This window comes from Hypomesus nipponensis, chromosome 17, assembly GCF_054491055.1.
Source record: "Hypomesus nipponensis isolate SF chromosome 17, ASM5449105v1, whole genome shotgun sequence".
Taxonomy (NCBI): domain Eukaryota; kingdom Metazoa; phylum Chordata; class Actinopteri; order Osmeriformes; family Osmeridae; genus Hypomesus; species Hypomesus nipponensis.
In genome coordinates, this window is record NC_140377.1 from 14462051 (window position 1) to 14747799 (window position 285749).

General features: G+C 41.5%; 6 protein-coding genes, 3 long non-coding RNA genes and 2 pseudogenes across 13 annotated transcripts; 5 read left to right on the forward strand and 6 right to left on the reverse strand.

The window, feature by feature from the left end:
• Window positions 1-220: 220 nt before the first annotated feature.
• On the reverse strand, window positions 221-4726 carry LOC146253653 (zinc finger MYM-type protein 1-like). Of its 4 annotated transcripts, none has more exons than XM_084678096.1 (5): window positions 4374-4726; window positions 3516-3566; window positions 3334-3396; window positions 2887-3075; window positions 221-2793 (listed from the first exon to the last, which is right to left on the reverse strand). In XM_084678096.1, the coding sequence occupies exon 5, from the start codon at window positions 2231-2233 to the stop codon at window positions 1067-1069; it is 1167 nt and encodes a 388-aa protein (XP_084534222.1). In that variant the 5' UTR covers window positions 2234-2793; window positions 2887-3075; window positions 3334-3396; window positions 3516-3566; window positions 4374-4726; the 3' UTR covers window positions 221-1066. The 4 variants fall into 4 exon arrangements, with proteins under 4 accessions (XP_084534222.1, XP_084534220.1, XP_084534221.1 ...); XM_084678094.1 differs by having other exon boundaries at window positions 2887-3064; window positions 4374-4717; XM_084678095.1 differs by lacking the exon at window positions 4374-4726 and having other exon boundaries at window positions 3516-3847.
• An 8928-nt stretch (window positions 4727-13654) lies between these two features.
• On the reverse strand, window positions 13655-18861 carry LOC146253654 (general transcription factor II-I repeat domain-containing protein 2-like). The gene has a single exon (XM_084678580.1). It carries the CDS (start codon window positions 14898-14900, stop codon window positions 13869-13871), a length of 1032 nt encoding a protein of 343 aa, XP_084534706.1. The 5' UTR covers window positions 14901-18861; the 3' UTR covers window positions 13655-13868.
• Window positions 18862-20642: 1781 nt separating this feature from the next.
• On the reverse strand, window positions 20643-68853 carry luc7l3 (LUC7-like 3 pre-mRNA splicing factor). The gene is made up of 11 exons (XM_084678798.1): window positions 68068-68853; window positions 67314-67380; window positions 67100-67139; window positions 66822-66966; window positions 66656-66730; window positions 66367-66471; window positions 64331-64492; window positions 59007-59353; window positions 39939-40141; window positions 22999-23249; window positions 20643-21344 (listed from the first exon to the last, which is right to left on the reverse strand). Exons 1-10 carry the CDS (start codon window positions 68164-68166, stop codon window positions 23032-23034), a joined length of 1461 nt encoding a protein of 486 aa, XP_084534924.1. The 5' UTR covers window positions 68167-68853; the 3' UTR covers window positions 20643-21344; window positions 22999-23031.
• Window positions 30839-32565, reverse strand: LOC146253656 (uncharacterized). Its single transcript, XR_014731930.1, has 2 exons — window positions 31610-32565; window positions 30839-31366 (listed from the first exon to the last, which is right to left on the reverse strand). It is a non-coding gene; the product is annotated as an uncharacterized LOC146253656 (long non-coding RNA).
• LOC146253657 (uncharacterized) lies at window positions 45205-45928 on the forward strand. Its single transcript, XM_084676745.1, has one exon. The coding sequence runs from the start codon at window positions 45205-45207 to the stop codon at window positions 45853-45855; it is 651 nt and encodes a 216-aa protein (XP_084532871.1). The 3' UTR covers window positions 45856-45928.
• Window positions 68854-68889: 36 nt separating the features above from the next.
• Window positions 68890-127119, forward strand: ankrd40 (ankyrin repeat domain 40). Its single transcript, XM_084678799.1, has 5 exons — window positions 68890-69421; window positions 81521-81669; window positions 81765-82379; window positions 82519-82700; window positions 124222-127119. Exons 1-5 carry the CDS (start codon window positions 69288-69290, stop codon window positions 124363-124365), a joined length of 1224 nt encoding a protein of 407 aa, XP_084534925.1. The 5' UTR covers window positions 68890-69287; the 3' UTR covers window positions 124366-127119.
• Window positions 118115-121497, reverse strand: LOC146253659 (E3 SUMO-protein ligase ZBED1-like; annotated as a pseudogene). Its single transcript, XR_014731808.1, has 2 exons — window positions 120639-121497; window positions 118115-120139 (listed from the first exon to the last, which is right to left on the reverse strand). The product of XR_014731808.1 is annotated as an E3 SUMO-protein ligase ZBED1-like (transcript).
• Window positions 127120-130576: 3457 nt separating the features above from the next.
• Window positions 130577-138538, forward strand: wfikkn2a (info WAP, follistatin/kazal, immunoglobulin, kunitz and netrin domain containing 2a). Its single transcript, XM_084678607.1, has 3 exons — window positions 130577-135540; window positions 135919-136235; window positions 136381-138538. The coding sequence occupies exons 1-3, from the start codon at window positions 135328-135330 to the stop codon at window positions 137585-137587; spliced, it is 1737 nt and encodes a 578-aa protein (XP_084534733.1). The 5' UTR covers window positions 130577-135327; the 3' UTR covers window positions 137588-138538.
• Window positions 138539-219226: 80688 nt separating this feature from the next.
• On the reverse strand, window positions 219227-238070 carry LOC146253661 (uncharacterized). The gene is made up of 4 exons (XR_014731863.1): window positions 237953-238070; window positions 237690-237780; window positions 237471-237566; window positions 219227-225500 (listed from the first exon to the last, which is right to left on the reverse strand). It is a non-coding gene; the product is annotated as an uncharacterized LOC146253661 (long non-coding RNA).
• On the forward strand, window positions 233760-234445 carry LOC146253662 (uncharacterized). The gene is made up of 3 exons (XR_014731947.1): window positions 233760-233943; window positions 234037-234139; window positions 234332-234445. It is a non-coding gene; the product is annotated as an uncharacterized LOC146253662 (long non-coding RNA).
• Window positions 238071-238430: 360 nt separating the features above from the next.
• Window positions 238431-241694, forward strand: LOC146253663 (uncharacterized; annotated as a pseudogene).
• Window positions 241695-285749: the final 44055 nt, after the last annotated feature.

Sequence of the window (285749 nt, forward strand, 5' to 3'; positions counted from 1 at the left end):
TACTAATAGTTAGTAACTGAAGGGTTGTCTCAACTTGTTCAAATGTAGTTATAGTGTTTCTCATCAGTCAAGTATGAATGCAGGTGTACAGTATTTACAACCAGCAATACCAAGAAATGCCAGTACGTACTGTACACTGTATGGGTGCAATTTATGTAATTACATTGGGCATGGTGCAGTCTCATCTAAAATAATCTCCATTGAACCATCAAAGTCTGGCTCAGAATCGAATCTTTATCTTACTTTTTCTGATACATTTATATAGTTATAAAATGTGCCACTACAATAGTTTTACAAGAACAGAAATCTCTAAATAAGTACAGTTCTAAAAGCAAAATAATTACTTAAAAGAATAAGCCAAATAAATCAACCAAAATATCCTGCAGAAATACTTTGTTGTTCAGTCAGTGTCAACTCTTCAAACAACAGTGATGGACAAGTATGTCACACAAAGTATGTCATTTTAAAATATATATTAAATAAATCATTGTTAAGTGTACTGTCATGTACTAAAAACTGAAAACTTATAAACAAAAGAACAAATCATACTATACACACTACTCAACTAATGATCAAAAGAACCGAACATATGTTTGCGGGTTTCACTGGATCCAACAAGTTGCTGGCAGATATTTTCCCTCTTGAGTCTGTCCAACCTGTTCTTATGTACATTACAGACCACAACGCTGTTTAGTCTCTCTTGACCCATGTTAGCCCGTAGCCAAGTCTTCAACCTGCGGAGTGCACTGAAACTCCTCTCAGCCTCACAAGAGGACACTGGCACCATAAACAAGATTCTGATCAGCACCTCAACTTGGTTAAACAACCCCCGCACCTCTACTGGAAGCCTCCTGAGGACCTCTGCTGCCTCTCCACTGCTGCCAGGGGGGTATTTGTTGCGAAAGAGAGGCAACTGCACTGAAAGAGAATCCATGTTCAGCTCAGGGTACTGATCTAGAGACTCGTCCAACTCCCCTGTGAGAAGCGCTCTTTCCAATTTTTGCAGGACGTTTAGACTGTCCTGGTCAAAACGGCTGCCAAACTGAACCTCCACAGCATCCAAAACTTAAAAAAATTCTGCCCTATAGTGATCCACTGCTTTCCCAGCAAATCGTCTTGAGTTTGTCTCAATGGATTCGATTGATTCATTGGAGTCAATCAACGTTGTTGCCTTCTCATACAGTGCAAGGTAGCTTTCATCATTTCGCTTACCCCTAAGAGATGTCCGCACACACTCGACTGCAGCCTGCATACCAGAGACAGTCTGGGTTTTCTTCTGCAGTGAAATGTTTAGGCATTCAAGCTCTCCAAGAACAGCAGAGGCAAGTGTGAGGCCCAACACAGTCTTGCCTTTGCTGAAGTGCTCAAATAAGCCACTGGCAGTTGCTGCTGTCTTTGATGCACTTTTTGCCATCTCCTCTAGGCTGCCTAGTACCTGCTCATACTGCCCAAGCACAGCTCTAATTGCAGTATTCCGCACAGTCCACCTTGTTGGACATAGGGGTTTTAGGGTGGTCAGATGTGTATCTCCGGTCCTAGCAATTGATTCAAACATGCTCTTAAACTTTCCTGACTGGCCATAGAGGACACCTAACTGATGGACCCAAGACAGAGAATGCCAGATCAGTGGGGAGACTGAGCAGCCAGCCTGTGTAATCAGATTCACACAGTGTGCTCCACAATGCACATACAGGGCTAATGGCTGCTGCCTCCTCACAATTGCCTGTGCACCTGTGTATTTTCCTGCCATGTTTGAGGCACCATCGTAACTCTGCCCAGGTAAGCCAGACATGGGCAAATTGAGCCTCAACAACACATCAGTTACCACTTTCGCAATGCCCTCGCCTGTTGTCTCCGACACCCTGTATAGCCCGATAAACTCCTCGTGAGGGACAAGGTCATGGTCAACATAACGCAGGCAGACACTCTCCTGTTCAGCACCAGAGACATCTTCAGTACCATCAACAATTACTGAAAATTGTACAATCGGAAGAGATCTAATCTCAGCTGCAATGCCTCGAATTACTGTATTGGCCATGATGTTCAGAATTTCATTCTGTGCTTTTGGGCCTGTGTACATTGTGCTACGCTCCGTTAACCATTTCAGTAAAATGGGATCATCCTCTTCTGCCCTAAGTTTCAAAAGCTGGTATAAATTCCCATTGTCATCGGTGTGGGCTCTAAAGGCTTGTCCCTGTCTTGCAACATGCCGTACCGAACTAACTATTTTCATCAAGCAATGCCTCGAGTTCTCCTGCTGCTTACCCCACGCGCTGGATAACTGGGCGCTGACTGGATTTAGCTGGTGTGCTGTTACAGTTACAAAGTGGCGATGGGTTTGGGAGTTTTGATGTGCTGTGAATTTTACAATGGCTTTTTTCCAGTTCCTAAATCCTGCGCTAATGAAGGCAGCATCCGCTTTTTGGCCAAAAGATGGTTGGGCTTGAAAACCCTCGGCTACAGTGAAAACATAACACACCTTTTATTGATGGATTATAATGTAGCCAGGGGAAATCGCGAAACCATTTCACTTGAAAAGTTAGGGCGGGGTTCGCAATCTTTTAAAACTTTTACAGAAGCGCCATTGTGTCCATAATCAGCAAAACGCTTTCATTGCGTATTATTAATGTTATGAAAATTACATAGTTATGTTTACAGGGATTTATTAGAGGGGACAAATCATTCATTCACCTGGCTTGTTTTGAATGGGCTGCCGGGGCGTGTTTGACTGTCTACGCTGTAAGGAGTTCACAGCCTTCTCTCCTAGTCCCGTCTTCCACTTAATCACAGCATCTGCAATTACAAGTCATGAACTTATTGTTAGCACCAGTTTGAACTTTGAACGCTGCGTGTAAGCCATAGTTCACAACATCTCAAAACACCTACCACTTTATCGGAACTCCAGCACCTTAAGGCGCTCCTCAAGGTCTTGGAGTTCAGCCTGTGTTTGGCCCACCTGTAGGTTCATCACTGGCACCTCTTCAGCATGTTTGCCCTGTCGTCGCCTGAATAGGAGAGCCTCTCGCTGGTTCTCCTCCAATGTCTCCATCTTCTGGAACATAACCTGTAATGTGTCTGTCAGTAAAGACAAGTAAAACAAGTTTACAAGAGTTAACATGATTGGCATACACTGTGGTTCTTCTAGATTAGCTGTAACATTGATGTAAATAACACATGTTACCTTGAATGGCTGTATACAAAGCATTTGTAAGACAACATTTGTTGTTTTGACAAATATGTATCCCCCTGCCACGATCAGAACAACTTAAGTATGCCTTACAATGAGTTGGCAATGCTATTGAGAAGCTTTGAGTGTCTTATATTTGCACTTGCCTGGCTGCCAGCTGTTTTCCTGGACCCCATATGGGTTCTCCTCTACCAGACCAGAGTTGACACCTAGGAGTCAGGTGATGCAAAAGTTTTAAGTCATGCTTTTGCTTCAAAACATAGCCTTTAGGGTTGCCATGGTTCATACAATTATCGTCACTGTTAAAAACGGTCATTCATTTCTTTACCATAATTTCCCAGGGACACAGTGCTAGGCCGTGTGACGGTGGTAGGATACTCTGTACAGAAATGAAAGTGGAATGTAGTTTAAGTACATAGTATTAGCATTTTGATATAAATATAAAAGGATCAGCATCGCACATGTGTGATCGTTCGAAAGCAGGGCCCCACACAGCGTAGCGTCGCACATGTGTGATTCTGAACATTACAACCGACTATTTTCCGATAGACAAACAATGTGACAAACGCTATAGTATGGCTTCAAAATTTACAATTAGTAGGCTAACAAGTAACACTAGCAGGTAGGAGCATTGCTACGAGTATTATGCTAGGTTGCTATACGGAAGCTAATAAAAGCTACCTAGCTGCCGTTTTGGAAAAATAATAATAAAAAAACGAATAAACTTATCCAAAAACAGATGGCATGTACAAATTGGAAGAGTTAGTGACATGAATCATGATACTTTTATAGACGCCATTGCTGTGCCGACTGATCAAAACGTGATCAGCCACGCGCTATCTCCACAATCTTCCAGGGCTAAATAAACTATTTTCGGACAAGGTTTTTTCTAGTTCTGAACGTTTATTTTTACTGATTATTTTGTGGGTGATTTGTGAAACGCTAAACTTTGTATGTATTTTCAGTATTTAACTTTCTGGAGGGTTTAGCATAACTCTACAGTACATTATACTAGCTTTACTACTAGCTAGTAGTAGCTAGCGAAATCCTAACGTAAACAATGTTAATCTGAAACAGATAACCAGGCTTAATAGCCTAAATTTCAAACCTATACGTAATAGCATCCTCCATCCGATTTCAGAAAATATGTTTATATATTTAAATCTATTTCTGTAAAGAAACTCACCTTTGAAGTAGCTAATTTCCAGTTGAAATCCATACGTTCAGTTGCAAACTCTTCTCTGAAGTCCCAGTTTCAGAGATGCGTTGAAATGGGCATGCGCAAAGTCGTTGCTCAGGGGCAGACTGAGCAAACCTAGGTTTGCTAAGGAAGAATTGTAATATTCTGTGATGACTCATGTCTTTGGAAATACAACTTGAGAATCGCTTGCCTTTTGGTCACATTTAACAATTTTGTATTACAAAATTATTGCAGCTCAGATTTGCATTGTGTGTCATACAGCTTTGGTGTGCTGGACAAAGAATGTTTGCTTAATCATGTTACACATCACACATTGATTGCTTTTGTACATGTAAAGGATGAAATACTTATATTTTAATATAGGCCTAAGGCTAAGAATATAAGAATCATATTCAAAATTCAGTCTTTTATTTATTAAAGGTATGTTCCTGCATATGACCATGCTGGGGCTGAGCTGCACATGAATTACATACATTGTCTACATTTATACGTGCTGGGTGCAACATTTAATATTGTGTGATTGAAATTCATGTAGACTATGGCTAAATTACAAAAGTGTCAGAACTGAGAGCAATCCAGTGTGATCTCTCCATGATAAACCACTGCACTCGAGATCCGTTGTCCTGCGACCAAAGAGCGACTTAACGGCAACTTAACCCATGGTACCAAAATGAATGTATCCAACCGACCAAGGTACAATGTCGCGGCAACGTTGCCCACGGACCTAAAAATTACGTTACCAGCCGACCAAGGTACAACGTTGCCGCAACGTTGCCCACGGACCTAAAAATGACGTTACCAGCCGACCAAGGTACGACGTTGTGGCAACGTTTCCCACGGACCTAAAAAATGACGTTACCAGCCGACCAAGGTACGACGTCGCGGCAACGTTGCCCACGGACCTAAAAATAATGTAACCAGCCGACCAAGGTACGACGTCGTGGCAACGTTGCCCACGGACCTAAAAATGACGTTACCAGCCGACCAAGGGACGACGTCGCGGCAACGTTGCCCACGGACCTAAAAATGACGTTACCAGCCGACCAAGGGACGACGTCGCGGCAACGTTGCCCACAGGTCTAAAAATAACGTAACCAGCCGACCAAGGTACGACGTCGTAGCAACGTTGTCCATGGGACCAACTGGCAACATTCCCTTTATAACGTTGCCACAACGTTGCCACGACGTTGCCAGAAAGTAACGTCGCGGGTTACCAACTGAGCACCTACTGGCAACGTTGCCGCAATGTCATGTGTTAGCTGGGTAGTTAACTAAGTAACATCTACTGCTTTTTGAATTAGAGTCAGTGAGAGAAGCTAGCAATGCAGTAGTAGTGTTCCTTATCTGGCAAGGTGACTGAGTCTACCATGTGAAATGCACGTAACTAACCTAACATCCAGTTAATCGCACCATAGCGATTTCACTTTATGTTGGCTGGGTTTACTTGACAGGGTTCACACATACTAGCTGCATTTGCATAGCTAGCGAACTAACCGATGGAGCAATTATTAGTTAGCACCTATGCCATTTATGTGGCGTCGTCAAAAGATTTGGAAGGAAATTTTGCTATCGTCTGTTTAATCCAAGACCAGCATGGTTAGCGATACTGAACAGAACTACACTATATTCTACCATTGTCATAATTATCTTAAATGGTTTCGTTCCAAAAGCTAAATCGTCTCTAGCCCAGAGTCTAGGGACTTTGAAGCACACGATCTGGAGTAAACTGGCGATAGCAAAGATGATGGCAAATACCACACAAACGGAATTGGTGCTCGCTAGCTCTGCAAATTCAGCTATTCTGGGAAGCCAGCCAATATAAAACCAAAACATGAGTTATATTAAAATGACACTCATACAGCTGTCAATCCTTGTCAATGCAATCCATTTCACCTTTCCTAGCTGACTGTCTATCTGGTAGATCCAAGCCCATTCTATAAGAATGGTAATACATGATAGAAGCCCATCTCCTACTGTGAATAACCTGCACATTTTGTGTGTGGTAGAAAAATGGCAGAAAAAAGGAAGATGGACATAAGAGAATTTTTCAGGACACCAAAACGCAAAGTAAGAATCCTAGTGGCCTAATCTCAAAGACTAGTTGATAAAATGTTCATTAAAATGATGTGAAATGCTAATTGAATGTTTCATTATGAGGCATAATGAGGTCATTAGGCAGAGCAGGCACCAGGGGACACACAGATAATAGAGCTGTGGACAGAGCAGGCACAGGAAGTCAGGGAGTCTCAGGTAAGTTGGTTGAGTCTCAGTTTGGCAACATGACTTCTTTAGACTTAATTGGACAATGCCATGGATACCCCCACTCTTTACTTAAACTAGTGACTGAACCAAGATTATTTTGAGGCAATGGTATTGATGTTGTGATTAATTGTGTAGTTTTGGGTACTGGTAGTTAGGAGGATGGCAAACACCTTATTTCTTTTCTAGGAGACAGACAGTGAGTCAGTGAGGGGAAAGGGAAAGAGCCAGGGAGAGAGACTTCCGATGACAGTGTCATAGCCATGGCAGGACCGGGGGTCAAGCTTTTTGACAGCAGCAGCAGCAGCAGTATAGGAGACAGTGGCACTGCACTATTTAGCTACCTCAGTGGCACAGAACCATATCAGCCACACCCACAGTTCATAGAACCGCAGACTCTTGCCAATAAAGTGTTAACTTTTCAAGTGAAATGGTTTCGCGATTTCCCCTGGCTACATTATAATCCATCAATAAAAGGTGTGTTATGTTTTCACTGTAGCCGAGGGTTTTCAAGCCCAACCATCTTTTGGCCAAAAAGCGGATGCTGCCTTCATTAGCGCAGGATTTAGGAACTGGAAAAAAGCCATTGTAAAATTCACAGCACATCAAAACTCCCAAACCCATCGCCACTTTGTAACTGTAACAGCACACCAGCTAAATCCAGTCAGCGCCCAGTTATCCAGCGCGTGGGGTAAGCAGCAGGAGAACTCGAGGCATTGCTTGATGAAAATAGTTAGTTCGGTACGGCATGTTGCAAGACAGGGACAAGCCTTTAGAGCCCACACCGATGACAATGGGAATTTATACCAGCTTTTGAAACTTAGGGCAGAAGAGGATGATCCCATTTTACTGAAATGGTTAACGGAGCGTAGCACAATGTACACAGGCCCAAAAGCACAGAATGAAATTCTGAACATCATGGCCAATACAGTAATTCGAGGCATTGCAGCTGAGATTAGATCTCTTCCGATTGTACAATTTTCAGTAATTGTTGATGGTACTGAAGATGTCTCTGGTGCTGAACAGGAGAGTGTCTGCCTGCGTTATGTTGACCATGACCTTGTCCCTCACGAGGAGTTTATCGGGCTATACAGGGTGTCGGAGACAACAGGCGAGGGCATTGCGAAAGTGGTAACTGATGTGTTGTTGAGGCTCAATTTGCCCATGTCTGGCTTACCTGGGCAGAGTTACGATGGTGCCTCAAACATGGCAGGAAAATACACAGGTGCACAGGCAATTGTGAGGAGGCAGCAGCCATTAGCCCTGTATGTGCATTGTGGAGCACACTGTGTGAATCTGATTACACAGGCTGGCTGCTCAGTCTCCCCACTGATCTGGCATTCTCTGTCTTGGGTCCATCAGTTAGGTGTCCTCTATGGCCAGTCAGGAAAGTTTAAGAGCATGTTTGAATCAATTGCTAGGACCGGAGATACACATCTGACCACCCTAAAACCCCTATGTCCAACAAGGTGGACTGTGCGGAATACTGCAATTAGAGCTGTGCTTGGGCAGTATGAGCAGGTACTAGGCAGCCTAGAGGAGATGGCAAAAAGTGCATCAAAGACAGCAGCAACTGCCAGTGGCTTATTTGAGCACTTCAGCAAAGGCAAGACTGTGTTGGGCCTCACACTTGCCTCTGCTGTTCTTGGAGAGCTTGAATGCCTAAACATTTCACTGCAGAAGAAAACCCAGACTGTCTCTGGTATGCAGGCTGCAGTCGAGTGTGTGCGGACATCTCTTAGGGGTAAGCGAAATGATGAAAGCTACCTTGCACTGTATGAGAAGGCAACAACGTTGATTGACTCCAATGAATCAATCGAATCCATTGAGACAAACTCAAGACGATTTGCTGGGAAAGCAGTGGATCACTATAGGGCAGAATTTTTTTAAGTTTTGGATGCTGTGGAGGTTCAGTTTGGCAGCCGTTTTGACCAGGACAGTCTAAACGTCCTGCAAAAATTGGAAAGAGCGCTTCTCACAGGGGAGTTGGACGAGTCTCTAGATCAGTACCCTGAGCTGAACATGGATTCTCTTTCAGTGCAGTTGCCTCTCTTTCGCAACAAATACCCCCCTGGCAGCAGTGGAGAGGCAGCAGAGGTCCTCAGGAGGCTTCCAGTAGAGGTGCGGGGGTTGTTTAACCAAGTTGAGGTGCTGATCAGAATCTTGTTTATGGTGCCAGTGTCCTCTTGTGAGGCTGAGAGGAGTTTCAGTGCACTCCGCAGGTTGAAGACTTGGCTACGGGCTAACATGGGTCAAGAGAGACTAAACAGCGTTGTGGTCTGTAATGTACATAAGAACAGGTTGGACAGACTCAAGAGGGAAAATATCTGCCAGCAACTTGTTGGATCCAGTGAAACCCGCAAACATATGTTCGGTTCTTTTGATCATTAGTTGAGTAGTGTGTATAGTATGATTTGTTCTTTTGTTTATAAGTTTTCAGTTTTTAGTACATGACAGTACACTTAACAATGATTTATTTAATATATATTTTAAAATGACATACTTTGTGTGACATACTTGTCCATCACTGTTGTTTGAAGAGTTGACACTGACTGAACAACAAAGTATTTCTGCAGGATATTTTGGTTGATTTATTTGGCTTATTCTTTTAAGTAATTATTTTGCTTTTAGAACTGTACTTATTTAGAGATTTCTGTTCTTGTAAAACTATTGTAGTGGCACATTTTATAACTATATAAATGTATCAGAAAAAGTAAGATAAAGATTCGATTCTGAGCCAGATTTTGATGGTTCAATGGAGATTATTTTAGATGAGACCGCACCATGCCCAATGTAATTACATAAATTGCACCCATACAGTGTACAGTACGTACTGGCATTTCTTGGTATTGCTGGTTGTAAATACTGTACACCTGCATTCATACTTGACTGATAAGAAACACTATTACTACATTTGAACAAGTTGAGACAACCCTTCAGTTACTAACTATTAGTATTAATTATGGTTCCTCAATATACATTTAACATAATACAATGTAGGCTGTGTTACAGCAGTAATTTTGGTGTCCCCCTCAAAAATTGCTCTTGAAAAAATGTCATATAATTGTCCCCCCCAAAGTTGATAACAGATTTTCGCCACTGTGTTAGCCTATAAGGCTTGTACTGGGAGAGCATGAAAGCCTTGTGTTGGCTACAGAGCATCAGGAGACAGGTACATACTCTGTTGAAGATCAATGAGGCTATTGAAGCTGGGATCGATGCAAGGCCTGCACCCTCCCCCACCCCATCATGCCTCCTCCACCTCCCACTTATTGCTTTGTTGGTGGGGAAACTATTAATGGTCCCCTGGTGTGTGTGTGTGGTACTCAGCCGTCTTAAAACAAAATAATAATCTTAATGCATTTCTGTTGATTACGTTGCTACTTTAGTTTTTTGTTCATATTTGTTTGTGAACACATCAGTGTGACAGTGTGCTCGTCTGTCAGTGTTTGAGGTACTGTAATGGCTGAGTGTGAAAGCCCGTTCCCCCACACAACATGGGTCGATAACTGTACATCAGATTTATTGCAGAGGCGGCACCTCAGTCTCTGGGAGATTTTCTGCGCCGTATCATGCCTGGGACTTGCTGTTGGGCAGAGGAACAGGAAGAGGATGAGAAGCAGAAGGAAGCACAGAGGAGCTAGCCCTGCCCAGGCAAAATACTTCATTTTACACATCACGTGTTCACATTAAATAGAGATGCATGGGGTTTTGTGGTATATTGTTAGCATTAAGTACACCTCATATATGTGTGTGTAAGTGTATGTGCATGTGTGTGTACCTTGTTCTGTAGCTTGGACTTGACACAATAAGCCCCCCCCCCCTCCATGTCTCTCCTGTATGGCCGTCTTTGAAATCCAATCAGAATTGTGTCGACTTGTCCTATTCACTGGCCTGCCACTTTGATGTCTAAAGCACGGCTTTATCTTGTTATCTTGTTGTGCTGTTGTATTCCCCGGAAGCACACACACCTCCCCTGGGATGGATAAATGCCCAACAACACACTCTCTCTCATCCACATCATACAGCAGACCAAAAAGCTTTGTGTTTTATGTTTGAACTGAAATAGGGATTTTCCAGTGAACATGCTATTGATGATGAGCATAATTAATCAGATGAATAATTCATGAGTTGGATCTGTATTTGTGTGTGTATGACCAAGGACGTGTGCATGCAAAATGGGTGGTTGAAGACTGCATTGTCTGCATGTTTCTGGAGAGGAAGCAGGCCAGATTGTATGCAAGTGGATATGAAAGTTTCCTGAAAGGAAAACCAGAGAACACATGAATTATAGCAAGACACTGATTGTCTGCTCCAGCAATACGTTGAATTGGCATGATATCTCAAATATTAATCAGGTGCCGCCTAAATAGTTTATTATAATATTTATATACAGAAAATACTGTACGTGTATATACAGTGTGTATAGTATATGTCTATATACAGTATATATTCAATTATTGAATTATGATTCATGCCCAAGAAGCTGAGGGTAACATGCATCTTTATTGACAAAGACACAATTAGTGTTTAAGTCATTGGCTCAGCTTGTGATGAGAGATATTTGGGTCCACCTGTCACGGATCAAAAGTGACAGCTAAATCTATCATAAATTAATGATCTTAGAATGCATGACTGTCTTGTGAAAATCTGAGGCTGTTACTTTCAAACTCAGCCAAGTAGGAACCACCACCTACTCTACTCGTGAATGTCTATTGAAAGACAGAATCTATTATTTAGAACCTCTAGCATTTGCAATAATTTACATTTACATTGCATTCAGTCATTTAGCAGACGCTTTTATCCAAAGCGACTTACAAGAGAGAACATTACAAAAAGTGCATATAGGTCAATGATCATAAACAATGAGATAGCCCCATAAACATTGCGGGTAGCCAAAACATTAAGCATACATTCTGAAAAGCAAATAAGTGCAATGGTGGAACCATAAGAGCATGTAGTTAAACACATTACAACATGATCCTTGAAAGTGCTAGAGTGTACCTCGAGGAAAGCATTAAAAAAAGCTTGCCTGTTCTTGATGTAGCTTGCTTAACATGTTAGTAAAGTGGTCAAACTGCCAAGTTCCGCCCATGTGACACTAGTAGCCTGCATCTCTGGTATCACACAAATCTTTCTGATGTTGTCTCTATCTCCCACTGTGAGAGAAGGTGAGACACAAAAGTAGAGGTCTAGTACTGCAAAAACTATTTTTATACCGCCTGCGTATTTTAGCGAGTTGTGTGAGCCGGTTGTTATGGTACAGATTATGTGAGGTCAGTTTGAGGTGTTGCCATGGAGACTGCTTTGCACCGGCTAAGGGTGATTCAGCAGCTCTTCAGTGGTGTGTGTGTGTCAGCAGACTCACCCCCAAGAGGTGAAATAGATTTCACCTGAATAACACATCCAGCTATTTATCCACAAACAATATATAGCCTGCCTGCCCGAGTGTAGGTTGGAGGTACCCCTTATACTTCTATCACCCTCCCTTCTTATTTTCTCCTCTCTTTCTATCTTGTTCTCTGTTATTTCCTCCACTATCCATCTATCCAAGTATGCAATATACATGGTCTGTGTTTGGGGGAACAGAGTTTGAATGTTGGATGGCAGCATGATCATCTTGCTCACAAACTTTGCTCAAAAGTTTCGTCTTGGTAGAGATTGAGTTGCTTGTGTTTTTATTTACGTTCCGTTGCACAGTTTAAGCTGAATTTAAAATTTCACACTGTTCCTTATGGTCGACTTAGGTGGGTAACTTAAGATAATTTCTTTATGAAGTGATGCACAGAGTCGTCAGATTCAAAGAAAGATGCAATAGTTTAATGCTTGCCAGCAAGCAAAGTCTGATCGCAATACAAAGTTTCTCTGGTTCATAAAGTATCATGTAAGAACATTTCATGGGAAGAAGTCCCCTCCACTGCATACCAGCTGTCAATATGATCTATCCCAGAGACAGAGAGGCATGACCATATAATTATTTATTGCACCTCTAGTATGATAATGGTCAACCTAGGTCAGTTAGTTTACGTAGGCTTAGTGTCATCTATAAGTCATGTTAGGAGGGGGTTCTCTGCTGGCAAGGAATGCTAACACCAGTATTTTTCAGGATATAATGTTCCATTCTAAATTTCTCTGACGGTAACATTAGCACTACCAGTACAGCTTAGCAAACAAACTATCGTGATTCAACTCAGCTTCAGTGAGCTCTAGCTATCTTGCAGAAAAATAGATCTGGACAAACATGCATCTTGAATTGTAGATTGACATGACAACACTGGTTATTTATTTGAATGAAACACTGTCAGGAACATGAAATAACATTATCCCCATGGCCAATAAACAAGGCTAAATCATCACACATTCTACCATTGCTCTTGCGTTAGCAAGCTAAACTAGTTTACATGCCTACAGGCTTGGTGTTTTCGCTATCTAGCTGTTCTTGCATTCCTTACAAATCAACGGGCCACAATTGGTTCTAAAATTTGACAGAGGGGCCAGGCCAGGAGCAGATCGATGGAGTGTTTGTGTGAACTAATATAAATTACATTTAAAAGCCATTACATAAAAGGTTTTGGCATTTAACAGGTAGCAAAGCATAAATATGCAAGGGTTATTGTTCAAATATTTTATTATTAATTATTTATTATTATTGACATTATTTACAAATGCATTTTTTTCATAACAGTATTGAGAAACTCACTTTCATTTTTAGTGGGAACAGTGTTGTTGGTCTCCCTTTTTTGCCAGTGAATCAAAGTCTGGAGTTAGTTTTGTAGTGGATATTCTCAGGATAGATCTGAGGTTTTTTTATTTTTTTATTAGCAATTTCAACAAAGTCAAATGCATTGGAGTTTACAAGATACAAAAAGTAAAAAAAACATAATTTACATTCAGAGTAAACATGTGTAGTAGGATAGATCTGAGGTGTTGGTTAGTTAACTTGGATCTGTGACGGGCTTTGTTGATGTTCATGACGCTGAACGTCTGCTCACACACATAGGTCGAGCCAAACAACGCCAGCATCTTTTGTGCCTTCCTCCGGAGGTTTGGAAACATGGCTTTGTCAAGTGAAGCATAACAGTCATTCAGTTTGAAAGAGTTGAACTTCTCCTTTCAGACTGAAGATCGATCAGTTCCAATTGCAGCTCTTGCGGTGCTGTTTCAGGGTCTTGTGACAGGGGACAGGACACCAGCTGAAGTGACTTGTCAAGTTTTTCCAAATCAGAGAACCAACGGCAGAATTCTCCATGCAGGTCGTCCAGTGATTTGCTGTATTTCTTCACATTTCGGGTGGCTTTCTGCATGGCTAGAGTGGGGAAATGAGCGAAAGATTTGTTTTGAAACTTGTCTGGAGAATAGGGTCGGCTTGGATTTGAAGGCTCTAACATTTGTGTACATGTCGTGCACAAACTGATCTTTCCCCTGTAGCTTCACGTTCAGCTCATTCATGTGTGAAAATATGTTCACAGCAAATACAAAGTCACAAAGCCAGTTTGTGTCGCTCAGCTCAGAAAATGTGTTGGATTTACCCTTTAACTCCAAAAATGACCTAATCTCCTCTTTGAGCTCCCACACTCGTTGAAACACGTTTCCCAAACTTAACCAGCGGACACGAGAGTGGTAAAGTAAGTCCTGATGATCCACATGGGTTTCTTGCAGGAACGTAATAAACTGATGATGCTGAAGTCCCCTTGCTCGTATAAAGTTAACAAATTTTACAACTGGATTCACGACATGATTAAGCTGCAATACAGACTTACACAGAGATTCCTGATGAATGATGCAGTGAAGGAAAATAACATCCTGGTCAGGGTTTTCCTCTTTCACTTTATCCTGGATTCTTTTCAGCAGCCCGACATTTTTCCCAGTTAAATTTGGCAATCCATCCGTGGTGATATTGGCAGGTTTACTCCAAGGTAGCTTCATTCTCTCGATGACAGCAGACACCTGGTCATATAAGTCCTCTCCTCGCGTTTGCCCCTTTAAGGACTCCATGGTCAAAAACTCCTCCGTTATCTCAAAACTGACGTTAATCCCTCGAATAAAAATTAGGAGCTGAGCAGCGTCTTTCACGTCGGTACTTTCATCCAGTGATAGTGAATATGACTTAAAGGACTCCGCCTTTTTGTTTAAATTGCTAGCTATTTCTTCGCCAATCATTTCCACACGGCAAGTCACTGTCTTGCGTGATAAACTGGCTTTTTTAAACTTGCATTTGCTCTCCGGACACAAGAGACCTGCTGTGTCTACCATGCATTATTTCAAAAACTTGCATTCAGAGAACGGCTTGCTAGCCTTTGCCAATTTGAATGCCAGCAAAAAACCTGCCTTGGTACTTGATTCTTGAATAGCAGTTTGTCGGTGAAAAATATTTAGCTGAGTCTGTAAATTAGCCACCAACCTCTGAGCAGTATCCGCCCGTTCATGCGTTGTCTGCTTGCTAGCATAGTTAGCATGTTTGGTGTAAAAGTGATGGCTGATATTATATTCTTTAAAAGCTGCAACAGTTTCTTGGCATATTAGACATGCAGCTGTTGATCGGACTTCAGTAAAACAATATTTTGTTGTCCATTCTTTATTAAACACCTGGCACTCACGGTCCACTTTTCTTTTCTTTGGTTCGCTCATTTTTACAGAAGAATTCCGGCGCTTTCAAACAATCCCCTCACTCAGTGAAGTTTGGCTAGCCACCGCAACTAGCTTGCTTGTAGCAAACTTCTTTTGAATGAACCATTTCTCCTTAAATAGATGTAAAGCTTATTAAAGTTTTTGGGGGCATTTTTTCAGTTAGCAGATGGTATTGTTTGAATCGTGATTCCATCTGAAATACTGCCGGTGACAACGTTGTTACAGTAGATTGTTTCAAAGAGGGTTCATGAAATATGCAATATGAGTAGGCTAAATGCTAGAAAAATGTCACTAGAAGAGAAAAACTTAAGGGGACGGACCCACCTGCAACCAACGCAAGCACGCACACCCTACAATTTCCCCAGACATTGTACCCTCTCTAGTTTCATCATTCCATCTCAATCTTTCTCTCTCAATTATCTCCTTCATTTCCACTTGTCTCCCTCCCTCCCTTTCTGACCTTTCTTACTGACTCTTGCTCTTTCAAAGGGCCGGAGGTGGTTGGCATGGGAAACATGGCTGTCTTTGGTTCATTATCCACTCTGAGGCTCCTGAATCTTGGTAGACTGCTCAGGAAGGGCTGTCTGCTCACATACGGGTCAATCCTGTTAACCGGTGCCTTTTAATGTCCCCAGGAAATCCTACTTCATAATTGCTGTAAAATGTTACAAATGTTTATTCTAAAAGGCTTTAATTATAGGTTTAGGTCTTCCTTATCATATAAATAACCAAAAAGTGTCTTTAAGACAATTAGTTTATATTTTAACCACTTTTGTATTTTGTACACATGTTCATTTTGCCATGTTTTGCCATGTCCCCATCACAAATGATCAACTCTAACAATAAATATTAGTCATTAAATAATAAAATATTCAAATGATTTGCTCATTATGTTGTAGACCAAGTTAAAATCTTTCTACTTTTACATATTTTTTATAAAAAAAATAAATTTAAACCCTTTTTGAGGAGATTTACTTTGTGTCCCCCCAAAAAAGTTCCACCCTGTTAGGTTGTAGTTTTTCCCTCTTAAGAAAATAGCCTACACTTCCCATGTCACAAAGTTCATGAAATGACATCATTTCCTGTGGCAGGAATTCAACTTGGCCAACTGAAGTTAGTATGAACTTTCAGATTTATCTTTTTTCCAAGTTTCATAATGTCAACCTGTTTGTCACAACCTTAAATTTCCACCCTGTTAGGCTACTTTGTTAAGAAAATAAATAACATTTTATAATTTCAAATACGGTTTTATATAAGAATTAAAAGGCTGTATACATATAGGGTCTAATGCTAGCTAGATCATGATCACTCACAGAGCTAGGGCTAACATAGTTAACAAAATTCCCCCCTGTTAGGTTCCACCCTGTTAGGTGTGTACAGCTAACAGGGTGGAAATATTGTTAGAAAATGTAGTAACATAATAAGTTGCATACAATATTTGTCATGTATTTGCAACAAGGGACATATAATGGACAAGTAAAAGTAAATATTGTTATGCCTTTACATTTTTTTAACTTTGTGATTGTAATTCATATGTCTTAACAGGGTGGAATAATGTAATGGTCCATGTCTGAACCAAATGCCAATAATTATTAGATTTTAAGTGCATGAGCTTGGCCAATATGTTTTCCAAACAGTTAAACATATCTCTTTCCTGATTAAATGTTAAAAACATGAAAAATAAATAATTTTGTTTTCAGAAGTTACCAGGTCCAAAAGGCACCGGTTAACAGGATTGACCCATACCTGACTGGAGGACAGCTGAAGACAGGATTGCAAGCACAGCAGAAAAGGAGCAGGTGGGAGGATACAACTAGAGAGAGTATATGACGGTGAGGGGTAGAGATGAAGAGAAAGGGAGCTTCTGGGAGTTACTCAGAGTCTGTGTGTGGCCTGGATCCTGTGGAGTAGCTATGTTTAGAGAAAAGGGGAGAGGGTGAGAAGGACAGAGAAAGAGAGAAAAGAGATAGGGAGAGTAAGATAAATATAAAGAGAAAAAGAAAGCGACAGAGGTAGAGAACAGTTTTGCTTGTGTTACCTCTAGTAATTATTGTGGGTTCTCTTAACCTGTCCCAGTCCCCCAGCGCTAAAGGTAAAGGTCTTAGAAAATTCCATTACCTCAGTGCCAGCCATTCCCAGCAGACCCTCACATTATGTTTGGGACTGCCAGGCCTGACCGGCGTCCTCCCCCACCAATCGTAGCTAACTCACCACCAGGTGGTGATCAGTTGACAGTTCCGCCCCTTTCCTCACCCGAGTGTCAAAGACATTCTGCATCAGGTCCGATGACACGACTACAAAGTTGATCATCAAACTGATACCTTGGGTGTCCTGGTGCCAAGTGCACATTTGGACACCCTTATGCTTGAACATGGTGTTCGTTATGGACAAGCCGTGTAGGCTATGAGTAAGCTATGCATTTTAATATAAAATATACAGAAATGTAATTTAAATACGGACCCCTGCAACTAACACAAGTAAGCAAGCACACCCTACAATTTCCCCAGAAATTGTACCCTCTCTAGTTTATTCTGTCATCTCACACCATGCCCCTCTTTCATTTTATCTCTTTTACTATCCCCTCATTCCACCATCACCTCTCTCCCTAAAGAAACACAGCTTTCCTGATGACTAACAGTGTGACACTTAAAATGCCAAAGCTCTAATGACTCTCAGGGCTCCCAAAATGATCGTGTGTGTGTGTATGTATTGACCCTACACAAGTCTAATGATGTCCCTCACTCTCACACACAAAGCTTAGCTGCTATGGCATACCCTGGCTGCTATGGCATACCCACAACTGACAAATTATAGCTACACACTGACCTCTACTGTTCATAACTTGAACTGCCTTTTACACACATAAAAAGTTGATATGAACTCTTAAGTGAAAACAGCTCCAAAGCACCACATGATGCTACACTAATTACATGGTTTATTTCTATTACTATTGTACAATTTGTATTACAATTGTAAATAAATAAAGAAAATGGCTTGCACAGTTTGTGCACTTACATTTACTATTGCCTAAGATGAAATCAAACTTACATCCCTGAACTGTACATGTATTGGGTTAAGCAGGGGAAGTTTGTATAGTGCATTGTATTGCACACTTCTTGTACGCAGCAAGCTTCAAAGAAAAAAAAAGTTGAGTAGCTCTAATGAGGGGCCTGTGCCCCAGTAGAACTTTGTCAAGCAATGACCCTGTGCCCCACCATATGGACCCTTCTCACATTCTCCATTCAGAGTATGACCTCCTACCCTCAGGGAGGCAATATAGAGTCCCTTGCTGCAAACTCAACCGTTTTAAGAACTCATTTGTTCCAACTTCCATAAAACTTATCAATGCCGCTTGAGGCTGAAATCTATGTAATAATTTTTATAGTGCCTTTATTACGGTGATCTTTTAGCATGTATTATTATGAGGTGTATGTATGTGGTATGTTATGGGATATGTGCAATACTGTTATGTAACTGTTGATAATGTTTGGCAGAGGATGTATTGTTTGTTGTTACTGTGACTGTCAAGGCATTTATGATGCACCACAGAGACCAAGACAAATTTCCCTGAGCGGGACAATAAAGTTCATCGTATCGTATACAGCTGGTGCACTTTGTATTTTTTTTTGCCCCTGCACCTCAGATAGCTTGAGTCCGCCACTCTCCCCATCAGTGCCATGTAGGTTGATTCCAAACACAAAATACTTCTGATAGCCTTCCTGCTTCTCCATATAGGTTTTGGATCCAGAGGCTGGTGCTCCATATTTGCTCCAGTCTCAGACGCTCACCCAGACCAGGCCAGGCTGAGGGTCTCTACAGACCACAAGCCCCAGACTTCAGATCCCAGGCCTTAGACCCTAGGCCCCTAACCACAGGACTTAGACAAGTAGAGACAGACTAGGGACCAGGGAGAAAGAACTGGGTCTTCATGGATGCCAGACTAGACAGAGGTGTGTTTCTCCTCATCCTTGATGGATTGTAATGCTTGACTGATGAGTAGTTTGATTGCCCATGTGTGAGTTCCTCCATGCGTGGCAAAATGTAGGTATTTGGGAAATGCACAGTATGTCACTTACTGACAACTGTAAGAGCTAAAGAGAGAAATATCCTAAGTGCCTTGTGTAACAATTTAACAATGCTCTATCCATTTAAAATACTTCTGGAGCTACATCTGCTTGCATCTTGGCACTGTCATTAAACAGTGAGACTAAAATAATTACAAGAAAAATACCAATCAGTGAAGGCAGCATCTTTAAAGGGGCTGAAGTGTTTCCCTGCCATGACGAAGTGAGTTGGCTGGGGTCCCACTGCCAGCCTACAGCGCAGCCCAGGGAAAGCCGTGGTAAATTTGGCCTGTACACCTCCCTCCTCCTGTCCCTGTCACCCGGACTATTAATTACTCTCTGGTGATAAGGTCTAAAATCAGAGACATTCTTGTGTGTGGGTTGAAAAGGTTAGAGCCCAAGACACCAACAGTGAGATTGTAATGTGTGTGAAGGAAAAATACACTGCAAAGTAGTGTGTGTGAGTGTAAGGTGGTGCCATCACTAATAAATGACATTCTTCTGGTTCTGTTTTATGCCAGTTGGCTGCTGTCCGAGTTGGCAATCTAATCTCTGTCTGCCACTGCGAAAGAACCGCAGATCACACAGCTACAAGGCCTGGGTCAACATTCTCACACAATTACAAGTACCGTAATTTTCGGACTATAAAGCCGCACCGTTATATAAGCCGCAGCAGCTAAATTGAATGTGAATGTGAAAACTGAATGATGTGCACTGGACTATAAGCCGCAGGTGTTTTAATGTTTAATTACCCTATGTAAGGGTTAGTGCACAGAGGGGATTGTCGGAAAAGAGATGGCTGCTTGAGGAAGCTCCCATTTATTAACCGTTAGCTGTAAAAATCCATAGATTAGCCGCACTGTTATACAAGTTGCAGGGTCGAAAAATAGGACAAAAGGCGTGGCTTATGGTCCGAAAATTACGGTAGACCAATTCATAGCAGAGCCTGTCTGGATGGAAGGTCCATGCCAATGTCCATACACTGTTAAAATGGCAAATTGTGGGCCTCCTGTTATATGGAAAATGATTTAACAGTAGGAGATGAGGCAGGGACACTGTCAGCCTAACTAGTGAGGAACTGAGGGAGGTGGGGTGGTCTCATGATTTTAGTGGGGAGAAGATTGAGTGTTTCACTCTGTCTAGCTCACAAAGTGTGACTAAGTACTTGAACGTTGATTCAACATAGTTGAAGGATGACAGTTTTAAGCTAGGTTTCACATGTAGGTTGGGTTAAGAAACAAGTCAACTACAGACCAACAATAACTAATGTACACATATCAAATAGCAAACAAAATAATTGTAATAAGGTTTTAACTTTTTATTCATCAAGACAAACATAGGATTTAAAAATTCTGCCCCCCAAAAACGGAAATACAAATAAAGCTCAATAAATTTCTCAGAATGTGAATGATCATCAAAATGGTTTCAGTATAATTTTCAGTAAAATAAGAGCAGTCAACAAAAGCTCTGACTGGGTGGAGGAAAAAATTCCCTGACTAACATTTTACACGCAATTTTCAAACTGATTTTCCAGAGCAGGAAAAAAATGGAATATGTCAACAAGTGATCTGGGACCTGACATTTGCAAACCAAACAAGTCAAGCAAGTATTGTTTTTATTAATTCGACAAAAATGCTGAGAAAACAAGAATAATGTGAATTGCAACAATAACAACAAAAAAAGTAATGTATTACCACGTTTGGTAGAGCTATGTTCATGACAGAAATCATTGAAGTTAATAGGTACATAGTTGAACAAACCGGTCTGGATCCTATAAAGTCATCTTCCAAAAAAGGACCAAACAGAGACAACGGAAACTATTGTATTTTAAACAAGTTTCAGTTTTTCATAGTTTTGCTTTAGTTTTTAAATTAGCCACTACGCTTGTGTGGTTCACCTTGTTTTTTAAGCAGTGGCGTGGAAGCTTCAGGGGGAGGGGAGGGAGGGTCGGCATGGGGGTCTTCTTCAGGGCTTCTTACTCCTACTCCAGATGTCCCACCTTCCCCTGAGGATCAGAAACGTTCACAGAAGGCGACACATTAGCCAAGACCGTGGTAGGACCGTGTGTGGCAGCGGATATGCTGCCTTCACTACAGCACCCTATCCATACACACACACCCTACCCCTCACAACTGGACTCAAGGCTGACTAAACAAGATACTTTGCCTAAAAAAAACTTTTTGGTATTATTACAAACAAAAACAAAAACATTTTAACCTCTTGAGTAGATGTCTGATTAATTGATAAGCTATTCTAACCTATAGATTGTGTGGGGGGCATCCAGAGCATCCTACAATTCATGGACAATATTAACGCACCTGCTCTATCTAAAGGCTCAGTCATAGTTTTGTTTAAAATCACTGACCTGAAGAGATCCCTGAATAGCTACTGGTAACCCGTTGGATATCCCATGTATATTTAGATGACACACACACACACGTATGGTAGTTATGGTCAAAGGATTTCTAAAGAATATGGTATTGTTTCCTATTAGTGATGTCCAGCTAGCTATGTACATGACATTTCTAAGTCCGAAGACTATGGGATAACAATCTGGTTAACCCTACAGCCTCCAGAATTACATTCTCATCAGTGTTTTGGACAGCAGCTCATGTATTTACTGTACAAAACGACAATGTCGATTTTCAGCAAGAATATATATAACAAATTCAAAGAAAAGCAAATACTTTTTTTTTTTTTTACTAAAAGAGCACTTTTTCACAGGCAACAGCATTCAGAAAAATGGATGTGGGTATAGAAAGGAGTACCTGGCTTGAGTACCTGTACAGTTTGAGACAGTATCCCTTGAGATTTTTAATTTGGCTTTTTCACTGTGGTCGCTCACTCACTCACAACCACCAACGCTGTGTGAGGTATGGAGGTCAGCTGCAATTCATTCATTGTAAGAAATAAAATACCCTAGGCCTCCAAGCCCTGCCCGCCCCACCCCCCCCTCATGCTCTAAAACACTGCATAAAGTCAAGGCAATCAAATGTCACAGTGAGCAGGGACACAGCCATGGCACGGTAGGAGAGAAGAGTATTTAGACTGGGACATTTACCTCTGACATTTTCTTTAAGTCTAAACTGCTGTGTTGGTATACAGTACGGCCCGTATACAGACACACAGTCCTAAGCTATAGAAAACAGCAGAAGATTAGGCACTACAAAACATGTTCAATTCCACCATTTAAGAAGGTGGTTAAAAATAGATTAAAAAAGGTATATTAAACAGGTAGAGGCACATGAAGGAATGGACCTAAATCTGGGAGGGGAAAAAAGTCTGATCTAGTTATGAGATAAATAGGAGGTGACAAGAACCCTTTTTTGAAACAAGGGGCATCTCTGGGCCCGTTTCTCCCAGGGGGGAGAAACAAGAGGGGGGTCTACATTGGCCTGTCCTTCTGGGTTTGTGAAACTCTCTAGTTTCTTCTCACTGATCATCCGGCCTAGCTCCATCTTCAGTGTGGTACTTATGATGCACTACATCCCAGAAAAGGAGCAAGATACATATACACACACACACACATCAAAAACAAAGAATCATAGAACCATGAGTTAACAGGGTTGGGGGGTGAGGGGAGGAGGATGAAGGAGGGAGGAAGGTGGGGAGGGGGGGGATTGAGAGCCAGACTGGTAGGGGAGGTGGGCGCCACTTACCTGAGCCTGATCTGAGGTCCTATCAGATCAGTTTTAATTGGACTGAGTGTCACCTTCAGAATGGAGGTCTTCGCGGGCCACCGCCAGCCCGTTCAGCTGGGGGGCCGGGGGAGAGGAAACCTCTGTCTCCATGGCTATGGCCTCTGGCTCCACCTCAGACAAGGGGGCCTTAGCGATGTTGTTGCTGTGGCTGTCGGAGGGCTTGTCCTTCTTGGAACCGCCACTCCGCCTCTCCTCTGTGTCCTTGCGGTCTGGAAAGAAGGTGACAATGTACCCAACACATATTTACATAAAGATCCATCTTTAGAAAACCTTCTCAGTGTACATGTTTTACATTTAAGATAGGTAATGTTATTGAGAAGCAGGGCTCTACAGTGCGAGTATTTCACTCACATTTGCGCCTAAAAATAGGTATGTGCAAACTTACATTATTTATGAGCACAGTGCACGAGTGAATAAAAGCACTATGTCACGACTGCACAATGTGAACATAACATGATGATGCACGAGTGACGATTCGCAACCAATAGGCCAGAGCCATATAAAAAGACAGTTACGACACCCTTTGATCTCGCCGACACATGATCACTTGGTTCAAGTAGCTCGCAAAAACCCCATTGCTGGCAACCTGTTTAAATGGGAATGAGTGGGAACTGCTGGGTTCTAAATGAATCAAGTGAATTAAACATTGCAGACATAGTTCAACATGAAGAACATCAAATTCTGTTTTGAACGAAAAGACGATGAACAGAACGATGAACAGAGGAATGAATCAGGTGAAGGGGATTTGGAAGATTCAACGAATGTAAAAGAGGTTTCATCACAAGATTTAGAGCTACCAGAAGCTGTTGTGGAAAAAAATACACCATACTGTTGTAATTATGAAGATGGTTAATGATTATGGACCTAAAGATACTTGTAATCACTCTTTGGTATATGCTGTATTATTGGAAACCAAATTATTATTATTATAAAGTTATACTAGAGAGGGTACAATTTCTGGGGAAATTGTAGGGTGTGCTTGCTTGCTTCAGATGCAGGTGGGTCCGTTTTCAAGCATTTAGCCTACTTATATTGCATGATTCATTAAGAACCCCCTTTGAAACAAGGAACCCCCTTTGAAACAAACTACTGTAACAACGTTGTCACTGGCAGTATTTCAGATAGAATTGCGATTCAAATAGTACCGTCTGCTAACTGAAAATAAGCCACACAAAACGTAAATAAGTTCGATATTAATTTAGGGGGACATGGCTAATTCAAAAGCAGTTTGCTAGAGGCAAGCTAGCTGCCGTTCCTATCCACACTCCAATGATTGTTTGAAAGCGCAGGGAATTAGAATGTTTCTTTTGTAAGGGATAATTAAGCAATAATCCCCAAGAGGCCGTGGTTTGCGCTGATTTTAGAACAGGTAAGGAAAGTTGTTAGGCACGACGCAAAGCAAAGGGGCTTATTTCCGAGAATGCGTTCTATACATTATCCTGCTTATTACACGGCTACTTGCCAACAAAAATAACTTAACAGTGTGTCTTTTTACAATGTATTTGTTAACATTCGTATTGATGATCAGCAGAGAAATAGTTAGCCAAAGATGTTGAACTTCATAGACTTTGAGCATTATTTTGGCTTCAAATCAGCTGATGTCGCTAAGCAACAGAGTACACTGTCGTCAATGGAGGCTGACAGGCTGATAGGCTCTCACGTAGCAAACAAATCAACGTTTTTACAGCAATCTATTAAAATCTCACCAACTGGCTGTTTTCACAAGTCATATCGTCATAAAATTTCCATCTCAGTTTTTTGTGTAAAATTGAACTATTTATTAGCTACAAAAAATACAACTATGATGCTTTCTAGCATGGCTGCCGCCTAAAAGACGAGGCGGTCTCACGGGCGACCTGCACTCGCTCAAATTTCAAAGACTGTCACGACCTAAAACAAAAATGTGAGATTGCAGTTACACTCGAAATCGCTTTCTCTACAAAGCCAAATAGTTGTGATTTTTTTGGGGTGGTATTTTTCACTAATCCAAGCTCCAATTTGCGAGCTAGAAAGTCTCTTATCACGTTGTATCCATGCGTCGTTGCTAACGTGTGTTGACGTGGTGATGTAGCTAGCACAGGTTACCCTTCGTCGACAAAAGGCACTTTGTCCCCACAAAAATGTTGTAACCTCCTAAAACTGTGCAACGGAACGTAAATCCAAATAGAAGCAACGCAATCGAGACCAAGACGAACCTTTTGACATTGACGTCGTCTATGTAGTCCAAATATTGACTGAGCCTTAGGGGTGCGAAAATAAACAATAATAAATAATAATAATAATATATATGTGAGATAACAATGGTTTTTGCTCGCCGAAGGCAAGCACACCCCAATGAGAAAAAATTGGTTGAGTCAAGAAGTGGAAGTGCAGCAAACCACACACACATAGGATTGAGAAAAGTAATGTGACACATTACTTACATGCAAGTCTTAAATTGGCTTAATGTTATGGTGTTCTTTTCCCAGACAAGCTGTCAATAAAAATCCACCCGTTAAATTTGTGTTATATTGAGAATTTTGTTTAAAGTAGGCCAATCTAATCACAATATCTGATTGTCCATGTGCAACTGATATACTTTTCCAGACTTCCCACCTCAGCAAACCAGACAGCAGAGGTCTCACACACAGGTAAACACAATAGGACATATTTCAAAAGCATTGAAGTGTATGACTGCAGTTCCAAGACCATTATGTTCCCTTGATAATATATACTTGTAAAATTACATATATTACTCAGCTGGAGGAGTGGTGTTAGCCTACTGGTTGGTTGGAAGAGAAGGAGGCCAAATGAAGAGGCAGCACTCAGGAGGAAACTTAGCAAGTAAATTCTAATCAGATTTTAAATCAAATCAAATGTATTTGTATAGCCCTTTTTACACGCAAGCATGTCACAGAGGGCTTCACATACGCCCATAGAACTGCCCCTCAACCAACCTAAACCCTCAAGGAAGACAAGGAAAAACTCCCAACGGGAGAAAAAATGGAAGAAACCTTGGGAGGAGCAATTCAGAGGGGATCCCCTTCTTCAGAGACGGTTGGCAAGAGAGAGGAGCAGAACACAAGCTATTTTAAACAACTTGTTGGTTGCCCAACATGAGGAAGACAGCCTGCTTCTTCAACGACTAATTAGTCCTCTCAAGGGCAAATGATTCAAAAATGAACACCCATCTTTGCTGTATTAAGGTCCCGTGTAAGCTATGGGACGTATATTGCATTTGTCTATTTGTAGGACCGTGTTTCTCAAGTGGTGGGTCCCGACCCAAAAGTGGATCGCAAGCTGGTGTAGGTCATGTTGATTCATAAAAGCATCTTAATATATATATATATATACACACACACACACACACACACATATCTGGCTACTACAGTACGGCACTATCTGGTGGCTGGACAAATTGTCAAGTAACCCCGAAAGCGGTCTGGAACGGAAGACGAAAGGTAGAAAATTAGCTGTAGGATTATCCAATTTGGCGTTATACCTGCCACTCGTATTGTACAGTACCGTAGGCTACCTCCCCAGGCCGAGGCGATCTGGAACGGAAGACTACAAGGTCGCAAATTAGCTCTAGCTCTAACTTACGGTCTAACACTTTTGGTAACAGATAGTAGCAGAGATGTGCCGGGGAAACAGCTAGAGCCAACTCCTCTGTGAAAATAGGAGACCGTTTAGCGTTTATCTCTAGCTATAATCATCAGATTACACATTTCACAAGTGTTTCATATCACCCTTTTTTTTGCTAGTCAAATCGTTTATTAATGAAGTAATAAATCGTTTACTAATTAAATAATAAATCCAAAAACGAAAATGTATTTGTGAGGAATGTTTAATTAAAGATTGAAAACAGATGTAGAGTTATGTTGCATGTATGCCCTGTGTTGCCCGGGCAACAGAAGCTATGTCAAGACTCATGAAGCTAACACCTCAGCCGCAGACTATTGTTTCCGAAAATAGATGTACTATCTTAATAACAATGCGTACATCATATTGTACACTACATTTCATAATTTTGAGTAAATAGTTATCACCCTGGTCTCTTTGCTTGTGGCGTTTCTAGTTAGCCGATCATCTCCCAGAAGTTAACGAGCTGCTAAACTGATATTCTGCTACAGGTAGTCAAGCGTGTTTTTGTGACGTTAGCAACGTCAGTGACTGTGGCTAGCAAGTTAGCCACCGTTAGCTTCACTTTTCGCCACAAAAACTTAATTTCTACTTAAACCATGCAACAGAACGTAAATCCCAATAAAAGCAACTCAATCGCTACCAAGACGAAACGTTTGACACCTAGGTTGTCTATGTAGTCCAAATATTAACAAAGTTTTAGGGGGGCAAAAAGAATAATAATAACTAGACAAGGCTGTTCCTGCAAAACAGCAGTGAGAATGCTGAAAACCTGAATGGGGATAGCTGACCATGCTAAAAAAGCTGAAAAATTTGAAAATGTTTAGAAAGTTATAAGCTGAAGCTTCAACGCGCCCAAAAGGTATTTTAAATAGGGGCTGGAGCTGGACGAAGGCATCAAACTACAGAAAAGAGAAGAATGCAAAACAAAAAGTAAAAAAAAATTAGAAGAGAAACAATGCATAAAAATTTGAAAATTTAGCTGAAATGTATTTGCTGGAGTTTTAAAAGGCCTGAAATGTATGTTAGAAAGGACCTGCAGTGAGATGAAGGCAGAAAAATTACAGAAAAGAGAAGAAAAATGCAAAAGTACTGGCAGTTGGAAGGTATTGCTGTGAAAGGTATTTTTGAAAGGACCTGGAGCAAGATGAAGGCAAAAAAGAGAATAAAAATGAAAAACAAAAGGGAAAAATTCAGAAAGATGAGCTGCAGGAAAATGTGAAAATTTAGCAGAAAAACATTTGTTGAAGTCTGCGTTGAACGAATTTGAAGGTAAAAGGACAACACTGGAATGACTTGAACTTGCTAGAAAAACTTAGCAACCGTTCGTCATTGGCAACAGACTGGCAACATTTTTAAATAGGATCTAGGTTTCAGGTTCAAGACAGAGGAGAAACGTATAATGCGTGCCTGCACACCCAGTCCTGTTCAGACACTTTATTTAAGATTACATCTAAATAATAATCCATAGTGCAGGGTTGCCGTTGACCCTGGTGAGTTTTTTATAGTAAATAACAAGACCATGTTACATCTAACCGCTGGATCATTTCTTGCAAGTGTGTCAAAGTGGTATGTAGATTTACTACTTCAAATTGATAACGGAGAAGATATTTAGAGTAAAAACAAGTAACTTTACATCTGTGTTCAATATCGTAAATTAAAAGGAAAAACTTTCCAGTTATGATGCGTTTGTTCGTAGGATTAACGTCAGCTGCAGCAAACACTTACCCCAGCCCTGGTTTGGCTGTTCGTGACGGTCAGCTATGACCGTCTTGAGCCTCGATTTTTGCAGATTTCTGTGAAACTTGATAAAATAAAAACAATCTAGCTAGATTATGTACACTTTAAGCTCAATGTACATACCTTGTTTGGCCAATTTGGTCGATACTGTAGTTGAAGAAAAAGTCGAACCGTTTTATGGAGAGCCATATCGCGCTAGCTCGATTATAAGAGAGAAACAAACACTTACCTAGCAACCACACCTCAAACGAGTTAACCTAGACGCAAAACTGTATGTCCAATCCAAAAAATAAGGCAGTGGCAGGCAGACTCACAAGGGTTTTCTGATGCCGTTTGGTTTGACGTCGTTTTGTCTGAGGATGTCCTAAAATGAACACTAGCGTGTTCATTTTAGGACATGGTGGAGTTTGTAGTATCCATGGCAACCGAAGGACTACACATGGGTTTACGTTACACGAGTGAACTAGCTTGCAGAAAACAACAATTTTGTATTAGCTATATCAAAAGTAAGTGTTCTTGCTGTACCAGTTAACAGAAACAACACGATGGTATTCACTTTAAAAGCTGCTACTTAAGCTCATTCAGAAAGCTAGTCAGCAGCTCCCCCATCTAGCTAACTATGATAACAAAAAATCTTTTGCGTTTGGTCTGAGAGCGATGGCGTTTGGTTTGAGAGCGTTTGGTCTGAGAACGATGGCGTTTGGTTTGAGGGCGTTTTGTCTGAGAACGATGGCGTTTGGTTTGAGAGCGTTTGGTCTGAGAATGACACAGGTTTTTCTGCGACTGAAGCTGTTTGGTCTGAGACTTTACGCCTTTTCGTTTGAGTCTGAGGATGTCCTAAAATGAACACCGTACACACCCCAATTAGTGGAAACCAGATGCAAAGCTGTTGGCTGAATATTGTATCCCTAAACAATGGTAGGAGACATGGAGCGCAAAATATAAGGTTTAAATAATTAAAGGATGAGTGGGGGAGAGGAGCATGTGTATGCTTTCATAAAGGACCAGGATGCATAGCTATAACTTATGAGACATATTTGTGGCCTTACACCCAGAAGCCTAATGCAGCTGGCTGTTCAAGGTCAGAAAGAGCCTAATTGGAAGAAGTGTCTCTGTTTTGAATCCCTTGAGACAAGGGATCCGCTTTGTAAGATTAGGTAATGTCTATGTAACCAACAAACGGGGAGAAGACTATATAAGTTAAATTGTCCGGAGAAAACTTCAGTCTGATCCCAGGATCAAGCTCACAGTCTATTGGGAATCTTTGTTACCTGAGAACCAATAAAACACTTTGCATCAACCCTGTTGAGTTCCAGTGCTGTTTTTAAATTTTGAGAATTGACTGAAGACGTACAGAACATTTGTTTAATCAACGCTGAGAACAACCGTAGCGAACCGGCTACGGTGACTGCCGCTGCCACAACCTCAACGTCCACTGGAGCCGGCAGAGGGAGTACATACAGGGAGTACATCTACATTTAATGTAAATTGGCTTATAATGTTCCCATGGCTGGGTTTCGAGAACAACCTCATGTTCTGCAAATACTGTAGAGGGCAGAAGCAGGCTGGTAACTCGTTGTTCGTGTCAGGAAATCCACATCTAAAAAAGGATAGCGTCACAAAATCTCTCGGCGGCATATCCAGTGTTGAGATCTGTACCTGTTGAAACAGGAGAAACCCTCAAGCACGGTGTCAGCAGCCTTGAAGAGGCAAGTGCTGCTATCTGAAGAGGAGAAGAGATGGCAGCTGAAAATAAAGATCAACATAGCATACTTCCTTGCCAAAGAAAAAGAACCGTTTGTTAAATTTGGGCCGCTTATCAGACTCCACCACAAAAATGGAGTTGACATTAATTCCACATACGACAATGATGTAAGATGTGCGGAGATGATCGGTCAAATTGCTGACATAATGAGAGAGCCTGTCAGCGAAGCTGAAAGCCGCGAAGTATCTAGCCGTTCTAATCGACGGAGACACTTGATATATCCAACATCGAATGCGAGATTGTTTATGTGCGCTTGTTGGAGAATGGGAAGCCAGTCAATCTCCTGGTCGGACAACAGACCCTTGAGCACTCCCATTCCATAGGTAAGTTTTTATAATATATTATATTTATAATAATATCTTTATAATATATTATATTCTCTTCTTATATAATTTAGTTTGTCAGAAAGACTTTTGTATAACGTAATTGTTTTTTGTGTTGTAATTCAAGGTGTTTTGGATGCCACCAAGGCTGCATTTTGTGCTGTTTGCCCAGAGTAGGATGCAGGGTCATGGATGTAGAAGTGCATCTCCTTTGGGGCAGATGGCGCCTCAGAGAACATGGGCCACCGTGGGGGAGTGATTGCCCACCTGCAGAGAGAGGCAGGGAGGCATATAATACCAATCCACTGTATGCCACATAAGTTTGTAAATAATGAAAAATAATAAAAAATAATAATCTATGATTTATTTGTATTTGCGCGTAGCGAATGTTAAACAATGCTTATACTGTATTATAGCTCCATTTATACAGGGGTTTTAATTCATTATAAGCATGATTTTCTGAGAAAGTGTTATGGTAAATACCACCAAATTATTGTTTTCTGTGGCACAAGAGAAAGACAGTGAATTGTTTGAAAGATTATGTTCTTACTTTCACAGGTTAGAGCTGGCAATACTGACAGTTCAAAAGAAAGAGCCAAAGGTGTCTGTTGTATACGATCTTCTACATCTAATATGGAAGACTTATCCCTTCAGAGGCAAATCCAAACGAGAGTTCATTGTTCTCGGACAAGAGCTTGGTGTGGATATTGTACACCAGCTAGTGTCAAGGGAACTTGCTGGATCCCCATGTCCACAGAGCCCTCAGTGTTCTTGTAGCATGGACAAGAAGACCTTGCCAATGACCAAGGCCAGTACACAGTTGTTCTGCATCACATGGAGCACCTGGCCGTAGCATCAGCGGAGGTTCAACGGCGAGCTAAAAAGGTCAGTTTTACTTAGTAAATTTAGTACCACTAATTTACAAAAAAGGGTTAAAAACTTAACTGAACTTTTAGAATCAAGTCATTGACAGAAAGTCTAAAGAGAAAAAAAGTAATTAACCAACACGTTTCCTTTATACTTGTTTACGCACTACTTAACAGATAAAACGGGAAATGGAGAATGCACTCTTGTGTATTCTGCCATTTTCTCTCTGACATGTTTGAGGAGCTATCCTCACCTTGCAAAGGAATGACCTAATTCTCCCCCAAGCCACATCAGAGTTGAGAAGACAGTGACCAAACTGGAAGCACTAAAGTTTAGGGCAAAGGCAGGAGGCATGCTGGAGAAGATCCAGACCATGCTTGCTCAGCAGCAGGGCGATGAGGAGATTCCAGGTGTGTTCGGATGAGAGTTAGTTAGGATATAAGAGAAATCGATGATTAAGACAGATTCTCAGTGTGAGAATCATGGTTTTTGTTGCACAATACAATACAAGCAATTAGAGGATAAGGAGGGAAATGCAGTGAAGATTGGAGAAGTCTTTAAAGAAATAGAGGCTGATAAATGGCCAGACATTTCATTGTGTGTTGTTGTGTGTCTGTCTGCCTCTCTGTGTGTGTGTGAGACGTGTGTGTTATTTCTGTTTTAGGGAATAACACTGAAGGGGAATCTGAAAGGCTTCACAGACCTCACTAATCCCCAGCTGAAGCAGCACATGGAGGCGGCCATCAACATTGGCGTGGGAGACCTTAAAGCCAGGTTTGGTGGTTTGCTGAAGGATGAGAGTGCCCAGACCCCAGTGGACTCTTTCAAAGTGCTAAATCCTGACACATGGCCAGAAGACCAGGCCAGCCTTCTCACCTTTGGTGATGTGTCAGACCTGGTGAGGTATTTCAAGGAGCCTCTAGAGAGGTAAGAATGTATTTGACACTGCAATTGCCATAGAGACAATTTTGTTTACATATTTGCAAATTCACTTGTTCTGTTCAAACTTGCAGATTGGGGTGCAACTTGGCTGCAATTCAGGACGAGTGGCAGAGCCTGAAAATCCTGGTCAGCAATAATTTTAAGGACAAGTCGTACAGCGGCCTTTAGGAGACCATGTTAACAAAGGACCCCTACAAGCTTGATTACGAGGTAGGCCAACAGTACTGAGTAGTTGCGTATGGTATCCTTAAAGATTGGTTTTAATAAGTTAATGATAAGAGTTTAATGAAATTGAAAAGTATATTTTTTCTCTAGAATATACTACAGTTGGTGCTGCCAATTTTAGCTGCCCAGTGTGAGCGAGGCTTCTCTGCACAAAATCGAATCAAGTCTTCGACAAGAAGCTGCCTTGGGGTTTCCACCACTGAGGACGTAACGAGGATCACCCTGGAGGGGCCTTCTGTTGAGGACTTCCATCCAACTCCTTCTGTGAACCGCTGGCTGACCTCAAAGCGTTCCAGACGGCCAAACTACAAAAGCAGCTGGACAACAGATATACTTTGCATCTAAGCAACGTGCAGTATATGCATGCCATTTGTTTATTTGTCAGGGAAAAGAACTGAAGAAATGCTTGCATGTTCATGTAGCAGCCTTAGTGTTGCACAGCGAGATGGTCCATAGAGCTGTGGCCTCATTGTAGTAAACAAATACAACCAAAAAACACTGTGCTCCTAAATGTCTTTGTGTGCTCCTAAATGTTTTCATTTAGGAGCGCATGTACTCCTTGGGGAAAACATTAGCGTAGAGCCCTGAGAAGCACTTTTTGCAGGGCAAGAAATTGCGACCATTTTGTCCGCATATACTGCCTCAAAATATATTTGGGAGCATTTGTGAGTGCAAATAGTAATTATGGTGCGACCTGTTTTATTTCTTTACGAAACGCTCGTTAATTAGCCTACTGCACAGTATGTGCCTGCTGTGAGCTAATACAGTGACCGGTTTACCTTCTATCCTAAGTTAAAAAAACAGTTGAACATCTTTACGTTCTTAACTTTAATGCAGATTTTAACCAATCACTCCTTGTCACTTCTACGTTGTCACGTGACAGCAGTGTTTCCCAAACATAGATTTTTTTTGTCAATTTAGATGAACTGCCACAAATTGATTAAATGTTTTTGTTTGTTTAACATGGCAAAAATAATTTCTCATTGTAGATTTTTGCGCAGGGTATTGTTTTGCTTAGCCCCTGCTTGCGTTCTCTTTCACTACAACGGCCCCGTCTGTAAATAGCACCCCCTCTTTATCTGCACGCTCTGTATCAATGCGCAGGACGAACAGCTTTATCCCTCCGAAACGACGTCCGAATAAATCCGGATTTTACAAACGGTTGGACCCAATCCCAATGTCCACCCCCACAGACTGAGGCGCGTTTTCGCTAAATCTGTTAAGACTATCCCACAGTCCAAGTGGATGAGGGCTCTTTCCAGTGGCGTAACTATAGGCAGTGCAGGGAGTGCAGCTGCACTAGGGCCCGTGGCGAAAGGGGGCCCCCGTCCTCGATCTCAAGTGAGAACTCTACCTGAAGAACTGACCGGGCCCCTCGTGACCCCTTCATCCTCTGCCAGGAACCTTGGGTTTACCATGGATGATGAGCTCTCCCTCACGGTCCACATTGCTGCGGTCTCCCGGTTGTGTAGATTCACCCTCTACAACATCCGGAAGATCCTCTTCAGAGGATTCAGAACGCAGCGGCACGCCTGGTCTACAATCTACCCAGACGCTCCAACGTTACCCCGCTCCTCGCATCAGATTCAAGACCCTGGTTGCTGACCTTCCGAGCAGTGAATGGGACTGCACCAGACTACATCAAGTCTCTCCTGCAGCCTTACACCCCCACCCGCCACCTACGGTCTTCTTCAGACAACTGCCTGGTGGTCCCACCGCTCAAGACCGTCCGGTCCCAACACTCTCTCCTCTTCTCCTGCTTGGCCCCCCAGTGGTGGAATCAACTCCCCACCTCCATCAGAGACACAGACTGTCTCTCCACCTTCAAGAGAAGGCTCAAGACGCACTTGTTCCAGGAGTACAACGGTACTTAGGAATGGTTTGCTGAACCCAATGCTAGTTTCCTCAAGGATCACAATGACTCTTCCTTAGAAACTTGTTGCTCTTGTTGGTTAGTGGTAACTGATTTAAACTGTTGTATTCACTGCAAAATATTCTATTTTAGTTCATCTTATTTTTTATTTTACTGTTGGTGCTTTTTTCTACAGGTACACTTGCACTTAGAGATTCATGTTGTTTAGTTGTAACTTGCTTAACTACATGCTCTTATGGTTCTTCCCTTTGGCACTTATTTTTTGGTTGTTCACCATGTGTGCTTCTTGTTTTGGCTACCCGCAATGCCAAAGGCCATTTTTTTGTTATTATCAGGGACCTATGCACTTTGTAAAGTTCTCTCTTGGAAGTCGCTTTGGATAAAAGCGTCTGCTAAATCAGTGTTTCCCTAACTTTTTTTCTGGGGACCCATATTTTAAAAGTCCCAAGCCGTCGCGACCCAAGCCAATATACATTATTCGCAAATCACAAAATTAAGGTGGATTTTACCATTATTGAACAATAATAAGGATATTTTAGTGTTATTTTATTGTTTTTTCAGAACTTGCAGGCCTACTGCCAGAACGTTCCTAAGAAGGAAATGAATCTGGGAAACCCGGCCATTGTTAATAAGCTATCTCAGACTGAGGGATCACTTCTAGCTGAACAATTGAATCAACAATATTTAAAAAAGGTATCCAATAAGTGCCTAGTTGGACATTAAATGTAGGCTATAAAAAAAACATATAGCCCATTTCTTCTTATTTTCAACATTCAATTGAACCAGATATATTGGAACAAAATATGTAATAATTACAAGATTACAAATTATACAAAATATGTTGTACCATTTCAACATTGCTAATGGGATAGGTGAGCCTGTCTGCGTTTTTGTAGTGCGTTTAAGTCCGTGATTCCCGTAGCGCCACGGTACGGGATTCCAGGGAATCCAACGATACCTCATTTTGGAAAATGCGGCATATGGTTCAAAAGTAACATGTGTAAACACACCTTCAACTTTGACCCATTGGTGTCGCTACATGGTTGGAATGGGAGACATGAAACTTGGTGAAATTGATGAGGGGACTGGTCCCAAAGAGTGAGCCAAATTTCACAACTTCTGACCATGTGGTTGGGGCTACCATAGACTCCCATGACAGATGTGTAATAATAATAATAATGAATATAGCTGCAAGCAGCAATGAGGTGGCCAAGCAGTCATATGACCCAGAAAACATTTTAGAAAGCCTTAGAACAGGGTTCCGAGTCCCTATACCAAGTTCGGTGTGAATCCATCAAAGATTTGATGAGATACGACCAAACTTCCTGTTTGCTGGCTTAACGGCACATTTTGATGTGTTTGCTGGCTTAAGGCCAGACACCACAGGTTAATAGGGTAAAAATTGTAACTGATAGATATCACCATTAAACTTCCCCAGTTTATTACTTGAATTAAGACAATGTTTTTTTGCATTACAAGTTTTCTGAATATTTTATTGAGATATGCAAATTATATGCAAATGAGGCACAATTTAATTACATATGCGTACTTTTCCAGAACTTAAATCAGATTATTGGTTAAAGCTAGGTAAAAACTTTTTTTGTCGTTTTGTTGATACTATGAATATAAAGTTTTTTACAGAGGAGATTTTTGATATCTCTTTTTATCACTTCAGAAATCAGAAAATACTGTCAACACTCAAAAAAACGATTTGCCACTTTTTTTGAATAAAATTCCAGATAAATCAGGCTATGAAACATTTATTAACGAACCCCTCTGTAAACTCCTAGACAAAGTAAATAGGAAGATAAATAGAAAGTTTGATGTATGTAAGTACTACAGAAGTGGAGATTTCACGCTCAGAGCATGAGAAAAACCTCATTTTGAGAAAACGGGCTTTTAAAAAAGAGTGTTGTAAAATTGTGTACAAATGGATTTGAAAGCACTATTTACAGACAAAATATCTCATCAAGACCTTAGCAACAACAACAGAAAACATCCCAAACACATTCAAACTGAAAATGTAACCAGCATTGGCTTTTAACTGAACAGAACTGTAGTAAAACACACACACACCCGCACAGACACACTTCTACTAGAACTTCCACCCTGGTTTGGTGGTTGTCCATCCTGCTTAACTTTGCCTATAGCCTAACTTATGTGTCCAGCCTAGTCTCTGCTTCAGGCTGGTTGCGTAAGCCTCAGATTTGGACATTCGGAACCGATCAGTTTCCCTCATGGCATTAACTGTAACAACTGTGCTCTGAAGCCAACCTCTCCATTACACTTACCATGGCAGAGGCACCTTCATTAAAAGTGGAGATGGCCATACTGGCTGCTGCCTCAACTCTGCTTTTTGGACACCGCACCCATACAACAGAGTTGAGGCACTCGTTTGCATTCTGAGTGCCTCAATGCTGCATTCGCTGCAGCATGCTGTCACTTGACATGCGGTAGTACACTGGAATAAGCTGCTTCCCCACCTCATGGGTTATATAGGTTCCAGCATGGTGTTTATGGCTACCAGGCGATTTCCATTCTCCTCTGCTTTTCTATACCAACACCAGAAAGCCTGCCTGATCTGCTCCCTGGTCCTTTGCAGTGACTCCAGCCCTCAGTCTCAATTCCTGCCACTAAAATCTAATGCTTAGTGTATTTACTTGCTGTTCATTTGGCAAAGTTATGTTTTTGCCACTAAAGTAAAAAAAAATGTGTATATTGGTAGGCGACATTATCTAAATATTGTCCACCCTTATATTAAAGGGGAAAGCCTGTGGGGCCTACTGTAAAACTGACTAAATAACACATGAATTAAATACTTTATTGATCCGTAAAACAAATTGATGAAGCCTACTAGTGGAGCAGTGTGTGTGTGGGTGGGTGTGTGGGGATCAGACAATACAGCAATGCTTTCATTAGTCATTGATGTCATCCAAAGTGCCACATTTGACCAGAGTGGGAAAGATGCATTTATTTTCCCATACCCCAACCCTAACTCGTGGGCTAAGAGAACCATTCGCACATACAAGTCAAAGGCAACGTCGTTTCTCGTTCCGTCTTGCAGACGCGTAGATGTAAGCCTATATATATACTTTTGCGGTAGCCTTCCCATCTATTTTGCACGGACTACACTCCAGAAGCAAACTACTACTAAAAGCCATGATTATGTGGATGAATAATAATTTTGAACCCTGTCCTTGTGCAATCAGGACAAATTCATTCATTAACCAGTTCATGTAATCGCGCTACGTAAACTTTCAGCTGTGAGGCGCGTTGTTCATGTTCAGCGCTATCTACTCTTTTCCCATTGATAATTTTCGCATAGATTGAGCTTGATAGTCGTCTTCATTAAACTGTTGAGTCTTTTATCTAGGAAGTGACAATAGTTGTCTTATTTGCTTAGAAGTTTGTGTTAGTGCTTCTTTCGGAATTTTGAGATTCAAAAGGTATCGCTGACAGCTAAACCAGGAAGCGTCAGTGCGCATCACGTGATGCATTTGAACGAATCAGGTTATCAGAAATCGACTCCAGCCAATCGGATTTCTTATTATGGTCAAACCCTTCCTTTTGTACTTTCACGATTGGTTGCTGATACAAAGGAAATGACCATGTTTGGATCAGATAACATTATGCAGGAGAAAAAGAGCTTTACAACGATACCACGAATGTCATGGTGAAGCCAACGGTCGCGGTACTGTATGTTACCTTAGAATGCTAACTTTTGTTGAATTTTGGTGAAATCCACAGGCACAACAAGACAAAGTGCAGTAAAATAAACACTAAAATATATTTTGAACGTTTTCTTTCAACTAGTTTGAAAATAGACATGTTGAGGAAGCAAAATAGCTAAGAAAATCCAAATTGACCAGTATACGAAAAACTCCTGTTTTTGCCTGCCGTGTCTCGCCTTAATGGCACATTTTGATTGTCTGTAAAAAGGCAAATGGTTTTGAAAATCCAAAAAACATTTAATGGCTTTTGCCAGGCTTGGTCTGAATATTATGCCTGCCAAATTTGGTGAAGATTGGACACACTTTGTTAGCCTGGCTCTGCCCTCCTACGTACTTCCACTCAATTTGGATTTTGCTTCTGTACTAGGTCTGGGAGTTTGACTTTGAAGTCGGTTTTCAGAAACACATTTTTTGTAGGTCCAATCAGCGAACAGAGGGAGTGGCTGAGAACGATGACGTTAATGTCGTGCACTAGGTTGAGTAGTTCAGTAATGGCGGCGGAGAATGATGCAAGCGAAATATTCTGCGGTTGTGGCAACGCTGCCCAATATCCGTAAGTTAAAGCCGGAGCAAGAACCTTGCTGAGTTTTGTTGGTGGCCATGATGTTGTGGCCCTCCTCCCCACGGGGTTCAGGAAAAGTTTGATTTTCCAGCTGCGGCAGCTAGCTCCGTTACAGTAGTGGTGAAGGAGTTGGCTATGGTGAACGCCTGCGATTGGTTATGGCAGATCAGAGTGGCTCTGGGCAGATCCAATAGTTTTAAACTTCAACAGAGGACCCGCCTTCAAGGAAATTAACGCTTGTCAATGGAGCATTGACAAGCGTTAATGCTCCATTGCTTCATTTGTACAGAAACTCTGTACAAATAAAATGTACGAGGGTCTGGTCAGGACCAGGCTAACACTTTGTAGGAGTAGAAGAGAAAAAACGTTTTTTCATGAATTCAAAATGGCAGCTGCATCACTTCGGCTGTTATCAAAAGTTATCATGTTTCACACACGGGATATCCCAAGATATCATGAGACAAAGGAATCACTTAATAGAGGCAAGCGAATCAACAGTTATTGGACAAAACACATTTTGCATCCTGCGGCCACGCCCAGTGATCACATGACACCAAATTGTTTGGACATCCTCAGATGAGGGTTCCAAGACATCATACCAAGTTTGGTGTTGATATCTCAAAGATTAGCTGAGATATGACCCAACTTCCTGTTTGGTTGCTTTGTTGATGATTTTGATTGGCCGTACCGGACAAACAGTTTTGAAAATCAAAAATCCCTTCGAAATATTTAGTGACGGTTGCTGTGATGATGATGTGGGCCAATTCTGGGAAAGATTTGACAAAGGAGGAGAAGCAAAAAAACTTTTTCACAAAATTCAAAATGGCGGAAAATTGATATAACCGGAAATTGACGTCAAATTGACTCGACTTGACCCAGGGAATCCAACGGCACTTCATTTTTAAAAATCGGTCATACGGTTCAAAAGTTGTGTGTAAACACAAGTCTAACTATGACCCGTTGGTGGCGCTAGAGTGCTCCAATGAGAGACATGAAACTTGGTGAATATAAAGAGGGGACTGTGCTTAATGAGTGTGCCAAATTTCACAACTATTTACCCTATGGTTCTAGGGGCTGCCATAGACTTCAATGGGAGAGGAAGATGATTTATAATAATAATAATAGTAAGAAAAGGTTGAAACACAAGTGGCTTGCCGCTTCGCGGCTTAGCCACCAATAATAATAAGAAAAGGCCAATAAAATCTGATAAAAGGACCAAATAATTATAGAAAAAAAATAAAGTCCTGACCTTTGTCCCTGGACGACCTCTCCTTGTCTCTTTCCCTGCTGCGGCTGCGCTGACCGCTGCGCTGGTGAGTCTTGCGCTCCAAGCTGCGGGACCTCTTCCTCTCACGGCTGCGAGAGCGCCGCTTTCTGTCAAAACGTTCGCGGCTGCCGCCACGCCGACTCCTGTCCCGGTCCCTGTCTCGGTCCCTTTCCCCGTCTCGACTCCTGGGAAACACCAGACAGAGGATTACAACTTGCGAAGGATTTGATGAATAAGCAACACAAGGGGAGTTCACAATATGACAACTGTTGATATACTTGATAGAAATGGTACTATACCAGAATTTCTGAAATTATTGTAGTACTTTGGTAAAATCTTTGGTAAAAAGAGCCCCAATGAAGTGTGTTGAATCCACTCTTCCTACTTCTTATAAATTGTGTTTAAGTCAAGATTGATATTTTGAGTTCTACAAATGATCTCCAAGTCATCTGCAAAGTTCGCTGATTTTTTTGCCTTTAGGCCTACATGCATTGTTATTGTATTAAAGGGGTCATTGACTTTTTTGGGGGTATTTCACACTGTTCGTTAAGGTCTCCGAATAGAGTATGTAACATTGTTGGGCTGAAAATGGCCCCGGGGCTGTTCTATGAGCCCTGATGCATCCTGTGAAATAGCCCTTGGAAAAAAAATAGGGTTTCTCCTTTTAATGGTATGCTCATGAATATGTAAATGAGCTGCACACTGATTGGTTGAACGAGTGAAGCTTCCGAGCAAAGACGCAACACGGCCAACAGCACTCACTGAAACATCAAAGGTGGAGACTTGAAATAAAAACGTACAAATAAATCTATTGTGTCTACACAACACCGTTTAACAGATTTACTAGATATAATTTGAAATGATTACGTTAGTTGTTTCCACTTCTGATGTCGAAGCAAACGGGATCGAACTACAGCTTTGCTAACAAACTATTGTGATTCAACTCAGCTTCAGTTAGCTCTAGCTATCTTGCTGAAAAATACATCTGGACAAACATGCATCTTGAATTGTAGATTTAAATGACAACATGGTAGGGACAACTAACAATTATTTTAATAATTGATTAATCTGTCGATTCTTGTTTGAGTAATCGGATTAAAAAGACAAAAAACTTGATTTCCAACCCTTTATTCAAAAACAGATCTGACAGTGCAAATTCACAGCGCAAAACATTTTCAGAATGTGCACAAACAAAAAAACAAAAAGTTGAAAAAGTTATTTATATTAGCATGGATTTTATGCTATTTTCTGAGATGAGCAATTTATGAGTTTTGTTTCAAACTATTTAAAATTGAAAGGTTGTGGAAGTAGGCCAGACTTTATTAGAATAATCTGGTGTATGTTTAAGATTTTTTAACACAATTTTGAAAAAAGTTAAGATTTGCAAGGACTAAGCTATTTTCAAAGATTTCAAAGATATTTCACGCAACACAACCAATAGAAAATGAAATTCATTGCCAACGCTTTTAATAATCGGTTTTAATCGATTCGTTGTTGCAGCCCTACAACATGGGTTATTTATTTGAATGAAACAGTCAACAACATTAAATAACGTAAGCCACATTGCCAATAAACTAAATCATCACACATTTTACCGATGCTAGATACAGGCAGGATAAGTTAGCATTGCTAATAACTTAACGACAACATCATTCTACAGCTTGTGGTTTTAATGAACATAAGGTCGGAACAGCACCACTTTTCAGCAACTGCTTCATAGCAAATCCTGCTTTACATTGTCCCAGGTTTTCAAAATTGTCCTCGTGAAATGGTTTGAGCAAATGTGTAATTGAGGGTTGAACTGCACAGGGATCTTCTCATAGACAAACATCACAGCCCGTCGACTATTTGGTTCCTTAGGAAGACAAGTGTCAGCATTCCCTGTACAGCCTGGAACACTGCATTTACTAGGGCTGTCCCCGACTAAGATTTTCTTTAGTCGACCAAGACTCGACTAAGTATTTCTGAAAATCGACAAAATCAAAATTTGAAACGTTTTTTGTTCTATAAATGTCACAATGTTTTCCATCAAACCATTTTGTGTGATGTTTTACCTCACTGTTTTAATAGATAATATGAAAGAAATACATACGCAAGAAGAAAGATTGACAACTATCTGACTGACTCAATCTGCTGGACATTCCAGATTCAGCCACTATAAGCCATTAATAATAATAAGCCTCATGTCATCAGTTCTGTTGTTACCGAATGCCGATATAATACAAAATGCCTGACTATTTATTATATCTTACAATGTACTACAAATAAAAAATATTGTTTGTTTAACATGCATATCAGCGGGCTATTCACTTCCTGAAAAAGTGCAGCATGCGAACTTGCGTAGAAGCCGAGTGGGGAACGGTGCAACAGAGAAAGATAATGTCATTCGATTTGGATGTGATTCTTATAATAGGCATATTCATTTTTCAACCCAGCGCGTTAGCATGAGCGAAGAAGGCCAACTTATGGTTTTCAAGTGGTAGTCTACATCATATTCAATGTCAATCTATGAAAAATTATTTCATTTTGTCTAATAACACTCACAAAGTAGGCTATGGCAGAGTTTGTAGTTCGGCAGCCAATTGTGCTCATGCCATGTGCAAAAAACAAGCAAAAAAAAGCACAGATTAAAAAAGGGAAAATAACACATTTTCTTATAAATATTTATTATTTTGAGTTGCTTTATTTGTCTTAAATATTATAATCTACTAGCCTGACATTGTCATACTCATAATTCTAGTCAGAATACAAGCTGATAACTCTCCGTTGGACTATGACTATGGGGCGTGTTTCAACCGAACTCGTAAAACAAATGCCTCTTCGCTCAATTGGTTAGACCTACAACCAGTGGTTGATTACGTTACTGTTGATCATCTGTCCATCATAGTATAAAGCCCGCCCTGAACATTTCATTGGTCCAAACAGCTCCTGTTCGGACATAGTTTTTCCCCAAACCCAACTTCCCAACCACATTTTTTTGTGGGCCAGGCTAATAATCTACAATTTCTGGAGACCATTTCTTTAATTCTGCAATGGTGACACAAGTGGGAATCAGATCTCACACTGCCATACGGCAGCTTGACTAAATAAAACTTAGTCGACCAAGAGCATATCGACCAGAAAATCGTCTTGTCGACTGAGTGGGGACAGCCCTAGCATTTACGATGGTACATTTTCAATATCCTTTTAAAACTTCCAAACGTTCTCCTTTGTAATTCCCCTGGAAGTACACAGAGCAGTGCGCAGCTAAACTAGTGTGAGATTCTAGGCCAGAACACCAGAGGGCTGGTCTATATGTAAATGTTGGGCTTGACAAAGGTGATGCGGAATTTGTGACATCACAAATTCCACTAGCAGCCACTGACAGCAGTGAAGAATGAGAGCGCGCTTAAACTTTCTAAATATTAATTATTGGTCACAAATCATTTGTCAAATGTCTAAATACTAAAGGTGTTCGCATACACAATTTTATATAAATACATCGGATTATACCGATGCAAACATGTTAGAAACGATGCATCGCGATTTTATCCAACATTGTATCCGGTGCACACTTTTTTGATCCGGGCCATCGCATTGTGAGCTTTTATGCCGATGCACCGATGCAAATTGGTCAATCTTCCCATCCCTAATAGGACATCATCCCCCAGGCTTCATGAATTTGCGCTCCATGCTTTCACCAACAACGCTAACGTGACGTATGGAACTCATTCACTGTGTTGCCAGGACCCTCCCTGCTGTGCTTCTGATAGGCTTGTAACGTTAGTTATAGCTGCGTTCCTCTCATATGATTGGTAGGGGAAATCAATTTGACTCGAAAATATTAAACTGCATTCAGGTTTGTCAACAAAGAGAGTTAACCAGTAACATATTTTAGTTTTTTGCTTCGGGAATGTAGGGCTGTATTGGCAGAGACTTGAATGATACATCCCCTTTGTCACTGGTCACTCATACACTTGTCTGGTACAGTCGTTGATTTGCAAAGGGGACTTATGTTAAATGACAATCACACTTTTTAGCACACACCTCTGGAGAAGTGTACTCAACAGTCAAAGAAGAAGGCAACCCATGGAAGACTGAAATTATAAGGGACCAAGCAGCCCAGAGAAGGACATGGCCTCCATAGCACTTGAGCAACAATTAAGTCACAACAACCCGTTGCACTCATGCAACACACCAAGATTGGTTGAAATATATGTTTGCGTTCAAGAGTACTCAGAGTTCAAAGATATTTTTCTGGTATAACACTGCAGGCCTCCTCTGCTTCTCATGGGAACGATGGAACCCAAGTTTGGTGGCAATCACACAAATGGTTGATGAGATATGCTCTTGCATCTTGTTTGGTGGCTTCACCACCACTTTTGATTGGCTCTACCAAAGAAACAGTTTTGAAATTTGAAAATCCATCTAATATCTTTTGTGAAGCTTGGTCTGAAGATCATCTGCGCCAAATTTGGTAAACCTTGGACAGAAATTGAGGCGTGCAAAAGGTTTTTACCCTTTTCCATGAAACCTAAAATGGTGGCTGCGTCAATTCAGAAACAGTAGTCTGCTGCTGAGGCGTTAGCATCATGACATTAGCCTCTGTTGCCCGGACGACATGCGACACATACGACAGCGGTTTGTGATACATGTTTTCAATCGTTAAAATAACCATTCTTCACAAATAAATGTTTGTTTTGGTATTTATTATGACATGAGATTGCAAGTAAACGATGTGTAATGCCACAAGCAAAGAGGCCGTGGTGATAACATTGTGATATGAAATGAAACACAATTGTGAAATGTAGCTAAATATGATAGCTCTATACTCTACGCTGATATTATTAGAGCTAAGCTAGTAGATCTACTTTCGGAAACAGTAGTCTGCTATTTCACAGAGGAGTTAGCTCTAGCGTCTCCTGTTTGACGACGTACCGCGCTGCACCTGAGCTGCTCCAAACATTTCCCAAACTTTTTCTTGTTAACCGCTATATATTACTTCATTTATTTATTTATTTTGTCTATACCGATTTAATCCATACATCTAATGTCTAGTTATAGGTTTACTCGGCACGGCTTTCTTCCTTGGAGCTCGACGCTACTGTTCCTGTTGAACTAGCCAACTCAAAGCTCTTGATGGATTTTCTTGGTTGGCATAAACTATTCACGCAAGTTAACTATAATGTCTCACAACCACTCACTTTGTCCTATATATGTGCCATTTTGTTCGATAAGTTGACTCTGTTAGAGAGTCGCGTTCAGTCGTATGCTAGTAACTTTAGATGCGACTGGCGCAACATCACAAACAGGGAGTCCTAGCGTGAGGGAGAACTCAAGTTTAGCCCCTCCGGTTTCACCTTTGCAGCATGGTGGGAGTGGGACTGCTCAGACGTTAGTGATCAGTGACTCCATCACTCGTAACATTAGATTAGAGCAACCAGTGACAGTTTACTGTGTACCTGGGGCCAGAACTACCGACATAGAAGCTAATCTTAGGGTGCTGGCTAGCACTAGGGCTAAGGCAAATGCCCAAGCTAAGGCACATGGCGCACGCACTGATGATAGGTATGAGAATATTGTCAGTCATGTCGGCACCAATGATGTAAGGCTGAAGCAGTCAGAGGTCACGAAGGTTAATATAGCTTGGGCATGTAACCTTGCTCAAAAGATGATCCGGCATCGAGTAATAGTCTCTGGCCCACTACCTGTTAGGGGGACTGACGAGATCTACAGCAGGCTTGTCTCTCTTAACCGCTGGTTGGCTCGCTTTTGCTCAGAACAGGGTCTAGGATTTGTAGATAATTGGTCTAGTTTCTGGGCCAAACCTGGCTTGTTGAAAAGTGACGGGCTCCATCCTAGCTGGAGAGGTGCTTTTCTTTTGTCTAGGAATATTGAAGCTATTTTAGAGCAGGCCTGACACTCACTAGAACAAGCCGGGCCACAGTCTCTTAGAGAGTCTGATAGGTATGTTGATAGGCATGTTGTGAGCTGTTGGGGGCCCGATAGCTCAGCTTGTAGTGGAGCCAGCGTGGATGCTGATGTTGTTTCTCCCATTGTGACGGTGTCTGTCCCCCTGCCATTTTTCCAAATTCCGGCCCTCAATTATAAGGAATTATACCAATTTTATAGCAGTGCCACCTTTTCAGAAGGATTACCTACGTCTAAAGCTGCCAAAAACCCATACTGGAATGTTGGGCTCCTAAACATCAGATCTCTATCCCCAAAGGCCATTTTGATTAATGATCTGATGTCTGAATGCAGCCTGGACCTGATTGGACTCACCGAAACCTGGTTAAAACCTGAAGAATATTCCTCCCTGAATGAAGCATCGCCTCCGGATTTTGCGTACTCACACATCCCTCGTGCCTCAAAGAAAGGTGGCGGTGTTGCTATGATATATAAAGCTAGCTTCAACCTTAGCCTAAAATCTGTAAATACCTTTAAATCATTTGAGAATTTGCATGAAACCACCAACTACTTTAAAAAGGACAAATTCTTCTACTATTGCCCCCCTCCCTCATTTTGTTTAGTTACTCTATACCGGCCCCCCGGCCCGTATTCCCTCTTCCTAGAGGAATTTGCAGATTTTAGTGCTGATCTTGTGACATATACTGATAATATATTAATTATGGGCGATTTTAACATCCATGTGGATGACCCAAAAGATCCTCTAAGTAAGGCCTTTACTGCTCTAATGGATTCCACAGGTCTCACTCAGGTGGTTTCTAAACCTACCCATCTTCACTCGCATACATTGGATTTAGTTCTCACACGGGGAATCAAGATTAGTGACATCATTGTCCACCCCCACAATCCTATATTTTCAGACCACTGCCTGGTTACCTTTAAAATGGATCTCTGCCAGATCCCTGGAGGCACCCAGAATATCTCTACTTGCCACTGCATAACCCCAAACACAGCTATGGAACTGGCCAGTATTCTACCTGCTGCACTAGAAGCACTGGACGTCACAAATAAATCATTAAATGCTAAAACAAGGGATCTGAATTTGGTTCTTCAGTTAACCCTAGATTCTGTTGCCCCACTCAAACCAAGGAAAAGAAAAGACAAGAAAATGGCTCCATGGTATTCAGAGGAAAGCCGGACTCTCAAGAGGTCCACTCGAAAATTAGAGCATAAGTGGGGTACCACTAAATTGGAGGTTTTCCGCCTGGCCTGGAAGGACAGCCAAATGGAGTACAAGCAAGTCCTCATCAGGTCCAGATCAGAATATTTCTCTATATTGATTAGTAAGAACAAACACAACACAAAGTTCCTATTTGATACTGTTGCAAAACTCACAAAGAAAAGTACACTGTTAGGTCAGATCTCTCTCCCAATGATTTCTTAGATTTCATCGACCAAAAAATGTATGCAATAAGGGACAAACTAGACTAGTCCTGGAGGAGTGGCCATCAACACTGAATTTGACTCTATACCCAGCATGCTGCATGTTGAGGCTCTTACTCACTTTAACCCTATTTCTAGGGAAGCGTTCATCGACCTGGTAGATTCCTCGAAACCCATCAGCTGCCTTCTTGATCCCCTCCCTGCTAAACTTTGTAGGGAACTTCTCCCTATTATTGGACCACCCATGCTTAGTATTATTAATGAATCTATTGTAACTGGACAAGTCCCTGACGATTTCAAACAAGCTATTATTAAGCCCCTTCTTAAAAAAAAAAACCTGGATCCAGGTCGTCTTAGCAACTACAGGCCAATTTCAAATTTGCCATTTCTCTCCAAAATCTTAGAAAAAGCTGTGGCACAACAGCTCACTGAGCACCTCTCCTCAAATCAGCTTTAAGAACCTCTCCAGTCTGGATTTTGTCTTCACCACAGCACTGAAACTGCATTAGCTAAAGTAGTCAATGATCTATTATTAGCCTCTGACGCAGGCTCTATTTCTGTTCTGGTTCTTCTAGACCTAAGTGCAGCATTTGACACTGTGGATCATGAGATTCTCCTGGAGCATATGGAGAACTATGTTGGGATTTCTGGTACTTCACTTCAGTGGTTTAGATCGTATCTATCTGATAGATCACAATATGTCCACTATGATGGTTGCTCATCCAGGAGCACTACTGTAAAATACGGAGTACCACAGGGTTCAGTTCTAGGCCCTCTGTTATTTTCACTCTATATGTTGCCTTTAGGAAACATAATTAGAAGCTCTGGGGTAAATTTTCACTGTTATGCAGATTATACTCAGCTATACATGTCCATAAAGCCTGGAGAATTTCCACATGCTATGGAAAAATGTGTTTCCGGGTTGAGAACTTGGATGACAGCAAATTTCCTTCTTAATTCGAATAAAACCGAGGTTTAAATTTTTGGCCCTAAAAAATACAGAAATAATTTATCCAATCTGACCTTAAACTTAGATGGCATCAAAGTATCTCAAAGCCAGCTGGTAAAAAATGTAGGAGTCACATTGGACCCAGACCTTTCGTTTGAGTACCATATTAAACAAATCACCAGAACTGCATTTTTCCATCTACGTAATATTGCCAAAATACGAAAATTCCTCTCAAAGGATGATGCTGAAAAACTAATACATGCTTTTGTTACGTCCCGATTGGACTATTGCGATGTGTTGTTCTCTGGTCTCTCAATTACCTACTTGAAAAATTTACAGCGGGTACAACATGCTGCTGCTAGACTACTGACAAAAACAAGAAAGTTTGATCATATATCCTCTACTCTTATCTTTTTACACTGGCTCCCTATCCAAGCCAGAGCTGATTTTAAAGTTTTATTACTAACTTACAAATCTCTACATGGATTGGCACCACTGTACCTCTCCAGTCTCCTTGCACCCTATTGCCCCGCAAGGACTCTAAGATCTCAAGATGCCGGCTATCTGGTAATACCCTAAATTAAGAAAAAAACTGCTGGAGGTAGGGCGTTCTCATATAGAGCACCTCTTCTCTGGAACAAATTACCTGTCTCAATTAAGGAGGCTGATACTGTTTCAACATTTAAAACTAGATTAAAAACGTTCTTGTTTAGTCATTTCTATGATTGTTAAAGGTAAGTATGTGTGTACTTTCTATGTAAACCTGGGGTGTGCGTTTGCCTATGTGTGTATCACATGTAACTTTTAAATTTTAATTTTAGCTTATGTTCACACTGCCCATTTAGATGTTACAAATAAAGTAAACCTGTTTCTGTATATTGTTACTGTAAAAGTTCCGTTGCTGTATATTGTTATAGTTTACTAGTTGGAGACAACGGGGGGCTGGTTGTTTTCACCCTTATTCGTATAAATATAACCTATTTTAGAGTTGTTTCCCCCGGAATAGATTTCATGTTCCAACCAAGGGGGGCTGTCGCTGTCTTGGTGTGTGGGACTGCATCAAATACCCTCTTAGCTTTGTTAAATTGCTGCACTAGTCCACACTTGACCGGTGGGGATCTCATTCTATTATGACAGTAACTGTTAGCTGCTCCTGGCATTCTCTAATCCCTGTTCTCCTCTCTGTCCCCCCCACACATCCCTTGTGGTGTGGGGGGTCTGAGCTGTCAGGACCTGCCTGGGTGTCGGTCTACCAACGCTGGACCAGGTTGTCAACCGGAAACCAGTCTCCATGACGGCCAACAGCGAGTTTCCAGGTCCCATCCAACGTCTATAAAGCCGAACAATGGATTTTGTGTTTCAAAACCCATTGACATTGTATGACTATGTTTAGCTTGTGTTCTGCTCCTCTCTCTTACCAACCGTCTCTGGAAGAGGGGATCCCTCTCTGAATTGCTCCTCCCAAGGTTTCTTCCATTGGGAGTTTTTCCCTTGTCTTCCTTGAGGGTTTAGGTTGGTTGAGGGGCAGTTCTATGGGCGTATGTGAGGCCATCTGTGACATGCTTGCGTGTAAAAAGGGCTATACAAATAAATTTGATTTGACACCCCAGCACATCTCTGCTACCATCTGTTACCAAAAGTGTTAAACCAAGCTTCAGCTAATTTGCTACCTTGTTAGTCTTCCGTTCCAGACCGCTTCTGGGAGGTACAATACTGTATAAATCGTATTTAGCTAAAAACTCTAGCTAGTCTAGTCAGCTTTGTTGTCTTTGCGCTGTTGGTCAAATAGAATACAAAGTGATTCTTTTCAGTCAAGTAGCTAAGTGAAATGTTCGGTTTACATACACATTACAACAAATCAGAGTGGTTTACAAAGATGCCTTTCATGCCTTTTCCATCCATACGTCTCCGAGCTTGCTTTTAAATAACAGAAAACATGAATATAGTGACATTGATATATTTACATGCTTTAATGAATCAATATGTCCTACACCAGCTTGTGATCCACTTTTGGGTCGGGAGTCGGGACCCACCACTTGAGAAACACGGTTCTAAACAATTAGACAAACTGGAATATTCGACATCCCATAGCCTAGAATTGACCCTTTAAATATAGCAAAGATGGGTCTTCATTTACCCAACGGATCTGCAAGTCCATCGACATGGATATGCTACCCTTAAGTATTGTTGAGGGCAAAGGTTTTTATGAAGCTTTGTTAATTAGCCGGAAAAAAACGAGGGTCAGTTGTGTTCGAGCACCGGCTTAGCTGTCGGCTCTGCTAGGAGTTACGGAAATAGTTATTCTTTTTGTAATACAGATCTCAATGCAGAAACACGTTGTGTTTTTTCTATTTTCACTGCATTTTAATACAGCCTATACATAGTGAATTTTAATATAAAAATGTTAATAATTAATTGAAAATAGATCGTTAATTCTCCCGACGATTGATTAAGACAATTTAATCTAATGCCCATCCCTAGTTGTCACGGACAAATGGTTGTGGGGATCAAAACTATTTTAGATACATTTTGTGAGGCTTGGCCAGAAGATCATCTCTGGTCATTTGTAATTTTTTAAATTGTAGGAGGAGTAGGCTTTTCAAAGCTTTTTGATGAAAACGGAAATAGCGAAAAATCTATATAACCTGAAATTGATGCCATGGTATGCGTTGAACTCAGCTTGATCCAAGGAATCCAACGGTACCTAATTTTTGAAAATCAGGCATGCGGTTCGAAAGTTACTTGTGTAAACACAACACCAACTTTGACCCGTTGGTGGGGCTCGAGTGGTCTAATGGGAGACATGAAACTTGTGTACATATAGAAGGGACTGTCCTTAATGAGTGTGCCAAATTTCTCAAAAAGTTACCATACGGTTCTAGGGGCTACCATAGACTCCAATGGCACAATAATAAAAATAGATATAGCTGCAAGCAGCAATGAGGTGGCCAAGCAGTCAAATGACCCATAAAACACTTTAGAAATCCTCAGAACAAGGTTCCGAGTGCATGCAGCAAGTTTGGTGTGAATCCAAAGATTTGCTGAGATATGACCCAACTTCCTATTTGGTTGCTTTGTTGCGGATTTTGATTGGCTGTACTGGACAAACGGTTTTGAAAATCAAAAATCGTTTGATAATTTCTGTGAGGGTTACTGTGACGACAAGGATGTGTGCCAATTCTGGGGAATATTGGACAAAAATTGAAGGAGTAGCGAAAAAACATTTTTTCTTAAAATTAAAAATGGCGGAAAATCTATATAACCGGAAATTGACGTCATAGGGTGTGTTGAACTTGTCTCAATCCTGGGAATCCTACGGTACCTTGTTTTTGAAAATCGGTCATACGGTTAACAAAAGTTAAGTGTGTAAACACAAGTCCAACTTTGACCCATTGGTGGAGCTAGAGTGCTCCAATGGGAGACATGAAACTTTGAATATAAAGAGGGGACTTTGCATAATGAGTGTGCCAAATTTCACAACTTTTTACCATACGATTCTAGGGGCTGCCATAGACTCCAATGGGAGAGGAAGATTAACTAGAGAGGGTACAATTTCTGGGTAAATTGTAGGGTGTGCTTGCTTGCGTTGGTTGCAGGGGTCCGTATTTAAATTATATTTTACAACTAATATTTCTGTATATTTTATATAAAAATGCCTAACTAAAAATAGCCTACTTTTTTATAAAGATTACATATATTAAAAAAAAAAAAAAAAATTCTGCTCATTTACAACTCAAAATACTAAGAGTTAAGAGTAGAATGAAATAGTTGTCTTCACCATTCCCTCTTGCAGGGGAAATGAGATCAGCAACCTAATAGTTGAATCAAAACAAATACATTTGGCAGACCGGTGTAAAAATTGACCTAATCTCTATGACTTAAATGTCATTGTAAGTTTTTCCCTTCTCGTGATATTTTCAGGCATTTAGCCTACTCACATTGCATTCAATCATTACAACAACAAAAAAACTTTTCAAGCTTATTTTAACAACAATGTTTCCAGCAGTAGCTATCTCAGATGGAATCGCGATTCAAATAGTACTAGGCTAACTGAAAATATGGCCCCAAAAATGTAAATAAGCTTGATATTCATTTATGGGAAAATCATTCATCAACATGTCAGTGGTAGCGCTCATTGTCAGTAACAAGGCAAAATGCGATATAGCCCTGCTGTGTGGAGAAGCTGCCCCGGTAAATTGTAGGCTACTACTACTACTAGATTGTCTTGGTGGCGATTGAGTTGGTTGAATTCGATTTAACGTTACTTCCGTTGTACGGTCTCGGCTGAAATGAATTATTTTCATGAACAGATTGACAAAGTTTAGGCTGTGGCCATGGAGTTCAGGTTAGTAGTCACTAGTCAGATAGTTTCACCCATTGAAAGACTTTTGATTTAAGCAAGGGTAGTGCCGAACATGTGTGTTATATCAAAGTAAAATGAGCAAATAGTTATCACCCAGGCCTCTTTGCTTGGGGCGTTTCTGCAGCTGCCTTGCAGTAAAGCAGTTATCTTCCAGAAGTTAACGAGCTGCGTAACTAATGTTCTGCTGACGCGAGTTTTCGTGACGTTAGTGGCGTCAGTGACTGTGGCTAGCAAGTTAGCCACCGTTAGCTTCACTTTTTGCCACAAAAACTGAATTTCTACTTAAACTGCCCAACTGAACGTAAATCCCAATACAAGCAACTCAATCGCTACCAAGACTAAACGTTTGACAGACAACCTATGTAGTCCAAATATTAACAAAGTTTTAGGGGGGCAAAAATAAATAATAATAATAATAATATATATGTGAGATAACAATGGTTGTGCCCTTGCCAAAGGCAAAGCACACCCAATAATAATAATAATAATAAGAAAAGGTAGAAACACTTAAGTGGCTTTGCTGCTTGGCCAACAATAAAACCTCCTCCTTACGGAGGAATCCTAATAATAATAAATATAGCTGCAAGCAGCGATGGCGGATTCTTCCAAACATTGCGTACCCTTGAAAAATGTATATCCTTCACAAATTGTCATTGCAAGAAAAATACATGCTACAGATTCACCAATGGGATCCAAAATCTGAATGCAATACCATCAAGATCCACAAGGGCCTTTACTTCAAGCCAAGGTGTCATGGGTGTGGGCTTGGTCAGCCCACCAATTCCAGAAAGCCTTGTATCTTTGTACGTCAGGGCGTGGCCTGTAGCACCACATATGGGTAATGGTGGGACATTTGTGGTGTGGTAGTTACTCATGGCCTATACTATCAATGTTTCAGGATTTTGAGAACTTTTGCACACAAAACGGGGAAATACAATGACACAAAAGGTCCTCAAGGGCCTATGCTGAGAACCAAAGAGTGAGTGGGGGCTTGGTCAGCCCACATTGCCCTGAAATGTTGTGTGTGCGTCTCGCCAAGCTCGCGCGTGTCAAGGGGAAAGGCTGAGTGTGTGAGAATGTGGAGGACGCGCGCTGAGGAGCAGGGGAGATATTTCATTGGAAATTTCCCTAGAAATTAGCCAAGCATGCATATTTCAAATATTCACAAAATATCTATTTTTCAACTTAGTCAACTTTTTCTCAGATTTGTGTACTAAACATTCTCAAGAGTCTTCCTATGAACTTGTGATTGATTCAGAGTATCTGGTTTTGACCGACAGATGTGTAAAGCATTATTTTAGCGTTAGCGATAAATTCGATTTGCTATCAATCATTTTTGGAGATATGAAGTTGCCTTTGCACATGGTAATATGTTGTAGTGTCTTCCACCGATATATCAAGGTTGGTGTTGATATCTCAAAGATTTGCCGAGATTTGATAAACTTTGTTGCCGAATTTGATTGGCTGTACCGGACACACGGTTTTGAAAATCCAATAAAAGTGATACCTGAGTGAGGTTTCCTCTGACAATGTTGTCTGCCAATTCTGGGGAAGATTGGAAAAAAACTTGGAAGGAGGAGTAGGCTTTCAAAGGTTTTTGATAAAACCGGAAATTGCAGGAAATCTATACAACCGGAAATTGACGTCAAAGGGTGTTTTGAACTTGTCTTTATCCAGGGAATCCATTGGTGCCTCATATTTGCGTGTGTAAACACAAGTCCAACATTGACCCGTTGGTGGCGCTAAAGTGGTCTAATGGGAAACATGAATGACCAAATTCAAATAAAGCTGCAAGCAGCAATGAGGTGGTCAGGCAGTCAAATGACCTAGAAAACCTTTTAGACATCCTCAGAAGAGGGTAACAAGTAAACGCAGCAAGTTTGGTGTGAATGCATCAAAGATACACTGAGATACACCCCAAGTTTCTGTTTGCTGGCTTAACAGCACATTTTGATTTCCTGTAGCGGGCAAACGGTTTCGAGAAAAAATAAATAAAAAATGTGATAGCTTTAGCGAGGCTTGGTCTGAAGACAATATCTGCGATATTTGGTGAAGATTGGACAACATGTGTAGGAGGAGTAGAGAAAAAACGTTTTCAATTATTTAAAATGGCGGCCGTATCAATTCGGCTATTATCACAACTTATGAGTCACACACGGGAGGTCCCTAGATATCATGAGACAAAGGAATCACTTACTAAAGGCAAACAAATGGTACCTCATTTTTGAAAATCAGTCATACGGTTCAAATGTTTCTCAAAAAGTTACCATATACTAGGGACTGCCATTGACTCCCATTGCACAAAAATAAAAATAATAAAACTAACTTCCTTCCTTACGGAGGAACCCTAACAAAACTAACAATAACAATAGGTTTCGTCCTTACGGAGGAATCCTAATAATAAAACTAACTGAGCTTCGCTGCTTGTCCCCTAATAATAATAATGAAACTAACAAAAACAATCACTCGCAGCTTCGCTGCTTGGCCCCTAATTAGAAGTTGTGTTCATGTAAATATAGTTCTAAACAGCTTTTAATGTCATGTTTGATATGATTTTGTTTCTTATTTACATTTAATAAGAACATTTAGCAGACGTTCTTATCCAGAGCGACTTACAGTAAGTACAGGGACATTCCCCCGAGGCAAGTAGGGTGAAGTGCCTTGCCCAAGGACACAACGTCGATCTGGCAACCTTCTGATTACTAGCCCAATTCCCTAACCGCTCAGCCACCTGACTTATTTTATGTATTACATTCTAGTAATACTTTCAATGTTGTAATATGTATATTTAAAGTGTTATAGTTTGTGCATGCAGTAGTCCAAAATGTATTTACATATTCCCTTGTCTTGCAAAGGCATCACACTTGGGTCTACTGCAGCCTTGAGTAAACCGGTGATGGTCCAATTTGAATTTGTATGCGTTAGACAACCTTTCTTTCATATGGCTGGTGTCCCTATTTTTGTATGAAGGTTTGGGTGTATATATGTAGAACATATATCAATCACTGAGTTGTGTTTACTATACGAGCTCCGGTGCGTTAGGTGCCTAGTTTCATTGTGATTACCTTTGTTAATGATTGCTCCTAAGGTATGTTTATGTTTGATTATGTTTCATTGTTATTGTATTGAATATCTTACCATTTAGATAATAAACTATTCATTGTACATTTAAAGTTACTGGTTCCTTGTACGTATCTAACACTAATGTGGTGAAAACCTTATGCTAGTTGGGTTTATACAGCTAATACTGATAGACATACACTTTCAAAGTAGGTTTTAAAGGGCAATTGATTGCAAAACCAGTTTTACCTTGTCATAGTGGAAAGATTTGAGTTTGGTGTGTAAAATAGACATACAGGGAAACTTAAAGTCCATTGACGCCGCTTTCCTATGCAAATCTCACAATTTTTAACTGCTGCTGTGAAACGATAGGTTTAAAAAAAAAAATCCCTGCGGTGACGTCCCAACGGGTCTCCACCTTTTTTGTCTCTTTGTAACGCCCCAACATTTACCTACAGACTAGCCCACCGGTGTTCTGGCCCAGGAACATAAATGGAGGTCGCGTAAATCTCAGACACTAGTTTTATCTGCGCGCTGGTCTGTGTAGCCTATTTTCACGGGATTTGAAAGAAGAACATTTTTCTAAGGATATTGAAAATGGACCATGGTCGTAAATGCAGTGTTCCAGGCTGTACAGGGAATGCTGACAGTCATAGTCTTCCCACGGAATCAAACAATCGACGGGCATGGCTGATGTTTGTCTATGAGAAGATCCCTGTGAAGTTCGACAAATTTATTCATTCATTAACCATTTCACCAAAGACAGTTTTGAATGAAAACCTTGGACAATTTAAAGACAGATTTGCTAAGCCGTTGTTGCTGAAAAGAGGTGCTGTTCCAACCGTATGCTCATCACAAACGCAAGCTGTAAGTATGATTTTGTCACTAACAGTTAGCCTATTAGCAATGCTAACGTCTCCTGTATCTAGCATAGGTAGAATACCTTACTTAGCAAATTACTTTAGCTAGCTGTAGTTGGTATTAGAAGGAATACTTCCGAAAAAATAGCCAGAAAACGAATAGCAGTCTAGCCTATTGTTAACGCCTGTGTTGATTATCTATTTGAAAGAACTGGAGAAAGGCAGGTGCCAGATACAGGATACGTTAGCATTGCTAATAACTGTTACCGACAAAATCATACTACAGCTTGCTGTTGTGATGAACATAAGGTTGGAACGCACCTCTTTTCAGCCACACTTCAAAGCAAATCCTACATTGTCCCAGGTTTTCAAACCAGTCCTGGTGAAATGGTTCGCGCAAATGTGTCGAGGGTCTAACTACAGGGATCTTCTATGCTACGGTATAAACAAACATCAGCTATGCCCGTCTCGTCAATGTTAGCTAGACTCTAGCTCATCTGCTTTTTATTAACGCTGATTTGCAAGGAATTCTAGATAGCGAAAACATCTAGACTGTAAGTTTAGCTTGCTGACGCAAGAGCATAGGTAGAATGTGTGATGATTTAGCCTAGTTTATTGGCAATGGGGCTAACGTTATTTTATGTTCCTGACTGTGTTTCATTCAAATAAATAACCTGTGTTGTCATGGAAATCTACAATTCAAGATGCGTATTTGTCCAGATCTATTTTTCAGCAAGATAGCTAGAGGTAACTGAAGCTGAGTTGAATCACGATAGTTTGTTTGCTAAGCTGTAGTGCTAACGCCCGGGGCATTTTCAGCTCAACGAATGTTACATACCCTATTTGGAGACCTTAAGGAACAGTGTGAAATACCCCAAAACCCCAGTCAATCACCCTTTTAACTTCAGGCCTCTGAGTCACTTACGGTGCGTTCACACTGCAGCGGGGCGGGCAGAGCAGGGCGTCGGCTTCCCATTCATTTTCAATGAAACCAGGCGTTGATGCCCGCGTAGGGCATTGTGGGAAGGTGAGCGGGGCGGCGACGCTCGCGTAGGGCATTGTGGGAAGGCGAGCGGGGCGGCGAAAGTTGGATTTTCTGAACTTTATGTAAATGAGGAGCGTGAAAACGCCAGCGATGGCCAATTGGGTTGGTTTCTTGTTTCTTGTAACGTAGCAACTGTTGGTAATGGTAAACATTTCTAGGTTTGACAATTTTCAAGATGGAAGAGCAACTCATCGTATGTGTGTCTTCACACCCAGTATTGTATGATACGTCTATGTTAGATTACAGCGACGTAAACCAAAAAAAAATATGCCTGGCGCAGGGTTGCTGAGGTTGTCGGCCTCCTTGGTGTGTTGTATTTTGTACTTTAATTCAGTTTCTTCACATTACGTAACTTTCTTCTGTGCTAGCTGCATAGTCTAGCTAGCTCACCCGGCACACGATTGACATTCAACGCTGAAATGCTGGCTGGCGGCCACTCGCTATCCATACAGTAAATGTGTAGAGGCAAGTCATAATCTAGCGAATGATTTGCACAGATTTCGAGTAATATAATAAAAGGTTACACATGTCAACGTTTATGTCTGATGCATCTTTTTTTCCAGCCGGAAAAAGACCCGTTACATAGAGTGCGGGTGGCATTTAATCTTTCACGCGGCCTAAAAAAAGTGTGGAAAAAGATAACCTATTGTGTGCTGAAGATAAGATCATGTCAGATCTAGAAAGCGTGTCGGATTCTTGCTTAATGTGTGTAAAAGTTGTATTTTGTCTGCACATTTGCCATGACATTATAGAACTACAACAGTGATTTAAGAGAACTACAGCTCTGAATGAATCTGTCTGGCACGCCCCCGAGCGTGGTGCACCGTGGGAAGGCCGGCGGTGCTAAGCGGTAAAAAAGTCTGCAGTGTGAACGCACCGTTATAGTAGGCTGGGTTTGCCGCAGCATTTTGCAGCTAAGGCAACCGCCTAAGCAACACAAGCCTGCTTTTTTTTATGAGCAATATCCGGAGAACAGGACAGATATTACTCTGTCTCCCTTTCATTCCAAACCGTGACCAATGCCAGTCTCCCTTCTCTGCAGAACGCATAAAATAAAAAGCCCCCCCAGGGCTTTCCATGCTTTCCAAGAAATACCGTAGCCTCTGGGGTTCAGTTTGCATACTGTGATGGTGGTTAAGTCCATATCCATAGTAGCGATAAACCGCTGATTAGTGAGAATGCATACTTTAAGGTCGGTGCCCTGACCAAGTTACGATTTTTACCTACGTCCGAGTTTCTTGTCATTGACTGTTTAGCGCTCGAGGTTACAAGTAACTTACTTGCACGAAATTGGAGTCAGATATTAACGAGTCAATCTCCCTGCCATTTACTCACAGCCGGGGAGTATCGAATACCATGACATTTCACTGGTACTGGTAACAAGTTACTAGTTAGTGCTAGTGTGTAGAAATGGGGTTGGTACTAGTTAGTGCAAGAGTACCTTGTGCATTTGCGCTCCCTCTCCTTCTCCCTGCTCCTGGACCGCCGGCGCTCCCTGGAGCGACTTCTCTTCCTGTCAGACGCCCGGCTGGAGTGGCGGCTGTTGGAGTGGCTACGCCTCCCTCGCCTCTCCCGGTCACGGTCTCTCTCCCTCTCACGCTCCCGCTCTCTCTCCCGTTCCTTCTCCCGTTCCTTCTCCCGCTCCTTCTCCCGCTCCTTCTCCCGCTCCTTCTCCTCCTCTTCTTTGCGGACCTTCTCCCTTTCCTCCCTCTCTCGCTCCCGGTCCTCCTTCTCCTTCTTGCCCTTGTCCTCTCCCACCGGGTCCTCTGAGCGTCGGCGAAGTTTCTCCTGGATAAGCACAAAACAGCCCGCATGACACCCCGTCAACACTAGTTCTTTGTGCATTCATGACTACTGATACGCTACATGTAGGCCTGCAACTATGGATGTCACGAGAAGCGATACTTACGATACCTTTCGATGCTAAAATAACAAAACACTGATGATGCCCATTTTATTGAAGCACCGTAAGTGCCGATTCCAGATGTTAGCATCGGTGCTGCGCCTCTTCTGGTACTGATGGGGGCAGTATTCAGGAGTGTTCCAATCGACATTTACATTCAGAAAACCAAGATGGCAACTGCAGCTGCAGCGATCGCCCCACCTCGACTTGTTTACAACAAGGGCACAAAAAGTTGTGTTCGGAAATAGCCTACTTTGCATATGTCAAAATTAATCCGCAGAAGCCACTATGCAGAAGATGCTACCGTGTTCTTCAGATCAAGGGAGGCAATACTTCCAATTTAGCCAAGCAACTGAAAAATCGTCATCCGGATTTGTTTAAAGAATTCAAAGTGAGCCGTTCCAGAAGAAGCGCAGCACCGATGCTAACATCTGGCACCATATAAAATAAAACAATGTTCGTTGTGGTCGCGGCAAAGTTCTGAATACATCCAAAGAATGCACTTTTTCTGTTTATTAATCTGTCATACACGTTACAGGATGTTTGCGATGGTGGGTACTAGGGTTACAATGGTTTATGTTATGTACGTAGTTTAGGTTAGCTAAGCTGTAGTTTTAACGTTAGCCTATAGCCTACCTTGGTTAGAAGGTAAACTCATGTTCATCTCGTTAGCTGAATGGCTTAATTGCACTGTATTATGTTGTGCTATGCTCTGATGCGCATGTTTTGTATGTCTTATGACATTTTGCTATTTTTCACAATTTTTTTTTTTATAAGTTCATGTTTCAAGTACATGGAATCTTAAATCCTTTTTTTTAACCATGGTATCGAAATTGGCATCGAGAATTGTATAATTTTACTGGTATCGGCACCGACTACTAAATTTTTGGTATCGTGACACCCCTAGCTGCAACTAACAATTATTTTAGTAATTTATTAATCTGTCGATTCTTTTTTCGATGAATCGGATAAAAAAACAAAAGCATTAATTTCCAATTCTTTATTCAAAAACAGAACTGACAGTGCAAATTCACAATTTTGAAAAAGTTATTAATTTAAGCGTGGATTTAATGCTATTTTCAGAGATGAGCAATTTATTTGAGTTTTGTTTAAAACATTTTTGAAAATTGAAAGGTTGTGGAAGTAGGCCAGACTTTATTAGAATAATCTGGTGTATATGTAAGATTTTTTGACACAATTCTGAAAAAAAGTTAAGATTTGCGAGGATTAAGCTATTTTAAAGATTAGTGATTTTCTATCATTTTATTTGAAACTTAATTTAAAAAGTAAAGGTTGTGGAAGTATACCAGACATTGTTAAGATACTCTGGTGTCTGTCTGAGGTTTTATATTCATATAAATATTATGTAAGTCTACTTTTTTCAAAATGGTAGGCCTATGGGTAGTTTTCACCCGGTCCCGAGCGTAACGCTACAAAGTAGCGTCTTCTGAATGTGAGACGAATGTCTAATATGAAACTAACTTCACTTTGGTCAATTAACACACCTTTGACGTATTTAGTGTGAAGTGCTCCCACACCGTGGATGACTTAGGTTGTACTGATTTCTCTGCCACGTGTTTCAGAACAACGTTAACAACGTCTCTCCGACGGTCTTTCCTCTACCTCCGCTTTGCTCCACACTCAACTCCACTTTTTTTTTTTATACTCGCTGCGACTTATTGAGTAGTGTAGGCCTAAAAGGGGTGTCAGATGACTGAGCGGTTAGGGAGTCGGGCTATTAATCAGAAGGTTGCCGATTCGATTCCCGGCCGTGCAAAATGACGCTGTGTCCTTGGGCAAGGCACTTCACCCTACTTGCCTCGGGGGAATGTACCTGTACTTACTGTAAGTCGCTCTGGATAAGAGCGTCTGCTAAATGACTAAATGTAATAATCGCGCAACACAACAAATCGATGATGCAATTCGTTGCCAGTGCTTTTTATAATCTATTTTAATCTATTTAATTGATTTGTTGTTGCAGCCCTAGCTACATGTCAAGTCTGAGAAAATCATCTTAAGTCCCCCCACCATGCAGTCATACATGAGCTTGAATCACGCATAATGTTGGCCAAGTGACAAAGGTCTGGATCGTGGGTGTTGCTAAACCCCTTTTACTGGGGCACGTTCAAAGTGTCTGTCATAGTGACATTTCACGTTAGGTCTACCACTTTTGACAAGGGCAACCGTCTCATTGCAGATTAAACACATCGGTTTTGTGCTCCCCACCGGGAACACAAACGCCAACTAGTCAGTCCATTCTTTTCTGAAATTGGCGATTTTCGGAATCAACTTTTCGCTGGGTTTTGTCACGCCATGATTTTTGCTAAGGAAGAAACAGGTAGGCTAGCTACCGTTAGCAAATCGATTAGCCTGCGTTGTTGCAAATGACACACACAACCTGCGTTACCTACAAAGGTTGCGGCCAACGTTGAGTAGGGATGGGTATCGAGAACCGGTTCTGTAAGGACCCGGTTCCAAATTTCTCAAAACCCGAATATCAGTTAAGGTCCAAGCTTATCAATACCGCTATCGAGACTAATATAATGTGACATTGACTTATGTCTCGAGAAATAAGTAATGTTATTTAAATCAAATCACTGGTGCTCAAACATACAACGTTTGACTAATAAAATGACTAAATTCAATTGAATGGCCTGCCAACCAGCTTTAAACTAAACAAAGAATTTTATTGCCTCACGCGCTACTTGGCTTCATTTATCATTTTGTTGCTAGCAACGATGGCAGAACGCACGAAACGGTCAAAGTCTTGGCTACATTTTATTAAAGATAAAGACGAAGCAAAGTGCAATATATGTTCTTAAGTTATTTCTTGTAAGGGGGGAAACACTACTGCGATGAACAAGCACCTCAACGTTGTGCATCAGATAAAAATAAAATGCAGTACTTAGACTGTCTTCGAGTCGCAACGGTGCCAACTCCAGCTGCCTTTGCAGCACAATCCTCTGGTGAGCGCACCTCAACTCCGTAGCAAGTTTCAATCGTTGACAATAATAAGCCAATTCAGGGTTCAACAGTGCTACTATTTCACATGCATATGCCCCTAAAATTTGATGTGTGCGCAAACTGTAAAAATTGTTTACGAGCACAGTGTTTCAGTAAAGACTAGCTTCCCCCCCTCGCTGCTGATCATTCAAAACATAGTCACCGTGAGCATGGCTCTGATATCAGGTGCCTTTCGTTGAAACGTGTTCAACTTTTCATAAAGTTGATGAGCTTGACAATGTCATTTTTCGTCAACCAACCAATCACAGTCTAGTTACTCATCCAGGTTGTGGATAGGACATCTGTAGTGGACAGATTTAGATTTAGCCAGAGTCAGGATCCATTGTGCCTATATGCTCCTTTGAGCCAGCTTCCTCCTGAGAGCAACACCTTCCCCTTGTTCTATCTGTTTTACTTAAGATATAGAAAAGTATCAATAGTGGTATCGATAAAGACTCGAATCGTTAAGCAGTCTCGAAAAGGGTATCGATATCGATAAAAATTAACAATACCCATCCCTAACGTTGAGTGAATGAGTTGTCATGGTAATTTCAGTTATTACAGCTCCTGATTGGAGCTTTAGATGGACACGGAAAATATAAAGCACATCTAGTAGGAAAAAATATATAGGCTATAGCACAAAATCACGCACCAATGAATTGCGTCTAGGTATTGCGGTCCGGATCCGGACCGGAGTCCGTTTATTGAGTACCCACCGCAGAGAGTAAAAGATATGCAGCAAGAATAAACACTAGTGGTTCACGCTTGCGCGCATAGGTTACTGCTGATTTGCTTATTTCCTATTTACTTGTTGTTTGGTGGAGGCAATCCAGAATTACTGTTGGTGCAATTATAATCAGACCTCCCCCCCTTAAAAAAAAACTCTTCGGATCTGCACGATTCACGCAAGTCTCCCAAACTGATGTGAAAAAAGTGGGAGGCGCCGAAAATCGCGCTGTTTGCATCCCTGTTATTGATCCGTGTTTTAATTTGGCCGGACGTTGTAAACATTCGGGGATTAGCCCAAACCTAAGACGTATTCTGGGTCTGATGTGATGCAAAATAGGGAAATGATTGTCAACGGGAAGCAGAAACATGCATCAAGCTTGGCTGAGTACTCTCACCAAGTTCGAGAGCGATACCAACTTGGGTTGAATGCCCGAGGACCTTGCCTGAAAATGCGCATGGGGTACGTTTGCAGAACCAGCTGCCTCCGAGTGCTTTCATTCAATTAATTGTGAGAGATGTAGTTTATGGTCAATGCGTGCTGTAAAGCAGCATAGACATTTCAATGTCCCATTTAAGCTCTCGCGGGCCACATACAATTACGTGGCGGGCCACATTTGGCCTGCCTCAGATATGGAATTAATAATTTAATTTGTTGGCACTAGTTTAGGTCACTGCATAAAAAGTTGGCTGCTGTGTGTTAATTACCTATTGACTAAAAATGACTAAAGTTTGGCTTGTTTTGAGTTGTTGTTGAAAGTAAACATACTGAATTTCAAACTTACACCAATTATGGTAACCAGCTAGTTACTAATTTATAGAAATAACACTTTCATGAAGTTAGAAAGTGTTCAGACAATTTTGCAAGCTAGCAACCAAACTCAACCAGTTTAGCAACATTTTGTGCACACATCTTGCTTTCAAGACTTTCAAGAAAATAAAAAAGCAGTATGGGTAATGGGGGGCCTGTTCCCCTGAACAGATTTTTGTCTAGCAACGCTCCTGGATGTTTCTCAAAGCTATTGATCTTAGTAACCCCTGTGGGGATTGGACTTCTGATTCTCCTAAACCTTCCCTGTATACCAATACCCTCGTGGATCAGGAACCGCCTTGTCAGGTGGTCATGGACTGACCTTGAGCTCCTCCACAGTGGACTTGATCTTGGCGTAGCCCATGTGCTGCTTCCCCATCAGGTGGTCGTCCACGCGCGACTGGGCGTCACCCACAATGAGGAAGGCGCCGCACACCTCACAAACCTCCATCTGCTTCTCCTGGGCCGCAAAGCTCTCAATTGTCTGGAACACAAAGAGCACACGTCATAACTGGGGATGCCAACGGTTATGACCAATCACGTGGTTGAATATAATTGCAGCACTGGCTAGGAAATGGGATCACTTAACAGTACCAGGACTGCCCCCTGACAGCACCTTGGCTGTGGCTGTCAACCACTCCTACTTTGCGTTACTTGGATTACTGCTGACATTAGGGCTGCACGATTAATCGAATTTTAATCACAATCTCGATTTCGGCTTCCCACGATCAAATTCGCATGATCGAGCGATATTTAAAATGCGTCATTCCGTTCATAGAACGCTCCTTATCAATTCTTTTTTTTTTTTTGCAAAGCCAATCTAGCGTTCCGTAAACCAATAGGTGCGTTCGACATCGGCTGTGGCTGCATGAAACGACCAGCGAGAGTTGCCGCTTGCTGTCGGGGAGGAGTTATAAACGTCTCCTTAAGTCGGAAAATTTTTCATTTTATGTATTGGGCTATGGTTAACTTTTTCTCCAATCTGCAGGCTGCAGCCGGCTGCGGCGCTGCATGGAGTCGAATACACCTAAAGTCTGATCACGTGCCTCCATGAGCCAGTCAGAGTTGTTCCCTGCACCATGCAGCTCAGTTTCTAGATGTAGACGGTTACAGACAAGAGTAACGTGAGGAAAATTCTGCAACAGATAGCAGTCGGTCATAAGGCTGCTATCTTAACAAAGAAAACAAAAAAAACTACCTGTGACCTGCCTTCGCTAATCCCTAAAGCCTTATTTTAGATACAGTACGAGTTTAGATAGCTTGCAAATACAGAGGATAGATCGAAGTTGAGTTAGCCAATGTCGTTAGCGATGCTAGCTAACGTTAGTTTGCTAGCTAACGTTAGTTTGCTAGCTGTATAACATTTAACTGGGTCTTGCAGCGCTGCTTAATTTACTGAAATTATACTGAAGTTTAGATAGCTTGCAAATACAGAGGATAGATCGAAGTTGAGTTAGCCAATGTAGTTAGCGATGCTAGCTAACATTAGTTTGCTAGCTAACGTTAGTTTGCTAGCTGTATAACATTTAACTGGGTCTTGCAGCGCTGCTTAATTTACTGAAATTATTCTGAAATGTTATGTTCTACTAGCCATTAGCCTACTTGAGCTAGGCACAGTTTTCCAATTCCTCTTTCAAGTAATAAGCCCCCGTTCAATTGATAAGCATTAAATTAGCTGCAAGGTCTGTAGAGATCTTGGGACTAAGCCACTCGAGCGAACACAGATCTGTGTTTTGCTAATGCAGAATTCGGTCAAATAAAAAAGGTAAAATAAACATAATGAGTGGAACATAACATGAAGTAACGTGACATTTTATTTTGTGTGAGTTTTAAATTGTCCAGTGGGTAAGTACATTTCTCTTCCACTTGCCCTACAAAAAAATCCACGTGTCCCGGACAAGCGAACAAGCCTTAATGTCGAGCCCTATGTATTTGTTTTTTATTGATGGTATATTTTGAGTTTTATTCACATCCATTATGCAGGTACAAAGCATTGTGACAATAAAATGTGATTAGGTTAAAATCAACAAATAATCGTGATAATTAATCGTGATCTCAATATTGATCAAAATAATCGTGATTATCATTTTGGCCATAATCGTGCAGCCCTAGCTGACATTACTAAAAATATTTGAGATGCACTGAGTGCAGTTTACTTCCAAGTTGATTCCATATACTTGTAAAAATAAATAAAATAAACTCCAAGCAGAAAAGCTCAGCGCTGCACCAGCCCCTGTAGACAGTGCTCAGCACACACTTTCTGCAAAAAAATAACCAGAGTTCCTGGTGGGGGGACAACCTAGGCCTTTGTCCCCTCACGTCCGGTCCTGGGTTTGGGGGCTGGAGAGAGGGACTCACCGATGGGGTGGAGCTTAGCAGCTCCCTCTCCTCCTTGAGCTGCTCCACCAATTTCATCATGCCCTGGGCCTCCTCCACCTTCCCCTCAGAGCCCAGCTCCTCAATCTAAAAACAACCAAACAAGCTGAGCTTACACAACAAAAATACATTTGTGTATGTGTACTGTGAGTGGAACTTAAAGACCGCCATGGGGAAAATGTATGTAGTTACGTGGGTGACTTCAAAATCTCCACTGTAGGGTATGGTTGTTACCCCTGACCAACTGCAGTCAGTGTGAAACCTGTCTTACCTGCATGACCAGGTCCTCAATCTTCTCTGTCAGAACCAATGCCTTCTCCTCATTCTTGCCTGATGGACCAGGTCCCTACAGCAGAAAAGGACACAGAAGAACATGATAGTTTAGGTGTGTTTGAGGTTGGCTAAGTAGAACATCTTGAAGACATCTTGGCACATACTCCTGCATTCTGTTGGGCCTGGGAGAGGGCTAGGCGGGCATGGCCTCTTCGGATCCTCCTCTCCACCTCAGCCAATAGGGACTGCAGGTAGCGCAGGAAGTCTCTCTCATAGCCTTCCTTCATGAATCGTGAGCTCTTCTCATACCTGGACAGTAAGGGGGAAACGCACACAATTGAATAACATAGCGAAAGAACACGTGCAGTGATTTTTTATGATTTATGTTGGACTTATAACACAAACAACAGCTGATTGTGAAAATTATGTGAGGAGCACTTACGTTTTCCTAAGATTTTCATCATGGATTTTTTCGCAGGGGCCTATTAAAGCAAATTATGTTTAATTTCAGCAACAATTTACCATTTAAAGACATTCAACCTCTCATTTCCTCATAGTTATGTTGCAACTTGGAGAAAGGCTATGCCCAAACCTAAATTAACTACTAGTTCAGTAGCCAACGAATTTTTTTTACGAATAGCTAGTCCTTTACTTACCCAAGTCAGACCGTGTGTTTGTAAATAATTCAGCTGGACAGAACCCACAAAGATAGTATCTGCAGACCTAGGAGATACAATTATATAAATGTATTTAGCCTGAAATTACTCAATCACATTTTATAATCACAATCAGTCTATTAAATATATTTGCCTTAGCCTATTATTCGTAAACTGTCATGACAAGTAAAACCAAGTGACTGGTTGCACCCCCAAAATCCCAAGGTGAAGCATGAGCAGTTTCCACCCAAACAAACATTCATGGATAGTTATTGACGACTAGCTAATCACGTTAGCTGGACCGAGCTAGCTAGTAGGCCTGTTCAGTTGCACCCCCTGCACGTCTCGGGTCGGCGGTTTAATTGTAGAGGCCAAGCAGTCTGTAATGTAGGCAGGTAACACGTCAACCATAGAGACGAGCTATTTGGGCTGCAGACTAGACTAGTGCTGATATAAGTTAAGCTGCACAAGCAAGGAGGAGAACATGCCGTCCTCGCTCTGTTGTTGAAGCGCAGTGTGTGTCTGGCCGGCTGCGTCGCCAAGCCAATGCTAGCGAGTGCTAGCACTAGTCTACCTATTGAACACTTAACTAACTAGTAGACAATACAACAAGTCAAGCAAACACATTGTGTACATTTTACAGTGTAAGTTCAGATAACATAACTGTTCCATAACGATATTATTAGCCTGCAAACGTGGTTAAAGGCTAAGCTTGCCTTGTCACTAGCTAACTGGCACGCATTAGCTAACTTACTGTCTCGTGGTCCCAGCGGACGTTGCATCGTTTTTCGTCTGGGGCCAAGTTTCTATCTCGGCCCATCAATTCATCGAGTAATTGGGCTGCAGAAAGCATTTTGCCTTAACTGAAAGACCAGAAACTATTCTCCGATTTCACACCATTTATGTGTGGAGTGTAAAATCTCCCAGATCGGATTTTAGATCAAAATGGCAGCTGGCAGTGGCGCTTAGACGGACACTACAGTGGCTCTACCCAATGTGCACCGGGTGAGTGTATCATTATGTTTGGGTTAGTAAAATAACGCCACCCACTGCAATGGATGAGTATCCGCGGAAACGGTGTCCAAAGTCTTAGTTTGTACTAGTTACAAAAGTTAACTTTGTGTGCATAGTACAATAAAATATATAATATTTTTGCGATGATACGAGCTTTTCTTTTAGATAACGCGGAAAAATGCGTTTTCCAATGCGTTAAGGCTAGCCTAGCCTACTGTTGACGGAGTTTATTTGCATACACTATGCTACCCAGTTAAAACTGCGTAAGCTTTAGTTTTACGAGGACATCATATAACTGTAGTGCTCTTGGTTAATGTTTTCTTTCTTCGTCTTTGAATGCCAGTTGTTCCTTTCAGTCTCATGACAGAATTTTGGAGGTGGAAACAAATCCCCGGGCCCAATAATCTTGAAGGTATGTGCTTAATTTTATCTTGATGTTGTTGAGTATGCCTGTATTATTTAACCATAACAAACAGCTATTGGGTTCAAAGTTGCTGTCTGCTCTGATCAAAGAACGTCTAGGGAGGAACTCAAAGCGAAGAGCTCACACTGTTGTTACAGAAAAAACTGCCCCCCCGACATGGGAGGAGTAGTTGACAGCCCATCGCCGGAGCGCAGACTATATAGCTAACACGTTATTCAATTTAAGCGTGGTGACCGGAGGTGTGGCGATATATCTAGACAAATCCCCTAGTTTGGTTAGCGTTGACAATTAGTTTTGTCCGATGAGAAGAACATCCAGCTATTATCTGCGAACATCATCAACTTGTGCTAGTCGAAACGTAAGCTAGCTAGCTGGTAGCCAGGAAGCTAACCTACTGTAGCTGGCTAAGTCTGTTGTCAATAGACTCGCTAGCTAGATGTAGCTCAAGCTATTTCGAGCCATTCTGAGCTAAGTAAGAGTATACAGTAACGTATTACTGTTTTCTATGACATCGACACATTAATCATCAATTCAAAATGTCAACAACTTCGCTGGATAAGGAATTGCAGGAGCGGTTGAGAGAGGCGTCTGCGCTTGGGGACATTGACGAAGTGCGGAATTTAGTAGAGAGCGGAGTAAATGTCAACTCACAAAATGAAATAAATGGATGGTAAATATTTTCAATTGACAAATATTTAGATGACGTAAAGAACGAGTTTAGTATAAAGCTTTCCATCACACAACTGCGATACAAATCTGCTGTGTAAAACAACATGCTTCTGTGTTGAAAATTGGCATCTTAAAATATTTTTGTGGAGCGAGGCTGGATAAAAATACTTGTATCCAATTAATGTAGCTGGCCAGCAAGCTCATTCAGTAGTCCAACTTTCCACGATCCTAAAGCCTGCAAAAATGTTTTGCCGTCTGTTAAACTACACACCCTCTTGACAGCTGATTCGCTAGTTTCGGCACTGGATGACTGGTATGACATAACAATTCAATGCCTATTATAATATATTATACCATGGTCTGGGTGAATACTCTATTCTGATTGGCTGCAGGGGTGTCCATTATGTAAGGGATAATGCCCTATGAGGTGTCCAATATCACCTGATAATTGACGATGCGGAGGCGTGAACGGTTGCTTCGGCAGAGTCCATTATCAGGTGAGATTGGCCACAAAGGGCATTATCCCGCTTATACCATAGTCACTTGCCAACAATTTTTTTACAAACATTCATTTGTTTTAAGGCGTTTTGCATCTAACATTTTTCAACATTAACCAACTCTGATATTTCTAGTCCGCTCAGCTCATAGAACCAACACCGGCTTTCCTTTGGCTGAGCTATTAGCCCAAAAGATAACGTTATGCTAGCAGGATTAACATTGTGTACGGTTGACAAACAGTAGCCTAAATATCATTGGTGGCCAAGCCGCGACGTGGCCAAGCCACCTAGAGGGTTTCTACCTTTTCTTTTTATTGGCTGTGCTTTGCCTTCGGCTAGGGCACAACCATTGTTATCTCACATATATATTATTGTGAGAATGCTGTTCAGCAATCAGTTCTTCTGCCGTTTTTTGGCCTTTAACCAGTCCTGCATACTTTCACCGATTCCATTTTTTTTTGTATCAAAACGTTCAGCTCCTTCGTCCTATAACTTCTGGTATTTCTCACTTTTATACTTTTTAAATAATTAAGGTTTTTCTGCAAATTAAACATTTTGCTCCTTCTCTCTCTAACTTCAATGGAGAGGTGGGTAAAATTCGTCAGAGAATTTCGAAAGTAGACGTGTTTTTAAACTGCCGATTTTTTTGGATTGGACGTATAGTTCTGCGTCTAGGTTAACTTGTTTGAGATGTGGATTCGGGCTAAATTTGTGATTCTCTCTACCCAGCTTGTTAGCGATCACAGCTGCGCCATCACAACCAACAGACACGCACCATGAAAGCAGAATTGGGTGACGTTATGGAAACTGCCATAAGAGTTGTATTTCTGACCGCATAGACACAAAGGATATCAATGGTTTCGGCAGAGTCTTGGGTCTCAGAATTTTTTTGGGATTGGATGTACAGTTTTGCGTCTAGGTTAACTTGTTTGAGGTGTGGATGCTAGGTAAATGTTTGTTTTTCTCCTGCAATCGAGCTAGCGCGATATGGCTCTCCATAAAACGGTTCGACTTTTTCTTCAACTACAGTATCGACCAAATTGGCCAAACAAGGTATGTACATTGAGCTTAAAGTGTACATAATCTAGCAGGATCGTTTTTATTTAAGCAAGTTTTAGAGAAATATAAAAAATCGAGGCGCGACTGTCATACCTGACCGTCACAAACAGCCGAACCAGGGCTGGGGTAGTTTAGCTACGCTAAGCTTAGCTAAGGCCGATTTATACTTCTGTGTCTCCGTTAACGGACAGACGCACGCACGGAGTCGGACAGATTGGTTGAATTTATACTACTCCGACGGCTCTGCATGCTGAAAGCTATTCACCGCTAGAACAGTAGATGGCGCTGCACTGCAATGCTCGCTAGGTTATTGAAAAGTCTGAGCAAATTTACAAATTAGCCGCTTCATCAATAAAATAAGCACATTCTTAGCAACTACACTGCCCATTTCTCGTCACATTTTAATTCATATGCTGATTTACATGTACTGTTTAGCTGAAATATGAATTGTAAAAACTTACAACAATGGTGGTCAAAGGATTCTGTTCTCTTGTTGGTCAGGGCAACCCCGCCCTTGACGCAACCGGTTCTTAATACGGACCAATCACAGCCAAGGGGTATCCGTAAAAAGACGCACGGACAGACGGATAGTCAGGAAAATCAGGAGGTACACACAGAGCTCTGCAAGGGCTCTGCGAGGACACGCAGAGGGCGTTTCTTGACGGAGAGGGCGTTCCCCGTGTGCGTGTGCGTAAAAACGCAGAAGTATAAATCAGCCTTAAGTGTTTGCTGCAGATGGCGTTAATCCTACGAACAAACGCTTCGTAACTGTAAAGCTTTTACTTTTAATTGTCGATATTGAACACAGATGTAAAGTAACTTGTCTTTATTCTAAATATCTTCTCTGTCTTCAATTTGAAGTAGTAGATCTACATACCACTTTGACACACTTGCAAGAAATGATCTGCTGGTTAGATATAGCATGATCTTGTTATTTACTATAAAAAACTCACCAGAGACAATGACAACATCACCAACCCTGCACTATGAATGATTATTTTGATGTAATCTTAAATTAAGTGTCTGAACAGGACTGGGTGTGCAGGCACGCATGATTAGTTTGTCCTCCGTTTTGAGATTCTAGGTTAGAAGTGTTGCCAGTCTGTTGTCAATGACCAGCGGTTGCTACGTTTTTCCAGCAAGTTCCAGTCATTCCATTGTTGTCCTCTTACCTTCAAATTCGTTCAACCCAGACTTGAGCAACTGGTTTTCTGTTCAATTTTCACATTTTCCTGCAGCTCATCTTTCTGAAATGTTCCCCTTTTTGTTTTGCATTTTCCATCCAACTGCCAGTACTTTTGCATCTTTTTTCTCTTTTCTGTACTTTTCTGCCTTCATCTTGCTGCAGGTCCTTTCTAACATACATTTCAGGCCTTTTAAAACACCAGCAAATGACTTTCTACTAAATTTTCAAATTCTTCTGAATTATTTATCTTTTTGCATTATTCTTCTCATTTTTTAGTTTAATGCCTTCGTCCAGCCCCTATTTAAAATACCTTTCGGGTGCTTTGAAGCTTCAGCTTATAACTTTCTACAAAATGTTAAGCTTTTTTAGCATGGTCAGCTATCCCCATTCAGGTTTTTAGCATTCTCACGGCTGTTTCGCAGGAACAACCTTTTCTAGTTATTATTCTTTTTGCCCCCCTAAAACTTTGTTAATATTTGGACTACATAGACAACCTAGGTGTCAAACGTTTCGTCTTGGTAGCGATTGAGTTGCTTGTATTGGGATTTACGTTCTGTTGCGCAGTTTAAGTAGAAATTCAGTTTTTGTGGTGAAAAGTGAAGCTAACGGTGGCTAACTTGCTAGCCACAGTCACTGATGCCACTAACGTCACTAACGTCACAAAAACTTGTGTGACTATCTCTAGCAGAACATTAGTTAAGCAGCTCCTTAACTTCCGGGAGATAACTGCTTTACTGCAAGGCAGCTGCAGGAACGCCACAAGCAAAGAGGCCTGGGTGATAACTATTTGCTATTTCACTGAAGCATGACATTAGCCTGTTACCTGTTACCAGGGCCACACATACTACAGCGGTCTATGATGCATCTGTTTTCAATCGTTAGAATTAACATTCCTCACAAAAACATTTTCGTTGTAGGTTTTATTATGACACTAGATTACAAGTAAACAATTTGTGGGTGAAATTATCATAACCTTTGGTTTCAAACCAGTGTAGCTCACTGCTACGCAGTAGCCTATCTAGTACGTAACAAAAACATCTCCACAACTGTTTACAGTACTAGTAGGAAGTCAAACGGCGGCACATGTTCAGCACTACCCTTAATTAAATCAAAAGTCTTTCAATGGGTGAAACTATCTGACTTGTGACTACTAACCTGAACTCCATTTCCACAGCCTAAACTTTGTCAATCTGTTCATGAAAATAATTCATTTCAGCCTAGACCGTACAACGGAAGTAACGTTAAATCAAATTCAACCAACGCAATCGCTACCAAGACAGTCTAGTAGTAGTAGTAGTAGTAGTAGCCTACAATTTACCGGGGCACCTTCTCCACACAGCAGGGCTATATCGCATTTTGCCTTGTTACTGACAATGATCGCTACCACTGACATGTTTATGAATGAGTGATGTTCCCCTAAATAAATGTCAAGCTTATTTACATTTTGGGGGCATATTTTCAGTTTGCCTAGTACTATTTGAATTGCAATTCCATCTGAGATAGCTACTGCTGGTAACGTCGTTGTTAAAATAAGCTTAAAAAGGTTTTATTTTTATTTTATTAATTTATGAATGCAATATGAGTCGGCTAAATGCCTGAAAATATCACGAGAAGGGGAAAAACTTACAATTACATTTAAGTCATAGAGATTAGGTCAATTTTTACACCGGTCTGCCAGATGTATTCGTTTTGATTCAACTATGAGGTTGCTGATCACCATTCCCTCTTGCAGGGGAAATGAGAAGACAACTATTTCATTCTACTCTTCACTCTTAGTAGTTAGAGTTGTAAATGAGCAGAAAAAAATATGCTTTTAAATATATGTAATCTTTATTAAAAAGTAGGCTATTCATTTTTATATAAAATATACAGAAATATCAGTTGTAAAATGTATTTTAAATACGGACCCCTGCAACCAACCGGCAAGCACACCCTACAATTTCCCCAGAAATTGTACCCTCTCTTATTATTATTACACATCTTCTTCTGCCATGGGAGTCTATGGCAGCCCCTAGAACCACATGGTCAGAAGTTGTGAAATATGGCACACTCTTTGGGACCAGTCCCCTCATCAATTTCACCAAGTTTTATGTCTCTTATTCCAACCATCTAGTGCCACCAATGGGTCAAAATTGAAGGTGTGTTTACACATGTTACTTTTGAACCATATGCCCCATTGTCCAAAATGAGGTATCGTTGGATTCCCTGGATCAAGTTGAGTTCCACGCACTCTATGACATCATACCCAGTTCTATAGATTCGCCACTATTTTGAATGTAAAGGAAAAGTGTTTTTTCACTACTCCTACAATTCTTGTCGAATCTTCAAAATTGCTACAGATGATCTTCAGACCAAGCCTCACAACAGTTATCACATGGATTTTTGATTTTCAAAATGTGTTTTTTAGTCGTCAAACAAAGTCGTCAACCAAGCCACCATAAAAGAAGTGAGGTCATATCTCAGCACCTCTTTACTGCATTGACACCAAATTTGGTAAAGGGATTAGTAGGGACCCTGTTCTAAAGAAGTCCAAAATAGGTCATGCCATTTCACCTCTAGGTGGCCTGCAATAAGCAAACATTTTGCACCAATTATCTTCAGATCAAGCCTCACAAACATTTTCACAGGGTTTTTGATTTTCAAAACTGTTTTTCCGGTAAAGCTGATCAAAGTCGGCGATGAAGCCGCCAAAACAGGAAGTGAGATCATATCTGAGGAAATATTTGCTGAATTGACATCAAACTTGGTACAGGTGTTCGGGACCCTGTTCCAAAGAGGTCCACAAAAGGTTGTGTCATCTAACCGGTAGGGGGTGAGCCCGTGTCTGACACATGTTAAATAGTGATATCAACTGAATTGATGTGGCCTCCATTCTGAATGAATGAATAAAACGTTTTTGGTGAATATAAAAAAATCACCTAATTTGACACAGATTATCTTCAGACCACAATCACTGTTACATGTCAAAATAGAACTGAATTACAGTTGTTGAAACTTGGGCCAAATCTAGCTAGGCTACTGACCATTTACAATAAGTTGTTACGTCAATTGTTAATTGGCAGCATATTTCTGCCATTTAGAACATACTTTAAGTAGCCTAACTGTATTGCTTTACGGAAAATAGGACAAAAATATATGCAATATTACATTTGTTATTAGACTATTACATTAACCTACTCCAAAATATAGGGTTACAACTTTATTTCGGCTGAGGGGGGGGGGGGGGGGTTGGGTCGGACAGTCTTGCCCCACTGCAAAAAAAATCCTAGGGGAAACACTGTCCTGTACAGTGATAATTTTGGAAAACATTCAAAATTCCTCTTCTCTTGCACCAAATGTCTAATTGACTTGAAATCTTGTACAGATATGTATCATTGGCGTATTTAAAAATGTTACTTAAGGCAATTGAATCAAGTACAAAATGGCTGAAAGGGGTGTATTTATGTAAATGTCCACATTGCCTTAATATGTTTGTGTCACTAAATTAAATGTATTTTTGAAGGATGGTTCAAACCTAATAGGCTTTAAGGTGACATGCCTCTGAAGTACCATGCAAAGTTTCACCTTGATATGTCAAAATATGACTGAATTACAGCAGTTTGAACTTGGACCAAATCTGACAATGCTCGCCATTGGAGAAACAGCTTTTTTAAAGTTATGCAGTTATTGAACTTCGTATTCCATGCCTGGGAATGGCTCTATTGGCTGAGATGTGCTGGTAAGCAAAGGGTTGTAGGTTCAAAACCAGTCGAGGCATAGTTTTTTATTTTTTATTCTGACAAAACGGTTTTGAGTCTTCCGATAAATCCTCCGGTTGTAAAACATATCAATGCGTTTTTATTTGAGCCAATCTCACCAATTCAATCATCTGTTTAGCGAGACTGTGTAAACCACTTCAAAACAAACCAGTTTCACCACAGTAGCTAGCTACTTGTAGTCTACGCACGGTAGAGATAACGCTAATGGTTATCTCTCATGAAGTACATTGTTTGTTCAGGTGGATCCCTTGTCTGTTTCACAAATTCATTTCAGTAACCTAAGCCAGGACACATCCCCACTGATGCTTGGCATGATTTGAAATTCCCTTCCATGACAAGTTATGGCACTCCAAATAACCTTTAAAAAAAACTTTTAGTAACTTATTCATTACAGCAGCAACCCAGTCATCCCGTTGTCCCATTTTCATAGGAAATGTACAAGCAGTTTCAACTTTGGCTGAATCTAACAACGCTTACCACAGGAGAAACAGCTTACTTTTTAATACAGTTACTGAACATGACACTATTTAACACTGACAATAGCTCAATGGGCTGGGATGGTGACCTGTAAAGTTTAAGGTAGTAGATTGGAATCCAGCCATTATCTTTTGGCCTGTCATAATTTTGATTACTTGTTTAGTCAAACAGGCAGACATCCTTCTGAAATACCATGTGCAATTTCATGCAATTTCACCTTGAAATGTCAACCGTTTTTTAACCTTTGTCCCAAAGCTGACCAAAAACTAATACTTATATCACGCAGTCGGAGCACAGCTAGATAATCAGCGTCAGCACCCTTGGGTACCCAGGATGCAGTGCGGCATGTCAAAAAAACGTGTAAAGACTTGTGGAAAATAGTTTGGTTACAAAAGCTGTGCAAGGGATTTCAGTTGTTGTGTTCGTTCAGTTAGATGTTTGTAATGTTATTGTTGGTTCGTTAATATAATCTTGTTGGTCATCCTGATTGTGTATGTTGTGTAGTTTAATCTGACCAGAGAGTCGGCTGCTAAACCGTCACAGGCTATTCTCACAATGAGCTGAATGTGAGCGCTGCCCTAGCCCATTTGCCCACATTACTTGTGTTAGTTGTGCATGATTGAGAGTCTGGAAAGAGATCAACTCAAGAAAAGTTTCAAAATCCTATGAAAAGTTAATACTCAGCCCTAACTAATTATAAAATCTCAGCAGTTGGTGTGTAGCAGAGAAGCTAGAGAAGTTGACTTGTTACCGTATGCCTATGAGTTCAAATCCCCGTTCAACCTTTTGTTGTTGGCCAAACATGAAGTTGTTTTGCTCTGTTGTTGTCTATGGAAGTTTATTAGACTCTTTGTTCAAATGGCAATGCATTTGTCAAATGGTAATTCAATGTGCAGAGTGACAATGCAATCCGCAATTCAAATGGTAAAGCAGTTGTCAAATGGCAATTCAATGTGCAAATGACAATGCAATCCGCAATTCAGTTTGTATTATTTTGAATAACAATTTGAATGAACGCTTACTGCATTGCATTTCATATTGACACGTTTTTTTTAACTCTTTATTCAAATGGCAATTCAATGTGCAAAGTGGCAATTCAATCCGCAACATATCAGTTAAGCTAACACTCGATTTCCACCTACATTGTCTGCTAAGGCAGTGAGCGTTGCAACAGTTCCTTCTGTCGCCATATTGTTGTTAGCATTACAGTCAGGGTTGCCAGGTCAGTGTGACAAAACCAGCCCAATGGCCAATCAAAACCAGCCCAATGGCCAATTAAACCAGCCAGAACTCAAATTATGCCCCTGTCAAACCATATACACTTTTTTAAAGTCCAACAGCATTGCTATCATTGCCAAATGTATTGTAATATATACAAAGTAACACCAAATGTTTAGTATGCCAGCATTAAAACCAGTTTTCAGGAGGTTTTCTCAGGAGACTGAGAGCATTAGACACGTGTGCACACGCACAGTGCGTGTGTGTATGTGGGCGTGTCCCATGTACGTGCTGATCTGGAGTCAGTCTGGTATAATTTGGGTATAAATAAATTATTTCATTTAAAATATGGATTTTTATTTAAAGACATTTATATAATTTGCATGCAAAATAGGTCTACCCGAACCAGCGGACAAAAAATTCAACCGGCGGCAACACTTCAAAAGTAGCCCAATTCCGCGGGAAAACCACGGACCTGTCAACACTGATTACAGTAGCAACGAAGTTTATCTGTACCCCCCACCCCCCTCCCAATAGACTTCTCTGCCTCTGATTGGCTGGTATTCGTTACCTTCGTTGGATAGGTTAGGTTTGGGTGGAATTGTTGGGTTGTCAGTGTTAGAGGTAGCCACTCAAAAGCAGAGTAGAGTTGGGTCTTACCCTCAATAGGGTTGGGGACCCGCCTTGATGGGGGGACTGACAGACTGCTTTTCCATTTGAATTGTGGATTGCATTGTCACTTTGCGCATTGAATTGCCATTTGACAAATGCATTGCCATTTGACTAAAGAGTCTAATAAACTTCCATAGTTGTCCAGGTCTCAATCTTCTACAGTGTACATGTTTATAATATTTAGCGGAGGAACCCGCATTGCTGCTTGCAGCTATATTTATTGGTGGCCAAGCGGCGAAGCCACTTAAGTGTTTCTACCTTTTCTTTACTATTATTATTATTACACATCTTCTTCTTGTAATTTAAATACGGACCCCTGCAACCAACGCAAGCAAGCACACCCTACAATTTCCCCAGAAATGGTACCCTCTCTAGTTAATCTTCCTCTCCCATTGGAGTCTAAGGCAGCCCGTAGAACCGTATGGTAAAAAGTTGTAAAAATTTGGCACACTCATTAAGCACAGTCCCCTCTTTATATTCACCAAGTTTCATGTCTCCCATTGGAGCACTCTAGCGCCACCAATGGGTCAAAGTTGGACTTGTGTTTACACACGTAACATTTGAACCGTATGACCGATTTGCAAAAATGAGGTACCATTGGATTCCCTGGGTCAAGACGAGTTCAACACACCCTATGACGTCGATTTCCGATAGTATAGATTTTCCGACATTTTTAATTTTAAGAAAAAAAGTTTTTTCGCTTCAACTACTTCAATTTTTGTCAAATCTTCCCCAGAATTGGCACACATCATCATCAGATCAACCCTTACAGAAGTTATCAAAGGATATTTGATTTTCAAAACTGTTTGTCCGGTACTGCCAATCAAAATCGGCAACAAAGCAACCAAACAGGAAGTTGGGTGATATCTCAGCAAATCTTTGAGGTATCAACACCAAACTGGGTGTGATGACTCGAAACCCTCGTCTGAGGATGTCCACACAATTTGGTGTCATGTGATCACTGGGTGTGGCCGGAGGAAGCAAAAATGTGTTTTGGCCAATAACTATGGATTTGTTTGCTGATTCCTTTGTCTCATGATATCTTGGGACGTTCCATGTGTGACTCATAATAATCTGTGATAATAGCCGAATCGATACGGCCGCCATTTTGAATTCATTGAAAAAAGTTTTTTCTCTACTCCTACAACACATATTGTCCAATCTTCACCAAATTTGGCAGAGATTATCTTCAGACCAAGCCTCACAAAGGCCATCACATGATTTTTTTTATTTTCAGAACCGTTTGCCCGGTACAGCCAATCAAAATGTGCCGTTAAGCCAGCAAACAGGAAGTTGCGTCGTATCTCAGCAAATCTTTGATGGATTCACACCAAACATGCTGCATGCACTCGGAACCCTGTTCTGAGGATTTCTAAAGTGTTTTATGGGTCATTTGACTGCTTGGCCAACTCATTCCTGCTTGCAGCTATATTTTTACAGTATGTTTGACAAGGAGATTTTCTAGCTAACTAGCCATATCACTGTCCCAAAATCAATATTAAGATTTTCACGAAACTATCAGCCTTAAACTGTATAGGCTACAGTACGACTGCAGCCTGTGGAGCGAGTTCATAGCAAATGGATGTGACATGACCGCATCAAGGTTGACATTCTCCTAACAATAATTATAATTTGACAGCATGTTTAACAACATGACTAGCCAGCTATCGAGCCATGTCATTGTCCCCAAATAAAATCTACATTTTTAAAAAGAAAATAATCCGCCATGTGTAGAGTTGGCCACAACCTGTCTGAAGTAGATTAACTGGCGAGGTGATTAGAGAATGGGATGTTAGATGAGCGCTTACGTGACACTGACACAGTACATTCAGAAAGGTAACATTTTCAAATAGGTTAAAATAAATATTGAATACACTCATTGTTATAAATCACAAGTTAGCTTCTTGTTAAAGTCTTTCAAAGTTGTAAATGGAGGCTTTGACTCTGTCACTGTTGTTTTGGTTACTTATTTCAGACACTTTGTACAGGCTCATATACTATGTTGCAAGCGGAATAATTTAGATTTATGCTGCAATGACGTAGTAGGTGTCTGTTATCACCCGATAATGGACACCCCTGCAGCCAATCAGAATTGAGTATTCACCCAGACCATGGTATAAGTAAGGGATAATGCCCGAAGAGGTGTCCAATATCACCTGATAATGGACGATGCAGAGGCGTGAACCGTCCGACGCTTCCGCGGCGTCCATTCACCTCGCTAGTCAATCTACTTCAGACAGGCTGAGGCCAACACGACAGTAGCACCAACTCTACACATGGCCGATTATTTTCTTCTTAAAATCTTTATTTTATTTGGGGACAATGACATGGCTCGATAGCTGGCTAGTCTTGTTGTTAAACATACTGTCAAATTATAATCACTGTTTGGAGAAATTGTCAACTTTGATGTGGTCATCTCACATCCATTTTCTATTCAACTCGCTCCACAGCCTGCGGCCATACTGTAGCCAAGTACTAGTATATGGCTGATATTGTTCGTGAAAATCTGGATATTGATTTTGGGACAGCGACATGGCTGGTTAGCTAGCAAATCTTATTGTCAAACATACTGTAAAATTATATTTACTGTTTGTCAACCGTACACAATGTTATTGCCTCTGAATCTTGCTAGCATAACGTTAGCTTTAGGGCTAATAGCTCAGCCGAGGGAAAGTCTGTATTGGTTCTATGAGCTGAGCAGACTATAAAATATCAGTGTTGGCTAACGTTAAAAAACATTATTTATTTTGCAAAACGCCTGAAAACCTAAATTAATGTTTGTAAAAAAATAAAAATAATTGTTGGCAAGTGACCACGGTATAAGCGGGATAATGCCCTTCGAGGTGTCCAGTATCACCTGATAATGGATCGTCCATTATCAGGTGATATTGGACACCTCGTCGGGCATTATCCCTTACATATTATATGGCAGTTTATTAGAAACGTTTTATTCTAGTAAGTGTCTGAAAGGTACAAGCAGATGCATAGGAGAATGACTTTAGATAACAGCTTGCTACGCTTCCCTCAGCCAATTTGATTATTTCATTGTTCATACTGCAAACCATTTGCAGTATGAACAATGTGTCTGAAAGGTACAAGCAGATGCATAGGAGAATGACTTTAGATAACAGCTTGCTATGCTTCCCTCAGCCAATTTGATTATTTCATTGTTCATACTGCAAACCATTTGCCGTTGATTCATTCATAATTTGTGGTTTTATTGCCTTCCACAGGACCTGTTTGCACTGGGCCTGCAAGCGAAACCACAAACATGTGGTGTCATACCTGCTGAACTCTGGTGCTGACAAAGAAATCCTCACAGCTAAGGATGAGTTAGCTGCTCAGCTAACCTCCAAACCAGAAATCAAAAGACTGTTGGGAGGCAAGCTGCAACTTTTTATCCTTTTGTCTTGTGTTCAATGACAATCCTGTTTCTATTTGCTCAGAAAATGTTGATACTTGTTTTGGTTTCCACAGTCGAGGTAGACGAAGTGCCTGAAGTCAAAGAGCTTGAGTTGCCGTTCATCCCAAATTACCTTTCCAACCCTCCGTTTATGTATAGTAAAATGGACAACAAGGCTGAGCTTGTCCTTAACCCACTGTCAAACCAAAATGGTTCAGGCGGAGACCACTCAGAGGACCCACACAGCGACCCAGCTTCCCTCTCTCCCACCCACGAGTCACAGCAGCCTCTGCAACTACAAAGCCTACCAGCCAATCCCCCAGGCCCCAGGGAAGGAGCTTTCGTCCCAGTTTCTGAGCAGAATGGAGTGTCATCCAGCCTGGCAATGCACACTGCTAACGGAGCCCTGCCTATGGACCTCTCAGTGGAGCCCCATCTAGTCAACCATGGAGAGTACCCATACCCGGTGACCCATAATGGGCCTGTGTGTTCATCTGCACTGCCCTCCCCCAGCCCCAGCACCACTAGCAGTGGAAGCCAGCCCCAGGTGGCTAATGCTAGCACCAACCCCTCAATTACCAGACAGCAGTCAGTCCCCCAGCAGCTGAACTGTGGTCAGACTGCTGGGGGGCCCATGCCTGCCTTCCAGCCCTTCTTCTTCACAAGCACGTTCCCGGTCAATGTACAAGGTATGGGATTGGCATGATGTTTGCTAGCTGCATCCAAAATCATAATGTGTGGGAATGCAACTGAGGTTTTTAATGTGTGGGATTTAAAGAAAATAACTGTGTATGTTCCAGGTATTGAACTTTTTTTTTGTCGTCTCAGAGCTGGTTTTGAAAGTGCGTATCCAGAACCCCAATGCACGTGAGAACGACTTCATCGAGGTGGAGCTGGACAGGCAGGAGCTGACATACCGCGCCCTACTCAGGGTGTGCTGCCGGGAGTTGGACATCAGCGCTGAGCATGTGGAGAAGATCCGCAAGCTCCCCAACACCATGCTGAGAAAGGTATGGGATAGTTTTCACACAAGCACACACATGCATAACAATTCCAACATATATTTATGAAACCTTAAAAGAATGTGTGTTCTATCTATTGTCGTGTATGTGTGTCCACAATGCGTCTGGCTTAACAAAACCCTGTCCGTTGCTGTAATCCACCGAGAACTCGTGGCCTTTTTAGGTTTTATTGCTTAAATATATCTAATTCACAGCAGTGTTCCTCCTACAAACACATAAAGTGAGATGCTCTGGGTTACCATGTAGCTGTTCTGAACACAGTCTAAGCATGGCAAACAGTTCTGGTCCCTTTAAGGGGCGATTGATTGCAAAACCGATTTTACCTTGTCATAGTTGAAAAATTACAGTTTGGTGTGTAAAATGGACATACAATGAACCTCAAAATCCATTGAAACCTCATTCCTATAGATTGTGATAGTCCAGCGGCCGACTCTCTGGTCCAATTAAACTACACAACATGCACAATCAGGGTGACCAACAAGATTATATTAACTGACAAACAATAACATTACAAACATCTAACTAAACGAACACAACAACTGAAATCCCTCGCACGGTTGTTGTAACCAAACTATTTACCACAAGTCTTTGCGTTTTCTGACATGCCGCACTGCATGCTGGGTACCCAAGGGTGCTGACACTGATTATCTAGCTGTGCTCCGACTGTGTGATATGAGTATTCGTTTTTGGTCTGCTTTGGGACAAAGGTTAAGAAACGGTTGACATTTCAAGGTGAAATTGCGCATGGTATTTCAGAATGATGTCTGCCTGTACTAAACAAGTAATCAAAATTATGACAGGCCAAAAGACTGCCTGGATTTGAACCTGTGACCTTGCACTTTGCACGGCACCATTTGTGGTCAGTTACTGTATATAAAAAAAAGCAGTTTCTCCTGTAGCACGGATTGTTTTGATTTGGATAAAGTTTAAACAGCTGTACTTCAATGATCTTTTGACATTTTAAGGTGAAATTGTGGATGATATTTCAGAACGAGAGCTGATAAGAGCTGTTTGTCCTGTGGTAAGCGTTGTCAGTTTCAGCCAAGTTGAAACAGCTCTAATTCAATCATATTTTGACATACCAAGGTGAAATTGTTTATGGTACGTCAGAGCGATGTCATCTTGAACCCAATTAGGTTTGAAAAACCATCAGTCAAAATTATATTGGATTTATTGACACAAGGATATTGAGGCAATGTGGACATTTACGTAAATACACCCCTTTCAGCCATTTTGTATTGCATTTCTTATTCCATGTCACTCTATATACAGACAACAAATTAACACATCTGTACAACATTTCAAGACAATTGGACCTTTTTTATAAGAGGAGATTAATTTTGAAGATTTTCCCAAGTTTTCCCTGTACAGAAAAATCCATCATGGCGGACCTCATGGGTCCTTTAGGCTTTTTTGTTCCCCATTAGAAATAAGGGATATACACCAAGTTTCCGAGGAATTGGAGCAATGGGGTGGAAATGCCATCACTTTGAAAATCGCACTTTAGGGCGTGGCCTGCGGCACCCTTTACAGTCAAATGTGTCCCATATTTGGTATGGGGGTACCCACTGAGATGTAGTATCAATGTGCTAAATTTGAAAATGTGTTACCAATAACATGTTAGTTATTGTGGCGCAAGGAGAAGATTAATAATAAATATAGCTGGAAGCAGCGATGCGGGTTCCTCTGCAAAATGGCAAACATTATAAAAATGTACAATGTAGAAGGTCAAGAGTTGGACTACAAGAGAGCAACACGACTTCATGTTTGGCCAACAACAATAGGCTGAATGGGGATTTGAACTCATGAGCATAAGGCTACAAGTCAATCTCTCTATCCTCTCTGCTACACACCAACTGTTGACATTTTATGAATAGAAAGGGCAGAGTATTACCTTTGGTCAGCTTTGGGACAAAGGTTAAGAAACGGTCGACATTTCAATGTGAGATTGCATGAAATTGCACATGGTACTACTTCAGAATGATGTCATTTCGAAGGTTTGAAAAACCATCAGTCAAAATTATATTTGATTTATTGAGACAAAGATATTGAGGCAATTTCGAAATGTACATAAATACACCCCTTTCAGCCATTTTGTATTGAAATTCTTATTCCATTTCACCCTATATAAAGACACATCTGCCCACACACAACTTCCATCCATGCTGTTTCCCTCCCTCCAAAAACATGCCTCCCACAAGTGACGCATTTTACATTTACATTTTACATGTATTCATTTTGCAGACGCTTTTATCCAAAGCGACTTCCAAGAGAGAGCTTTACAAAGTGCATAGGTCACTGATAATAACAACAAGATAGCCCCAAAGCATTGCGGGTAGCCAAAACAAGAAACACACATTGTGAACAACCAAAAAAGTGCCAAAGGGAAGAACCATAAGAGCATGTAGTTGAGCAAGTTACAATTTAAACAACATGAATCTCTAAGTGCAAGTGTACCTGTAGAAAAAGCAGCAGCAGTAAAAAATATAAGTAAGATTAGCTAAAATAGAATATTTTGCAGCGAATACAACAGTTTAAATCAGTTGCTACTAACCAACAAGAGCAACAAGTCTCTAAGCAAGAGTCATTGTGATCCTTGAGGAAACTAGCATTGGGTTCAGCAAACCATTCCTAAGTACCGTTGTACTCCCGGAACAAGTGTGTCTTGAGCCTTCTCTTGAAGGTGGAGAGAGAGTATGTGTCTCTGATGGAGGTGGGGAGTTAATGCCACCACTGGGGGGCCAGGCAGGAGAAGAGCTTGTGTTGGGACCGGGCAGTCTTGAGCGGTGGGACCACCAGGCGGTTGTCTGAAGAAGACCGTAGGTGGCGGGTGGGGGTGTAAGGCTGCAGGAGAGACTTGATGTAGTTGGGTGCAGTCCCATTCACTGCTCGGAAGGTCAATATCTTGAATCTGATGCGGGCCGTGATGGGTAGCCAGTGGAGGGAAATGAGGAGCGGAGTAACGTGGGAGCGTCTGGGTAGATTGTAGACCAGGCGTGCCGCTGCGTTCTGAATCCTCTGAAGAGGGCGGGTTGCGCATGCTGGGAGACCGGCGAGCAGCGAGTTGCAGTAGTCCAACTTGGAGAGGACAAGTGCTTGGACAAGCAGCTGGGTGGAGCGCTCAAACAAGTATCTCCTGATCTTCCGGATGTTGTAGAGGGTGAATCTACACGACCGGGAGACCGCAGCAATGTGGGCCGTGAGGGAGAGCTCATCATCCATGGTAACCCCAAGGTTCCTGGCAGAGGATGAAGGGGTCACCGTCGCAGATCCCAGGGTGATTGAGAGGTCGTGGGAGATGGAGGGTTTGGCTGGGATGATGAGAAGTTCTGTTTTGGCGAGGTTCAGCTAGAGGTGGTGCTCGGTCATCCAGTCGGAGATGTCTACGAGGCAGACCTCAATCATAGCTGAGATCCCCGGGTCGGTCAGGGGGAACGACAGGTACAGCTGTCGTCAGTGTAGCAATGGTAGGAGAAACCATGGGAGGTGGTTGGGGTCAAGCAGGTTGTTCAGAGAAAGTTAGACAGTTGGTTAGATACAGCACGTTCAGTTGTTTTTGAAAAGAAAGGTAACCGTGATACCGGTCTGTAGTTCTGGAGGACGGCAGGGTTAAGGGAGGGTTTTTTGAGTAGAGGGGTAACTCTGGCCTGTTTGAAGGCAGAGGGGAAGGTGCCAGAGGTAAGAGAGGAGTTTAGGACATGGAAAAGAAAAGTTATGATGGAGGGGGTTTGAAGCTGAGTTAATTTTGTTCAGAAAGTAGAGGGTTTTAGCACCAGTTATGTGAGAAGAGAAGGATTTAAGGAGGGAGTGATACTTATCAAGGTCCGGACTGTCTTTGGACTTGCGCCATTTCCTCTCAGCTGCTCGAAGGGTGGACCGTTCTTCAAAAATAACATCCGTAAGCCATGGGCAGGAGGGAGAAGATCGTGCAGGCCTGGTTGACAGGGGACAGAGAGAGTCAAGTGATGCAGTTAAAGTGGTTAACAGGGTGTTGGTGGCAGTGTTAGTGGGGTGGGACGAGATCTTGCCTGCGTTCCTTGGAGGTGGATGTTGAAGTCCCCAAGGACTATCAGGGGGGTTCCATCATCCGGGAGGACCTGAGGAGCATGTCCAGCTCCTCCACAAAGTCGGCTAGCGGTCCTGGTGGGCGATAAAGAACAAGCGGGGTGAGTGAGGAGTGGTTGACGGAGAGAGCAGCTGGAGTTGCAGTGTTCTCTGGGCGGATCCACGTCTCTGTCAGTGCGAGGGCATGAAGAGAAGCATGGGATGCAAACGCCGGGATGAAGTCTGCCTAGTTCACAGTAGACTGGCAGTTCCAGAGCCCTAAAGAAAGAGAGAGGGCAGGTGGAGAAGATCTGGATGGGTAGTGAAGTTTAGAAATTGACCGTATATACTTTGTGAAATATCTACGTGTACGGGTAGTGTAATGAACAGGAATGCTAAGGAAACACATGCTAGCTATGAATAAGTTCTAGGTAGAATGTAATATGAATAGGGTGATACTTATCAGAAGAGGTGATCCGCCTCGTCGGCCTTCCTTGGTGGACTCCCTTGTCTTTGTTCAACTGAGTCTTCGTGCGCCGAGGCTGCCAGGCGAGGCTGCTTCTGTAGTGCTAGCCGCCTTAAATATGCTAATGCACAGATACAACGCCCCCAATTACTGTCAAACAAAAGAATACCCTGAGTACCCTGAAACCGAAAATGACTCACTGGCTCGCTACTCTTTGACCAGTTTAAACTGGTTATCTAACTGCTGACCCTTCAGCTCTACCCAAGAGACAAAGTTTTAGCTCAACTCAATATTATACTACAGCCTTGATCACTCGCAGTCAATGCGGCGGTCTTGATATTCACTTCAGCAGGACGCTATACGCTCTAGAAAGAGCGTATAGCGTCTGAAAAACAGCAGATATTGTAACTCTCCTTGAGATAATCTCTTGAGATGATCTCAGTCAATGCACAATTAACATTAGTCATGTGGGCGATTGGGCTAGGGCAGAGCTCAGGTTCAGCTCCTTGCGAGAATAGCCTATGGCAGCACAGCAGCCAACTCTCTGGTCCCATTAAAATACACAACTGAAGAAACACAACAACTGAAATCCCTCGCACGGTTGTTGTAACCGCACTATTTTCCACAAGTCTTTGCCTATTTGACATACCACACTGCATGCTGGGTACCCAAGGGCCGCTGACGCTGATTAGCTAGCTGTGCTCCGATTGTGTGATTTGAGTATTAGGTTTGGTCAGCTTTGGGACAAAGGTTAAGAAATGGTTGACATTTCAAGGTGAAATTGTGCATGGTATATCAGAAGGATGTCATCCTGTTTAACTAAACAGATAATCAAACTTATGACAGGCCAAAAGACTACAGTTGGATTTGAACCTATGACATTGCTCCTTACAGTGCACTGTCTTAGCCTACTGAGCTATTCTCAGTGTTGTGACCAATGTGGTCAGTTACTGGATAGAAAAGTAAGCTATTTGTTCTGTGGCAAGCATTATACGATTTGGCTGAAGTTTAAACAGCTGTAATTCAGTGATCTTTTCAGATATCAAGGCAGGGGCATGCAGGGCAGACCATCTGGATGAAGCTGTCTTGGGGGCAGGGCTGAAGAGAAGCTGTCCAGCTAAAGAGAGATAGTCCAGCAAGGGGTCTGTGTTGCTCTTAGCATCCTCTGTTGCCTCCTCTGTTACACTCAGCATCCTCTGTTGTTGCTCTCAGCATGCTCTGTTGCACTCTGTTGAGCAGGCCTCTGCATTACCCTCTAGACCTGTAAAAGTTAAGAAAGGGTCCATGTTAGTAGTGAAAAATTAAGCTTTTTCATCTACACTTGATATAAACTACAGTTTTGGCTGTGAAATGCAGTAGCACTAGTTCAAACTTGAATCCAAATGTGTTGAACTGATGGACACCCATGCAAAGTCAATCATAACACGGTTTCGATTCCAGGCTCTGACTAGAGTTTTTAGCTCTAAACTGGTCAATATACACATCTGACCAAAGACCCGCTCAATCTCAGTGATTCTGTCTATCAAAGATTTGATAAATTTGATAAATCCTATATACCGGCTATCTTCAGCAAGCTCTTGTCTACAAAAAGCAGTCCTCCTTAACGTTTTTGGAGTATAATTGAGTGAAATACAAAATTGTTTACACAGCCAGTGAGCGAGCCGAGTCTGACTCATAGGTTAACGTCTAAACGATGTACCCCTGAGACGCAGTGTCACTACACTTGCAAGTTTTGCACTTATCACAAAAAAAACATCTGGCTTAAAGCACAATTTCCACATCTCTTGAAGGCTGCCCTGTCTGTCTTTTTAGGTGTAGACCGAACTGTAAAATGGTGAATTTATGAACGCGACCAAAGCATGGCTGCCGCCTAAGGAGAGGCAGTTAGAACCAAACTGTACTACAGCTAGTGGTTTGTGCCAGTGGAGCGAGTGGTACGTGACAGTGGCTAGTGGTACATGACAGTGGCTAGTGGTACATGCCAGTGGAGCGAGTGGTACGTGAAAATGGCTAGTGGTACGTGCCTGTGCCTTTGCTGGTACATGACAGTAGCTAGTGGTACGTAGGGCTGTCACGATAACTACTTTTTCTTGTTTATTTCACCAACAGACAGTTATGTATTTTTAGGTGAGATGTTGGGTCAGTTGCCTCTTTTCGTTTCCACTTGTTTTAAACAAAGTTGACATACCGGCTCGTTCACGTTAATTGGCTCTCATCTCATTCGGCTTAAAGACAAAATGTTCCCACACCAGAGCTGAAGATTGCGGCTTTGAAACCAAGTCAATTTTTACTTGTTCTTCCTAACGAGCTGTAGATGTCATGAAACGGAACACTTTATCACACAGTGAGCCTTCTCTTCACCTGTCGGTGTCCGCTCTGTGTGTGTGTGGAGACGCTAGTCCCGCCCATATGCTTTCGACACAGAAAGCAGACAAGATGACTTAGGCAGTGGGATCGACTAAAATGTTGGTGACATTCGTTCTTATGTAAAAATAGCAGTTACAATATCTTGCAGCAGCAAAAATTATTACACTCATTTCCATATACCGTGCGATAAGTCAATATATTGACTATCACGACAGGCCTAGTGGTACGTGACAGCACCTCCTCTGGTACATGACAGTTACTGTTCTGTTGATTGTGGTACGCAAGTGTCTCGTGGCAGTTGCATTGGGTGTCTGGCAGCTTTAGTTTACTGTCATGTAACTGCTCCGCAGCCATTTTAGAATAGGAGAATAGGCTATAAACTTTTATTTTTTAAATGTGTGGCGGCCTGTGGAAAGTCGTGGATGTTGCGGCCGCTCATTGGTGGCTATAAGCCATAAAAGATTGAAAATAGTTTCCTGTCAAAATTGAGGTTTTTGATGTTTTGTATAGTTAACACCCTAAACTTCATTGTAATGTACTAAAAGTATATGATTACTTATGAAAAACTGTTAATTTCAACGTTTTTTGGACATCCAGCAAGATTTTCAAGCCATGTCAAATCAAATGCTCAGTTTGCCTGCTCTTTTGAGTGCTGCAGCAGATCAACTGATCAATGACATAACTTGCTGAGGGTATTAATGTAGCCATACTTAAACTGACATTTACATTCACACGTCATTACAAACAAAAGGATTTTCTCCCATATCACTTTTTGACAGGTCAATTTTAAAATTATGTAACTTCAGTTGTGATAAAGTTATCCGAGTGATTTAAACAAATTTGTATCTAGGAGAGTTTGTAGTTTCCAGTATGTATAATACCCAGAAAGTACATTTGCAATCATAGGGTGTCATTTATTGACATGGTTCTTCTTATGAAAATAATGAACTATTATTGGTGGCGAAGCGATTCTAAGTGATTCTACCTTTTCTTATTAGGGGCCAAGCAGCGAAGCTGCGAGGCACCTATTGTTATTGTTAGTATTATTAGGATTCCTCCGTAAGGAGGAAACCTATTGTTATTGGTGGTTTTATTATTAGGATTCCTCCGTAAGGAGGAAACCTATTGTTATTGGTGGTTTTATTATTTGTAATTCTTGTACCATGGGAGTCAATGGCAGCCCCTAGACCCCATCGACAACTTTTTGTGAAATTTGGCACACTCATTAAGGACAGTTTCTTCTATACCTACACCAAGTTTCATGTCTCCCATTAGACCACTCTAGCGCCACCAATGGGTCAAAGTTGGACTTGTGTTTACACACGCAACTTTTGAACCGTATGACTAATTTTCAAAAATGAGGTACCATTGGATTCCCTGGATCAAGCCGAGTTCAACGCACACCATGGCGTTAATTTCCGGTTATATAGATTTCCCGCCATTTCCGGTTTTATCAAAAACCTTTGAAAGCCTACTCCTCCTACAATTTTTGTCATATATTCTTCAAAATCACCAGAGATGATCTTCAAACCAAGCCTCACAAAAGTTATCAAAGGAATTTTGATCCTCATAACCGTCTGTCCGGTACAGCCAATCAAATTCATCAGAAAAGCCGCCAAACAGGATGTGAAGTCATGTCTCAGCAAATCTTTGAGATATCAACACTAAACTTGGTAGATCGGAGGAAGACACTACAACATATTACCATGTGCAAAGGCAAATTCATATCTCTAAAAATGATTGATATAAATCAAATTGAACTTATCGCTAACGCTAAAATAATGCTTTGCACATCAGCCAGTCAAAAACTGATACTCTGATTCAATCACATGTTCATATGAAGACTCTTGAGAATGTTCATAACACAAATCTGTGAAAAAGTTGACTGTAAGATGAAAGGTCGATTTTTGGTGAATATTTGAAACATGCTTGCTTGGCTAATTTCTAGGCAAATTTCCAATGAATGTCTCCCCTGCTCCTCCCCGCGCGTGCTCCAAAATCTCACACACACTCAGCCTTCCCTTGACACACGCGCGGCCAAGACGCACACGCAACATTTCAGGAGAGTGTGGGCTGACCAAGCCCCCACTCATTCCTTGGTCTTTAGCAAAGGCCCATGTGGCTCTTGATGGTATTGCATTTCCGATTTTGTATGCAATGGTAAAAAGGTCTCAAATCCTGAAACATTGATAGTATAGACCAAGAGTAAATACCACACCTCAAATGGCCCACCATTACCCATAGGTGGCGCTATAGGCCACGCCCAAAAGCACAAAGATACAAGGCTTTCTGGAATGGATAGGTTCACCAAGCCCCCTCCCTTCACGTATTGGCTTGAAAAAAGGCCCATGTGGATCTTGATGGTATTGCATTTCCGATTTTGTATGCAATGGTAAAAAGGTCTCAAAATCCTGAAACATAGATAGTATAGGCAAAGAAACAGTTTAACAAAAAGCCCATGTGGATCTTGTTGGTATTGCTTTTCCGATTTTGTATACAATGGTAAAAAGTTATAAAAATCCTGAAACATTGATAGTATAGACCAAGAGTAACTACCACACCACAAATGGCCCACTATTACCCATAGGTCTTCCCTTGACACACGCGCGGGCTTGGCAAGACGCACACGCAACATTTCAGGAGAGTGTGGGCTTACCAAGCCCCCACTCATTCCTTGGTCTTTTGCAAAGGCCTTGTGGATCTTGATGGTATTGCATTTCAGATTTTGTTTGCCATGGTAAAAAGTTCTCCAAATCCTGAAACATTGATAGTAAAGGCCAACAGTAACAACAACACTTTAACAAAAGCCCATGTGGATATTGTTGGTATATTTTTCCGATTTTGTATGCAATGGTAAAAAGTTAAAAACATCCTGAAACATTGATAGTATAGGCCAAGAGTAACTACCACACCACAAATGGCCCACCATTACCAATAGGTGTCGCTACAGGCCACGCCTTAAAGCACAAAGCACTTCACTTCTTGTGAAGATTAAAGCACTTCACTTCTTGGCTTGAAATAAAGGCCCTTGTGGATCTTGATGTTATTGCATTTCAGATTTGGTATCCCATTGGAAATTCTGCAGCATTGATTTTTCTATACAGTTACAATTTGTCAAGAATATACATTTTTCAATGGTTCGCAATGCTTTACATGTAAGCCAGTCAAACAAGTTCATATGAAGACTCTTGAGAATGTTTAGTACACAAATCTGAGAAAAAGTTGACTCTAAGATGAAAGGTCGATTTTTGGTGAATCTTTGAAACATGCATGCTTGGCTAATTTCTAGGGAAATTTACAATGAAATGTGTCCCCTGCTCCTCCCCGCGCATGCTCCAAATTCTCACACACTCATTCTTCCCTTGACACGCGCGGGCTTGGCAAGACATACACGCAACATATCAGGACTGTGTGGGCTGACCAAGCCCCAACTCATTCCTTGAATATCAGCATAGGCCCTTGAGGACCTTGGTGTCATTGCATTTCCTACTTTGTATGCAATAGTAAAAAGGTCTCCAAATCCTGACACATTGACAGTACAGGCCAAGAGTAACTACCACACTTTACCCAAAGCCCATGTGGATCCTGTTGGTATTGCATTTTCGATTTTATATGCAGTGGTAAAAAGTTTTTAAAATCCTGAAACATTAATAGTATAGGCCACGAGTAACTACCACACCACAAATGGCCCACCATTACCCATAGGTGGCGCTACAGGCCACGCCTTAATGCATAAAGATACAAGGCTTTCTGGAATGGATAAGCTCACCAAGCCCCCTTCCTTCACTTACTGGCTTGAAATAAAGGCCCTTGTGGATCTTGATGGTATTGCATTTCAGATTTGGTATGCCATTGGTAATTCTGCAGCATACATTCTTCTATACAGTTACAATTTGTCAAGAATAAACATTGTTCAATGGTTTGCAGTGTTTGGAGGAATCCGCCATTACTGCTTGCAGTTATATTTAGGATTCCTCCGTAAGGAGGAAACCTATTGTTATTGGTGGTTTTATTATTAGGATTCCTCCGTAAGGAGGAAACCTATTGTTATTGGTGGTTTTATTATTTGTAATTCTTGTACCATGGGAGTCAATGGCAGCCCCTAGACCCCATCGACAACTTTTTGTGAAATTTGGCACACTCATTAAGGACAGTTTCTTCTATACCTACACCAAGTTTCATGTCTCCCATTAGACCACTCTAGCGCCACCAATGGGACTTGTGTTTACACACGCAACTTTTGAACCGTATGACTCATTTTCAAAAATGAGGTACCATTGGATTCCCTGGATCAAGCCGAGTTCAACGCACACCATGGCGTTAATTTCCGGTTATATAGATTTCCCGCCATTTCCGGTTTTATCAAAAACCTTTGAAAGCCTACTCCTCCTACAATTTTTGTCATATCTTCTTCAAAATCACCAGAGATGATCTTCAGACCAAGCCTCACAAAAGTTATCAAAGGAATTTTGATCCTCATAACCGTCTGTCCGGTACAGCCAATCAAATTCATCAGAAAAGCCGCAAAACAGGATGTGAAGTCATGTCTCAGCAAATCTTTGAGATATCAACACTAAACTTGGTAGATCGGAGGAAGACACTACAACATGTTACCATGTGCAAAGGCAAATTCATATCTCAAAAAATGATTGATATAAAGCAAATTGAACTTATCGCTAACGCTAAAATTATGCTTTACACATCAGCCATTCAAAAACTGATACTCTGATTCAATCACAAGTTCATATGAAAACTCTTGAGAATGTTCATAACACAAATCTGTGAAAAAGTTGACTGTAAGATGAAAGGTCGATTTTTGGTGAATATTTGAAACATGCTTGCTTGGCTAATTTCTAGGCAAATTTCCAATGAATGTCTCCCTTGCTCCTCCCCGCGCGTGCTCCAAAATCTCACACACACTCAGCCTTCCCTTGACACACGCGCGGCCAAGACGCACACGCAACATTTCTGGAGAGTGTGGGCTGACCAAGCCCCCACTCATTCCTTGGTCTTTAGCAAAGGCCCATGTGGCTCTTGATGGTATTGCATTTCCGATTTTGTATGCAATGGTAAAAAGGTCTCAAATCCTGAAACATTGATAGTGTAGGCCGAGAAACACTTTAACAAAAGCCCATGTGGATCTTGTTGGTATTGCATTTCCGATTTTGTATGCAATGGTAAAAAGTTATAAAAATCCTGAAACATTGATAGTATAGACCAAGAGTAACTACCACACCACAAATGGCCCACCATTACCCATAGGTGGCGCTACAGGCCACGCCAAAAAGCACAAATATACAAGGCTTTCTGGAATGGATAGGCTCACCAAGCCCCCTCCCTTCACTTATTGGCTTGAAAAAAAGGCCCATGTGGCTCTTGATGGTATTGCATTTCCGATTTTGTATGCAATGGTAAAAAGGTCTCAAAATCCTGAAACATAGATAGTATAGGCAAAGAAACACTTTAACAAAAAGCCCATGTGGATCTTGTTGGTATTGCTTTTCCGATTTTGTATACAATGGTAAAAAGTTATAAAAATCCTGAAACATTGATAGTATAGACCAAGAGTAACTACCACACCACAAATGGCCCACTATTACCCATAGGTCTTCCCTTGACACACGCGCTGGCTTGGCAAGACGCACACGCAACATTTCAGGAGAGTGTTCCTTGGTCTTTTGCAAAGGCCATGTGGATCTTGATGGTATTGCATTTCAGATTTTGTTTGCCATGGTAAAAAGTTATCCAAATCCTGAAACATTGATAGTAAAGGCCAAGAGTAACAACAACACTTTAACAAAAGCCCATGTGGATCTTGTTGGTATTGCATTTCCGATTTTGTATGCAATGGTAAAAAGTTAAAAACATCCTGAAACATTGATAGTATAGGCCAAGAGTAACTACCACACCACAAATGGCCCACCATTACCAATAGGTGTCGCTACAGGCCACGCCCTAAAGCACAAAGCACTTCACTTCTTGTGAAGATTAAAGCGCTTCACTTCTTGGCTTGAAATAAAGGCCCTTGTGGATGTTGATGTTATTGCATTTCAGATTTGGTATCCCATTGGAAATTCTGCAGCATTGATTTTTCTATACAGTTACAATTTGTCAAGAATATACATTTTTCAATGGTTCGCAATGCTTTACACGTAAGCCAGTCAAACAAGTTCATATGAAGACTCTTGAGAATGTTTAGTACACAAATCTGAGAAAAAGTTGACTCTAAGATGAAAGGTCGATTTTTGGTGAATCTTTGAAACATGCATGCTTGGCTAATTTCTAGGGAAATTTACAATGAAATGTGTCCCCTGCTCCTCCCCGCGCATGCTCCAAATTCTCAGACACTCATTCTTCCCTTGACACGCGCGGGCTTGGCAAGACACACACGCAACATATCAGGACTGTGTGGGCTGACCAAGCCCCCACTCATTCCTTGAATATCAGCATAGGCCCTTGAGGACCTTGGTGTCATTGCATTTCCTACTTTGTATGCAATAGTAAAAAGGTCTCCAAATCCTGACACATTGACAGTACAGGCCAAGAGTAACTACCACACTTTACCCAAAGCCCATGTGGATCCTGTTGGTATTGCATTTCCGATTTTATATGCAATGGTAAAAAGTTTTTAAAATCCTGAAACATTAATAGTATAGGCCAAGAGTAACTACCACACCACAAATGGTCCACCATTACCCATAGGTGGCGCTACAGGCCACGCCTTAATGCATAAAGATACAAGGCTTTCTGGAATGGATAAGCTCACCAAGCCCCCTTCCTTCACTTACTGGCTTGAAATAAAGGCCCTTGTGGATCTTGATGGTATTGCATTTCAGATTTGGTATGCCATTGGTAATTCTGCAGCATACATTTTTCTATACAGTTACAATTTGTCAAAAATAAACATTTTTCAATGGTTCGCAGTGTTTGGAGGAATCCGCCATTACTGCTTGCAGTTATATTTTGTAATTCTTGTACCATGGGAGTCAATGGCAGCCCCTAGACCCCATCGACAACTTTTTGTGAAATTTGGCACACTCATTAAGGACAGTTTCTTCTATACCTACACCAAGTTTCATGTCTCCCATTAGACCACTCTAGCGCCACCAATGGGTCAAAGTTGGACTTGTGTTTACACACGCAACTTTTGAACCGTATGACTCATTTTCAAAAATGAGGTACCATTGGATTCCCTGGATCAAGCCGAGTTCAACGCACACCATGGCGTTAATTTCCGGTTATATAGATTTCCCGCCATTTCCGGTTTTATCAAAAACCTTTGAAAGCCTACTCCTCCTACAATTTTTGTCATATCTTCTTCAAAATCACCAGAGATGATCTTCAAACCAAGCCTCACAAAAGTTATCAAAGGAATTTTGATCCTCATAACCGTATGTCCGGTACAGCCAATCAAATTCATCAGAAAAGCCGCCAAACAGGATGTGAAGTCATGTCTCAGCAAATCTTTGAGATATCAACACTAAACTTGGTAGATCGGAGGAAGACACTACAACATATTACCATGTGCAAAGGCAAATTCATATCTCTAAAAATGATTGATATAAATCAAATTGAACTTATCGCTAACGCTAAAATAATGCTTTGCACATCAGCCAGTCAAAAACTGATACTCTGATTCAATCACAAGTTCATATGAAGACTCTTGAGAATGTTCATAACACAAATCTGTGAAAAAGTTGACTGTAAGATGAAAGGTCGATTTTTGGTGAATATTTGAAACATGCTTGCTTGGCTAATTTCTAGGCAAATTTCCAATGAATGTCTCCCCTGCTCCTCCCCGCGCGTGCTCCAAAATCTCACACACACTCAGCCTTCCCTTGACACATGCACGGCCAAGACGCACACGCAACATTTCAGGAGAGTGTGGGCTGACCAAGCCCCCACTCATTCCTTGGTCTTTAGCAAAGGCCCATGTGGCTCTTGATGGTATTGCATTTCCGATTTTGTATGCAATGGTAAAAAGGTCTCAAATCCTGAAACATTGATAGTATAGACCAAGAGTAAATACCACACCTCAAATGGCCCACCATTACCCATAGGTGGCGCTATAGGCCACGCCCAAAAGCACAAAGATACAAGGCTTTCTGGAATGGATAGGTTCACCAAGCCCCCTCCCTTCACGTATTGGCTTGAAAAAAGGCCCATGTGGGTCTTGATGGTATTGCATTTCCGATTTTGTATGCAATGGTAAAAAGGTCTCAAAATCCTGAAACATAGATAATATAGGCAAAGAAACAGTTTAACAAAAAGCCCATGTGGATCTTGTTGGTATTGCTTTTCCGATTTTGTATACAATGGTAAAAAGTTATAAAAATCCTGAAACATTGATAGTATAGACCAAGAGTAACTACCACACCACAAATGGCCCACTATTACCCATAGGTCTTCCCTTGACACACGCGCGGGCTTGGCAAGACGCACACGCAACATTTCAGGAGAGTGTGGGCTTACCAAGCCCCCACTCATTCCTTGGTCTTTTGCAAAGGCCTTGTGGATCTTGATGGTATTGCATTTCAGATTTTGTTTGCCATGGTAAAAAGTTCTCCAAATCCTGAAACATTGATAGTAAAGGCCAACAGTAACAACAACACTTTAACAAAAGCCCATGTGGATCTTGTTGGTATATTTTTCCGATTTTGTATGCAATGGTAAAAAGTTAAAAACATCCTGAAACATTGATAGTATAGGCCAAGAGTAACTACCACACCACAAATGGCCCACCATTACCAATAGGTGTCGCTACAGGCCACGCCTTAAAGCACAAAGCACTTCACTTCTTGTGAAGATTAAAGCACTTCACTTCTTGGCTTGAAATAAAGGCCCTTGTGGATCTTGATGTTATTGCATTTCAGATTTGGTATCCCATTGGAAATTCTGCAGCATTGATTTTTCTATACAGTTACAATTTGTCAAGAATATACATTTTTCAATGGTTCGCAATGCTTTACATGTAAGCCAGTCAAACAAGTTCATATGAAGACTCTTGAGAATGTTCATAACACAAATCTGTGAAAAAGTTGACTCTAAGATGAAAGGTCGATTTTTGGTGAATCTTTGAAACATGCATGCTTGGCTAATTTCTAGGGAAATTTACAATGAAATGTGTCCCCTGCTCCTCCCCGCGCATGCTCCAAATTCTCACACACTCATTCTTCCCTTGACACGCGCGGGCTTGGCAAGACATACACGCAACATATCAGGACTGTGTGGGCTGACCAAGCCCCAACTCATTCCTTGAATATCAGCATAGGCCCTTGAGGACCTTGGTGTCATTGCATTTCCTACTTTGTATGCAATAGTAAAAAGGTCTCCAAATCCTGACACATTGACAGTACAGGCCAAGAGTAACTACCACACTTTACCCAAAGCCCATGTGGATCCTGTTGGTATTGCATTTCCGATTTTATATGCAATGGTAAAAAGTTTTTAAAATCCTGAAACATTAATAGTATAGGCCAAGAGTAACTACCACACCACAAATGGCCCACCATTACCCATAGGTGGCGCTACAGGCCACGCCTTAATGCATAAAGATACAAGGCTTTCTGGAATGGATAAGCTCACCAAGCCCCCTTCCTTCACTTACTGGCATCAAAATGTGCCGTTAAGCCAGCAAACAGGAATTTGGGTTGTATCTCAGCAAATCTTTGATGGATTCACACCAAACTTGCTGCGTGTACTTGTTACCCTCTTCTGAGGATGTCTAAAATGTTTTCTGGGTTATTTGACTGCTTGGCCACCTCATTGCTGCTTGCAGCTATATTTGGAATTGGTCAGATTTGGTATCCCCTTGGTAAGTCTGCAGCATTGATTTTTCTATACAGTTACAATTTGTCAAGAATAAAAAAAATTCAATGGTTCACGATGTTTGGAGGAATCCGCCATTACTGCTTGCAGTTATATTTATTCTTAAGACTGGGTGTCTATGGCAGCCCCCATAAGCGCATGGTCGAAAGTTTTGAAATTTGGCACACTCATTGGGGACAGTCCCCTGGTCCAATTCACAAAGTTTCATGTCCCATACTTGGGAAATCTAGCGCCACCAACGGGTCAAAGTTGGACTTATGTTTACACACGCAACTTTTGAACCGTATGACCCATTTGAAAATGAGATACCGTTGGATTCCGTGGATCAAGCCGAGTTCAATGCACACCATGGCGTCAATTTCCGGTTATATAGAGTGTCCGCTATTTCCGGTTTTATCAAAAACCTTTGAAAGCCTACTCCTCCTACAATTTTTGTCAAATCTTCTTAAAAATTACCAGAGATGATCTTCATACTAAGCCGCACAAAAGTTATGGTAGAGCATTTTGATCCCCACAACCGTTTGTCCGTGACAGCCAATCAAAGTCATCAGGAAAGCCAACAAACAGGAAATTAAGTAATATCTCAGCAGTTCTTTGAGACAGTGACACCAAATTTGGTATGCCTACTCGGAACCTTATTCTGAGGATGTCCTCCAAATATTGTGATGTAAATAAAAGGGGGCGTGGCCGGAAGCATAAACGTGTTTTGGCTAATAACTATTTAAGTGTTTACCTTAATAAAGTAATTTCTTTGTCTGTTGATGTCTTATGAGTTATCAAGCTTGACCATCGATAATATTTCATAACAACCGAATTGACACGGCCGCCATTTTGGATTTAATGGAAAAGTGTAAAAACCTTTTACACGCCCCAAATTTTGTCCGATGTTTACAAAATTTGGCACAGATGATCTTCAGACCAAGCTTCAAAAAGGTGTCAGATGGATTTTCCATTTTCAAAACCGTTTGTTCGGTAGAGCCGATCAAAGGCGGCAGCGAAGCCGCAAAAGACACGTGAGACCGTAACTCAGCAACCATTTGTGCGATTGTCACCAAACTTGGGTTCCATCGTTCCCACGAGGGGCAGAGGAGGCCTGTGGTGTTATACCGGTAAAAAAACAGTTTGAACACTCAGTACCTTGGAACGCAAACAGATATTTCAACCAAACTTGGTGTGTTGCAATGAGTGCAACAGGTTATTGTGACTTAATTGTTGCGCAAGTGCTATGGAGGCCATGTCCTGCTCTGGACTGCTTGGCCCCTCCATTGCTGCTTGCAGCTATATTTGGTGGCCAAGCCGCGAAGCGGCCAAGCCACATAAGTGATTCTACCTTTTCTTATTAGGATTCCTCCGTAAGGAGGAAACCTATTGTTATTGGTGGTTTTATTATTTGTAATTCTTGTACCATGGGAGTCAATGGCAGCCCCTAGACCCCATCGACAACTTTTTGTGAAATTTGGCACACTCATTAAGGACAGTTTCTTCTATACCTACACCAAGTTTCATGTCTCCCATTAGACCACTCTAGCGCCACCAATGGGTCAAAGTTGGACTTGTGTTTACACACGCAACTTTTGAACCGTATGACTCATTTTCAAAAATGAGGTACCATTGGATTCCCTGGATCAAGCCGAGTTCAACGCACACCATGGCGTTAATTTCCGGTTATATAGATTTCCCGCCATTTCCGGTTTTATCAAAAACCTTTGAAAGCCTACTCCTCCTACAATTTTTGTCATATCTTCTTCAAAATCACCAGAGATGATCTTCAGACCAAGCCTCACAAAAGTTATCAAAGGAATTTTGATCCTCATAACCGTCTGTCCGGTACAGCCAATCAAATTCATCAGAAAAGCCGCCAAACAGGATGTGAAGTCATGTCTCAGCAAATCTTTGAGATATCAACACTAAACTTGGTAGATCGGAGGAAGACACTACAACATGTTACCATGTGCAAAGGCAAATTCATATCTCAAAAAATGATTGATATAAAGCAAATTGAACTTATCGCTAACGCTAAAATTATGCTTTACACATCAGCCATTCAAAAACTGATACTCTGATTCAATCACAAGTTCATATGAAAACTCTTGAGAATGTTCATAACACAAATCTGTGAAAAAGTTGACTGTAAGATGAAAGGTCGATTTTTGGTGAATATTTGAAACATGCTTGCTTGGCTAATTTCTAGGCAAATTTCCAATGAATGTCTCCCTTGCTCCTCCCCGCGCGTGCTCCAAAATCTCACACACACTCAGCCTTCCCTTGACACACGCGCGGCCAAGACGCACACGCAACATTTCAGGAGAGTGTGGGCTGACCAAGCCCCCACTCATTCCTTGGTCTTTAGCAAAGGCCCATGTGGCTCTTGATGGTATTGCATTTCCGATTTTGTATGCAATGGTAAAAAGGTCTCAAATCCTGAAACATTGATAATGTAGGCCGAGAAACACTTTAACAAAAGCCCATGTGGATCTTGTTGGTATTGCATTTCCGATTTTGTATGCAATGGTAAAAAGTTATAAAAATCCTGAAACATTGATAGTATAGACCAAGAGTAACTACCACACCACAAATGGCCCACCATTACCCATAGGTGGCGCTACAGGCCACGCCAAAAAGCACAAATATACAAGGCTTTCTGGAATGGATAGGCTCACCAAGCCCCCTCCCTTCACTTATTGGCTTGAAAAAAAGGCCCATGTGGCTCTTGATGGTATTGCATTTCCGATTTTGTATGCAATGGTAAAAAGGTCTCAAAATCCTGAAACATAGATAGTATAGGCAAAGAAACACTTTAACAAAAAGCCCATGTGGATCTTGTTGGTATTGCTTTTCCGATTTTGTATACAATGGTAAAAAGTTATAAAAATCCTGAAACATTGATAGTATAGACCAAGAGTAACTACCACACCACAAATGGCCCACTATTACCCATAGGTCTTCCCTTGACACACGCGCGGGCTTGGCAAGACGCACACGCAACATTTCAGGAGAGTGTTCCTTGGTCTTTTGCAAAGGCCATGTGGATCTTGATGGTATTGCATTTCAGATTTTGTTTGCCATGGTAAAAAGTTCTCCAAATCCTGAAACATTGATAGTAAAGGCCAAGAGTAACAACAACACTTTAACAAAAGCCCATGTGGATCTTGTTGGTATTGCATTTCCGATTTTGTATGCAATGGTAAAAAGTTAAAAACATCCTGAAACATTGATAGTATAGGCCAAGAGTAACTACCACACCACAAATGGCCCACCATTACCAATAGGTGTCGCTACAGGCCACGCCCTAAAGCACAAAGCACTTCACTTCTTGTGAAGATTAAAGCGCTTCACTTCTTGGCTTGAAATAAAGGCCCTTGTGGATCTTGATGTTATTGCATTTCAGATTTGGTATCCCATTGGAAATTCTGCAGCATTGATTTTTCTATACAGTTACAATTTGTCAAGAATATACATTTTTCAATGGTTCGCAATGCTTTACACGTAAGCCAGTCAAACAAGTTCATATGAAGACTCTTGAGAATGTTTAGTACACAAATCTGAGAAAAAGTTGACTCTAAGATGAAAGGTCGATTTTTGGTGAATCTTTGAAACATGCATGCTTGGCTAATTTCTAGGGAAATTTACAATGAAATGTGTCCCCTGCTCCTCCCCGCGCATGCTCCAAATTCTCAGACACTCATTCTTCCCTTGACACGCGCGGGCTTGGCAAGACACACACGCAACATATCAGGACTGTGTGGGCTGACCAAGCCCCCACTCATTCCTTGAATATCAGCATAGGCCCTTGAGGACCTTGGTGTCATTGCATTTCCTACTTTGTATGCAATAGTAAAAAGGTCTCCAAATCCTGACACATTGACAGTACAGGCCAAGAGTAACTACCACACTTTACCCAAAGCCCATGTGGATCCTGTTGGTATTGCATTTCCGATTTTATATGCAATGGTAAAAAGTTTTTAAAATCCTGAAACATTAATAGTATAGGCCAAGAGTAACTACCACACCACAAATGGCCCACCATTACCCATAGGTGGCGCTACAGGCCACGCCTTAATGCATAAAGATACAAGGCTTTCTGGAATGGATAAGCTCACCAAGCCCCCTTCCTTCACTTACTGGCTTGAAATAAAGGCCCTTGTGGATCTTGATGGTATTGCATTTCAGATTTGGTATGCCATTGGTAATTCTGCAGCATACATTTTTCTATACAGTTACAATTTGTCAAAAATAAACATTTTTCAATGGTTCGCAGTGTTTGGAGGAATCCGCCATTACTGCTTGCAGTTATATTTAGGATTCCTCCGTAAGGAGGAAACCTATTGTTATTGGTGGTTTTATTATTTGTAATTCTTGTACCATGGGAGTCAATGGCAGCCCCTAGACCCCATCGACAACTTTTTGTGAAATTTGGCACACTCATTAAGGACAGTTTCTTCTATACCTACACCAAGTTTCATGTCTCCCATTAGACCACTCTAGCGCCACCAATGGGTCAAAGTTGGACTTGTGTTTACACACGCAACTTTTGAACCGTATGACTCATTTTCAAAAATGAGGTACCATTGGATTCCCTGGATCAAGCCGAGTTCAACGCACACCATGGCGTTAATTTCCGGTTATATAGATTTCCCGCCATTTCCGGTTTTATCAAAAACCTTTGAAAGCCTACTCCTCCTACAATTTTTGTCATATCTTCTTCAAAATCACCAGAGATGATCTTCAGACCAAGCCTCACAAAAGTTATCAAAGGAATTTTGATCCTCATAACCGTCTGTCCGGTACAGCCAATCAAATTCATCAGAAAAGCCGCAAAACAGGATGTGAAGTCATGTCTCAGCAAATCTTTGAGATATCAACACTAAACTTGGTAGATCGGAGGAAGACACTACAACATGTTACCATGTGCAAAGGCAAATTCATATCTCAAAAAATGATTGATATAAAGCAAATTGAACTTATCGCTAACGCTAAAATTATGCTTTACACATCAGCCATTCAAAAACTGATACTCTGATTCAATCACAAGTTCATATGAAAACTCTTGAGAATGTTCATAACACAAATCTGTGAAAAAGTTGACTGTAAGATGAAAGGTCGATTTTTGGTGAATATTTGAAACATGCTTGCTTGGCTAATTTCTAGGCAAATTTCCAATGAATGTCTCCCTTGCTCCTCCCCGCGCGTGCTCCAAAATCTCACACACACTCAGCCTTCCCTTGACACACGCGCGGCCAAGACGCACACGCAACATTTCAGGAGAGTGTGGGCTGACCAAGCCCCCACTCATTCCTTGGTCTTTAGCAAAGGCCCATGTGGCTCTTGATGGTATTGCATTTCCGATTTTGTATGCAATGGTAAAAAGGTCTCAAATCCTGAAACATTGATAGTGTAGGCCGAGAAACACTTTAACAAAAGCCCATGTGGATCTTGTTGGTATTGCATTTCCGATTTTGTATGCAATGGTAAAAAGTTATAAAAATCCTGAAACATTGATAGTATAGACCAAGAGTAACTACCACACCACAAATGGCCCACCATTACCCATAGGTGGCGCTACAGGCCACGCCAAAAAGCACAAATATACAAGGCTTTCTGGAATGGATAGGCTCACCAAGCCCCCTCCCTTCACTTATTGGCTTGAAAAAAAGGCCCATGTGGCTCTTGATGGTATTGCATTTCCGATTTTGTATGCAATGGTAAAAAGGTCTCAAAATCCTGAAACATAGATAGTATAGGCAAAGAAACACTTTAACAAAAAGCCCATGTGGATCTTGTTGGTATTGCTTTTCCGATTTTGTATACAATGGTAAAAAGTTATAAAAATCCTGAAACATTGATAGTATAGACCAAGAGTAACTACCACACCACAAATGGCCCACTATTACCCATAGGTCTTCCCTTGACACACGCGCGGGCTTGGCAAGACGCACACGCAACATTTCAGGAGAGTGTTCCTTGGTCTTTTGCAAAGGCCATGTGGATCTTGATGGTATTGCATTTCAGATTTTGTTTGCCATGGTAAAAAGTTCTCCAAATCCTGAAACATTGATAGTAAAGGCCAAGAGTAACAACAACACTTTAACAAAAGCCCATGTGGATCTTGTTGGTATTGCATTTCCGATTTTGTATGCAATGGTAAAAAGTTAAAAACATCCTGAAACATTGATAGTATAGGCCAAGAGTAACTACCACACCACAAATGGCCCACCATTACCAATAGGTGTCGCTACAGGCCACGCCCTAAAGCACAAAGCACTTCACTTCTTGTGAAGATTAAAGCGCTTCACTTCTTGGCTTGAAATAAAGGCCCTTGTGGATCTTGATGTTATTGCATTTCAGATTTGGTATCCCATTGGAAATTCTGCAGCATTGATTTTTCTATACAGTTACAATTTGTCAAGAATATACATTTTTCAATGGTTCGCAATGCTTTACACGTAAGCCAGTCAAACAAGTTCATATGAAGACTCTTGAGAATGTTTAGTACACAAATCTGAGAAAAAGTTGACTCTAAGATGAAAGGTCGATTTTTGGTGAATCTTTGAAACATGCATGCTTGGCTAATTTCTAGGGAAATTTACAATGAAATGTGTCCCCTGCTCCTCCCCGCGCATGCTCCAAATTCTCAGACACTCATTCTTCCCTTGACACGCGCGGGCTTGGCAAGACACACACGCAACATATCAGGACTGTGTGGGCTGACCAAGCCCCCACTCATTCCTTGAATATCAGCATAGGCCCTTGAGGACCTTGGTGTCATTGCATTTCCTACTTTGTATGCAATAGTAAAAAGGTCTCCAAATCCTGACACATTGACAGTACAGGCCAAGAGTAACTACCACACTTTACCCAAAGCCCATGTGGATCCTGTTGGTATTGCATTTCCGATTTTATATGCAATGGTAAAAAGTTTTTAAAATCCTGAAACATTAATAGTATAGGCCAAGAGTAACTACCACACCACAAATGGTCCACCATTACCCATAGGTGGCGCTACAGGCCACGCCTTAATGCATAAAGATACAAGGCTTTCTGGAATGGATAAGCTCACCAAGCCCCCTTCCTTCACTTACTGGCTTGAAATAAAGGCCCTTGTGGATCTTGATGGTATTGCATTTCAGATTTGGTATGCCATTGGTAATTCTGCAGCATACATTTTTCTATACAGTTACAATTTGTCAAAAATAAACATTTTTCAATGGTTCGCAGTGTTTGGAGGAATCCGCCATTACTGCTTGCAGTTATATTTATTATTATTATTGGTGGCCAAGCCGCGAAGCCACATAAGTGATTCTACCTTTTTAGGATTCCTCCGTAAGGAGGAAACCTATTGTTATTGGTGGTTTTATTATTTGTAATTCTTGTACCATGGGAGTCAATGGCAGCCCCTAGACCCCATCGACAACTTTTTGTGAAATTTGGCACACTCATTAAGGACAGTTTCTTCTATACCTACACCAAGTTTCATGTCTCCCATTAGACCACTCTAGCGCCACCAATGGGTCAAAGTTGGACTTGTGTTTACACACGCAACTTTTGAACCGTATGACTCATTTTCAAAAATGAGGTACCAATGGATTCCCTGGATCAAGCCGAGTTCAACGCACACCATGGCGTTAATTTCCGGTTATATAGATTTCCCGCCATTTCCGGTTTTATCAAAAACCTTTGAAAGCCTACTCCTCCTACAATTTTTGTCATATCTTCTTCAAAATCACCAGAGATGATCTTCAGACCAAGCCTCACAAAAGTTATCAAAGGAATTTTGATCCTCATAACCGTCTGTCCGGTACAGCCAATCAAATTCATCAGAAAAGCCGCCAAACAGGATGTGAAGTCATGTCTCAGCAAATCTTTGAGATATCAACACTAAACTTGGTAGATCGGAGGAAGACACTACAACATGTTACCATGTGCAAAGGCAAATTCATATCTCAAAAAATGATTGATATAAAGCAAATTGAACTTATCGCTAACGCTAAAATTATGCTTTACACATCAGCCATTCAAAAACTGATACTCTGATTCAATCACAAGTTCATATGAAAACTCTTGAGAATGTTCATAACACAAATCTGTGAAAAAGTTGACTGTAAGATGAAAGGTCGATTTTTGGTGAATATTTGAAACATGCTTGCTTGGCTAATTTCTAGGCAAATTTCCAATGAATGTCTCCCTTGCTCCTCCCCGCGCGTGCTCCAAAATCTCACACACACTCAGCCTTCCCTTGACACACGCGCGGCCAAGACGCACACGCAACATTTCAGGAGAGTGTGGGCTGACCAAGCCCCCACTCATTCCTTGGTCTTTAGCAAAGGCCCATGTGGCTCTTGATGGTATTGCATTTCCGATTTTGTATGCAATGGTAAAAAGGTCTCAAATCCTGAAACATTGATAGTGTAGGCCGAGAAACACTTTAACAAAAGCCCATGTGGATCTTGTTGGTATTGCATTTCCGATTTTGTATGCAATGGTAAAAAGTTATAAAAATCCTGAAACATTGATAGTATAGACCAAGAGTAACTACCACACCACAAATGGCCCACCATTACCCATAGGTGGCGCTACAGGCCACGCCAAAAAGCACAAATATACAAGGCTTTCTGGAATGGATAGGCTCACCAAGCCCCCTCCCTTCACTTATTGGCTTGAAAAAAAGGCCCATGTGGCTCTTGATGGTATTGCATTTCCGATTTTGTATGCAATGGTAAAAAGGTCTCAAAATCCTGAAACATAGATAGTATAGGCAAAGAAACACTTTAACAAAAAGCCCATGTGGATCTTGTTGGTATTGCTTTTCCGATTTTGTATACAATGGTAAAAAGTTATAAAAATCCTGAAACATTGATAGTATAGACCAAGAGTAACTACCACACCACAAATGGCCCACTATTACCCATAGGTCTTCCCTTGACACACGCGCGGGCTTGGCAAGACGCACACGCAACATTTCAGGAGAGTGTTCCTTGGTCTTTTGCAAAGGCCATGTGGATCTTGATGGTATTGCATTTCAGATTTTGTTTGCCATGGTAAAAAGTTCTCCAAATCCTGAAACATTGATAGTAAAGGCCAAGAGTAACAACAACACTTTAACAAAAGCCCATGTGGATCTTGTTGGTATTGCATTTCCGATTTTGTATGCAATGGTAAAAAGTTAAAAACATCCTGAAACATTGATAGTATAGGCCAAGAGTAACTACCACACCACAAATGGCCCACCATTACCAATAGGTGTCGCTACAGGCCACGCCTTAAAGCACAAAGCACTTCACTTCTTGGCTTGAAATAAAGGCCCTTGTGGATCTTGATGTTATTGCATTTCAGATTTGGTATCCCATTGGAAATTCTGCAGCATTGATTTTTCTATACAGTTACAATTTGTCAAGAATATACATTTTTCAATGGTTCGCAATGCTTTACACGTAAGCCAGTCAAACAAGTTCATATGAAGACTCTTGAGAATGTTTAGTACACAAATCTGAGAAAAAGTTGACTCTAAGATGAAAGGTCGATTTTTGGTGAATCTTTGAAACATGCATGCTTGGCTAATTTCTAGGGAAATTTACAATGAAATGTGTCCCCTGCTCCTCCCCGCGCATGCTCCAAATTCTCACACACTCATTCTTCCCTTGACACGCGCGGGCTTGGCAAGACACACACGCAACATATCAGGACTGTGTGGGCTGACCAAGCCCCCACTCATTCCTTGAATATCAGCATAGGCCCTTGAGGACCTTGGTGTCATTGCATTTCCTACTTTGTATGCAATAGTAAAAAGGTCTCCAAATCCTGACACATTGACAGTACAGGCCAAGAGTAACTACCACACTTTACCCAAAGCCCATGTGGATCCTGTTGGTATTGCATTTCCGATTTTATATGCAATGGTAAAAAGTTTTTAAAATCCTGAAACATTAATAGTATAGGCCAAGAGTAACTACCACACCACAAATGGCCCACCATTACCCATAGGTGGCGCTACAGGCCACGCCTTAATGCATAAAGATACAAGGCTTTCTGGAATGGATAAGCTCACCAAGCCCCCTTCCTTCACTTACTGGCTTGAAATAAAGGCCCTTGTGGATCTTGATGGTATTGCATTTCAGATTTGGTATGCCATTGGTAATTCTGCAGCATACATTTTTCTATACAGTTACAATTTGTCAAAAATAAACATTTTTCAATGGTTCGCAGTGTTTGGAGGAATCCGCCATTACTGCTTGCAGTTATTAGGATTCCTCCGTAACGAGGAAACCTATTGTTATTGGTGGTTTTATTATTAGGATTCCTCCGTAAGGAGGAAACCTATTGTTATTGGTGGTTTTATTATTAGGATTCCTCCGTAAGGAGGAAACCTATTGTTATTGGTGGTTTTATTATTTGTAATTCTTGTACCATGGGAGTCAATGGCAGCCCCTAGACCCCATCGACAACTTTTTGTGAAATTTGGCACACTCATTAAGGACAGTTTCTTCTATACCTACACCAAGTTTCATGTCTCCCATTAGACCACTCTAGCGCCACCAATGGGTCAAAGTTGGACTTGTGTTTACACACGCAACTTTTGAACCGTATGACTCATTTTCAAAAATGAGGTACCATTGGATTCCCTGGATCAAGCCGAGTTCAACGCACACCATGGCGTTAATTTCCGGTTATATAGATTTCCCGCCATTTCCGGTTTTATCAAAAACCTTTGAAAGCCTACTCCTCCTACAATTTTTGTCATATCTTCTTCAAAATCACCAGAGATGATCTTCAGACCAAGCCTCACAAAAGTTATCAAAGGAATTTTGATCCTCATAACCGTCTGTCCGGTACAGCCAATCAAATTCATCAGAAAAGCCGCCAAACAGGATGTGAAGTCATGTCTCAGCAAATCTTTGAGATATCAACACTAAACTTGGTAGATCGGAGGAAGACACTACAACATGTTACCATGTGCAAAGGCAAATTCATATCTCAAAAAATGATTGATATAAAGCAAATTGAACTTATCGCTAACGCTAAAATTATGCTTTACACATCAGCCATTCAAAAACTGATACTCTGATTCAATCACAAGTTCATATGAAAACTCTTGAGAATGTTCATAACACAAATCTGTGAAAAAGTTGACTGTAAGATGAAAGGTCGATTTTTGGTGAATATTTGAAACATGCTTGCTTGGCTAATTTCTAGGCAAATTTCCAATGAATGTCTCCCCTGCTCCTCCCCGCGCGTGCTCCAAAATCTCACACACACTCAGCCTTCCCTTGACACACGCGCGGCCAAGACGCACACGCAACATTTCAGGAGAGTGTGGGCTGACCAAGCCCCCACTCATTCCTTGGTCTTTAGCAAAGGCCCATGTGGCTCTTGATGGTATTGCATTTCCGATTTTGTATGCAATGGTAAAAAGGTCTCAAATCCTGAAACATTGATAGTGTAGGCCGAGAAACACTTTAACAAAAGCCCATGTGGATCTTGTTGGTATTGCATTTCCGATTTTGTATGCAATGGTAAAAAGTTATAAAAATCCTGAAACATTGATAGTATAGACCAAGAGTAACTACCACACCACAAATGGCCCACCATTACCCATAGGTGGCGCTACAGGCCACGCCAAAAAGCACAAATATACAAGGCTTTCTGGAATGGATAGGCTCACCAAGCCCCCTCCCTTCACTTATTGGCTTGAAAAAAAGGCCCATGTGGCTCTTGATGGTATTGCATTTCCGATTTTGTATGCAATGGTAAAAAGGTCTCAAAATCCTGAAACATAGATAGTATAGGCAAAGAAACACTTTAACAAAAAGCCCATGTGGATCTTGTTGGTATTGCTTTTCCGATTTTGTATACAATGGTAAAAAGTTATAAAAATCCTGAAACATTGATAGTATAGACCAAGAGTAACTACCACACCACAAATGGCCCACTATTACCCATAGGTCTTCCCTTGACACACGCGCGGGCTTGGCAAGACGCACACGCAACATTTCAGGAGAGTGTTCCTTGGTCTTTTGCAAAGGCCATGTGGATCTTGATGGTATTGCATTTCAGATTTTGTTTGCCATGGTAAAAAGTTCTCCAAATCCTGAAACATTGATAGTAAAGGCCAACAGTAACAACAACACTTTAACAAAAGCCCATGTGGATCTTGTTGGTATTGCATTTCCGATTTTGTATGCAATGGTCAAAAGTTAAAAACATCCTGAAACATTGATAGTATAGGCCAAGAGTAACTACCACACCACAAATGGCCCACCATTACCAATAGGTGTCGCTACAGGCCACGCCCTAAAGCACAAAGCACTTCACTTCTTGTGAAGATTAAAGCGCTTCACTTCTTGGCTTGAAATAAAGGCCCTTGTGGATCTTGATGTTATTGCATTTCAGATTTGGTATCCCATTGGAAATTCTGCAGCATTGATTTTTCTATACAGTTACAATTTGTCAAGAATATACATTTTTCAATGGTTCGCAATGCTTTACACGTAAGCCAGTCAAACAAGTTCATATGAAGACTCTTGAGAATGTTTAGTACACAAATCTGAGAAAAAGTTGACTCTAAGATGAAAGGTCGATTTTTGGTGAATCTTTGAAACATGCATGCTTGGCTAATTTCTAGGGAAATTTACAATGAAATGTGTCCCCTGCTCCTCCCCGCGCATGCTCCAAATTCTCAGACACTCATTCTTCCCTTGACACGCGCGGGCTTGGCAAGACACACACGCAACATATCAGGACTGTGTGGGCTGACCAAGCCCCCACTCATTCCTTGAATATCAGCATAGGCCCTTGAGGACCTTGGTGTCATTGCATTTCCTACTTTGTATGCAATAGTAAAAAGGTCAGGTCGCTGACACATTGACAGTACAGGCCAAGAGTAACTACCACACTTTACCCAAAGCCCATGTGGATCCTGTTGGTATTGCATTTCCGATTTTATATGCAATGGTAAAAAGTTTTTAAAATCCTGAAACATTAATAGTATAGGCCAAGAGTAACTACCACACCACAAATGGCCCACCATTACCCATAGGTGGCGCTACAGGCCACGCCTTAATGCATAAAGATACAAGGCTTTCTGGAATGGATAAGCTCACCAAGCCCCCTTCCTTCACTTACTGGCTTGAAATAAAGGCCCTTGTGGATCTTGATGGTATTGCATTTCAGATTTGGTATGCCATTGGTAATTCTGCAGCATACATTTTTCTATACAGTTACAATTTGTCAAAAATAAACATTTTTCAATGGTTCGCAGTGTTTGGAGGAATCCGCCATTACTGCTTGCAGTTATATTTTGTAATTCTTGTACCATGGGAGTCAATGGCAGCCCCTAAACCCCATCGACAACTTTTTGTGAAATTTGGCACACTCATTAAGGACAGTTTCTTCTATACCTACACCAAGTTTCATGTCTCCCATTAGACCACTCTAGCGCCACCAATGGGTCAAAGTTGGACTTGTGTTTACACACGCAACTTTTGAACCGTATGACTCATTTTCAAAAATGAGGTACCATTGGATTCCCTGGATCAAGCCGAGTTCAACGCACACCATGGCGTTAATTTCCGGTTATATAGATTTCCCGCCATTTCCGGTTTTATCAAAAACCTTTGAAAGCCTACTCCTCCTACAATTTTTGTCATATCTTCTTCAAAATCACCAGAGATGATCTTCAGACCAAGCCTCACAAAAGTTATCAAAGGAATTTTGATCCTCATAACCGTCTGTCCGGTACAGCCAATCAAATTCATCAGAAAAGCCGCCAAACAGGATGTGAAGTCATGTCTCAGCAAATCTTTGAGATATCAACACTAAACTTGGTAGATCGGAGGAAGACACTACAACATGTTACCATGTGCAAAGGCAAATTCATATCTCAAAAAATGATTGATATAAAGCAAATTGAACTTATCGCTAACGCTAAAATTATGCTTTACACATCAGCCATTCAAAAACTGATACTCTGATTCAATCACAAGTTCATATGAAAACTCTTGAGAATGTTCATAACACAAATCTGTGAAAAAGTTGACTGTAAGATGAAAGGTCGATTTTTGGTGAATATTTGAAACATGCTTGCTTGGCTAATTTCTAGGCAAATTTCCAATGAATGTCTCCCTTGCTCCTCCCCGCGCGTGCTCCAAAATCTCACACACACTCAGCCTTCCCTTGACACACGCGCGGCCAAGACGCACACGCAACATTTCAGGAGAGTGTGGGCTGACCAAGCCCCCACTCATTCCTTGGTCTTTAGCAAAGGCCCATGTGGCTCTTGATGGTATTGCATTTCCGATTTTGTATGCAATGGTAAAAAGGTCTCAAATCCTGAAACATTGATAGTGTAGGCCGAGAAACACTTTAACAAAAGCCCATGTGGATCTTGTTGGTATTGCATTTCCGATTTTGTATGCAATGGTAAAAAGTTATAAAAATCCTGAAACATTGATAGTATAGACCAAGAGTAACTACCACACCACAAATGGCCCACCATTACCCATAGGTGGCGCTACAGGCCACGCCAAAAAGCACAAATATACAAGGCTTTCTGGAATGGATAGGCTCACCAAGCCCCCTCCCTTCACTTATTGGCTTGAAAAAAAGGCCCATGTGGCTCTTGATGGTATTGCATTTCCGATTTTGTATGCAATGGTAAAAAGGTCTCAAAATCCTGAAACATAGATAGTATAGGCAAAGAAACACTTTAACAAAAAGCCCATGTGGATCTTGTTGGTATTGCTTTTCCGATTTTGTATACAATGGTAAAAAGTTATAAAAATCCTGAAACATTGATAGTATAGACCAAGAGTAACTACCACACCACAAATGGCCCACTATTACCCATAGGTCTTCCCTTGACACACGCGCGGGCTTGGCAAGACGCACACGCAACATTTCAGGAGAGTGTTCCTTGGTCTTTTGCAAAGGCCATGTGGATCTTGATGGTATTGCATTTCAGATTTTGTTTGCCATGGTAAAAAGTTCTCCAAATCCTGAAACATTGATAGTAAAGGCCAAGAGTAACAACAACACTTTAACAAAAGCCCATGTGGATCTTGTTGGTATTGCATTTCCGATTTTGTATGCAATGGTAAAAAGTTAAAAACATCCTGAAACATTGATAGTATAGGCCAAGAGTAACTACCACACCACAAATGGCCCACCATTACCAATAGGTGTCGCTACAGGCCACGCCTTAAAGCACAAAGCACTTCACTTCTTGGCTTGAAATAAAGGCCCTTGTGGATCTTGATGTTATTGCATTTCAGATTTGGTATCCCATTGGAAATTCTGCAGCATTGATTTTTCTATACAGTTACAATTTGTCAAGAATATACATTTTTCAATGGTTCGCAATGCTTTACATGTAAGCCAGTCAAACAAGTTCATATGAAGACTCTTGAGAATGTTCATAACACAAATCTGTGAAAAAGTTGACTCTAAGATGAAAGGTCGATTTTTGGTGAATCTTTGAAACATGCATGCTTGGCTAATTTCTAGGGAAATTTACAATGAAATGTGTCCCCTGCTCCTCCCCGCGCATGCTCCAAATTCTCACACACTCATTCTTCCCTTGACACGCGCGGGCTTGGCAAGACATACACGCAACATATCAGGACTGTGTGGGCTGACCAAGCCCCAACTCATTCCTTGAATATCAGCATAGGCCCTTGAGGACCTTGGTGTCATTGCATTTCCTACTTTGTATGCAATAGTAAAAAGGTCTCCAAATCCTGACACATTGACAGTACAGGCCAAGAGTAACTACCACACTTTACCCAAAGCCCATGTGGATCCTGTTGGTATTGCATTTCCGATTTTATATGCAATGGTAAAAAGTTTTTAAAATCCTGAAACATTAATAGTATAGGCCAAGAGTAACTACCACACCACAAATGGCCCACCATTACCCATAGGTGGCGCTACAGGCCACGCCTTAATGCATAAAGATACAAGGCTTTCTGGAATGGATAAGCTCACCAAGCCCCCTTCCTTCACTTACTGGCTTGAAATAAAGGCCCTTGTGGATCTTGATGGTATTGCATTTCAGATTTGGTATGCCATTGGTAATTCTGCAGCATACATTTTTCTATACAGTTACAATTTGTCAAAAATAAACATTTTTCAATGGTTCGCAGTGTTTGGAGGAATCCGCCATTACTGCTTGCAGTTATATTCTTATTATTATTATTACACTTCTTCTGTCATTGGAGTCTATGGCAGCCCCTAGAACCGTATGGTAAAAAGTTGTGAAATTTGGCACACTTATTAAGCACAGTCCCCTCTTTATATTCACCAAGTTTCATGTCTCTTATTGGAGCACTCTAGCGCCACCAACTGGTCAAAGTTGGACTTGTGTTTAGACACGTAACTTTTGAACCGTATGACCGATTTTCAAAAATGAGGTACCATTGGATTCCCTGGATCAAGACGAGTTCAACACACCCTATGACGTCAATTTCCGGTTATATAGATTTTCCACCATTTTGAATTTTAAGGAAACACGTTTTTTCGCTTCAACTACTTTTATTTTTTTCAAATCTTCCCCAGAATTGGCACACATTATCATCAACCCTCACAGAAGTTATCAAAGGATATTCGATTTTCAAAACCGTTTGTCCGGTACAGCCAATCAAAATCGGCAACAAAGCAACCAAACAGGAAGTTGGGTCATATCTCAGCTAATCTTTGAGAAATCAACACCAAACTTGATATGATGACTCGGAACCCTCTTCTGAGGCTGTCCAATTAATTTGGTGTCATGTGATCACTGTGCGTGGCCGCAGGAAGCAAAAATGTGTTTTGGCCAATAACTGTTGATTTGTTTGCTTTTATTATGTGATTCCTTTGTCTCATGATATGTTGGGACATTCCGAATGTGATACATGATAACTTGTGATAATAGCCGAATTGATCCGGCCGCCATTTTGAATTCATTGAAAAACTTTTTTCTTTACTCCTCTTACACATGTTGTCCAATCTTCACCAAATTTGGCAGAGTATCTTCAGACCAAGCCTCACAAAGGGTTTCACATTATTTTTTGATTTTCAGAACCGTTTGCCCGGTACAGGCAGCCAAAATGTGCCATTAAGCCAGCCAACAGGAAGTTGGGTCGTATCTCAGCAAATCTTTGACGGATTCACACCAAACTTGCTGCATGCACTCTGAACCCTGTTCTGAGGATTTCTAAAGTGTTTTATGGGTCATTTGACTGCTTGGCCACCACATTGCTGCTTGCAGCTATATTTAACAACTATATTTACTCAGAGGATCGAAATGCAAATGTAGTCTACTGTTGACTTCAGTTATTACAATTAATGATATACGCCACGAGGAGGCGCTGATAACAACACAACAATGTGCATTAGAGACGTAGGAGAGTCTACAACGGTGGCTCCTGTGCACGCTTAAATTCAGTTACTCTGAGTAAAACAATTTGTTACTAATTCATTACGTGTGTACAAAGTCTGCTTTACATTACAGTCACACCATTACACTATAGGCAATATAATGTCTAAATCGACTACTTTGTATGGTGAGCTTGTAGTGAGACATCAAAAGTATGGTTTGGAGTCTGTTAGCACAAACAGTTTAACTTATATTTAAAAAATAAAGTTTATAGCCTGTTCTCCTATTCTAAAATGGCCGTGGGGCAGTTACACAACAGTAAACAAAAGCTGCAAGACACCCAATGCAACTGCCACAAGACACTGGCGTACCACTATCAACAGAACAGTAACTGTCACGTGCCAATGGAGGCACTGGCATGTACCACTAGCTACTGCCACGTACCACTTGCTCCACTGTCACATACCACTCGCTACAGTACAGTACAGTTTTGGTTCTAACCGCTATTGCGCCTAAGCCTATGCGGTCTCCCTTGCGTCCGAACTCACTCAAATTACAAAGACTTTCACAACCCAAATCACAATTCTGAGCTTACAGGTCTGTGGGGAATTGTTTGTTCTTCTAAAAGCTACCCTCCTCTATGGAACAAATTACCCATAAATATTAAGCAAACACGCTAGACATTTTTAAAAGACAGTTTAAAACCGACTTTTTTACCGAAGTATTTAAGTAATTTTATCTCAGAAGTGTTTTACTACTTTTATTAGTTACACTATTGTTGCTATTTTAATTATTACTTTTATCACTTGTTTTTATTGATTTTATGTAAAGCACCTTGAGCTACAATTCTTGTATGAAATGTGCTATATAAAGTCTTACTTACTTACCTTTTTGATGAATTCGCAACAAAATTCGAAACAGGAGCTAAAGACCAATGGTGGGGGCTTGGTCAGCACAACATTTCAGGAAAGGATGTGTGTGCGTCTCGCCAAGCTCGAGCGGGTGTCAAGTAGGGTGACCATCCGTCCCTCTTTGCGCTGTATCGCACAGCATTTTCAATATGCGACGTGCGGGACAAGGGGTGAAAATGTTGTGCAACACAACGCAAAGCGGGATAGGTGGTCACCATAGTGTCAAGGGGCAGGATGAGTCTGTAAGAATTTGGAGCACGGGCGCTGTGGAGCAATTCAATTGAATTCAATTATTATATTGACATACCAAGGTGAAATTGTTTATGGTACTTCAGAGTGATGTAGTCTTGAACCCTATTAGGTTTGAAAAACAATCAGTCAATTAGATTTATTGACACAAAGATATTGAGGCAATGTAGACATTTACATAAATACACCGCTTTCATCCATTTTGTATTGCATTTCTTATTCAATTTGACCCTTTATAAAAACATGTATTCTACATATCTGTAACAAATTTCAAGTCGATTGGATCTATGGTTCATGAGGAGGGTTTTGAAGGTTGTACCAAATTTGGACAGTACAGCAAAATCTATCATGGTCGGACCTTATGGGTTCTTGAGGCTTTTTTGTTCCCTATGAGAAATAAGGCATGTAGGGATGGGCGATATGGCCTAAAATCCATATTGCGATATACATTGCGGCATATTGCGATAACGATATATATCCTGAATTATAATAGAACCATTTCAGTACAGGTTACATAGACCCTAAGAAAGCCAAACTGCTAAATGTATTATTTTCTTTTAAGAAAGAAAGAAACGTATGTAGTTTTGAGAAAATGTATTGTGCAAAAATGCATTATGTTGTAATTATACAACATAATATTGCAGAGTGTCTTTTTAGTTAAGGAACAGACACTGTACTGAAAATACTTTCAGTATTAGGCAAAGAAAATGATTTTTTGTAATGCACAGATACTTTAAATAAAAGCCTTTCAAACTAAGTTTGAACATGCAGCCTAATGTAACGCATTTGGTTTTAAACATTTTGTTCTTGTAATGAAATGAAAACAGGTGTCTTGTTAATAAAGGAATGGATACTATGAATTAGTACTTCAAATTAAAACATAATAAAGTACAAAATTAAATAATAATATTTTTTTGGAATAAAGAAAATACTTCCAATATAAGGCACATATGAAAATGTTTCAAGAATAAAAGTTTCTTTACAGTAGTGCCATGCCATAGACAGTAAAAAGAGCAAAACGGTGCACAAGGCACCAAATGTAGTTTCAGTTATTTTCTTAAAGGACACACAAGATGCACAGAATAGGAAAAACTGGTGTCTTCTCAACACAACAACAAATCTTAAAATCGGGCACTCACTGAGATTGTGTTTACACCATTTGTCATTTGTAAGGCCCTAAAGATTATTTGCGAGGAACACAAGCTTGTCCACAGTCTCTGGCTTCAACAGAGACCAGTGGCATGTAACAATGTTGCCACCAATGCTAAATACCCTTTCTGAAGGAGCACTTGTGGCCGGGATACAGAGATATTTCTGGGCCAGTCTTGCCACCCTTGGAAAATTAGCTTGGTACACCCGCCACCAGTCCAGTGGGTCAGTCTCTCCATCAACCTGCATTGTCTGCAGGTAACTTTTTAGCTCCACTTTGATGGCCTCTCTGTCAGCGAGAGCAGCTGTGCCATCGGAGGCCTTTTTGAAAAAGCTTCCCAGGCTCCGTTTCACCCTCTTGGATTGCCTCTCAACAGCTACTTCAGCAGCTTCAGCACCACCAGCAGCTTCAGCACCATCAGCTGCAGCTTCTGTGCTTGTGTGTGGCTCTGTGACTGTTGCAGCTTGCACTTCCAACAGTGACATAATTTCTGCTACCGCTCTAGTCTTGGTGAACTCTTGGTGGTCATCAGCTATATATTTACCTTTGAACCGTGGGTCGACCAAGGAGGCCATATCCAGCAGGTCAACCGTTTCTGGGTCTGAGTACGTCTTTAAGTACCCCAGGATGACTTTTTTCATGTCTGTGGTCAGCTCTGTGTCATCACCAGATGCAGCAAGAACAGTGTTGTTGAAAAGATGGAGAACGGGTTTGATTTACGACACACTGACATACTCTTCTCCAGACAGCGCGTCTGTGAATTCCAGCAGTGGGCCGAGGGTCTTGCTTATAGATTCCAAGACATCTGTATCTTGCCAAGTGGGTACCAGGTGTCTGGTTTTCCTGTTTGCTTTCAGTACCTGTGATAGGGCCTTCTCTTGTTCAAGCACCCGCTGGATCATCAACTGGCGTGACCCCCACCTTGTTGGTGTTTCTGTGATGAGGCGATGAAAGGGAAGATGGTGCTCTGCCTGGGCTTTCTTCAACTCTTTTCTTCTTTTCCAGCACTCACAATCTTCTTGCATAAGGCAACAGCACGGTCAATTCGGGGGTCTTTCACACTTTTTTCTGTTGACAAATTTGTAAGATAATATTAGTTCATTTCATCTATAATCTTCATATGAACATCCCTTAATGTTGACGAGTGAGTTTTAAATATTTCCAACGCTTCCACCAGAGTGAATTATTTGTGCAAAACGGAAGCTAGCTAGCTTTAGTTAGCTTCCGTTACCTAGCAACCTAGCATAATACTCGTAGCTATGCTACTACCTGCTAGTGCTACTTGTTAGCCTCCTAATTGTGCATTTTAAAGCCATAATATAGCGTTTGTCATATAGTTTCTGTCTATCGGAAAATAGTCGGTTGGAATGTTCAGAATCACACATGTGGGACGGTACTCTGTGGGGCCCGCTTTCGAACGATCACATATGTGTGACGCTACTAAATAACAGGTTAACACAAAACAAAAACATTAAAATAGCATTGGCTTTACAACTGAACAGAGGCAAATTCTACGTCTCTAAACGCAAATGCAACATTATATAATGCACAAAATGTTTTAACCTACCGATGGCGAGGTGCAGCCTGTGCCCGAAGTATTGCAGCCTGGTCTAATAATTCAGAGACGCTGCCTTGACCACGTTCGTTCCATTATCAGTAGTGATGCATACTTAGCGTTCTTCTTTTAAACCCCAGGACTCAAGCGATTCCTTGAGTCCATGTGCTATCTCCTCAGCCGTATGTTCAGCAGGAAAGTACGACGTCTGCAAACACCGGCTGCCAAGATTCCAATCGTCCACTATATAGTGAATGGTCAGGCTGATGAAGGGCTCCATGGTACGGCTGGACTACAGGTCCGTTGTAGTGGCAAAGTATTTCAAGTCACACAGCTCTTTTTGAACCTTTTCGCAGAACTCGGCATATAATTTTGGCATCTCCGTTTCTGTGAAATACTTGCGGCTTGGCACTTCGTAACGTTGATTGATAGCCTTGATCATAGCTTTAAAGCCGCGCCTCTCTACAGTTTGAAACGGGACCATGTCCTTACACAAGTAAAAATGTATGGCCCTTGTAATTTCAGTCCATCGCGGGCTCTTTCTACTGTAGGAGTACCTTTTGAAAATTCCTTCTGGATGGAGGTCTGGATCTGTTGTTGTTGGATCTGATGCTGCCCTGCGTTCTTCGAATTGGAACTTGGCTGTATTGCCTGGCAATGCTGGTATTCAGTAGCATGTTTGGTTTTGAGGTGGTAGAAAAGATTGGTTGTGTTTCCTTTCTTAGCCAGAACTGTTACCCCACACACTTTACAAAGTAAAGTTTGCTGCTGTTTGTCGGACGTCTTAAATCCGAACCAAGTCCAAATAATGGACGTTGCACCGGTCTTTTTAACCAGCTCCTCCATTTCGCTTACATCCATGTTTGCTCAAGATGATGAATACAAAGACGCGTTGCATCCTTTAAATTTTGCGGGTAGTTTGCATCATCAACATGCATTATCGCGATAGTGCAATATAATTAAAATCTCTATTGTAGGCCAATTTTGTATCGTTTATATCGCATATCGTTTATCAGCCATTTTGTATTGCATTTCTTATTCCATGTCACCCCATGTAAAGACATGTATTCTACACATCTGTAACTAATTTCAAGTTGATTGGGTCTATGGTTTATGAGTAGAAGGGTTTTGAAGGTTGTACCAAATTTGGAAAGTACAAGAAAGTCTGACAATATCGGTCCTAGAGGCTTTTTCGTTCCCCATGAGAAATAAGGCATGAATACCAATGTTCAGGCATTTTGGAGTAATGGGGCGCTGGGGGAAATCACGTAACTTTGGGCGTGTGTTATAGCGCCACCTATGGGCGCACATGGGCCACTAGCCGTCTGGGAGTAATGAGTGACCTGTTGTATCATTGGGCCAAATCCTCCTACCGGAAGAAACCTAATAATAGGAATACTAACAAGAACAATAGGTTCTCTCCTACCGGAGGAACCCTAATAATAAGAATACTAACAAAAACAATAGGTTTCCTCCTACTGGAGAAACCCTAAATATAGCTGCAAGCAGCAATGAGGTGGCCAAGCCGGTAAAGCAGGTAAAATGAAGGAAAAACATTTTAGACATCCTCAGAACAGGGTTCTGAGTAAATGCTAGCCTGGCTGCCAGGCCAACTTCTCCCCGCCCACAAAAAAAAATGGTCGGGAAGTTGGGTCTGGAGGGTCTCGTATTGGGAAACAACTACAGAAAACCAGAATCTGGGCGTACCAATGAAATTGCCAGGGCGGGCTTTATATGATGATGGACAGATGATCAACAGTAACGTAATCACCCACGTCACAAAAGAGCGCTTAAGTTGAATTTGTTTGAACAAACAACATATTACGTTGCTCTGATTGGTTGTAGGTCTATCCAATTGAGCGAAGAGGCATTTGTTTTCCAGGCTCGTTTGAAACACGCCCCGTAGTCAAAGCCCAACGGAGAGTTCTCAGACTCATATTCTGACTAGAATTATGAGTATGACAACGTCAGGCAAGTAAATGCAGCTTTGAATCCAAATATTTGCTGATACACGACCCAATTTCCTGTTTGCCGGCTTTGCCGCAGATTTTGATGAGTATTGATACAATTTTAGCAATTCCGATTCCTTTTCAATTCCTGCTTAATAATTTGATTCCTTATCGATTCTTATTGGGCAAGGGGGGGGGGGAGAGCACAAACGGGTTTAATGCTGCTTCAGCATTCCAAGTATTGTTCTTTAATCTTTATTCAACTTCTTCTATTTCTTCTGTGACACCCTTCAGTGCCTTCAAATCTTCAGCTATTAAAACCGTTCAACTATCAAAAAAAATCCGCAGTTTCAGGCTACGACTGCTATGACTTTTCAACTTTCTACCTCTTATATTTGAATTAATATAAATCAATATTCATAATATTTTTTACATGGTTTTCCATTGAGTTTTTTTCCAAATCCTCTCAATCCTCTTAAACTTCTTCAACTTTCAAATCCTTCTTCCTCTATCTTTTAGCTACAGCCACCACTTCATTGCGTGTTCTTTGGGAAAGTATGCTTGAATTTTCCAAACAATGTCTGGACTGTCTGTACTAGATTGTGGCTAGTCTGGTTTGTTATACGTTTTGGAATTTGCAAAGGCAGCTCGGGTTTAAAGATTAGAGAGACCGCAGATAGATTGCGGCTGGTCTGGTTTTTTGTATTGTTGTTATTGATTTAATGTAAAGCACATTGAGCTGCAATTTGTGTATGAAATGTGCTATATAAGGGAGTCAGGGAGGAGTTAGGAGTCAGGTGGGAGTCAGGTGGCTGAGCGGTTAGGGAATCGGGCTAGTAATTAGAAGGTTGCTGGTTCGATTCCCGGCCGTGCAAAATGACGTTGGGTCCTTGGGCAAGGCACTTCACCCTACTTGTCTCGGGGGGAATGTCCCTGTACTTACTGTAAGTCGCTCTGGATAAGAGCGTCTGCTAAATGACTAAATGTCATATAAATAAAGTATAATGTATGATTTGTGCTGTGCTGTACCCCCTTGCATTCTTGTGTGTGTTTGTGTACTTAATAATTTATTGTATTTCTGCCTATGCAATAATATATATATATTTTCACTCAAGTATGCTTGAATTTGAAATTTTAGATATTCACAATATTTTCAAATTTTACATAGTCAAAATTATTGCTATATTATCTCTAATATTCAATATATCGCCCAGCCCTATTTCAAAGCAGAACTTATTTGCATTTTTCTGAGATTTGGAACTGCACACTGTTTTTTTAAAGGAGATGGCAGGAAATTATAAAATGGAGCTGTGGTTCAAAGAAATGCCACTCATCCAGTTTTGAGAAAGGCTGCTGTCATATCGTGTTATCTATAATGAACTAGCATCTCTTGTTTTATAGATTCAAATACATTTCTTCCAGCTCTTATTTCCACGCTCCCTGACTAATATACAAACAACATGCAGCATGCAAAACTCCCCACATTATAATTTGCATTCATCCAGACTCCATTTTAGACTGCTCCTGACTCAAGCATAACACTGGTCTTCTGTCATTCTTCAGCATTCTTGCATGTCATTTCTGAAACAAAATGGTTCCTTGTGTCCACAATAAGTTTGACTGAGTGTTACTTTGATGTCCCACAGGACAAAGACGTGGCCCGGCTGCAGGACTTCCAGGAGCTGGAGGTAGTCCTGGAGAAGGCAGAGGGCCTGTCCCTGTTCTCTGCGGCTGGCAGTCTCACAGACAGACCCTGTTACAACATGAAGGCTTCGAGGCTCACCTATTAGAGCCCCGGTCGCTCACTTCAGCATGGATTGGCAGAGTAACCGCCTACCACACATTCTGAGGCCCACCCAAAGTCTGAGTGCCCCAGAATTGCAGTGGTTCTTAATTCGATGTTCATTCAGTTTGTCCCAGTTCGGTGTTTCTTGGACAACATTATTGGATTTGTTTTCCCAAATGTTCCTGTTCTAGATCTTGTCCACCTCCTCCTCTCTTTCCTTCCCTTTTTTCACAACGGTCCGTGTAGGGTCCGTGTAACTAACCAGAGCTAACACATTACTCTAGCATGATGTCCTCAGTAATGCACAGAAAAATGTGGAACCCTATCTTTCTCTTTTCCCTCTCTCCCTATGTCCATCTCTCTCTCTTATGTCAATCTCTCTACCCCTGTACTTCGAGACCCAGTGGAAGATGTGACAGAGGTTTATTGTCTTGTCTTCCATTTTGGATGGACTTAATGGCCGTGCATTAACCATATATGGGCGTTTAGGTAACCATCCAACGACTATAATCATGGATGAGGGGAATATGGCTCTCGCAATGTTCTCCAGCCACTCTACGAAGGTCTGCTGTGTAATACCACATTGTCGCACTGCAGCCTCACAGAGCAACATCTTATACCAACGCCTGCTTCAGAGTTCATCACAGATGAGGAAGTTCCTACGAGCATCCCCACACTCACGTAATACTAGACGGGTTTTGTCCAAAAAAGTGGAATCAATATTAATGGTCATGGAGAAGTAAAAAAAAACGTTCACACTTTTATTTTGTTCATAACCAGTTTAGCAGTCTTATTTTAGGCTCAGTGGTTCAATTGAGCGGTTTATGGATCCACTGCCGTTGCATAGAGGTGTGATTAGAATAGTAGGAGCAGGAACTTTGGACAGGGTCTTACCAGCTGGCACTCAACTGTCATTCATTAAGTGGGACCTTAATAACTGCTGTGTTGCCACACAAATGGTAAAGCTTTTATTCCTTCTGTACCAATGCTATGACATAAGTTAACTACTTGACAGATAACTTAGTTGCCACCACAGACATAAAGTATGAAAATTAACCCTAAACACTGGAGTAGAAAGCATTGCTTCTGCTCAGCTTTTTTTTACCTTGTTTATTTGGCAAAAGGTGTATGTTAGGGGGTTATCTTAATCAGACCAAAACTAGTTCATACTTTCGGCAGTTTGTTTGGCTTTCAATGTACCCAAGTGTCCCTTTTGACAACAGCTTTTTGGTATAACACTGAAATACTGTCAACTGTAAATTTAGTTTTATAAATAAAGTGTAAAGTTAAAACCACTTCAATGCACTTTAGGATTATTAAAGTCCCAGCAAAAGGGGCGGTTGAGTTTTTAAGCCTAAAGATCGTCAAGCCCTCCCAATTGAATACTTTAGTTTACATACTTCCAATAACTGTCTAAACCAAAAACAAGCATATAGCCAGCGAGAGTTTCCTGAAGTCTGTCAATTGTACACCAGATCTTTGCTGTAGAACTTTATTTTGAGTCTGAGAAGGAACAGAAATGTCATATTTGGTATACCTGATGATTGTTTGAGTGCTTCTGCAACAATTCCAAACTTTCCCTGAAAGTCATCCAGTGTGTCAATTAGAATTTATATTGTGATGCGAAAATATTTTGGCAGTCAATACATAACATTAATTTAGAGACTAGAGGTCAAGATGTCAAAACACTATTGCTCAGTTATGTTTGGCAGTTTAAATCTGATGATACTGCATTTTTGTAAAGCTATGATGTTTGCTACTTTATTCCATGTTGGTAATAAGTGTGTCCACTAGAAATGCCGGGTCTTTGAACCTGAGAATTGAGAAGGCTAGGATGTTAAGAGACAATGGGTGAGGAAGCTACTCACAGGCCACTGTGTTCATTTGTACTAAGCTGTAAGCCAAGATTTGTAGCCTCAATGTTGATAGAAAATGCTTTATGCTGCTGTATACACATGAACTTCTAGGGAGAACAACTCTAATATTTGCTCCAGGCTGGTTTACTTTGAGTTGAACTAAGTTGAAGTTAAAAGTGTAGTAAGTGCCCCATTACATAAATCCTATGTACAATCAACAGTTGATAAGAAGGCAGAAATGTGTTTACAGTTTTAGTGGATACCTAAAGCTCTGACTGTATTAGTGATATGGTTATAGATTTTTATTGATTTGTATTTTTTAAACAAGCTAGGCCTATATCTTCAGTTGTTATCAAGTGTTAACAGTATATGGAAGTTTGTCAGAATGGGGGGTGGGTTCAGAAGGCATATATTGCACAGATTTCGGCTGTGGGGGAATTAGTTAAGTGTGTTCAGGAAGTAGTTAAAGACAAGGAATAGGACTGGGTGGGGCGTTGTTTTGTGTTCCTAACCATTTTGAGTGCTTTATGAAATGAGGAGTATGTGCAGAAGATTGTGCTTGGTTGAAGAAACTGGATAATGACGAAATGCCTCTGGCCATTTTGTGCCCAATGTTTAAGAGCGTGACCAGTGTTGGGATTCTCCTCTCTTTCTTCCTGGTTGTGTGAAAACTCAACGTTGTACTGATTGATTGATTGATTGATTGATTGATTGATTGATTGATCGATTGATCGATCGTGTTCTAGAGAGAGAATACAGTTTGACTTAACCTATGCATTCAGAGTCTGATATTTTTATATGTGCTGTGTACCTTTGATAAATTACTTAGGCACTGTTTAACCTGTGTTTGGTTTTGGAGACCTGTATCTGTTCTTTGATAAAGCATGGTGAATAACTTTGAACATTCTTTCTTGTTCTTTGAAAGTGACATTTGTTGTGGTTTTGAAGGATAGTTATATGGGGGGTGTTTCAAAAAGCAGGGTTAACATACTCTGAGTTCAAATTACAACTCTGCGTTGACTGACTCAAACTCAAAGTTGACAGTTTCACAACAGTTCGTAAAAATGTGGTCAGTCAACTTGGAGTCGAATTAATCCTGAGTAAAGCTTGCAAACTAGGATATATAATGCCCTCATCAATGGAACACAGTTAACACTATACATCATGGCAAAAGGAGAAAAAAAGGAGATAAAAGACTTGAACGCCTATTTCTCCCCAGTGAAATTAGAAATATTGATGACAATATTTAATAAAGAAAAAAACAATGCCATAGCAACAGCCAGTGGTGGACTCAGAGGAGCGGTCACCCAGCCTGATGCCCCCCGTGAGCAAAATTGTCCTCTTGGATGCCCATATGGTAGATTAAGCATGTTAAAGGGTCCTGTACAGTGGCCCAGTGTGCAAGAAAATGTGATAAAGTGCTTTCTAGGCTGCCTTACCAGTGGAGAAAACATGATGCAGTGCCCTCAAGGTACCCTACCAGTGGAGAGAACACAATGCAGTACCCTCTAGGCCTTGGGTGCCCTATCAGTGGAGAAAACATGCATCTTATTTTGACTCAATCATAAAAACGAAGAGTCCAATGTATTGTATTACATGAAGCTTTTTTGGAAAATATTGGCACGCACAGATTTACTGTTGATGTCCCTGCCCAAGCTGATATCAAACTGTACATATATTGGGTAAAGCAAGGGAAGTTCACTGTACACTTGTACACTTCTTGTGTACAATACACAAGCTTGGAAGAAGAAAAAAACGTGATGAGTAGCCACTGATGGGCCTGTGCCTCAGTAGAGCTTTATGTCTAGCAATGCCCCTGTACCCCACCATATGCAGCTAGTGACCTTTACATTTTGTTCGCCCCTGCCCCTCAGATAGCCAGAGTCTGCCACTGGCAGTAGCAAAAGAACCTGAGTTGACGTGGCAGCAGGGGTGCAGAGGGACTTTTTGAACTGGGGGACCAATGTCAGCAAATGATTCCAATTCAATTAATTATTTTGTGTAATGTAATATATATGTATATACATATATACAGTACATATATATATGCAATGTTTATTGCAGCTTCAGTATATGAAGCTGCAATAAACATTAGTATGTCAATCACGCACCAAAACTTCATTCCCTCTGCAAATGTTTTATTTAAACATTTGCTGATCTCAGCAGGATGTAAATTATTACAAATATAACAATGTGTATGTAAACAGTATAAAGTATAAACACTTAAACAATAGAATTACATAAATAAGAATAAGTATAGCCTCCATAGCATGAAATGTGAAATGAAATTTACACTTAAATTAAATATTCGTAATTCCCTCTGCAAGTATGACTTTTCTTTGTAATTGTCTTTCCAATAACAAACTAAATTAATCTAGAAAAAAAAAAAAATCCCACTGCAGCCAAACAAATTTACCCTCTAGAAGCAGACTCAATAGGTCCCAAATACATCTCTCCTCCTTTCATTTCCCTGAAGATATTGCTGGGCTGTCTGTCTTGTCTGTCCAGTTTGTCATGTCTGTCTTTGTGAATATGGCACACAGCAATGCCATTGAGCCTTTTTTGTGTCATGGTTGATCGCAAACAATAGGTTAATGAAAGGGAGTGAGCCAAACATTTCAATTTTAAGCGGCCAAACGAACAGGGCTACTAACGTCATCTCCATGACAACCAGGAAGACGCCAAGCCTAAAAGCACAAACGCCGGCTCCAAAAATACTTCAATAAACAATACACATTTTCTTTCCAAAAGTGTTGTAGTACTTTTGTGTGGCCAACGTTACACACGCTAACATTGCCTAATCAGCTGTGCAGTTATGAACTGATGCTTGTCGCCTTACGTAAGGAGAGTAGTGGGGATGGATCGGGGTCACTAGGAATCTGGAGGGACCTGTCTCCCCCGTCCCTAGTGCCATCTGCGCACATGCGTGGCAGAAGATTGCTGATCGAGTCAACGCAAAGTATAATTTGGAGAGAATTATTTATTTTTTTTGACTGTTCCATTTACTCAATATTTATATGTGTGTGTGCGCATTTAAACAAATATATATTTAGGTGAAACCCAACAGGCACTAAACGCACTTGGCAGCAACTGAAGATAAAACACAAAAATATAATTGAAACCGCTGTGGTATGCTTACAATACAAGCAATTGTGATGTTATTGAGCTTTATTAAACAGCATTCAGTGGCTATATTTTCTGAGCAAAACCTTTTTTATTTGTCAGCCATCTCCAAAGTGCCAGTATGTTATTTTGTCAGTTTGAAATGTGTAAATACTTCTATACATACCAGTCTCAAAATGAGTGTTTTACTGGCCATGTTCAAATTTCACATCCAATACAGCCAAAAGGAAAAAGGCTGTTAAAAGGACATTCCATGTCTGACACATTCAGATAGCAAGTTTCAGTTAAAGAGTAGGACAAACAGGGTTAGTTTAATAAAACCTGCTAGATTGCTAGCAGGAGTAGGTTAGCTTCTCGGAGTATATTGCCATCATAACTGACTCAGAGAAACTTCAGAACTACCTCTTTGATACCATAAACCCAGAGCTTCCATCAATTCTAAGTGAACTATTTCAAGTTTTCTCTAAAACCCCCCCATTTAGTCCAACTCTTCTAAGAGCCAGCAGAGGGAGTAGTAAAGCCAATATTGATGTTACATCGAGATTACATGTATACTTTAGAGAAGTTATCTTCAACCAGGGCCCACTGTCCTGTATGTTTCAGATATGTTCATGCTGCAATACAATTTATTCAAATGAAAGGTCGTTATCAGGCTTCTGAAACTGCAAGTGGCAGCTCGGATCTAAGACGGATTCGAGAGACCGCAGATAGAGTGCGGCTAGTTAGATCAACACTTGTATTATTGTTTTTGTTGATTTTATGTAAAGCACTTTGAGCTGCAATTCTTGTATGAAAAGTGCTATATAAATCAAGTCTTACTTACTTCTGAGTTTGATAATGACCCATTCAAAATCAGGTGTACTGGGGCAGGGAAATATCTAAAACATACAGGACAGTGGGCCCTGAGGACTAGGGTTGAAGACCACAGTTTTATAGTCTAAAAATGTTTTACCCAAAAAGGTTCTTGCCTTAACTATATAGATGTGTTCATATAGCAGACACATTTATCCAAAGTGAGGTACAATTATGTATCAATGTATTAAGTACAGTAGATGATTAAGTATAACAACCATACAGTTATTTGTATGTTCTATGCAATATATTTGCATTTCATATGGGACGTGTGAAATAATTCCATAAGTATTAACTTTCTAAATTAGTTAATTTCACATCACAGTATTCAACTGTGTACTGTTGTTGAATCATGATCACCTCAGCAAACATCAGCATGTCTGTGATGCTCATCCAATTAATCCAATAGCTTCCCATGTGGAGGTCAGCTCTGTTGCCTCCTCCAGCTCACTGGTGAAGTGAAGGGTCAGAAGTGTAGGAACAAGAATAGGTGTGAGGTGTGATCCGTATCCTTCCACAGGACTGGCTAAAACCACAGGAAACCAACCTGGTGTCCTGCTTCCTGCAGCACAACTGCCTGAATGTCCAAGAACATCATAACCTCTTCCCTTTGTCTCAATGGGAGTTGTGATGGAGCAAGGTCCTAAGACATTACCCCAGGGTTACACAGCTCTGGGACCCATTCTGGCTGACCAACACCTGAGAAATCAACTTTTCATGAATGGAACAAGAGTGTGCTGAGCCAAAAGGTCTTGTAATCATTGTATTTGGTTCATGTCACTCTTGCGATTTCCATGAATGTATACGTACACACATATAACATTTTAAAATGTGACACCACCATTTTCACATAAGAACCCCTCTACTGAGACTGCAGTGTTGAAATTCACACACACAAAAAAAAAAACATATTCAGAGTTCAGGGTTTTATGTTCTTGTTTTGATCTAAAGAATAAAAACAAGCAATAGGTTATGGTAACACAGGCCCAAATATATGTGAAGATTTTAACCTTGTTCTGAAAGAGAACACAATATTTCCCATGTGGTCAACAGATGTGTGGACCGACAGTGAGATGGCTGTGGCGTAATATCTGATGACAACTAAAAAGGGGGCATGTGTGAGAGGGAAGTGGGAATTGGCTGAATGCATTGAGGCCACTCAGCGCTGCTCCTGGTATCTTGGTCAGGGTCTTGGAATCAGCTTATGGGCACTGCTACAGACACGTCCTCTCCTTTGTCCTGGTGTTAGACACTAATGAGCTTATGATTAGTCCTAACAACTGGCTCGGTTTTCCCCTGCACCTCCCCCATTCAGGACCATAGGCTTGTTAGACCCCTGTTACCTTCCCCAGCCCTCAACACAGTACCATAGGCAGTAGGTGATGGTTTGGACTGTGGATTTGCCTTTTGTGGAAATTGCTGCACGACTCCTGGGGGATCATGTACTGTACAAGGCAGTCATATAAATCTGCTTATCGGTCACACCAATCCACATACTTCACTAAATCCAGATGACATGTTGTTCGAAGGTTCCCGTTTGTATGCGCTGTCATCAGGCCTGATGCCTGACCATCAGTACTTACTGTTCCATTGAGGTTTGGGTGGTGGTGCATGGGCGTATTGGCTGCCCTGAGTGTGGCTCAGCTTTGCCCACAGTGGTGGATCCAAATCAGTGGTCACTGCTCAACCGCTGACGTTTTCCAAGCCATGCGATTGTGTCAGCCAGCCCACGGACAATAGCAGCCTTTATTCTAAACCCAATCCAATGTTCTCCAATATATACAGCTATCGTAATTTCCCAAAGGTAGAAGAAAACTGATTTTACGGTGTTCAAACACCTATCCTGGCAGTCGAGTTGGAAGTACGGTACCAGTTCTTCTCTCCCTACCCTCCACAGGGATGGGGTGATAAAGTCTCAAGAAGTAAAAAGCACAGGTCTGGTTGGTCCAGGCTGTCCAACTCCAAGGTAGCCTACATGCCGACCTTTTCAACAGACCCAGCTGTTGTGAATGAGGTTAAGACGGTTCATTCATTAACCACTGGCTGTCCACCATGATGTTTCACTGTGCTCACAAACCATGTGACATTGATTAGGTAGTATGAGACAGATTAGATTCTGCACCCCCATCCCTCACCTCCCTTCACGCCAGCACCCACTGACCCCTCTCTCTAAGCCTGTGAGGTATTTCCCTCAAAATGGAAACAGGCAAGGAGAGCTGCAGTCCACTAGAGACAGCTAACTACGCACCCCCTGGGGAAACTTGTTATGCTTGAGAATGCCCCCTTTGTGGACCCTTTGGTAGCAACATCCCTCCCACCTTCCAACATGTTCCAGCAACATACATGTGTAACATTTGTATAATGTAATCACTTACAGATCCTGTGTAACCACAGTGTTGTTACTAAAGATTGTGGTAAAACGTCAGATCCAGTTGCTTGTAATAAGAGTTTGTTTATTAGTAGGTGATAAGGCCGTAGTGAGTTAGTCATTCTTATTAACACATTAATGTTAATCAACATTTTTATAAGGGCATTATTACTTAGTAACGAACACTGATCTCATCTTACAGTAACATTAACCCCAGTTATTAAAACGCACAGTCTTATTAACAAGTTAATAAGCATTTTAGAAGAGCCTTGTTACCTATTAACTAACATCTATTACAAGCACCTGGATCTAAATTGTTACCTAGATTGTTGTTGATAAGATACTTAGTGGTTAAACTGAACTACAGGTAAAGTGTGTCCCACAGTGCTTTACGCCATTTTGTTGACTAGGCTTTCCTAGTACAAAGGGTGAATACAGTGCAAGAGAGCACTGCACACAAGCCAAAATACACAACTTCAGACATGCAATGTTTACAATGTCCACATTTGATTGTATTCACACTGTGAATATGGAGATTAAGTAGTGTCAGATTGAATAACATTAACTAAGTGGCCATACACGTAGTTAGATTTGGATTTGCATTTAAACAGGGTGCTCAAAAAGCATAAGCAGAAGATCAAACTCAACAATTGTTTGAAGACATCACTGTGCCAAAGACAGGGAGGCATCTGAAACCCCGATGGGGTCTTCCATGACTTGTTGTTTATTATGTGACATGCTTTTAGTCTCTTGTGTGTCCAAAATGCTGGGAATGTGTGGGAGTCTCAACCTCCCTAAGGGTGGAGGGGCCAGGGGGAGGGTGATTATTCTGTTGATGAGGATGCTTTAGCACAATACACATATTGAGTGGAGTTGGATTGAGATCATGGTTCTGGAACATGATGCTAATGATAAACTGTGTGTACGTGTGTCTGACTTAAGTCTGTATGCCAGACAGTAATTCAACTTGAAAAGGGTTAAACCCTGTTTGTGTTTGGAATTTTCATCTTTAAAAACTTAAGATTTAACAAAGACTTAAGATTTGTCTACTGCAGGTGAGACACACTGCACACTTTGTCTCTAAATGGACACCTGTTTATGTGTATGTGCGTGCGGCCCAGGTTTTGTGTGAGTGTGTTGATGTGTGTCTTCCGGTCAGTGAGGGCTCACAGACAGAGGGCCCAGACAGAGGCTAGGGCTGGAGAGCCCTGGGCCTCTTTGGGCTCAGCAGGATCTCATCTGGGGAAACAGCAGATTGCAGGAGACAGCCTCACACAAGAACGTTCAGCCATGTTGATGGACCACTTAGGCTATCCATAAGTATACTGTCTCCTTTGCAAGTTATGGATGCCACTTACATATGGATATTATCTACTTAAACAATGTCTTACAACTATTAAATCACATCTCATCATTATTAAAGGACTTGCGCAATTGCCAAAAATATACGTATCCTTGTGTTTATACAGTAAATTATTTAATAACATGCCACAAGTCTCTGGCATGGATAAAGGTATGGTCAATATTTGCAAAAATATTTTTATTGTCTGTGACTGCGTCATGTGGACTGTTGAGAAGGAGAGTGTGAATGACCTTCAGCGTTCAAAAGCAAATCTGTAGATGAGAGAATGGCCTATGCTGGGGACACACCACAAGATAATCGGCCGATTTCGGCCCTTCCGACAATCCTAGGTAACATATGTCCCGATTATCTTGATGGTGCCGCAGATTTTATCAGATGTTCCCTTGGTGTGAGGTGTGTTAAGTGACCACACACTGTAGGAGCAAAACGGCTCAATCTAAGATTTTTTGTTCTCATGTTTGTGGTCTCTCACAGTTTGAAAATCGTATAAGATTTTAAACATCGTATAGTGTGTCCCCAGCATTAGGGACATTATGGATAGTGCCATCTTCTGGAAACAGATACCAAGTGTCTATTAGCAATTACGTTGGTGAATACATGCTGCAATAATTGTTTCTAGAAGCAAATATCTTCAAATAGTCTAATTTAGCCTCTTATAGCAAGTGTCATACAGATATTAACCCAATTTTAAACATTGCAGTAAAACGTTGACTGATCCACCCAACATATTGTTGTTGAAAGGTATAAGATATGCCTAAACAACACAAACTTCCACATTTTGGCAACTCATGAGGAAAACCCAGGACTGAGAAACCCCTCATAAGTTTAGAAATGTGGATAAAAGAAACAAACTTACTGTTGCAGTAGGCTAAATCTACATAAATTAACATATTTAAATATAACAATATATCTATTCCCTAATGACAATTATTTTGTTAAAGTCATTGGCCGAACACAAAAGAATTGTGAATCAATCTTGCAAGCTAAGGGTTAAAAGGTGTCACGGCGCCTTGCACACAGGTGCCTTTTCTCCAGTCCGCGTCAGAGACTGAAGTCTCTGAATACTTTTTAGTAAGCTTATCATAACTGTAACTCGTCTGCGATCTGCAGTCGGTGAAAACTAGCCACTGTAATTCATGTAGTTTCATCCCAAGTAATAAGTTTCACATACCGCTACCTAATCTCTTCGGACTATTATACGTGGATTCACACGGATTGGGGAGTCCTACTGCTACACATCGCGTTGAACACAGGTCTCCACGCCGTTTTTATTTGTCAAATTAGTTCGTGTACATTTTACTGGGTTGTTAAACTGACAGGTTTTCACATAGGAAAGTAAACTTCAACATTCAAATACGTTTTTAATTATTTGGGATCTTTGCGATCGTCCGTTACGCGCTGGATATGTGGTGGATGTTGTTTCCTCGGTGGATTTGGTTTGTGTTTGGACGATGTTTCGTCTTCTACTTAATAGTAGACCACGATCGGGTAAGAGCGATGCCCATGTCTGTTGCCAAAGTGGTTTACTCTCATGCAGGAATGTGTCCCAACGAGATGAACCCCAACTTGTGGGTGGATGCAATGAGCACCTGCATGCGCGAATGCGAATCCGATCAGGTAAATTCACAAGCTTCGTGGTGGAAGGTTTGTGGAGTATATACACTAACCATTTATTATTTTGTCTGTACACTACAACTTAAAAAAATGACTTTCTGCTGTGTCCCAATTAAAGGCAGTTCAAAATACGTTGCAATGAGGAAATCAAAACCAAATGTAATTGCTTAGATATTCTTATTAACAGATGTTTTTACTTTGAAAAATGATTGATCCATAACCATTTAGCCATTTGTATGTCAACTGGGTTGTGCTTTATTGCCTTATTACTTATTTTATACCTTTATTATAATTTCAGTCTTCCATTTATTATGAAAGAATACTTGAATACTAGAATGCCAAAGGCACATGCACAATCATTTTCCTGTTTCCCTACTTAAGGACTGTGAGACCTTCGAAAAGTGCTGCCCAAACGTGTGTGGTAACAAAAGTTGCGTGGCGGCACGCTACATGGACATCAAAGGAAGCAAGGGTCCCGTGGGCATGCCAAAGGGTGCCACTTGCGACAAGTTTATGTGCACCCAGCAGGGTTCCGAGTGCGACATCTGGGATGGCCAACCCGTGTGTAAGTGCCGTGACCGCTGTGAGAGGGAGCCCCACTTCACTTGTGCCTCGGACGGGATGACCTACTACAACAAGTGCTACATGGACGCAGAGGCCTGTTCCAAGGGCATCTCCATCTCCATGGTCACCTGCAGGTAAGGAATTGTGAAGAAATACAACATATTTAACCTTGCTCTTTTGTTTATTATTTGTATATATTTTTTGGTTTGTTTACCAAACACAGTTGCTAAAAGGTTACCTTGAGGTGCAAATATGTTATTTTTCTTATCATATCCTGAGGTATCACCTCACCTGGCCCAACACCAGCCCACTGCCCCTGGAGACCACCCTGCGGCCAACCACCGCCCTTCTGGAAACCACACTCCCTGCCGACATCCACCCTCCCAGTATACTCAGCAACCCAACCCAGCAGGCTGTGTTTGTTGGCGAGACGGCCGGCTTCCTGTGTGAGGTTTCTGGAAAGCCCCACCCAGAAGTGACGTGGGAGAAGCAGCTGGAGGGGAAGGAGAACACGGTGATGGGCCCCAATCACGTGAAGGGTAACATGGTGGTGACCAACATCGGCCAGCTGGTCATCTACAACACCCAGCTGCAAGATGCTGGCATCTACACCTGCACCGCCAAGAACGTGGGCGGCACCGTAGCCTCCCACTTCCCCCTGGCGGTCATCCAGAAAACCCCAGGGCGCAGAGAGGGGGCCAGTTGGAACGCAACCCACCTGCCCTTCCCCGCCGAGGAGTGTCTAAAGGGGCCAGACACAGACGACTGTGGGGAAGAGATCATTAGCTGGCACTACGAGTCCAAGAGGAACAACTGCTTTACCTTCACCTACAGCCAGTGCAACAAGAACCGCAACCACTTTGACACCTATGAGGCCTGCATGCTGTCGTGTGGGGCAGAGTTGTCGGCACCATGCAGCCTCCCCAGCCTCCAAGGCCCATGCAAGGCCTACGAGCCGCGCTGGGCCTACAGCAGCAGCCTCAAGCAGTGCCAGTCATTTGTCTACGGAGGCTGTGGCGGCAACGAGAACAACTTTGAGTCCAAAGAAGCCTGTGAGGAGATGTGCCCCTTCCCCAAGAACAACAACTGCAAGATGTGCAAACCACGGGGCAAAATGGTGGCCAGCTTCTGCAAGAGTGATTTTGTGATCCTTGGCCGTGTGACAGACCTGACAGAAGAGCAGGATTCGGGCCATGCCCTGGTGACAGTGGAAGAGATCCTGAAAGACGAGAAAATGGGCCTCAAGTTCTTCGGCCAGGAACCCTTGGAGGTCACGCTACTCAACATGGATTGGAGCTGCCCATGTCCCAACATCACCAGGGCTGACAGCCAGCTCATCATCATGGGGGATGTCCACAACGGCATGGCTGTTCTCCAGCCTGACAGCTTTGTGGGCTCCTCCAGCACACGGAGAGTCCGGAAGCTCCGTGAGGTGGTCCAAAAGAAGACCTGTGATGTTCTCAAAGAGTTTTCCAGCACACAGTAGATCTGTACGAGATTTCCTCTTTCCTGTTACTCCCCCCCCCTCTCTCGTTCTCTCTCTTTCACTTTCCGTGTCAAAGATCCTCAACAGCCTGCAGAGAACTAGTGTCCACAATATCTGTTGGGACCTTTTTCAAAATCTTTCTTTTTACAGGTCTGTTGGTACACATTTCAGAATTAGAACACAATTTCAGGAAAAACACTTTCTCAGCATTCATGCTACCAGACTGGTTAATTCTTTATTCTGTCTCAATACATACCCTCCAATGACCAGAACAAGGCTCTGAAGGACTTTGTGAAATTATCTCCCAAATGAACAGTTTCAGCCACGCAATGATTTTTTCTTTCCATTGGCCCCCATACTGACATTTGGGCAACAAATGTTGGGACTCAAGTACGCACTGCACATATAATATCATATGAGACTGGAGGTTTTTTTGAAATGTGAGATTTACAATTTACTAGTTGATTAACAAAGTATATAGTAGTGGGAACTCGTATCAAGCACTTAACAATATTCTAGTCCAACTAAAATGAAAGTAAATTTAAATTCAAAAGTATTATCTTGAACATACTAATATCTTACATATAGCTATACATTGTATTCCTTAACAATATGTGTATTATTATTCATGGTAAGTGGTTTCTCAATAGAGACGTTTTGTAATATATGTTTTGAGCTCTTGAGCTTGCAATGAAGTAAAGCCAAGCTTCAATTATCTACCAGAATCAAATAAGCTTTTTCATTTCACTCAGTGGGATTCACTTTTGAATGACTATATGAACCTGTACTAAACATCATATTTATTTTTGAGTTATCTTTACATTGCTAAGAGCAGTTGGGAGAATGTGTAATCTTTTTCTATGAAAATTCATTTGAGAAAGTTGACAATATGTAGGAAAGCAACATATTCATCCAATGTATGATGTTTTAGAATCTACATAACGACATTTATGGAACAAAATTATAAAAAAATAAAAACCTTCAGTTTTTCCCAACATGATTAAGTTTTCCATGCAGCTCCACTCTTATCTGATTGGTTTATCTTGTAGACATTCAATGTGTCTACATTTGTTTGCAAAATGGATTTCCATATTCCACAGCATCAGTTTTAGTTTATGTGCACGCAAAAGTTTTGGTTGTGTGCACATTCCTATTTGGTATTTTATTTAGTTGTTTGCAACCGAGATAATGGACAGACAAACAGAGAGAAGACGGCCAAGTCTGGCATTAAATCTGAAGCAGGTCACATTCCAACCCAGCTGTGGAGTCCTGTGGAGAGCCGAGGTTGGGGGTGGGGGGCAGGAGGGGGGCAGCCCAATCTTATGTTGTGTTGTGTCTGGGTCATTCCCACCACACAGCCCACCCCACTGGCCCCCTTCTCAGTCTCTTTCAAGTGTGAGGGGCTGGGGGTGGTGTGAAGAAACAAGGGAAGGGTGAAGTTGGGGAGGGAGAGGGCTCTGTCTCTGCCTCTCTTTCTCTTACTCATTCTTTCTCACATGGTTGGAACATCTGTCATAAAGGGGCATGGTGTGTTGGATGTGGGAGGCGGTGGATTGAGTGAGACGTTTAGAGGGACACAGGATGTCTGTCTCTCTCCGTCTCTCTTCTCTCTCAGCTGAACACCCCATGCCTGTGTCTCTCATCTCAGCGATCTCTCTCTTTCCCCCAGCCATGCACTGACCCTGGACCTGGCAAAGGGAGGAAGAAGGGAGGGATGGAGGCAGCCTGCTCCACAGACCACCTCTTGTTTAACGAAGGCTTTGAACTTTTGACTTGGCTGGCTGGCCGGCTGGCTTGTTGGGGCTGGAGCTGCTTGGGGGCTGGGGCTTGACAATGGGGGCTAGGGCAAGGGGTGGGGGCCAAGTTGGAGACTGAGATATACGATTGAACTTGGGTTTGTGGTTGGAGCCTGGGAGGGGCTAGGGTTTAGCTCTGAAGATAGGCCTGTGAGTGAATGTAGAGGGGGGGGTTAAGTTTCAGGATTCAGCTGAGTGGGAAAGGAGCTCCTGAGAGGCTGAGACTGGGGGGTAGGGAGTAGGGGTTGAGACAGGGGGGTCTGGATCTGGGAGTCCTGAGAGAAGGCTGGATCAGGAAATAGGGGAGAACCGAGTGTTGGGGAGAAAAGAAAGGATGAGGGGGACGCCTCGTAGTTTTCCCAGGGTGGGCCCCCTCTTTCCGTCTGCCCCTCAGACTGAGACACAGCATCAGGATGACCTTTGACCCGTTAAGCTGCTCATGAAAAAGAGGCCGGGAGGAGAAGACAATTTTCATTAAAAGTGTTAAGTATGGAACTGGCCCTGGCCCAGACCCAGCCCCCATTGAGCCCTCAGCTGCAAATGTCAGGCTCAAGTTCATTCTCAACAAGCAGTCCAGACAGACCATAATAACACAGACAGCAACAAGTAGCCCCCCATGGCTTTGTGGCAAAGAAAAGAGATACAAGTTGCCAGAATTGGGGAATGTGTTAGATACATTTTACATTATATGATGGATAAATGCATCTCCGTTGATCTTCTTTTACAGCTTTTTTGAAGCTGGCCTTGTGCACATTTGGAGCAAATAGTTTGAAGATTGTCGTGATGTTTTCAATCAGTGTCTGAGGAATGATGACAAGGGTTGACCAGATTTACAGTATTAGTAGCCAGCTGGGAATCATTAAATCATCAACATCTAGCACTTGGTGGTTTAATGAATTAAATGAGTTGGTTACAAAGTGGTTTCAGTGGCATAGCTATAGGCAGTGCAGCCGGTGCAGTTGTACCAGGGCCTGCAACGTACGTGGGCTGTACACGGTGACGGGCCTGATAATGCAAAACTCCGGGCCCAATAATGCGAAGCTCCGGGCCCACTCATGAAGTTACATTGCATTACTGCTCAGCTTAGATGCTGAGTGTTAGCATGGGTTGCTCACGTTTCAGATCAAATAAGACAATGTGGCAGAAAAACATTCTTAATTTATAGTAGTGTATATTTCAAATGATCCCACTGATGGTTTGACCAACAACATTTAGTTATTTCCATAATCATGATATTTAAGTTTGTTTTAAGACAATAAATCAAATACATTTGCTAAATAAATAATTTTATTCAATTGTTTCAACATGATGTTAAAGGAGTCATTGATTGCGAATCCGATTTTACCTTGTCATAGTTGAATAACGACAGTTCGGTGGGTAAAATGGACCTACAGTGAACCTCAAAGTCCATTGACACCTCTTTGCTATCTAAATCTCACAATTTGAAACTGCAGCAGTAGAACGATCGGTTTCAAATGTAAATGTTGGGACATGACAAAGGTGATGCGGAATTTGTGACAGCACAAATTCCGCATCACCTTTGTCACGTCCCTTGGAGGGCAAAAAAGACTTTCCTCTGCCCGCCACCCAATATAAAGTCATACGTTTTGTTTGAGTCTGTTGGTTTTGTGTTGCCAAAATGCTGGATAGTTGTTGTTCTATCGGATGCAGTAATCGAAGAGGAGACAAGCCTGGGCTGTGTTTCTTTAGAATTTCGTCCGATAAAGAAACCCCAGAGAAGAGGAGGTGGATTTGTGCCATTAAACCTAACCTTACCTCTGTCTCCGGGGAGGGCAAACAATGCCAGCCATCCAAATATACACCCATTTGCAGCTAACACTTCATCAAGGTCAAGTAAAGTTAAACACAGGAATATCCAGGTATATTAATATGGTATTTTTTGCCATAAAACACATCTTTATGTAATCGGTTTGCCATAGTTTGTTGCATATTGAGGCGACCAACTGCAGTGGTCGTAGTGAGTTTAAGTTAGCTAGTTAGCTAAATAGTTGGGTTGTTGTGTTAGACACAACTAAACTCAAAATGCATTAGGAATTAAATGATTTGGAAATCCTTTTACACCAATATTCAACTGAACGTAAAACAAAGACAATGTGTGAAGCTTGTGTTTAGACTGGTTTTTCATACTCATTTGGTCCTTTGTTTTTATTTACGTTTTTCACAGCATCCCAACTTTTGGAATTGAGGTTGTAATAAATAAAACATTTTTTTAAAAGTTGACTTTCCGTTTGAATAGTTATCAGTTGTTTAAGAGAGAGAGGGGTTAGCTAGTTTACAGTAATGATATAACAGTCATCACACATATAAAAAACCTTGCGGTTTTTAGGGGCAGACATATGGCAGCGGGTGCTGTATGTGGATTGTAAGTGGCCAACACTTGCAGTTTGTGTCCATATCTTGGTAACCACTCCTTTTACAGTCCCTTAAATACCAGGTATTTACGTAGAAAATAAAGGGTATGTTTTGTGTTTTATTGGGTTTTACTGACTGGTACCAAGGTGGTAAATACAGCGATAATTCAAAGTATTTACCCACTAACTAAATACTTTAAGTGCTGGTTAGTACTGGGTAATGTTCACTGGTGATAATTAAGTAAAGACAGAAAACAAAACTTATTATTTACCTGGAAACGTATAAATGTTACTATTTAAATATCGCTGGTAGTAAGTTGGTAACTACAGGAGATACATATGGTAAATTATAATATGTTATTGGGTAAATACCACTGCTACTAAGTAGGTACAGACGGCCAGACTCCAGCACAATTACTAAGAAAAAGCCCTACTATTACCCTGCAGTTACCTAACGTTTATGTCGGTGACAGCCCACGTCTAATTAGAATATAAGATGGTACTTTCCAATAAAATACCTTTTCAGATACATTTATCAATGATGGCCATACTCATTTACTTGGCTGGTAACAACCTCCGCGGGAAGAGTTTTCCTCTACTATCATGGTAAATCTTATTGAATACTGGATAAGTTCTAGCTCATGTTTGGATTATTTACTCAGTAAGTAAGCTAAAACTGTACTGTAAAAGGAAGTTGTGTTTGTTTCCATTGTGTTACCAACTGTTCATTCCCCTTTCCATGCAATAAACACAAACTTGGATTATGTTACTAAGAAAAACATGACACCTCACTCTGTAAATTGTACATTATTTTAAATTAAAGCTCTGTTTCCATGGCATGACATGAACAAATACAAAGGTTAAATCACAATTTCCCCAATGATGGCAGTCAAAGCTATTGTGTTGTTGTCGACATTTAGTTTTTGGCAGCTGAGGGTCATGCTCCTGGTGCGCCGAACACGATAGCGGTGGACAACATCCTCTGGGCTCTGAACTACAAGACAGATCATAAAATGAAAATATACATGATATCATAATTACACAATTATAGTAAAGTTAAAAGAATGATCTAGCTAACTACAGTACATTTTGCGCTACAGAAAATGTGGTTTAATGTTATTTCACGTTAGCAACGTGGACGAGCAGCCAAGCAATGGTGACTGCTAACATAATAAATATTGTTGTAATGCTAGCCTACCTGTGCTAGCTAACTAGCACTAGAGCTAGCTGTGTAGCAATGTGCTAACATTAGTTATAGGCTAACTTTATTATCAAAATACATTTGATTTGCACAAGATCAAAATATTATTATTTAATAAGCATTGCAATACTTTTGCTTGACAAATTATGTTATTAGGCTAGATTATTATTTTGTGACTTACCTAGTAATGCAATACTGCTGCTGGAGTTAGCTCATGCACCGTTTAACGGAACCAACCAACTGTCGAAACCACTCACTGATGGCAAAAACTTTTCAGAATAAAACCCAGAACTTCCATTTATTAGTTGGCAGGTGATTGGATGAACCATTGGTCAATTACCATCCATTAGCTGCCAGTAGAACGATGATTGGTCCAGATTCAGAACATAGTTTTAGGCCAAAGCTAGCCATTTTAATCTTTGCTAGCCATTTTAATCTCACGATGTGTGATATCTATGTCCAAAGTTTTGCTCACGAAGAAAACAAAGTTCCTGAGTGCTAATACAATTTAATCTAATTTAACATGTTTTAGTTGTATGTCATTTACACAAATATTACTTCAGAGGACGGCTCAAGGTGGTAAAAGCTTAACAAGAAGGCTCCAGAGGGAGAGGCTCCTGGCAAGTAAAAAATGATGCCCAGTGTGTGCAACCACAGCATCCTTGGCTACCACTCAGATCAATGTGCCAATTGATTATTCTGTATTCAAACATATTACTTCAAATAGGTAGATTCATAGATATTTGTAGAGAATGTTTTATGTTACAGGAGCTGTAGAAAGATCCACCATAGGGGCCAAACTCATACTGACATGTTTTCTATGGTACAAAGTTATTTGAGTTTTGAGATTTTATATGGGGGTTTGTATAGATTTAACCTTTGTTTTTGTTCATGTTATGCCATAGAAACAGTGCTTTAATTTAAAATGTTAAAATTTACAGAGTGAAATGTCATGTTTTTCTTAGTAACATAATCAAAGTTTGTGTTTATTGCATGGAAAAGGGAATGAACAGTTGAAAATGATACAGTAAGATCCTGGTATCACCAAGGAAACAAACACTTCCTTTTACAGTACAGTTTGAGCTTACTTACTGAGTAAATAGCCATGTGTTACCGAGTATCACTGTGTAACATAAGGGTAATGTCTGGGGGTCAGATGGCTGAGCGGTTATGGAGTCGGGCTATTAATCAGAAGGTTGTTGGTTCAATTCCAGGCGTGCCAAATGACGTTGTGTCCTTGGGCAAGGCACTTCACCCTACTTACCTCTGGTAGAATGTCCCTGTACTTACTGTAAGTCGCTCTGGATAAGAGCGTCTGCTAAATAACGTTGACAAAGTAATATTCGGTTACAAAGGATATGGTAAGAGCCTTGTAACACCACAGTACAGTTTCAGCTTACCAACTAAGTTAATAGCCATGTGTTACCTGGTATCACTGTGGAAAGTATATTACAAGTTCATAATAAGGGTAACGTTGACAAATTAATATTCAGTTACAAAGGATATGGTAAGAGCCTGGTAACACCATGGAAAATCTTTTTTTACGAATGCAAATCTTTTTCTGCTGAGGCAAATCTTTTTCTGTGGATGCAAAATATTATTGACCCTAATTTGACTCCATATTTCAGCGCCTTCAAATCTTCAGGTATTCAAACCGTTCAGCGATGAAAAAATTCAGCAGTTTCAGAGTATGACTGCTAGGACTTTTCAACACTCTTATGTTTGAATTAATATAAAACTATATTTATAATATGTTTTACATGGTTTTCCAATCGTTTTTTTTTTTACTTCTTAAACTTTCAAATCCTTCTTATTCCTTAATCTTTCATCTAAAGCCACCATTTAAACTTTAACATGTTGACAAACCCTAAAATATATTAAAAACTGCTTTTTGATATCTATTTAACTTTTTTCAATATCACTGATTATGTTTCATGAGTTTTTCAAACTGTTTCTGAGATTTACATCGGTGTGTATATGGAGAGCATACACGGTAAAAAAAAATGACGATTTTACAGTAAAATACTGGCAGCTGTGGTTGCAAGAATTTTACCGTAAAAAATATGGTGACCATGTATAAGACATTACGGTATGGTTTTACAGAACTATAAAATGTAATGTTTAAAATTGTGTTGTTTACAGTCAATTACTATTTAAAAAATGATATATCATAAACCTGTTTACAGTAATTTGCTGTCAACATAACAGGTACAATGTAAACGATCTTACAGTAAACTACCGCAATAAATATGGTGACCATGTATAACACATTACGGTATTATTTTTTAGGAACTGTATATTTAATGGTTGAAAACAGTTTTTCTAACAGTAAATTACTATGTAAAAACCAGATTGTAAACCAGTTTACAGTAATCTTCTTTTAAAACAACTGTTATAAAAAGGTATAATTTAGAGTAAATTACCGGCAGCTGTTGCTACCGTAAAAAATACAGTCCAAATGTTCTTCTGTTTACAGTATACTTAAAAGTGAACTGTAACATTTACAGTAAAAACTTGCAGTTTGGGTTGCTATATAAAATATTCAGAACTGGTATGAAAACCAAATACACTTTTTTATTTAAATACCAAAACGTAAATACATACTTTGGACGTTGGCTTCAGCTAGCAGAACATTTTGAAAAATGTCAATATTAACCAGAAAGCCACAGATTCAATAACCTTAAGACAACACACAATTCTACAGAATGGATTAATTAACCAAATTCTTTGAAAGCATTAACATACAGATTTTTACAATTTTAGTTACAAAACTTATTTTAGGAAAACTTAAATGCATAAATTGAAAGGACATGAAAAGCATAACCATGCAAAAAAAAAGTTACATTATATAGGTACACAATGTTTTTTGGGCTGTTAAAATCATTACTTGTATAGAACCCTACGTATCATACGTACAAATATAAAGTAAACTATTGCTATAAACCAAACAGTGCAATATAAAGGATAAACCAGGCCAGTTCCAACTGTTGTGTGTGGTCAGGGCTAGAGTTTACAACTGACACACTCTCCCGAGTAAGCTGTAAGTGTTGGCTGCTCAAATAATTCCTTATAGTACCATACCATTAGTAGAATAGAATGTCTTTATTGTCTTTGTACAAAAAAACATTTTAGCTAATCTCATAGTGTGTCCGCTATCTAGCATACATGGTGGACGAAGCTTGTAGGCTAGTTACTTGCCTTGCATGTGATAGCCTAAGGTAATCCTAATGGTAACATTAACTTCAAAGTCAAAATATATAGTTACTTCCAAATAATGTAATTACCATGTAGCTATTGTTAGTCATGCATACTTACATTGTTGAGATGAGTAATGGCTGGAAACAATGACACATTTCTTCCACTGAGTTGAGCCGTAGAGTGAGTGATGGTTGAGCACTGAACCGTTGAGTGAGAGATTTGCGCGCAATGCGCGATTACACGGGTATCACAAGATCATTTGAAAGCTGATAGGCAAAATGTAGATTGATTCACTTTATCCCAACATAACCTAAATAATTTCCTGTATGCCTAAATTTTCTGATTTCTACACAATGCAATCACATTTTGCTAAAGAACATGAAATAATTGTGTAAAATACAGAAAAGATGCTTTGTTTAATCCAGGCCAGTCTCAAAATTACTATATTCATAGAGGTACACTCATGTTCTTGTTGACCATATCATTGGGATGTATTGTGAAAAACACAAGGGTAAAAACACTTCTAACCGCCTATCTGTAGTAAACACAGTGATTTACCGTTTAGGGTTTTTGTGTATTCTACTGTTGTTTTTAAGGTAAAACAATGTAGTTTTTACAAAGCAATAATGCAAAAGTTATCAAACGTTCTTGTATTTACATTAACAGTACTTATCTGTAGTTCAACAGTTATTTCATGTTTTATAATGAACAGTTCAAAAGTCCAACTCTTGCCCCATAGAGACCAATGAAAATCTGGTGACAAATTTCTCAGAGAAAGCAAAAGAAACACGTTTTTGAAACTGCCGGTAGAGTCGTATTTCTGACCGCACAGACATTTAAAGGATATCTGTGGTTTCGGCAAAGTCCTGGGTCTCGGAAAATATCAGTATTTTTTGGATTGGACGTACAGGTTTGTGTCTAGGTTAACTTGTTTGAGGTGAGGATTCTAGGTGCCCTCTGCCCTCAGCGCGTTAGCAATTATAGCTGCACCATCACCGTGGCAACCACACAGACACGCCCCAGTTAGCACACATACGTCTCCAAGACATCTGGGAAACTCTTAAACACCATAGATACGTGAGACATCTATCGAGTTTTATATATCTATCTTAAACACATCACGTTTCATTTGAAACATCTTATTTTATAAAGGTTGGTGTTGCGGTGTTTGGATTATACGTCAGGAAAAGGTCGGATAAGTCTTAAATACGTCGCGTTCCATTTGAAACAATTTTTCAATCGTGTTTTGATCGGTTTGAGAAATCCTATCCCCGAGATGGTCGGTGACACCGAGGTGCAGACGGCTAAACCTATGCATCAAGAGTAGCTAAGCCAAGACATAGGCCTACAAATTAAAATATAGATTAGGAAAAACCGAAGGACTATAGTTAGGGCTGCACGATTAATCGAATTTTAATCAGATCACGATTTCGGCTTCCCACGATCAAATTCGCGTGATCGAGCGATATTTAAAATGCGTCATTCCGTTCATAGAACGCTCCGTATCAACGTTTTTTTTTTGCAAAACCAATCTAGCGCTCCGTAAACCAATAGGTGCGTTCGACATCGGCTGTGGCTGCATGAAACGACCAGCGAGAGTTGCCGCTTGCTGTCGGGGAGGAGTTATAACGGCTTTAAAATGTGTCATTTTATGTATTGGGCTATGGTAAACTCTTTCTCCAATCTGCAGGCTGCAGCCGGCTGCGGCGCTGCGTGGAGTCGAATACACCTAATGTCCGTTCAAATGCCTCCATGAGCCAGTCAGAGTTGTTCCCTGCACCATACAGCTCAATTTCTAGATGTAGACGGTTACAGACAGAGTAACGTGAGGAAAATTCCGCAACAGATAGAAGTCGGTCCTAAGGCTGCTATCTTAACAAAGAAAACAAAAACAACTACATGTGACCTGCCTTCGCTAATCCCTAAATAATTATTTTAGATACAGTATAAGTTTAGATAGCTTGCAAATACAGAGGATAGCCTACCGAAGTTGAGTTAGCCAATGTCGTTAGCGATGCTAGCTAACGTTTGCTAGCTGCATAACTTTTAACTTGCAGCGCTGCTTGATTTACTGAAATTATTCTGAAATGTTATGTTCTACTAGCCATTAGCCTATTTGAGCTTGGCACAGTTTTCCAAAGCCCTAGTGTAACTGACGAAACAGTAAATAATTCATCTTTCAAGTAATAAGCCCCCGTTCAATTGTTGAGCATTAAATTAGCTGCAAGGTCTGTAGAGATCTTGGGACTATGCCACTCGAGCGAACGCAGATCTGTGTTTTGCTCATGCAGAATTCGGTTAAATAAAATCGGTAAAATAAACGTAATGAGTGGAACAAAAGATAAAGTAAAGTGGCATTTTATTTTGTGTGAGTTTTAACTTGTCGAGTGGGGCAAGTACATTTCTCTTCCACTTGCCCTACAAAAAAATCCACTCGTTCCGGACAAGCCTTAATGCTGAGCACTGCCGTATTTGTTTTTTATTGATTATATATTATGAGTTTTATACACATCCATTATGCAAGTACAATGTACTGTGACAATAACATTTGATTAGGTTATAATCAACAAATAATCGTGATAATTAATCGGGATCTCAATATTGATCAAAATAATCGTGATTATCATTTTGGCCTTAATCGTGCAGCCTTAACTATAGTTCACTACACACCAACGTAGGTGTGACAAATGTAACAACGTAACATAACAAACAATTATTACTTAACTTGGGATATCCTTTTAATCTATCATTCTTTATGAGCAACATAGCAAAGTACAAAATCCCACGCACTCTAGTAATTATTCAACTGGTAATGTGATTAAAATCTGAATGTTTTTGGAGTTTCATTTTAAGGAAGATCACACAACAGACACCACAGTTCTCCCTTAATGAACGTGATTGTCCTACTTCCGATAGTCAATACCAGGGCCGAATATAAGTTCCCACTTTTGGGGGGGGCTAAGCCCCTAGATAAAACCTAATATTTTTCCTGTGACCCAGCAAAACTAGGGGGGTCTGGGGGCATGTTCCCCCAGAATATATTTTTGAAAATATCCTTGTAAATTGTGTCCTCTAGTGGGTTTTAGGAAGATAACTTAATACATTTAGATTTAAAAAATGAAAAAAAAATGGGGGAGGGGGGGGGGGGGCTAATGATATGCCCATGGTCAATACCATACAAGTATGCACATTAACTAGGGCAATAGCAGGAAAAACAACATTTTGTGAAGGTCAGCTTTCATCAATGTGCTACCTCTGAAGCACCACAGCTGGCAGTGGATGCAGCCCTTCATACAGGCCTCAGTCTCTCCAGCCTCCTGGCTATATGCCTTCATCCTCTCCTTGCTGCTCAGTGAGAAGACCAGGGGGGTGTTCCATCAACGTCGCTAACACAAGTCGCGCTAACGCAAGTCGCGCTAACGCAAGTCGCGCTAACGCAAGTCGCGCTAACACGACTAAGTCTCACTTGGGTAAATGTCAACTTAGACTTAGATGTTAGTGGAACGGCTTGAAGCCTCAAGCCGTTCCACTAACGTTCCGTTCCACTAACAGGCAACGCTAATTCAAGGTAGACCTCAATAAGCTTAGACTCTGCAGCCCAGATCAGGCGATCGTCAAAAAGGAGTTATGTCGCAAAAAGCAAAGCGTAAAGCAGTAGAGAGAGGTGTTGTTTCAGCAGCGTAAATTGATTTTTTGGAGTTGTCCCCAAAAAGGGCAATGTTGCCGCAATTAACATGGCAAGGGAGACAACTTTTCAAACCATTACGACCGTTAAAATGCGTATATTTTAGACCTACCAGATCTATTTAACATATATATATGCATTTAGGCCTACTAATAATTAGCGTAATTTGATGAGCTGTCTGAAACCGTTCTGACAGGCTAGCCTATGGCCGATATTCTCAACAGGAGATTGAGAATAATAGCCCAAAAAAGAACGTGGGAGCAATTGAAAATTGTAGGATAAAATTCAAGACACTGAAGAAAGCCATGGATAATTGCACTTGACGTGGGCTAATAATGTTTTTGTCTTCACATCTTGAACAAAAACAATAAATTACTTCAAAATAACTTTGCTACACGCATTTATTAACTGATAAGGCTACATGCTGAGCTTAAAGATATAGGGAAAGATAACCATGACTCAACAGGGATTCACTGAAATGACTAGTATTGCACATATCCAGCACTGACTTTTTACATCAGAAAGTGACCCAAACTGCACACTTTGTTTGGCAGAACAGTCATTTAAAATTGCTCAGCATGACTATCATTATTATATCACGAGTATTTCCAATTAACATAGTCTGCCTCCACAGATCCAGAGGGGGCTTGGACAGTGATAGACTCACTTTGGGAAAGTATGCCCTACTGGGAACATTAGGGGAGACTGTTGGGCACAGCTTCTAATTGTCGTCTTTGGAAAGGGCAACATTTGGGACACTGTCATGTAGGGGCAGCATAAAGGGCACTTCATAACAGCACCCTTTTCCATTGGAAGTAAGAGCATGGGAACAGTCCAATTTAGGCCATTATAAGGGCACCATATAGGGTACAGAATCACATTTTCTATACTATAAAGGAACTCATTAAGACATGTTTTTACATTTATAGAGGGCACACTGTCATTTATTGCGTGGGGCATCCTGGGCACTCAAGCATATTTCACAAGGCAGACAGTAGGGCACTTGGTGTAATTTTTGCCACTCTAAGGCATTTTAGAAACACTTTTGTAGGCTGTGAATCGAAAGGCCAGAGACGCGCTTGGTGTTTGTTCCTAGCTTGGGAACCACAAGTCACCTTTGGTTAGATTCTCAGGGAGATAATTGACTCGTTAATATCTGACTCCAATTTTTTGACAATGTGCACAAGTGCGTCACCTGTAACCTTGAGCGCTAAACAGTTAACGACATGAAACTCTGACGTAGGTAAAAATCGTCTGCTTGATCAGAGCACCGACCCTAAAGTATGCGTTTATCTCTACTATAATATGGATTTTAACCATAGTAGACCTAGTAGGATATGTAATCGATCACTCAGAGGCTCCGGTAAATTCCTTCGGAGCGTGGAGATCCACTGTAAGTGACTCAGAGGCCTTGAGTTAAAACCTACTCCAAAAGTGTATGTTTATAATCAGTTAGCCGCATCAACCAGACTAGATCAAAGTTTTTCACCGCCGTAGCTTGATAGATACGTTTCAAGGAGAACAAGTACTTTAAAATGCACACATTAATAGTTTATTATCTAAATAGCAAGATAATCAATACAATGATAATGAAATATCATCAAATACAAAACATACCTTCAGAGCAATGGTTAACGAAGGTATTCACAACGAGGACTAGGCACCTAACGCACCGGAGCTGTATCGTAAACAGAACTCGAAGTGATTGGTAAAAACGTCTTCTTATATACACCCAAACCTGACTAAAATGGGGACACCGGTCATGTGACAGAAAAGTTGTCGAACGCATACAAATTCAAATTGGATCATTAATCAAGACTGCAGTAGACCAAGTGGTGCCCTTGCAAGACAAGGGAATATGTTAAACACATGTTGGTCTGCTGCAGGCACAAACTCTGTAAACCCTGTACATGTACATGTTACAGTGTTAAAATTATTACTAGAATGTAACACACAAAATAAGAAACAAAAGCATATCAAACATGACATTTAAAGCTGTTTAGAACCTTATTTTCAAGAACACAACTTTTAATGATAATTTCAGAGTCTTCCTCTGTCCACCTTCCTCTTCAACTGTTGAGACTACCTCTCCAGAGGTGTGTCATCAAGGTGTGATTGTCATTTTAGCATTCATGCAAATCAACAACTGTCCCAGACGAGTGTCTGGGTGACCAGTGACAAAGGGGCTGCCAAAACAGCCCTGCAGTTTCAACCATGGGGGCATCAGGCAGTCACCCCCTGAGTCTTCCAATGGGCCTGGAAACACCCATGGGGACAGTATATTGCACCTATAATATTGGGGAAGCCAGAGGAGAGGTAATATAGAAGCTTGTCAACATATAGACTACTTTAAACAATGAAAATACTTTATACAATTGAATTGAAAGTCTCCTTGAATCTTTGTGTTTCACGATTTCCTGTAAAACTGATTATAATATTCAGGTACTGCTTGGAGCAAAGTATACCCTTCATATTTCCTGGCATAGTTCCAGAACGTCCCACATGCAAAGACAGAGACAGATGCAGACAGACTGAACAGTGTCAAGGCTTGGCTACAGTGGGTTTGCTTCTGATACGCGGGTTTTCTATACATGTGTGAGGTTGTCTCTTGGTGTGGTCAAGAGGTCACACAGCAGGTCTCGGACAATACACATATAGATAGGACAATGTGAACTTTAACCTTTGGAAAGAGCAACATACAGAATGCATGTTTTAGATGTTTCCCTGCTCCACCACACCTGATTCCAATGAATGGGTTGTTATCTAGTAAGGCAGAAACCTGCTAACGACCATTCATTTGAATCAAGTGTGTTGGAACAAGGAAACATCTAAAACATGCAGGGCAGGGAGGCCCGAGGACCAGGATTGGGAACCCCTGGTCTAGTGAATTAATTGAAAATTGGAAACTCTTATTTCACTCGATGACTGCAAATTATTTGTAATATGAGAAGGCCTACATAGATGCTTGGGGAGCAAATGACTACGGGACAGATACAGGACAAATACGGTCAGCAAGGGTTAATGCCCTTGGCTTTAAAAATCGGTTATAGTTTGGTATCTGCGTAGATGCGGTGAAAGGCCGTTGTTTGTTGTCATGGTGATGTATGAACCGTAAAATCCTTTTTCCAATACTTGGTTAGAAAGGTCTGTAATTTAAGGGCAGGATTCCCGGTACTGTTAAGTCCATTTAACAAGTCTCGTTGCTGGTTCGAACGATATAAAAACTTCGGTTAACGGTTGAAGATATGCCCGTGATTGGTAAAGCGTTGGAAGATACGTTATTTTTGTGTAAGACTCGAGCAATGTTCCCCAAGGACTGACAACATATTACAATTAATTACGGTCATTCATGTGCTAAATTTCTGAGTATGAGAATGTCTTCTTAAAAGAGAATTAAAGATTAAAGCTAAATACACAAATGTAAAAAACATCAAAGGTTTGACTTTGGATATTAATATATTGACAATATAATCTTATAAAAGTGCATGCAAATATGGGTTAACAAACCAGTACGAATTTGCCATTAGTAGTTAAATTTAAGACTGAGAAAGATTTGCCCCGTATAGAACGTAAAGTTATGTCTAAACTTTTGAAGACCAATCCACATTTGAAACAAGTTCCAAATAAGAGTTTAACGGAAATGTCCGGAAAAAGAGTTTAATGGGAATGGATGCTCACTAAAGTTGGATTCTTTTACGTAGAACCTTATTTGACTAATCTATACAAATGGACAGACGGACAAATACCGCTGAGAGCATATTTGATAGACACCTGTTGCAGATTGCTCGAAAATATCTTATTAATAATCTAGCTGTCAGCAATTCGGATTGGGATACGGACTACATGCGAGAGGTTTTTATTGCAAGGGAGTTGATGGGTGAACAATGGCCTGTCAATATTGCTAAGAAAGAAAGAAAAAAGACAAAGAAGCTTAGGTAATTCACAAACTTTGCAATGGAGCAGAATAGTTCCCAAACTGAGCTGTCTGCTCAGCCTAGTTCAAACGCAAACTCCGCAAGCGCTGTTAACTCCCTGTACCCTCAGGTTTCAACGGCCCCCCGCTTATGACGATGAGATGGATAACGATATTTACGACTGGTTGTTTTTAGATTCAGGCTTTGTCGGACAGCCTAAAACACAGAATTGTCCCCGTGCTACTGCAACGTATGTCTTCCCAAGGGGAATCTCAGGGCGAATAGCTGAAAAATGGCGAGATCAATGTATTAACATGTGGCTTGATAACTGCAACAGGGCTTTTGATACTGCGAATAGAAAATTTAAAGGTGACAAGAAACGGATCGAGGATGAACAATTGAGATATATCAAAGAAAGTTGACAGGCAGAATTCAAATAGATATTTCACCTTTTGAAACAGAAGAAAACTGTTGACGTTTATAGACTCGTTTTGCTGGTGCATTGATGGACACGTTTGTCGATGCAGTAGAGGCGTATCAAGAGAAGCATAATGTCAAAGTAGATCCAGACTCTCCAGTTTCCCCCAAAGATATAAATGGTGTGTTGACAAGCATCACAAATAATCGTTTGCTGAAATGTTTACATGAGATTTTGGACATGCTACGGACTAGAACTGGAGAACTTCAACATAGTGGACGAGGTACATTAATGGCTCCTTTGTTGAAACTCGGGGATAAAATCTTAGATCGACCTTTGTCTTTATCTGAAATTTCTCGCATTGCACAGGACGCCCCAAAACCATTTATACATCCAAAAGCATTCATAAATTGGTACAAGGCTGTTTTGATGCATTCAGGTTTAAGTGGTAAAGATTCCCGTTATATTTTGACTACCTTAATGCCAAACGTAAAGTTAGACACATTAATCGAAGCTTGTCCAACTTTATCTGTTGAATTTGACCGCCCTGAATATGAGGACAGTGCCCATCCATGGTTGACTCAGACGCATTAAGCCCACATTGCTGAAGTGTCTGAATTCTTACAGAAACACGCATTCCAATAACGTGATGTGACTCAGGTACTAAATTGTAAACGTAAATCTGACGAGCCTGTTTCTGCATATGCTAATTGCTTTCAAAAAACGTGGAAAGATGACGCTAAATTAGACATTAACGACACTGAAGATACTTTCTTTGTTAGTATGTTCTTAAATGGATTGGATCCTAGATTGGCCTATACACTCAAATTGTCTGGACCAGATGTGTTTTCATTGAGTCAAGTGAGACTGATGAGAAAAGTAAGGGAACTTGAGGCAGTCGGATTGTTTAATGTTCAATCGTCAAGATTTCAGGCAGTACAAATGGACCTACCCTTGACTAACAATATTGAAGTTGAGCATCCAAATTCTTAAGATAAAAGGAATGTACGTTTTAACATGAACAATTCCATCCCAAATATAGGTCGTTCCAACTTCAATAGGTATCGACAAAGACCATTTAAAGTAAATAAAGTCACGTGTCGCTATTGCCGCAGACAATGTCATTGGTTTAAAGATTGTCTCTTGAGACTGCAAGACGAAGAGGGAGATGTTCCTGCTCGAGTTGGGATTGGCCCCTCCCTGTCATGGAATGCTACTCCCCAGAGGCCAATCATGGTACCACAGGCCACATAGCAAGCAGATACACCTGCTAACTTGATGTGGGATAATTGACGCTGTATATCGATGGATCTGGACAATGTTAAATGTATAATTAATGCCCCACAATTTAATATTTCAGATAAACCCTCTGAAATACCACAATTAAGTTTGAGTATTTCAGGAAAAATAATTCCCTTTTTGGTTGATACTGGAGCCACCATCTCCTGTTTAAGGAAAACAGATATTGATTGTCCTCTTAGTAAAAATACTGTCCAGTCCATCAGCATCAGTGGTAATCCTCAGATAGAGCCTGTTTCACTTCCATTACAGATTGATTTTGATGATTATAAACTACAACATTCTTTCATTGTTAGTGCAACTTCTCCAATGGCATTATTGGGAAGAGACTTAAGTAAATTGAATGCAACCATTTTATGTTCACAGGATGGGATTGAGGTCCATATACCCCCAAACAATGCTTATCAGCTTTTCTCTGGTTGTGTTCAGACATACCATATAGCTAAGTGTGTTTTAGAAAAAGTTGAGTTTATCAGAATACTATCTACCATTAGTGGTATTAAGAAATTAGCTTCTTGTAACGTTGCTGCAGCTGCTAGGATTGTTAATCTGAAATCGGTTGATTTTCCTTTTTCAGATAAACTTGTAGATCCAGATACCTTGCAGGAAGTGCCAAAGAACATATTTATCTCACCACATGGGATTCTGTTATTGTGGAAGACTACTTCAGGTAACATCGAGACCTTTGTGTGTGCAGAAAGAAATTATGTTTCGGATGTACCACATTTGATTGATTCTTGTACTCAATATTTATTGAAGTCCCCTGATCAGGAGGAGACTCATAAAAGTTGTGTCATCTGGACGTATGGCGTGGAACATACTCACTTCTTTATTAAAGATTTACAAACTGACGTGAAACCACAGATTCGTAATGATGGCAATATTAAAATATCATTATGTGCACCATGTGTGTTGCGTGAGGTACCTTCTACTCTATGGGCACTACATGTGGGATTATTGGATGTACCACCTTATGAAGCTAAGGTTAACATGAGTAAATATCCAGTTTACATTAAACAGTATCCTTTATCCAAAGAAAAACAAGAGGGAATTAAACCTGTCATTGACAGTTTATTACAGCAAGGTGTTATATGTAAAGCTCAGTCCCCAAATAACACTCCTATTAATCCCATTTTGAAACCAGGTACTAACAAGTATCGCTTTACACAAGACTTGAGAAAGATCAATGAAGCAGTCATACCTATTTCACCTATAGTACCTGACATTAATTCAATATTAACAGCATTACCAGCTGACTCTAAGTGGTATACAGAGGTGAACCTCTCCTCCGCGTATTTCTCAATTCCAATACATAAAAATACCCAACCATTATTTGCATTTACATTTCAACAACAACAGTATATTTGGACACGCCTTCCAATGGGTTATGTTGACTCAGCAGCGGTCTATAGTGCCATGGTAAATAGACATCTGGCCCAGTTATCGCTCCCTTGTAACTCGACCTTATTGCAATATGTTGACGACATTCTGGTAGCGGCCAGAAATGAGACGGAATGTGTCTCAGATTCGATAGCTCTGCTGAAACACTTGGCAGCAGGTGGACACCGGGCCTCTCTTGCTAAACTTCAATTCCTCCAAGAATCAGTAAACTACCTGGGATACATCTTAAAGGATGGCTGTCGATTTTTGTCACAAGAAAGAGTGAACAGCATTAAGGACATTGTACGACCAAGGAACAAAACCGAGATGTTGTCTTTCCTAGGACTGGTGAACTATTGTAGGAACTGGATAGCTGAGTATGCCGTCCATGATGCAGAATTGCGCAAAGCCACCCTCAAAGACTCTCCTGAAGTCATTCAATGGAATGAGGAAATGAAACATGCCTTCCGTCATATCAAATATCTCTTGTGTACTGCTCCTGCACTGGGTTTACCTGACTACAAACTAACTTTTCATCTCAATGTTGCAGACAATGGTGAAATAGTATCCGCAGTATTGGGACAGGAACATGGAAACGGAATCAGGCCGGTAGCCTATTATGGTAAAACATTGCCATTAATTGTCAAGGGCATGGTTCCCTGTTTAAGAGCTGTTGCATCCACTGCTTTGATGGTGGAGAAGGCACAAACTATCGTTTTGGGACATCCCATGGTGTTGCATACTTCGCATACCGTGAACATTATCTTAGTAAATATCACAACACAACACATGACAAGCCAAAGACGTAATAATTACTAACACATTTTGACAGGAACTCAAAATTTGACTATTTCCACGGCCACACACACGAATCCAGCTGTGCATATAAAAACGTTATTGCATGGAACAGAACCAGAGGAAGTAGCTCCTCGTGATTGCATGGATATTATTAACTCCACATCCAGTGTAAGGACAGACTTGCAACAAACGCCTTTGGAACATAATGATTTTGTCTTATTTTGTGATGGTTCAGCAATGCACCCAGATGATAAAACTATTCTTTCAGGATATTCCATAGTGGATCATTTAGGAAATTGTATTGAAGCCTATAGATTACCTGTTTTTTTCTGCTCAAGCTGCCGAGATAGTTGCTTTGACTAGAGCATGTCTATATGCCAAAGATAAATCAGTTACCATATATACAGACTCCAAATATGCATTTTCAGTGGCACATGATTTTAGTAAGATTTGGGAAAACAGAGGTTTTGTAACTACTGCAGGAAAACCTATACAACACGCAGATTTAGTAAGAGGTCTATTGGATGCTATGATGCTACCAACCAACCTTGCTATAGTAAAATGTGTGGGTCATTCAAAGGCAGATTCGGATATTGCTAAAGGTAATAACTTAGCAGACAAACATGAAAAAGATGCAGCATTAAATGCTTCCTTCCCACCATGGATGAATCATTCTTTTTTGAATATTCAAATTTCTGATCCTCCCACTATTGATGATTTGATATCGTTTCAGAACCAGGCAAAACCATCTGAAATTCTACTTTGGGAGAAGAAAGGATGCGTAAAGCACAACGATGGTTTATGGAAAAATGTAAATGATAGAATAACGTTACCAAAAATAGCGTATGAATCCTTGATATCCTATGTACATGGTGTTACTCATGTGGGGTATAAGAGCATCATGCAATATATTTCACAACTGTTCTTTACAATTGGACTAGAACAACAAATTAGAGATTTTGTTAAGAGATGCTTAATCTGTGCTCGTTGTAATCCACACGTCAATCCAGCTAAAAGAGATCATTTGCCTAAACCTGATGGTCCTTTCCAACAATTACCGATAGATTTTACTCACATGCCCAAGTGCAGAGGATTTTTGTATCTTCTAGTAGTGGTGGATCGATTTTCAAAATGGCCAGAAGCCTTTGCGACAAGGAAAGAAAACGCTCAAATAGTAGTCAAGTGTTTGATGGAACATGTTATTCCTCGCTTTGGGATACCAAATGGGATAGATTCTGACAATGGCACTCCTTTCACATCTAGAGTAACTAAACAATTGGCCGCTGCATTAGGGATTAATTGGACATTTTCTTATTCCTTATAACCCTCAAAGCTCAGCACAAGTGGAAAGAACAAATAGAACCATTAAAGAAAAATGTGTGAAATTACATCAGACTAAACAAACAACTTGGATAGATGCCCTTCCACAAGTGCTTCTATCTATCAGAGCAATGGCTAATTCAGGTACAGGTTTGGCCCCTCATGAAGTTTTAATGGCTAGACCTTTTCCTCTAGGTGTGCTGATGGACAAAACACCGGTCAATGATTTAACCTTGTTGCAGGTGACTCAAAACAAAATTATGTGAAAGAGTTGTGGTCTTTTGTGTCTGAAAATAATCAACAAGTGACAGATTCTCTTCCCACTCCAGGTACTCAGAATATTCATAGCCTTAAGCCAGGAGATTGTTTTAGTACGCAGTTTGAAAACATTGGCTCAGCAGGATCAACCGAGGTTCGGACCTCCGACTCAGGTTCTTTTGGTGACCAGGACAGCTGTTAAGGTTAAAGGCCAACCACAATGGATCCATGAGTCTCGACTACGACAAGCACCTCCTACAGCAGATGCAGAATAGGTCTTTTGGAGTGAAGCACACAGAACCTCAAAGGATGGGTAATATTTCTTGCCTCAGAATAACTATTTCATTATCTTGAGTTTGGATATGGTGTTTTTCTCTTTCTGTTTCATGATGTATAGCCTCGGAGACATTGGCGATAATACTGAGCAGTGAACACCATGAGACCAGAAAAAAAGACGGGGGATACTCCACAGAGAACTCGAATCAAGTTGATGGTTGTGAAGAGCATCATCTCACTTCTAGCGTTGATCCAGGATAGAACTGATTGAACATTCTAATTCTGATCAGCATGTTCGTATACGTCGTAATGCTCCAACACCTGTAAGCATTCTGGGAGTGGAAGTACAGAATCATTTTCCTATGAATGAATCAGACATGATTTACTTATATTATCCGTTGATGGCAACAGGGAGGAAACCATTCTATTTTCAGCAAGTCAACTTTGTTACTATGATGGAAAGTATAGTATCAATGGAAGCACAATACGAATCATTCGAAGATGAAGAAGTGTTGATAATGATTCAAACACTCATGTTTTCCAAGCCAAGCACTGTCACCATTGATTACTGTAATGTATTCTGGAAAACATTGACTCCTAAGCTTCTGGTTCAGCGAGATTTAGATGCATATGATAATATTCAACCAGTAGTTATTATCCCCCGGCGTTTGCATCCCATGCTTCTCTTCATGCCCTTGCACTGACAGAGACGTGGATCCGCCCAGAGAACACTGCAACTCCAGCTGCTCTGTCCTCCAGCTGCTCTGTCCGTCAACCACTCCTTCACTCACTCACCTCGCTCAACCGGACGGGGTGGTGGGACAGGTTTGCTTCTTTCCCCTCATATTAAATACACATCCACACCACTCTCCTTTACTGCCAAATCATTTGAACACCATTATGTGATGATAACTAATCCTATCAAAGCATGCTTAATTGTTCTTTATCTCCCGCCCGGACCGCTTGCTGACTTTGTGGAGGAGCTGGACATGCTCCTCAGCGTCCTCCCGGATGATGGAACCCCCCTGATAGTCCTTGGGGACTTCAACATCCACCTCCAGGGAATGCAGGCTGTCGACTTCTTGTCCCTCCTGACCTCCTTTGACTTGACGCTGCCGAGCACACCGGCGACCCACAAGGCAGGCAAACAGCTGGACCTCATCCTGACACGTAACTGTATCACTGACTTAACCTCTGTAACCCCACTGCACATTTCTGATCACTTCTTTATCAAATTCTCTGTCTCTCTCCCTCCAACCCCTCCTACCTCCCCTCCCCTCGTAACTTTCCGGCGCAACCTCCGCTCCCTATCCCCCTCCCATTTCTCCTCTGTTGTAACAACCTCCCTCCCTCCCATTGACGAGTTCTCGTCCCACCCCATTAACACTGCCACTGACACCCTGTTAACCTCTTTAACTGCATCACTTGACTCTCTCTGTCCCCTGTCAACCAGGCCTGCGCGATCTTCTCCCTCCTGCTCGTGGCTTACGGATGTTATTCGTGAATAGCGGTCCACCCTTCGAGCAGCTGAGAGGAGATGGCGCAAGTCCAAAGACGGTCTGGACCTCGATAAGTATCACTCTCTCCTTAAATCCTTCTCTTTTCACATAACTGGTGCTAAATCCCTCTACTTTCTTAACAAAATTAACTCAAACCCCCACAAACTTAAATTCAAACCCCCACAAACTTTTCTCTACCTTCTCCACCCTTCTTAACCCACTCAGCTAGGATTGAAGCCTGCCTCGCAGACATCTCCGCCTGGATGACCGAGCACCACCTCCAGCTGAACCTCGCCAAAACTGAACTTCTCATCATCCCGGCTAAACCCTCCATCTCCCACGATCTGTCAATCACCCTGGGATCTGCGACGGTGATCCCCTCATCCTCTGCCAGGAACCTTGGGGTTACCATGGATGACGAGCTCTCCCTCACGGCCCACATCGCCGCAGTCTCCCGGTCTTGTAGATTTACCCTCTACAACATCCGGAAGATCAGGAGATACCTGTCTGAGCACTCCACCCAGCTGCTAGTCCAAGCACTGGTCCTCTCCAAGTTGGACTACTGCAACTCGCTGCTCGCTGGTCTCCCAGCATGTGCAATCCGCCCTCTTCAGAGGATTCAGAACGCAGCGGCCCGCCTGGTCTACAATCTACCCAGACGCTCCCATGTTACCCCGCTCCTCATCTCTCTCCACTGGCTACCCATCAACGCCCGTATCAGATTCAAGACCCTAGTACTGACCTTCCGAGCAGTGAACGGGACTGCACCCGCCTACATCAAGTCTCTCCTGCAGCCTTACACCCCCACCCGTCACCTACGGTCTTCTTCAGACAACCGCCTGGTGGTCCCACCGCTCAAGACTGCTCGGTCCCAACACAAGCTCTTCTCCTGCCTGGCCCCCCAATGGTGGAACCAGCTCCCCACCTCAATCAGGGACACTGACTGTCTCCCCACCTTCAAGAAAAGGCTCAAGATGCACTTGTTCCGGGAGTACAACGGCACTTAAGAATGCTTGGCTGGACTTGTAAGTTAGTTTCCTCTAGGATCACAATGACTCTTACAGTTTTTCACAATTGCTAAAACACATTCTTGAAACAGTCACCCATTTTCTCAAAACTGTAAACACAAAACCTCATCTTCAAGCACTATTTACAAAACCTCGAATTCTCTTGCAAAATGAAACTTTCGCCTCAAAACAGTTTTACCTGTCCTCAAAATCAAACTTTCGCCTCAAAACAAATTTACCTCTGCTCAATCAAACACTGCTCTCAAATCATAAACAAAGTGATCAAAATGATATACACTATCAAGCAGTCAGTAAACAATACACCAAAAAATGGAAAACACATTGTTCAAAACGTATAGTTCTCAAAGAGAAGTACATTTTTACGTAATCTCAAAACTAATTCATATTTATCCGTCCTTGTCTTTTGATGAACGAAAACATATTCTATCATAGTAGCTAAACATTTATCAGAAATTACTACTCTGCTTTGCTCTTTGCAATTGTTCTTTCTCTTCCTTGTACCCCTATACAGTACTATACTGGCCTTGCATAGTTTGTCACCAAAGGGCACTCTACAACGTCCCTGTTGGCAACACGAGTGGGGAAGAATGTTAGGGAAATCTGTTTGTTTTGTTACGCGTTTCTGGATTTTTTATTTCATTACAGTAATTTTCTATATCGGCCGATATATCAGAATTATCAGAACGTAATTGTACAGTATAGAGCCTACAATGCACTGTACTACAGTATACAATACTATACAGTAAAAGGGACAAAAATCAAAGGAGTAAACATCAGTGTGATCAATGTGCTTCTTCTTGTCTTTGGGCTGGGTCAGGGTCATTGACATCACAAGGAATATTTTCCCACCTTCAACAACCTGTTTGCTCTCTGAACTGGCTTATATTGGTTGTGTCACATCATTTAAAAAACAAGTTAAATCAATTTTGAGTGGTTGTGTTTAGTCAATGACATGTTTTTTCTATTTGTATTTGAATGTTGCCATTTGTGTTTACCAGTATGAATGACATGTGCATTAGAGTGCAGAATGTGTTTTGAGAATGAGAATGTGTTTAGAGTCTTGCTGAAAAGTCTATGTGAGATTTGCAAATTGTGTTTTAACATGTGAAATGGTTTAAGGTATTGACAACAGACTGCACAATTAGCTACATGAGTTTAGGCAACTGATAACTTTGTTCAGCCAATGGGTTTTAGTGTTTTAGCAATTCAGAAAAACTGTATTAAAGTGACTCATTGCTCTTTTAGGTTAGATATAACGAATCTAAGTCTTGTACTCGCTGTGTAATATTTTACTGTTGATTGTTCTTCTACAAGTACAGTCCTGCACTTTTGTGGTTCATGTTGTTTTAATTTGTAACTTGTATAACTGCATGCTCTTATGGGTCTTCCCTTTTGGCACTTGTTTAGCTTTTTCACAATGTATGCTTCATGTTTTGGCTACTTGCAATGTTTGGGACAGTCTCATTGTTATGATCAGTGACCTATGCTCTTTTGTAAAGCTCTCTCTTGGAAATCGCTTTGGATAAAAGCGTCTGCTAAATGAATAAATGTAAATGTAATGTATTAAGGCTACACAAATGAAGGCACCTGTAACTTGTCTCAGCTCTACCGAGGGTATTAAAACCATACATTGTGTGGGTTTTACTCAGGGTTGTCTAGATAAGAGAATCTTCATGGGAACACTTTTTCCATGGCCAGCTACTGATCTCATGATTTGGCTTTGCGATAACAATATTTACGCATATCTTCCACTTTATTGGAGAGGTAGATGTGCTCCTTATTGGATACCACCAAGTACTGTATTTGAAAAAGTTCCAATTCCCACCGCATGGCCAGAAATTTCACCTAATGATCTAACTGGAACCTTTAAAGAAAATGATGAGGTAAAATATACAGATGAGGATATGCCAGTCAATAGGGATCATCCTTTCGCATCTAATCTATGGTACAGCGTTCTCAAGGGTAGGGTTCGAAGATTGACTCCTAATTCTTGCTATGCGTGTTCCATGTTACCTCAATCAACAGAAGAATTGTTTCCCTATTGGACAGTTCCACTTCAAGTTCCTGAAGGATTACCATCCATGTGCCTTCTTGCTTATCAGTATGAATTGCAAAAGCATCCCTTGTTAGGAGAGCAACCTAGTTCAAAGACTCCTGTACGACCAATTATTTTGCTGAATAACATCTACGTAGCCAAAGCTAGTAACATGGTAGTCAAAGTCAAAGGATTGTTGAACATGATGTCCCAGTATATAATCTATTCAAATATTTCCATAAATCAGGGAAATTATCCAGATTTACAGAATTCTCATGCTACTATATTCTCTGTACCTAGGATTTGCCATCATTGGTAGGATGCACGATATTCTACAAGAAACATATGGTTTCTTTGCCTAATGATTTATCTGTAGTTCCTACTAAAGTTACAGCTAATATCAATTTGACCTCGAGCTACGAAGTTTGCCTTAGAGGAGTAGAGAAGGATTCTTCTGGTGCAAGGGAGGTAGGTTTCTTGCGAATCACTCAGTGTCAGAGCATCTTTGAATATCCGGGTTTGGGATATTACGTTACCGTAATAGGAACTCCGCCCATCCCAGGCTTTAATTGGTGCTGTGGTGACAATGTTTGGACAAGTTTACCGCCATTATTCAGAAGACTTTGTGGAGTGTGTACGTTGAACGATTTATTATATGTGGTCGAACCTATTGAATTCATGACACATCATCGCACTGTTTCCAGAGCTAAGCGTTCCAATACTGAAACTATGGGCTATGTACATTTGCAAAACACTGACGCAACTGATTTAGCTGATAGATATAGTGCTTTACCTCGTGATTTCAGGATATTTACACGCACGCAGCTCGTGTTCAAAACCATGTTTTGGAATACTGAACTTCAATATTATAATCATTACATGATAGCCTTAACTCGTCATGATGTGGCTAGAGTGGCTAATGCTACACTTATGGGATTCCAGGCGCTGGGAGCTGAAGTTTTTGCAATAAGAGAATTTACTATAAACAATAGAATTGCTTTGGACGCAATCACCGCCGCTCAGGGAGGTGTTTGTGCTATTGTAGGTGATGATTCATGTTGCACATATCTTCCAACAGAATCTGAAGGTCTTGGTAATTTGTCAAAAGCTATTGACAACATTAGAGACATACAGGAGAATATTGTTAGGACCAATCGGGAAGCCAGAATGTTAGGAGGATATCATAATAATCAGATCTTGGACGTCATAGCTAACATGTTCAAGGGCAATTCTTTATTGACATGGATTGTAGGCATCTTATCACCAGTGTTTCTGGTAATCATGATTGTTGTAGTGATCATGGGTTGCTGCTTTCCAATATTTCAAGCACTAATGAATGGTGAGATCTCTGCATTCTATCACTAACATGCCGGTCATAACCACAGGAGATATAGCGGTTAACATCAAATCTATTAGAGGGCGTTCTCATACTTCTTCTGAAGACTCATTGTCATCAATTGACTCCATCGACAATGTTGATTAGGAAGGATAGTGTTGCATGCCATGCAATGTCTAATTATGAGTACCAACTGAGTTGAATAGATGGAGAAGGAGAGGAGAAGGAGAGGCCATACCTAAAGAGGAATTAGAGTTTGGCTGAATCTCGGATGAATACATCCTCTTTCTTGAAACTTGTTTGTGTGTGATGTTCATTTAGATTCATAAGTTCAGAGCCTTCCTCCCTTTAGGAATGTACTAAGGAATCATATTAAAAATTGTATTGAGTGCTATGTATATTTAGCATGGGAGTGTTGTAAACTTAGAATTGTCACACGGAGATGACACTTGGGATTTTACCCATATGATAAGAGGGGTTTTGACAAAGTGAGTGTCTGTGTGGAGTGTAGTGTAGATTTGCCGCATGATCTTTTACTCATTCTTTGCCAAGTGTGGAGTGGGATTTTGGTTGTGCGAGTATAGGTTACAGGTGACTGCATCATTGGTAATTGTGATGGGAATTCAAGTTGATTCCAGATTGATTAAGAGGGTGCAGGCTTATCAGACATTTGTTCAGTGATTTAGTGTGTTGAAAATGGTAATACCATTTCCAAAAACAGAAGAGGGGGGACTGATACGCGGGTTTTCTATACATGTGTGAGGTTGTCTCTTGCTGTGGTCAAGAGGTCACGCAGCAGGTCTCGGACAATACACATATAGATAGGACAATGTGAACTTTAACCTTTGGAAAGAGCAAAATGCAGAAAATAGTACAAACGATGAGTTATGACTGAACCACCTGTGTAGTGTTCTTCCTATAACTTAAAAGTTGTGGAATGTATACCGTTTAAGGACATGTTCTGGTGGTTACTATATTTGTATGGTCCTGCTAATGCATATAAAGTTCATCTGAGTCATGCCAACCACTTTGCCTGTCGTGGTGACCTGATCCGAGCAGCTCGATTAATAAACAAAGTCAACTCTTTTTCATTGTGGTGCGTTCCTTGGTCCATCCTCCGACAGAAAATCATCTAACAGCTTCCTTGTGTGTGATTCCAGCAGACTACATAGTCTAGGCCTACCTACATAAACTGCAGTCTACTACCCTCCTTTCTACTATTATAGTCTACTCTCCTTTCTATTACTTTCTACAAAGGATGGTAGGCTGATCTTATGTGTTCATTGCCATCCTTAAGGGTTGCTTAATTGTTATTTTATATATATATATATATTATTTATGTTTTATTTTATTTAAGAACTATGCTGGGCCTGCTGAACCTATTCTTCTTCCACAGATACTGGTCAGGGAAGCATTACTTCTGTCTCTGAAGACCCTTGGGGCTGGTGGGATAAACGCTCTTTGTACAATCTGAGCACCTTCATCCACCACAGGCTTGTCAAAGAACGGATACGCCATAATTGATTGTAACTTGTTTGAGGCTCTGCTTAGTTTCTAAGGCCTTATTTTATGTCAATTAACCAATGGCTTTTGAAAACAGATAAAGTGACATTATTTATTAACTTGTTAATTTAAATTAATATATTTTTTGGAGATGAAGTAGGCCTAAACACGCGAATCATTCATGTCTGCACTTTAAAAAGTCTGAATTTACGTTCCCGAACACGGACTAAAGTGCTTTGCGCGCAGGAATTTACTCGACGGAACTGTCTTTTGAGATTCTGTTTCCGCCTGTTTGAAATTATTTGCAACACATTTTAGTTTAGCTTGACTTTTTATGGAAGCAAATCGTGACCAAAATTTCAAATGAAATGAATTTCCAGAAATGCATTTTCATTTTAATAATGTGGCTGCATTATTATGTTCCATCAACGATCGATTAAGGGAAAGCGAGACTTATTTTGCCAAGTCTCACTTACTTTAGCGAGAGTTCCGTTCCATTAAGGTGGATTATTCTAGTTCTAGCTACGTAACCAAGGATCGGGACTAGCCTGATCCGTGTCAGGCTAAAAGTCTATGGAAGCAAATCGTGACCAAAATTCCAGAAATGCATTTTCATTTTAATAATGTGGCTGCATTATTTGACTCATAAATGAAATTAGTAATCAATCATCCTATTTGCATTTTAATTTTCTTCTTTAAGACTGCTCATTCTTTCCCTTAATTAAAATGAAAACGAAAAAGACATTTGAAATTTAATTTTGAAAATATGCCCCAGCAAATAGATACCAAAATTCAATTTGAAATGTAAAATTTGAAAATGAAATTTCCAGAAATGCATTTTCATTTTAAGAACGTGGCTGCAAAATCGTGACCACAATTCAAATGGATTTCCAGAAATGCATTTTCATTTTCAAGAACGTGGCCGCAAAATCGTGACCACAATTCAAATGCATTTCCAGAAATGCATTTTCATTTTAAGAACGTGGCTGCAAAATCGTGACCACAATTCAAATTCAAATGCATTTCCAGAAATGCATTTTCATTTTAAGAATGTGGCTGCATTATTTGACTCATAAATACAATTTGTAATAAATCATCCTATTTGCATTTTCATCCTCAAGACGAAAGAAGAGTTAGGCCATAATAAATAAAAAAAAGAGCGGACATTGCATTTTCATTTTCGTGTTCTGCCCGCAAAGAACTGCCCATAATTCGAAAACAAAAACGCATTCTGAGCGGCGCAGCAGAGTGACGTCAGTAGCCGCTCTTCTTCAGCTCCCTGCTGACCGAGCTACCCATCATGTTCGGTAGGAGGCGGTGTGCACATCTTGTCATGAAATACACCCCCCGCTAACCCTGACTAGGAAAGTGTCACATGCCTGAAACTTACTGTGCTTACTCATACTAGTGCCCTCACTGTACAGTAAGAATTATTTGATGCTGGGATATACAGAACAGACAATAGAGGGGGGTGCATCTCACGACAGGCTTAATGCACCCCCTGCTTCGTGACAAGAAGTAATACAACAAGCCTGTCGTGAGATGCACCCCCCTCTTTTGTCTGTTCTGTATATCCCAGCATCAAATGATTCTTACTGTACACTGAGGGCACTAGAATGAGTAAGCACAGTAAGTTTCAGGCATGTAACACTTTCCTAGTCAGGGTTAGCGGGGGGTGTATTTCGTGACATGAAGGAATACAACAAGCCTGTCGTGAGATGCACCCCCCTCTTTTGTCTGTTCTGTATATCCCAGCATCAAATGATTCTTACTGTACACTGAGGGCACTAGTATGAGTAAGCACAGTAAGTTTCAGGCATATGACACTTTCCTAGTCAATGTTAGCAGGGGGTGCATTGCACTTACATCTAATGGAAAACCTGCCATGAAATGCTCTTCCCCCGCATACGTTTCTATCCTTCTACGCCAGCATTCTGTACATTTAATAGCATAAATTGAATACCAATACATGTGTATGTTTAGGGTGGACAGGTCTGAAAACAGAATAGTCCATGCTAGGTGAGGGATTATTATGTTTTATTTTTTCATTTATTTCATTGACTTAAACAATAAGAATAATATTTCCTGTCTTAAAAAAGTATTTGATGTTTCTTTTGATGTTGATACATGGTTGATACATTGTTTTTAGTACTAGTCTTTTGTAGGCTAGGCATGTGAACCTTTGGTCCCTTTTTCAGAACAGCTGATAGCCTATTCTGGATCAGAAGGCTGTTGTTTTCGACCTGTCTGAGTAAACCACCCTATACGCACACGCTAACTGCATTAAAATGCATTTGAACCTATACATTAGTATGAAGAGCCATGCCATGTGAAATACTTTGAACCTACTTTGAACAATAATCATGATCATACTGGGGTATATCTCCTCAGAATGCGATGTCGTGGAGCAAGAATGTTGGTTTGCGTTCGTTACTATACCGTTTGAATGATGAATTTTAAGGATTTTGTGTTGAAAATAGCATCTGATATTTACACAGATAACAGACATCCTTCTCTTGAATTCAACAACAAAGACGGTGTAATGTAAGACTTCTGTCTCTTCTTTTGGATGCGATATCAAGACGAAATTCTTCATTCTTTGAATCGCACGCGCTCCCGCGAGGGGTTGCCAATCCAGAGAGTCATGCATCGGGTGATACAACACCGGGACAATTTCATTTATGAGTCAAATAATGCAGCCACATTATTAAAATGAAAATGCATTTCTGGAAATGCATTTTTATTTGAATTTTGGTCACGATTTGCTTCCATAGACTTTTAGCCTGACACGGATCAGGCTAGTCCCGATCCTTGGTTACGTAGCTAGAACTAGAATAATCCACCTTAATGGAACGAAACTCTCGCTAAAGTAAGTGAGACTTGGCGAGATAAGTCTCGCTTTCCCTTAATCGACGTTGATGGAACACCCCCCAGGTAAATAATTTTTCTGTTGTATGAAATGTAAATAACCCTCAGTTAATAGCCGAAAGCAAAACTGATGTAGGCTTTAGCTAAAAATCAATAAGGGTGAGGTAAACTGCATTTAAAGGCCCAATCCAGTACAACTTGTGGGTCTTTGCATTTATTTAGTCTTTTACCTGTGTCAATCACATAGGAGCAACTGTAAGCGGGCTGATATAAGTAATTGTATACGGACACAAAGTATAGCTCAAATGAATAGCTGAACTGTGAAATAGTGTACCGGTCCCATTTTAACGTTAAAACTAGGGCTGCAACAACAAATCGATTAAAATCTATTATTAAAAGCCTTGGCAACAAATTTCATTATCGATTTGTTGTGTCGCGCGATTATTACGCCACTCAATAAGTCACGGAGATGTTTGAGTATAAAAAAAAAAGTTTAGTTGAAAACGGCGCGAAGGTAAAGGCCATCGGAGAGACGTTGAGGAACGTTGTTATGAAACACATGGCAGAGGCAGGGAAATCAGTACGACCCAAGTCATCCAAAGTGTGGGAGCATTTCACACTTAATACATTGAAAAAGTGTGTTAACTGACCGAGGTGAAGTTAGTTTCATATTTTACATTTGTCCCACAATCGGAAGACTTACTTTGCAGCATCGCGTTAGGGACCGGGTGAAAACCACCCATACCTTTCTGAATGTTTTTTAAAATAAAGGGTTGGAAATAAGTGCTTTTTTGGTTTTTTTATCCGATTCATCGATTAATCGAAAAAAGAATCGACAGATTAATCGATTATTAAAGTAATCGTTAGTTGCAGCCCTAGTTAAAACGATGGGCTGATTCAGGGGTAACGTTAAACATTGAAGTCAGACTTTGACTTTTTAGACTAGCCTAGCTAGTTAATGTACTCTTGTGGCTAGCATGGTCTAACACAGTGGTTCTCAACCCTGCTCCTGAAGAACCCCCTGTCCTACACGTTTTAGATGTTTCCCTGCTCCAACACACCCGATTCAAATGAATGGTCGTTAACAGGCTTCTGTTCAATGAAATTGCCAGGGCGGGCTTATACGATGATGGACAGATGATCAACAGTAACGTAATCAACAACGTCATGAAAGAGCCCTTGGGTTGAATTTGTTTTCAACAAACAACATATTACGTTGCTCTGATTGGTTGTAGGTCTATCCGATTGAGCGATGAGGCATTTGTTTTAGGAGTTTGGTTGAAACACGCCCCATAGTCACAGCCCAACGGAGAGTTTTCAGACTCATATTCTGACTAGAATTATGAATATGACAACGTCAGGCTAGCTTTTATCCAAAGCGACTTCCAAGAGAGAGCTTTACAAAGTGCATAGGCAGGGCTCGAGAGTGCACATATGAAAAATATAATCAAATCTTTACTGCTTTTTACAATGGGGGAAAATGAATAGTGAGCAAAATTAAGTTCAAGTTATTGTTGATGCGGCCCTCCAAAACATTTCAAGTTTCTCATGTGGCACCTTGTCAAAATGTATTGTCCACCCCTGAGTTACGGAGCTGGGCCATGGAGCTAAATTTAGCTGGTTTAGCCAAGGCCAAAGGGCAAGAAAGCCAAATTACAGGTGTTGGCCATCTGAAGGGCATGCGACAGCAAGGGGTGACCCACTATAAGACTTTGAGCCATGAAATGTTAGGTCAGTTGCACTTTCTATTTTGAAATGTTTTATTTTGCTTGCAATGTTTTTGTTTGGCAGCTCAGTGAAGCACTGATCACAAGATTTTTATTTTTATGTACAGTTTAATTGTGCTTCAAATAAAACCAATATTTACCTACACCTTATTCTTGTTTAAGATCATTGTTGGAATGCTGCTTCAGCATTCCAAGTATTGTTCTTTGAATCTTTATTCAACTTCTTCTATTTCTTCCGCGCCACCTTTCAGCGCCTTCAAATCTTCAGCTATTAAAACCGTTCAGCTATCAAAAAATTCAGCAGTTTTAGGCCATGGGCGCCATGACTTTTCAGCTTTGTACCTCTTATGGTTGAATTAATATAAATCAATATTCATAATATTTTTAACATGGGTTTCCAATGGAGTCAAATCTTTCAAATCCTTTCAAACTTCTTAAAACTTCTTCAACTTCCAAATCCTCCTTCTTCCTTTTTAATATCACTGATTATGTTTCATAACTTTTTCAAACCGTTTCTGAGATTTGCATGGGTGTTTACGAGAAAGCCCAGAGTGCAGACTGAATCGCTTTGAGCGGAGGGGAGCTTCGGATGTCGTTGAAAACATATTTCTAGTTTGCCACCATTGCCACAATTTTCGCTCTTCATGCTTCATTTTTGGATCAATAGATAGCTAATTTTGTGCTGGTTGTAGACAGTTGTCTGTGGAATCTAAAAGACTTACATATTGGTTCAGAGCCCCACGATAGCGAGACAAAGTCCAACTCTCGCCCCATAGAGTCCAATGCAAATGTGGTGACAAATTCGTCACAGAAAACAAAAAATAACAAGATTTAAAAACTGCCGTTATAGTCGTATTTCTGAACGCACAGACATATAAAGGACATCTCTGGTTTCGGCAGAGTCTTGGTCTCGGAAAATATCTTTATTTTTTGGATTGGACGTATAGTTTTGCGTCTACGTTAACTTGTTTGAGGTGTGGATTCCAGCTAAATTTCTGGTATTCTCCCCCCTCAGCGCATTAGCAGCCATAGCTGCACCATCACCGTGGCAACCACACAAACAAGCGCCAGTCTCTTACACAAGTGATTGGTATTAGCTGATTAGTGGAGACACAAGACAAGCGATTCAGTCAACTTGTCTCATTAAAAGACTAAGAGCACCACAACACAACTACTACCACTACTGATACTGCTATATCTTATGCCACACTACAACTACTAATTCTGAAGATGCTGCTAATATCTCTTTTGCTAACTACTATGCTAATGCTACTGTTTTGTTCTACTACGCCACTGAGTGCGTTCACTTGACCATGAGAAACCCGATAGCAATTGTCAGTTTATGCCAATAATACAATTACTCCGTTTACATGTGTAATTAGTAATGTGATTACTCGAACACATCTACATGATTCTTTTTATTAATCCTTGTATGGTCCACGGACAAAACGTGCACCATCATCCTTCTGCAACAAAGTGTTGCCGTGTCTTCTTGTATTAGCCCTACTACTGCTGTATGTTTCATTCAATCAAAACATTGAATCCTACTAAGAAAGACGAGTAAACGCACTCAATGATAGGCTACATCTGCCACTGATATTACTATCCCAACTATAATTTCAGCTGTTAAAACTATAATATTCTTGTTACAACTATAGCCTACTTCTTCTGTTTAACAGTTCAACTTTCAGCTTCTCCCGCATTGTAGGCAATTTAAGCTCTTATAGCTTTGTTGATGCAGTTCAGCTTCCACACTGCCTCTTGAAATTCAACAATTTCTTCGATTGCTTCACAACGTTCAAACGTATTCTCCCGCATAGTTTTTAAGCACTGAGCTTCGTTAGATGATGCAGTTCAGCTTCCACACTCCCTCTTTTGTGTAAGTCATACATTTGTTAAATTAATTTCAGCTTGAGGGTATTTTCTCATTTCTGTATTTTCAGCCATTAGAATTTTTTTTTCTTCAGATTTCAGCATTCCAACGCATTTTCAGCAGGAAAGGCATGTTCCAGTTAACATAATATATATGAATGTATATGGAGCATGATAAAAAGGTGACCTTGAAATTGTGGCGACGCAAGGAAAAATTTGGGTGCACCTAAATTTTGTGCTGGTACACCTAAATAAAAAGGTTAGGCGCACCCGGGGCCTGTTCGTCGTAAAGGTTGAAGCTAAGTTAATCAATTGTCCCTTTAGCCCGTTAACATTAGCGAGCTAACTGAGAACCGCAAATATCGGTTCGTCGACAGATGATCCGCATCCAAATCATGTGGTTAATTTCAATCAGGCTAAACTTATCAGGGCAAGTGCACGAGCACGTCCTACTTCAAAAGGCAGGAACGGTCGATCACCAAAACCATGATTTTCTAATGGTATGATGGCGGAAAAGACGAAAGAGAGAGCGGTGATATTCTCGCCATCTGAGTTAACTATTATAATGAGTCTACGAAGACAATAAGCATATTATTATGGCTAAATCAAACACCGCCACCGCTGCCAGAGCAAGACAGGCAGCTTGGAAAAAAATTGCAGATAAACTAAATGCGTATTTTGGTCAAATGTAGCCTATATGCTCATCTTTAGTGCCTTATTACCCCGATCAATCAGATCACATTTCTTTAAATGTGCCCGTTGGCAGTAGGCTTAATGGAAATTCATCTTAGAATGAGATCTTTCTAGCGAAAATAATGATATCAACTCTTTCAGAATAAGTATAAAAACAAGGCCAAAGAGTATCTAATTGAGACGAATTCATAGACACTTATGAGGATATTAGGGATGTGCATCTCCATCACTGAGGACGATGCGATACACATCTCGATGCACTGCCAACAATCCGATACATTAAAGATACATAAAAGCAACTACTAATGCGATACGATACGATTCACCCCTATTGCGATGCAGTGCGATTCGACACGAAGCGATTCAATGAGATGCGATGCAAAGGGAATATGATGCCATGCAATTTAATATGGTACATATTGATTTACATTTATGCTATGATTTATTTCTTTGTCAGACTGCAAATCATCAATTAACTAAACAAGTGAAAGTTTTATTTCACATATTAAAAGTCTCTGACAATAGATAAAATAACATCAGGCCTAGACCTTGCCTTAAACCAGTCCTTCTTTCCTGTTGTATGTGTTCTCTGAATGTAAAAAAGGGTAAACTATTAAAGGCAGTCACAAGCTGCTGTAAACACTGTCATAATACAACACACTAAATTGAACTCATACGTCCTACTTTTTCCCTAAACATTTTCTCAATGACTCAGCTATCTCTCGTCTTACTTTGTCGTACACAACAGGGATTTGTTTTGTCGGAAAATAGCTTCCTATTCTTGCTTAGGGTACCGATGGAGCTAGCCACTGACAGTAGCCAGCTGAATCCGAGGGGGAGGCAGACGTCTCCACACAAATGCCTCTTCAGGTGACAACCTAAATTAGCCGTGCTGTCTGTGTACTTTATAGCAGCACAACATATCTTGCCAATTGCATGGGTCTTGTCAAATTGCCCAGCTTTCTTGTAAAATCCGAAGTGTTGCCAAACCTTGGATTTATTGCAATTTTTAGTAACGTGTAACTCTTCCTCCGCCATGCTAACACTCGCCCGAACACGCCTCCAACTCGCGCGAAACTTTGCCGAGAGACTTCACGATAATCGGCCACTGACAGCAGTGGAGATAAGAGCGTGCTTAAGAAACTAACTAATTATAAAATTATTGGTCACAAATCATTAGTCAAATTTCTAAATACTAAAGGTGTTCGCATACACATCATTCTATATAAATACATCGGATTATACCGATGCAAAGATGTTAGAAACGATGCATCGCGATTTCATCCCACATTGTATCCGGTGCACACTTTTTTGATCCGGGCCATCGCATCGTGAACTTTTATGCCGATGCACCGATGCGATCTTCCCATCCCTAGAGGATATATGTAGGCCCAGGGCCGGAATAAGACAATGGGCTTTAGGGGCTGCAGCCCCGGGCCTCGCCACCAGGGGGGCCTCAGGTTGCCCGATGTTGAGTGAGTCAACGGCACTGCGCATAAAATTAGAAAAATTCAGAGTGAAAACAAAAATAATGTTTGAAAATGTCCGGTCAAGGAAAGCAGAGAGTGAGGCCAAAATCCGCAATGGGACTAAACTCGAATAGCTTCGGCGACTTTTTATAGAACAAAATCGTTGTCAATCAAAAGGAGATGCAGTCTTTCGACACACCCTCCAATCATCAAGCAGTAGCCCAGCTTCCAGGCCAGCCGACTCCTCCATCCACTCCCAGAGACGCTGATCGTCCAGAGAAGAATAAAATTGAAGGGAAAAAGATGCCAGGCGGGACTGAAAAAAGCCAGGTAAAAAAAGAAAGATCTGTCACTTCATAAATCTAGGTTCCTGCAAGGGTGGGAACAATATTTTTTCTCAAAAACCCTGAATCTTTCAGGTAAACATTTGGGTTGTAATTTCCAGGAAAATATAGCTAAGAATATGACTCCAACATCATGTTAATAGTAGGCTAGGCTACATAAAGCATCCCTAGTCAATAGAGCATGACATACTGCGCCAACTTCTTTCTTTTCTTTCAACTTCTTCACTACTTTGAAGAGTTAATTGATGAGTTTGCATTGAGAAAGAGCAGACAACGAACCTTTTAATATCACTGATGTGATGATGGTGAGTCACATGTTTAAACAGATTATATTTATAGAGTGGCTCTGTGGACTATAAAGCACTGTTGTGTCAGTGCACCTGGCGTGGGTTTGTGTGCGTGTCATGATGTGCGTCGGGGCGATATAGGGGCCTAATTTGGGTAATTAGCCCCAGGCCTCAAAATGTCTTAATCCGGCCCTGTGTAGGCCTACTGAAAGCGCATGTAGCCTATTAGGGTGATATCAGGTAAAATGGGCCACTTCAATCGTTTGGGACAATAAAAGGCTACAATACCATGCCTTTTCCATGTGTTTTTATGATTACTTATGACTGTTTTTTATAATTTTTTGTTGAAATGATGTAATAAAATATAATTATTTAGGCCCTACAGTTCTGAAACATCAGCTGTGCCAACTTTTTTTGCACAAGCAGTTTCAGGTAAAATGGACCAGCTGTTCAGGTAAAATGGGCCAGTGAAACTGCAAAGGGAAATAGTAATTTATCATCAATTTAAATTTTTAAACACAGTTGCTTATACAACCACGTAACATTTAAACTGCATTAAACAAACATTCATATGTGCCATAATAAAAAAAAAATGATCCTGAAGCCCAGACTCGTCACAGTTCCATATATATGTGACAGTGTGCCCTCAATACCCAGCTCGACCAAAAGGCTCTCATACTGGTTAAACCACTGGCTAACCACCTCTTTGTTGAGTCCAGCAGCCCGTGCTGCAGACAGGACCTCTGGCTTGCGCATCCCAAGCTCTGGGTTGCACTTAAGAAAGTTCTTAAACCAGTAATATCCGGCCCTCCCTGCTGTCTTGAAGAAACCAGATATGTTGTTCTTGGCTGCAAAATCAAAGGCCACTTGCTGGACATCACGTTTTGTGAAGGGAAACCCCCTATGCGCCAATGTGTTGAGGGTGGCAGCAAGCTCCCTTTACGCCTCCTGTGGAAGGTAGGGCTTCCGCCCTGACACATGTTCACTGCCAGTCACCTTTCCACTGATGCGTCTTTGCAGTGTGGATCGCAGCACATCCCATGCTCTTGATAAGAGGTGCACACTCACTGTAATTCCTTTCTTCTCTCCCTCCATGTATTCATCTAAAGCCCCCTCATACTCTCCTCTTTCCACAGATTGTAATTGTTTGGCCTTCCTTTCCATCCATGTTTTATCTTTGTATCCTTTTCCTCTCTGGTCCTTGCTCCTCCTCCTCCTTTTCTCTCTCTTTACTTCTCCCTCTCTCCTCTCCTCTCGCTTCCTTCTTGTTCGCCATACGCGCTGTACATAAAATATCTACTACCATTATTACTGTTGGGGGGGGTCATGGTGTGACACACACACAGACCCTCACACACACACACACACACACTTCAACACATGTGTATGTGTGCATTTTAGCTGAAACCATGTTGCCCATTTTACCTCAGTGGGTTAAGGTAAATTGGGCCACCAAGAAAAACATCACTTTTTCAAAAAATATGTTCACATACCAAACTAACAACATTATTTCTGATTGATGCCATTAAGACAGATATTATGCAGTTTTTTATGCGCATGTTTTTGTTTTTATAGATTTATCATCCTTATAATAGTTTAGTTAGATTTGGTATGCCAGGCTACTTACGATGCAGCTTTCTGGTGCAGTCTTGTTTGAATTATTGGCCCGTCCACCATAGCAACCATAAAGCAATCAAATCCCCCGTTACTTGTCAGGGCTGGGACCCTCACGTACTCCTGACCACAAATCAAGTTTCTCTCCCTATCCCGGTTGTGTCTAAGCTGACTGACGCATCCCAATCAACCTCCCATGGAACAGAACAGAACATTCAAACAGCCTCCTGCAAGGTCATGGGTCCTGCACAGATCTGTACCCCCCAGATGAACTCCCTTGTGATGGAACAGCTCAGTGTCATAGACTTTCTCCAAGAAACGGTACTCTAGGACAGCCACCATGCTATTTTATTAGACATACCGGTCATCATCACAAACAGAAAATGGCATGGTAAAATGCATGGTTACAAACCTGAAACTAGTGTTAGAAGTAACAGAACTATCCATATTCTTCCAACAGATTTATCAACACCTGTTTTATCTGTTAATACCCCACAGATTAAACTGGCCCTTCTAAATGTTAGATCACTTAATAACAAAACATTTCTAGTTAATGATCTGATCAAAGAAAACAACTTAGACTGCATCTGTCTAACAGAAACCTGGCTAAACAATGACACGGCAACAGCAACTCTGATAGAAGCGTGTCCACCCGATACAGCTTTCACCAAGTTTCTAGGAAATCAAAAAAAGGTGGAGTCGCTGCAGCTATTTTCTCCTCTAAACTGTTGTTCAAAATCACTGAACTAGGTGAATTCACATCATATGAATATCTTGCTATAGAGCTCAAAACCGAATCAATACTTTTTGTTATTATATATCGGCCACCCAAGCACTCGCCAATATTTATACAAGAATTCTCTGAACTATTATCACTATGTGTCACTAAATATGACAAAGTAGTTTTAAACGGAGACTTAAATATCCAAGTAAATAAAAAAGCAGACCCAAGAACTATTGAGCTCTTAAATCTCCTTGATAGTTTCAATCTAATTCAACACATAACAGACCCAACACACCGGCATGGAAACACACTAGATCTAGTGATAACAACTGGACTAAATATCAATAATATTTCAATAACTGATCTACCCCTCTCAGACCACCATTATATACTTTTTAATGTGGAAATTATCCTAACAAAAAACACAAAACAATTCTTAGTCCAAAGAAGACATTTAGACGATACAGCTATGATGAAATGTTCTGAACAATTTGCTCTATATGAGCCAACTAGTCATGATTGCTCTCTGAATGAAATGGTAGAGAACCTCAATGATGCACTATTATCTGTGTTAGACTCTGTTGCACCACTGAAAACCAAAAAGTGCACAAGCAGAACCTACCCATGGCTGAGAAATAAAAATTTTAGTGAAACGAAAAGAAAATGCCGTGCAGCAGAGAGAAAATGGAGGAAAACAAAGAACACTATCCACTACAATATCTACAAAGATACACTAACCACCTATAACAAAACCATCCATCTAGCAAGGAGAGAATATTTCTCCAACATTATTACAGAAAATGCCAGAAATTCCAGAGTTCTTTTCTCCACCATTGACCAGCTGCTAAACACTGTCCCTGTCCCACTCCCATCCTCAGCAGTTAAATGTGAAGAGCTTGCTTTGTTCTTCAAGAACAAAATAACTTTGATCAGAGCTAGTATTATTAAAAGTGGGGTCGAAACTGACATCAGTAGATTCTGCAACATAACCATGAGCACATTTACCTGTATCACACTTAGTGAACTTTCCAAAATTGTCAGCGAATCTAACTCCACAACCTCAGATATTGATCCTATACCCACAACATTCTTTAAGCGAGTGTTTGATAGTGTCTCAGGTCCGGTGCTAGAGATTATAAACACATCCCTTAGAACTGGCGTCTTCCCAGATGCCTTCAAAACAGCTGTTGTAAAGCCCCTATTAAAGAAACCCAAATTGGATAACAGTCTACTTGCAAATTACAGACCAATATCAAACCTTCCATTTATTAGTAAAGTACTGGAAAAGATAGTTTTAGTCCAATTCAATTCTTTTCTTGAAGAAAATAACATCCTGGAAGTCTTGCAGTCAGGTTTCAGGAAATATCACAGTACTGAAACGGCTCTCACCAAAATAATTAGCGACCTCAGACTAAACTCTGATGCAAATAAAGTCTCGATCCTTATCCTGCTAGATCTCAGTGCAGCATTTGATACCATTGATCACGACATCCTAATCAATAGACTGGAAAAGCTTATTGGGTTCACGGATAGTTTATTGAACTGGATAAAATAATATATCACAGGAAGGAAGTTTTATGTTAGTTTAGGAGACCATAGGTACAAGAAACATGAGAACTGCTATGAGGTTGCTCAAGGAAGCTGCTTGGGTCCATTACTTTTTTCTCTTTATATGTTACCACTCGGCGACATAATCAGAGAACATAACATAGATTTCCATAGCTATGCGGATGACACACAACTATATATATCCACTGAACCCAACAATGCAACGGCGATCAATTCCATTACCAACTGCCAGTTGGCAATAAACAAGTGGATGAATGATAACTTTCTTAAATTAAATGAAGACAAAACCGAAGTCCTATTATGTGGCCCCAAATCCAAAAGAGAGATGCTTACTAAGAATCTAGGAGGCTTAACCCCCTGTCTTAAACCAGAGGGGACGAGTCTCGGTGTAATCCTGGACTCAGATTTGAATTTCAACTCTCACATAAATAAAGTGACCAAAACAGCTTTCTTTCACCTGAGGAATATAGCAAAGGTACGACCATTCATAAACCAAAATGATGCAGAGAAGTTAATTCATGCTTTTATATCCAGCCGGCTGGACTACTGTAACGCACTTTTCACTGGTCTTCCCAAGAAAACCACTGAAAGACTACAGCTCATTCAAAATTCTGCAGCTAGATTATTAACCAAAACTAAAAGGAGAGAACACATTAGTCCTGTCCTAGCTACTTTACACTGGCTCCCTGTCACTTTCAGAATTGACTTTAAGGTCCTTTTCCTCACATACAAAGCTCTACACGGACAAGGACCTAGCTACATTGCTAACTCCCTTATAAACTACACACCAGCTAGAACACTGCGATCATCAAATGCAGGCCTATTAGAGGTCACCAGAAGCAGTCATAAGAAGATTGGTAATTCGGCCTTGCTAATTACGCCCGAAAACTATGGAACAAATTACCCATAAATATTAGGGAAGCAAACACGCTAGACATTTTTAAAAGACAGCTTAAAACCTACCTTTTTGCCGAAGCATTTAACCCTTGTGTTATCTTCGGGTCATTCTGACCCAAAGTCATTGGGACCCATCGTCGTTTGCAACAACTTTACCGCATACAAAAACAAAGGGAAACATTTTCTTTTAACCGTTGGGCTGTCTCAGACCCCCCACATTGCGAAGGTTAAAATACAATTATTTTTATTTGCTTTTGTGTTGGGTAAAATTGAGTAAACACAACGATGGTTCGTTATGAACCTTTTGGTCATGTGACCCGAAGGCAGCACAAGGGTTAAGTAATTTTATCTCAGAAGTGTTTTACTACTTTTATTAGTTATATTATTGTTGCTATTTTAATTATGACTTTTATCACTTGTATTATTGTTTTTATTGATTTTATGTAAAGCACCTTGAGCTACAATTGTTGTATGAAATGTGCTATATAAATAAAGTCTTACTTACTTACTCAAACCTTAAATGGCCCATTTTACCTGATGGCCCATTTTGCCTGATATCACATTATATATAATGTGTATATGCATGTAGGCCTATGTGTAAATCCCTCTTTGATTTCATTGACTGGGACATGGCCAGGGAACATGATGAATTGATTCATCAGCTGGTTAAGCGCCAAGTACACTTTTCTTACAAGAACGCATACTGTGGCTTTGACGATGTTTTCTGCATCGCTTATACTGTATAAAAATGTACCTGACGCGAAAAACCTCAAGGCTATGCAGAGAGTCTGAAGCACAGTAAAGGTTTCAAGTAGCTTTGTTGTCAATTTCTTTACATGTCAAGACATAAAAAGGAATCGATATGACTTTTCCCACTCTCCCACAGTGAAACATAAAAAGCACAGGCACAACAGATAAAACATATCTTAAAACATTGCGTTTCATATTCCCATACAGCAGCATAAGCTCATAAAGCATAAAACTTGCTGCGGCGTGTGATATTTGCAATGTATGGCCCGAGAAGGTCTTGCAAATAAACGAGTCCTTGTCGGCTGAATCGATATCGCTCAAAGGTTAGTGCTAATTGAAATGTTACTATGGTGATTTATCGAAAGTTGCTTCGACGAACCAAAAAATGGGCGTTTTTTTTATCTTAGCCTGAAAATTGGCTTGCTAAACTGCTTAGCAAGCTATGACAAATACCCCCCAGGGTTGAGAACCACTGGTCTAACAGATGAATTATGAGTGTGATATCTTTGCTGGTACTTTTTAGTTCTTAATATTATAACTATATCCCTTCAGCCACTTCATGGAAGAGGAAATCCAACCAGACACCAAGGTAATTCATATTCATGCACACTGTAATATTCTTGGACTGCTGTTACACTGTTAATATGTTCCTAATAGCTAAAGATGACGGAGACCAATTTACACACGTCTGCTTCTCTTTATTGCCACTCTCAGACTAACGGTGCGTGTCCACTACAGCGGAGCGGGCGGCGCGTTGGCGTCGGCTTCCAATTCATTTTCAATTAAACTGGGCGTTGACGCTCGTGTAGGGCATTGTGGGAGCGTACACGAGCTTCAATGCCCAGTTTCAATGAAAAGGAATAGGAAGCCGATGGTCTGCGCCGCTCCGCTGTAGTGGACACGTACGGTTACACACGCAGGCAACATACGGGGATTACCACATAACTAGATGGCACTTTTTTAACTACCAATAAGATAGCAGGGTCTAGCTACACAGTTATAGTATCAATATACTACATTCCTCCCCCTTAAACTATGAAGTTCCCATTAACAATAACTTCCTTATTTATTTAATTTTAAACAAAACATTTGCTCTGGCAAACTACTTCAGAAATTTCAACTAAATCATTACTGCCAACACAATCCATTAAAACCATTTACATTTTAGTCTCAGGAACTCTTTGTTTCACATGTTCTTCATGAACAGGAACTCTTTTGTTTTCAGGAACAATGTTTCTCAGGAACTGACTGATCACAAGGTCAGTCGTTTAGGAGGCGCCCTCTCTCTCAGAGGGTACCTGCGCCCAGACCCCTCAGGGGAAGTGGCTGCTTGGTTGGCAGGTGTCGCTTCCTTGTCACTGGCCACTGAGCCTGGTAAAGGTGTAGCAAGCGTCTCCGTCGCCTGCATCCATGGCAATGGTGTAGCTTCAGGTGAGGACGGGCTCCCCCCTACTGCTCCAAGTGTGCCTTTTCCCCCCAAATCTGCATGAACCACTGCAGGGTAGTCGTTGTCCAACTGTTTATCCTGAAACTCACAGGTCTCAGGACTGGACGGACGGTTGTACAGCAAATGGTCGATGTGGACTGTGCGTCGGCTCACTCCGTTCCACACCAAGTAAGTGACTGGACCGAGTCTCTTTTCCATCGTTCCTTTCGTCCACCTCTCCTTTCCTCCATGGAAGTTTCGGATCAGAACTGAGTTACCCACAGACAGATGTCTCAGCTTGGAGGCGGTTTGATCGTGGTAGTCTTTCTGTTTTTGTTGTTTGTCTTTCACCACTCGAGCGAGATCTGGTTTCAGTAGGCTGAACCTGGTCCTGATCTGACGTTTGAGGAAGAGTTCAGCTGGTGGGCAACCAGTAATGCTGTGTGGTGTAATCCTGTAGGACATCAGGAAGTTTGCTAGCCTGTGCTGAATTGTTATGGTGACATTTTGTTTCTTCTCATCGAGCACTTGTTTCAGCATGGATGCTTTCACTGTCTGGACTGCTCGCTCTGCAGCTCCATCAGAAGCGGGATGGTAGGCTGGTACCAAGGTCTGCTTTATGCCGTCGCTTTGCAGGAAGGTCTTGTACTCCTGTGAGGTGAATTGAGGACCGTTGTTGGAAACAATCTCCTCGGGAAGACCGTAGGAAGAAAAGATGTTCCGCAGCACCTCAATCGTTTTGACAGCTGTGGTTGTTGCCATGGGAATTACCTCAAGCCATTTCGAATGACTATCCACCAACACGAGGAAGTGGTGTTGATCCTTCTCTGCAAAGTCAATATGTAGCCTCTGGGTCCGTGACCAGACTGTCAAATATCAGCACTCATGGAATGCCTCCTGTACAATTAGAGTAGGCCTCCTTGGTTGGAACTAACTTTATATTTAAATTATGAACAAACAACAAGAAAAATTGTACGTAGACACAGCCACCCCTCTAATTGCATTCGCTCTCATTCCCATAGCTACGGTGGTCTCAAGCTAATATACTAACTTAAAGCACAGAAGTGTAGCCTAATATACAAATCGTCACAATCAGAACAGTAATTTTCTTTCTAAGGACATTTTAAAATGGTGTTTAACAGGGTATGAATGCATTGATGTTGGCTAAAACATGTTGTACATTGATGGAAAAATATTATGTTTTTTTATGAATAAAAACGGAAGATTTGCTCACTGATTGCCTCAATGCACTTCATTAAAACGTACAACAGAGCTGAAAGGTAATTTAGGTGAGGGGAGGGAGGGTTGGGGAGGGTTTCTTGCACAGGTGTGATTGTCTTTTTCAACTGATACCATCTGGCACTTTTGGCCTTGTTTGAACACACACTGGAGCCCCGTATTGTAATGCTTCTAATATATATTACAAAAACTTGGGTTCATCAAACATTTATTAACTAAGTAGCAACTAGCAAACTCGGTTAACATGTGCCTCCAGTTTGGTGTGTGTCTTCTACTAAAGAACCTGCTGCTATGTCGTCATGAGTGTAGGCCTACAGATCACAGGTCGCTGCTGCCCTCTGGTGTTCGGAAGTAATAACACCCCAAATCTCTCCCTCTCTTTTACACTGGTGCCAGTATGCACAATACGGCCGATCAAACAAACGAATAAATGGCTCGTTATACTGTATGTGTTATATGGATATTCCGTAATTCCAAAATGAAACAAAACAACAGAAACCAAGACTTTCCCCATAATCTGGTTCTACCATCCAAAATGGACAAAACGATATTACGAGGCTATTTTTAATTTTTTGCAGATACCAGCATAAAGGATATGGAATAATCGAACAAACGAGTAAATGGCTTGTTATACCATTTGTGTTATATGGTTATTCAGTTATTCCAAGATAAAACAAAACAACGGAATCCACGCATTTCCCCATCATCTGGATCTGACATTCGAAATGGACAAATCGATATTACGAGTCTATTTTTCATGTTTTGCAGATATTAGCATAAAGGATATGGAATAATCAGACGATTAATGGCTCGTTTTACCATTTGTGTTATATGGTTATTTCATTATTCCAAAATAAACGAAACAACCAAAAACAAGCCGTAATACTTAAAGGGGCAATTGACTGCAAAACCGATTTTACCTTGTCATAGTTGAATAACGACAGCTCGGTGGGTAAACTGAACATACCGTGAATATCAAAGTCCATTGACACCTCTTTCCTATTCAAATCTCAAAAAGAAAAAAATTGGCTGTAAAACGCTAGCTTTTCAACAAAGCTACCAGTCCTACGTAGGACCGGTGATCGCCCTCTTATTGGCTCTGGTCTGTATCTTTGTCACGCCCCAGAATTTACATCTAGACCAGCCCGAGGTAGCGTCTATCTCCGATACTAGTTTAGCTGCGCGCTGCTCTGTGTAGGCTACTTATAAGGAATTACAAAGACGAACGTTTTGAATTATAACAAGGATATTGAAAATGGACCACGGTTGTAAATGCTGTGTTCCAGGCTGCAGCCTACAGGGAAGGCTAACACTCACAGTCTTCCCAAGGTGCCAAACATTCAACAGGCATGGCTGCTGCTGTCTTATGAGAAGATCCCGGCAAAGTTCGACACTCAATCATTCATTTGCTCTGAACATTTCACCCAAGACAGTTTTGACAACCTTGGACAATTGCAAGCAGGATTTGCTAGGAAGCTGAACCAGGGGGGTGTTCCATCAACGTCGATTAAGGAAAAGCGAGACTTAAGTCGCCAAGTCTCACTTACTTTAGCGAGAGTTCCGTTCCATTAAGGTTGATTATTCTAGTTCTAGCTAAGTAACCAAGGCTTGGAGCTAGCCTGGTCCGTGTCAGGCTAAAAGTCAAGCTAAACTAAAATGTGTTGCAAATAATTTCAAACAGGCGGAAACAGAATCTCAAAAGATAGTTCCGCCAAGGGAATTTCAGCCTTCCGAGCATTTTTGTTCCGTCCGTGTTCGGAAACATAAGTGTAAACCTTTTTTCTCACAATGACCCTAGGAATTAGGCTAATTGCTGTGTTTCGCTCATCTTTTAATTAGTGCTGTCAGTTTAACGCGTTATTAACGGCGTTAACGCAAACCCAAATTAACGGCGTCAATTATTTTATTGCGCGATTAACGCTCTTTTTGGCCTAGCAAACTTTGTAGTTTTTTTCACATGCCGTTGCAACAACTACCGACGTTAGAAAAACTACAACACCACACCGGATCTAGCTAGACCGGAAACAAAACAACAGGCACGCCAAACACTCGTTTGGCTTGCGAGCTGGCTAAAGAGTAGTAGCAGAGCCCGTTTACGGATTTTAGACATTCTCTGGTAGTAGGCTAATGTTACGTTTTGAGTGGATGACGAGCGCGAGATGCCGAAATGGAAAGTTTGCTTTTAAAAAGTTGCCAAATGGTTCTATTGACAAGACCAGTGATCTGTGTGTTTTGTCGTTGTAAACTGAGCTATCATCGCAGCACATCCAGTCTGAAATACCACTTGATGGCCAAGCACACAGCTGATGCGAATTCTCTGCCCCCTCGTCAAAGCCAGGCGATTGCAATGTTGTTTTCAATAAAAAAAATATTTGCTCAAACCAATCCGAACCACTTTTCTATGTTGATAAGAGCATTAAAATTTGAAAAAAGATTGGGACAAAAAGAAATCAGGGACATTTAGAATAGATAAAAATGTGCGATTAATTGTGATTAATCGCGAGTTAACTATGACATTAATGCGATTAATCGCGATTAAATATTTTAATCGTTTGACAGCACTACTTTTAATACATAATTATATATTGTTTGGCTGATCGAAATAAACCACTTAAGAAATTATGTCACTTAAACTGTTTTCAAAAATCATTGGATAATTGACATAGGCCTAAACTATAAAAGCAGTGCGTCAAAAGATAATTTATTAATATGAACCATCATGGCGTGTCCATTCATCGACAACCCTGTGGACAAAGGTGCACAGATTATTCAAAGAGCGTTAATTCAACCAGCCCCACGAGTTTCAGAGACAGAAACAACCCGCTGTGCTTCCCTGACGAGTATCTGTGGGAGAGGTATCGGTTCAGCAGGCCCAGCATAGTTTACCTATGTAGCCTGCTGGAGCCGCACATAAGAAAAAAAAACATCGCAGCCAGGCTTTGACCACTGTACAGTCCGTCTGCATAGCTCTACGTTTCTTTGCGTGTGGGACCTTCTTGTACAGTGTTGGGGACGCAGAAGGTCTTGCAAATGCAACTGTATGTCGGGAAATACGAACGGTATACCTTGCTCTAAAGCGGTACCTTAATATCTACATCTGTTTTCCTGGTCATCGTGACATACAACGAATCAAAGAGACTTTTTCTTCAATTGCAGGTATGTGACAGTATTATTTTTCAAGAAGTCTGATGGGTTGACAAGTATTAATTGACTCCTCTCCTTCAGGCTTCCCTAATGTCATAGGGACAATTGACTGCACACATGTGCGAATCCAAGCTCCATCTGACCTGTGGAGGCAGACTATGTGAATCGGAAGTCTTTCCATAGCCTAAATGTACAGGTATGCTTATGTACCAGCCGAGGACAACTGTCCATACACATGAGGGTAACAAATGTTTTAAATAGATTGGATGAAATGTGCCCTTCTACAATAGAGCTAATTATATATTTCTATAGGCATGCCTAGAGCAGTGTGCCCCATAATTGAACACACTTATCTTGTCAGATGATCTGCAATGCAAGTTGCCTGATAACCAACATTGAGGCTAAATGGCCCGGCTCTGTCCATGATTCCCGAATATTTCGAGCATCATCTCTTTCACAGAGGTTGGCACAAGGCAAGAGCATGCTGTTACTATAGGGCTTACATAATGTACTTCACCTTAACAATTTTGTATATTAAAACACTTCCATTCTGTAGGAGAGTTTAATGGACTTCTGCTTGGGGACAGAGGTTATGCCTGTACGCCATACCTGCTGACACCCTACCCAGAACCAGCAACAGACCCAGAGAGAGCCTTCAACCATGCCCATGCCAATCCCAGGGCACGGATTGAGATGGTCTTTGGCCAACTGAAATCGAGGTTCCAGTGCCTATGACATTACAGTTGCCTGTGCAGTTTTGCACAACATAGCCACCCTACGCCGGGAGAGACTGCCCAGAGTGTTGACGGAGGAGCAATGGGAAGATTTGAACCCAGCCCATCAGGACAGAGATGGAAGAACCGTGCGGGATCTTTACAAAAATACTTATTTCAGTTAACCCATTTTAGTCACGGTCACCTTTGTTTGAATTAACCATTTATTTCAAAGCTGAGAATTTAAGTTAAATTGGTTTGAATTCATTTAAGAGGGAAGTTTTTCCTTGTCTTCCTTGAGGGTTTAGGGGGGTTTAGGTGCAGTTATATGGGCATATGTAAAGGCCTCTGTGACATTGCTTGTAAAACAGAACATACAAAACACATTGCAATTTCATTGTATTTATTCATTCATTTTCATCAAGCTGTGAAGACAAAAAAGAAAAGTCATTAAAAAGCCCAAATATGACCTTCTGCAGTGTTTTAAATGTATACATACATCCTTCTCCAGTTTCTTTATCTCCAACTGCAACTTTTTTATTTTTAATCTTCTGTACTCCATGTCCAGTTTTTTGCTTTCAATATCAAGAAGAAATGCCTCTTGTATATTGCCCGGACATCCTGTGAAAAAGAAGATCGTCAGAGTAGCCGATTATGTCGTCAATAGCAATATTAAGTTACCTACTTCGCTCCTTGACGATGTTCTTGTCATTTCCTGTAGCAAGGTGTACGGTTAAACATAATTTAAAAGAAAACAGACATCCAATAACATGATTTGGTCTTACCTCTGGAATTTCTGTCATGGCAGAAATTGTCTCTTCATCAGGGGCCATACACATGCTAGCACCTTCTCCCTGCAAATAGAGCACAGCAGTTAAAATGGCAAAAAATAATGTAATCATGCACAGTCTTTAAAAAAGGACTACTTACGGGATCAATGTAATGGCCTTGGGCCCCTTCAGTGGGATCCAAAAGGGATATTTCATCTCCAGTCACTGAAAGATAGGCCTGTTCATTTTACCATAGAGAGGCTGATACCTTTTGAGGAAAGTTATAGCAGTCAAAATACCTTGAACATATTTCTCCCGAACACCTTGGGGAAGGACGTCAGAAGAGGTCCCACCCTCTATTCCCTCTACTAGAGGGCGCCCCCGGTTGAGGCTTAAGGCCAGCTCCTCTGCAGGTGGGAGGCTCTCTGGAGGTGGTCCCCCACCAGTCGCAATGCTGTCACCCATCTTTTTTGTGGCTATAAAGGGTGCAATTTTACAGAACACGTACACTAACCTTTGAATTTACTAGGCTACTTATACTTACCACTCTGGAAAATGTTCTTATATTTAATTTTGACTTGTTGCCAAGTCCGTTTTTGAGTGTTCAGTTGGCTGCTGTTGAGAATAGCCCAATAATTAGGCCTACAGTCAGAAAGGCTTTAAACACCTCATCAAAATTGGCTAAAAACGGTAAATGCATTAATTTGTCTACGCACCACAATAATTAGAATAAAACAATCCTACAACTTACGCATTTAGTCGGTCAGCAATGGTTTGCCAAGCCACCTCCCTTGCTTTATTAATAACGGCTGTATTTCCCTTTTTGACAATTACGTCTCGATAGTCTTGATATAATTCCATAAAAAATGTCTGCTCCGCAACGGAAAAAACATCAGCTCGAGCTGTCTTCGCTGTTCTTTTCGCCATTTCTCTTCTTTTCGACGATCGCCTGCTGTGGGCTACTTAAATAATACGTGCGCGTCCACAGTTTGAGATTACGCAAGTCTGGTTTGTATTAGCGATGATTGTTAGTGGAACGGAACGTTAGTGGAACGGCTTGAGGCTTAAGTCTAAGTTGACGTTTACCCAAGTGAGACTTATTCGTGTTAGCGCGACTTGCGTTAGCGACGTTGATGGAACACCCCCCTGGAAAAAGGTGCTGTTCTGACCGTAGGCTCATTGCAACCGCCTATAACTACAGTATGATGTTGTGCTAACAGTTATTAGCAATGCTAACGTTTCCTGTATAATATAGCATACCAGGTAGAATGCTAAATAAGTTTCTACACACATCTAATGACTCTAGCTAGACTCGCTGTAGTCGGCATTAGAAGGGAAGCTTCCGAAAAATAGCCAGAAAACGAACAGCAGTCTGGCTTATTGCTAAAGCCTATCTAGATTATCTATTTGAAAGAACTGGAGAAAGGCAGGTGCTTGATACAGGATACGGTAGCATTGCTAGTAACTGGTACTAGTAACACCTAGACTGTAGGCATGTAAACAAGTTTCGCTTGCTAACGCATGAGCATAGGTACAATGTGGGATAATTTAGCCTAGTTTATCGGCAATGGGGCTAACGTTGATTCATGTTCCTGACTGTGTTTCATTCAAATAAATAACTTGTGTAATGTAAATCTACAATTCAAGATGCATGTTTGTCCAGATCAGCAAGTTATTTAGAGCTAGCTAGCTAACTGAAGCCGAGTAGAATCAGGATATGGTTTGGTTGCTAAGCTGCCTAACGTTCTACCCACCCAAGTCAATCCAGTTTACTTCAACAACAGAAGTGGAAACAAGTAATGTTATAATTTCAAATGATAGTCAATCTGTTGAAAACAGTGTTGTGTAGACACAATAGATTTATTTGCACGTTTTTATTTCAAGTCTCCAACTTCGGTGTTTCAGCGAGTGCTGCTGTTGGCCGTGTTGCGTCTTTGCTCCCCAACTTCACTCGTTGAAAACTAACCAATCAGCGCACAGCTTATCTAAATATTAATGAGCATACCATAAAAGGAGAAAAGCTAGCGTTTTTTCCCGGGAACATTTCAGAGGATCTGTCAGTGGGCATAGAACAGTACCCGGGCCATTTTCAACCCAACCAATGTTACATACCTTATTTGGAGACCTTAAGGAACAGTGTGAAATACCTCAAAAAACAGTCAATTGCCCCTTTAAGCCGAATGAGATGAGAGCCAATTAACGTGAACGAGCCGGTATGTCAACTTTGTTTAAAACAAGTTTAAACAAAAAGAGGCAACTAGCTAACCCAACATCTCACCTGGCAATATACAACTTTCTGACACAGTTTTTCAACCTGTGAACAACAACTGCAGCTGGAGCTGGAAAGGGGTCTTCCATACAGTTCTGTTACAGATGCCTTTTTCCGACAGTGCAAATATAAACGTGACAGCGCGAAATGGCGCACACTCACGGATAGCGTAACTCGCTATATAGCCAAAGAGATGCAGCCATTAAACACGGTAAAAAAACAGCATTTACAAATATGCTGCAAAACGTTGCCAACACAGGGTTGCCAACTCTCACGCTTTGGCCGTGAGACACACACATTTCAACCATTTCCAGGGCCGGAATAAGACAATGGGCTTTAGGGGCTGCAGCCCCGGGCCTCGCCACCAGGGGGGCCTCAGGTTGCCCAATGTTGAGAGAGTCAACGGCACCGCGCATAACATTAGAAAAATTCAGAGTGAAAACTAAAATAATGTTTGAAAATGTCCGGTCAAGGAAAGCAGAGTGTGGCCAAAATCCGCGATGGGACTAAACTCAAATAGCTTTGGCAACTTTTTATAGTACAAAATCAAAAGGAAATGCAGTCTTTCGACACACCCTCCAATCATCAAGCAGAAGCCCAGCGTCCAGGCCAGCCCACTCCTCCATTCACTCCCAGAGACGCTGAGCATCCAGAGAAGAATAAAATGGAAGGGAAAAAGATGCCGGGAGGAACTGAAAAAGCCGGGTAAAAAAAGAAAGATCTGTCACTTCATAAATCTAGGTTCCTGCAAGGGTGGGAACAATATGTTTTCTCAAAAGCCCTGAATCTTTCAGGTAAACATTTGGGTTGTAATTCTCGGAAAATATAGCTAAGAATATGACTCCAACGTAATGTTCATATAAGGCTAGGCTACATAAAGCTAAAAAAATCAATTTTGCACTGAAATTATTGTCAAAAAGAAAATCCGATTTCACCTCACATCAAAACCTTGACTAGGTAGGCTATTAGGTTTGGGTTAAGCACCAAATGTAAATCAGTTTTTTGATATTTTAGGGGAAGCTGAGCTTCCATTGTAGTCTTAAAGGTGACATGACATGCTGTTTTTGGATGCTTTTATATAGGCCTTAGTTGTCCCCTAATACTGTATCTGAAGTCTCTTTCCCGAAATTCAGCCATGGTGCAGAATTATAGCCACTACAAGTATTCCCACAATCAGCTTTCCTCAGAACGCGCTGTTTCTGTTTCTGTTAATGTAGCTTTAAATGCTAATGAGGAGGAGAGGGGCGGCAACATGCGATAATGTTTACAGGATGTATGCAATGGCTTGTTGCCCCGGTTGCTCCTGTAAGATGCCTCGAATTTAGCCATTCTCATCTGATCACCCTGGTTTGCAGAGGTGCACACTCAGTCATTTCAATGTGGGGAAAGGCGGATATCGCAAGCCATAACACCAACAGCAGAACGGTTATCCAAATAACAAAGAAGTGTACAACACTCGCGTTACAGCGTTTGTATTCTCAGTAACTCAGCTGTTAGCTGCAGAGCTAATGTTAGCCTAAAGCCACATTCTAAGGGTAGCAAGCTAGGTAACCATATACAGTAAAGCAACAAAATGATATAGCGTTAGTTAACTTACTTGTCCAAGGTTTGTGGCTTAACCAAGGAGATTTAGTAATGATCCAGAATTTAATTTCAGCAAGGCCAGCTTTGAGTTGGCTCAAGTTGAGGAAATGTTTGGCGCAGACATAGGCCCTACAACACTTTGGGAAGTTGGGTCGGCGCATTTCCAGCGAAAATAGAATTAAGATAAGGGTTGGGCAGAGGCTTGGATGAAGGAACAAAAAAAAAGAAGTGTGCTTGCATTTGTATATCCAAGCACTGAGCAACTGTTATGCTTCGTTTGTTTGCTCGCCATGATGTCTCTCCAGGAAAAACCGATATCGCACTCGCCTTTGCACGGTGGTAGCTCAGTTTCTCATGGGCGGGCCAGATGATCTGGTCGGGCAAAGCAGAGAGAGGGGAGGTAACCTTCCCCCTATCTACGTCACTAGGGGGAGATTTTCAAACAGTGCAATTGAGCCTTCATTTTGTCAAAGGCGGAGAAGAACACGCAGGGCTTGGTTTACACTTATCGAACATTCTAGCCACTGGGGGACCAAAGGGAGGCTAGGGGAACTCATATTAATGTTAAATAACCTCATAAAATGAAGTTTTCATGTCATGTCACCTTTAAAGAAATCGCCACTGCACACAACACTTTTTTGCTTATGAGTTCCATTTTCACTTTCTCTTTGCCTACTACCTTGAACGGACCACCTAGCTACGTAAACGCATTCCCGAATTCAACGGCGGCGTCATTATTTCAATCAGCGTAACCGGCGTAGGGTTTGGGTTCGGTGGGAAAACATTTAAGGTTCGGCCGAAACCGAATCCCGTCCAAAAGCCCAATATTCGACCGAATCCGAATCCTGGATGCGGTGCATCCCTACTCAATAGAGCATGATATACCGCACCATTTTCTTTCTTTTCTTTCAACTTGTTCTCTACTTTGAAGACCTCATTGATGAGTTTGCATTGAGAAAGAGCAGAAAACTGAACTTTTAATATCACTTATGTAATGATGGTGAGTCACATGTTTAAACTGATCATATTCATAGAGTGGTTCTGTGGACTTTAAAGCACTGATGTGTCAGTGCACCTGGCGTGGGTTTGTGGGCGTGCCGTGTCATGATGTGCGTCGGGGCGATATAGGGGCCTCATCCTGGTAATTAGCCCCAGGCCTTAAAATGTCTTAATCCGGCCCTGTGCGTAGGGCACCAAAATGGCTAGCGGCGGGACTGAAAGTGACAATAGCTGCTATGCTAGTGTTAAGCAAGCGTTAGTGTATGCAATACAGGGAAAATATTTCACTTCCATTCATGTATAAACTGTACGAGTTACAAATTCAACGCCTTTTTAAAACGTTATATTGTATTTATATCGTTTGAATCATTATCGGTTAGCGGCTCACAGTTACTCACCAGAAAAGACGTGAGAACGGAATGCGCCTCACAGAGCGCTCTCATCTCACCTTGCGCGTCACTTGTGTGTTGTTGGGGTGAAGGAGCAGAGCAAGGTGGTAGTCTGGGAATTCAATTCCACTGGTGCAAGACCAGTAACAACAACAAAAAATGTTCTGGCCGCAGTTTCAGATGGGTCGTCTGTGGCAAAAATGGCTTCGTATGAAGCATTCGGGGGGAAATTTAAAGAGGGTGGGAATTATGTCATAAATGGTCATTCCCTGAGAGGGCACTCTCCTCCGTACATGCTTGTGGTCAATAAGGACACTATGTTCTTCAGAAGTGCTCCATACATTTGACTGAAGAATTAAAACAGCAGGCGGAGGCCCTCATCCGTCCCCTTTCTGCCCTGACCCCCCTCAGCACCTGCAGGGACGCCAAGGGATTTCTGACCTTGGAGGGGGAAGTGATCGAAGTAAGTGAAGTTTACATTATAGGGGTGTAAAAAAGGGAAAATATTTAAGAGTGTGTGAATAATGGTATAAAATGTGAATAAACCCACAAATCCATCTTGTCCAGCATTTCCACAGTGAAAAATATATCCAAGGAAAGGGAGGTCTTTCACTGCTCAACGTTACACTGCAGCAGGTAAGCAATATATAGAGAGAGAGACACAGAGAGAGACATAGACAGACAGACAGACAGACAGACATAATTGAAATCCAATTTTACTTCACAGGGGGAAACCCGGGTGCCGTTGTGCCTCTGGAGAGAAGCAGCAGTTGTGGTGAAGCTTCAGATTGGGACACATATTAAAGTGTCCCATCTGAAAGCCTCCACCTCCAACTATGGATTCCAACTCCAATCCACCACATTTTCAACGGTCGAGGTAGGCCTACTTGGTTGTTGTTGTATCTATTTTACATACTTTGACACATTTTTATTTAATCACATTGTCAAAGTACACAAAGTCTGCTGGAGTGATGTTGTAAATGTATTCTATATAAACAGTTTTTAAGTGGCAATAAAAAACAAATATGGTCAATGGAAAAAATGTATTGAAATTAATAAGAAATGCCTATGGAGGATTAATTAAAAAGGGCAAGGAGTACGATCGATGTTTTGGTAATTGGTGACAGAAGAATAAACCTGTGTGTTTCTCTTGACAGGAGCTCCACTTAGATGACACGGTGGGAGTGCTCGGGGTGATGGATGTGGCAGGCGAGCCAGGCACCCTGAATATGCTGCTGGACAACGGCCGCATGGTCCTTATCCAGGAGGATCTGTGAAAGACAGTGGAGGACCACCTTGTAGACCCTCCACTACAAGTTCACATCACAATGAGTGGAAACCTAGTTTCGGCCATAAGGATCTGTACATACATAAATTACTGTTTTATGTTCCAGACGGTTCTGTCCATAATGTCTTAGTTATTTAGTCTGTTTATGATTGTATTGTTATTCATCTTAATAAATGTTTATGTTAATAATTAATTAATTAATCTTAATGTTACTGTACTTAATTGTTTATATTTCACTTTGTTGAAATGTTTGCTAAATAAAGGAAAAAAATAAAACATTAAGTAAGTAAGACTTTATTTATATATGACTGCTTCTGGTGACCTCTAATAGGCCTGCATTTGATGATCGCAGTGTTCTAGCTGGTGTGTAGTTTATAAGAGAGTTAGCAATGTAGCTAGGTCCTTGTCCGTGTAGAGCTTTGTATGTGAGGAAAAGGACCTTAAAGTCAATTCTGAAAGTGACAGGGAGCCAGTGTAAAGTAGCTAGGACAGGACTAATGTGTTCTCTCCTTTTAGTTTTGGTTAATAATCTAGCTGCAGAATTTTGAATGAGCTGTAGTCTTTCAGTGGTTTTCTTGGGAAGACCAGTGAAAATTGCGTTACAGTAGTCCAGCCGGCTGGATATAAAAGTATGAATTAACTTCTCTGCACCATTTTGGTTTATGAATGGTCGTACCTTTGCTATATTCCTCAGGTGAAAGAAAGCAGTTTTGGTTACTTTATTTATGTGAGAGTTGAAATTCAAATCTGTGTCCAGGATTACACCGAGACTCGTCACCTCTGGTTTAAGACAGGGGGTTAAGCCTCCGAGATTCTTAGTAAGCATCTCTCTTTTGGATTTGGGGCCACATAATAGGACTTCGGTTTTGTCTTCATTTAATTTAAGAAAGTTATCATTCATCCACTTGTTTATTGTCAAGGCAGTTGGTAATGGAATTGATGGCCGTTGCATCGTTGGGTTCAGTGGATATATATAGTTGTGTGTCATCCGCATAGCTATGGAAGTCTATGTTATGTTCTCTGATTATGTTGCCGAGTGGTAACATATAAAGAGAAAAAAGTAATGGACCCAAGCAGCTTCCTTGAGCAACCACATAGCAGTTCTAATGTTTCTTGGACCTATGGTCTCCTAAACTAACATAAAACTTCCTTCCTGTGATATATGATTTTATCCAGTTCAATACACTATCCATGACCCCAATGAGCTTTTCCAGTCTATTGATTAGGATGTCGTGATCAATGGTATCAAATGCTGCACTGAGATCTAGCAGGATAAGGATAGAAACTTTAGTTTATTTAGTCTATCTTTAGTTTGAGAGAGTTTAGTCTGAGGTCGCTAATTATTTTGGTGAGAGCAGTTTCAGTACTGTAATATTTCCTGAAACCTGACTGCGAGACTTCCAGGATGTTATTTTCTTCAAGAAAATAATTTAATTGGACTAAAACTATATTTTCCAGTACTTTACTAATAAATGGAAGGTTTGATATTGGTCTGTAATTAGCAAGTAGACTGTTATCCAATTTGGGTTTCTTTAATAGGGGCTTTACAACAGCTGTTTTGAAGGCATCTGGGAAGACGCCAGTTCTAAGGGATGTGTTTATAATCTCTAGCAGTGGACCTGAGACACTATCAAACACTCGCTTAAAGAATGTTGTGGGTATAGGATCAATATCTGAGGTTGTGGAGTTAGATTCGCTGACAATTTTGGAAAGTTTACTAAGTGTGATACAGGTAAATGTGCTCATGGTTATGTTGCAGAATCTACTGATGTCAGTTTCGACCCCACTTTTAATAATACTAGCTCTGATCAAAGTTATTTTGTTCTTGAAGAACAAAGCAAGCTCTTCACATGTATTAACAAAGTTTCTATATTCACTTTTGACAACTTCATCACCAAACCAAAGCTTGGACAACTTGGTCAGCTAGTAGTAGAAAAATGTGAAACAGGTCTGTAGGTTCTATGTTCATTATTGACAAAGATTTTGAGGAAATCCTGAAATATTGGTGTTTTGTTGATTTATTGGCTATGGGTTAATCAATTATCAATTTCTTTACCAAAACAAAGCTTGGACAACTTGGTCAGCTAGTAGTAGAATAATGTGAAACAGGTCTGAAGGTTCTATGGTCATTATTGACAAAGTTATTGAGGAAATACTGGAAAATGTGTGTTTTTATTGATTTATTGGCTATGGGTTAATCAATTATAAATTTGATCACCAAACCAAAGCTTGGAAAACTTGGTCAGCTAGTAGTAGAAGAATGTGAAACAGGTCTGAAGGTTCTATGGTCATTATTGACAAAGTTATTGAGGAAATCCTGAAATATTGGTGTTTTGTTGATTTATTGGCTATGGGTTAATCAATAATCAATTTCATCACCAAACCAAAGCTTGGACAAATGGGTCTCAGTAGTAGAAGAATGTGCAACAAGTTTGAAGTTTGCATGGTCGATTTTGACAAAGATATTGAAGAAACATTCGGATTGTCAACTCTTTTACCCCGGTCCCTAAATATGACGCAGAGGTACGAATATGAATGTCTGTTGAATCTCGAATATGAAACTGATTTCATATTTTTTTAAGTCAAAATGGTCTCACGCTACACTTCGCCGTGACCTCTTCATGTTTACTTTTGACATACATGGAAACTCGCCAGTAATTGAGTAGGCTTGTGGCGTTTTTTTCCCCAAACATTGGCTTTGTTTGGTAAAATGTTTAAATCCTGCCACATAGCAAAATCCTTTGCATTCTTTCAAGACTCACACTACGCAACGGAAAACGCATTAGTTTTATCGATGAACAAAACATTTCATTTATGAAATTCTTAATGATCGATAATCGATCGTCGATTAATTATGGCCATCCCCACTCTCTAGCGACAGTTCCAGGAATCAGTGTTTGTCTGTTTCACTGACCTCTCAAGTCAGCAACTGCACCAAGTAGAAGCCACAAAATAGCTCTTGGGGGCTGCCGAGTGTGAACTATTAAAAAACAAATATATTGGGGGTTGAAGTATGATAACTATTCAAAAAATAATTCTGGCTTGTGACTTGCACTTGCTGTTATTGACTGAGATGAAACATGTTATAGAACTCCAGGAATTTGCTTTGTTTGAAATGCAACAGGAAGGGCAGGCTTTGATATAATGAAGCAGCATAACAGTTACAATGATCTATGTCATTCACTATCTACTCACACATTTTTTCCCCCGCTCCGCCGGCAAACCCCACCATACCACCTTAACTAACACATTTGCCGGAAATCCTGATCATCTACAAGTGTATTGAGCACTTTGGTTTTTTTAGGCCAAAAGCACATTAATGGTGCACTTAAACAAGCATTTATACTTAAATATTTTTACTCAGAATAATTCAGTTATTTTCCGATGTAGGCTGGACCCCACAAGGTACTGCAAAAGTGCAACTGGAGGCCTCAGTTGGACCACCTGCGGCCTCAGTCGGACTCCCAAAGGCCCTGACTGGACGACTTGCGGCCTCAGTAGGACTCCCGAAGGCCCTGACTGGACCACCTGCGGCCTCAGCCGGACTCCCAAAGGCCCTGACTGGACCACTTGCGGCCTCAGCCGGACTACCGAAGGCCCTGACTGGACCACCTGCGGCCTCAGCCGGACTACCAAAGGCCTCAGTTGGACCACTGGAGACCATGACTGGACCCCCAGTAGGTAATATTAGATAACCTCTCTCTCTCTCTCTCTCTCTGACCTGCAAACTTGTCGCTTTTCGGCGACAATCGCCGTTTTCTTGGTCATTTGCGTGAATCGCGGTTTTTAAACTCAAACTTTAAGCAAACATCGTCAACTGTTACTTGCACTTCTCAGCTGATGTTGAGTTATCCAATGTCGTTAATGATGCTAGCTAATGTTAGTTTGCTAGCTGTATCTAATATTTCACTGGGTCTTGAAGCTATGTGTTTAGCAAGTCGCAGTATTTCCAAGCCCTGATAGTGTAACTGAGACGACGCATACGACGTGCATATATGTGCTAGGCTGGATATGACTAGCACATATGTGCACTGTTGCACAGTACTAGTGTTAGTAGCATAAGTACTACAGACATGAAAATCCCTCACCTTTTGGCGAAATTCGCCGTTTTGAAACCAAAACAGGGGACCTACGTGAATTGTGTAGATTCGATGAGAACGTTTGAGGGGGGGGGGGGGGGGGCGGAGTAGTATTAAGTGAACTGCGAAGAGGTGCGCGTGCCAGAAGGGAGCGCGAGATTCAGTGAACTGCAAACTGCGATTCAGTGAATTGTGAACAGGTGCGCGTGCCATAAGGGAGCACAGGTGCATGGAAATATTAGCGCAAAGGGACTTGCATCACCAGTGCAGACCACTATCAGAAACTGAAAGGACGCCTGGCCTCCGCGGTTTACATGACTGAATTGGGTGAGTGATAGTTTCAATCAATTTTATATTTTCTGGTATATCTAAGTTAACCAGATATTCGTGCAGGCCCACCCGCGGACCCGAAACGCTGCCCCCTCCTCCCCCAGTTACTACGCACTTAAAGTTAACAAATATTTTTTAGACTGCTACACATGTTATACATCATTGGAAAGCTACAATTCTTGTGCTTCCATTGAAATAAACCAATTCAAGATTAACTCGGCAAGTACCGTCAACGTTTTTGTCTGGTGACCGTTCCTTCAGCAAAGTCAGAGAAAAAAAGTTACTACTTACCTACGATTACTTCCGAATGTTCCAGGTATGCACACAACCCATCAAAACCTCATCTGCGTATTCCCAAAGGTCCAAAGTATCTAACCATGTCGAGAAGTTGTCCAAACAATGAATTATATCCACACATAGCCACGATCTTGTTGCTTCATTCTTCCTCGCCAATTATTTTTATTTCAGTCTCTCACGCACTATCGCTCATAGGAGAGTATGTGGGTCGAGTAGAAACGCGGGGATAGTCTTAAAATGGCCGCTACACTCTGACCTTTCGATTGACATCTTGTTCAAGCCAACTAGGTCTGTGCGTCCTGCCCCCCCCCCCCCCCCCCCCCCCCCCCCCCCCCAGCACGCCCACACTCTTCTTAACCAATATCTCAAACTGGCTTCGACTGGCTCTGATATAAGCTTGTTAGCTTTGTAGCTTAGCGCTAGCTGTAAATGGCGATACCCCATTTGTTATGTTTTGGTGGAGCCTTCAAAATAAAAGTTGATTGTGCAATATGGTTGACAGAATCAGTGCCAATCCTGGGAATCAGATAAAGCACTCCAATGTGTTCATGCTTCAGGTTTTGTGTTTCAGTAATACTAATGTGGGATTTAGCTATTATATGTGATAGTTCTAAGTACCACCTTTCATTAGAGATAACAATTATACCTTTTTATCCTAAGAATTTGACCTTGGTTACAAGGGTCATTCTGGAGTCTCCAAAAGGCCCTTTCAGAAAACGCCTGGATGTACTCTTATATAAACGTGTCAAATATGAACATATTGTGGTATTATGTTTGACTTTTGATATGAATTGGGTAAGGCTTCAACCTGTGGTCCAATTCTGTCTTCCAGCTAATACCTACCACCTCTAGGCCTCTACAGGCCTCTATTTACAAAACAAAATCTAGGTGGACTTAGAAACTTTCAATTTTCTTGTGTTCAAGCCTCTATTACTCAACACCAGTAGGACTGACAGGGGTCCTGACAACAGGGGAAATAACTTCAGAGTGTCAGCTTTCAAAAGAGACAATTTACTTGCATGTACTCCAAATGATTCAAGAACAGCTTTCAATTTACTTTGGGCATGCTGTTTAGGCATTTTTAGGCACATTTAACAGTCTCCCAGAAAAGGTTAAGTTACCCAGGAGCTCTGACATACACTTACCTAACGTTAGCTACAGCTTGATAAATTAAGTAATTGAACACAGCAGGAGATAACTCAACGTTAGCCAGGTAGCTAAAGCTCCGGTGGAAAATTATTAGCTAGCTACTGTTTTTGAGGATGGTCCACCGTTCTATTAATAAGGCTAAACTAGAAGTTAACACTAATACAAACATTATTTTGCAGAATAAGTGTTAGGGGAGAAGGATGCAGCCGTTGTTAAACAGCTGGATGCTGGATTGAAATGCAGCTGGAACTGGTCGTGGCTAAAACTGGAAGGCAAGGTCTCAATAAAAGGGCAAGAGGTGTCCTTTCATCTAGATGTATTCACCAAGTCAACAGGCAGGGATTTGCCAAATGCCGTCTCTGCATCAAAGATATAAATTATGCTAACAAAGGCAGCCATGCTCTGCCAGACGGAAGTTCACAAGAAGGTGCAGATGATAGCGTCCACTCATAGTCTTGCCAGCACCTTCCTTCCAGCATCAGCTTGCCAGAGTCCAGCAAGCCAGAGTCGAGCAAGCAAGGGGCCAGAAACAATTAGGCAGCAGTGCCAGGTAAAGATCCATGTACCAGTTATAAACCGCATAGGAAATGCAGAGGTAGGTGGTGTAGCCTGGTTAGTCAACACAGGCAGCATAGACAGAGTACACTAGCACTTTGAGATTGCTTATTCAATGTAAAGTGTACTTCAAATAAAATGCATTATTATAATTACATCAATTATAACTAGAGGGTACAATTTCTGGGGAAATTGTAGGGTGTGCTTGCTTGCTTCAGTTGCAGGTGGGTCTGTTTTCCCTTCTAGTGATATTTTTTTAACCAAGCATTTAGCCTACTCGTATTGCATAATTCATTCAGAACACCCTTTGAAATAAGGAACCCCCTTTGAAACAAGCTACTGTAACAACGTTGTCACTGGCAGTATTTCAGATGGAATTGCAATACAAATAGCAGGGCTCCAGACTAACTTTTTTTACTAGGAGCATTGTAGCCCCTGACTGAAAATTTTTGGAGCGCAAGCTAAACATTTTGGGGCACACCTTATATTGACCTGCAATGCATTTATTAATGTAACTAGAGAGGGTACAATTCAGTGGCAATTTTAGACTTTTTAGGAGTGCTCAAGCACCCCTAAATTTTATCTCAGCACCCTAAAAATAATATATATTTTTAATATATTGTTTATTATCATTTGATGCTGGTAGTTCATGAAAAAAGGGACATCCTTAGTTTTTTCATTCAATATTTTGCATAATAATATATAAATGTATTAATGGTTATCCAGTGAAAAAAACGTTTAACACTTTCGCAAGGCACGATATCACATTCTCATTGAGGGCTGAGCACCCCTAAAGGTCTGATCCTAGAATCGCCCCTGGGACAATTTCTGGGGAAATTGTGTGGTGTGCCTGGGTCCGTTATTTTTACTGTCATTTTTACAACTGATATACAGCGACGCACCATACAAGCTTGAGTTTAAATCCATTATTTAATGTGACATTACGTAGACTACTATACATGCAAGTCTTAGCTAAATGACTTAAATGTATGATGCACTTTTCGATCAGTCCTCCGACTCCACAACACGATACTTGCTGAGTATAACAGCGCAACAGCTGAAACACAGGCAGATACAGTAGCAACGCTAGTGCTAAATAAGTATTTAGCTGCTCGGCTCCATGAGAAAGGCTTGTGAAACTGCTCACCAAAAGAACGAAGGGCAACCCACTTGTGTGGCAGATTAAGACATGTTCGTAGGAACCTAGCAAAAAAAGCTTAAACTTTCCAAGAATTTTAGCTAGGTTTATAGGTACCTTGCGAAAAATAGCCTCAACTTTCCTAAACTTTTAGCTGCGGTACTAATGCAGAAGGAACACTGATATCACCGTCTTACTAGAACGTCGTATCCATGCGTCGTTGCTAACGTATGTTGACATTGTGCACACCCAATGAATTCAAAATTTGTAGGTCGCACATGCACGAGTGTTTGTAAAAAAATGTTCGCACTGTCTCAAAAACAGGTCGCAGTCTGGAGCCCTGATAGCTGTTGTAACCAAACTATTTTCCACAAGTTTTGGCATTTTTTGACATGCCATACTGCATGCTGGGTACCCAAGAGCGCTGACGCTGATGATCTAGCTGTGCTCCGACTGCGAGATATGACGAGATGCTAGTGACGCGCTCAGGTCCCGGAGTCTCCTGAAATGGAATGTGTCTTTCTGCCTTGAAGCTGCGTGCGCATATAACGCCCATTGATTACACGAGACTCCGGATCCTTTTACTGATGCTTTAATGTCGCAGTCTTGTAGACATCATCACACCGTAGAACTGGTGATGGACATGAAATTAGCTTAATACTAATACAATTATCTAAGAGCACATAAGTTCTTCACAGCAAATTAAAATGCAACAAATACACAAAACTGACCACTTAAGGCAATAAACCTTAACAAATAACAATGTGGCTTGTCTGCCGCTGCCTCGCTAGCTTCGGAACAACTTCCGAATAAAAAGGCCGAATAAGACAAAGAAATAAAGCAACAGGAACATTTACAAAAAATAGTAAGAGAGTCCACCTTGAAGTAAAAGACTGAATTACACATAAAACTTGACAGAGCAGGAAAACACTGCCTGCAGTTACACTCCCACCATCAGACAACGTATGATTTCTAACAGAATTAACTTAGTGAACAGCTTCTTACCCAAAGAAAAACATCTTATAATCTGACAATGTGGTTACATCATTTTCACAAATGGATTGACCTTTTTTTCAGCTTCAAGCAAAAGGACCGTTTTATGTATGGATCTTTCCAAATAAAATGGTCTAGTTGTGTATGTGCCTTTACTGTCTCGTGTTGTGTCACTAAGCAATAGTTTGAGCTTTCTGACTTTCCCATCAGCTCCTGGGAAGACTTCGGTAACCTTTGCCATCTTCCACTGATTTCTGGATGTGGCATCATCTTGCAACAAGACTATGTCATTCACTTTAGCATTTCTCCTGTCCTTGCTCCATTTACTTCTCTGTTGCAGACTCAGAAAAAACTCATTTTTCCACCTGTTCCAGAACTCATTTGACAAGAACTGAACTCTCTTCCATCTCTTCTGGAGATAGAGATCTTCTCTTACAAACTCTCCAGGTGGCGGTTCAATGATTGACAATTTCATTGTCAGAATATGATTTGGCGTCAAAGGTTCTGGTCCTGCTGGATCATTGAGATGTTCTGTGGTCAACGGTCGACTATTCACTATAGCCATTACTTCATATAGGAAAGTTCTCAGTGAAGAACTGTCTAGTCTTCTTGCAGACTGGTCTAGGATGGATGTAAGGACACTTCTGACCGTTCGTATCTGCCTCTCCCAGACACCACCCATGTGACTGGATGCAGGTGGGTTCATGACAAAGCTACATCCCAGTTCTTTCACACGTTCTTGCTCGATTTCTTTCATAAGTTCCTTGAATTCATTCCGTGCACCCACGAAATTTGTGCCTAGGTCACTTTGAAGCCGACTTACATTGCCTCTTAAAGCAATAAAGCAACGCAGTGCGTTGAGGAACGCATCAGAGGTCGTTGACTGTACGTAAATGGAGAGGTGGCTTCCATCCTCTCTAGTGGAAGGTCGGACATTTTTTGTTCTTTAGTACACTTTCTAAACTTCCTGCACTTAACGCATCTGAAGATAAAAGATGACACTTCACCGCTCCAACCAAGAATCCAAATTCCTTTAGAGCGTAGTTCATTGATGGTCATTCCACGACCCTGATGTAGCACCTTCTCGTGGAAGTGCTTAATTAATAGGCGAGACACATGATGCCCTTTTGGAAGGATAGCTGGGTGTTTCACGTGGGGATGAAGTGCTGCTTCTGTCAATCTCCCTCCCACCCTCAGGATACCATGACTTTCAATGAATGGGCTTAACTTGTGCAGCTTAGTTGAATTATTCTCAAGCAGCTCTTTGCTTTGCTTCAGAGATTTTATTTCTTCACTAAACGCTTCTTCTTGAACTGCATGGATTATCAATTGTTCATCTTCCTGTCTTTCTTCAAGTGTAGTAACTTTATCAGATCCTGTCTTTAGACCCTTTATCTCCCTTGCACACCGTTTAAGTCTTGCGATGGCACTTACAGCTGTCCTTAAGTCTGAAAACTTCTGTAAACGATCTGACAGTAACCTATCCTCCTGTGCTTCAGTAGTGTGAACCTGTGCTCCTTTGAGTTCTGGGTCCTCCATGAAAGCCACATAATCCTTGTGATATCGTTCATCTTTTTGTCAAACGTTTCTCCAGGCATTTAAGCCGATTTTCTGCATATGCTTTATTGTTGGGCAGACTTGGCCTTTCTTCCTTAAAGGGCAATGGCATTTCGTAGTGTCCATTAGGCTTCTGATAGATGCCTTTTTTAATCATGTCAAAAACTTGATGTCTTCTTGTGACATTGAAACTTCTTCACTGGTCCTCTACGTGAAATCCGACTCGAAGACTTTGATTATGTCTGCTGGAGTCATCATTTCTTTGACTTGGGTCCTGCAGACAAAATGGACCCCAGATTTTGAGTTCAACTGAAGACTTGATTGCTGGTATGACTTGCTTTGTGATGATACGGTGACTCGTGCCTATTTCATCATCATGTTCAAGGCCAGCATTACTGTAGCCAATGATGCTCCAACCCAACGCAGACTTAAACGTGTATGGCTGGTCCTCACTGCCACTAATGACGTATCTGGGAAGTAGGGCTTAGGGGCAGTTATTGCCTATCAACAATCCTACTTCACAATCAAGCTCTGGAGACATCTCATGCTCTAGATGTTCTAAGTGAGGCCATAACTTTGCAGTTGTACTTGTGGGTATATGAGATCTATTTGCTGGTATATAATCCCTGGTATAAGTTGTTGGGAATTTGATTATATTTTCAGAGTTAATACCTCTTACTCGCAGACCACTCACCCTGTGGCTGGATACGACCTTTGTCATTGATGTTATCGTTGACACTGGCCGCGTTTCCCAGATTCGATCGTTTTTAAGGATTTCAGAAGGCTCTTAAGAAGAGTTCAGCTAAGAAGGAGTGCTAAGATAGGGGTGTTTCCCAGACACGTTCTTAACTGCCTTCTTAAGATCCCGCCAAAGAAGCCTCTTAAGAAGCTCTTAGTGGGAGCTGTCCACCGCCGTGGTGTTGAAACTAAATCAATCGATGCCAGGAAAATCGATCACCCACCACTTTAACAGCGCACGAATCACACACAACACCGTTTAAGGCCGTAATCATAATACATATTGGGGGGACACATCCCCCCACTATTCAAATCTGGTCAAAATGTCCCCCCCAATACATTGATATAAAAATATAAATGTGCTACGCTACGACAGGCAACCACGCACGCTGTCCAAAATTATCATAAAAATGTAATTTGTACCCCCCAATGTTGACTCCATGGCTACGGCCTTGAGCCCTATACATGATAGTTGATGTGTGATGGTAGTGGGTTTATTGTTGGGAGTAGTGGATTGGGATCAGTGTGCCATCCACGACAATCCACTGTGGACCTGACGGACTTCGTCCCGTGTGGTGGGCATTTGGATGTGTCCGGGCATGGCGCAGGATGTCACGGCTGCCACACCCCGTGAAACCGATGCCTTGCTGAGGATGGTGCCGTCCCCCACCACATCCAGGAAGCTCCCCACTGCGTAAAAACGCAACAAGGCCAGGAGCTGCACCTCCGGGTTGAGGGCAACATTGCAGCGGGTTGCCCTCCGGATGTGTGGTGACACTAACGTGACGAGGCGTTGGATCTGCATACGGGGAAGCCGGTACTTGGACTGGACAGCCCGGTCCGTCCGACAGCACATTCAGTGGGGAGAAGTGCTGACGCACATAGGCATTTATACAAACTATCTGGCTTCGCGCACGGCGACGCTGTTGATTAGCAGCGAGAATATGATGTATTGCAGCAATGGTGTTTCACTCGCGTGGACTTCAGCAACGCCTTTATATATAGATTGAGGTGGAGCCTCGATCTCTTGATGAGGTTCCAGCCGAGTTCAATTACACCTGTCAGTTTCCCTGATTTCTGTGAAATACCACAGTGATGTTGATGTTTTTATATCTAATGTCAACTCATGCAGTGATGCAGATGCCGAATGTTTGTGAAAACGTAATGAGTGATAGTAATGATGATTCATTTATTTATGTAGCTACAGGAACACATGAGCAATTATTTATTTTTATATAGTTATTTTTCTTATTATGCTATTATTTTTCTTGCGTCAGTGTTCTGCAGCTGTGGGCGCACATTTATCATCACGCATGGTTTTAGTATTCCTTTGAGTGTCAGATATAACTTTCCATGACGCGGCTGCAGTGAGCGTTTGGTCGCTAAGAAGGCTGTTAAGAGTGGGTCAGGCTGATCTTACATTTCCTTCTTAGTGAAAGATCTTCTTAAGCTAAGAACGACTCTGGGAAACACGTCCTTCTTTCACAGCGCTCTTAAGAGCGCTCCTAAGAAGGTTTCAGCGCTTAAGAGCTTCTTAAGGAATCTGGGAAACGCGGCCACTGTCAGTTTCACTGGCTCCTTCTTGACATTCAATGCCTCGGCTGTATCCTTTAATATGAAAGTGGTGTCACTGAGTGTCAAGCAAGGCATACACTAGAACTTCCTTATCTGGTTCAGCTGAGGTGGAGACATAAACTGGGACAACAGTAGATGTATGAGTGGTACTTTTGTCTTGAACGACTCTGTTGGAGATAGCTTGCTTTGACTCATGCGTACGTGGCAGTGTAGACTCTTTAGTTTTAGCTTCCTTGGTTGCATTAGATCGTTCAAGTTCGTTTTCTCTACTTTGTCCTTGGTTATACACCCATCGATCTTGATGCAGGCATGAAGGGTGGTGTGGTCCACATGAGTCACATATGCTCCTAGATGTACAGGCTTTGGAGTTGTGGCCAGTCTTGAGGCAGCCAAAACACAACTTTTCCAGTTGTACAAATGTAACTCTTTCTTCAACTGACCTTTCCATCATTTTGAAACATTTATGGAGAGTATGGCCTTGCCTCTTACATAAAATGCACATGATGCTCGTGTTCTCACTTGAGCTGGTGGTGAAAGCCTTAGCACTGGGTTTCTGATTTTGTGGATATTCCCTTTCCTTTTGCTTACCTTCGCGTTCTGTTAGCTTTATTGCTGAAAAAGATGTGACTGGGTTGCATGCAATTCGAGCCTCAAGGTTGAGAAACTGCATGAAGCAACTGAAATCAGGGAACAGTTTGTGTTCATCTTGGTACATAGTGACCTTTCTGTTCCAACGTGCGCTTAACCAATCAGGTAATTTGGCAGCTATTTTTTGGTTTTCCACACAGTCGTTAAGAGCTTGTAAACCTTGAACATAAGGCATGGCTGATTCAACACTGCTTAGAAAATCTACAAACTCAAGAAGATCTTCGCTGTCCTTGTGACCAATTTTATGCCATGCGTGTATCCTGTCACGGTATGCCTTACCAATAACAAATGGCTTGTCGTATCCATCCTCAAGTTTGTCCCAGGCGGCTTTGTAAGCCGTTTCTGTTGCTACTAGGAAATGTCCTTCAATAGCTCTTTTGGCTGGGCCACCAACATACTTACGCAAAAAGAAGAGTTTTTCCTGACTTGGCAGGGTCTTACGATCGATCAGAGTACAGAATGAAAGCTTCTAATCATTATGCTTGAGAGGATCTCCTATGAAGACAGCCGGTTCAGGGATTGGGATACGATTGGCTGTAATCGCTTCAGCGAGTGTTCTCACAAGATCATTTGAGGCTTCATGAGTGGTGGTGAGTGTTTGTTGAGCAGGGCTAGCTCGGGGAAGTAGTGCTTGTTGAGCAGGATAAAGGGGGTTGCTTACAGGGTTGAGTGCAGATGATTGGTGTAGGGAAACTGGAACCCTAGCTTGGGGAGGTGGTGCTTGTTGAGCAGGATAGAAGGGGTTGCTTACAGGGTTGAGTGTGGATGGTTGGTGGAGGGAAACTGGAACTTTTAGTGGGGATGGATAGATGTCTTGACCCTGTTCAGTCAAAATGGCTGACTGGTGCTCTACTTCATCATACTGATCATCTGAGAAAATATTCAGCTTGGCTTGTGCTGCATTGTGCTTTTTTATTTCCTCCAACCGTTCCACTTCTCGCTTTTTCCTTTCCAGTTCTGTTCTTCTAGCAGCACTTTCTGAAATAAACTGAGTTTGTTTTCTAGCATTTTCTGCTTCTATTTCTTTTTCTTCAGCTTCTCTTTGAGCTGTTAACATTTGTTCCTGCACCTCAAGTTTCCAAATCTCTTCTTCTCGCTGATGTTGTTCTTTCATTATTTTGAGAACTTCTTGTGTAGCTGCAACTTCAGCCGCTGCTTGTTGTTTTTTATACCTTGACTGACTGGATGAGGTGGTTGACTTGCAGCTGGGTTAAAGCGAGCTTGCACTGGATACTGTGCTGCCAAACACTGACTCAGCTTCAGGCCAGGGTACAACTTCTGAATCTTCATTACCACTGAGGTATTGTTGAGCTCTTTTATTTGCAGTCATAGTGAGTACATTACATGTGTCATTAATTCTCCGGATTTCAGGTTCAGGAGTTGCAATATCCCTTATTTTGAGGTAAGTTTTGTCAATCTGATCTTGGATAGAGTTAATTGTGCTTACAACATCCTCAATTAGATCCACATCATCATTTTTCTTAATGGAATGTCTTAAGCCATTAATTTGAAATTTCCACTTTCCATACAGCTTCAAAAAATTCGCTTTTATATCACACAACCTTTCATCCAGCTGAGCCTTTCCTTTTCAGTTAACGTTCGTGAACTTTCGCTTCTTCTCATGTCTGGAGGCTGTTGTGTAGGATGTTCACCAACCTGGGACTGTGAGTCTTGTACTGTCGCTTCCGCATGCTCACCAGCGTCAGCTTGAGATGGGGTACTTTCCCCATCGCCATATTTTTGTTGGTCTTCATGATTGGCTTCTTTAGTTGCCTGTATGGCACTAACACTTGTTTGTGACATGTTATGTGTTTATGAAATGTGTTGAGATTTCTCAGATGTGCCGATATGAAATACAATATGTAACCCAAAGGAAATGTTTTCCCCCCCCCCTTTTTTTTAATGCACAATATGAGATAAAATAGGCAATATACAGTATAATGCCTTTAGGATTGCCTCAGCTTAAACATGTTTAAATACACATCAAGGCATCACATTGCTGTAAAGGCCCACTTAGAATTGCAGTTTATGGCAAATACTAAAGCTGTAAAATCTTATGCACAGCCTTAATATGAAAAACTCTTCTATGAAATTACACGCAATAATAGGGTGTTAAACTTAAAACATCTTATACTTGACTCACTTCAAAACAGTGTATTTACTAAGTCACTTTGATTCTTACATCAACCGCAAATAAAATGTCCACAATGCAATTTAAATGCCAGATTACTTCTGCTACTTTCAAAATGCAATCTTCAGCAAGCTTGCTTCTCTAACGTCTGCTCTTTGTGCATTCAAGCGCGACAGTTCTTTTCGCGGTACCTCCTTTTACAGTGTGCGGTGACGTCATCTTCTGACCGGGGCGCAGCTCCGTGTTACGTCCGTCTTGGAGCCTTCACCGATGCAGTCTAGTGTTCTACTATAACGCCCATTGATTACACGAGACTCCGGATCCTTTTACTGATGCTTTAATGTCGCAGTCTTGTAGACATCATCACACCGTAGAACTGGTGATAGACATGAAATTAGCTTAATACTAACACAATTATTTAATAGCACATAAGTTCTTCACAGCAAATTAAAATACACAAAACTGACCACTTTGCCCGCTTGTACCAATGGGGTTAAACGAAAATCTTGCTTGGAGGAAATCTTAGCAATAAACCTTAACGAATAACAACGTGGCTTGTCTGCCGCTGCCTCGCTAGCTTCGGAACAACTTCCGGATAAAAACAACGAATAAGACAACGAAATAAAGCAACAGGTACATTTACAAAAAATAGTAAGAGAGTCCACCTTGAGGTAAAAGACTGAATTACACATAAAACTTGACAGAGCAGGAAAACATTGCCTGCAGTTACACCATGTATATAGCAGGATAACATCCAAGCTAACAATTTCTCCAAATCTGACTGCAGCTTCTCGTCTCGTCTCGTCATCTTCCGCTTGTCCGGGGATCGGGTCGCGGGGGCAACGACCTAAGCAGGGAGGCCCAGGCTTCCCTCTCCTCGGCCACTTCCACCACCTCTTCCTGGGGGACCCCGAGGCGTTCCCAGGCCAGCCGAGTGACATAGTCCCTCCAGCGTGTCCTGGGTCTTCCCCGGGGCCTCTTCCCAGTGGGACGTGCCCGGAACACCTCACCAGGGAGGCGTCCAGGAGGCATCCTAATCAGATGCCCGAGCCACCTCAGCTGGCTCCTCTCGACGCGGAGGAGCAGCGGTTCTACTCTGAGCCCCTCCCGGATGACCGAGCTTCTCACCCTATCTCTAAGGGAGAGCCCGGACACCCTGCGGAGAAAGCTCATTTCGGCCGCTTGTATTCGCGATCTCGTTCTTTCGGTCACTACCCATAGTTCGTGACCATAGGTGAGGGTAGGAACGTAGATCGACTGGTAAATAGAGAGCTTCGCCTTTCGACTCAGCTCCTTCTTCACCACGACGGACCGATGCAGAGCCCGCATCACTGCGGACGCCGCACCGATCCGCCTGTCGACCTCGCGCTCCATTCTTCCCTCACTCGTGAACAAGACCCCGAGATACTTGAACTCCTCCACTTGGTTCAGGATCTCCTCCCCGACCCGGAGATGGCACTCCACCCTTTTCCGGTCGATAACCATGGCCTCAGATTTGGAGGTGCTGATTCGCATCCCAGCCGCTTCACATTCGGTTGCGAACCGCTCCAGTGAGAGCTGAAGGTCACGGCCCGATGAAGCCAACAGGACCACATCATCTGCAAAAAGCAGCGACCCGATCTTGAGGTCACCAAACCGGACCCCCTCAACACCCTGGCTGCGCCTAGAAATCCTGTCCATATAGGTGATGAACAGAATCGGTGACATAGGGCAGCCCTGGCGGAGTCCAACCCTCACCGGAAACAAGTTCGACTTACTACCGGCAATGCGGACCAAACTCTGGCACCGGTCGTACAGGGACCGGACAGCCCCGATCAGGGAATCCGGTACCCCGTACTCTCGGAGCACCCCCCACATGAGCCCCCGAGGGACACGGTCGAACGCCTTTTCCAAATCCACAAAACATGTGTAGACTGGTTGGGCGAACTCCCACGTACCCTCCAGGACTCCGCGGAGGGTATAGAGCTGGTCCACTGTTCCACGGCCAGGACGAAAACCACATTGCTCCTCCTGAATCCGAGGTTCGACAATCCGGCGGACCTTCCTCTCCAGGACCCCCGAATAGACTTTCCCAGGGAGGCTGAGGAGTGTGATCCCCCTAAAGTTGGAGCACACCCTCCGGTCCCCCTTTTTAAAGAGGGGAACCACCACCCCGGTCTGCCAGTCCAGAGGCACTGTCCCCGATGTCCACGCGATGTTGCAGAGTCGTGTCAACCAAGACAGCCCTACAACATCCAGAGCCTTAAGGAACTCCGGGCGGACCTCGTCCACCCCAGGGGCCCTGCCACCGCGGAGCTTTTCAACCACCTCGGCGACCTCGGCCCCAGAGATAGGAGGGCCCCCCCTGATGTCCCCAGACTCTGCCTCCACGTCGGAAAACGTGTTGGTGGAATTAAGGAGGTCTTCAAAGTATTCCTTCCACCGATCCAGGACGTCCCCCGTCGAAGTCAGCAGCGCACCGTCCCCACCGTATACAGTGTTGACAGAGCACTGCTTCCCCCTCCTGAGTCGCCGGATGGTGGTCCAGAACCTTTTTGAAGCCGTTCGGAAGTCATTCTCCATGGCCTCGCCGAACTCCTCCCATGCCCGGGTTTTTGCCTCCGCGACCGCCAGAGCCGCGTTCCGCTTGGCCTGCCGGTACACATCAGCTGCCTCAGGAGTCCTACCAGCCAATAAAGCCCGATAGGCCTCCTTCTTCAGCTTGACGGCATCCCTCACCTCCGGAGTCCACCACCGGGTCCGAGGGCTACCGCCGCGACATGCACCGACCGCCTTGCGGCCGCAGCTCCGGTCAGCCGCTTCAACAATGGAGGCCCGGAACATGGCCCATTCGGACTCAATGTCCCCGGCCCCCCCCGAGACATGATCGAAGCTCTCCCGGAGGTGGGAGTTGAAGCTCCTTCTGACAGAGGGTTCCGCCAGCCGTTCCCAGCAGACCCTCACATTACGTTTGGGCCTGCCAGGCCTGACCGGCGTCCTCCCCCACCATCGGAGCCAACTCACCACCAGGTGGTGATCAGTTGACAGCTCCGCCCCTCTCCTCACCCGAGTGTCCAAGACATGCGGCCTCAAGTCCGACGACACGACTACGAAGTCGATCATCGAACTGAGACCTCGGGTGTCCTGGTGCCAGGTGCACATATGGACACCCTTATGCCTGAACATGGTGTTCGTTATGGACAAGCCGTGTTTAGCACAGAAGTCCAACAACAGAACACCACTCGGGTTCAGATCGGGGGGGCCGTTCCTCCCAATCACGCCCCTCCAGGTCTCACTGTCATTGCCCACATGAGCATTGAAGTCCCCCAGGAGGACGAGGGAATCCCCGGGAGGAGCGCTTTCCAGCACCCCCTCCAGAGACTCCAAAAAGGGTGGGTACTCTGAGCTGCCGTTTGGTGCATAAGCACAAACGACAGTGAGGACCCGTCCCCCCACCCGAAGGCGGAGGGAGGCTACCCTCTCATCCACCGGGGTGAACCCCAATGTACAGGCACCGAACCGAGGGGAAACAAGTATTCCCACCCCAGCTCGACGCCTCTCACCAAGGGCAACTCCAGAGTGGAAGAGAGTCCAGCCCCTCTCAAGGAGACTGGTTCCGGAGCCCGTGCTGTGCGTCGAGGCGAGGCCGACTATATCTAGCCGGAAACTCTCTACCTCGCGCACCAGCTCAGGCTCCTTTCCCGCCAGCGAGGTGACGTTCCACGTCCCTAAAGCTAGCTTCTGCAGCCGAGGATCAGACCGCCAAGGCCCCCGCCTTCGGCCGCCGCCCGTCTCACACTGCACCCGACCCCCATGACCCCTCCTGCGGATGGTGAGCCCACTGGAAGAGGGTCCCACGTTGTCTCTTCGGGCTGTGCCCGACCGGGCCCCATGGGAAAAGGCCCGGCCACCAGGCGCTCGCCATCGAGCCCCACCCCAGGGCCTGGCTCCAGGGGGGGGCCCCGGTGACCCGCTTCCGGGCAGGGGCAACTGGGAACCATTGTTGTGTTTCTTCATGGTTGGTTTTTTGAGCCACGCTTTGTCTGGTCTTTCACCTGGAACCTGTTTGCCTTGGGAGACCCTACCAGGGGCATAAAGCCCCCGACAACATAGCTTCCAGGATCACTAGGACACGCAAACCCCTCCACCGCGGTAAGGTGGTGACTCACGGAGGGGTGCAGCTGACTGCAGCTTTGTATACCATATGTACTGTGTTATGGTTGTTGGAGTTAAACAACTTGCTTAATGAATTAAATTGCTGTTAAATGTCAAATCCAACTGTAAATGTATAAAAGAGCGTTCCAATCAAATCTGAATTCTTTTTAAACCTAAAGGTTTAAAAGACAACCTTTGCCTAAACTGACATGCACCAACTCAGAGAACTGAGTGTCAACATTCATTTACATCCACATTTAGTCTCTATTTTTTACTCTACACTTAAGTCATAACTATGTTTAACTTGATGTCTGCTCCTCTCTGTCACCAAATGTCTCTGGAATGGGGGGTGGGGGCTTCACAGGGTGTAAACAAGTTAAATTTAAGACTTTTTAATAACACTTCCAATTGAAATTAAAGACCAAATCTACAATTGAAATAAACAGTAATCTTCCCAAACACTGATGTGTGTTCAATATGAACAGTATGGTAAAATGACAACAATCGGTTGAGTTTAAGAACATTGACTAAATGTGTGTAATGCAAAAGGATAACACAAAAATGGAATTGCTGTCCTAAATTATATTTTTTATTACACAATGGTGGAGCAGAAACTAGCAATTCCACGAATCTCATGGAAACAAAGGCACATGTGTGAGATGTACTGATGTAGAGCACAAATCATACAAGAAGCAGTACTTCTCAAGTGGTTTTTATTCAGATGACTAATCATTGGATTCAAGTCAAAAGTCTATAACTTGAACTGGTTTCATTATTTAAGACCCTAAAAGTCAGCAGCTTGGCATGCTGTGACATGGAAAGGATTAAACATTTAGACTTTCATCAAAGTAAAAAAATGCTGGTTTGTCCTTTTTCATCAATCTCCTCATAAAAGCAGTCTGCAGAGCTGCTGTGTCTGTGGGGTGACTGTCTGTCTCTGGAGGGCTGGCAGGCAGGGGCAACCAGGGCCTGCAGGCAGGGTCAAGCAGGGCCTGCAGGCAGGGGCAAGCAGGGCCTGCAGGCAGGCAGTCAGGGCAGGCCAGCTGGATAAAGCTGTCCTGGGGTCAGGGCTGAAGAAAAGCTGTCCAGCTAGAGGTGGGTAGTCCAGCAAGGGGTCTGTTTTTCTCTCAGCATCCTCTGTTGAACTCTGTTGAGCAGGCCTCTGCATTACCCTCCAGACCTGTAAAAGTGAAGAAAAGATCCATGTCAGTTGTGAAAAATGAACCTTTTTACATCTACACTTGACATAAACTACAGTTTTGACTGTGAAATGCAGTAGCATTACTTGAACTTGAATCCAAATGTGTTGAACTGATGGAGACCCGGCCATGCAAAGTCACTCATACATTTGGCTCTATTCCAGGCTCTAGCAAGAGTATTTAGCTCCGAACTGGTCAATATACACATCTGACCAAAGATCAGCTCGACCTTTGCCTGTAAATGGTGATCCTGTCTGTCAGAGACCTATAGGCTGACTGAGTGAAACTAGCCTGGCTAACGTAGGTCGCTTTCTCAGGAAAATGACAAATGAAATAGGCTTGTTTTGAAGGATCCTATATACTGGCTATCTTCAGTAGACACTTGTCTACAAAAAGCAGCCCTCCCTGACGTTTTAGGACTAGAATTGAGTGAATTACGATATCGTTTACACACTGCCAGTGAGTGAGCGAGCCGAGTCTGTCATTGAGGCTAAGTCAAAACAATGTACCCTCGGAACGCAGTCTCACTCCACTTGCAAGTTTTCCACAAATCACAAAAATAATCGGAGCATCTGGCTAAAAGCACAATTCCCACATCTCCTAAAAGGCTGCCCTCCTCGACATTTTTGGTGTCGATCGAACTGTGAAATGGTGAACTTTTGAACATGACGCAACCAAAACATGTCTGCCGCCAGAGCCTATGCGGTCTCCCTGGCGCATAGGCTTATTACAAAGACTTTCTCGACCCAAATCAAAATTCTGAGCCGACAGGTCTGTGGGGAATCGCTTGTTCTCCTAAAAGCTGCATTCCTCTACCTTTTGGATGAAATGTAGCTAGCTACTTTTGGAGTTCGGTTTTCCGTCACTTCAAACTCTCGATCGAAAGGTCTCAAATTGCTTAAACATTCACCATAATTCAAGAGTAGGGTACTTTCACGAACACAATCATTGATTCTTGGTTAAAATGTGTAAAAATAGGAATTACCGAACGTGGCTGCCTCCAAACCGGCTATCATGCGATTCCAGTTGAAAACAACAATAGCCGACAAAAAAGAATTTATATTCGTAACGGCGACCTGCGATTGGAAGCGAAATGAGGATGAGGGTGTATGGAGGATTATAGGGGCCAAAACTAAATAAATAAATGGACAACTAAACTAAAAGCCTCAAGAACCCATAAGATCTGCCATAATAGATTTTGCTATACTGTCCAAATTTGGTACAACCTTCAAAACCCTTCTCCTCATGAACCATAGATCCAATCGACTTGAAATTTGTTACAGATGTGTAGAATACATGTTTTTATAAAGGGTCAAATTGAATAAGAAATGCAATACAAAATGGCTGAAAGAAGTGTATTTATGTAAATGTCAGAATTGCCTCAATATTTTTGTTGTTGTTAATAAATCAAATATAATTTTGACTGATTGTATTTCAAACCTAATAGGGTTCTTCTCAGTGATGTTTGAGAAGTCTTGTGCAGTTGTCCCACGTTGGCAACAAATCAAACTAAACCTACTATATTCAACCGTGTTGGTTAAACAGGACTAACTAGTTCATTCACTGTGTTAATGAAATGCACTCCACGGCTACAAGCTAGCTAACGCTATACACGATAGGGATGGAGATTTGAACTGATTTGAAAGAAAATGAACTAGAAAAAACGCTGTGTCTTCAGACTTAGGCTCTTAATTTGGCGGAATAGCGATTAGCCTATTATTAGGCCCTATGTGAAATTAAAAAGCAGGCTACATTGGACTAAATTAAACACATTGGGTAGGCTATCCTCCATAAAAACGAAAGACACACTGAGAAATATTGCATATTAACTTGGATATTAACTTGGAATCGGAATCCTATAGGATACGGTGCGCCACCACACACTGCAAACATAAACAGCCGATTACGCTAGCTCTACATGGCTACTGGTAAGAACATAAATAAGCCACAACTGCATTATCCATACGCATTTTTATTCAGGAGAATTAGCATGTAAACATGCTCAGGGGAGAGGCGAGTACAGAGTCAATTTACGAGCAGGCCGGCGTAGAAAAGACTGCAGGAACTGAGGTTGCTGCGAGGTACTGCTTAGCCAGGACACTATGCTTCTTGTAGCGCCAAATGAAATGAAAGGAGACTTGCATCAGAACACAGGCGTAGCCTACCTTTTTTGATGGTTTTCATCATTTTCTAACGTCACAACTATTAGAATTCACAACACGACGCGACGGTTTTTCAATAAAACATTTTTTTTAAATCAAACTACGCTCATAAGTAGTCGAAAAAAGTATTCGAATACTAACTTAATTTAGGATATCCGGATATTCGATTAACCACGCCCATCCCTAATACACGAGTCATTAACTTAATCATGCAAGCCCAGGTAACGAAACAACTGAGACCCATTCCCTTTTCACTACAATACCTCTGCTGTTAAGAGCGTTTAAGAAATGTTGCAACAGGCTACAGTCTGAATCACGGATATAGCTCTATGACATAAGTTACAATCAGGGGGTAAATTGGGGTTTGATATATCGGGGGGGCTCTGTGGTATCTGGGTTTCGATGGCACATGTGTATGCAAAGCCTACTAAACAGGTATACTTCTCAGTTTAATGACTAACGCAGACTACCTAACTCACCACCCTTCGAATAAATTTGTATAGTACTACTATGTGCCTCTTTCAATTATATCTTTAACATATGAAACGTTGAGATTGTATCATCTTGCGGAAAAAACATGAAAAACTGAACCTAACAACAGCTAGGCTAGGCTAGCTCATAACGTTCAGTTCTCGTTCTCGCCAAACAACGGTTAGGGTCTACTGAAATTATTACCAAACTTAACTTTACGCTAGTAGCCTAACAAACTCATACACTGTTGGCTATATATATATATATATATATATATATAATATATTTAAGTTGTATGCATAATTTGTGATGACTTACTTTGATTTAGTAGTTGCTTCTCTTAGATGCTGGTTTGCCTTCGTACCTCCTGGCAGAAAATAACCGGAAATAACCAGGCTTCACACCTGTTTTTAGGTCACTTAATGATTTAATCCTAGACATTCTTTATTATGTCTATGGATTTAATGGCCAGACATGGTAAAACAACAAAACTTTATTATTCATCAAATGCATACATTACATTTTTCTTTGGCATGTAGCAGCACAGTAAGAAAAATGGCAGTAAACACATAACTGACAGCACACAAGCCTATAATACAGTAGACTACATAGTAAATGGCAAACCAAAAGGGTAGACAAGCAACAAGTGAAACCAACGATCAATTGTGTTAACTTTCTATAGAGCAAGCAAATCATGACTTTTATAGTTGTTAATTACAAAAGGCAATTCACCTTTATATTAACTATAAAATAAACAATTACTAAACATTCAAGTAAATTGCATACCTTTGAAAAGACTGGACTTATTGTCTGTTCTAAACAAGAAATGTCAATCAAGCTGTTGTAGTGAATATATATAATTTAGTGACTTTCTATAAAGTTTGACAAAAACTGTAGCCTTGTGTTTAGATACTTTGTGCTAATAATATGAACAAGACACTGATGTGTGCAGGTGGCTACAGCTCTATCTCCATGTATAAAAAGCCTGTCTCTGGAGAATGTTTCATCAGATGCCGACAGACTACCTAATGTACGCTGTGTGTGTCAAGTCCTTTCTGCAAAGAGCTATATTCAATAAATACTTACTACATTCTAGCAGCTTTGGGTGTTTCATTCTCAAATGTCCACCACAATTGTCAATACCCCTGAGCCATAGCAACTACCATGTAAAAGGAAAACTTGCCAGTTAAGGCGAGACACGGCAGGCAAAAATAGGAGTTTTTCGTATACTGGTCAATTTTGATTTTCTTAGCTATTTTGCTTCCTCAACATGTCTATTTTCAAACTAGTTGAAAGAAAACATTCAAACTATATTTTAAAGTGTTTGTTTTACTGCACTTTGTCTTGTTGTGCTTGTGGATTTCACCAAAATTCAACAAAAGTTAGCATTCTAACCTAACATACAGTACCGCGACCGTTTGCTTCACCATGACATTCTTGGTATCGTTGTAAAGATCTCTTTCTCCTGCACAATGTTATCCGATCCAAACATGGTCATTTCCTTTGTATCAGCAACCAATCGTGAAAGTACAAAGGGAGGGTTAGACCTAAATAGGAGATCCGATTGGCTGGAGTCAATTTCTGATAACCTGATTCGTTCAAATGTATCACGTGATGCGAACTGACGCTTCCTGGTTGAGCTGTCAGTGGGACCTTTTAAATCTCAAAATGCCGAAAGAAGCGCGAACAAAAACTAGTAAGAAAAGAAGACAACAATTGTCACTTGCCAGACAACAGGCTAAACAGTATAATGAAGAAGACTATCAAGTTCCTTCACAAAGCGCATCCATGCGAAAATTATCGATAGGAAAAGAGTTAGATAGCGGTGATAGCTGCCTCACAGCAGTGGCTCATAGTTCATGTGGCGCGTTTGAATGAACTGGTCAATGGATTAATTTGTCCAAATTGCGCAGGGACAGGGCTTAAAATTAATATTGATCCGCAAAATCGAGGCTTTTGTAGCAGTTTGCTTTTAGAGTGCAGTCTTTGCGAAAGAGATGGGTACCGCAAAAGTATATACACATCAACGCGTCTTCAAGACGGAACGAGAAACGACGTGGCCTTCGACTTGAATGTGCGAATGGTGCTCTTAGCGCACGAGTTAGGGTTGGGGTATGCTGCGCTCAAGAAAATAAGTAAAGTGTTAGGGATACCTGCTCTTCATTTGAAAACTTATCAGAAACACGATAAGAGAGTGACAGGTAGGCTATGGAAACAGGGCTGAGACTTAAAGTGGTAGGGGAAAATAAATGCATCTCTCACTCTGGTGGAAAAAATGTGGCACTTTGGACAAAGTCAATTACTAATGAAAGCAGGCATTGTTGTATCCCCCACCAACCACACAGCTCCACTGTAGCCTTCATCAATTTGTTTTACGGATCAATAACGTATTAAAAGCATGTGTTATTTACAGTAAACCACACAGCCTATTCCTTTTAATATCAGAGTGGACAATATTTAGATCATGTAGCTTACCAATACACATAATTTGTTTTACTTTAGTGGCAAAAACATAACTTTATAGTAACACTTGGCCAAATGAACAGTAAGTAATACACTAAACATTTGATTTTAGTGGCAGAAATTGAGAGAGGGCTGTAGTCACTGCACAGGACCAGGGAGCAGATCAGACAGGCTTATGCAGATGTTGACCCAGAAATGGCAGAGTTGCTGAGGGAGGATGAAGATGCTGTCATTAACATCAGCGTGTCTTTTGATGGAACCTGGCAAAAAAGAGGCTTCACCTCTCATTATGGCATTGGAGTTTGCATTGACCTCCTTTCAGGGCTGGTAATAGATTATGAGGTCCTATCCTCATACTGCCATGCTTGTGCTTTAAAAGAAAATGCCAAGCAAGAAAAAAAAATTACAGAGCAGGAGTTTGACACTTGGAAGGTCACTCACAATGACTGTGCTAAGAACTTCACAGGGTCAAGTAAGGCAATGGAGCAGGAGTCCGCAAAGAGGATGTGGGCGAGGTTGGTGAATCGCCACCAGATGCGGTACACGGAGATGCTTTCAGATGGGGATAGTGCAGCATTTAGGGAGGTGGTTGCACTGAACCCATACCCTGGGCATGACATCATCAAACTCAAATGCATAAATCACGCTCACAAGCGAATGGGGACAGCTCTAAGAAAGCTGAGTGCACAGGCAAAGTTAGGAGGAAAGGGTTTGGGAAAGCTAACTGCAAATAAATGCAAAAGTTTGCAAAATTATTACAGGGGGGCAATTATAAATAACCAGGGCTCAGTAGACGGGATGAAGGCAGCAATATGGGCAAGTCTCCTCCATTGTATGTCAACAGATGATAACCCCTTGCACACCAGGTGTAATCCTTCCTGGTGTTGGTTTAGAAAAGCAGAGGAGAACAGGGAATCACCTGGTAGCCACAAGCAGCATGCAGGAAACTATTTAACCCGTGAGGTAGGAAAGCAGCTTATACCAGTGTACCACCGGATGTCAAGTGACAGCCTGCTGCAACGAATGCAGCATGGAGGCACTCAAAATGCAAACGAGTGCCTCAACTCAGTTATATGGGCGCGGTGTCCAAAAACAGTTTTTGTGGGTAAAAGCAGGGTTGAGGCAGCAGCCAGTATGGCCATCTCCACTTTCAATGAAGGTGCCTCTGCCATGTTAAGTGTCATGGAGAGGTTGTGGCTTCAGAGCACAGTTGTGACAGTTAACGCCATGACCGAAACTGATCGGTACCGAATATCCAAAGCTGAGGCTTACACCACCAGCATGAAGCATAGGCGCAAGTGTCTGAGCACCGCAAAAAAAAGTGAAAAGGCATCAGCAAGAAAGGGATGAGGGTCCAACATATGAAGCAGGCATGGACAGCTAGGCTGCAAACATAAATGCTAACAAATAAATATAAATGCGACAACCACCAAACTAGGGTGGCAGTTCTGGTCGCAGTGTATGTCCGTGCGGGTGCGTGTGTTTGACTACAGTTCTGTTCAGTTAAAGGCCAATGCTGGTTCAGTTTTTAGTTTTAATGGATTTGGGATGTTGTATACTGTGGTTGCTAAGGTGTGGATGAGATATTTTGTCTGTAAATAGTGCTTTAAAATACATTTGTATAAAATTTTACAACACATATCTTTTAAAGGCCGTTTTCTCAAAATGAGTTTTTTCTCATGCTCTGAGCGTGAAATCTCCACTTCTGTAGAACTTACATAAATCAATGTTTCTATTTATATTCCTATTTCCTTTTTCTAGGAGTTTACAGAAGGGTTTGTTTTAGTGCTGTCAGTTTAACGCGTTATTAACGGCGTTAACGCAAACCCAAATTAACGGCGTCAATTATTTTATTGCGCGATTAACGCTCTTTTTGGCCTAGCAAACTTTGTAGTTTTTTCACATGCTGTTGCAACAACTACCGACGTTAGAAAAACTACAACACCACACCGGATCTAGCTAGACCGGAAACAAAACAACAGGCACGCCAAACACTCGTTTGGCTTGCGAGCTGGCTAAAGAGTAGTAGCAGAGCCCGTTTACGGATATTAGACATTCTCTGGTAGTAGGCTAACGTTACGTTTTGAGTGGATGACGAGCACGAGATGCCGAAATGGATGCCAATAAGATTCTGAATGGAAAGTTTGCTTTTAAAAAGTTGCCAAATGGTTCTATTGACAAGACCAGTGATCTGTGTGTTTTGTCGTTGTAAACTGAGCTATCATCGCAGCACGTCCAGTCTGAAATACCACTTGATGGCCAAGCACACAGCTGATGCGAATTCTCTGCCCCCTCGTCAAAGCCAGGCGATTGCAATGTTCGTTTCAATAAAAAAAATATTTGCACAAAGCAATCCGAACCACTTTTCTATGTTGATAAGAGCATTAAAATTTGAAAAAAGATTGGGACAAAAAGAAATCAGGGACATTTAGAATAGATAAAAATGTGCGATTAATTGTGATTAATCGCGAGTTAACTATGACATTAATGCGATTAATCGCAATTAAATATTGTAATCGTTTGACAGCACTAGTTTGTTTATAAATAGTTCATAGCCTGATTTATCTGGCTTTTTTTTTTTTTTTTAAGTGGCAAAAATCGTGTTTTTATTAGTATTGACAGTATTTTCTGATTTCTGAAGTGATAAAAAGAGATATCAAGAATGTCCTCTGTAAAAAACTTTATATTAAAAGTATCAACAAAAGGACACTAAAAGTGTTTACCTAGCTTTAACCAATGTTCAGATTTCAGTTCTGGAAAAGTGCGCATATTTAAGTATATTGCGTCTCATTTGCATATAATTTGCATATCTACATCCAATATTCAGAAAACTTGTAATACAAAAAAACATTGTCTTAATATAAGTAATCAACTTGGGAAGTTTAATGGGGATATCTATTAGTTGGCTTCAAGAGGCTGAAGAGAAGCTGTCCAGCTAGAGAGGGGTAGTCCAGCAAGAGGTCTGTGTTGCTCACAGCATCCTCTGTTGCATCCTGATAGATAGATCTTTATTTGTCATTGTCACAGGTACAACGAAATTAAAGTGCTTCCAGTCAGTGCAACATTCATTGGCCTAAAAATCAATAAAAGGATAAAATTAAAGTACTACAATTACTAAAATAAACAACAATAACTAATAAATCTGAATAAATATACCTGAGACAGTACCATAAACAACACACCCATGTCATACATCCACAGTCATCACATAAAACATAACATGACATTGTCCACATTATTTTTTGGCAGCACTGACAGTGGTTATTGCAGTTGGATAAAAACTGTGTTTGAGTCTGTTTGTCCTTACCTTGATTGATCTGTACAGTCTGCCTGATGGCAACATTTCAAGCAGGGAGTGCCCAGGATGTGAAGTGTCTTTTATGATGTTCTGGGCTCTTTTGAGACAACGGGATCTGTGTAGGTCTCCCAGTGCGGGGAAAGGGCAGCCAACAATCTTTTGAGCAGTGTTGATGACCCTCTGGAGCATTTTCCTCTGAGCCACTGTACAGCTGGTATACCAAATGCCTATGCAGTATGTCAGTATACTTTCAATGGAGGCTCGGTAAAAGAACACCAGCAGTCTTTGTGTGATGTTACTCCTCAATTCCTGAGTATTCTCAGGAAGGACAGTCTCTGCTGGGCCTTTTTCAGCAGCTCAGGTGTCCACACTCCAGGATAGGCTGTCCTGTATGTGGACCCCCAGGAAGCAAAAGTCTGCACTGATCCGGCTGATGGTCAATGGTGTGATCTCCTCTAGTCGATCTCCTGTAGTCTATTATGAGTTATTTTGTCTTTGCAGTGTTAAGGAGAAGGTTGTTGGCCGTGCTCCAATTCGACAGCCACTCCACTTCTTCTCTGTAGGCGGGCTCATCCCCCCCAGAGATAAACCCCGCCACTGTGGTGTCATCTGCAAACTTTACAATGGTGTTACTGTGATGGACAGGGGTGCAGTCGTGTGTGTTGAGGAAGTAGAGCAGGGGACTGAGCACACAGCCCCGGGGGGAGCCAGTGCTGAGGCTAAGGGCTGTGGATGTGTGATGGCCCACTCTGTCTGCGGCCAGAGAGGAAGCCGCTGATCCACCTGCATGTGGTATAAGGGAGCCCGAGGTCCCCCAGCTTAATCACTAGCTTGTGTGGGAGCAGAGCTGTAATCCACAAAGAGCATTCGCACCTAGCTCCCCTGCTGCTCCAGGTGTGACAGAGTGGCATGGAGTGCTGCCGCCACTGCGTCTCCTGTGGATCTGTTCGCTCTGTAGGCAAACTGGTGGGGGTGAAGGCTGCGGGGCATCCTCTGTTACACTCCGTATTTTTTGTTTAGCAGGCCTCTGCATGACCCTCCAGACCTGGTAAAGTTAAGAAAAGATCCATGTCAGTTGTGAAAAATGAAGCTTTTTACATCTACACTTGACATAAACGACAGTTTTCACTGTGAAATGCAATGGCATTACTTGAACTTAAATCCAAATGTGTTGAACTGATGGAGACCCGGCCATGCAAAGTCACTCCAAACATTTGGCTCGATTCCAGCTCTGGCAAGAGTATTAAGCTCTAAACTGGTCAATATCTTCACATCTGACCAAAGACCAACTCGCCCTTTGCCTGTAAACAGTGATTCTGACTGTCAGAGACCTTAATACGCTGACCGAGTGAAACTAGCCTGGCTAACGTAGGTCGCTTTCTCAAGAAAATGACAAATGAAATAAGCTTGTTTTGAAATATCCTATATACTGGCTATCTTCAGCAGACTCTTGTCTACAAAAAGCAGCCCTCCCTGTTTTAGGAGTAGAATTGAGTGAACTACAATATCATTTACACACTGCCAGTGAGTGAGCGAGCCGAGTCTGTCACTGAGGCTAACGGTGCGTTCACACTGCAGCGGCGGGCAGAGCGGGGCGTCGGCTTCCCATTCATTTTCAATGAAACCAGGCGTTGACGCCCACGTAGGACATTGTGGGAAGTCAAGCGGGGCGTCCCCACTCGCGTAGGGCATTGTGGGAAGGCGAGCGGGGCGGCGAAAGTTGGATTTTCTCAACTTTATGTAAATGAGGAGCGTGAAAACGCCAGCGATGGCCAATCGGGTTTGTTTCTTGTTTCTTGTAACGTAGCAACTGTTGATCATGGTAAACATTTCTAGGTTTGACAATTTCAAGATGGAAGATCAACTCATCGTATGTGTGTCTTCATACCCAGTATTGTATGATACGTTTATGTTCAATTATAGAGATGTAAACAAAAAAAATTATGCCTGGCGCAGGGTTCCTGAGGTTGTCGGCGTCCCTGGTGTGTTGTTTTTTGTACTTTAATTCAGTTTTTCACATTACGTAACTTTCTTCTGTGCTAGCTGCATAGTCTAGCTAGCTCACCCGGCACACGATTGACATTCAACGCTGAAATGCTGGCTGGCAGCCACTCGCTATCCATACAGTGAATGTGTAGTGGCAAGACATAATCGAGCGATTGATTTGCAGAGATTTCGAGTAATATAATAAAAGGTTACACATGTCAACGTTTATGTCTGATGCATCTTTTTTTCCAGCCGGCACAAGACCCGTTACTGTACATAGAGTGCGGGAGGCATTTAACCCTTTCACACGTAGGTTCTAAATTTCTTGACTGGTCCCCCAGAGTGAGTTTTTTATGCGCGTGAGTTTTGATTAATGTCAATGTTCCAGAAATTGATTATGACGCATTGAAATCGAATTGCTATACAATTTCAGCATTTCTCGCTTCGCATTTTCCATTGACCTAGTTTGCACCCCGTATTAGTGACGACTACTCCATTCATTGGTTGTTTTGTTTATCCCGCCTTCTCGTTACGTATTACTTCCGCTTCAGGGGACTGGCGGAAACCTTCAAAGTAGATATTTTGGCTATGATTCTGGTGACCAAAGTATTTTTACAACTCAAATTATACCACCCATATATATTTTGCATGCTACGGGTATGAAAGCATGAACTGTTGTATTTCACGATGTGATGTTTTTGCCAAACTAGCTAGCTCGTAGTGTCAAATCAACAAGTTAGCTGATGCTAATTTACGAGGCTATGTTACGTTGTATGTGTGGTCGGATTATAACGAATACACAATAATTCAGATACATCCAGTCAGTCTAACTATCGTTTTGTTTTCTCTACTTGGCTTCCATCTCGTAAGCCTACTGAGTTGGCAACACAGCCCGTGTTCACAAAATAAGTAAGGAAAATAAAACGATGCATTACAATCCTAGCACGTTAGTCTGTCTGGATGCACCTGCATTATTTTTGTACTCGTTTTAATCTGACCACACAAACAACGTAACAGAGTAAATTATCAACAATGTCAATCAAGTTGAGCCATAAAGGCGAGACTGGACAATGACTCCCGGACCCCTTGATCAAAAGCGATCAAGTAAGCTCATGCTGCTTGGATACTTCCAAACCTTTCTGGTTGGCTTCTACTTTTCTGGGAAAACTTTTCCGGTGAGTAGATTATTTATACAAATTATACACATACCTGTGGCATGATATTGAGATGACAGCATGACCTGTTGTTGATTTCCACGATCTGATGTTTTTGCTAGCTAGCTCGTAACTTATGTTTAGTCCAATTAGAGCGAACACAATAATGCAGACATCCATTCTAAATTGATGGCTATGTTTTGTGATCTCTTGCTACCATCTACTGCCATTCATTTCCGTGTTGATGGAACTTTTATTATTCCTCATTTATTGTCAGGCCACAGTTCAAGTATTGCAAAAATGTGAAAGTGTAATTTGTTTGGAAAATCTAGGCTTGAGCTACTTGGAAGACATAGAATAAACCATACTTTATGCTTATTCAAAATAACAACTTATTGAATTGACAAGACACTAATGTATAACTGTAATGTTTCATAGGGTTATGAACACACCTCTAGTCATACCACTTGACTGCCTGCTGTTGACCGTTTTCTATATATTGAACATCTCCCTTTCTAATTTTACAGGTGAATGTGAATGTTGGCCTGCACAGACCCCGTTCCAAGAGACAGAAAATGTTGAAAGAGGGTTGCACTGCTGTACAAATTGTCCATGTATAGTACTACATTGCCATCTCTCAGGTGTGCAGAGCAAGTCAGGTCAGCACAAAGCAACCCATCCCTGCTGAACATCAACTAAACCGTTGAACACCTTATTCCTTGGTATACCTGCAGTGGCTAAAAGCCCATTTCCCATCCCACATCTTCACCACATTGTAAGAGGGACTATAGAGAGCATCCCGAGGAGCTGCATCACAGCCTGGTTTGGGAACTGCACCGCTTCAAACCGCAACTCAGCAGAAGATAGTCAGGACAGCCAAGAAGAAAGTCGGGATCTCTCGTCCCTCTCTCAAACATCTATACTTAACGCTGCCTCCGCAAAGCCACACGCATTGTGGACAAACCCATGCACCCCACACACACCTGTACATCATCAGACTCCACTCAATATTTTGGCATATGGCTGCTACCTCAAAAACTGATGTCCACATATTATGGTATTAGTATGTTATGTTTACATTCAGTTTCCTATGACCTAGCCCTACTTGTTTACATTCACAATATCCCCACTTTGGTGTCTTGATGCATTTGTGACAAATGTAATCTTGTCTTTTATTGACCTAATACCACGCAGTTGTTGTAGTTGTGTAGGTTCTGTCTAGGTCTTGGAAAAACGTTGTTTAGTTTCATTGTATACTGTAAGTATATGATGACAATAAATGCCAGTTGACTTGTCATGACAACAGATCCAGAAATCCCAAACTCATCATGATCCTGGATACCCATAATGGATCCTGTGTAAAGGATCATGTCCTAAATGTAGCCAGTACATCACACAACTCAAACATGCTGTACCTTTCTGCCGATATGTTGACAGAAGCCTTGCCTACCTCTACATAGCATCAAGGTTTTAGATTTTGATGTTTTTTATATCTGTGTACTAATGATATTCCTTGATATGTAACGTGACAATGACGAGATTGTACCCTTTCCTGGACATGTAGCTACCTGAAATGAATGAAATGATACTGTGGTAAAAATTAAGAAATGTGTGGGTTTTTTAACTTATTAAAATATTGATTCAAATAACTTAATTCTATCATTACTGTTCCGATTTTCAAATATTCACTCAAGTGAATCCACAGTGAATGCATATGATATATTATTGTAGTGTAGCTGTCGACAAGCTAACTCGGCTAATACCGATAATATAGACTGCCATGTTTTTTGGTCAGTACTCAATGCATTGTGGGTGTGAAAGGGCCAACGAGATAACCTACTCTTCTCACGAGAAAATACTGAGGTGTACGGGGTCAAGTGGTACATCATCAAGGGTCATATTTGTTGCCGGAAGAAAAAAAAATCAAAGATGGCCTCTAGTAGCTCAAAACGAGACGAAAGAAAAACTATTGTCGGATGTTTTAGATGCATATTAGTGAATGTATATTTATTATTTTGATCTTTAGTTGGTTGTACAAAAGTAACATGTGTTGGAAGTGATAGCCAAGTCAAGGAAAATTGATAATTTTATGGTTTACTAGGTGACGTGAGTAAAGCGTGAGTTATTTTTGGTTAGCTATTAGCTAACATTAGCTAAACTAACGTTTTCATATGGATAATAAAGGTAAACTTTCTCAAAATATACAGTACATCAAGACTTATGTTTATAATGTACACGTAGTCTAATTTTGAAGAGTTTCTTGTTACGTAATAAGCCAAACTGGACATTCTAAGGACGCGTTCTAAACATACGGGTATGTCCGTACGCTCCAGGGACCAGCCAGGAATGGACATACCGGTATGTTCGTACGTGTCAAAGGGTTAATCTTTCACTCGGCCTAAAAAAAGTGTGGAAAAAGATAACCTATTGTGTGCTGTAGATAAGATCATGTCAGATCTAGAATGCGTATCGGATTTATGCTTTGTGTGTAAAAGTTGTATTTTGTCTTCACATTTGCCATGACATTATACGAACTACAACAGTGATTTAAGAAAACTAGCCTACAGCTCTGAATGAATCTGTCTGAAGAATGAGTGCTGTAGATCAGTGTTTCCCAAAGACTGGGTCGCGACCCTCAGGTGGGTCGCTAAAGATTTTTTTGGGGTCGCCTTGTCACGATCTGCATCTCTGCCACTGGCGATTTCTTAAACAAATTAATGGTCAAATATTTACTATTGTGTTAACATTTTAAATGCGTTAGAACACGTTCATATTGAAGACGAGTTCATTCAGAATCAGCTACATATATTAACAGGTCGACCGACTAATATCCGTCTCATTCATTCCCGTAGCGCCACAGTGCATTTCCATGTTGAAGCTCAGCTTTGAACAGTTTTTTTCAGTGCTTCGAAACTTGCGATTATGTCCCGCCCATGGACGCTCAGAGTCTATGGGGGTGAATGGAGGAGGCTGGCCTGGACGCTGGGTTTCCGCGTGATGATTGGAGGGTCTGTCGAAAGACTGCATCTCCTTTTGATTGACACTAATTTTGTACTATCAAAAGGCACCGAAGCTATTGAAGTTCAGTCCCATTGCGGATTCTGTAAGTGTAGTCGAAAGACAAACTGCTGCAACCTTTCTTGGTATTGGCTTGGCGAAGTTGCTGGCAAATTTTCATCATACATTCCATAAAATTATAGCTACACCACATGCCTTGTTTCAGTTTAACCTAATTCCCACATTTTCTTCGAGTTTAATATTGTTTCGTTGATCGTTCCTTCATTCATTCATTTACATTTATATTTAGTCATTTAGCAGACGCTCTTATCCAGAGCGACTTACAGTAAGTACAGGGACATTCCCCCCAGGCAAGTAGGGTGAAGTGCCTTGCCCAAGGACACATCATTTGGCACAGTGGGGAATCAATTCGGTAACCTTCTGATTACTAGCCCGACTCCCTCACCGCTCAGCCACCTGACTCATGATTCATAGCGATTCATGTTGTTTAATTGTAACTTGTTTAACTACATGGTCTTATGGTTCTTCCCTTTGGCACTTAATTCGATTGTTCACAATGTGTGCTTCATGTTTTGGCTACCCGCAATGCTTCTTGTTGTTGTTATTATAAGTAACCTATGCACTTTGTAAAGCTCTTTCTTGGAAGTCGCTTTGGATAAAAGCATCTGCTAAATTAATAAATGTAAATAAACAGTAGGCCAGGCTAGTGTCGTAGGGGTGAACTAGCCAGTGAACTAGAAAATTAATGTAAAATAGGATATGATTTAGGCCGAAAATGAGCTTCCCCTATTTGAAAGACCAGCAGCCATCTGCGCTTACTCAAACTCATGTTGTTGCGCTTATTGAGAACTTTGATTGCTATTTTCCAACAGAGAGTATGCCATTCTGAATGATACAAGTAGGATGCAAAATCCCTTCGAATTTTAGAGTCCTGATACTTGGCTTGAGTTGACGCTTAGTCTTGTAGAAGAAACCGAGTTGTTGCAGCTCAGCTGCGATCGCACTGACCCTATGGATCTGTGACCTTATCATCATTCTGGATTTAGCATTTCGTCAGAATATCATGTCCTCAGTAGGGCCAGTATTTCTATGCTTATTCCTTTCACTACCACATACATGTGCGAATTGGGATTTTCTGTGCTCACAAAAATGAAGACAAAGCACAAAAACAGACTGAATGCTGCGCCTGATATGCGTGTTGCGCTTTCCTACAGCACCCCGGACTGGAACGCGCTACAAAAACGCAGACAGGCCTACCTACCATTAGCAATGTTGAAATGGTACACATGTTTTGTATAATTTGTAATCTTTTTGTAATTATTACATATTTGTTCCAATATTTCTGGTTCAAATGAATGTTGAAAATAAGAAGAAATGGGCTATATGTTTTTTTAATAGCCTATATTTAATGTCCAATTTGGCACTTATTGGATAACTTCTTTAAATATTGCTGGTTCAATTGTTCAGCGAGAAGTGATCACTCAGTCTGAGATAGCTTATTAACAATGGCAGTAGGCCTACAAGTTCTGAAATAACAATAAAATAACATTAGAATATCCTCATCTGTGGCGGAACTAGAGTTTTATACGGGGTGGCCAAGGCTACTTCTGGGGGTCCATTGTCCAGAGTCTTGGGTCACTGTTTTAATTAAATATATACAGTATAATCTGGGTCTATAAGTGCTGGAACATACAAAAATGTTTAGGAAAAAAAGCTCAAGCTCCAGGGACTTATAATAGCATTTCTGTGTTACAGAAATAACACAGTACACAGTTTATTTATAAAACAAAGTGAATTTACAAACCCCAAAAAACACTGCAATTTGACTTGACAGGTAGCAGAAATCAAGCAGAAATGGACTTGAAAAATATAAATAACATGGTGCCCAACCACATTACAAATTTACAGTATAATAAGTATGTTCATATATATTATGTTAACTAATAGCAAAGAAAAGTTTTGGAATTGGCCTAAACAAGACCAAATTAAATCTGTGGACCGTCTGGGCCAAAAATGCCAGGGCTGATTTTTTTTCCCCAGTCCAGCCCTGGTTGTGGACAGTATGTCCAGAAATAAAGCCAAGTCACTCATTTAGTGGCATAATCCATTGTTATATCTACAAAATTATTTAAGATATGGGCTAGTATAAATTTAGCTAACTTGCAAATCCTGAGAATAGCCTACTGTAGCAGACCTTTCTATGTGAGTTTCCGTAGGCTTGATACTGAACGCATTTGTGAAATCAGTGAGGGCTGTTCGAATAGCGATGTCAAGAAGAGCAGTGGTAAAATACAAGTTATTAAAAAAGACAGTGTCTGTGTCTTTTTGTCCACAGGATCATATACAATTAGATCTAAACCAAACTTACAAAGAGCTTGGTTACACTACCAAAGTTGAATTAGTAATGTTTTATGGGTCTTGCAGCTGTTTGATTAACTGAAATTATTATGAAATGTTCTACTAGCCATTTGCCTACTTAAGTCACTGTATTTCCAAGACCTGATAGTAACTGAGATAGCCTAAATAATTCCTCTTTCAAGTAATAAGCCCAAAGTGTTGAGCATTAAATTAGCTGCACTGTAGAAATCTTGAGACAAAGCCACTTTTTTGTTCTAAAACCAGATTATAAAAAAATGTTAAATCGGAGTACAATTCTACTGACTGTCTCAGTTTGTCTGTTATTGGAGTCGAAGTGACTGTACACAGCTACTGTAGGCTAATCAACATTTGTAAAAAATGTTCAGGAAACCTAAACCCAATGCAAGCTTTTAGAGCTGTGGAAATATTCTTTATTCTGCTGTCTCACAACAAATGTCTCTCTTTGATTTAAATAATGCATGCAACGCAGCAAAATAAATGCTTCTTTCAACAAGAGGTCAAATGAAATGTCAATCAGCATCAAATTTCCAGTAGCAAATTACATTTTGGGGTGGCCAATTAGATGTCAGTGGTGTCCAGTGCCACCCCGGTCACCCCTCTGGCTCCGCTACTGATCCTCATTATTGTTCAATAATGGTCAAATCCACCTTAATTTTGTAATTTACGAATAATGTCTATTGGCTTGGGTCGCGAAGGCTTCCCAGCTAACACATGACGTTGCGGCAACATTGCCAGTAGGTGGCCAGTTGGTAACCCGCGACGTTACATTACAGGTTATGTTCCAGAAAATGGAGACATTGGAGGAGAACCAGCGAGAGGCTCTCCTATTCAGGCGACGACAGGGCAAACATGCTGAAGAGGTGCCAGTGACGGACCTACAGGTGGCCCAAACACAGGCTGAACTCCAAGACCTTGAGGAGCGCCTTAAGGTGCTGGAGTTCCGAAAGAGTGGTAGGTGTTTTGAGATGTTGTGAACTTTGGCTTACACGCAGTGTTCAACGTTCAAATTGGTGCTAACAATAAGTTAATGACTTCTAATTGCAGATGCTGTGATGAAGTGGAAGACGGGACTAGGAGAGACGGCTGTGGAGCTCCTCACAGCGTACACACTCAAACACGCCCCGGCAGCCCATTCAAAACAAGCCAGGTGAATGAATGATGATGGCAGCTTCCCAATCCAACCTTTCACATGGCTATGTGACCAAAAACTAGAATCCCATAATATTTTTTTGATGATGTATATTATTCTAGATGTGATTTTTTTTATGACTTGTATAGCCCCTTTGATACGTGCAATTATGTTGATAGGACACTAACTTATTTTGTGCTTCATTGTCAGGGCCAACAGACAGGACCTGTAGCGGGGACTGGCAGAAGATGTTCATTCACTGTTTCATTCACTGTATTCACTGGCACTTTGTTTGAAATAAAATGACTGAATGTTACATGGAAATGCTGCCTTGTTTATGATTAGCTTGAGTTAGGCAACGGGTTACGGACTGGCAACGTCACAAAACAACGTTGCAAGGAGGTCGCGGTTACCGACTGGCAACGTCGGAAAATAACGTTGCGACGACGTCGCGGTTACGGACTGGCAACGTCGGAAAGTTACGTTGCTAGGAGGTTGCGGTTACGGACTGGCAACGTCGGAAACTAACGTTGCCACGACCTTGCGGTTACGGACTGGCAACGTCACAAGATGACGTTGCGGCAACCTACTGGCGCCCCACAGATGCACGGTCCCGCAACGTCGCCAAAGACGTTGCGGCACGTTTGGTCAACGAGTGACGTTGCGGCAACGTAAGGGCAACGTAACTGTGTTAGCTGGGTTGTGACTTTTAAAATATGGGTCCCCAGAAAAAAAGTTTGGGAAACACTGCTGTAGATAACATCATGTCAGATCTAGAATGCGTATCGGATTTTTGCTTAATGTGTGTAAAAGTTGTATTTTGTCTGCACATTTGCCATGACATTATACGAACTACAACAGTGATTTAAGAGAACTACAGCTCTGAATGAATCTGTATGAAAAAGGTAAAAGTCTGCAGTGTGAACGCACCGTAAGTCAAAACAATGTACACCCGGGGACGCAGTCTCACTCCACTTGCAAGTTTTCCACAAATCACAAAAATAATCGGAGCATCTGGCTACAAGCACAATTCCTACATCTCCTAAAGGATTCCCTCCTCGAGGTTTGGTAACAAACACATTTTTGGTGTCGACCGAACTGTAAAATGGTGAACTTATGAACATGACGCGACCGAAACATGGCTGCCGCCCAAGCCTATGCTGTCTCCCTGGCGCATAGGCTTATTACAAAGACTTTCTCGACCCAAATAAAAATTCTGAGCCGACAGGTCTGTGGGGAATTGCTTGTTCTCCTAAAAGCTGCCCTCCTCTACCGTTTTGATGAATTTGCCGAGATGCTACATGATTCAGTAATTACACAGAGGGAAAAAGCTAGCTACTTTTCGAGTTCGGTTTTCCGTCACTTCAAACTCACAATCTAAAGGTCTCAAAGTGCTCAAACCTTCACCATAATTCAAGAGTACTGTACTTTCACGAACCCAATCATTGATTCTAGGTTAAAATGTGTAAAAATAGGACTTACCGAACGTGGCTGCCTGCAAACCGGCTATCAGGTGATTCCAGTTGAAAACAACAATGGCTGCCGAAAAAGAATTTATATTCGTAACGGCAGATGCGATTGGAAGCGAAATGAGGGTGAGGCTTGGTCAGCACACCATTTCCAGAAAGGATGTGTGCGTTTCTCCAAGCTCGCGCGTGTCAGTAGGTTGACCACTTGTTCCTCTTTGCGCTGTATAGCACAGCATGTGCGGAACAAGGGGTGAAAATGCTGTGCGACATAACGCAAAGCGGGACAGGTGGTCACCCTAGTGACAAGGGGCAGGATGAGTCTGTGAGAATTTGGAGCGCACACTGTGGAGCAATTCAATTGAATTCAATCATACCAAGGTGAAATTGTTTTTGTTTCTAGAGATTGATGTCGTCTTGAACCCTATTAGGTTTGAAATACAATCAGCCAAAATTATATTTGATTTATTAACAAAAAGAATATTGAGGCAATTTGGACATTTACATAAATACACTTCTTTCAGCCATTTTGTATTGCAATTCTTATTCAATTTGACCCCTTATAAAAACATGTATTCTACACATCTGTAAAAAATTTCAAGTCGATTGGATCTATGGTTCATGAGGAGAAGGGTTTTGAAGGTTGTACCAAATTTGGACAGTACAGCAAAATCTATCGTGGCGGACCTTATGGGTTCTTGAGGCTTTTTTTTCCCCATGAGAAATAAGGCATGTGTACCAATTTTCTCCTACCGGAGGAACCCAAATAATAAGAATAATAAGAATACTAACAAAAACAATAGGTTCCCTCCTACCGGAGGAACCCTAAATATAAAGTAATTCTTCATACCTTCATACATCATTTATGCAAACCAGAATGATTGCTCTGCCAGCTGATTCTGTAATGTTTGCAGGGCCACAAGTGCACTAGCCTGGCTGCCAGCCCAACTTCTCCCCGCCCACTAAAAAATATGGTCGGGAAGTTGGGTCTGGAGGGTCTCGTATTGGGGAACAACTACAGAAAACCAGAATCCGGGCGTACCAATGAAATTGCCAGGGCGGGCTTTATACAATGATGGACAGATGATCAACAGTAACGTAATCACCCATGTCACAAAAGAGCGCTTAAGTTGAATTTGTTTTGAACAAACAACATATTACGTTGCTCTGATTGGTTGTAGGTCTATCCAATTGAGCGAAGAGGCATTTGTTTTCCAGGCTCGTTTGAAACACGCCCTGTAGTCAAAGCCCAACGGAGAGTTCTCAGACTCATATTCTGACTAGAATTATGAGTATGACAACGTCAGTGCACAACTGGACAGGTCTCTCAGTAGGCAGTAGACGTACTGAGGTGAGAACTATAATTAGTAGTCAGGAAACTTAAATATCGAATTCAGATTGTAATATAAGAATTAAAAAACTATAAACTGAAGAACAGACAATTTTCTACCTTGTTTGAACAGTGTGTATCTGCCATCTTTTTGCATACAGCACTCTGTTGGGTCAATGGGCTTGTAAATCCCATTGATACAGGACTCCCTGTTACGGAGTGCAAGTTTTGCACGGATGCGGATGTCACAATCCATACACAGCCACTCCTCTGGCATGCAGTCTCTGCAGCAAATGCAGTTTCTCTCTGGAACCACATTGCAGGACAGCAAAGAGCTAAGGTGATAAGACCTTGCTTTCCGCCACTCCTCTTGGGCTGCTGATTGGCGCAAGCTCCATGATGTAGATGTTGAAGGCGCCTCACTTGCACTTTGACCTTCTGCTGATGTAAAAATGTCCTGCAATTTCTGCATCTCACTGTCTGAATGACAAATAAAATCATGTGTTTCATGATTTTTGCCCCCTTTTTAAGTGACATTAAGGTGTCATCTTACCAAATAAGTGCTGAGTACAGTTTAACTGGGTCACTGTGGGAACCTCCTCAGCTGACTCCAAAGGAGAAGAGTCCTTACTGGTAACCACAGAAACAACTGACAGAATAATAGAAAAGAAAAAGATATAAAGAAAAAGTAGATATACTGTACAATGAAAAATGTACTTTTAAATATACTGACTAAAGGTTATACGTAACCCACAATCAATTATTCTCTCACCGAGACAGGAAGTCCCTACATGGCTCGGGGGTGGATCCAATCTACCAGATACCTGGCCTCAACCACCACTCCCCTCACCTCTCTCTGCCATCTGCCACAAAATGTTAAATGACCAACAGGTTTACTCAAAAAAATTTCAGCCTATCACCCACTAATCAAACTCCCTTTGCTTTTGTTTACAATGAGGGCAGTTATACAATAGTTATACAATATAAGATTCTTGAAGGGGGTGATCACAAATGATCTCGGAAGACATGTACTACCTGTAGCTGAATGTCGTGAACGCGTCTCTCCGCTTCTGCTCCTTTTTACCAGTGGACGTCCTTCACCATCTCTCTCCACCCAGCGGACATCAAATGAGTGGATGCTGCTTTGCCCTGCGTTACAGAAAGTGAGCATTGTATGATAACACTGAAACACAGAAAACTCTGAAGCAGTTTATACAAATTCCAATACTACAAGATTACAGCCTTGATAAAGACATTCACTTTGTTTTCAGCAATAAACATGTCTGCAAGGAAAATAGCATCCTCCGCATTGCCTATGTCTTGCTGAGCAGCCATGGCAAGATAATAGGCTAATTTAGAGAGAGAAAGAGAGATGAAGAGAGATAGTGTGTGAGGCAGAGCGAGAGAAAGAGTGTGTGTGTGTGTGTGTGTGTGAGCTGTATAAGGAATGAATGAAATAGAATGGCTCTTAAAAGAGACATTGTTTTTTATTTTATTTAAAGCGAGTAGGTAGATGTTCAAAGAAGGTGAATGAAGGTGGTGGGTATAATAGAATCTGTTGAAAAACTAAAACATTGTTATTACTCTTGCAACTACATTTTATGGATTTCTTTGTCATAAATGCAGAAATGTATCAAATTATAAAAGTAACTGGGATGCTGTTACTGCATATTGAAACCACTTTAAAGGATCTAAAATTATTTAAAAATACATTTGCAAAATAAAGGGCAGTATAATTTTTTCCAGAAGTAAAAGCGTCAGACCGCTTTAATCAACTTTAGCAAGCATTCATTTTGAACTAGCATTGAAGCCAGCTGTAAAGCCGGTAACAACAACTAAACTGCTAAAGAGAGCTAAGCTAAATGCTAAAAAGCGCTAGCTAACTAACGTCAAAGTACTCATTTGGTTTCATCTAACGTCAATAACCTTCGGCTTTCTAACAGCCAAATAAAATGCAATAAAAATAACAACACTCGAGCACCCAAAAACGTTTTCAACAAACAACATTTTAATTATTTAGCAGAAATATTAAAAGGGGGGGAATCGTCCATCTCCATCTTACCTGCTTATTTCTGGTCTGTGGGAGTTGTTGGCAGTTAATTGAAATATCGCCCCCTGTTGGTAGTCCTCCTTCATACACGCGTGTAATGTTCACGCCTTGGCGAGGCAAAACCTGACACTCACATGGTTTCCCAAGTGAACCAACGTGACTATTACACGCTTTTGTGTGATACCGGGTTGCGTGAACAGTTCAACATTCAAATTCTGCTAACGTTATTCTTTGCAGTTGTTGGTGAAGAGCTAAAGTGACAAGAGACAATATAGCGTTAGTTGACAATAGTATTTTTTATTACAGTAATTATTTAATATTTTATATAGTAATCGTTTTTATATTAGTTTTTAGATATACTGTAGGTTGTTTTTGTATTTTTAGCTTAACTTAAAATAGTTTAATAGTAGGCTAGTGTTTTGTAGTCTATATGTAGTTTAATCCATCGTTTTCTGTTAGTGTTTTTAGCGTCGTTTTCGTGGACCTTATGACATAGTCTGGTAATAAATCTATGAAAATGATGATATGTTGCTGTAAATAATGAAGAAAGCAATAAATCAGCTGTTTCCATGGAGATTTAATGTTTCTAACCATTTTAACCTTGCTTTTCTATTTGAAGATAGACAGTGATAGTAAGTAGATATATTCAAGTGTTAAATAGTAAGTAAGTAGTTGACAGTATTTGTAAAATAAATAAACAAAGACAGCTAAACTGATTCATATTCAACGCGTCCAGTGTAGCCGGCTCAATAAAAGATACGCTCTGTGAACGTTCTATTTCTGCACGGCATAATTTCCGCGCTTGGTGTAGCCGTACCATTAGTGCTAGCTAAGTTTGTAAGGTAGCCTACATAGCTGACCAAGACCAACAGATTGCAAAACTACACTGAGGCTACACTGATGTAACGTCACTGTGTCCAATCCCGACCGCTGTAAACTACTATTGTCCAAACCCGAACGGGATTTCGTATCTTAACACTACTTTGTCTAGCCAATGAAAATACACGATCATGTGTGACATGATCTGCAGTCGAGGGGAGGAAGGGATGGGGGCTAGCAAACCCTGCCTGCCCCCCTCCTTTCCTGTGTGACGTGATCTGTAGTCGGGGGGTGAAGGGAGGGGGGCAGGGAAACACGTTTGATGTCAAGTTGCGACAGCAGATTTGTTTTGTCTGAAACGTAAAGGCAGACATTTTTTTCACAAGCTAGGCTACGTAAAGTATTTTATAATAAGTGCTCATTTCTCTCTTGTATTCCTGCCTGAACAGATTTAGACGCAAAGGAAGAGAGGGAAGTGAGTGAGAAAATAAGGAGGAAAAGGGAGTAGAAAAGACGTGAAAGATATCAAGGAGAAAAGAATAGGCAGGAAAGAAAAAGATTGCAAGGAGAAGAGAAAAGAACAGGAAAGAAAAGTGATAACTAAGAAGCAAACGCAGGAAAGAATAGAAAGATAGCAAGGAGAAGAGAAGAAGCAGGAAAGAAAAGAAAGATAGCAAGGAGAAGAAGCAGAAGCAGGAAAGAAAAGAAAGGTAGCAAGGAGAAGAGAAGAAGCAGGAAAGAAAAGAAAGGTAGCAAGGAGAAGAGAAGAAGCAGGAAAGAAAAGCGATAGCAAAGAAAAGAAGCAGGAAAGACTTGAAAGAAAATAAAGATGGCAAAGAAAAGAGAATAAACAGAAAAGAAAGGCAGGCAGGAGTTTGGGGTCCCAAAAACCAGCCTGAGTGACCGAGTCAGTGGAAGGGTGTACTCTGATTGTGTTCCGGGTCAGAGGACTCTCCTCACCCCTGCAGATGAGAAATACCTGGTGGAGTATCTCTTGTACTCTGCCAGTCATGGGTTTCCACTGACGAAGCCTCAGGTCCTGGCCCACGCTCTGGCCATCTACAACCTCCACCACCAGGCAGCCCCCAAGACTGGGCTTGGCCAGACGTGGTGGATCAACTTTAGGGAGCGGCACCACCATCGCCTGACTGCCCGGACCCCAGACATCATTGACCATGGGAGAGCATCTTGCGCCAAGAGGGGGCCAGTAGAGGAGTATTTTAAGCTCCTCACCACCACCATGGAGGAGCACGGGTTGAGGGAGAAACCCCGTCAGGTTTACAACTGTGATGAGATGGGATTTTAGCTGGATGCTACCAGAAGGAAGGTCATTGTGCCCTGGGGGACTAAACACGGTTACAGGCAGGCCCAGGGAACCAGGGACCACATCACTGTCCTAGCCTGCATCAATGCAGCTGGGGAGGATATCCCCCCTTTCATAATATACAAGGGGGGATATCCAGGGGGCCCCTACAATAAAGAGGGGGTTCCCAATGCCCTCTACGGGAAGTGGCCAGCAGGTTACATAGACAGTGAGTTGTTCAGGAAGTGGTTTGTCGAGCACTTCCTGAAGTTTGCCAGTCAAGAGTGCCCGCTGCTGCTCATAATGGATGGACATCAGTCCCACCTGGATCCAGAGTTGGTCCGAACGGCACAGAGGGAGGGTGTCATTCTCCTGTGCCTGCCACCACACACGTCTCACATCCTTCAGCCTTTGGATGTGAGTTTTTTCAGACCTTGAAGGCAGATTTCTCTGGTGTTACAGGAGATCTGTTGGCAGTGAGCCACTCCTTCTTGGTTTCTAAGAAGGAGTTTTCAAGGGTCCAAAGAGACTCCTACCAGAGGGTGAAGGATCGGAGAGTGGTGGTGGTTGGGTTCAGGAGGTGTGGCATCTACCCTCTGGACTCGATGGCCATCGACTGGTCACGGGTCATGCCGTCCGGGCCGGGACCTCCTCGCAACCTCCGCCAACCCCATCGGCATCTTCCTGGGCTGCCCTTCCCTCCCAACCCAATCCCCCTTTCCCAGCCCAATCCCCACCTGCTCCACCTGCCTCTCCTCCTCCTCCTCCCCCTCCCCCAAATCCTTACCTCACCCATCCCCTGGTAACATCAGGCCAGATTTCATTTGATCTGGCCCACCTCCTGACCGAAATTAAATACAACACTGGTAAGGTCAGGAGGAATGTTACCAAGGCCAGGTTACTGACAGCCCAGGAGATGTCCGACGACATTGAGGAGGCAGAGGACCGAGCTGTGAGGAGGGAAGCACAAGCTCTGGCCAGGGCAGACAGTAAGCAGCAGCGGACCAAAGACAGGTGCTCGGGAGCCACTTCCTCCACCCTGTCTGGCGGCTCCCGCCCCAGCTGCAGAAGGCAGGTGTCCCTCGGGGGCTCCTTCGGCCTCCAGCTCCGTTTTACTTGTCTATGCACAAAAGTCACTTGACCCCAATACCTTTAAATAGCCTGACCAAGTGATCTTGCCAACACAAGAGCATAGGTAGAATGTGAGATTTAGCCTAGTTTATTGGCAATGGGGCTAACGCGGTATTTCATGTTCTTGACTGTGTTTCATTCTAATAAATAACCTGTGTTGTTATGTAAATCTACAATTCACGATGCATGTTTTTCCAGATCTTTGTCAGGTTATTTTTCATTTTATTTTTCAGCATGATATCTAGCTAACTGAAGCTGAGTTGAATCATGATATAATTTGGTTGCTAAACTGTAACGTTACCCACCTAAGTCGATCCCGTTTGCTTAGACAACAGAAGTGGAAACAACTAACATTATAATTTCAATCTAGTCAATATGTTGAAAACAGTGTTGTGTAGACACAATAGATTTATTCGCACGTTTTTATTTCAAGTCTCCACCTTTGATGTTTCAGTGTCAGATAGGATGACCAGACGTCTGGATTTCGGCCGGACAGTCCGGTTTTCCAGCCTTTTGTCCGGACCGCTGTTGCGTGTCCGTCTTTTCGCCCTTTTGTCCTCCTTTTTGACCCTTCCTGCCCACCGTCGCAATTCACCACTCGCGTAAGTTTTCCGATGCCAAAAAGAAAGACCTCCTTCTAACCTTCGTGGAGTTCAGAACTCCGCTTTGCCATAAGAGCAGCAAAGATCAATATCATACCTTCTGTAAGTTCTGTCGCATTGACATTGACGTGAGTAGTAGGGGGAAAGGGGCTTTAAGCATGCCTGCAATACGCAACTGCACAAGGATAATGCTTGGTCTGCCGGCCCCCCCCCCCCCAACTGATAGGTGCACGCACGGCTGGGCAGAGGTGTCAGAGGTTGTTTAAGGAGAGCATGTCCATTCCCTATTAAGCCCCAATGTACCGAATTTGTTTATAGTTCCACCAGAGTTCCACTTGGGGTGATCGTGAGCGAGTGCATGCTGAATGGGAGTCTATGGAGCTAAACGGCTAAATTTGTCTCTTTCGCCTGATTGTCGTTGACAAATCTCAGATTTGATTCTAGTTTTTGCATGTTCAACATGGATTATAGGTCAAAAGTTGAATGAAAGAGTACTTATGTCCTTTCAATTTCTTACAGGATGAGTCGTTGTTGCCCATAACACGCTGGCATTCTGCCAATGAATGCTGATTGGTTAGTGAAGGACTGACTACGACCAGAGATCCCGCTTGATGGCATTCGAAGCAGAATCAGAATGTCAGAGCATTAGCAAAATTAGCAACAACATTAGCAAGCCAAAAGGTAGGGCCTATTTAACAGGACTTTCCTGATTGGACAGACGGACTGTCAGTCTTTTAACAGGAAGGAGAGGTGAAAAACATGAAAAACGCCTGCTGTCAACCTGTTTGAATGGTTTTCGATGGGACAGACATCAGCACCATCTCGATTTACTGACATTTTCGGTATATTAACACATAATATCAATTGGTTACTGGTGTGTTGCATCATGTATGTCTCATACTTTATTAATATTGATTTATTACATGATTAACCTATAACAATAGGCAGCTATATTGTGAATCAGAGCTATAAATGGCTATGCTAGCTATTGTACTGTAGCCTAATGAGGACCATTGTTGATGAGGACTGTTGAAGTAAAAGGGACTTGTTAAACAAATTTTTTTATTTATCAGCCCACTTACAATTTACCATGTGAACAACATTTGTTATGTTCTGTGTACTTATATATTATGCCAGGTTGCTTTGTGTTGTCTTGTCGTAAGAATTTCAGTGCCCAGTTGGACTCTGTGTTGTTCTGTGCATCTGACAATAAAAGACTTGAACTTGAACATTTATATTTGTAGTACTTGATGCAAATTGAATCTAATCTAGATAGCAATCACACCAGCAACTGCTCAATTTAAGACAAGAAAGGAGTTTGGTAAATAGAACAGAATATACAAGCAACCAATTGCATTCAATAAAACATTTTATTACACAATATGTCCAGTGAGAGGGTCAAGTTTGTTTTTAGTGAGTGGACCTTAAATTACTGCTGAGCGTTGAGAGCTAGCTGGACAATAGGGGACCCCTTAATCTGCAATTCATTGTTGCTAGCTGTAATCACTAACTAGACAAATAAGAGAAGACTAACTTTGTATGCCAACGAACACCAATAACTAAAACTAATTTGACAAACATGACTTCAAGTGCTTATACTCATCATGAAGTTGTGATTGGTTGACAACATTTCTACTATCACGTCGTATGTATGCCCTGCATCAAAATCAATAGGTGTGTTCAACATGGACTGACTTCATGCAGCGCTGCAGCCGGCTGCAGGCAGCTGACTTGAAACAGTGAATTCTGGTTAGACTTTTTGCTGTGCAGCCGAGCGCATTTTCTCAAGAGCAACTGCACAGGTTCTAATGATGACACAGCTATTTCATGATTGGCCAGACTCACACACGACAACTTTGACGCGTGTTTTGTATTTATTCTGACACCTTCAGTTTTGCTAATGCTCAAATCTGGGTTAGGGTTAGTTTAATTGAATTTAAAAATGGTTGAAGAAAGGGTTTTAGTCTGCCTCTTCACTAAAGGAAAGACTAAGTTTAATTGAGTTGAGGCAATTGAGTTCATGACTGATGTCAACGCAGACAACCCATGAGAAGCAGGAATGTCCGACTTTAAGGAGGCGTTTTTAACTCCTCCCGGACTACAAGCGGCAACTCTCGCCGGTCGTTCCATGCAGTTGATGTCGAACGCACCTAATGTTGTTGTGCTTTATGATTTATTGTTGTGTTTTCCTATTTGCTGTTGTGTTTTCCTATTTGGCGTTTTGTTTTCCTATTTGCCATTGTGCTTTATGATTTGTTGTTGTGTTTTCCTATTTGGCGTTGTGCTGTATGATTTGTTGAAGTGTTTATATTTGCTGTTGTGTTTTATGATTTGCTGTTGCGTTTTTCTATTTGCTGTTGTGATTCGCACTTCAGGGCCATCGTACCATGTTGTGTTTTTGCTCCGCAGCGTCACTCGTTGAAAACCAACCAATCAGCGCGCAGCTCATCTATATATTCATGAGCATACCATAAGGAGAAAACCTATCATCTTTTCTCGGGACAATTTCACAGGAAGTACCAGGGGGCATAGAACAGCACCTGGGCCATTTTCTGCCAAACCAATGTACATACCCTATTCGGAGATCTTAAGGAACAGTGTGAAATACCCCAAAAACCCAGTCAATGACCCCTTTTAGGTAACAAAAGACATTATCAAGTTAGTTTACTTTTTTTCTAAGCAACGGAGAGTTTATTATTCAATAGCCAATATAGGGGATAGGTGATAGGGGCCCAAATTTTTACACCTGGGCCCGTCATGATTAAGCTACGCTACTGAGTGGCTTATATACACTATATAGAAACATACAAAGATATTGTCCATAGAATATTTCCTTCTTGGACACAGCATGTGGTCAGAATATTTGTATTCTTGAAAGGTCATACATGACAATATTGTAAGTCATCAGTGCCTTGCCTAATGAAGCTTAGCGCAAGTTCAGTCGGGAAGACCGAACTCTGCACGCTCGGGCGATACAAACATTCTGTCTCATCACACACTACCACCACTACGACCCTACACCTCCCCTGGTCTACCCGTCTCTACTGCTTCCTTGGCTCGTCTGGCTGGGTCGGCCGCCACCAGTGTCTAGACTCCGTGAGGGGATTTCTCTTCGGCTGCTGGGCTGACGCCCATTGATCATTGATTTCCCCATGGGGTCTAAGCGTCAAACCCCTGATGTCTAATACTATCAACTGGATGTCAAATAAACATCACTTCACTCATTCACTCATTTACTTTATGGCTCCTGTCTGGCTCCGGCAAGAGAAGGAAGAAGTTTTATATGGGTGTAAAGTTCACCACGTGACCTATTGAGCCTGGACAGAGAGAAGACTAACACAGAAATTCATCCTATCAAAGATACTTTTATAAACAACATTTTCTGCTACGTGCCTAGGGTGCTATGTTTTCTAGCTTTACATTTTTGGGACTCTTCCATTGTTTCCGTTCATGCCTAACAGGTCTAGCCAAGCACAGCTAAAGATGTGTCGGCCGTCAAAACCAAATCCTTGGTCTCTGGATCTGAGTTTGAGTGGTTGCTCCCTTTGACATGGTGACAGTTGTGTGGCACACACAAACAATCAGCCCACATGCACATCAACACTGATCCATTTGTTGAAAAAAAGTGCTGCCTTTGTGTGAGTCATCTGAAAAAGGCCAGGGGGTTGTGCTGCCAAGCCGTTTTGAGTGAGAGATCGTGGTTCTTCCGTGAGAGAGAGAAAGGGAGAGAAGAGAAAGACACAAAGAGAGAGATTGTGACCCAATTTACATGCAGGTGTTTGATCTTGGCTGGTGCACAGCCCCACAGCAGGATAAATGATCAACACACATCTGACTGAATGAAAAACTGAAGCCTACATTGACGCAGGTTTAGTTGGGATTAGTATATATCACTTAGACTGTATTGTTACTTGATGCATTTGATTTTCTGGCTTTGATCAAATGTTTACCTGTTTGTGGGTAGAAAATTAACATAATTTATTGTTTAGTCTTTGTACACAGTGGGAGAAAAGAAAATGTTGGTTGTAATGAGTCAATTTTCCACTGTGTGGCAGTATAATATAATCCTACGGCTAAAGAGAGAAATTGTAACAGGAGCTTTTAATGTGTTTTTCAGAGTTCTCTTATATGCTTGGTATACTATAATCCCCATAATGTGGATGACTGTTAGTTTGTTGTTGACTTTGAATGACTTTAGATCATTCAAAGTTGCTCTTCCGGTTAGATGTGTCTGACACATATTTCCTTTTTTTTGTGTGTGTCTAGAGTTTAGGCATTCTTGACTATTCTCCAAGAATACACAAAGCAGATCCTTCGTTGTGACTTTCTCTGATTTTGAATAACAGGGGCTCCAGAATACCAAATCGTCTCTTCTCTAATTCACCCTCATCCCTCTCTTCACCACTCCCCAATGCTGAAAAGTCATCGTCCAATCACTTGTTTTGTGTTTATCCATACAGGAAGTAAGGCTGGCTTTACATTGGCTGTGGAGGAGGAAGGGCACATCTGTTGAACAGGGCCTGGATCTTATATCCAAGGTTCTCTGTGTCTGGCTGGATAGCGCATGTGAAGGGGTGTTGGTGTGGCTGAGCTGGAGTTGCAGGCAGGGACACTGTTTAATTGAACAATAATGTGTGTGTGTGTGTGTGTGTGTGTGTGTGTGTGTGTCTGTGTGTGTGACCCAGTCCATATTCACTTACATTCAGAAGCAGGTTGTCAGGGTGGGGAGAGAGACAAGTGGGAAGGAGGAGAGGATAAGAGGGGCAGAGAAGGAGGGGTAGAGAAGTGTAATTATGAGAGGAGGATAAAATATTCAAGTGAACAATCAACTGAAGAAATCACCCAGCAATTGATCTCTCAATGAAGACATGCACATTTCCACACACACACACACACACACACTCACACACACACACAGTGTCATTCTCACTAAATTGTCACATAGTGAGCCAGATAGAGCAGCACTCGGAGATTGCTTAAATATAGAGTACAATATAAATACAATTTATTATTATTTTTGGGTGTGCTTTGCCTTCGGCAAGGGCACAACCATTGTTATCTCACATATATGTTATTTTAATTTATTTTTGCCCCCCTAAGCCTCAGTCAATATTAGGACTACATACACAACGTTGGTGTCAAAAGTTTCGTCTTGGTAGCGATTGAATTGCTTGTATTGCGATTTACGTTCCGTTGCACAGTTTAGGAGGTTACAACATTTTTGTGGCGAAAAGTGCCTTTAGTCGACGAAGGGTACTCTGTGCTAGATACGTCACCACATCAACACACGTTAGCAACGACGTATGGATACAATGTGATAGAGACGTTCTAGCACGCAAGTTGGAGCTTGGATTATGAGTGAAAAATACCACCCCCAAAAAATGTTCAACCTTTGGACTTTGTTGAGAAACTGATTTTGAGTGGAACTGCAATCCCGGATTTTTGATTTAGGTTGTGAAAGTCTTTGTAATTTGAGCGAGTGCGGGTCGCCCGTGAGTCCGCCTAGTCTTTTAGGCGGCAGCCTTGCTAGAAAGCGTCTTATTAGTATTTTTGTAATTTTATAGTTCAATTTTACACAAAAAAAACAGAAAGAGGCAACTGTTTTGACAATATGACTATTGTGAAGAGAGCCAGGTGGTGACATTTTAATGCAGGTTGCTGTAAAAACTTTGATTTGTTTGCTACGTGAGAGCCCCATCAGCCTCAATTGAAGATTGCGGCAGCAATAACACTGTTGTCGACGAGTGTCAACACTCGTCGACAACAGTTGTCGATCTACTAAGAGTATTTTCTTAATTTCGTACCAGGGTCATTTCTACATCAAAATGGAGAGCAGTGTTTTAAAGATATGGCGATCACGAAGACAGCCAGTGGGTCAGCATATTTTTGTGATTTGTGTAAAACTTGGCGGCTAACGTCTTGTTTTGACGTTAGCCGTCAGACTCGGCTCGCCTACTGGCAGTGTGTAGTAGGCTACTGCCTTCAATGCCAAAGCTATGGCTAAACTTCATTATGTCAAAAGAAACGTTCTAATTTCCGGTGTTGTTGCCCAACTGGTTACCACGCTAACTGGTTCCCCAGCTGTGCGTTCACGTATCAGTCTTCCTCCATCACCAGATTTGTCACAAATTTACAAACATATTACTGGCGATTTTTAAATCGGATCTTATCTTATCTGCTGCAGCGAATATGAAAGTATAGGCTACGTGCGCACTACACGTCATTCCCGCTATCTAGCACTGGAGAAGAACTCTCAGACAGCAGGACACAGCATTGGACAGCTACCACAATGTTTGTGTCTGAATTATATAGCTAGCTGGGGAAGGGATGTAATTAATAAGGAGTTTTGCATTTAGATTGAATCCCAGACACCACCAATCTGGATGTTTTATGTGGGAAAAGATACTGTTTACACAAACACCCATACATCCCCCCCATACACACACACATACCCCCCTCCCTCCCCCATACACGCACACATCCATACACACACATTTCAATGCACTTGCTACTTTCTTACCTACAATCAAATAGATAATTTAGCAATGTCTCATGACACTTTTTCCCTCCCTCCCTCCCTCCCTCCCTCCCTCCCTCCCTCCCTCCCTCCCTCCCTCCCTCCCTCCCTCCCTCCCTCCCTCCCTCCCTCCCTCCCTCCTTCCCTCCCTCCCTCCACTCTCTCCCTCCACTCTCTCCCTCTCTCTTTAACTGCTGATGACCACAATGTGAATCTGTCCATCAGGAGAGAGCTAAAGAGATGCTTTGGACAAATTGTTCTAATCCCATCCAAACCCAATTTGAAGAGAATTATGTGGGGAAGATTTTTTTTTATCTACCACTGGGAAACAAGATCTCCTCATGCTGCTTGTGAAAGGAAAAGACAAGGAGGAATCTGTAGGTGTCAAAGTGTCAATAACACTGATGCACTGGAGCAACACATCCTTACACCAGCCAAGAGGGAAAGGGGGAAACCAAGATAGAGAGAAAGCTGAAAATTTGAATAGAGAGAAAGGAAAAGTGAGATAACAAGAGAAATGTCAGAAATGGAGAGAGGGGGGGGGGGCAGAGATAAATATATTAAAGATTTTAAAGTCTGTTTGAAAAATGGTCATTCATACCAGGGGAAAGTCAGTGAGAGAGAGAGAGACATAGGGGCAGAGAGGGAGAAATGACCATTTAAATTAATGCTGTGTGGTTGAGTGTTGGCTGTCTTTGTTCAGCTGCCTGCAAATGACTATAATTAGACCAGCAAACCGTGTCATCAACCATAGGTCAGTTTCAGAACAATTAACACACACGTACAAACACACAACATAACATCTTTCCAAAGAAATTGATTTGGAAAATGTCCTTGTTTTTCAATGCCTGCAAATCAACAACAAATTGTTGATTTGGTGTATAGGTTTGGCTCTGACGCAAGAGCAATCCAGTGTGTGTATATGTGTGTGTGTGTGTATGCCTACGTGTGCATGCCAGGTGTGACCCTGCATCTGCCTAGCCAGATCCCAGCACAGCTGTCACCACAGCCCAGTCAGGCAGTGTATGTGCTTGTGTGTGTGTACAGTAGGTGTGTATAGAATGGCCCCTCTCTGTGCCAGACGCAGGAAAGGCAGTGAAGACCATCCCCTGGCTGTAGTTTGTGTCTGCCAGAGAGAACCTGATACTGCAGGTGGAAGAGGCCTAATCCATTTGTTGCATGCCCCTGTCTATCTGCCTGCACACGTTGTTGTATGTGATTGTTACCGGCCTCAGGTCTAGGGGTGCCTGAGCCGATACATAGATGTTCTACAACTGTGGTAGAAGAAAAGAGAATAGAAAAGATTGTGTGAAGACAGTTAGCAAACTGTGCATACTTTGGTTTCCATTTTATTCTGGCGCATATTTGCTGGTCACCAATACCATTACATACATTTAAGTGATTCTTTATGCATAGTCCTATTATTCATTTGTACAACAATGTAACAACTAGGCAAACTTATGCATATACACACATATTTCAAATTACAATTATTATTATTCAGAAAAACTCAGCGTTATAACTAATAAGCTATTGGAAAAGCCATCAAACACACAAGTAGCAAGTAGCCGTTGCCTCTCGTGAAGTCGAAATCTTGCAAGGACGCCCACTGCTAGGCTAACCCGCCAAAACTACCACCCGCACTTTCCTTTCAACTTCCATATACCGATTACATTTTACAACTTTTACAATCATCACATTTTTTACATTGATCATACTTCCTCTATATGTACTGTGAATCCTACTATTAATTAACTAACATTTGTGAATTTCTGAACACTCGTGTTGAAATGGCCGGCGCACTGCTTTGAAGTTTGCAGTAAATCACCGATCCTAACTAAACAACAAAATACTCCTCCGTTAAATCTATTCACTACACACACATCGCTAACACCCCAAACTATCATTTCACCAAACATTCAATTAGTATTTAGCTGGTTGACCAACCTGTGGTAGAAGAAAAGAGAATAGAAAAGATTGTGTGAAGACAGTTAGCAAACTGTGCATACTTTGGTTTCCATTTTATTCTGGCGCATATTTGCTGGTCACCAAAGCTTCTAGCTTCACACTTCACTCTACACTCTAGCGCCATCTAATGCACTGGTGGAGGCTGACAATTGCAGTTGACAATTTGTAAACGTATGTTTAAAAAAAATAAAGGGGTGCCAAGTTTTCATTTATTAAACACTAAATGTTCAGCCCGCTACACTCTCCCCTACTTTTATGAGATGTCTCCTGACATCTGCGCTTACTAGTCAAGTCTGCTGTCAAATCGTCAGTGTCTAATAAGTCCACATTACTGGTCTGGAATAGTAACTGAGTCCTGGGTGAATTTGACATGCCAGTACATTACTAGGCATCAAACAGGTTGGCGTCTGAATCACAGAATTAGCACCATACTTCCATGGCTGATAAGATGGGTCCCCAAAGCTATTATAAGTGAACAGTTCTCTAGGTACTGTAGCTCGGGATGACCTCCTCACGGTCTCTTCCAGAATTTCATTTTGCTGTACCGCCTCTGGTTCACCTTCTGCTCTCTGTGCCATTCCGGGCCCACAGTCATGTACTTCTTGTTGGGCTTGAGGCTCCACCACTGCCTCCACCTCAGGTCCTGGTTCCGCTGTCCGCTCTGGTTCGTCCTGTTCTTGCCTTTGAGGTTGGAACTCCCGTGCCAAAACTCTTAACTTGCTACTTTGTTTGGGTTGGTTATTTTCATTTCGGACGTTGGTGACACAGAACCGAGGTAAGTATCGACGTACGTATGTGAATTCCTCCTCGTCTGAATCTTCGGTGTCTGTTCCATTTGTTTCGTGGTTGGTCTTTTGCTTTTCCTTAGTATTTCTTTTCACAGGTTTGATGGGATGATCTACGTCGAGAGGTAAGTCATTCACAGGTAAAAGAAGATTCCGGTGTAGGACACGGAGGGTTTTGTCCCCCATTTCAGCTTGGATCTTGTACACAGGTCCATTGCCGACCCTGTCTACGACTCGGTGCACCTTTCGCTCCCAGTATGATCGCAGTTTGCCTGGGCCACCTCTCTCTGAGAGGTTTCTAACAAGCACTCTGTCACCTGGCTTAATAGTAGCACCTTTGATACCTTTGTCATAATACTTCTTCCCTTTTGCCGATGACTTTTGACTATTCTCGGCTGCAATTTTGTATGCTTCCTGCATCCTTGTGGCCCACTTTTGTGCAAATGTCTCTTGAGTTTGTTTCTCACTTTCTGGTTTAAGATCAAATAGAAGGTCTACTGGCAAGCGCGGGGCTCTTCCGTACAGCAAGAAAAATGGTGAGTATCCCGTTGCTTCATGTCTTGTGCAGTTGTATGCGTGGACTATATGTGGAAGGTGTTCTTTCCACTCCGATTTCTTTTCCTCCTGCAGTGTCCGAAGCATCTGTAGCAGCGTTCGGTTCAGTCTCTCCACTGGGTTCCCCTGTGGGTGGTAGGGAGTTGTACGAGAGTGGGAAATTCCAGCCAGCTGTTGAAGTCTCTGGAAAAGATGGTTTTCAAACTCACGTCCCTGGTCGTGATGTAGTTTCTCCGGGAATCCGTAACGAGGAATGAAATCTTGAAAGATTTTCTCAGCTGCTGTTTTACCCGATTTGTTCTTTGTTGGGTACGCCTGTGCAAAACGTGTGAAGTGATCAACTAAAACAAGAATATATTCATAACCCCCTTTACTTGGTTCAAGATGGAGATAATCTACAGAGAGTAATTCAAAAGGTGCATTTGTGGTAATACAACCCATGGGAGCTTTCTCTGGAATGCAAGGGCGTTTCTGTTTGATACATGAGCACTTCCTGATCACATAATCTTCTATCTCACGCTGCGTAAAGGGCCAATAGAATCGCTCTCTCGCTAAATGTATCACCTTGTCTGCTCCTATGTGCCCCAAATCATCATGTAGGTTACGTAGTACCATTGGTCTTAGCTTGTTTGGTAGTACCAGCTGCTTGCGGCATCCTGTCTGTCTGTGCAAGATCCCATTGTGCAGTACAAGCTTGTTCCATTCATGGATTAGCCTCCTGGTTTCATGTCCCATTAGTTTTTTTTCTTTACAGTTTGGGTTCCATCCCTTTTCTTTTAAAGTTATCACTTCATTAATTGCAGCATCATCCTGCTGTGCAGCTTTGATATCCTCAGGTGTCACAACTGACACATTTCCTGGTAATGCACTTTCGTCTGCAGATTGAAGTTGTAGTGCAGCTACCCAGGGCACATCTTCATCTCTGACTGCTTTACTTCCTTGCCAGACAGCAGAGACAACATCCGGTGGCAATATTTCGGTGTACTCACTGATTCTCTCATTAAAGTCAAGAGGGTGACGAGACAATGTGTCTGCATCCACATTCATCTTCCCCGGCCTGTATTTTAAGTCAAAATGAAAGTCAGCTAACTCCCCCACCCAGCGATGACCTACTGCATTAAGTCTGGCAGTGCTCAGAACATACGTCAACGGGTTGTTATCCGTGTACACAGTAAATGTGGGTGCATAGTAGAGATAGTCCCGGAATTTATTACATACTGCCCATTTGAGAGCGAGGAACTCAAGTTTGCCAGAGTGTAGATAATAATTTCTCTCAGCTGGTGTCAGTGTTCTGGACCCATAGCCTATAACCCGTAATATACCTTCCTGTTGTTGATAGAGTACAGCCCCTAACCCTTCATTCGATGCATCCGTGTGCAGTATAAATGGGAGGTCAAAGTCTGGGTATGCCAGGATAGGTGGATTAGTTAGCATGCTCACAAACTTGGATACCACAGAGCTGTGTCCTTGTGTCCACTGTATTGGTGTTTTTGAAGGCAACTGTCCATGGGTTCTCTTTTGTCCTTTCCCTTTTGCAGGTCTATTAATGATCTGATCTGTGCTTTGAAGCAAATTAAAAAGAGGTTTTGCTAGCCTGGAGAAATCCTGGATAAATGAACGGTAATAACTAAGAAAACCCAGCAATGCTCTGACCTCTCCTACTGTCTGTGGTTCTTTCTCTTTTAAACACAGTACCGCCTCTATGTCTTTGGGATCTATTTGTACACCCTCGGCCGACACTAAACGACCTATATACCTTATTTGGTGCTTAAATATCTCACATTTCTTTGGACGTAGTTTGATTCCATGCTCTCTCATTCGACACAGCACTCGCCTCAGGTCTTCAACGTGTTCATTGAAAGTCTTTGAGTAACATAGTACATCATCCAAGTAAGGGGAGCAACAGTCATCTCTCACTCCTTCCAGAACTCCCTCCATGCATCTTTGAAAGGCAGCAGGGGCGTTGGTGAGACCGAATGGAATTCGCACCCACTCGTACAGCCCCCAAGGAGTGCTGAAAGCAGTGGCCTGTCTTGAGTCTTCATGTACAAACCCTTGATGATAGGCGCTGCCTTGATCAAGGATCGAAAACCACGTGTATCCCCCTAAGTTATCCAACAGGTCTTGTATTCGGGGCAGTGGGTGCCGGTCAGGGACCGTTTTACTGTTCAGTCCTCTGAAATCCACACACAGTCTTAGGCTGCTGTCTTTTTTTCGTACACACACTACCGGAGATGAGTATGGCGAAGTGGACTTTCTTATCCAACCCTGTGTCAACAAGTTCTGAACATATTCTTTAACCTCTTTGTATAGGGGTTTAGGAATCGAGTTATAACATTTCTGTACAGGTGTATCATCCTTCAAATTGATTTTCAGTGAAAGGCTTGGAATACAACCGATATCATCATCTTCACGTGCAAACACATCCGATTCTTCATAGAGCATATTTCGAACCGTTTCTTGATCATCTTCCTGGAGATGTGATATGTCTACTGGTGGGTGCCAATTTCCCTTGACCCTGTTCTTTTGTTGCTCAGCTCTTGATTCGTTGGCTTTTTCGGTGTTTGTCTGGGCCGAACATATTACTGAAGTGTTAGACTGACTTGCAGGCATTTGACTATTAGGCTTGATCACAGGGTTCAACTGAACTAACTGTTCTAGCCAACCTAACACAGTTCTCTGTGGGAGATAGATGTCATGTTGCGTAGGATTCTGGATAGGGATTCTGACTAGCTTGGAGAAACCACTCGGAACATCGACAATAGCCGGGAAAAGTTCTAACCCGTCTGGACATTTCCCCTCCATCTCCGGCTCAAATATCATTGTCCCTCCTTCTGGCCAAGATCTAATTCTGCATTTTATGTCACTTATCTGACCTGCTTGGATGGTAAAGCCTTTCTTCCCCACATTCACAATGCAGTTTGAAAGCGTTTCTTTAGGGGATATCACAATGACTGATGAAACCATTGTTTGTGTCGTACTCTCTGTGAGCTTCATTGCTTCGCTTAACAATGCATTAAGATTTAGCCCACCCGTCTTCTCACTATTCTCTTTGATCAACTCTTCAATCACGTTGAAACCCAAAAGCTGACAACCTGCACAGCTCGAACTAACTAACATGGGTACACGTATTCCTATTCTCCCATGTACATTGCTCAGTATTTCCAGGAGTACATCAATCCATCCGTCAAACGGTATACTTGTGCCATTGGCTGCAGTGACATGGAGGTAGTTATCATTAAGTAGACTCTCTAGGGGTTGAATTTGGACATGTGGCAATTCACTTTCTACCCAAGACCTACTAACGACACTAACCTGGGCCCCCGTGTCTAGCAGCAAATTGACACCAACACCGTTGATAGTACATGAGACCATGCATTTCCGGCCAATCAACTGAGCGGCATGTTTCATTATTTTTGGTTTGGCCTGCGAGATTGGTGTTTGGTTCATTTTGACGTTGTCATTGCGAAGGTGGGACTGTTTCTGGACACTGATCACTGGCTGTCCCTCCCCGGTGATCTCACCCCGTTTCCCGAACTCTGTTTTTTTAAACAGCCAATCGCTCTGTGGCCTGCCTGGCCACAACGAAAACAGTGAGGGCAGTTTTCGTTTCCTTTCTGGACACATTCCTGACATTTACCTCTAGTGTCAGTTCTCCGAGATGAAGTGCTAGTGGGGGGTGGACAAGCTGCTGTTGAAGTTTCGCTGTCAGTGGGTTTAACCATCTTCTGAAGGTTCTTGGTCAGCGCTGACACTTGTGCTGTAAGTTGCATTATAGCCGTACGATTGGCTTGGACTTCACTGTCAACATAGGTTGGTTGCAAGTGCTCACTATGTTCACCATCAGCCTGCAGTGTTGAATTGACAGTCACTGGTTTGAGTCTAGTTGTTGGCGGGCCCAGACGTTTCAGTCTCTCTGCCTCTTCACTCGCCGATTTGGCTACCTGTTCTATGATAAAATCATCTGTCACTCGTGAGTCGGAAAGGTAAGGTTTGATGTCACATCTGATGTTTCTATCTTTTTCACTTAGCCCTTGGTAAAGTGTATGGAGGAACACCCCTTGAACTAGATTTTTGTCATAGTCAAACTCAGCGCTACTTTGTTGTGACGCGAACAGTACACGTTGTTTGAGACCCATTATTCTGTATACAAACTGCTGCGCAGTTTCTTTGTCTTGTTGTTTTGCGTTACTCAGCTCCTGAAAGAGCTCTGTGCTACTTTTATCTCGCAGATGAGACCGAAGGAAGCGTTTTAACTCTGCGACTGTGAGGTCGTCTTTGTTTGTTAACATTTCCTTAAAAGTACCTGGTTTGATTACCTTTAGTACCGTTCGAATAATCTCTGATTCTGTAAACCCCTCTTTGATACCCTCATCAATTTGTTTACAGACACTGTTGTATGTTATGTCAGAACTAGAATCTGATATCTGACCTCCATGCACCTTAAACTCTCTTCGGGGCAGATAAGCTGCAACATCAGTAAACCTTACTACCTGCTCAGAAACACTTGAACGAATACTCTCTCTGTCTCTGGTAGCAGGGTCTCTTGTGAGTTTGGCCCGATGCCCCTTGTTGGCCAGTGGGCTGTCGGCTGGAACAGTCTCATGGTGATCCGGAATGTGAGTCGGAGTGGTCGTTGCATCATCACCTGCTGATTGAGAATCATCTTTGCTAGCCAACAGTCTATCAATGATGTCATTTAAGTACAGCAGGCGTGACAAACCCTCATCCTCAAGTTCCTTGAGTTGGTCACTTTTAACAAAGTCTGTGATGAAGTAAAATAGTTCAGGTTCACTTAGTACAGTTAGATCTTGGTCTTGTTGTTGTTCTCCATCATCTACGGCAATTGCCAGTTCGAGTAACTGGCTGGCACTCAATGACGGTAGTTTCTTATGGATGTCCCAGACCAGCGCCCGACGTGGTTCTAAAGCTGCCATCTCTACTGGACACCTGAAGCCTCGGCTCTCTGGATGACGCACTCTTTGCAGCCTTCCCTGAAGCTCTGACGCAGGATCACCGTTGTAGGATCAACACTTCTCCACCTGGTGGCGCTAGATCCCGGACGAGCCCCCAAATGTTACCGGCCTCAGGTCTAGGGGTGCCTGAGCCGATACATAGATGTTCTACAACTGTGGTAGAAGAAAAGAGAATAGAAAAGATTGTGTGAAGACAGTTAGCAAACTGTGCATACTTTGGTTTCCATTTTATTCTGGCGCATATTTGCTGGTCACCAATACCATTACATACATTTAAGTGATTCTTTATGCATAGTCCTATTATTCATTTGTACAACAATGTAACAACTAGGCAAACTTATGCATATACACACATATTTCAAATTACAATTATTATTATTCAGAAAAACTCAGCGTTATAACTAATAAGCTATTGGAAAAGCCATCAAACACACAAGTAGCAAGTAGCCGTTGCCTCTCGTGAAGTCGAAATCTTGCAAGGACGCCCACTGCTAGGCTAACCCGCCAAAACTACCACCCGCACTTTCCTTTCAACTTCCATATACCGATTACATTTTACAACTTTTACAATCATCACATTTTTTACATTGATCATACTTCCTCTATATGTACTGTGAATCCTACTATTAATTAACTAACATTTGTGAATTTCTGAACACTCGTGTTGAAATGGCCGGCGCACTGCTTTGAAGTTTGCAGTAAATCACCGATCCTAACTAAACAACAAAATACTCCTCCGTTAAATCTATTCACTACACACACATCGCTAACACCCCAAACTATCATTTCACCAAACATTCAATTAGTATTTAGCTGGTTGACCAACCTGTGGTAGAAGAAAAGAGAATAGAAAAGATTGTGTGAAGACAGTTAGCAAACTGTGCATACTTTGGTTTCCATTTTATTCTGGCGCATATTTGCTGGTCACCAAAGCTTCTAGCTTCACACTTCACTCTACACTCTAGCGCCATCTAATGCACTGGTGGAGGCTGACAATTGCAGTTGACAATTTGTAAACGTATGTTTAAAAAAAATAAAGGGGTGCCAAGTTTTCATTTATTAAACACTAAATGTTCAGCCCGCTACATGATATCTGACGAATGATCCCCAATCTGGCTCCCATGTATTTTAAACTCACATGGTTGAATGTATGAAAGTCCCCCCATGGGGAATACAAAGTCATGGACTACCCGTTTGGGTAGTTCAGTTTGGTCTACAGTTTGGTGGTGTGGTTTCACCTCCTCATGTTACTGGTTCAGCCAAGTCAGTGTTTTGAGTGAGTGTTGTCTGTACTTCAGAGGCATGTGGATGTGACACAGGTGTAATGTGAGTGTTACATCAGATGTGTGTACCACATCGCAAGTCTGTTGTGTGTCTTGTAACGGCAACAGTTCACTCATACTTTGGTCCTCGGCTTCAAGTAGGAGATTACTCGATATAAAAGCATTGATATACTCGAAACAACCATCACTGTCCTCCAGATCTAGTTCAGATGGGTCTTTCCTTGGTTTTGGTCCAATAATCTTGACGATGTGGAACAGTTCCTCGGCAGGTAGTGTGACAAAGTATTTCCTGATGTCCCACATCAAGCGTTTCCTTGTACAATCTGCCATGATGTCACTTTCCGTCGCCCTCTCTATCACTGCCTCAATATCAGGGTAAAGACAGCCGTCTTCTCAACTCTCCTGGGGCCTCATGTATAAAGGATTGCGCAGCTTTCATACCAGAAGATGGCGTACGGCCAAAACTCGATATATATTTACATTTAAATATTTACATCTATAAAACCGGTCATACGCCAGGTCCTGCGCACCTTTCCTTTATAAATCACAATCAACATGAGATTGACCGCACGTGAATGAGCCACTGACCCCGCCTTGCCTCCTCCCATAAATGAATATGCAGATGGAATATAAATGCGCTCCTGAGGTCATTTCTTTGTCTGAATTATTGTATTTCTTCGAATAAACGCAGCCCTCGAATAAACGCTGCACCAAAAACGCTGCGTTTATTCGAAGAAATACGGTGACTGTGAGATTGAGGTTGCGAGAACCAAGAAAATGTGTCCTGATTGGCGGCCTATCATCAGGTATTGGCGACAAAAGAAAGTCGCCGGAGTGGAAAACTGTCACAATTTGTGCCCTTCTTGTTTTTAACCTCTAGCACTTTGAGATTTTATGAAAGCACAACACAAATAAATTCATTATTATTATTATAGGGCCATAAATGCTGTGGGTTCAGAGAACCGGACCATGGCAGAAATTAGTCAAGTCTGTACTCTCACAGTTCCTATTGATGAAGAAAATTAGGTCACCCTGCTGAAAATGATGGAGATGGGTTACATTTATGGAACTAAGTAATTGAAAAGTGAATGTCTCAGTTATTCCTTATATTATACTCTGAGTTGTACTATGTGAAATGTAATGCTAAGCTGTGACTGAGTAAAACCAATAGAAGTGTGAAACGTTGGTTTTAGTAAAGGAGGATAGTGAAGTATCATTCAAAGGAATGCAGAGGCCTAGCCGTAAATTAGAACGTACTTATGGCAGAGCTGCAGGAAAACTCCTGCAAACCAAGTCTGAAGCTGTCACCCAGGTCAGGTCTGTGTCTAGGGGTTTCCTATGTTTATAAAGCACGAGCATCCCATACCAACTACAAGACAGCCTAAGATGTGTGTGCACCCAACACGAGCCTTGACATGGTCAGATTTATGTAAAGAACAGAGATGCCAACGTGACACAGCTTCTGTAATCAGAAACCCTAGTATAGGGGCCAATTGGGTGACAAAGCGTAGAAATGGTCATCAACAGAAAGGTACCAATAATGTGAGGATGCATAATGTATCTGTGACCAACAGTGTTGTACCAATAGCAAAAATTGACACAAATAATAGGCAGAAAATGCAGTATAAAAGGGGATGTTTGGAGAGAAACTTGCCAGTCTGCTCTTGGGAGCTTACTCACTTGGATAACTTTTTTACCCTGTGTTGGAATAAAACTTTTGCATCAATACTCTGAGTTTCAGTGCATCTGTTTGGACTTAGCCTGATTTTTGACTGGTTTGGACTTAGAATAATTTTCAACGTTGGGACTTAACCTGATTTTTGACGGGTCAACACTTTGAATCATTTTTTACGTTTGGACTTTGTTTATTTTTGACTTGTCAACATTTAGAACTATTCTCAACCTTCGGACTTAGGTTATTGTTTATTGTTGACTTGTTCGGACTTAAGATTTTCTTCACTTGGAGACTCTGATTTATTTCCACAAATACACGGGAACCTACAAAATTATTTACGACACTATATACATGTGAGCATACAGGCGTGGAGACACTTCCCGCATACCCAATCTCCCGGCATTCTGTCGGTCTCAGCAACCTATCACAATAAAAGTCTTTGCTAATATTGTCCATAATAATGGCAAGAGCCCTTTTCAAAAGTCCACCCATTAACGTGCATTAAAAAAACAGTTATCATTTAAATACACTTCTAAAACTGGTTGTTCCCATCCTTGATTGTGATTGCCTATATCGCGTTCCATGCCGTTGTAAAATCCAGCATAACCTTACAGGTTGTCCTCATAACATTCTTTAACATTCCATATTACTGCTCATCGAATATGCCTAACAACTCCCCTTACCTGTTCAAAAATCAGCGCAAAACACGGCCTCTTGGGATGTATTGTTTAATCATAACAGTATTTACCAATGCCAAAAACAATTGTGTATGCATCTTGTGTATATCACACATGTGTAAAAGCAATTGACAGCAATTTTGGTTATTAGCACGTATCTGAAGTATTTATTATTTACAGTTTTCCTTTTCTTGCATATTACAGAAGTTTAAGTGTTGAAGAAGTAATTCAATATAGGGAACAACATGTTTAGGATCACTAAATACTCATAATTGGTTCTTGTTTGCCAAAGCTTCCAGTTGAGTTGTGGGAACGTCATGTGTGATATGATTAGATTTTTATCACATTGTAGCTGGTCTTCCCGAGGCTACTTTTAGCGCAGATAGGGGGTCAATGGTCCCCTAATGAGAGGCAAGTGTAACTTCTTTGAAAATTCTCAAATGTCTTCTGAAATTCCTCCTTTTATTTTTACTGGAACGTTGGGAGTGTGGATCTCGGGTAACGCATGAGTAGTAGCGCATTGTGTGCCAACAAAATTTGCATTTGATAAATTAAGTGGGCAGTTAATAGACAGGGAACATTTTGTCATAAGAGAAGCAAACTACCCCTATTTCCCAACTAATTTATATAAATTTGTCTTTCTTGCGCAGTTCCCATAGAAGTTGATTAGCCTATAATAACTAATGTTTCATATTTAGGATGTGTTTGTCTGTACAAAGCATGATATCCAATCCCCCTCCTAATCACCAAGTGATTTTCCAGAGATTCACCTGATTCAAATGAATTCCGGCTTCCAAAGAGCTTGATAACAACCCATTTGTTTGAAACAGGTATGCTGGAGCAGGGAAACATCTAAAACATGCAGGACGGCGGCTTTCAAAGACCAGGGTTGTCCACCACTGGGCTATAGTCTACATATTTTGCTATCTTTCTAATAATGCCAGGAATCTGTGTGTGTGTTTAAATTAGAATGGGTTTAGTTTCCTACACTCAGCTCAAGAACCGGGCACTCTGCAAAGTTCATATTTTGCAGGTGTCCTTTTTATACTACAACGGAGTGCAGTGACGTTGCTTGGATAAGCAGTTTTACATAAAATAAAGAAAAAATAATTCACCACCACTTTGGCTTGCTTTCTTCGCTCTGGACTCCATTTGAGTTGACTGAGCTGCACGAAGCTAGCTCTCGGAAACCAAAACAATATGGATATAGCAAGCCGAAAACATGCAAAAGTCATGAACAATATTATTTATGTCAATACAATACAGAAAATCCAAGACTATTTTACTGATTAAATACTGGCTATCTAACTAAGAAAAACATTACATTTAAAGTGGATGGTTTATTTCAGTAGCCTAGGTGTAGCTCAAAGGTTACTATCTACAATTGTTGCTGTGTAGACAAATGGCTCTGGACTACACTAAGTCACAATTGTTTAGCCTAGAAAGACAACAGGGATTTGATTTGTATTGCTTTAAGCATCATCACTTGCTAAACAACCTTTCAATTGGCAATTCACAAATATGTTTTTGGGTACCCTACTGTTATTTAGACGCAAATTCACTTTTATTACCAATATGGCCAGGTTAGCAGTGCCGACTGCTGGCATATAAATCAGATGCTTTTGTAGGGCTGTATTTGGCAGCCCATTTGTCACTGGTCACCCAGACATTCGTCTGGGACAGTCGTTGATTTGCATGAATGCTAAAATGACAATCACACCTTAATGACACCTCTGGAAAGGTGATCTCAACAGTTGAAGAGGAAGGTGGACAAAGGAAGACTCTGAAATTATCATTAAAAGTTGTGTTCTTGTAAATATTGTTCTAAACAGCTTTTAATGTCATGTGTGATATGATTGTGTTTCTTATTTTATGTATTACATTCTACTAATTGTAATACTGTAATGTACATTTACAGAGTTTGTGCTTGCAGCAGACCAACATGTGTTTAAAATATTCCCTTGTCTTGCAAGGGCACCACTTGGTCTATTGCAGCCTTGATTAATGATCCAATTTGTATGCGTCAGACAACTTTTCTGTCATATGGTCAGTCCCCATTTTAGTCAGGTTTGGGTGTATATAGGAAGACGTTTTTACCAATAACTTTCAGTTTTGTTTACGATACAGCTCCGGTGCATTATAGGCGCCAAGTCTTCATTGTGAATACCTTTGTTAACCATTGCTTTGAAAGTATGTTTTGTATTTGATGATGTTTCATTATCATTGTATTGATTATCTTACTATATAGATAAACTGTTATTGTGCATTTTAAGTTACTTGTGCTCCCTGAAACGTATCTATCGCGCTACGGTGGTGAATATTTTGATCTAGGCTGGTTGATACGGCTACTACTGATTATAAACATAGACTTTTGAATTAGGTTTTAACTTAAGGCCTCTGAGTCACTTACAGTGAAATTTACCGGAGCCTCTGAGTGATCAGTTTACATACTATGTCGGTGGTTAAATCCATATTGTAGGAGAGACTGATTAGTGAACACGCATACTTTAGGGTCAATGCTCTTCTCAAGCAGACAATTTTTACCTATGTCAGAGTTTCATGTCATTAACTCAAGGTTACAGGTAACAGGTAAGGTTAAGGTACAGGCGGGTGGGGGTGTAAGGCTGGAGGAGAGACTTGATGTAGTCGGGTGCAGTCCCGTTCACCGCTCGGAAGGACAGTACCAGGGTTTTGAATCTGATACGGGCTGTGATGGGTAGCCAGTGAAGGGAGATGAGGAGCGGGATAACATGGGAGCGTCTGGGTAGGTTGAAGACCAGGCGGGCCGCTGCGTTCTGAATCCTCTGGAGAGGGCGGGTTGCGCATTCTTGGAGACCGGCGAGCAGAGAGTTGCAGTGGTCCAACTTGGAGAAGACAAGAGCTTGGACTAGCAGCTGGGTGGAATGCTCAGACAGGTATCTCCTGATCTTCTGGATGTTGTAGAGGGTGAACCTACACGACTGAGAGACTGCAGCAATGTGGGCTGTGAGGGAGAGCTCGTCATCCATGGCATCCTATCTACCCCATTTCTCCTCTATTGTAACATCTTCCCTCCCTTCCATTGACAAGTTCTCGTCCCACCCCACTAACACTGCCACTGACACCTTGTTAACCACTTTAACTGCATCACTTGACTCTCTCTGTCCCCTGTCAACCAGGCCTGCACGATCTTCTCCCTCCTGCCCGTGGCTTACGGATGTTATTCGTGAAGAACGGTCCACCCTTCGAGCAGCTGAGAGGAAATGGTGCAAGTCCAAAGACGGTCTGGACCTTGATAAGTATCACTCCCTCCTTAAATCCTTCTCTTCTCACATAACTAGTGCTAAAACCCTCTACTTTCTTAACAAAATGTATTCTGCTTCTAACCCCCACAAACTTTTCTCTACCTTCTCCACCCTTCTTAACCCACCTCCCCCACCCCCTCCCTCCACCCTGACAGCAGACGACTTCTCCTCCTTCTTTGAGAAAAAAGTCGCTGACATTAGCAGTCGGTTCCCTGAACCCACCTTTCCTACCCCCTCACCCTCCATGACTGACCCAACTAAATGTCTAAACTCTTTCTCTCCCCTGTCCGAGGCAGAGCTCTCTGACCTCATTCTCTCTCATCGCCCCACCTCCTGTCCCCTTGATCCCGTCCCCTCCCCTCTCTTTCAAACCATCTCCCCCTCTATCATAACTTTTCTGCTCCACGCTCTAAACTCCTCTCTTACCTCTGGCACCTTCCCCTCTGCCTTCAAACAGGCCAGAGTTACCCCTCTACTCAAAAAACCCTCCCTTAACCCTGCCATCCTCCAGAACTACAGACCGGTATCACTGTTACCCTTCTTCTCTAAAACAATTGAACATGCTGTATCTAACCAACTGTCTAATTTTCTTTCTCAGAACAACCTGCTTGACCCCAACCAATCGGGCTTCAAGACCGGCCACTCCACAGAGACTGCCCTCATTTCAGTCACCACTGCCCTCCAGTCTGCCAGAGCGGCTTCGAGGTCATCCGTCATCATTCTGCTGGACCTTTCTGCAGCGTTTGATACAGTTAGCCACCAGATCCTGCTCTCCAGACTTTCTGAGATGGGCATCACTGACACTGCACTCCAGTGGATCTCATCCTACCTGTCGGGAAGATCCTACCAGGTCTCCTGGGGAGGCAAACTGTCTGACCCTCACCAGCTCTCCACTGGTGTCCCACAGGGCTCCGTTCTTGGACCCCTCCTCTTCTCTCTGTACACCACCTCACTTGGACCAATCATCACCTCCCATGGCTTCTCCTACCACTGCTACGCTGACGACACACAGCTGTACCTGTCGTTCCCCCCGACCGATCCGGGGATCTCAGCTAGGATTGAGGCCTGCTTCGCAGACATCTCCGCCTGGATGACCGAGCACCACCTCCAGCTGAACCTCGCCAAAACAGAACTTCTCATCATCCCGGCCAAACCCTCCATCTCCCACGACCTCTCAATCACCCTGGGATCTGCGACGGTGACCCCCTCATCCTCTGCCAGGAACCTTGGGGTTACCATGGATGACGAGCTCTCCCTCACGGCCCACATTGCTGCAGTCTCTCAGTCGTGTAGGTTCACCCTCTACAACATCTAGAAGATCAGGAGATACCTGTCTGAGCATTCCACCCAGCTGCTTGTCCAAGCACTTGTCTTCTCCAAGTTGGACTACTGCAACTCGCTGCTCGCCGGTCTCCCAGCATGCGCAACCCGCCCTCTTCAGAGGATTCAGAACGCGGCGGCCCGCCTGGTCTACAATCTACCCAGACGCTCCCACGTTACCCCGCTCCTCATCTCCCTCCACTGGCTACCCATAACGGCCCGCATCAGGTTCAAGAACCTGGTTCTGACCTTCCGAGCAGTGAACGGGACTTCACCCGACTACATCAAGTCTCTCCTGCAGCCTTACACCCCCACCCGCCACCTACGGTCTTCTTCAGACAACCGCCTGGTGGTCCCACCGCTCAAGACCGCCCGATCCCAACACAAGCTCTTCTCCTGCCTGGCCCCCCAGTGGTGGAATCAACTCCCCACCTCCATCAGAGACACAGACTGTCTCTCCACCTTCAAGAGAAGGCTCAAGACGCACTTGTTCCGGGAGTACAACGGTACATAGGAATGGTTTGATGAACCCAACGCTGGTTTCCTCAAGGATCACAATGACTCTTGCTTAGACTGTTGCTCTTGTTTGTTAGTGGTAGCTGATTTAAACTGTTTTCTATTTTAGTTAATCCTATTTGTATTGCTTTCCTACAGGTACACTTGCACTTAGAGTTTCATGTTGTTTAATTGTAACTTGTTTAACTACATGCTATTATGGTTTCCTCCCTTTAGCACTTATTTTTTGGTTTTTCACAATGTGTACTTCTTGTTTTGGCTACCCGCAATGCTTTGGGGTTATCTTGTTGTTATTATCAGTGACCTATGCACTTTGTAAAGCTCTCTCTTGGAAGTCGCTTTGGATAAAAGCGTCTGCTAAATGAATAAATGTAAATGTAAGTTAACAGGGTAATTCCTGTGTTAATTACTACAATGGCGGTATCCATGGATTGAGATGGTAATTAATCATTTGTTAATAGTAATGTGCCTCCTCAAGTAAAGTCATAACATGAGTTACATTCACTAATCATTAACTAATTATTCACTCAACAAATAGGCTACTTACTGTTTTTTCAGAGAGACAACTTTTAAATAAACTGTATTATGAGTTGGAATCCTGCATTACAGTCAAAATAACTTTTTGACGAATGGATGACTACCATGCCATTTGCAAAACGTTTTATTTCATTTGAACAACACATGCAAGGCCACCTTTCTAAGAAGAAGTCCACTCGAAGTATCGATCCGATCTTCTAAATACCTGGCTGCAACAGATCCTGGATTCTGGACCGATTCATGACGGTGAACTCCGATGTTAACTTTCCACCAGTGTCAATTTCTTTAAGACTGAAAAGGAAAAGATAGTAGCAGGTCGACTAACTAATTTCCTTCTCATACATTCCCGTAGCGTCACAGTGCATTTCCCTGTTGAAGCCCAGCTTCAATGGACATCATGAAGCTTCTCTGAAGACATTTTTCAGTGTTTCAAAACTATACGCTCATTGGATAAATGCTGCGATTATGTCCCGCCATGGATGCTCAGCGTCTCTGGAGGTGAATAGAGGAGTGGGCTGGCCTGGACGCTGGGCTTCTGCGTGATGATTGGAGGGTGTGTCGAAAGACTGCATCTCCTTTTGATTGACAGCTATTTTGTACTATAAAATGTCGCCGAACTTATGAAGGGTTGAATTCAGTCCCATTGCGGATTTTTAAACTGTAGGGACAAACTGCTGCAACCTATTTCTGTTTTTGTGCTTGGCAAAATTACTAGCCACATTCATTTTAGTATATACTGTTTTTGATCATTTCGATAATCACCTCAGCGTCTCTAAATAGATAGGTTAGAGCCTGTCAGCTGGCTGACTAGCTAGCTAGTCTAGGTCTAACTATAATGGGTAAAAAAGCATTGTTAAGTTTGTATGAGTGAGGTCAGTCAGCTCCACGTAGTTTGCCTTTACCATTCAAATGCTTAATTATTCTCTGTTAGCTTTCACCCTTTTCAAGTTGATGTATAATGCTGAGCTTAGGGGATAGTGGAAAGTTAACATTCGAAGATAGAAGTTCACTGTCATGAATCGGTCCAGAATCCAGGATCTGTTGCAGCCAGACATTTTCTACGGGAGATCTGGTCGATATTTCGAGTGGACTTCTTCTTAGAAAGGTGGACTTGCATGTGTTGTTCGAGTGAAATAAAAAGTTTAGCAAACGGCATGGTAGTCATCAATTCGTCAAAAAGTTATTTTGACTGTAATGCAGAATTCCAACTCATAAGAGTTTATTTAAAAGTTGTCTCTCTGAAAAAACAGTAAGTATTTGTTGAGTGAATAATTAGTTAATGATTAGTGAATGTAACTCATGTTATGACTTTACTTAAGGAGGCACATTACTATTAACAAATGATTAATTACCGTCTCAATCCATGGATACCGCCATTGTAGTAATTAACACATGAATTACCCTGTTAACTCAGGGTTTTGGTTCACACAGTTAACTAACAGTCATAGTTTGCACGATTAACTAAAGTAGTTACCTCACCTATCAGTTAATGTGTTAATGTCAATGGGAATTGATACATGATTCCAGATTTAATTAATAGTAAATCATATGTGACTCCCTATTACCAAATGATGTGTTCATGATCAGTGCATCATTAAGTACTTTGAGTTATGTATTAATTGATGATGATTCATGCACCCTTATTGTAAAGTGTTACCGATCAGTCATTACGAAGGGTGCTCAAGTCACAAATTGTTCGCAAGAGTGATCCCGAACATCCAAAAAACACAACCTTAGGTCAATCAATCAATGTAGCAAACTCTGATTGGCTCACTCAACTTAGTGACAGTTTGAAACAATGCATCTCCATATCAATTGACTCACTGTTCTTTAATGTGGCATATCTCCCCAAACCAATAGATAATAAAGCCACGGGGGTTGACCAGTCAAATGGTCAACTGTCCCTTGTGTGACCATCTTCAAACAATAATTTAATTAACATCACCTATGAAGCAGGAAGGGTCAGAGCAGCTTGATCCATTTACCTATCTTCCCCCAGGTCACAAGAACAATACAGCTGAACCCACATTGTCCTCAGACAACTGTCTCTTCCCCCCCGGTGTCAAAACTCTATCAGGTCACCCAGACTTCCCGTCTCTAGACTTCACGTCTCCAAATGGAGTTAAATCAACAGTCATTGTATCAAGCTTCTTAACCTTCTGTAAACTTCTCTTAAAACACATTCATTGTACATATGACCAAAATTTCTACAACATTCCACACTTTTTATTTTATCTTTATAAACCATAACCCAAAAAGACCATTAAGAAAAAAAATGACCAGACTCCTTTTGAATCATCAAAACCAGAATTTTCAGACAATTCCAATGCCAAAGTACGCATACTTGATAATGCTTTAGTGACAGACCCAGCACTCGCTGTATTATTGGGAATGTACGTACAACATGTACCCTTGAAAAGTATACAAACACCTCCTTTTTCAGCCAACAACATGTCTCGAGCAATCCTTTTTTGCCATGCCATCTCTGAAGTCTTTGCCAATTGTTCTGATAACCCAGAAATCGCATCAACAGTGTAATTGATAAAACGTTGCTGATTATAATAGATATAAATATAGCTGCAAGCAGCGATGCGGGTTCCTCCTCAAAATGACAAAATATTATAAACATGTACACTGTAGAAGATCGAGACTTGGACAACAATAGAGCAAAAGTACTTCATATTTGGCCAACAACAATAGGCTGAACGGGGATTAGAACTCATGTGCATAAGGTCACAAGTCAGTCTCTCTATCCTCTCTGCTATACACCAATTGCTGAAATGTTACGAACAGAAAGGGCAGAGTATTAGCCTTTTATAGGATATTGAAAGTCTTCTTGAGTTGATCTCTTTCCAGAATCTCAGGCAATGCACAATTAACAGTAGTCATGTGGTCAGCTGGGCTGGGCAGAGCTCATGTTCAGCTGCTTGCGAGAAGAAATTGCGAGAGCACTACAGCCGACTCTCCGGGCCCATTTAAATACACAACATGCACAATCAGGGTGACCAACAGGATTATATTAACAAACAAACAATAACATTACAAACATCTACCTGAACGAACACAACAACTGAAATCCCTCGCAAGGCTGTTGTAACCAAACTATTTTCCACAAGTCTTTGCGTTTTTGGATATGCCGCACTGCATGCTGGGTACCCAAGTGGCTGACGCTGATTATCTAGCTGTGCACCAACTGAGTGATATGAGTATTAGTTTTTGGTCAGTTTGGGACAAAGGTTAAGAAACGGTTGACATTTCAAAGTGAAATTGCATGAAATTGCACATTGTATTTCAGAATGATGTCTGCCTGTTTAACTAAACAAGTAATCAAAATTATGACAGGCCAAAAAGACTGTGCCTTGATTCGAACCTGTGACCATGCACTTTGCAGTACAACATCTGAACCTATTGAGCCACCTGCAGATTGAGAAGGTATGGTCAGTTTCTGTCTATAAAAAGAAAGCCGCTTTTCCTGTAGCGTGGATTGGTCAATTCGGCCAAAGTTTAAACAGCTGTCTTTTGACATTTCAAGGTGACCTTGCACTTTGCAGGACAACGTTTCAACCCATTGGCCTACCTGCAAAGCTGAGGGAATTCTCGTCAGTTTCTGTATAAAAAAAGAAAGCCGTTTCTCCTGCAGCATGGATTGCTCGATTCGGCCAAAGTTTAAACAGCTGTAATTCAATGATCTTTTGACATATCAAGGTGAAATTGCGCATGGTACTTCGGAACGATGTCATCCTGTTTAAATAAACAGATATTCAAATTTAAGACGGGCTAAATGACTGTGGCTGTATTCGATCCTACAACCTCATACTTTGCAGGTCGCTGTCCCAGCCCAGCGAGTTAATCTCAGTGTTGAATATTTTTACGTTCAGTTATGGTATAAAAAAAGTACGGTGTTTCTCCTGTGGTAAGCGAAAGTTGAAACAGCTCTAATTCAATCATATTTTATGATATATGGTGAAATTGTGTACGGTACGTCAGAGTAATGTCACCTTAAAGCCTATTAGGTTTGATAAACCATCATTCAAAAATTACATTTGATTTAGTGACACAAACATATTGAGTAAATGTGTACATTTACATAAATACACCCCTTTCAGCCATTTTGTACTTGATTCAATTGCCTTAAGTAATATTTTTAAATACGTAAATGATACATATATGTACCAAATTTCAAGTCAATTAGACCTTTGGTTCAAGAGAAGAGGAATTTTGAAGGTTTTCCCAAATTATCACAGTACAGGAAAATCCATCATGGCGGACCTTATGGGTCCTTGAGGCTTTTTTGTTCCTCATGAAAAATGAAGCATGCACACCAAGTTTCAGCAGAATTGGAGCAATGGGGTGGAAATGCAACCACTCTGAAAAGTGGACATTTGGGCATGTGTTGGGAAAATTGAAGATGTAACACATTTATCCTGTATAAGAATGATTCTGTGTTCAGCATTCCTTGTGTGTAGAGAGAGGCCTACCCCCAAATCTGAACTTTGGGGAACACGAGGCATATGTAAACAAGTTGACCTGGGCTGACCACTCTCTTACTGGAGAGGCCATAAAAGATGTCTGGCCTTATCTGTGTTGGGTGAATCATGTGGTCAAGCTTACAGGGGTCAAAAGGCACACACACTCAAACACGCACGCACACACTCCTGCGCCAGGTCTATGCAAGGAGCCAATGAAGAAGAGCAATGGAACATTTGCATGCCTTTGTCTTAACCAATGACTGTAAAGAGCGGTTCTGCTTAAATAGCTAGCTAGCGCAACATGCTAGCGGACAAACTCAGACTTTGTCTCCTTGCTGGCAAGCATTAAACTATTGTACTTTCTTTGAATCAGATGACTCTGTGCATTACTTGAGAAATTATCCTAACAGCATGGCCTGTGGCGCCCCCTATGGTCTGATGTGGGCCAGTCTGTGTTGAGGCCGTAGTTGTGGCATGTTGTATCAATATGCCAAATAAAAAAACTTTTTACCAATGTGTTCATGAGATAAATTACAAGAATAATAATAAATATAGCTGCAAGCAGCGATGCGGGTTCCTCCGCAAAATATTATAAACATGTCCACTTTAGAAGATCGAGAGTTGAACAACAAAAGAGCAAAACTACTTCATGTTTGGCCAACAACAAGCTGAATGGGGATTTAAACTCATGAGCATAAGGTCTCTCTATCCTCTCTGCTACACACCAACTGTTGAGATTGTATGAATAGAAAGGGCAGAGTATTAGCTTTGGTCAGCTTTGGGATAAAGGTTAAGAAACGGTTGACATTTCAAGGTGAAATTGCATGAAATTGTGCATGGTATTTCAGAATGATGTCATCCTATTGAACTAAACAGATAATCAAAATGATGACAGGCCAAAAGATAATGGCTGGATTCCAACCTACTACCTTATACTTTACAGGTCACCATCCCAGCCCATTGAGCTATTCTCAGTGTTGAATATTGTCATGTTCAGTTACTGTATTAAAAAGTAAGCTTTTTCTCCTGTGGTAAGCGTTGTTAGATTCAGCCAAAGTTGAAACTGCTTGTACATTTCCTATGAAAATGGGACAACGGGATGACTGGGTTGCTGCTGTAAAGAATAACTTATAGTTTTTTTAAAAGGTTGTTTGGAGTGCCATAACTTGTTATGGAAGGGAATTTAAAATCATGCCTAGCATCAGTGGGGATGTGTCCTGGCTTAGGTTACTGAAATGAATTTGTGCAACAGACAAGGGATCCACCTGAACAATGAATTTACTTCATTACAGATAACCATTAGCGTTATCTCTACCATGCGTAGACTACAAGTAACTAGCTACTGTGGTGAACCTGACTTGTTTTGCAGTGGTTTACATAGTCACGCTAAATAGATGATTGGAGTGTTGTGATGGGCTCAACTAAACTCGCATTGCTATGTTTTACAACCGGAGGATTTATCTGAAGACTAGAAACCGTTTTGTCAGAATAAAAAATAAAAAACTATGCCTCTGACTGGTTTTGAACCTACAACTCTTTGCTTACCGCCACAACATCTCAGCCAATTGAGCCATTCCCAGGCATGGAATACACAAAGTTCAATAACTGGATAATAAAAAAAAGCTGTTTCTCCAATGGCGAGCATTGGCAGATTTGGTCCAAGTTCAAACAGCTGTAATTCAGTCATATTTCGACATATCAAGGTGAAACATGGCATGGTACTTCAGAGGCATGTCACCTTAAAGCTTATTAGGTTTGAACCATCCTTCAAAAATACATTTGATTTAGTGACACAAACATATTGAGGAAATGTGTACATTTACATAAATACACCCATTTCAGCCATTTTGTACTTGATTCAATTGCCTTAAGTAACGTTTTTAAATACGTCAATGATACATATCTGTACCAAATTTCAAGTCAATTTCACCTTTGGTTCAAGAGAAAAAGGATTTTTAAGGTTTTCCCAAATTATCACAGTACAGGAAAATCCATCATGGCGGACCTTATGGGTCCTTGAGGCTTTTTTGTTCCTCATGAAAAATGAGGCATGCACACCAAGTTTCAGAAGAATTGGAGCAATGGGGTGGAAATGCCATCACTTTGAAAATGGGACATTTGGGCGTGGCCTGTGGCGCCCCCTATGGTCCGATGTGGCCCATATTTGGTGTAGGGGTACCCACTTGGATGTAGTATCAATGTGCCAAATAAGAAAATTTATGACCAGGGACTTTTTGAGATATTGGGGCGCAAGGAGAAAAAAAATAATAATAAGAATACCAACAATAACAATAGGTTCCCTCCTACCGGAGGAACTTAATAAATATAACTGCAAGCAGTAATGGCGGATTCCTCCAAACATTGCAAACCAGAGGGTATCGAATACACGCAGCAAGTTTGGTGTGAATCCATCAAAGTTTGCTGAAATACGACTCAACTTCCTGTTTGCTGGCTTAATAGCACAATTTGATTGCCTGTACAAACGGTTTAGAAAAAAACAAAAACATGTGAAAGCTTTTGTGAGGCTTGGTCTGAAGATAATCTCTGCTATTGATGATCAGCAGAGAAATAGTTCGCCAAAGACGTTGAACTTCATAGACTTTGAGCATTATTTTGGCTTCAAATCAACTGACGTCGCTAAGCAACAGAGTACGCTGGGGTTGAAAAGTTACCGGACTACTTGCGGAGTGCTATGAAAGACGTGAATCCGAGGCAAAAAGGCCACTTCCCTTGACAGCGGTCAAATGTGCATAGCAACAGTCAAATATGAGAAAATTGTTCACCGCAGAAAGTTGGGAAGCCCCATTCAAGTGAATGGAGCATTCTACAGCATTAAGAACAGCCGTGTAATAACACATAATAAAGTTTAGCCATAGCTGTGGCATTGAAGACAGTACTGTAGTGTAGCGTAGCCTACTACTACACTGCCAGTGGGCGAGCCGAGTCTGTGACTTTGAGGCTAACGTCAAAACAAGACGCGGTCTCACTCAAATTCAAGTTTTACACAAATAACAAACTATGCTGACCCGCTGGCTGTCTTTGCAATCGCCATATCTGCTGTCCATTTAGATGTAGAATTGACCCTGGTACGAAATTAAGAAAATACTCACCAGACGCAGATCGTCAGTTGACTGAGTGTCAACACTGTTGTTACTTCTGCAATCGTCAATGGAGGCTGACAGGCTCTCGCGTAGCAAACAAATCAAGTTTTTACAGCAACCTATATTAAAATCTCACCACCTGGCTGTTTTCACAATAGTCATATTGTCATAACATTTCCTTCTTTCTGTTTTTTGGTGTAAAATTGAACTAGAACATTAGCTACAAAAAATACTACTATGACGCTTTCTATCATGGCTGCCGCCTAAAAGACGAGGCGGTCTCACGGGCGACCTGCACTCACTCAAATTTCAAAGACTGTTACGACCTAATTCAAAAATGCGAGATTGCAGTTCCACTCGAAATCGCTTTCTCTACAAAGCCAAATTGTTGTGATTTTTTTGGGGTGGTATTTTTCACTCGTAATCCAAGCTCCAATTTGCGAGCTAGAAAGTCTATCATGTTGTATCCATGCGTCGTTGCTAACGTGTGTTGACGTGGTGACATAGCTAGCACAGATAACCCTTAATCGACAAAAGGCACTTTGTCCCCGCAAAAACGTTGTAACCTCCTAAACTGTGCAACGGAACGTAAATCCAAATACAAGCAACTCAATCTCTACCAAGACAAAACTTTTGACACTTAGGTTGTCTATGTAGTCCAAATATTGATAGGTGGCCAAGCAGTCAAATTACCCAGAAAACATTTTAGACATCCTCAGAAGAGGGTAACAAGTACACGCAGCAAGTTTGGTGTGAATCCATCAAAGATTTGCTGAGATACAACCCAACTTCCTGTTTGCTGGCTTAACGGCACATTTTGATTGCCTGTACCGGAAAAACGGTAAATCGAAAATCAGAAAACCATGTGAAAGCTTTTGTGAGGCTTGGTCTGAAGATAATCTCTGCTAAATTTGGTGAAGATTGGACAACATGTGTACGAGGAGTAGAGAAAAAACGTTTTTCAATAATTCAAAATGGCGGCCGCATCAATTCGGCTATTATCACAAATTATTATGAGTCACACACGGGATGTACCAAAATATCATAAAACAAAGGAATCTCTTAATAAAGGCAAACAAATCAATAGTCATTGGCCAAAACAAATTTTTGCTTCCTGCGGCCACGCCCAGTGATCACATGACACCAAATTGTGTGGACATCCTCAAAATAGAGTTCCAAGTCATCATACCAAGTTTGGTGTTGACAACTCAAAGATTTGCCGAGATTTGATCCAAATTCCTGTTTGGTTGCTTTGTTGCCGATTTTGATTTGCTGTAGCGGACAAACGGTTTTGAAAATCCAATATAAAAGTAATGCCTGAGTGAGGGTTGCTCTGAAGATGATGTATGCCAATTCTGGGGAAGATTGAAATAAAATTGTAGGAGGACTTTCAAAGGTTTTTTATAAAACCGGAAATAGCGGAAAATCTATATAACCGGTAATCGACGCAATGGTGTGCGTTGAACTCGGCCTGATCCAGGGAATCCAATGGTACCTCATTTTCGAAAATCGGTCATACGGTTCAAAAGTTACATGTGTAAACACAAGTCCAACTTTGACCCGTTGGTGGCACTAGAGTGGTCTAATGGGAGACATGAAACTTGGTGTAACTGTAGAAGTGACTGTCCTTAATGAGTGTGCCAAATTTCACAAAAAGTTACCATATGGTTCGAGGGGCTGCCCTTGACTTCCATGGTACAAGAATATTTTTTTTTTTTTAAAGAATAAAACAAACAATAACAATAGGTTTCCTCCTTACGGAGGAATCCTAAATAACAAGTAATTATTATTAGGGGCCAAGTAGCTTCGCTGCTTGGCCCCTAAATATAGCTGCAAGCAGCAATGGAGGGGCCAAGCAGTCCAGAGCAGGACATGGCCTCCATAGCACTTGCGCAACAATTAAGTCACAACAACCTGTTGCACTCATGCAACACACCAAGTTTGGTTGAAATATCTGTTTGCGTTCAAGAGTACTGAGTGTTCAAATGTTTTTTTTCTGGTATAAAACCACAGGCCTCCTCTGCTCCTCGTGGGAACGAAGGAACCGAAGTTTGGTGATGATCGGACACATTTTTGCTGAGTTATGCTCTCACGTGTCTTTGGCGGCTTTGCCGCCGCCTTTGATCAGCTCTACCGAACAAACGGTTTTGAAAATGAAAAATCCATCCGACATCTTTGTGAAGCTTCGTCTGAAGATAATCTGTGCCAAATTTAGTAAACATTGGACAAAATTTGGCGTGCAAAAGGTTTTTACACTTTTTCATTAAATCCAAAATGGCGGCCGCGTCAATTCGGTTGTTATGAAATATTATCGATGGTCAAGCTTGATAACTCACAAGACATCAACAGACAAAGAAATTACTTTATTAAGGTAAACACTTAAATAGTTATTAGCCAAAACACGTTTATGCTTCCGGCCACGCCCCCTTTTACTCACATGACACAAGTTTTGGAGGACATCCTCAGAATAAGGTTCCCGAGTAGGCATACCAAATTTGGTGTCACTGTCTCAAAGAACTGCTGAGATATTACTTAATTTCCTGTTTGGTGGCTTTCCTGATCACTTTGATTGGCTGTCATGGACAAACGGTTGTGGGGATAAAAATGCTCTACCATAACTTTTGTGCGGCTTAGTCTTAAGATCATCCCTGGTAATTTTTAAGAAGATTTGACAAGAATTGTAGGAGGAGTAGGCTTTCAAAAGTTTTTGATAAAACCGGAAATAGCGGAAATCCAACGGTATCATTTTAGAAAATGGGTCATACGGTTCAAAAGTTGCGTGTGTAAACACAAGTCCAACTTTGACCCGTTGGTGGCGCTAGAGTGCCCTGCTGTCCCCAATGAGTGTGCTAAATTTCAAAACTTTCGACCATGCGCTTATGGGGGCTGCCATAGACACCCAGTCCTAAGAATAATAAAAATAATAATATCAATAATAATACTAACAATAACAATAGCTTCGCTGCTTGCCCCCTAATAATAATAATAATAATAAAACTAACAATAACAATAGGTGCCTCGCAGCTTTGCTGCTTGGCCCCTAATAATACTACCAATTACAATAGGTGCCTCGGAGCTTCGCTGCTTGGCCACTAATAATACTACCAATTACAATAGGTAATTGGATCAGCAACAAGATCAGCCGGTGCAGCTCCACACCCTTCATCTAAACTAGTGTCTACAGGCTCGATGGCATTAACTACAACACTCTTCATATTACTGATGAGCTGATGTACTGGGAGCCTCTTGCCATATTTTGATATATTTAAAATCCCACCATCATTTTTCTGCCCCAACACAAAATGACGGAACTTTAACTGAGCAACTACTGCTAGTAGTAAATCTCTCCCTAAATTACTTACCTGTTCATTAACCTCTAACTCGCTTGTCCATAGTCCACTATACTTACCAAGTTCAAGAGTGAGCTGTTGTTTCCTGCGCACTGCTTGAACCTCTAACTACCTGCCTATCCTGTTGGTTTCTAAGTACATGCAATCCATCTTCTGTAATTCTATGCATTCTTTCACAGAACATTGCCCTCTGCCCTTTCACAGATGTCTGAGCTGAGGCGAGAACTTCAGCTCTTCTATCTGAATCTAACCCTGACAACCATTCCCAGGACCTATTCTGCTTAAACATGACCAAACGCTCTAATGCTATTTTACTTGCCCTGAACTTTGATCTAATCAAATAATCAAATATCCCCAAATCCCTCTCGCATGAAACATTTGTTTTGGGCACTGATCTGAGGACATGATACTGATCTTCAGACACATCATCATATCGTCCATGTTCCAATTGGTCCGCTACCAACCTACAGCAAACCTTCACTAAACTAGCAAATACAAGTTCTAGAACTTGTTGAGTCATAGCATCAAACTCTTCTGACGTTGTATCCAACAACTTATCTAAGATGGGTCCTCAGTGGATGTCTACATCCTCAAACAGAGTGACCTCACCCTTTATAAACTGCCTGCCTGCCACTCTCAAGCTTTATAACAAGCGTTCTATACCTATCATTCATTGCTAATACATGTTCTTTCTTTGAAAGAACTCTCCAGAACGGTTCTGTAACCTGTTTGGAGATGATCCCTAATGCCCTACGACCTGCTATAAACTGACTAATATTAAGGTCAGCATGGACAGCCTGAACTAACCTGTTCTCATTTTGAGATAACCGTACTTTTTAAACAAAAAGGTTCTGAACTGGACAGGTTTGCCACTCTTCTCACAGCCGCGCTCCTGCACGGTCTTACAAACAGAACGGATGAGCCTCACGGTACCGCTCTCCCCCCCTGATTTAAGGGTTGAATCTAACTTTACGCAACCTACCTTATCTCCCTTAAAAACTAGTGTCTCCCACATATCTAAAGTAACACCTGTTTGATGTGCCAGTCCATCAATGACATGCATCCCACAAAACAATTCATTGACTACAGCAAGTTTAGACTTTTCTGAGTCAGGTAACTGAGTATAACCATCGACTATTTCTGGCAATATTTGCATATGGTACTGATAGAGTATTTCATTAGATTTCTTCTTAGTACTTGCTTTATCGCCTGCCAAATTAGTAATTTTTGAAAAGATCCTGTCTGAGAGCCCACCCCTATCGTCCTCTACATGCACCGTGTTGACTACATCATGCACCATTTCAACAATTGTGTCGAAAGTGCATTGGGCAGAGCCTACTTGCAACTTCCCTTTGAGCTTTAAGGTGATCTATTTTAAAGTCTTTCCTCTTAATTTTTTCTACCAGACTTTGTCTTTCCGTAGATTTGATTAATTTAGCTCTAAGCGATTTTATTTCTTTCTCAGCCTGGTATATTTGAAGCCCCATATCTTTACATTCCTTAGTTAATTTATCTATATCTACTTCTACTTTTTGGTACTCTAGTGTTGTTAACTATGCTAACTTGTTCATGTAAACCAATCACTAAATCACTCATTTCTCTAACATCAAAAATGTCATTTTGACTTGTCTCACAGGCATCATGAGATGCGCAGGGTGGAGTTTCTACAACTTCACGCCCATATGGAGGCGGTAGCTCAAACACCTCACCTAGACATGAGTCTTCACTAACTATGACTAAATTATTAAATCGTTTTATCAGCTTACTTACCAAAGTATGTATTCTCTTCCATATGTTATCATCGAAGTCACATTTGTGGAGTTTAAAGTTATTTTTAACTATATTAAACATTAGGGCTGCACGATTAATCGAATTTTAATCACGATCACGATTTCGGCTTCCCACGATCAAATTCGCGTGATCGAGCGATATTTAAAATGCGTCATTCCGTTCATAGAACGCTCCCTATCAAAGTTTTTTTTTTTGCAAAGCCAATCTAGCGCTCCGTAAACCAATAGGTGCGTTTGACATAGGCTGTGGCTGGATGAAACGACCAGCGGGAGTTGCCACTTGCTGTCGGGGAGGAGTTACAAACGGCTCCTTAAGTCGGAAAATTTGTCATTTTATGTATTGGGCTATGGTAAACTCTTTCTCCAATCTGCAGGCTGCAGCCGGCTGCGGCGCTGCGTGGAGTCGAATACACCTAATGTCTGTTCACGTGCCTCCATGAGCCAGTCAGAGTTGTTCCCTGCACCATACAGCTAAATTTCTAGATGTAGACGGTTACAGACAGAGTAACGTGAGGAAAATTCTGCGACAGATAGAAGTCGGTCATAAGGCTGCTATCTTAACAAAGAAAACAAAAAAAACTACCTGTGACCTGACTTCGCTAATCCCTAAAGCCTTATTTTAGATACAGTATAAATTTAGATAGCTTGCTAATACAGAGGATAGCCTACCGAAGTTGAGTTAGCCAATGTCGTTAGCGATGCTAGCTAACGTTTGCTAGCTGCATAACTTTTAACTGGGTCTTGCAGCGCTGCTTGATTTACTGGAATTATTCTGAAATGTAATGTTCTACTAGCCATTAGCCTATTTGAGCTTGGCACAGTTTTCCAAAGCCCTAGTGTAACGGAGACAACACAGTAAATAATTCCTCTTTCAAGTAATAAGCCCCCGCTCAATTGTTGAGCATTAAATTAGCTGCAAGGTCTGTAAAGATCTTGGGACTATGCCACTCGAGCGAACACAGATCTGTGTTTTGCTCATGCAGACTTTGGTTAAATAAAATCGGTAAAATAAACGTAATAAATGGAACAAAAGATGAAGTAACGTGGCATTTTATTTTGTGTGAGTTTTAACTTGTTCAGTGGGGCAAGTACATTTGTCTTCCACTTGCCCAACAAAAAAATCTTCTTGTCCCGGACAAGCGGACAAGCCTTAATGCTGAGCCCTGCCGTAGGCTATTTGTTTTTTATTGATTATATATGAGTTTTATACACATCCATTATGCAAGTACAATGTATTGTGACGATAAAATTTGATTAGGTTATAATCAACAAATAGTCGTGATAATTAATCGCGATCTCAATATTGATCAAAATCATCGTGATTATCATTTTGGCCTTAATTGTGCAGCCCTATTAAACGTTACAAGGTGCTCAGGCATTTTAAATGCTAATTTGTGACTACGCGTAATAATCTCGATCACGATCCCATTTGTTAATGTTTCTAATGGTAATTTGCCACAAACCTGAAGACTATTTGGATCTAAAATGATACCTAAACTTTTGCAAGTGTGTTGCTCCCCCTCAACTGAGAATGCAATTTCAGTAGTTCTTGTCTTTTTATCTGCCATAGAATTTATTTTCTTGCTAAATTGATTGCTGGAAAGAAAGAAAGAATATCCGCGCTTGTTTTTAAATAGATTTGCATTTCCTGACAGACAAAAAAGTTAATGATTGGTTCCGATTGGTGCTACGTGACAACAACATTTGCATATCACTACCATGAATCATTTCGGCAGAAAAATGTATTTAAAAAGTCACCAAGAGAGGGGGTTTTATATGACCAATGTTTATTTTTTGTTCTGCACACTGAAAAGATGCATGTAAAGTCTAAAATATATATTTAGTTTTAAACCAGTAACCATGATCAATGCTTGCATCCACATACGGGTATATAAATATGGGCTAGCAACTCTTTACTGTGCAACTCAATCGGTTTGAGCATTTGAAGCAGCCTTGTGTGAGTTTAACGCGGGAGTTTCTGAGGCACAGCAGGGTCTGACGTCACAGGTTGCAGAAAGACTCATTCAGAGAGCCAAAACAGAAAATGTGTGTCTTTCGATTTTCTAAAAATTTTTACTGTTGAAGTCTTTATACGTAAGCTTGCTTTTCACGAAGTGTCAGGGTGGTGCCGACATGTGGGAAAAAGTTACAAGGGAAAAACCAACCTTTTTCTCAATAGAACGTTCAGATTTCAATGCATTCCTATGGGATTTTCCTCAACATGTCTTCAACTTGATTTTTCTCAAAATGTATATGTTTTAAGATTGACTAAATATACTTTATTTTGAAGAAAACAACCCACTCTTTCATTTAAGATATGTCTCCCGGTGGTGCCGACCTTCTATGAAAGGTAGCCAAAGCACCAAAAACTATAAACATTATTTTCATACACTTTCTCAATATGTATTGCAACCAACATTTGATAGCATTAAGGGGTAAGTGTCTACATGTTAACTGGCATGTTTGTTTTTAATATCTCGATAGTAGTCGCTAGTTATAGAGCTAAGAAAAGGACATGGACCTTAAAATTCCGGTGCCAGATTTCTCAGTGGCGTTCTTAGCTACATTCAGGCTAACTTACGGTGCGTTCACACTGCAGACTTTTTTACCGCTCTGCACCGCCGGCCTTCCCACAGTGCACCACGCTTGGGGGCATGTCAGACAGATTAATTCAGAGCTGTAGTTCTCTTAAATCACTGTTGTAGTTCGTATAATGTCATGGCAAATGTGCAGACAAAATACAACTTTTACACACATTAAGCAAAAATCCGATACGCATTCTGGATCTGACATGATCTTATCTACAGCACACAACAGGTTATCTTTTTCCACACTTTTTTTAGGCTGAGTGAAAGATTAAATGCCACCCGCACTCTATGTACAGTAACGGGTCTTGTTCCGACTTGAAAAAAGGATGCATCAGACATAAACGTTCACATGTGTAACCTTTTATTATATTACTCAAAATCTCTGCAAATCAATCACTAGATTATGACTTGCCACTACACATTCACTGTATGGATAGCGAGTGGCTGCCAGCCAGCATTTCAGCGTTGAATGTCAATCGTGTGCCGGGTGAGCTACAGTAGCTAGACTATGCAGCTAGCACAGAAGAAAGTTACGTAATGTGAAAAACTGAATTAAAGAACAAAATACAACACACCTGGGACGCCGACAACCTCAGCAACCCTGCGCCAGGCATAATTTTTTTTGTTTACATCTCTGTAATTGAACATAGAGGTATCATACAATACTGGGTATGAAGACACACATACGATGAGTTGATCTTCCATCTTGAAATTGTCAAACCTAGAAATGTTTACCATGACAAACAGTTGCTACGTTAAAAGAAACAAGAAACCAACCCGATTGGCCATCGCTGGCGTTTTCACGCTCCTCATTTACATAAAGTTGAGAAAATCCAACTTTCGCCGCCCCGCTCGCCTTCCCACAATGCCCTACGCGAGCGGCGATGCCCCGCTCGCCTTCCCACAATGCCCTACGCGGACGTCAACGCCTGGTTTCATTGAAAATGAATGGGAAGCCAACGCCCCGCTCTGCCCGCCCCGCTGCAGTGTGAACGCACCGTTAGCATTCGATTCAATGCGTCTTCTACCAGCGTTCCACAGTATTTGACAGTTGGTTAGCCTTGGCCAAAAATGACGCGTTCTATTGTCCTCCGTATCCACCTTTTTCCTGGTTAGCGAATTTACCCATGATTCATAGCGGGTTTCAACCGGAAGCCGGTTTTCGTTTTCCGGTTCGAAGCTTGTGTACGTTTGTTAGACCGTAGATTGCTATCTTGTTTGCTGTGAAAGACGGTGTTTCTCCATGGATGAAGCACAAATGGACAAAAAACGGAGGTGGATACACACCATGGATGTTTTAACAAGTCGAGACGACAGTACCGTACAGTCCCTCATCCATCCCGTCTGACGGAGTGGCTAGATGACATGAAGCAATGACCCAATGTTAGCTAGCATACATCGACGTTGTTATTTACCTTTTATTTTCTGAAGGTGTAGATGGCAAAGAGTTGCTTAATTACATAAGCATAGTAGCACATACTTACTATACTTGCATAGTAACAAAATAGGTAGCCTACAGTATTGTTGAAGAAAAACGGCAGCTTTATATTTTTGAAGGCAGCAGTACAGCCCAGTCAGTGTCAATAAAGCTAAACATACAGCATGGGTAACGCTGATGGAAAGTGGAGTCAATGACATTTACTCATTTAGCAGACGCTTTTATCCAAAGCAACTTCCAAGAGAGAGCTTTACAAAGTGCATTGGTCACTGATAATAACAACAAGATAGCCCCAACAACATTGCGGGTAGCCAAAACATGAAGCACATATTGTGAACAACCAAAATGAGTGCCAAAGGGAAGAACCATAAGAGCATGTAGTTACAATGCAAGTAACAATACATTAGCTACAATACATTGAGACAGTCGGCAGCCGGGTTAGGGAAGTCATGTAGCCATGCAGCAGCTATTCAGTGGAAGGTAAATACTACATATGCACAGCACTTGACAAAATGTTTTTACACTTGTAATTTAATATGTTCATGCTTATTGTAATTATTCATCCACCTACAATATTGATAGTGATGCCATTATTGCATTATTGCGGATGAGGATACAGTTCGGTTGGCTTTTTTTTAAAGAAATGGAAAGAGCAATCATACACTTTCTTTGGAGGGTGTTTTAGTTTCAAAGCTGCAATCCACGCTGTTTTGCTGTTTTGCGTTCCTTATTCCCTGGCATGGAGTGCAAGCGGGCGATGGACACTGACAATTTCTTCGAAGTTGTTGATGCTCGACGTTTCCGACGAAAATCTTCAATTTTCTTGAATTGTTATGGCAACCGACAAGGGCACAAGTGTAACCTGAACTCATGTTAACAACATTTAATTAAACACAACTTATTCTTATCAATGTAATGTTGCCTTCTCTGTCGATATCATGGTACGCTAGTAGAGGTTAGACGCTGAACAGGAAACACAAAACCGGAAAGCAGAAGTAGTCAGTACCCATTGGTTGCTGGAGAAACAGGTGGATAGTCGGTTGTTATGTTCAGAATCACACATGTGCGACGCTACGCTGTGGGGCCCTGCTTTCGAACAATCACACATGTCCTTTTATATTTATATCAAAATGCTAATAATATGTACTTAAACTACATTCCACTTTCATTTCTGTACAGAGTATCCTACCACCGTCACACGGCCTAGCACTGTGTCCCTGGGAAATTATGATAAAGTAATGAATGACCGTTTTTAACAGTGACAATAATTGTATGAACCATGGCAACCCTAAAGGTTATGTTTTGAAGCAAAAGCATGACTGAAAACCTTTGCATCACCAGACCCCTAGGTGCAGCGTTTCCCCTAGGATTTTTAGCAGTGGGGGCAGGTCTGTCCGACCCCCCCATCCCCCTCGGCCGAAATAAAGTTTTAACCCTATATTTTGGAGTAGGTTAATGTAATAGTCTAATAACAAATGTAATATTGCATATATTTTTGTCCTATTTTCTGTAAAGCAGTACAGTTAGGCTACTTAAAGTATGTTCTAAATGGCAGAGACATGCTGCCAACTCTGACGTAACAACTTGAAAATGGTCAGTAGCCTAGCCTATTGAGGCACTCGAAAGCATGTACACTGTCGGCTTCATTTGATCTTGATAGGCTAAGCATTCTGTAGCAAATAATAACAATATACCCACTATTAATTAAAACTACTTCAGCATAATAATGCACCTCAAATACAAACGTGAGGAAGGGCAGCAATCGCTATCGAATCAGCAGGCATGCAATTATGCTAGCAGGGGAAGAATACAAACAACGAAAATCACCAGTTAACTTAAATTTGCAATAACTGTAGACTAATACAATAACAGGCTTTAATGACCTGAAAACATTAGTTATACGATTTACAGTTCTCCAGGACGCACACACGCAATCTCAACTGCGCTGTGAAGCGCGTGTCCTTGCTATTCTCTGACATGCACTCTAACACAGAGGTCTTCAACCCTGGTCCTCAGGGACCCCCTGTCCTGCACGTTTTAGATGTTTCCCTGCTCCAACACACCTGATTCAATTGAATGGGTCGTTATCTAGTAAAGC

Excerpts from the sequence above, each read along its gene's own strand:
- ankrd40 (XM_084678799.1), top strand. The coding sequence starts at position 69,288 with ATGTCAACAACTTCGCTGGATAAGGAATTGCAGGAGCGGTTGAGAGAG. Across the intron at positions 81,670-81,764 it reads AATCAAAAGACTGTTGGGAG|TCGAGGTAGACGAAGTGCCT; the intron begins GCAAGCTGCAAC and ends TGGTTTCCACAG. Across the intron at positions 82,701-124,221 it reads CCAACACCATGCTGAGAAAG|GACAAAGACGTGGCCCGGCT; the intron begins GTATGGGATAGT and ends GATGTCCCACAG.
- LOC146253654 (XM_084678580.1), bottom strand. The coding sequence starts at position 14,900 with ATGGTAGACACAGCAGGTCTCTTGTGTCCGGAGAGCAAATGCAAGTTT.
- wfikkn2a (XM_084678607.1), top strand. The coding sequence starts at position 135,328 with ATGTGGTGGATGTTGTTTCCTCGGTGGATTTGGTTTGTGTTTGGACGA. Across the intron at positions 135,541-135,918 it reads GCGAATGCGAATCCGATCAG|GACTGTGAGACCTTCGAAAA; the intron begins GTAAATTCACAA and ends TCCCTACTTAAG. Across the intron at positions 136,236-136,380 it reads ATCTCCATGGTCACCTGCAG|GTATCACCTCACCTGGCCCA; the intron begins GTAAGGAATTGT and ends TCATATCCTGAG.
- luc7l3 (XM_084678798.1), bottom strand. The coding sequence starts at position 68,166 with ATGCTTTCTGCAGCCCAATTACTCGATGAATTGATGGGCCGAGATAGA. Across the intron at positions 67,381-68,067 it reads TCCGCTGGGACCACGAGACA|GTCTGCAGATACTATCTTTG; the intron begins GTAAGTTAGCTA and ends TGTATCTCCTAG. Across the intron at positions 66,967-67,099 it reads GATGAAAATCTTAGGAAAAC|GTATGAGAAGAGCTCACGAT; the intron begins GTAAGTGCTCCT and ends CTTACTGTCCAG.
- LOC146253657 (XM_084676745.1), top strand. The coding sequence starts at position 45,205 with ATGCTAGTAACTTTAGATGCGACTGGCGCAACATCACAAACAGGGAGT.
- LOC146253653 (XM_084678096.1), bottom strand. The coding sequence starts at position 2,233 with ATGAAAATAGTTAGTTCGGTACGGCATGTTGCAAGACAGGGACAAGCC.